The sequence below is a fragment of the Macrotis lagotis genome, chromosome 2 (assembly GCF_037893015.1).
Source record: "Macrotis lagotis isolate mMagLag1 chromosome 2, bilby.v1.9.chrom.fasta, whole genome shotgun sequence".
Classification (NCBI taxonomy): domain Eukaryota; kingdom Metazoa; phylum Chordata; class Mammalia; order Peramelemorphia; family Peramelidae; genus Macrotis; species Macrotis lagotis.
The window spans coordinates 189,829,111-190,110,761 of NC_133659.1; the positions used below are offsets into that span (position 1 = coordinate 189,829,111).

At 36.8% G+C, this 281,651-nt stretch overlaps 3 protein-coding genes and 1 pseudogene across 14 annotated transcripts; 2 read left to right on the forward strand and 2 right to left on the reverse strand.

The window, feature by feature from the left end:
• Window positions 1-17,671: 17,671 nt before the first annotated feature.
• On the forward strand, window positions 17,672-53,977 carry MED1 (mediator complex subunit 1). The gene is made up of 17 exons (XM_074224044.1): window positions 17,672-17,909; window positions 26,009-26,115; window positions 31,759-31,837; window positions 33,296-33,350; window positions 33,471-33,603; window positions 34,296-34,324; window positions 37,198-37,269; window positions 39,066-39,140; window positions 39,981-40,054; window positions 40,477-40,566; window positions 44,464-44,575; window positions 45,341-45,465; window positions 45,620-45,738; window positions 46,471-46,672; window positions 48,921-49,016; window positions 49,133-49,238; window positions 50,468-53,977. The coding sequence occupies exons 1-17, from the start codon at window positions 17,885-17,887 to the stop codon at window positions 53,709-53,711; spliced, it is 4,743 nt and encodes a 1,580-aa protein (XP_074080145.1). The 5' UTR covers window positions 17,672-17,884; the 3' UTR covers window positions 53,712-53,977.
• Window positions 53,978-59,261: 5,284 nt separating this feature from the next.
• On the forward strand, window positions 59,262-199,825 carry FBXL20 (F-box and leucine rich repeat protein 20). 2 transcript variants are annotated; one of them, XM_074224055.1, is made up of 15 exons: window positions 59,262-59,477; window positions 106,206-106,267; window positions 164,427-164,481; window positions 167,529-167,603; window positions 169,750-169,844; window positions 170,250-170,318; window positions 172,254-172,349; window positions 174,362-174,488; window positions 175,673-175,747; window positions 178,254-178,384; window positions 181,237-181,297; window positions 185,979-186,023; window positions 189,551-189,607; window positions 190,565-190,777; window positions 192,210-199,825. In XM_074224055.1, the coding sequence occupies exons 1-15, from the start codon at window positions 59,277-59,279 to the stop codon at window positions 192,315-192,317; spliced, it is 1,470 nt and encodes a 489-aa protein (XP_074080156.1). In that variant the 5' UTR covers window positions 59,262-59,276; the 3' UTR covers window positions 192,318-199,825. The 2 variants fall into 2 exon arrangements, 1 of the variants encoding a protein (XP_074080156.1); XR_012475891.1 differs by lacking the exon at window positions 192,210-199,825 and having other exon boundaries at window positions 189,551-189,915; window positions 190,565-190,645.
• LOC141513844 (cytochrome c, somatic pseudogene) lies at window positions 95,112-95,439 on the reverse strand (annotated as a pseudogene).
• A 1,243-nt stretch (window positions 199,826-201,068) lies between the features above and the next one.
• LOC141513841 (transcription factor CP2-like protein 1) lies at window positions 201,069-211,548 on the reverse strand. 11 transcript variants are annotated; one of them, XM_074224046.1, is made up of 15 exons: window positions 211,278-211,543; window positions 210,427-210,578; window positions 209,551-209,624; window positions 208,911-209,016; window positions 208,608-208,714; window positions 207,977-208,129; window positions 207,620-207,730; window positions 207,018-207,115; window positions 206,595-206,649; window positions 206,024-206,117; window positions 204,205-204,295; window positions 203,673-203,755; window positions 202,910-203,055; window positions 202,599-202,650; window positions 201,069-201,324 (listed from the first exon to the last, which is right to left on the reverse strand). In XM_074224046.1, the coding sequence occupies exons 1-15, from the start codon at window positions 211,358-211,360 to the stop codon at window positions 201,188-201,190; spliced, it is 1,542 nt and encodes a 513-aa protein (XP_074080147.1). In that variant the 5' UTR covers window positions 211,361-211,543; the 3' UTR covers window positions 201,069-201,187. The 11 variants fall into 11 exon arrangements, 10 of the variants coding, with proteins under 10 accessions (XP_074080147.1, XP_074080146.1, XP_074080150.1 ...); XM_074224048.1 differs by having other exon boundaries at window positions 201,235-201,541; window positions 211,278-211,542; XM_074224045.1 differs by lacking the exon at window positions 203,673-203,755 and having other exon boundaries at window positions 202,910-203,180; window positions 211,278-211,546.
• Between the last annotated feature and the right edge of the window lie 70,103 nt (window positions 211,549-281,651).

Here is a 281,651-nt window from a genome sequence, read left to right on the forward strand (position 1 = left end):
GTGAAGGCTTCCCTGATCCACCTCATTTTCCTCTACAAATTATTTTGAATCTACAAGGGATTGATCTGATGAATCAACAAGATTATCAGTTATTAGATATTCACTATGTGACATTCAAAAGTTTCTCCCATTATCTTCTGACACCAACTGATCATTTGACATTTAAAATAACATATGACTGTTAGTAGAGTGTAAAGAGATTGGACTGATATTAAATATGTGAGAGGAAGAGTAAGGAAGAAAGAGTTTAATGCAAAGGTTATGAGAAAGTGAAAGAATGGTGGTGACTGTGACAGAAAGTTTGGAGAAGATGTGGGTTTGGGAGAAAAGATATTAAATTCTATTTTGAATATGTTGTTTGAGATGTCTTCAGATATCTTATCCAGATTAAAAAGCATTTACCATTTACCATTGCAGACTTAGAACTTGAGATACAAATGTAAGCAAAAAAGAAAGCCAGTCTGTCTTTAAAATGATACATGCTTAAAAGCAGAAAATCTGGAAGACAAGGAAATATAATGAAGTCTGGAGAATGAAGGATCACTTGTTATTTTCTCAAAATAGAGATTCCATTAGGAACTCATCAACAGAAGGGAGCCACAGGGCAGGAGATAAGACCAATGAATCATAGTAGGCCCTGAAATGTCTAACAGGCAGTTAGTGATTTGAATATGAAATTCAAGGAGAGGCTATTGCCAAATCAGTTATCACTTTGATTTAAAAGTTCATGAACAATTGCTTATATTATTATTGCAACAGCCTCCTAAGAAGTCTTCCTGCCCCTAAATAATCTTTTCCAGTTTAACCTCTTCTACATAACTGCCAAAGTGATTTCCCTTAAGAACAGATGTTTCACTCAAAAAACTCTAGTGACTGCCTATTGCCTGTAGAATAAAATATAAACTCCCTTTTATCTTTTAAAATCCTTCACAACCTTATCCTAGACTATCTTCCTAGCCTCATTGTATAATACTCCTCATTCTGTACTCTGACTCAACCAAAATGGTTTTCCATCTCTCTCTTCAACCTCACCTAATCTTTCTCTTTGATTAAGATACAGCTCAAGAACTACCTTCTATAAGAAACCATTCTTACTCTCCCCAAATGTTCCTGTTCTCTCTATATATGCCTTGAATTTATTTTATTTATATTCCTCCTACATATGACTAGAAGTCACCTCTTGTCTTTCTGGTTAAAGTGTAATTTACTTGGGAAAAAAGATTATTTCATTCTTACTTACTGTATATCCCATAGTCCCTGAAATACAATAGGCACTTAATAAATTCTCTTTTATTGCCAGATAGATCTATGAAAGAGATTTTAAACATGGAAGTGTGGGAGCTGAACTGACCAAGGGAGAGTAAGGAGAGAGAAATGAATTCAAGACAAAACCTTGTTGAATACCAGCAATTAGGGAATGTCATTTGGATGAGGAGTCAACAAAAGAGACTGAGAAGGATGCTCAGGTAAGTAGTATGAAAACCAGGAGAAAATAGTGTCATGACAACCCAAACTAAAGAAAGAAGGCAGCAGCAGAGAAGGTAGCTAACAGTGTCAAATAAGATGAAAACTGAGAAAAGACTATCAGATTTGGCAATTAAGAATTCACTAAAGAAAGTTGAATTAGGTCAATGATGGAGTCAGAAGTCAGATTGCAATGGTTAAGATAAGAGATAAGGAAGTAGGGAAAGAATGTAGACAACTTTTCCCTAGGAATTTTTCTGAGAAAGGTAATATGGGGGGGAAAAAAGTCTGAATTTATTGAAAGTTTTTTTCTTTTCTTCTTAGGATGAGGAGACTTGGGCTTGTTTCAGGGCAGTAGGGAAGGTACTAATATACAGGGAGAGGCTGAAGATTAAAGAGAAGGGAGGAAGGATAACTGAGGGAAAGAAATGGGATCAAGGGGACATGTAAGATTCACCTTGACAAGGAGAATGGTCATTGAATTATAATAGAATGGAAGGAATGAGAGCAAGATACTATATTTTTGAAATAAAGAGGGGAAAAGAGAAAACTATTGCTCCAGTTTTCTCAGTAAAGTAAGAGAGGCCCTCAGCTGAAGTAGTAGGGGGAAATGGGAAAGGGTATGCTCTAGGAAAGAAGGAGAGGTTCAGAAAAGCAAGTGAGATAGGGAATCAATTAGGAAGGAAAAAAAGGGTTGCTTCCTACACCAAGGACACAATGGAAGTTGAACAATATAAATTTGTAGTACCAATCAGTAGGGTTCTATATCTTCAAGTTCCATCTGGTAGCATGTGAGAGGAAAGGAACCAAATGCAATGGAATACTATTTTGCTTGAAGAAATGACAAAAGGGATTCAGAGAAACCTAAGAAGATTTTTATGAATTGATGCAGTCAAGTGAGCAGAACCAGGAAAACAATTGATTAACAATTTTGAAAGAAAAGAACTCTGATCAATATAATGGCCAATAAAAATTCCATTATGATAAAGAATGCTATATACTTCCTGATAGAGGGGTGATGGATTCAATATGCAGAATAAGATACATTTTAGGACACAGTCAATGTAAGAATTTGTTTAGATTGAGAATGGATATTTGTTACAAAGATTTTGTTTTTCATTTCTTTTTTAATTTGGGAGAGAAAAACTTGTTAATTGAAAAACATTTTTTTTTAAAAAAGAGCAAAGGAAAAGGATGGGATTAATTTAGGAGTACAGTTTGGTAAGGGATGAACTTTGATAAAACAAGCGATATATCAAATAATTTGCTTTCTTAATGAGAGAGACTGGGGTGAGAAGGGAGAGAATTCAGAACTAAAAGCTTTAAAAATGAGTGCTAAAACTTATTTTTACATGTAACCTGGGAAAAATAAAATTAAAATTTTCAAATATTAAAAATTATGCAATATAGACAAAAAAAAAACAGGTAAGCGGAAGCAGAAGAACATTATACACACACACCATCAACAACCCAAGGGTCATGATCAACTATGATGGACTTGTTCATTTCAGCAATACAATAATCAAAGTCAATTTTTAAGGGACTTGCGATGAAAAAGGGACTTCTAGAAAAGGAACTGTGGAATTTAAATGAGGAAAAAGCTTATTATCTTCAATTTTCAAAAGTCTTATGTACATATGTACATACATATGTATTATGTCAAATAATATTTGTGTTATGTATTACATCATTTTGTTATCTTTAATATTTTCTCTCTTCCTTTTGGATCTGATTCTTCTCTTACAACATGTTCAATATTGATCTATGTTTAGCATGGTTACAAATATAAAACCTGCATCAGATAGCTTCCTGTCAGGGGGAGGGGAGAGGGAAGGAAGGAGAGAGAAGAATTATCTCAAAACCTTGCAAAAAAAAAAGATTGGTAAAAACTACCATTGTAGTTGAAAAACAAATAAATATTTTATAAAACAAAAAAAGAAACAAAAAAACCTAAAAGATTAGGGATGGGAAGGAGGAATAGTGACAGCAAAGTAGAGAAAAAAATTAAGTGATGAAGAATTGTAGATTCTGATGATGGCAAAAAAATAAGTTTATGAGGAGTGAGATTTTGAGGGAGTTAGAATAATAAATTAGTGTGTTGATTTTTGGTTTTAGCTTTTTTTTTTTTTGGCAAGGCAATTCCCAAAGTCACACAGCAAGATAATTATCAAATCTGAGGTCAGATTTGAACTCAGATGGTCCTGACTCCAGGGCTGGTGCTCTATCCATTGCATTGCCTAGCTAGTTTTTTTTTAAGGAAGTGGACCACTTATAGAGAATGGTAAGGTCCAGGGCATGACTTTCCCTGTGTGTGCCTAAGGTGGAGTGAAGGAGCTGGAGAGAGTATCCATTTGTATATTGAAATATCCTAATATAAGAACAGAAATTGGCAAGGAATAGACGACAGTGAGTCAGGTGCTGAAATCTCTGAGAAAGGAGGGAAAGTTTTGGGACTGGTAAACAATAATCACCATGTTTTGAATCACGTGGAAAATTTTGATGCAATAACCTTCAAAAAGAGAAAAGGTTACAAGAAGAAACAAGTAATAATGACCAAGGCTGAAAGGAATATAATAGAAAGAGATCGAAGAGGAAGAGAATTTTGCTTCTTTTGGAAAGGGAGATTGTTATTGTTTAATCATTTCAGACTCTCTATGTCCCCATTTGGAGTTTTCTTGACAGAGATACCAGATACAAAGATACCCTGTCCTTCTCTACTTCATTTTATAGAAGAGAAACTGAGGCAATCCAGGCCAAATGACTAGCCTAGGCTTATACAGCTATGAAGTTCTGAGGCTGGATTTGAACTCATGAAGAGTCTTTCTGTTTCTAATGTGCTCTTCTCCAATGTGACACCTAGCAGCCTCATGGAAAAGGAGAGGGCAAAGGCAGTAAAGGTAAGTTTGAAAGCACTCTTATTAGCTCTGATACCTAATCTGGGTTAGAATACTTTTTGATTAAAACAATCAGACCTAAATCAAGGCAACAAGCATTTATTAAGAGCTTACTATTGGGGGCAGCTAGGTGGCACAGTGGATAAAGCACCAGCCCTGGAGTCAGGAGTATCTGGGTTCAAATCCAGTCTCAGGTCTCAGACACTTAATAATTACCTAGCTGTGTGGCCTTGGGCAAGCCACTTAACCCCATTTGCCTTGCAAACTCCCCCCACCACCACCACCAAAAAAGAGCTTACTATTTGCCAGGCATTGGATCCCTAAGCAATTAGTATAAAAGTAAAAAAACTGTCTCAAAATCATTGGAAAGAGATTTTTTTATTGATTTGAGAAGCTGGGACAAGTATGCTGCAAGACAAGTGCTAATCTATGGTTGAAAAGGATGATATTGATAAGAGTTGGTTCTATAGGTATCTCAAAACAAGAAAATCCAGACTAAGCAAAGTAGAAAAAAGATTCAGCTCTTTAATAGAGTAGGCAGAGAGGAAGTAGATAAAAAGAGGTAGGGTTGAGAGGACATGGATTTGAGAACAGAAGGTAGGATTAGCAATAGTTTGTGCCTAGATGGTCAATGATAATAATTATTATTAATAACAAGTAGAAGCTAGCATGCATATAAAGAGGCAGCTAGGTGATTCAGTGGATAGATATGGGATAGAGCAGAGTTCAAATCTGAAACAGATACTTACCAGACGTGTGAACCCAGACAAATCACAGCTTCTGTTTGCTTTAAACCACTAGAGCAGGAAACTACAAACCACTTCAGGATTTTTGCCAAGAAAATTTCATGGATAATAAGTCCACAGGTCCTGATGAATTGGATATGATTGAAAAACAAACATATATATATATATATATATATATATATATATATATATAAAATACTCTATGGTTTGCAAAGCACTTTATAAATATTATCTCATTTGATTCTTACAATGCTCCTAAGGGAAATAGGTGCTATCATTCCTATTTTTACAGATGAGGAAACTGAGGCAGAGAGGTTAAGTGATATGTCCAGGGTCCCACAACTGATGTTTGAAGCATAATTTTAACTCAGATCAGATTCAATACTCTATTCATTATACTAGGTAGAAGGAGTTGACAAGCTAGTAATAATGAAAGGCTAATGATCTATGTGCTTCTTGTGTATGAGGCATGGTTTACTTGGATCTGACCTTCCTGGTAGATTGCACCATCTCACAATTTTTTTTTTATTTTGCAAGGCAATGGGGTTAAGTGGCTTGCCCAAGGCCACACGGCTAGGTAATTATTAAGTGTCTGAGGTCGGATTTGAACCCAGGTACTCCTGACTCCAAGGCCAGTGTTCTATCCACTGCATCACCTAGCTGCCCCCACAAATTTTTTAAATATCTTGATGGTTTTTAAATTTTAATATGCCAGGAGAGTACAATAGTAATTATAAGTTAATATAACCTATTTAAATATAACCTATTTAAATCACTGTATGGAGGAAATACATAGCTGTCCTAAACCTGATTCAAATTACACATTGAAAATTTTTCTTCTTTCTCTTTTCAGGGAGATCCTAGACATGAAAGAAAAAACAAAGTTTTAAGTACTTTCTCCCAAAGCTCTTGAGATGCCCACAGTACCAACTCAACATCCTTCTCAACCACAGATTAGTCCTCTCCTTGCAGCATACTTGCCTTAGCTTCTTAAATCAATAAGAAATCTCTTTCCACTGATTCTAAGAAAGTTTTTTGACTTTTATACTAATTGTTTAAGGACATAGTGCTTGGCACAGTAATTTTTTAATAAATGCTTGTTGACTTGACTCAGCTCTGATTGTTTCACTCAAAAAGTATTCTAATCCAGTTTAGGTATCAAAGTCAAATACTCATTAGAAGACAGGCTTCTCCAGGAATAATACCATTCAGGAATCCCTTGGATTAGAGAAAAGGGGCATAACAATTCAGCTCCTTACTCCCAGTTGTGGGCTATCATCATTAGACATATAAGAACAAAGATCATTCTCAATTGATAATCAAAGGATATGAACAGAGTTCTTAAAAGAATATCATCAACAACTATTTGAAAAAAAGTTCCTAATTACTAATAAGGAAAGAAATGGAAAACAAAACAACTCTATGTTTTACCTCATATAGAATGAATTGACAAAGTTAGCAAAAAAGAAAAATCACAATTGTTAGAGAGATATAAGGTTGAGAATTATTTATTACAGAAGGAACTATACTTAAGAGTTAATAAACTGTGCATACCTTGTGACCTACCTATATCACTACTAGGTATATAATGAAAATGTAGGAAAATATTTATGGTAGCAATTTGTATTATAACAAACTGGAAACAAAGTGGGGCCCTATCTATTGGGGAATGGTGGAACAAATCATACTATATGGATTCAATGAAACAAATCAAGCCACAATAAATGACTGAAAATACAAAGATTTACAGACAGAATCTATGAATATATACATAGTACAGCTAAAATGAGTACAGCATTATAAAAGAAAATTATTGCAAAAGGCTTAAGAACTTTGATCAATGCAATCACTAGCTTTGCCTCTAGAAAACTAGTGCTAAGAGTGATAGACCATGGGTGCAAAACATGACACATATTTCCAGATGTAGCCAAATTACTGGTTTTCTTTATAATAAAGAAGGTTTACATTTTTTTGGCAGGGAGATTTTTGCATGGGACAGGGGAAGAATAGTGTTAAGGATAAAAAGAGAGAGAGAAAGAGAGAGAGAGAGAGAGAGAGAGAGAGAAATAACCATTGATTAAAATCCTCAGAAGGAAGCAGGAAAAAAACTGAGAAGAGGGCAAATGGTCAGGATGGTATTGAAAAATGAAATGTAATACATAATTTAAAAAGAAGCCATACCAAAAAAAAAACTCAGTTTCATATACAGTTTTGTTTTTCTATTTAGTATATAAGAGAAAGGGGATGGCTAGGTGGCGCAGTGGATAGAACATTGGCCCTGGATTCAGGGGGACCTGAGTTCAAAGTCAACCTCAGAAACTGTGTGACCTTGGGCAAGTCACTTAACCCTATTTGCCTTGCAAAAAAAGCAAAAAAAAAGTATATAAGAGAATGCTCATCTCTATTGACATTTTATGAAGTTCATAATTTAAAAAAAGTTTACATTATTTGCCTGAGATCAGAGAATTAGTGACAGAGTTAGAACTATCCTCTTTTCCCCCGTCATATTAGTAAGTATATATATATATATATATATATATATACACACACACACACACACACACACACACACACACACACACACATATCTTTCCACTATATCATATATTCTCACTACTTAACAGATGACTTGCTTTGAATCATCCAGTGAAGAAAGTGAAAAAATCATGACTTCAATGATTTTTCTGTGACTGAAGAAATAGTTGGGAACATTTGGACATAAGAGCAAGGACATTGAGATTAAAAAATAACTGGTTCTATGAAGAATAAACTTTCACTGTAGAAAATACTCCTATTACTAGATCTATGGGTCGTGGAGAGGGGGATTTTGACTTTGTTATTGCTATGGGTAAGTCCTTTTTAAAATGAAACTTGTTTCCATCTGGAAAAGTACTTTCAACTCAGAAATCTGGATCTGGTTGGTTTGCTTTATGTATTCCTTTATTTTTTTGTACACCAAGGTGATGAGTCAGAAGATGTCAATGCTTTCATCAGAAAACTTATATAATACACAAAAGCAGGCCAGAAACCTATCCTTTGGTGAGCACACTAGAGCAAATATTTAACAGAAGTTTAATAAAGATTTCTCAGTGGTCCATCTCAAAATTTTGTTGTGGTTCTACCTATTCTAGGAAGATTTTTCCATATTAAAAACAGTGCTATCAGTCAAAAAAAGTCATTGTAATAATTACTTCCCTTTATTACAACTTTTACCTACTTTTGGTCCTAAGACATCATCAGTATGGGAACCTCTTTCCATAGCCAGTATCACCTGATAACTCTTTGGTAACAGTTACTTGTGTGGGTTAGGAAGTTAAAGTGATTTCAATCAAAGTTTTTTCTTAAGTCTGAGGCACTGTGCTTAAAAACAGAGGAAGAAACAATGACAATCAGCAAAGGCTTGACCCACAAGGAACTTACATTCTAAAGGGGGAGAAAAGACTTTAAATCTATAATGGACAAACTTGGACAGAATAAAATGACTAAATTTTTTGACTATATAATAAATCTTATAACTTTATAATGTATCCTTTTTCTGCAATCATTTGTTTTACATAATCTGGCACTGAGTTCACAAGATCTTGGCACATACTTTAATTCTTTACAATGTTGTCCCCTAGCTAAAATAAAAGTTCCTTAAATTAGGCACTGGTTTTGTTTTGTTTTTTTTTGCTTTTTTTCTGAATACTCAGAACTTAGCACATAGTAAGCATTTATTTAATACTTGTTTACTGATGCAATCACTTTTTTTTAACACTGAGTAGTAAATGTAATAATCTGTTTTCCTCTTCAAGCCTTAATTAAAGCCCATAGGTTTTCAATAGAGTTTAAATCAACCATCAGTAAACACTTACTAAGTGCCTACTATGTACCAGCCAGCTGCTAAGCTCACCTGGGAGACAAGAGGCAAAAGACAGTCCCTACCCTCAGAATCTAATGGAGTTTGTTTCTAGATCAATGAACAGTATTTCTCTCCATTTTCTATATACATTTATTAACTTTTTGGAATGTGTGGCATAATATAAAGCTGTGCTGCACTATTCGATTTATCTTCATTTGGGCATTTTTGTAACTTGATAATAATTTTGCTTCTCAAGATATCCATTCATCACCTCCTCAATGACAAAGGATTTCTGGTGCTTCTAGTCCTAAAAGTTCTAGGCCTCATTAAAAAAATAATCCCCCAAATATTTTTTAAGGTTGGATATTTTACAGTTGGATTACAACACTCAGCTTTTACAGACTCATCTGTGTTCCTTCTGACAATGGCTTTGGGATATTGCTGAACTTAAAAAATTGATTTTCTCCCTTCAAACCTTTTTTCAGCCCAGGAATTCTAGGACTTCTTCCCTACCTCTTTCTCCAAACACTTTCTCAAGCATCTAAGATCTCCATCTGTGGGGCTCCCTAACCCAAGGAGGTAAATTCCTCCTTGGAAGTTTCATTTGAAGATGCACTTATACTATTCACTAAGGTTTAGCTCATAACACTACAAACTACTTTTCCACCAGGTCCTTAGGCAAGAAAAAGTCCCCTCTTTCCTTTTCAGGATAGTTTTCCTTTATAAGCATGTGAGCTCTTGGAGGGTAGGGTTTGTCTTTTCTTTTAAGTCCCAGCATTTAACATAGTACCTAATACTGTGTTTAAGAAATTCTTTATCAATAAAATTACATATTTACAAACTTTAGCATTCCAGTCTTTATATTATCTTGTCTGACAAAAAAATTTTCTGATTAGCAATAGTTAGCCGTTCTTCCAATTTTTTTTTTTTTTTTTTTAGGTTTTTGCAAGGCAAACAGGGTTAAGTGGCTTGCCCAAGGCCACACAGTTAGGTAATTATTAAGTGTCTGAGACCAGATTTGAACCCAGGTACTCCTGACTCCAAGGCCAGTGCTTTATCCACTGCCACCTAGTTGCCCCAGTTTGGATTTTAAATATTCACTTCCAGGTTTCTCAGAGAATATTTGGGTTTGTTTTTTTTTTTTTGAGGACTAACTTGTTTTGCAGTAATAGTTTATCAGTTCTTGATTTTTTAGTTTTTTAAAAAACAATCTTAACTAGGCTTCAATGAGACAGATTCTGTTTTCACTTTTGAAATGCTTAATTTCATATCAATATCTTCTGCAATATCTCTATTAGTCACTTAAGTGTGCCTAATAAAATATCTGCATATTTCCTTAGAGTAATATCCACTTTTAAAACCACAGAATTAAAACTCAGCACTCAATTACAGAAACAAACTAGAGGTGAAGATACCAGTTTAATTTGGTTTCATCCAGTATCAATAAAATGCATGTATAACCATGGCTTTCACAAAATGAAACTACAAACAAAATGAAACAGCCCAAGTAATTTGGACATTACTCTAGTTCAGGAATGGGAAAGCTTCTTTTATAACATTATTTGTGGGCCATACAAATTATCAACTGAAAATTAGCCTGTTACATTTGGTCAAACATTTCATTAATTTACCCATAATAAGTTCCTGTCTGCAGTTGCCATGAAGGTGCCAGAGTAAATGATTTCACTGATTTTGTAAGGCCTGAGGTTGAACATTCCCAGCCCCTGTTCTATGTATACATAAAATCTACACAAAATAAATAAAAGGTAGTACTAGTAACTGGATGGAATTTTTTGTGAGTTCCAGGTGCAGTTCTATGTCTGGTGAAAAGAATCATTCCAAGCCCTCAAATTCAAATTAATTCTTTTAATAAAAACATATCCATTATAGAACATTATCCTTTCCATTTACTAAAGAGGCATTGTATCATGCAGAAAGAGCTGGCACTGAAGCTTTAGAGCTAGATTCAAGTTCTGCTTCAGAACATTGGCTTGTGTGACTGGGCAAACTTTAAAATTTTAAGCAACAAGCATTTATTTTTTCTCTGGAATTCACAATTTTTTACAAAAATAAAACCATAGCTTTTACATCTATTATCCTAGTTCTTCCAAGAAAACTGATATCACTAAAATTATTTGACAATTTTGAGTAAATGAGATTGATAAATTTTAAACAGTTTATCAAAGGAAAGCTATATATATGTTTATATATGTTAATATGTTAATATATGTTATATGTTAATACGTTTACAAAGAAATGAGAGTAAAATCAGTTGCTGGCAACAATATTTAAAATTTTTTAAAAAATTATTTTTCCAATTATATATTCCAATTATACATTCATTTTTATAGTTTTCTCACTTTCCTCTTCTCCTCCCCAAGATATCAAGTAATCTGACATTATTTATACATGCACAGTCATGTTACACATATTTGCTTATTAGTCATGCTGTGAAAGAAGAATCAGAACAAAGGGGGAAAATCAAGAGAAGAATCTGAACAAGGGGAAAATCAGGAGAAAGAAAAAAACAGAAAACAAATTTTAAAAAGTGAAAATAGTATGCTGTGATTTGCATTCAGACTCCATAGGTTTTTTCCCCTCTGGATGTGGATGGCATTCTTCATTGCAAATCTTTTAGAATTGTCTTTGATCACTGTATTGCTGAGAAGAGCTAAGTGTATTATAATGGGTCATCACACAATGTTACCGTGTACAATGTTCCCCTGGTTTTGCTCACTTGACTCAGCAACAGATCATATAAAAGTTTCTAGGTTTTTCTGAAATCTGACCGTTCATTTCTTTTTTTTAATTAACATTTTATCTGTTTGCCAATTATATACAATAGTAGTATCTGCCTATCATTTTTTGCAAGGTTTTGAATTTTACAATTCCCCCCTTCCCCCCCCCCCAACCAAGGCTGTCTGCTAGTTTTTCCATTGTTTCCATGCTATACATTGATCAAAACTGAATGTGTTAAACATAAGAATAAACATAAATCCCCCCCCCCCCCCAGGAGAAACCTCAAGAATAGAGAGAAAAAAAATGTACTTCAGTCTGTGTTCAGATTTCAATGTCTCTGTCTCTGGGGTGAGTTGCTTTCTTTATCATAAATCCACCAGAGAAGTTGCTTCAATATTTTTCCCACAGTTACTAGCTGTACCTCCACTCTATTCCTCCCCACTCTCATTTATTCTATTCTCTCACTCCTTTCATCCTGGCCCTGTCCAAAAGTACCCTCTCCCTCGATCTTCCCTCTCTTCTATCACCTATTTCCCCCTTGCCTCCCCCCCCATTCCCTCTTTGTTCTCATTTTTCTCTAGAACAACATAACATTTCCTCACCCTATTAAGTGTGAGTTATTTCCTCTCTGAGCCATTTCTGATGAGAATGAAGGCTCATTCATTCCCCCTTTCCACTCCATTGAAAAAGCTTTTTTTTGATTCCTGTGAAATTTCTTAGCTTCTTCATCTCCTTTCCTTTCCTCCCATTACTTTCCTTTATCACCCATTGACTCCATCTTTTTACTATATTATACCATTATATTCCTCTCCTTCCTATGTCTTGTCTATATATGTTCCTTCTAACAGCTCTTATAAATGAGAAAGTTCATATGAGTTATCAATACCTTGTTCTCATGCAGGAATACAAACAGTTCAATATCATTAAGTTCCTCATAGTTAGTCCTTCTCTTCCACCCCCTCTATGATTCACTAGAGGCCTGTACTTGGAGATCAAACTTTCTGTTCAGCTCTGGTTGTTTAAAATAGGAAAGTTTGAAAGTTCCCTGTTTCATTGAAGGTCCATCTTTTCCCCTGAAAGAGGATGTTCAGTTTTGCTGGGTAGTTGATTCTCGGTTGTAAATCAAGATCTTTTGCCTTCTGGAATATCATATTCCAATCCCTATGAGGCCTTAATGTAGATGCTGCCAGATACTGTGTAATCATGACTATGGAGTCTTGGTAGTTGAATTGTTTGTTTCTGGCAGCTTTTAGAATTTTCTTTTTGATTTGGGAGTTTTGGAATTTGGCTATAATATTCCTGGAAGTTTTTCTTTTAGGATCTCTTTCAGGAGGTAACTGGTGAATTGTCTTGAGTTCTATTTTACCCTCTGCTTCTAGGATCTCAGGGCAATTTTGCTGTATTATTGCTTGAAACATGAAGTCTAGGCTCTTTTACTGATCATGGCTTTCAGATAGCCCAATAATTTTTAAATTATTTCTCCTGGATCTGTTTTCAAGGTTGGTTGTTTTTTCAATGAGACATTTCACATTTTCTTCTAATTTTTGGCTTTTTTTGGAAGAGTTTTATTTCTTCCTGATTTCTTGCAAAGTCATTAGCTTCCTTTAGTTCCATTCTGCATTTGAAGGAGTTATTTTCAGGTTGCCTAGGTGGCACTGGCCTGATATTGGAATAATAGGCACTCCCTCTGCAACTGTATCTTGTACAAATGCAAGGATCTGTTCATATTGTTCCTTAGCCTGACACACTTTCACCAAATCAATCTTATTCTGTAGAATCAGAATGTGTTTCAATTTCATGATTTCTATGGCAGCTAGGTGCTCAGAAGTCTGAGGCTGAGGACAAGACTCATTACCAGCTATTAACAGTAGAGCTGCATCCATGACTGCTGCACCGTTCAGCATGGTAGCCATCAAAATATCATGTTCAGGACAATCCACAAAAGAAACATGTCTGACTAATTTGAAGTTTCCTTTAGTTCCTGAAATGTCTGTAGGAAATTCATCTGTTGTGCTACTTCCACAAGATCTGTAACATTCTGGCCGAGAACAGCTTGGGTCATCAAGTTTGTAAATCTTAGCATTGGCATAACCCAACTTAATGGTAATATTTCTTTCCAGTTCATTTTTGAATCGGACAGTATGAATTCCAGAAATAGCTTTTTACTACTGTTGATTTTCCATGTGCTACATGGCCAATTGTACCTATATTGATTGTGGCTTGTCTGCTGATAACTTCAGGTGAAAGTAGAGTCAACTTGGTAACATCCAAGGTGGTCAGATCCTGGCGAGACAGATAAGGCTACCCCAGAGTCACTCCCAGCTCATTGCCCGCCATCTTGCCTAGAAAGGAAGTAGGCTGCCCCGGGGACCCAACCATTCATTTCTTAAAGAGCAATAATATTACATTACATTCTAATACCACAATTTGTTCCGTCATTCCCCAATTGATGGGAATGTCCTCAATTTCTTATTCTTGGCTATCACAAAAAAGATCTGTTATGAATATTTTTGTACATGGTCTTCTCCCCTTTTTTATAATCTCTTTTTGATACAGAACTAAAAGGGGTATTGCTGGATCAAAGGATATGACCCTTAAATATGGAATTTCTTTTTAGTTTCATACTTATAGGGCAATTAGCATTCCCATGTTCCATTATTTGTCTTAGGATTAATGTTCCCCAAAGGCTGCATTAAGAGGGACAAAGATGCATAAAATATTTATAATAGCTTTACAATGTACCTAGTTACTCTAGTATAGATTACATGAATAAGGAGGAGATAATATCACAGTACTCTGCCCTCATCAGACTTCTTATATGCTGTATTCAGTTCTGATTTAAGAAAGATATACCATAAAGTAGAGGACAACCAAAATAGGAAGTGACCTGACTCCATGTCAAATGAAGATGGACTAAAGGAACTAGACATACTACATATCAAATGAAGATGGGCTAAAAGAACTAGACATATTTAGCTTAAGATAAAGGAGAATGAGGTTGGAATGTTATCTTTAAAAAATTTGAAGGGTTGATGTGGAAGAAAGATTATACTCATCACCATATCCTCCCTTCCTGCCCTTCCTCTCAAACAGGAACAATGGGTAGACGGTACCATGGGGCACATTTAGGCTTGATGCAAGGAAAAATTTCCTAACAATTTGAACTATCAGAAAGCTGAATGCACTGCTTTGAGAGATGATAGGTTCTTCCTTGGAGATTTTCAATCAATTGTTGGGTATGTTAAGAGTAGGGATTCTTTTTGTTTACCGATTGGACCAGTAAGCTACTAAAGTCCTTTAAAAGTGTCAAAATCTGTGAACTCATTGCTAACAGAAACACCATTCCACTTTTTTTGAGGTAATTCAGGTTAAGTGACTGGTCCAGGATCTAGTGTCTGAGGCTTGATTGAACTAACTCTTGACTTCAGGGCTGGTGCTCTATGTATTGGAGCATATAACTCCCTCTCTCTTCCACCTCTAATCCCAATTCTAGTTTTGAACATTTGTTAAAGTCTTTTGTTATATTAAGCGAAAATCTATCTCTATCACTTTTATGAAATTTTAAAATTTTAATTTCTTCTTTCTGGGGCCAAACAAAACACCCTCATCCGTGCGAAAGACTTTCAAGTATTTTGCTTTGAACTCTATGCCTCCTGCAAAATCTTTTCTTCTCTAAGGTAAAAATCTCCAAGTGATATTACATCCTATCTTCTTAGCATCCTTAGCACTGTGTGTATGCATTTCTTGTACATGACCTTTCTAAAACATGTTGTACAGAATTAGTTGCAATATTACAGATAAGGTCTGACAGGAATATTATGGTTGAATTCAGACACTATACTTCTATAATATGTCATAATTAGATTTGTCTTGAGCTTACATGGCACTAAAAGTCCTAGGTTTACTTGTGTTTTCCCCAAACTGTAATGGAAGAGTTAGTTTGCTTAATTGGAATGAAGGACTCTGCATTTATTCACATTAAATTTTATCCTATCAGATTCAGCATGGTGAGGCAGTGTGGTGTAATGGATAAGAAGGGTGACCTAAAAACATGAAGATTTAGGTTCAGGTCTTGTCTTTAATATACATACCAACTTTGTGGCTCAGGACAAGTCATTTAACCTCTCTTTTCTTTTGGCACCTCTCTACGACTGCACACTATAGTGAAGATATAGATACACACACACACACACACACACACACACTGTTAGAGGAGGTACCTCACCAGGAATCCCCATACCAGTTAAATTGTTTGTACAATTCTTATCTTTGTCAGATTATTTTTCATTTCCTAGATTCTGTTCATTGCTCTAGCATGTCAAATCTTCTGGGATCCCAGTTATGAGTCTGAGCATGTTGTCCTTTCCAGCTTTGTGGCATTTTCAATTTTACAAGTATGTCATCTATCTATCATGCAAGTGGTAAGTAAAAGCTTCAGGAAGAAAGCCTGGTGGCATGAACTAGAGTCTTCAGGTTGATATCATTCTTTTAATTACTACTTGGGGGAAGAGGGTATACTGTTTAACCAGTTCCTAAATCATCCTAACTGTATTATCATCTAGCCCACAACTCTCCATCTTGTCCACAGGGATAGTAAAAGACTCTTGTTGAATGGCTTGATGAAATCCATATAAACTAAACCTATACACTTTCTTGATCTATAAACCCTTACCAAGAAAAAGGAAATGTAATTTAGTATAACTTGTTTCTAATTATTTTTATTAACATTTAGTGTTTAAATTCATACCTGATTTCAACTGCCCATGTAGCAAAGAATAAACCCTTGTAACAAAGAATGAGAGGAAAAAAGCAGTAAAACAAAACAAATGTATCAACCTTGTCTGATAAGTATATGGTAGCATATATTATCACATGATCATTGCTTCCCTTCCTAAGTGTTCACAATCAGTTCCTTTAAAGTATTTAAAATTTTTTTCAGGAATGGAAGTCAAGCTCATTGGCCCACAGTTCAGAGAGTCTTGGTTTTTTTTTCCCTCTGTTTGAAAACCAGGACATTTACTCTTTAGATGTTCTTTGGCAACAATCATTTGCTCCATTTTTTTTTTTTAGGTTTTTGCAAGGCAAATTGGGGTTAAGTGGTTTGATTTCTTGATTTCCTCTTGGCTCCAACAATGATTATAAAGCATTTGTACACACAGGGTATTGATGCATGGATTAATGCTTTTTAAAAAAAAATTTATTTAATTTTCCAACTACATGGAAAGATAATTTTTCAACAATCAATATTTTTGGTAAGGTTTTGAGTTCCACATTTTTCTTCCTCCCTTGCCCTCTCCCACAGCCAGAGAATAATTTAATAATATAACTATGTTAAACATATGGATTAATGTTTTCTACATGAAACCAGCAATCACATTCGAATACATATTACAACAATGAAGTGGAGAGAGAAGTGGTTATTCCTAACCTAAGGCTTTTGGGTGACCATGAAAAACGGGAGTGATTTCTTCATATAATAAAAATATTGGACTAGTCGTAAGATTTGCATTCAAGTCCCGGTTCTTTCATTGACTGGACCCATGACCTTTAGTCACAGACTTGTGTAAAGTCGAAAAGCAGTAGTCGGGAGTTAACGATCCTAGCTTCAAATCCCAACTTTGCTCTTTTACAAACAGGCCAAGAATTTGACTTCCTAGAGGTCAAAGGTTAAGTCACTGGCATGCTCCAGTCCCATATATATGTACGGTAAACTTTACGGCTACCAAAATGGAAACACTATTTCTGCGAGCGCTTACTTCTCCAAACTCAGAAGTACTATCAGTCCCTGGACACAGTACACAGTTAGGAAAGCCACTGGCGAGAAAGATATCCCGCTTTCCTCAGGAAACAGGAAGAGGAATTCGGTGAAATCTCGCGAGACCCTTTCCTCGACCTTTGATCGCGTCCTTCCTCCGCACCGAGCGCGCATTACGTACGTACGCACGGCCGTTCGTCGGCTCCCCGCTGTTCTCGCGAGCCTTGGGGAAGGTCCGTTGGGGAAGATGGCGGCGGCCGCGGGCACCCTTCAACTTTTGCCGCCGGGCGTTTCGGATTGAGCCTCCCCGGGGCGGGGGGCGGAGCGGGCGGTCCCGGAGCCCAGCGCCCCGGGAAGCCTGAGGCGGCTCGGCCCCCCGCTGGTGGGCGGGGAAGGGTGTCTTCCGTTGTGTGGCGGCCGAAGGCCCTCCTTCCCTGCCTCCGGGATGAAGGCTCAGGGGGAGGCAGAAGGTGAGTGCTCCGGGCCGAGGTGAGGGCGGCCCGATGCGGCGCGACCCCGCAGATTTGGGGCTCAGAGGGAAGCTGGTGGGCAGCCCACAGGTTGGCAGTGCTCCTCCCCCACGCGAAGGGCAGGATGCAGGAGACGCGGCCCGCGCTGCTGCCGCCGCCGGCCAGGCGCAGGGTCGGGCATCCTTAGCCTCTAGGGTCACCCACCCTTGTCTAACTTGATTCCTTGTCAAAGGGAAAGCCGGAAGGGCATCAGGAATTTAAGAAAATCAGACACGCCGGAAACCCACACAAAGTGCTGTATGAGTAGAAATAGCCCTGCTGAGAAAGGGGCTAGCTTGTAGCCAGAAAAAGGTCGAGTGGGGAATAAATTGCTTCTTTCCGAAAAAGGCTACTAAGTAGCGTGAGTAGTAGCGCTTTAGATTTTGCTAAGCACTTCACGAACTTTATCTCATTTTTATCTCCGCAACAACTCTGGGAGGTAGGTAGTTACCTCCATTTTTCAGCCGAGAAAACTGAGGCAGACACTTTTAAATGATTTGTGCAGGGTCACAGGGCTTGTAAGCGACTGAGGCTGCATTTGAACTTAGCTTTTTCCAGACATTAGGTCCAGTGCTCTGTCTACTGCACCATCTAGTTAGTTGCCTCAAAGCTGGCATTTATGTAGTGTATGGATGTTTGTGAAGCTTTTACACGTTGGCTTTCTAATTTTATCCTTTCGACTATCCTGTGAGGTAGGTTCTGTGTTATCAACATTTTACAGATGATGAGGGAAATTAACTTCCACTTTTCTCCCTGCCTTGACATTCTTCCTCCTCCCCTCCCATTCCTTATTCTCCTAGTTGTCCGTGCTTTTCACCATTACTTTTTTGTTTTGTATTTACTTGTATTACGTCCCAGTAGAAGAAAATAAATTTCTTGAGAGTAAGGATTTTTTTCCTGTTTGGTTTTGTTTTCTTTGTTTTTCCTAAGCATCTAGCACTGTTGGATTAAATTACAAAACAAAATCAACTAGTAATAACATAACCTTCCAAAAAATATGTAATATAGGTGCCATTATTATCTTCCTCTTAAAGAAACATATGACCTAAAAGATAGAAAGCTGTCCTCAAAACTAGAAAGATGGTGGAGGTTCAAATCCCATCTCTTAAATATATTGACTGTGTGACCCTCTTAGTGCTCCAGGCAGCCACAATTTGCAAAGGGTATACTAATCTGAATTGGTGGAGAGAGTTTTCCCATCTGAGAGTTCCTTCTACCAATGAGATCACTGATTCAATCCCTATCCCTTTACAGATGAGGAAACTGAGACTCAGAGATTAAATGATTTGGTTGCTTTAAATAGCTAGATTCTGAGCTGGATTTGAGCACAGATCTGAAATCCACACTCCAACCATGATGTCATACTGCTTGAGAGATATCAGGAAGACCCTCTCTACAATTTAATGAGATGAAAGGTCAAATGTACACCTCTGATACCAGGTCTAGTGAGATTGAATTCCACAAGTACTTGTTAAGAATGTAATATTTTTTAAGACAATGTGTTTCTATATGCAAAGTATATAGAGGCAAAATGAAAGTTACTCTACTAGGAGAAACTGTGTATACACATATACACATATACACACACATACAAATAAGTGCAACATATATACAAAATATTTACTTTTTTGGGGGAGAAGAAAGCAGGAAATCCACAAATTTTCATGATGGAGGTGATGCTTAAGCTGAGTTTTGAAGGCAGCTAGAGGTTCTAAGAAGCTATATTGAGGAAGGAGGGCATTCTAGATATAGGGAGGATTGTCAGCAGCCTGTACATAGTCTGAAGAGGAGTATTGTGATATCAATCTGATAAAATATGTTGAAGACAGACTGAAATGTCCATGAGACAATAGGAAGCCTTCAAACCTTCTTGACTAGGAATGTGACAAAACCAGACTTGTACTTTTCGATTGTTAATTTGATAGCTGGGTGGCTTGGAGAGCTGAGATTGAAAAGGGAGACTAATTAGGCTATTGCAGTAGTCCAGATTAGAAATATTTAGAGCCTGAATCTGTCAATTAGCAGACATGTATTAAGTATTTACTATGTGTCAAACACATAGTAAAGGCAAAACTGAAACATTCTTTATTCTCAAGGAGCTGGCATAGAATAAGTGGAGAGAAGTGGACAAATGGGAAAAAAAGATGTATGGGTTTTGAAAAAGCAAACTCAAAGATGATATCAAATTTGGCAAGTTGATTGTTATAGTGGGATTTTGGTGCTTTTGTTACAAGTAGGAAAGCTGGGAAAAGGGGATGGTTCTATTGGGAAAGTAGTTAAGTTATGTTTTGGACATTTAGATAATAAATACTAAAGAGAGATTTAGATTAACTATGATAAGAAATTTGAGTGTTCATTTTTCATTCAAGTAGAGAAAGCTCAGATGAGCAGAGAAAGTGCTATATAAGAGCTGGCAGATGTTTTTTTTAAAGTTTTTGCAAGGCAGTGGGGTTAAGTGACTTGACCAAGGTCACACAGCTAGGTAATTTTTAAGTGTCTGAGATTGAATTTGAACTCAGGTCCCCCAACTCTAGGGCTGATGGTCTATTCACTTCGATACCTAGCAGGCCCCGTAACATAAACCAAAACTGACGCCAAATCCCAATTGCATATACAGCATCTAGGAACAATAGACCCCCTAAAAAAGAAAAGGTATCATTGTTCTCTGGGGATAAAATTGATCATTACAAGTACATTTCATTCACCTTTTTAGTATCATTTGTTTGTTATTGCAGTTCACATTTTATTTGGAAGACCAGTGAAGAGGTAATATGATCACAGAGGTGTGTTAGGAATTGGGTCTGGTTATTAGTATAGGCACTAGATTGAATATTAAGCTGTGTGAAAGCAACAGTTTTGGTCATTTAGGTGAACAGAGTTAGGGGCCTGAATTTAGGTACCTACAGTGGCGGGGGTTGGGCGGGGGGAGAGAGGAGTACCCTGTTGAGAACTATTGTGGAAGTAGAAATGGCATGACTTGGCAACTAACTGTTTGTGTGTGTGTGTATGTGTGTATATGTAGAGGATGAGGGAAAGAAAAAAATAAAAAAAATGATACCAATCTGGTGTCATCAGTAGAAATAGAAAAGTTAGGGAAAGTTGGATATTTGAGGAAAGGGAAGAAATGAGTTCAGTTTTGCATATGTTGACTTTGAGTTCTTGATGAAATGTACAGATCAAAGTAACCAGAAATTGGACATAATAGTGAACAAGATGAAAATTTTTATCAGTATTCAGGAAACTTTTCAGTTTTTTTCAGATCTTCATCTGTATGGAAAGCATAATCTGATATATTGGCAGGCCAGGCAAGAGGTATTTTGGTGGAAAAGAAGAAGCAGACTTTTTCTGATGAGAGGGAATATAACTATAGGGTCTCCAAGTTGGAAATGGATAAAATAAATGGAATATAAACTTGTTGGAGCAGAGCCTGAGTGGTTTAGAAAGTAGAAAATACGATGAATTAAAGTTCTGTATAGGAATTGTACTTAGTAATGATTTCTTTTTTCCTTCTGTCCTTTGGTCCTTCATCTTAACTGAAGTGAATTCTTGATTATCTCTGCTATTCTATTATCTTTAGTTTGTATGAATTTTAAGAAACATGAACAGATTATATTATGTTGAGAATAATACTTTGAAAAGTGATGCATATAAAATTGACTTTAACATTCTTTCTTTTCCCCCTTCATTTCTAGTAGCTTGTTAGTTTTCCCATCCATATCCTCTTCACCTTCAAGGCCACTACTTTAGGTGGAATATTCATTCCTTCCTTTTCATCTGAGCTATTCCAGTAGCCTCTTCATTATTTTTCCTGCTTCTAGTGTCTCTTCCATCAATCCATCCTGCACACACCTGCCATATGATTATTTTTAAGATGTGCTTCCCTGTATACCAAAATTTAGTAGAAAATAATAAAGAAAACAACCACGAAATCCTCTACAAGAAATCTTTCCTAATTCTCCTTAATGTTAGTGTCTTCCCTCTGAGATCATTCCTAATTTTACCCTTACCCCATTTATTTATTTTCCAAATACATGCAAAGATAGTTTTCAGCATTCATCCTTTTGCAAGCTTTTGAGTTCATACTCCTCACTTTCTACTCCCCTCCCTAGAGCAGGGAAAATCTGATATAGGTGTTGTATATGTAAAATCAATTTTGACATTTTTATTTTAGTCAAGCTGTGAAAGAACTCAGCAGGAGAAAAAAATCATGAAAAAGAAAGAAAAACATAAAAAATGAACATAGTATGCTTTGCTCTGTGTTCAGAATCCATAGTTTTTCTCTGGATGTGGATTACATTTTCCTTAACAGGTTTCTTGGGATTGTCCTTGACACTGAATTGCTGAGATGAGTTGTTTCAATCATAGTTAATCATCTCACAATATTGTTGTAGTGTATATGGTGTTCTCCTGGTTCTGCTCATTAGTTCATGCAAGTTTTTCCAGGCTTTTCTGAAGTCTAATTGCTCATGATTTCTTACAGAACAATATTACTCCATTAACATTCATTTACCCTACCTTGTTCAGTTATTTCCTCCTCAGTTTTCAATTCATTGCTACTCCAAAAAGAACTGCTATAAATGTTTTTGTATATGGGATGGTGGTGGTGATGATCTCTTTGGAATACAGCTTTAATATAGCATTGCTGGATCAAAGGGCATGCACAGTATTGCCCTTTGGGCATAGTTCCAAATTGTTCTCCAGAATGGTTGGATCAGTTCACAACTCCACCAAGAATGATGTCCCAATTTTCCACATCCCTTCCAACACTGACTAAAATAACAAAAAAGAAAAATGATCAATCTGATAGATGTGAGGTGGTACCTTAAGGTTGTTCTAATTTGCATGTCTCATCAGTAATGATTTGTAACATATTTTCTTATGACTATACATAGTTTTAATTTCTTCATCTGAAAATTGCCTGTTCATAATAGAATTTGACCTTTTCTCAATTGGAGAAAAATATAAATTTATATATATGTGTGTGTGTGTATGTGTGTGTGTGTGTGTGAATACACACAAATCTTATAAATTTGATTCAGTTCTATTTTAGAAATGAGACTTATCAGAAGCACATGTTGTGAAATTAATTTTCCTTTATATAGCTTATTTGCATATAATGTTTGCACAGTTTCCCCTTAGATTGTGAGAGAGGGATTGTTTTTGCCTTATCTCCTTATCTTAGCACAATCAGTGTGTGGCATATAGTAGATGCTTAATGAAGGCTTGTTGATTGTTGACTAACACAACCATAAGAGAATTAAAAAGACTGATTAAAAATAGGTTTCTTCTTATCTGAAACTTTTCGGCATAAGACTTTTAAGTTGGGATAGTCTAAAAATAAGAATCAGGTTTTGTGTAATGCAGTGAAGAAAAGTAAAGATGTATTTGTCTTTCTCTTGAATTACAGTTCTGAATTGCCTATGAGGTGGACGTTTCCACCAGGATATCCCTTAAGCATTTCAAACTTAACATGATTAAGAGAGAACTCATCTTCCCTGCCTCCTTCCCATATTCCCCCACCCCTTTCAGATATTCCTCTTTCCGTTGAAAGCACCACAGTTGTCCCATTAGTTAGATTCAAAACTTCCTAGTCATTGTTGACTTCCTTGTCCCTGCCTTGTTCCTAGTCATAGACTAACCTAATCAGTTACCAAGATTTGTCATTTTTATCTCCATAACATTACATCTGCCCCATTAACACCATTAAAACACTGTATTCAGATCTATTGCTTATCTGGATTATTATAATAGCATCCTGAAGTATTATAAAAGTTTATTTGCTTCCACTCTTTTCTCTTTCTAGTCCCTGTTCTGTATAGTTGCCAAAATAATCTTCTCAAGCCACTTGTCTGAATTTACTTTTTCTCTGCTTAAAAATCTGGCTTTCTCTGCCTGTAAGATAAAATACAAACTGTTTAGCCTGGCATGTAAAGCCCACTACAATTTGACTCCTATTTTTCCATTTTATTTACCTTCACATGCTCTGGGTTTCAATCTAACTGACCTACTAGCTATTCCCCCAAATCTGTATTCCATCTCATTGTCATTGCGTAGACTACAGGAATATCCATTCTTCAAAGCCCAACTAAGGACCCACCTTTTACTGGCTGTTTCTTGCCTGTCCCATCTCAGTTTTTAGTGCTTTCTCCTTCCTTTAATTATCTTATAATTTATTTACCTGGGTATTCATATTCCCTCTCCGTCATAGAAGGCAACAATTATTTCACTTTTATAGTCTCAGTATCTTGTATATATTAGGTACATAACACATATTAGTTGAATAATAAAATCTTCATTTATATAGGGCTTTGAAGCTGGCAGAACATTTTATTTACAAGAGTGTTTTGAAATAGGTGTTCTTAGCATCATAAATATAGAGCTGTAAGGGGTGTTGGCCTCTTAATTTTACAGATGAGTAAACTTAAGCCTAGTAAAGTTAAGTGACTTGCCCAAAGTCGTAAAGGTAGTAAACATCAGTTATGGGATTTGAATCCAGATTCTCTTAGAGAACCAGTTTTCTTTCTTGTACCACTCTGCTTGCTTGTATTATTATCTCCATTTTTCAGATGAGGAAAATGAGGTTCTAGGAGATTAAATGGCTTGTCCAAGTAACTAAAGGTATTGGAACCCATCTACAAATCTAATTTTCTCCTAACTCTGCTTCTCTAAAGTAAATAACATAGCTACTCATTTTCTCATCCTAACCTCTGGTTCCTTGATCCTTTCTTATTCTTCTCTGTCCTTAAACCCATCATTTCCCCTTTAGCTGGCTATAATTGGAATTCCTTGCCTTCATGAACTTCCCATCTTTCAGCCTGGAAATTTTTGTTCTTTTCTTTCTTTCCTTTCTTAAAATAAGTATCTTGTGCTTATTTGGTTTCTTATTATATCTCTCCAGTAGTATATAAGCTTATGGAGGTCAAAGACTGTATGTAGTTTATATGTATTCTCAGTGTTTAGGATGATGCTTTTCTTATAATAGATCTTTTATAAATGTTTTGTTAAATTGGACTAGTTACCTTTCTCTCATTCCTTATATATAATTGATTACCAACCACTGTTGATTTTACCTCCAAAACATTTCTGCCACTCATACTTTCTCCCTATTATTCCATCACTATCAACTACTTGGATTATTTCAGTAACCTAACAGAAAATAGAAGACTATCAGAGAAGGAAAGGCTTCACCTTTATTCTCTAAGACATGTTTATGTTGCTATCAACATAGAAGGTAAATGGAATATTTCATTGTTATACTTCTTGAATTTTGATTGGTCATTTTGTTGATAAGAATTCTTAAGTCTTACAAAGTTGTCTTTATAATGTTGTGATACAAACTATTCTTCAGGTTCTGAACCCTGATATCTTAAAATTCCTCCATCTGGTTGGGAATAATCATCTCTTTGGTGTCTCACTTAGCATATTTGTACATTTTTGACTCTGTCATGTAATCATATAACATATTATGGTTATGTTTTTGAAATGAACAGGAACTATGGCATATCTCCTTTGGGACATTATAAATGTTTTTGAATTTTGTCCATATGTTAAGTAGATGATGGCCATATTCAAATTTATGACACAAATTTGCTATAAGGGATTTCCAAAAGTGAATAAATATCTAGTCATCAAATTATTTGCATATCTTGATAGGTTGAAATCATTTATTCTTTCTTCTTGGTTGGACAACAATGTAATTTAGCTATATCTTCCTTAGTTATGGTCATTAGTTTGTGTGTCTTTGTATCATTGAATATATTTTATTTTAACTAGTCTTTCTGAGATTCATCTAATGTGACATATCTTATCTACTGATTTTTTTTGACCTCTCAAAAATGAAATGCTAGGTGAAATCTTATAAGCCCCTATTCCAGATTTTCCATTTAATTTGCATATTAGACCAAAGGGCATTTTAGTTGAATTTGCTTCTAATCTAGCATCAATATTGTTGGCTGAAGCAGTAATATTTGAATGTGATTAAAAATATTTTGCAAGAAAACAAAGGATAGTAGGTCATTTTAAAATAAGATTTTCTAATGATATTTCTGTTTATATTGTAGAGGCTGAGAAACTGACTAAGATGAGTTCTCTTTTGGAAAGACTCCATGCAAAATTTAACCAAAACAGACCTTGGAGTGAAACCTTTAAGCTCATTCGTCAAGTTACGGTAAGGATGATGAGAATCTGGAGCAAAGTGTTTGCTGAAAGATACTTTTTGGCAAAAGGCATGAAATAATGAATTTATTTAAATTGGTATATATTCATAAATTCCCTTCTAGAGTTTCTTTTTCTTCATTTATGTCAGTAAAGAATCCTTATATTATTATCATCAACTTTAGAGATTTACATAAAACTTGGTTATGAAGTTCAATTAGTGATATTTTTAAAAATTCAGATCTTATAAGTTAAGACATGGGGCTTGATATACATTTAGTGCTGTGATGGGAAAGATCAATAATCAGTGCTTTAAGGGGCAGTTAGTGGATATAGCACCAGCCCTGGAGTCAGGAGGACCTGAGTTCAAATGTGGTCTCAGACACTTCATAATTGCTAAACTGTGTGACCTTGGGCAAGTCACTTAACTCCATTGCCTTAGTTTTTTTTTTTTTTTGCAAGGCAAATGGGGTTAAGTGGCTTGCCCAAGGCCACACAGCTAGGTAATTATGAATTGTCTGAGACTGGATTTAAACCCAGGTACTCCTGACTCCAGGGCCGGTGCTTTATCCACTGTGCTACCTAGCCACCCCAACTCCATTGCCTTAAATAAATAAAATTTAAGAGCATAAAACCACCATTTGAAAAAAATAATCAATGCCTCGAGTGCTTTACTTTGCTAATCATTTTTCAGCTACAATCACTTTAATAGGATACGAAATAATTGTGTGTTTTATAATAAGAGTATATGCCTGGGTGAAAACTGTGTAATTGAAACTATGATGCAGACCCAGTGAATACCTGCATTAACTAATCTTAGGATTTTTCTGTATTGCCCCCATTTTCTCCTTCAACCATTATGACCATAATAATCATACCTGTATATTAATCTTATATTAAAAAGATAAAGAAAGAAATCCCTCTGAAAGTATAAGGGGTCTTGAAAAGTAAGAAAGCCCTATTACTCTTTCAGAGGAATTTTTTTTCCTCATGGAAATATCATAGAAAATCTAGGATGTAAAGACCTGTACAATGTAATGTGCCATACATGATTCAGTTTCTAGAGGACTTGATTGTACCATACATAAATCAGGGGACCTATAAAGAACTGTGACTACTATTATTTGAAGTCTCAGACCATATTGGAATAGACTGCAGGCCAACAACTTTTTTACTTCCCAGTTTCTTTTTTTTATAGTGTTGGACTTGGAGTTGGGAAGATTTGGGTTTGAATTGTAGCTCTCACACTATCTGTGTTTTGCTTAACATTTCAACTTCAATTTCTTCATTTGTAAAATTGGTGTATGCTTATCTATGTTACCAGTCCAATAGAGATACTGTGAGGTTCTAGTGAGTAATGAATATTGAGCATTTCGTTAGATTTAAAGCTAAGTATAAATGTCAGTTGTTATTATTGTCACCAAAGAAAGTGACATATTTGATAGGTCCTTCAAGTCAGTTTTAAAAGGATGAAATACATATGTGTATGCCAATAGTATACAGACCTCTAGAGTAAATACCAAGTTTAAATGAAGGCATATTTCCTAACTTCATTTTGTAGAAGTTAACAATCTGGTAGAGGAATAATGCTGTTCTTCATTCTTGAAGAGAGGAGATACTATGACGTCCAAGTCAGTTGGATTTGAGTGAGGGGGTGCTGTGCTATCACCAGCCTCATTTTGTCCTCCAGAGCCACCAGTGGTCACATATAAATTAGAACTACTGGAGATAGCTCTGGAATTGAATCATCAGAGTTAAGTGACTTGCCCAAGGTCATGCAGCTAGTCAGTGTCTGAGGTTAAATTTGAACTCAGGTCCTCCTGACTTCAGGACTGGCATCCTCAGTCAAGCTTCCCAGTAGGGAAATATTGAATTAGAGACTGATCTTGTGATTACGCTGGTATAGGGAATATCCAAAAATGAAACTTTCTTTACTAATGAAATGGGCACTTTATATGCTATTTATTTATAGTCTTAGACCTAGAATTTATAGTTTTAGACTTAGACCTAGAATAATGGTGTCAGACTCAATACAAGGATCCCTGCAGCTACATATTGATTTAGAGAGCACAAATTTACATTGTTATATTTTCATTTATTTTATAAAATATTGCCCAATTACTACCTCTGGAGAGGTTAAGTGTGACTTGTGTATGTTTGAAGTTGTATTAGAACTAAGGTCTTTCTGGCTTCGAGACCCTTTTTTTTTTTTATCCATTATGCCATGTTACCTCTCTCCTTTTTTTTTTTAAGGGTTTAAATTCTTATTTATTTTATATTTTACAATGATCTTGTGAGAGTAAACATACCCCGCCCTCCCAAAAAATAATATGAGAAACCTCAAGAATAGTGAGAGAGAAAAAAAATGTACTTCAGTCTGTGTTCAGATTCTAATGGAATGAGTTGCCTTCTTTATCATAAGTCCACCAAAGAAGTTACTTCAATATTTTTCCCACAGTTGCTATCACTAGCTGTATTTTCCTCCACTCTATTCCTTCCCACTTTCATTTATTCTATTCTTTCTCTTTCACCCTTTCCCTGTTCAAAAGTGTTTGTATCTGAGTACTGTCTCCCATTATCTTCCCTCTCTTCTGTCATCTATTCCCTCTTTCTCTCCCCCCATTCCCCCTTATCCCATCCCTTTCTTCTCATTTTTCACTAGGGTAAGATAGATTTCTTTACCCCATTAAGTGTGTATGTTATTTCCTCTCTGAGCCATTTCTGATGAGAATGAAGGCTCACTCATTCCCCTTCGCCTTCCCCATTCCACTCCATTGAAAAAGCTTTTTCTTGAGTCTTCTTCCTCTCCTCTTCCTTCCAGTACTTTCCTTTATCACCCATTAACTCCATCTTTTTACTATATTATAGCATTATATTCACCTCCTTCCTGTGCCTTGTCTATATATGCTACTTCTAATTGCTCTTATAAATGAGAAAGTTAATATGAGTTATCAGTGTCTTCTTCCCATGCATGAATACAAACAGTTCAACATCATTAAGTTCCTCATAGTTAGTCTTTCTCATCCATCCTCTCTATGGTTCACCTGAGTCCTATACTTGGAGATCAAACTTTCTGTTCTGCTCTGGTTGTTTCAGTAGGAAAGTTTGAAAGTCCCCATTTCATTGAAAGTCCGTCTTTTCTCCTGAAAGAGGATGTTCAGTTTTTTTTTTTGGTAGTTGATTCTTGGTTGAAAACCAGGCTCTTTTACAACTTCTGGAATATCATATTTCAAGCCCTCTGAGCCCTTAAAGTAGATGCTGCCAGATTCTGAGTAATCCTGACTATAGAACCATGGTAGTTGAATTGTTTGTTTCTGGCAACTTTTAGTATTTTCTATCTGACTTGGGAGTTTTAGAATTTGGCTATAATTTTCCTGTAAGTTTTTCTTTTAGTATCTCTTTCAGGAGGTGATTGATGAATTCCCTTAGTTTCTATTTTTACCCTCTGCTTCTAGAATCTCAGGACAATTTTGCTGTATTATTTCTTGAAAAATGAAGTCTAGACTCTTTTCCTGGTCATGACTTTCAGGTAGCCCAATTATTTTTAAATTATCTCTTCTGGATCTATTTTTGAGGTTGGTTGTTTTTTCCAGTGAGATATTTCACATTTTCTTATTTTTGTTTTTTTTTGGGAATAGTTTTATTTCTTCCTGATTTCTTACAAAGTCATTAGCTTCCTTTAGTTCCATTCTTCATTTGAAGGATTTATTTTCTTCAGAGAACTTTTTTAATCTCCTTTTCCAGCTGGCCAATTCTGCTTTTTAAGGTATTCTCCTCATTTGCCTTTTGCCTTTTGCTTTTTTTTGGTTTTCATGATTTTTCTGTATTGCCCCCATTTCTCCTTCTAATTTTTCCTCAACCTCCCTTAATTGCTTTTCAAAGTCTTTTTTTTTTTTTGAGCTCATCCATAGCCTGAGCCTATTTTCTATTTTCTCTTGGAGGTTTTGGGTACAGAAGCTTTGATTTTGTCATCTTCTGAATCTTCTATGGGACTAAAGTTATTTTCTATGGTCAGATTCTTCTTTTTCTTTTGTTTGCTCATTTCCTCAGCCCATGACTGATTTACTGCACTTTCAAGGCGTTGGGGTTTTTTTAGGACATCCCACAGAGACCTTAATTCCTCCAAGGTCCTATGAGAGATTCTGAGCCCAAAATGCAACCTGGATTTGAGTGTGGGCAAAGAGCTGAGTCCTGTCCCAGGGAGCGCGGAGAAACCTGCAGTCTTCCCCTGACCCCCTTAGTGTCTGTGGGCTGCACTCTGGTGGTGTAAGCTACTTTCCCTGATTCCTGCTGCAGGTTCTCACCACAGGGCTGCTCTGAGTCTGGTGCTCGCTCCATACTTCCCTGGTGTGGCAGAGTTCTCTCACCACCCTTTCAAACTGTTCCCAGTGATTCCGGGGCCAGGAGGTCTGGAAACCAACCCCCTGCCATGGACCGAGGCTCCCCCAGGGATCTAAGCACCCAGCCTAGCTGTGTTTGCAGCAGCTTTTTTGCCAACCCCTGGTCCCAATGAAACAGACCTTTCCCTGTGGAACTTCTAAGTTGTTTTGGACTGGGAAATTACATCATTTAGTCATTTATTTATTTATTGTTTGTTTGTTTATTATTATTATTGTTGTTGTTGTTGTTGTTGTTGTTGTTTTGCAAGGCAAATGGGGTTAAGTGGCTTGCACAAGGCCACACAGCTAGGTAATTGTCTGAGGCTGGATTTGAACTCAGGCACTCCTGACTCCAGGGCGGGTGCTCTATCCACTGTGCCACCTAGCTGCCCCTCATCATTTAGTCTTTCTGTGGGTTCTGCCCCTCTAAATTTTGACTAGAGTCATAATTTGATGGCTTTTGGATTTTTTTTGGGGGGGGGGAATGAGGAATTCCTGCCTTCATGCCACCATCTTGACTCCCCCCCATGCTACCTCTCTTAATAGAGGTATATACATTTAAAACAAAACAAGAATTTCATAAATAAAAACAGCACAGGGAAAATATTTTGTAATATCTGAGGAGGAAAATGATGATTACTGACAGTGGTAATCAGCAAAACTTCCAGATAATAGAGCATTTGAATGGAACTTCAAAGAATGATCAAAATTTCAGAAGGAGGATATATGATTTTATGGAATTATGGGGGAACAGTCTAAGCATAGGCATGAAAATAGAAAAACAGAGTCTATCTATGCAAGAAATAGTGAGGAGTTCAATTAGGTTGGAGCATAAAAGTTATAGAAGAGAATGGTAGGAGAGGAAGAAAGCTGAAAAGATACTAGATGGTGGATTTCTTCATAAACCAGATTAAAGAGCTTGAATTTTTTCAGTAGACAGTAGGTGACCCTGAAAGATTTTGGGCAAAGAGAAGGTTATATATAGATTTAGGCATGAGGGGAAAAACAGGGTAAGAATTTTCAGGAAAGAACCTGGACTGGGTGACAGAAGAGATGGAATTTAATATCTTTTTGATACTTTATCACTATTGCAAAGTTTCTTTTTCTCACTAAGCCTCATCTGTAAAATGGGAATAATAATAGTTGTGGAATCTGGTGAGATAATACTTATGAAATCTTACATAAATATATGTTGTTTTCAATGATAGTGAGATTTTGCTGTAATTCAGTGGTTAACCAGTAAGATTGATTCAGTTTTCTCTTTTTCATCTACATAGGAAAAACGAGTTGTGATGAGTACTGGTGGACACCAGTATTTGGTCAGTTGTTTGGAGACCTTGCAGAAGGCACTCAAAGGTTTGTCTACATCCTTGAAATACATAGTCTTCTTTAAGCCTTGCCTCAGTCTCAGATATTATTATATGATACAGGATAGACAATGTGGCACAGTGGAAAGAGTTTTGTACTTTGGAGTCTGAAGAATTCTGGTTCTGATTCCTACTTCTGATACTTTTTTTTGGCCTGGTGACCTTGAATGAGTTACTTTCACCTATCTGAGCCTATCTGTCAATCAGAGATAGTGGTTTTAGTATAGGATCTACCTCATCTATATTTTGTTGTGAGACTCAAATGAAATAACATGTAAAGCACTTTATAATTTAAAAAAATTTTAAAGCATTCTATGAAGGTCAACTTTTTATTATGCTTAACACTGAAACTACAAATTCATGATTTTTTATGTCTCTCAACCTAATGAAATTACATGTGGAAAACCTCTCAAGTTTGATAAACTCTTCCTTTTAGTCCGTATTTTATTTTATTTTATTTTATTTTTTTTTTGCAAGGCAAATGGGATTAAATGGGCTTGCCCAAGGCCATACAGCTAGTTAATTATTAATTGTTTGAGACCGGATTTGAACTCAGTTACTCCTGACTCCAGGTGCTTTATCCACTGTACCACCTAGCAGCCTCTAGACCTTATCTTTAAGGACAAGACTAGTAATGATAGTGGGTACCCAGATTAAGCCTTTTTGTTCTTTTTTTGTTTGATTGGTTTTGGTTTTTTTGCAAGGCAGTGGGGTTAAGTGACTTGCCTATGGTCACAAAGCTAGATAATTATTAAATGTCTAAGGCCAGATTTAAACTCAGGTCCTCCTGACTCCAGGGCCAGTGTTGTATCTACTGTGCCACCCAGCTGCCCCTTATGTTCTTTTTATAATGAATAATTTGTTACTTTAGAAGTTAAGAAAAAATACAAACCAAAAACATTGTTTAATTGAAAAGATTTTGTATTTTTAATGGAGAATATTTTTAGGGAAATGATCAAAAAATTTAAAATGAATTCACATACTCAATTTGATAACTATTATGTTTTGTTCACTCTTAGACAACTGCAGTTTTTTGGTTGTGATTTGTCACCAATAAGACTAGATCAGTTGTGCTGTTTTTTTTCCTATTTTTTTTCCTAGTTTGCTGTTGCTCCTAATTTTTTTAATACTAATGAAAAAAATGGACTCTTAGTTAAAACTTGTTAAACTTAGTTAAAACTTGTTAAACTTAGTTAAAAGTCTTGTTGCTCTACTATCCTGGAATGATGACATTTGGGGTGGGGAAGTTCAGTCTTCAGCTCTTCCAATAGATATCTAGCCTTTCTGCAGATCTTGGTGCTAATCCCATTAACTTAAGACTTAGAAGCATTTTACCAACTACTTCAGCATGCAGATGTGTACTTTGTGCCCGGTCCTCTAGATTCCTTACAGTGATCCACTGCCAAAGAGTTCAGCTTGACTTTGAACGTTCTTCACCTTTTTTTAGTGACATCTTTGCCTGCAATGACTGACCGTTTGGAGTCTATTGCAAGACAAAATGCGTAAGTATTTTTCTAATTAAACTTAGAAACATTTTAAGTCATTATTATCTTTCAGGGATGGGAGGCAGGAATTCTTCATTTATTTTTTAAATAATTTTTTGTTTGTTTTGTTTTCATCAGACTGGGCTCTCATCTTAGTGCCAATGGTACCGAATGTTACATCACATCAGATATGTTCTATGTGGAAGTTCAGTTAGATCCTACAGGGCATCTTTCTGATGTCAAAGTAGCTCATCATGGAGAGAATCCTGTGGTATGTGTTCTTGAGATTTCTTTGGAAACCGCTGAACATCTAAAAATGAACTGTTGATAATTCTTAGGGTTTAAATGACTTAGGCTCAGATATTTAATGAGCTATTGCATAAATCAAGATTTCTCAATCCATTTCAATCTCCATACTCCTTTTTCTATCAAGAAGCCTTCCTGTTCCTTTTATGACATATGAATGCTAAGGTTTATCATGTTTATGCACATAAATTATTTTGTCATTAAGAGATATTAGTTCTTTGATAGGCTTTTCTTACTCTCTATGAGTGTACAGAGGTTTGAACCCTAGATTGGGAACCCTTGGACCATTTAATTGATTTGCTTTAGTATTGTGTTTTATTATATTACGTATCTTGTTATTTCATGAAATTTAATATAAAAAGTTCTAATATGAATTTAAATTTAAAGTGCATAGGTGGAAATATCAGAATAACATACTTATTGTGGTAATGACCCATAGTGATAGTTTTAAAAAGAAATTCTAGGATATTTGCTGAATTACTATTTCTTTTTTGAAAATATTTACTATATTTGCCTGGAATCTGAAGAAACTCCATTGTATTATCAAACCAAAAAGGATATTTTCATTTTAAGATTTTTTATATGACATTCTGAGAAAATAGGGGAGAAACTCAGTGTTGTGTGTAGATTTTTAAAAAGTGATCTTTTTGTTTTCAGAGTTGTCCTGAACTGGTGCAGCAACTGAGGTGAGAAAGTGATATTTAAATTACTTGATACTGATTGACAGTGTTGTTCTTGGTCTCTGAAGGAAATTGAATTTTGGTAGGTCAGTATCTTTCAGTAACAGTTTTCTAAGTTACTTTCCTTTTTATATCTTGATCTAATTTAGCTTGTGAACTCTGCAGAAAGAAAAAAAATACCTTGAATTTAATCACTAAATGATTCAGAGAAAATACCCAAGTAACATGAAGAAAATCTTCCAAAGTTTTCTAAACACTTTTTTGGTTAGCTTTTGATACAATTCATTTATTTGCCTTTGAATGTAAGGTCCAAGGTGAGAGCTTTTTCCTGTTGGCAACATTGCTTGTCTAAGTACTTCCTTGGCATGGCACTTTCCCTCCTGTTTAATTATGAAACTCCTGCTCAGGAATCTTATGTGGAGAATAGACTTATTCTTTAGACTAGAAGATAATTTTGTTACTTGGATTTAGATAAACATTTCATTGCTTAAAACAAATTTAAGTTTGTTTATTTAAAGGTTCTGGGGGAAGGATGCCCTAAAAATTTTTATATTTCACCTCAAAATCTGAGCCTTCAGAATCCTCACAGGATTGTGACTTGGAATGTATATTAACAAAGAATAAATTAAATTTTAAGTCTTAAGCTTGAAGTCTAATCTTGTAGAACTATAATCAGAATATACCTATTTGGCATTAACATGAATGAAGTGGTCAGTATATTTTACTTCTGTGCTCTGGATTAAAAAATTTTTTTTATGAAATTTTTTTAGTTTTTATCTTTCCCAGTGGACCTCTTATAAAGAATTTAAGAAAAAGGGGGGGGGGTCAAAAGCAATTCAGAAAAATTAGCCAACACATCAGGTGAATCTTTCTATTCACACCCTTAGTCCCTAAACCTCTGTAAGGAATAGAGTATGTTATTAACTACTTCTGACACATTTTCAGTGCTAATATGAAATTAAATTTTTTTTTTATTTAAGACAGTAGGATTAAGTGGCTTGCCCAAGGTCACACAGCTAGGCAGTTATTGTCTGAGACCGGATTTGAACTCAGGTTCTCCTGACTCCAGGGCTGGTGCTCTATCCACTATGCCAGCTAACTCCCCACTATGAAATTGAACTAGAAATTTGTATTTTTTTCCTTATAAATCTCAGTGCAGTGTTAGCTTATGCATTAGATATTTTGGTTATTTAATTCCCCCTCCCCCCTTGTTACAAAGAATACTATCATATTTACATTATCCTTCATTTTTGAAGAAAACCATGACATCAGGGAGGTGATGATGTCATGATAAGCACATGAATTGGATTTGAGTGAGGAGGGGCTGTGTTAAGTCACCAGCCTCATTCTCTCCTCCAGAGCCATCTGGGTCCAGTGACTAGATATGAATTGGGCCACTAGATGTGGCCCTGGATTTCAGTCAGGATCAAGTGACTTACCCAGGTCACAGAGCTAGTAAGTCAAGTGTCTAAGGTTAGATTTGAAGTCTGGTCTTTCTGACTCCCAAGGGCAGTCCTCTGTCTACTGTGTGCTACTTAGCTGCTCATTAGGAACTTTGATAAATGCTTAATTAGTTCTTTGAAAGGTTTTTTTGGTAGGGAATCAGAGGGATATATTTATAAATTTAGATAATTATGGAATAAAAGACATCTGACTCTTTGTGATCCTGTGGACCACAGCACACTAATACTGTCCATGGGGTTTTCTTGACAAAGATTGTGAGTAGTGTGCCATTCCATCTCCAGAGGCAAATAGGTTAAGTGATTTTCTCAGTGATGCAAATCTATTAAGTGTCTTGAGGCCTGATTTGAACTTGGGTCTTCCTGACTCTGGGCCCAGTGCTCTATATTATATACAATACCTAATTTCCTTTTGTATCCTACCCCTTTCCTTCCTCCCATAGAGCCATCCATCATAAGAAAGAGTTTTTACATCAGTAAAATAAACAAAAAGTAAAAATAAAGAAAGATTTTGATTCAAACTAATGAAAATAATCTTTTTTGCATTGTTTGAAACATTGGTACTCTGAAAGCTGTATTATCACCAAAAAGAGATGAATGTATTCCCTAGCTATAGTAGATTTAATTTTAGCATCATAATAATGCTATTAAGATTAATATTAAAAATAATATTTATATAACTAAAATTTTCAAAGTTTTGCAATTATTATCTCCATTAATCATTAGAACAGTCTTAGGAAGTAAATGCTTTTATTATCTTTTTTTTTGAATGAGGAAACTGAGGCAGACAGGAGTTAAGTGACTTGCCTAGGGTCATAGAGCTAGGAAGTATTTGAGATAGGATTTGAACTCAGGTCTTCCCAACCCCAGTTCTAGTGGAGTTCACTGTACCATCTAGCTCCTCCAATCACTATTCTGTAACAACTGGAATTTATTCACAAAAAAGAATAATCTATCATCAGTGTAACTTATTATTTAGGTACAAATTTCTCATGTTTCTCCAAGGAGAAAGAATACAATTTTCATGGTGGTATGTTCAATGCCACTAGAAACTCTGTTTACATTTTGATTTTTTAAAAGCTAAATTAGGGGGTAAGTTGGGGATAAGAGGAGTGTGACCAGTGGTCTGACCATTCATACCAGTATGTTAGTATGTTATGCTTGCAGTGTGAATTAATCAAGGTCTCTTGATTTTTTCCTTTCTTCTTTACCTGCCTGTTCACTTCTTCACCATAATAAGGCTAGAGAGAAAAGGGGAAAATAAATTGATGAACTTTGTTATTTAACAAATAAAGTAAAAAGCTTGGTGGAGAAAGAGATTGATATGAATGGCTGAGCTTCAGATTGTTTCTTTACAGTGATTCATTAAGTTAAATTTAATTTTTGCTCATATTTTCACTGAGCATTTCTGTCCCATAGGGAGAAAAATTTTGATGAATTCTCCAAGCATCTTAAAGGCCTTGTTAATCTATACAAACTTCCAGGAGATAAGTAAGTTCTTAATAATGTTTTCTCTTTTCTTTAAAAACACTACATTAAAAGCTATTGATAGATTGTGTATTGCTGTTTTTGTACTAAGAAATTTGCTAGAGTTGTTGTGAATCAATTCATTTTACTGTTTTTGCCCATATTGAGATCCTTAAAATGGAGCTAACAGGAATCTCCTAAAGCTAAATGCAAATGTCTCTAAAGCAAATTGTAGAACAGAAGGTTAGTGATTTTAATGCTTGTTATTATTGCATTAGCATTTTAGCATATTGAATACAGAATAAGTATTGTGGAACCACTTTTTTCTTTTTTTTTAAGTTTTATTTATTTAAAGCAATGGGGTTAAGAGTGACTTCCCCAAGGTTACACAGCTAGGCAGTTATTAAGGTTGCATTTGAACTCTGATCCTCCTGTGGGCCCGTGCTCTATCCACTGTGCCACCTAGCTGCTCCATCAGTACCCCATCTAGGATTCTGCCAGACAGTCTTGCCTTGGATCCTTTAATCTGAAATTGCAGAATCAATTTTTTTTTTTTTTGCAAGGCTAATGGGGTTAAGTGGCTTGCCCAAAGCCACACAGCTAGGTAATTATTAAGTGTCTGAGACCGGATTTGAACCCAGCTACTCCTGACTCCAAGGCTGGTGCTTTATCCACTACACCACCTAGCTGCCCATCAGAATCAATTTTAAAGATCAAACTGAAGCACATTTCAGGTGCTTTAAGAAATGTTTGTGTCCAATTTATGCATTCTCCCTTCTTAACTTTCTGTCCATGTATGTTGAAATGATGGAAAGAATTTATTTTGTAAAATGTATTTTATTGATCTCTTTTGTTTTTTTAGTATCATTTGTATTTCTAAAATATTCCTTCCATATTCCCCATCAAGAGAGTAATTCCTTATTAACAAAGAAAAAAAGAACACACATAGTAACAAATTTAAATGATGTATCACATCCAGTGTTCCTCACCCATAATCCCCTACTTCTTCCAGGAAGCAGGGAAGATAGCATCTCACATGTTTTCTTCTTTCTGACCAAACTTGGTCAATATAAATTTTTTAAATTTGTTTTTTATTTTGTCCTTTTCATTTTTTCCTTGTCCTTTTCATTCATTCATATGTCCAACATATAGTTTTCATCATCTTTCTTACATTACTCTTACTTTAGTTTCTGGAAGTTCAAGCTAATTAAGTATTCCTTATTTTACTGTGTTCATCATATTCAATAATTTATAGTATAGTAGTAATCCATTATATTAATGTACCACAACTTGTTTAGCCATTTCCCTGTTGATGGCCATCTACTTTGTTTTCATTTCTTTGTTACTTCTGAAGTGCTGCTATTTTTTTTTAAATCTTGTTTTTTTTTCTTTATTCTCATTAGGGGTGGCGGCTCCTTTCTCTCTCTCTCTTTTATTTATTTATCTATCTATCATCTATCTATTTATTTATTTATATATTCGTTTATTTTAGGTTTTTTGCAAGGCAAATGGGGTTAAGTGGCTTGCCTAAGGCCACACAGCTAGGTAATTATTAAGTGTCTGGGACCCGATTTGAACCCAGGTACATCTGACTCTAGGGCCGCTGCTCTATCCACTGCACCACCTAGCTGCCCCTATCAATATTTTGGTATATATGTTACCTGCCTTTTTCTTGTTGACTTCCTTGCCTAATAGTGGTTTCTCTGGATCAGAGAATGTGAACATTTTAGTTATTTTTCTTTGCATTATTTTAAATTGATGTTCACAAATTTCATGCCATCATTTATTTTGACTTCTTTTTCTTTCAATTCTCTCTCCAGCAAACTAAAGACTAAAATGTACTTGGCTCTCCAATCGCTAGAACAAGATCTATCCAAAATGGCACTTATGTACTGGTAAGATGGCTATAGCCAAAATCACTTTTTATATGTAGGACAGTGGTTTTCAATTTTTATTTTCCTCTCATTCCCAAGCTACATAATGCCAAAGACAGGACCCTGTGCCCCATTGTCCCACTACATTCCACACACCTGATTATTTCTGCCTTGTATCTCTTAATTGTTTTAACCACCAAATAGTCATTTAATATTCCTTGGTTTCTTGGTCTCTCCAGTATCTTGCCCTGCCAGAGTTGACCTCCCCCCATTTAAGCACTACTGTGGTCTGTAAATCTTATGTTGATCTGATATAGATGCCTAGTAATATTGTATTTTTTTTAACTTAAAAATTTTTTTTTTTAAATTTATTTAAGGCAGTGGGGCTAAGTGACTTTCCCAAAGTCACACAGCTAGGTAATTATTATTAAGTGTCTGAGACCTGATTTGAACTCAGACCCTCCTGACTCCAGGACTGGTGCTCTATCCACTGCAGCTGTCCCAGTAACATTGTATGTTAAAATAAATAATTCCCTTGACAAGGTAGACAAATGGATCTATTCCATGCACAATTAAAGTTAAGAGTATTCAGGATAGTGGTGCCTAGGTGGCACAGTGGATAGAGCACCGGCCCTGTAGTTAGGACCTGAGTTCAAATGTGGCCTTGGACACTTAATAATTACCTAGCTTGTGGCCTTGGGCAAGCCACTTAACCCCATTGTCTTGCAAAAGCTTAAAAAGAAAGAAAGAAAAAAGAGTATTCAGGATAAATTGAATGTTGTAGGCAGAGTCCTTAAAGCATGATATAGTCAGGGAAATTAATGCTAATTTATGGTAAAACTTAGACCTTTTGTCTTATAGGAAAGCTACCAATGCAAGTCCCCTAGACAAGATACTTCATGGCAGTGTTGGATATCTCACCCCAAGGAGTGGGGGTATGTCTTTATATTTTGCTTGTTTTGAAAATTGGATATCTTTTAGGTGGCTAGTGACGTTATCTTAAGCTTGTTATTAAAATATGCAATTAGACAAAAGTTACTGAATTTCATTTTAGTTTTCATGTACACTGACTTTCAGAAATTTCTAGATTAGAAAGCCTAGAATGGTTTCTTAAGAAAGTCATGGCCTCTAGAAAACAGAAGACATAATTCATAAAATATCATGAATTACTTTGGAGAGTGAATCACTCTATGTGGAAACCTTTTTTCGTATGTTTTTTCACATATATACATATATATATATATATGTATATATATATATATATTATATATATATATATGAATGATTTCATGACTTTTTATAAGTAATTTACTTGAATCACAACTCTATTTAGACAAGCTAATTTAAATTTCCATAGGTCACTTGATGAATTTGAAGTACTATGCCTCTCCCTATGATCTGTTGGAAGATAAGACTGCTACGCCTATTATTTTGCATGAAAATAATGGTAAGTCTTGCCTTTTTATTAGGAAGGTTTATAGATAAATCAGTACCACAGGTTTAGAGGTGGAATGGATCACAGAAGCCATCTGGTTGAATAATTTCATTTTCATATGAGGAAACTGAGACTTGGAGAAGTTAGGTTTTTGCTTTTCCCTTGTTCATATTGCTTGGTATCATAGGCTAGGTTTGAACTCAGGTTTTCTTGATTCTCAGGCCAATATTCTATCACATATTCAATGCTTCTAAAAGCAATTAGGCAAAAATAAGGAATTGAGATCATTGTATATTATTCAGTTGAAATGCTATAGAAGTGGATGGCTTTTATTTGCTTTTTCTGTTATTGTTAATTCTTTATTATGTACTTGACATACATCAACAAACATGAATATTTCCATATTCTAAAAACAGAAGTAGATTATATATAGAATTTTGACACTCTCTGGTTTTAAGGTATGTATTAAAATTAACTCAGTAGTACCCAATTGGACATCTCTGTGTTTCTGAACTTTTTGTTCTTATTTTTTAGAGTTTGCAGTATGGTGTTTTTTTCTGAAGGCTGTCTTTGTATTGGCCCTTTGGTTTTTGTTTTCAGAAGTTTTGGGTAGTTTTCCTGTGTTATTTCTTATATTTGTAACTTATGTTCTCTTGGGATATCTATAATCATTAAGTTGTCTTTATGCATCTTGCCTTTGGGATTGATATCTTTTGCTTCTAATGGAAATCATGTTTTCTTTCAACATTATTGCTTTTTGCTTCTTTTCTCTAGTTGCCTTTTTTTTAAATTTGCATTCCCATCAGTTATTCTCTATTTTATTAGGAAGACTTAAATTCAAAATTCAACCTCAGATACTCAGTAGCTGCATGACCCTGGGCAAGTTACTTAACTTTTGTTTGCCTCAGTTTCCTCATCTGTTAAATAGGATTAATAATGGAACCTCATTCCCAGAGTTGTTATGAGGATCAATTGAGATAATAATTGTAAAGCACTTAGCACATTTAAATGGTAGTTAACTAACTATCATCATCATCATTATTAACTATTATTTTGTGAAACACAACCCACAGTGGTTCAGCTTCTTCTATTATGCCAGTTCTTTCTTAGCAGGCCAGAAATTTTGCTTTCACAATTCTTATTTTTCTTTTATTCCAATAAAGAACATCTTGGTCTGGTTTCATATTATCTTGGAAATCCACAGGATATTCTGTGGTGTCAGATCTTGATTTTCTTTTCCCATTGTCTTAACAATATTTATTCATGGAAGTCTGTACTTCTCAGCTGATGTGAAGGCCATATTCCCTTCTTTTACTATTATCTCCTCCGTTACTTTGATATGCTCAAGGTCTTTAGGCAGTTTCAGTGGATAGAGTGCCAGACCTAAAGACCTAGCTATGTGACATTATCACTTATCTCTGCTTCATCTGTAAAATGTGCCGAAGAAGGAAATAGCAAACTCTTTCTCAAGAAAAACACAAATCGTGTCACAAAGAGACCTACACAAGTGATCAAAAACACGGATTTCTTTAACGGAGATTTTTCCTCCTGAGATCTTGAGTAATTTCGTTTTTTCTCTTATATTTCCCTGTGGTTTACTGTCTGACTCCTTTACCATTGATGTTGATGATGATTTCCTTAGGGCTGGACCTCAAAACCATCTTAGCCTCCTCTTATACAAGATAATTCATTCACAGGCCTCAGTCTTTGCCCTAGGCCATTTCTATGTGGACATGGCTGAGCCCAGTTGTATGCCGGAGTGTTTTCTTCTTCTGTCACAGCACCAGAATACTACCTCTCTTCTAGCCTAGTCTAAGCAATCTTTTGTAAATTGATTTTCTGCGTAATGGAAAGAAGGTGATGGGGTAAAGTTGAATTCTGTCAAAAGTCCTTGAGTCAACAGTCTTGCTGCTAGTGTTGTGAGTGGCAGAGGTGGAGGTGCTAAGCGAGATTAGTCTTCTCTGTTTTTGGTTCATTAAATTGTCATATCATTAGGATTCTTGATGTCATAGCCCATGAAGGCAATTATTGCTTTATATCTTGCATATGATTCCTATTTTGGAGAGATTTAAGAGGTGATGAGCATTAGAAAAAGTATCTAGTCCTCCATATTTTTGGTTACATGGCCTGGAAGTCTCTTTTTCGTTTTAAAAATGTTTTATTGATATTTTTCTTCTTTTACTTTTCTTTCTTTTAGTTTTGGTATCAGTGTTGTTATTTCTTCCCCTCCCTATCTTTGCACCATTACACCCTCTTCCCTCCTCTCCCCTAAACACCTGAGAATTACAGAATAGTCAAGGGAAAAGCTGCATTCAAACCTTCTCTAAAATCAAGTTGTATTCTCTCTCTTCAGTTATTACTTCTTCCAGGATGTTTAGGCAGTATGGCTCAATACTGCATTGATCAGAGTTCTTAGGCTTATCAAAATTGTTTTCCTTTAGGTTTTTTATGGTTTTTTGTTTTTTTTTTTGCAAGGCAGTGGGTTTAAGTGGCTTGCCCAAGACCACACAGCTAGGTAATTATTAAGTGTCTGAGGCTGGATTTGAACTCAGGGACTCCTGACTCCAGGGCAGGTGCTCTATCCACTGTGCCACCCCAAAATGGTTTCAGGGCAGGTGCTCTATCCACTGTGCCACCTAGCTGCCCCAAAATTGTTTTCCTTTGAAGGTTGGTAGTCATTGTATATATTTTTCTCCTGGTTTTCACTTCTCTTCAGAGTTCCCTTTTATCATTTATATATCAGGGTGAAAAATTTTTATGGATTTCTGATAAATGTTTTCAAGTTGTATTGAATCTTATTTTCTTTTCTTTGCTGCTAGATTTACTCTTATAGTAATGTGGGTGGGAATTAATACAATAAATATCCTTAGCTAGGCCTAATTACAATTTCCTTAGATTTTGTGTTAAATCTAGAATGTAATGGTTTGTATAAATAGATATTTCTAATTTGTATTGTGTTATTTTTACTATGGTTTTTCTCATTGAGCTTATTTGATTAGAAAAAGAACTTTTGTTATCTTAACTGAAAAAGGCTAATTTAATAGCTAAATTCTATAGACTAATAATCATTAATAAACATAGCAATCATTGACAGTTACTTCTACAAATTACTTGCTTCTTGGCACCCCTTTGAGGCAGGCAAAACAGGTCATAGAAAGCAAGACTCTTTATATTTAAAAAAATTGTTAAATTGAGGCACTATAAGAGAGCACTTTTTGGGGAGAAAGTTTAAAATTCACAGAAATATGTGAATCTACAAAATATATGTAATTTCCATTCCTGGTCTGCTTTCCATAGCATGGAGAATTCCTTCTCTCAGAACTCGCTCCACCTAGGCAGCTCAGGGTCTAAGTCCTAAGGAGGTGACTGAAGGTTACTTGACCAGGGATATATAGCCAGGTAAAAGATAGACAGGGTCTGAATCTTTGAGCTTCTAATAATATTTTCTCCACTATCCATAAATATGTGAGGTAACTGAGGGAGGGTGTAACATCATTATTGACTTTGGGGGGGGGAAGGGGAATAAGAAAGCTTGCTAGAGGGAGATAATATTTGACTTAAGTTTAAAATTAAGACCAGGACATGAGGAATGGTGTAGCAAAGTCTGGGCATAGTCCATTTAGCAAGTAATACAGTTAGCCTGAAATTTAGAGGACAAAGAGAATATTAAAAGTAGGCTATCAAGTGACTGAATACCCTTAATTGTTGGATTAAGGAATTTGGACTTTAGATGATAGGCAATAGGAAAACATTGAGGGATTTTGAGCACATAAATGATATGACCATAATTATGCATAGGGGAAAAAAATTGGTAATTGTGTAAACTAATTTGTGTTTATCATCTATTTTTTAATCTATGTGGAATTCTAAGGTTGTGGGATCTTGTTTTTTCTCTTTTTTGCTTTTCAGTTCCTCGGACTTTAGGAATGAATGCATCAGTCACAATTGAGGGAACTCCTGCCATGTACAAACTCCCAATTGCACCATTAATTATGGGATCACATCCTGTTGATAACAAATGGTAAGGAAAAATCATTTTTGAGTTAGTAAGGCATTTGATCCAATTTCTTAGCCTAATGAGGAACTTATGTCAGGATAAATGCTGTTAGTTTTGTTTGTCTCTTTCTCTGAATTACTTAACATTTAAATTGATGGAGTTTAGACACATTCATATAGTATTCCCAATCATGGAACTTCTTTATGAAACTGGCAATAGATAATTGTGTTCTGCCCCTTGTCTTCACAGTGGCCCTTGCTCTTCTTGGGCCATATAGATAGTGTGCCTCAGAAGTAACTTCCTGAGTATTACAGTCATAGGATCTTAGATCTGAGAGTTCTTCAAGGCTGCCTCATCTAATTCCACACTTTATAAATAAGACTCCTTTGGAGTTTAAGTGACTTTTATAAGCCTTACTCTTAGTTACTAATTTGGGAGCATATTGGAATAACAAATGGATACCCAAATGATAAGCTTCTGACCAGTGTTCCAAAATGTGTTAAAACGGGAATGAGAATAGGAACAGGGGTCAGGCAGCCTAGACTCTGATCATGACTCTGCCACTGATTCCTCTATGGCAAATCACTGTACTACTTTACCTTATGTCAAACCACTTTCCCTCTCTAGGATTTCTTTCTAGTTTTCATATCTGTAAAATGAAGATTGGATGAAAGAAACTGAAAGCTTGTACTTGAAAATCATTATGTATAAGGATAGGTACATGTAAGTGTTTGGTTCTTGCTTTTAAGTTTTTGAAGTCAACTCTGAACTTAGCTTTTTTCTTTTCAGGACCCCTTCCTTCTCTTCAATTACTAGTGCCAACAGTGTTGACCTACCTGCCTGTTTCTTCTTGAAGTTTCCCCGACCAATCCCAGTATCTAGAGCATTTGTCCAGAAACTACAAAGTTGTACAGGTATGTTTTGCATATAGAGTCATACATTTACTTCTTGAAATTCTGATTTGTATTGAACATATCTGAACTAATTGCTGAATAAATGAATGACAATCTTGAAGGGAGGGAGCTGAATACCACAGTCTGGTCATTATTTTATGTTTTGTTTTCTTAGGAATTTCATTATTTGATACCCAACCAGTGTATGTGCCTCTATATGAATTGATCACTCAGTTTGAGCTATCAAAGGAACCAGATCCAGTACCTTTGAATCACAACATGCGCTTTTATGCGGTGAGTTTCAACAAGCCCACCTTTATCTGGGTCCTGAGGTTCTATTTCTTTTTCTTCTTCTCTGACAGCATCATTGAGAGTAGATAAAATATTTTTGGGGACTATTAAACCATATCTTTTACCTTAATCTTTTTATATAGTAGTAGTCTCCAAAATATTGAGCTGAGATATTGGACATCAATGATTTGACAATCCAAGCAACCAAGTCAGTGTTGCTAATTTTAAAATCTTTCATAAATGTCATTATTTAATGTCTTCAGATTGAAGCTTCTTAATAGTACTTTTACTATTGTGTCTTACAAGTTGGTATTCCTTTTCTATTGAGAATTTCAAGTTAATAAAATGCTTTAACTTGGAAAGGTCCCTAAAGTAACACAAATGAATTGTCATACAATTAAAAGAGGAAAAAACAAAAGAATGTGAAATTTATATTTTGAGGACTTGACACCAGATATCAGTAAAAATCAGATAATTTCCTTTTTCTTTCCCCCTAAATTAATATGGACTCTCTCCTTTGTATATATTGGTTTAATTTCATTCTTTCCTGAAGATAAGGAATTTTTTCAAGGTCCACTTAGGAAAACTGGAATTTGCTACGTTAACTGGGGAGTAAGCTTATGAAGATGTATGTTCTTCCTCAAACCTTTGTTGCTTTTTATAGTCCAGGTTTTGGGAATATTCCTTCATGATGCTTGCTCACTGTAATTTGATTGTTTTGGTTTTGTCATCTAGGCTCTTCCAGGCCAGCAGCACTGCTATTTCCTCAATAAGGATGCCCCTCTCCCAGATGGTCGGAGCCTCCAGGGGACCCTCATTGACAAAGTCACTTTTCAGCATCCTGGACGAGTACCTCTCATCCTCAACCTAATTAGACATCAAGTGGCCTACAACACCCTTATTGGAAGCTGTGTCAAGAGAACCATTCTGAAAGAAGGTGTTGCCTCTTTCTTCTCATGTGTTTACTGGCAGGGTCTGGAAGACTTCTTATGAAGGAATTTCTGCTTTAACACCATAGGTGACATTTCTATAAGGCTTCAAGGTTTGCAGACTACTTTACATACATTCTCTTCTCTGAGCATCACAGTAGCCTTGTGAGGGAGTGAAGTGCTAGTACTGTGATTGTAATCCCCATTTTATAGATAAGATGACTAGAGGCTTAGATGGCTGATGTGACTTGTCCATGATCACACAACTATTAAGTGTCTTAAGAATGAAACCCAGGTCTGTTTGACTCCAGTTCTAGCACTTTATCTTCTGAGGTTGAGCTACCCTGATTGGAGAGAATTCATTCAATCCCTAGGACCCGAGACCCCTGATTGTGCTTCATCTCAATCATTTTTCCTTCTGATGAACACTACCATTGCTTTTAGAAAGGGGCATGTTACAGTATTGTCCCCTTGATCCAGGCACTTCTTAAACCAAAACAATCATCTCTAGTCCCTCTCCCTTCCCCTAAATAGTGTTTTCTGTGTGTTAGAATATAAGCTTCTTAAGAGCATTAATTATGTCTTCTTAGCAATTAGCTTTGTACTTGGGACATAGTAAGCCCTTAATAAATGCTTTTTCTTTCATGCCTGCCTATTGTACTGCTCAGTTTTTCTCTGTGTGGAGAGTAGCAGAGTTGATGTGTCAGAATTATAACTCCTGGAAAAATAATGGGCAAGTTGAATAATGATCAAAATTGGGGGCAAAAAGTAAATACTGATTGGATTCTATCTTATTGGATGTTTGTTATATGGTTTTGAGTGCTAGACTTGATGTCAGCAAGACCTAGGGTCATATCCTAAGTCAGATATGATCTGTTCTGTGCCTAATTTCTTGTATGTAAAATGGATCTTTCTGGTTCCAGGGTCCTATTAGTTGTTATACCTCAGTATCAGAACTACATTTCCCATCTCTGGATACTGTACCTGTCTTGTAGTTGTGACCTCATCACTTTGGTTGCAAACCCCTTGGGCTAATAAGCCTAATTCAATTTAGAGTTGTATAGCTCTTTTTCAGCCAGTGAATCGGAGACTATAGCATAATTTCTGTCCTTTCTATGTTTTCACATTCTCTACTTCTATTTTCAATATTTGAAGGAGATTTGATTCAGTGAGAGTAGGTAGGCAAGAGGAGTGGAGATGATAAAACTTGTTAAGGTTTGCATTCAGAGAAATGAGTTATATTCAAATGTCAAATTATTTGTAAATATCTCACTCACTTTTTAAAGTATTAAGGTTTAGCAGGTACTTTCTAGCATACTTTGAGGTAGGTGGGGGCAATTAATGTTTTCATTTTATTGATTGGGAAATAGAAGCTCAGAGAGCTTGGATAACTTGATTAAGAGTTTGTGAATTAAGAGTCTAGTAATATTTGAGAGAGAATTCAAACCAGGACTTTCTTGGACCTTCTATCATCCATACTGCTTTCCTGAGTAATTCTCGTTCTAGAACACCTACTATCCATGTTTGACTGGCCTGTTTAATGTTCTTGAATCTATTTGGGAAATCCCATTAGAAATTCCTAATCCCACTTAAAATGTTTGAGTTAGTAGGTGTACTCAGGATTGCTAATGAGCTAATCTTGTCCAGAACTGTGTCCTTTATCTAGAATACTTTTTTGGTTCTGAAATGTTGAAAAGCTCAGTTGGGTTATGTCATGTTTAGTGAATATGTGAATTGTGAGGTTTGAGGCATACAGATGAGAATATACTCCTTTCAGGCTTGACATTCTTGCTTACTAAGCTGCCATGGGCTGGCCTGCTGACAGCTGCATATTCTGTTAGAAATGCAGTGTTTCTGGGCAACGAGTCTGGATCTAAACTCCCACCAAATGGAATGAAAAACTTCCCTTAGCAGCTTTTGTTTTCATTGCTCACTTCCAGCTCAGAATATTTACAACTGCTAATGTTTTTCAGTCTTTAGAAGATTAACTGTGTCTTTATATTGGAAAGATATACATTTTGATGTATGACTTTTGGGAAAATATTCAGCACATAGTTACCAGAGCTAATTAGAGCTCAGGCCGTTTCTTTTCTGAGTGCTAACTTCTATAGAGGGCTTGACAAGCTTTGTGTACAGAACTCAAAGATTGAACCTCCAAGGAGAAAGAGAATGTTACTTCTCTGTGAATTCAGAGTCTGTAGTTTATCTGAAGTCTTGTGTTTTTTCAGACTGCTTTATGGACCTCTCTCCTTTCAGATTCTCCTGGGATCCTTCAGTTTGAGGTGTGTCCTCTTTCTGATACCTGTTTCAGCGTGTCCTTTCAGCATCCTGTGAATGACTCCTTGGTGTGTGGTGAGTTGTGTTGTGTGTCAGTATTGGGGGAGGTGTTTATAGAGATTCAAAAAAAATATATTTGACAAAATTAAAATGTCACATTTTTCCCAATATCCCTTGTATTTGTTTCTCAGTGGTAATGGATGTGCAGGATTCAACTCATGTCAGTTGTAAACTCTACAAAGGATTGTCGGATGCTCTCATCTGCACAGATGACTTCATTGCCAAAGTTGTTCAGAGGTAAAGCTCTTCTCTTTGCAAAAGTATTAATGGAATTTGATTGGCAGCAGGTTGCCTTATTAGTGCTTTCAATATGTATTACCACTAATTTGAAATTTATGAGAGAATTCATTGCATTGAATTCACCATCTAGTTGTGCTTTCTCTTCTTTCAAAGTGACAATTTAAATTTGTAACTGTAAGGTCAAAAATTGAGGTACTCTAGTTGATTTAATATTAGGTAAATTCCAGGTACATTTTGGAGAGGGAGAAGAATGTTTCTTGTAAAAATACCTACGGCAAAAGAAATAATGCTGTACTCTTATTTAGGTGTACCTTAATGCATGTACCCATTGGGAAGCATTACTGTTTCATGAAACAGATGTAGCTTTCAACTCAGGAGAGGGTATTTAAGCTAACCTGCCTTGCCTTTAAGCCAGAAAGTTTGACTTGCAATTTATTAACTTTTCTTATGTAAATCATTTTGAAACATAACTGTTTGAGCTTGTTTGTTTTTAAATAATTTTCCCTTAAAATTTTTTCTTACTTTAAAATGAGTGAAATATATGATATTAGCAGAGGTATATTTCAAAACCTTTAATGTAGCATTAGAAAGATATAAGCCAGAGATTTTAGAACCTCATGAATTGGGTTGTTTTGTTCATATTTTATTAGTAAAATTAAACATTCAACTCTGTGGCACTTTTCTTTTTTCTTTTTTCTTTTTCTTAAATTTTATTTATTTAAGGCAGTGGGGTTAAGTGACTTGCCCAAGGTCACATAGCTAGGCAGTTATTAAGTCTCTTGAGTCTGGATTTGAACTAAGGTCCTCCTGACTCCAAAGTTGGTGCTCTATCTATTGTGCTACCTAGCTGCCCCTATGTGGCACTTTTCAAGTAGGAAACTTTATGACAGTTTTCACTTAATTCTTGTCTTTTTATTTCTGTTTGAAAATAATAATTTGGGACCACTATTTGGTTTGATCTTTTTTTGGGGGGGGTTGTATTACACAAATGTATTAAGTGTATTCAGAGTCAGGCATCATTGGAATGAGTAACTCATTCAAAACTTTGTTCTTTGATAGAGCTACTTCCCTTTATCATCCTGTTCACTGTATATGAAAACAAAAATAAGTCTTAAGTGGGATGTCCAAATATCAAACATTAAAACTTCTCCTCTTGAATGAAAATGTGACATTGGTTCCAGTCAGTGGCCATTGTAATATTAACTTGTTTTTGTTCTGTCTTACAGATGTATGTCCATTCCTGTGACGATGAGGGCTATTCGGAGGAAAGCTGAAACCATTCAGGCCGACACACCCGCCCTGTCCCTCATTGCAGAAACAGTTGAAGACATGGTGAAAAAGAACCTGCCCCCGGCTAGCAGCCCAGGGTATGGCATGACCACAGGCAGCAACCCAATGAGTGGTACCACTACACCAACCAACACCTTTCCGGGGGGTCCCATTACCACCTTGTTTAATATGAGCATGAACATGAAAGAGCGGCATGAGTCGGTGGGCCATGGGGAGGACTTCAGCAAGGTGTCTCAGAACCCAATTCTTACCAGTTTGTTGCAAATCACAGGGAACGTGGGGTCTTCCATTGGCTCGAGTCCGACCCCTCCTCATCACACGCCGCCGCCTGTCTCCTCGCCAGCCAGCAACACCAAGAACCACCCGATGCTCATGAACCTTCTTAAAGATAATCCTGCCCAGGATTTCTCAACTCTTTATGGAAGCAGTCCATTAGAGAGGCAGAACTCCTCTTCTGGCTCACCTCGAATGGAAATGGGCTCAGGGGCCAATAAGACGAAGAAGAAGAAGTCGTCAAGAGTAATGCCTGAAAAGCTCAAACACCAGACCGAAGATGACTTTCAGAGAGAGCTGTTTTCGATGGATGTTGACTCACAGAACCCAATCTTTGATGTTAACATGACTGCTGACACGCTGGACACTCCACACATCACTCCAGCACCTAGCCAGTGTAGCACTCCTCCCACAACTTACCCACAGGCAATACCTCATCCCCAGTCCAGTATTCAGAGAATGGTCCGATTGTCTAGTTCAGACAGCATTGGTGCTGATGTGACTGATATTCTCTCAGACATTGCAGAAGAGGCCTCCAAGCTTCCCAGCACCAGTGATGATTGTCCACCTATTGATACTCCTGTTAGAGACTCTTCAAGTTCTGCACATTCCCAGAGTGCCCTCTTTGATCCTGATGTTTTCCAAAACAACAACAATGAAAATCCATATACTGATCCCGCTGACCTGATTGCAGATGCTACTGGAAGCCCCAACAGTGACTCTCCTACTAATCATTTTTTCCCTGATGGAGTAGATTTCAATCCTGACTTGCTGAATAGCCAGAGCCAAAGTGGTTTTGGGGAAGAGTATTTTGATGAAAGTAGCCAGAGTGGTGATAATGATGATTTCAAGGGATTTGCTTCCCAGGCTTTAAATACTTTGGGAATGCCAATACTCTCAGGTGATAGTGGAGAAAATAAGTTTAAAAGTAACAGCCAAGCTGATACAGTAGATTTCAGTATTATTGCAGTGGCTGGTAAGGCACTAGGGCCTGCTGACATAATGGAACACCACAGTGGGAGCCAGAGCCCTTTATTGAGTACAGGAGACTTGTTGAAGGATAAGACTCAAAAACGGGTAAAGGATGGCAATGGCACTGGGAATAGCAGCCTTTCAGGAACATCATTAGACAGTAAACCAGGAAAACGTAGCCGAACTCCTTCCAGTGATGGCAAAAGCAAAGACAAGCCTCCAAAGCGGAAAAAAGCAGACACAGATGGGAAGTCTCCATCTCATAGTTCTTCTAACAGGCCTTTTACTCCACCTGCCAGCACTGGTGGATCTAAGTCACCTGGAAGTTCAGGAAGATCTCAGACTCCTCCAGGTGTTGCTACACCACCCATTCCTAAAATCACCATTCAGATTCCCAAGGGGACTGTAATGGTGGCCAAGCCCTCCTCACATAGTCAGTACACCAGCAGTGGATCAGTGTCTTCCTCAGGAAGTAAGAGCCACCATGGCCATTCTTCTTCCTCATCTTCCTCTTCCACTTCTGCTTCAGGAAAAATGAAAAGCAGTAAATCAGAAGGTTCTTCAGGTTCCAAGATGAGTAGTAGTATGTATTCCAGCCAAGGGTGTTCTGGGTCTAGCCAGTCAAAAAGTTCATCCCAGTCTGTAGGGAAACCAGGTTCTTCTCCCATTACCAAACATGGGCTCAGTAGTAGCTCTGGGAGCACCAAGGTGAAAACTCAAGGAAAGCCATCATCACTCATGAATCCCTCATTGAGTAAACCAAACATTTCCCCTTCTCATTCAAGGCCCTCTGGAAGCGCCGACAAACTTGCTTCTCCAATGAAACCTGTACCTGGAACTCCTCCATCCTCTAAAGCCAAGTCTCCTATCAGTTCAGGTTCTAGTGGCTCTCATATGTCTGGGACTAGTTCAAGCTCTGGCATGAAGTCTTCAGGTTTGGGCTCCTCAAGCTCATTGTCTCAGAAAACACCCCCATCATCTAATTCTTGCTCAGCCTCTTCTTCCTTTTCTAGTGGCTCCTCTATGACTTCATCTCAGAACCAGCATGGGAGCTCTAAAGGGAAATCTCCCAGCAGAAATAAGAAGCCATCTTTGACAGCTGTCATAGATAAACTGAAGCATGGGGTTGTCACAAGTGGCCCTGGAGGTGAAGACCCAATGGAGGGTCAGATGGGAGTGAGTGCCAATTCTTCTAGCCATCCTATGTCCTCCAAACACACTATGTCTGGAGGGGAATTCCAAGGAAAGCGAGAAAAGAGTGATAAAGACAAATCAAAAGTCTCTGTCTCTGGGGGTTCAGTGGACTCTTCCAAGAAGACCTCAGAATCCAAAAATGTGGGGAGCACAGGTGTGGCCAAGATTATCATCAGCAAGCATGATGGGGGATCTCCCAGCATTAAAGCCAAAGTGACTTTGCAGAAACCTGGGGAAGGTAGTGGGGAAGGGCTCAGGCCTCAAATGGCCTCCTCCAAAAACTATGGCTCTCCTCTGATCAGTGGCTCCACTCCAAAGCATGAACGTGGTTCTCCTAGCCACAGTAAGTCACCAGCATACACCCCTCAGAACCTGGATAGTGAGAGTGAATCAGGTTCCTCAATAGCAGAAAAGTCCTACCAGAACAGCCCCAGCTCAGATGATGGCATCCGTCCACTTCCAGAGTATAGCACAGAAAAACATAAGAAGCACAAAAAGGAGAAGAAGAAAGTGAAAGATAAAGATCGGGATAGAGAAAGGGACCGGGACAAAGACCGAGACAAGAAGAAATCTCATAGTATCAAGCCAGAGAGCTGGTCTAAATCGCCTATTTCTTCAGACCAGTCCATGTCCATGACAAGTAATACCATCTTACAAGAGAGGCCCTCCAGGCTGAGCCCTGACTTCATTATTGGGGAGGAAGATGATGATCTTATGGATGTGGCTCTCATTGGCGATTAAAAACCTTATTTTCTAAAAGGAAAAAAAAACACACCAATTAAAAGCTCCAACAAATGAGAATTATAGAAAATCATCCTAAGGGATAAACCACAGGGGTCTGCTTTTTCCCCAGATAATCTTGGGTGACATGATTTTTGACTGTGCTTGGCAGCATTAGATCTAGAGTGACCCTAGTATTGATCTCTGACTATGGGATTTAATTCTGGGCAGCCAAGAATTCTGTTACTTTGCCAGAGAAAGTAGAAATTGCAGACTTGCTTGGGAGTGGGGGGGGGAGGGGGAGGGAAGGAATATGGGAAGGGAAAAGGGTGGGAAATAGTTATGCTGAAAATTTTCATATATATTTTTTTCTCCCTTTATCCATTTTTAGGCCATGTTTTAAACTCATTTTAGTGCATGTGTTGGAAAGACTGGGTAGAAAATGAAAAAGCAATACATTCCTTGATGCATTTGCATGAAGGCTGTTCACCCTTATTCACTTGTCCATTTAAGGCAGGCGCAAATGAAGGATCTCAGTTATTTTTAGACAATAAATAATGCAGGGCGTCTGTTTATGAGGAATAGTCTTGGGGATGGGAAGGTGATTTTAGCTATTTATTTGTCAATATTTTAATCCCTTGTTTTTATGCAGTGTTTCTCTTCTAATTCTATGGGGGGTAGAGTTCAAAGAATTTGAAAAGAAAAGAATAAGGCCAGATAGTATAAAGTATAGGCCCAGAGTTGTCACTGCAGCAATGGGTCTAGTCAGTCTAATTAATGCCTATCTTTGAAGTCAGTATGTCAAAAAAAAAGAATGCTTTGAATTCTATACAGTAATTAATTTAATAGAATTTTTCATAGGGCTCATTGATAACCCCCCAAAATTGTTACGGGGTACTTTCCTCCTCCTGGGGAGGGTAGATGTTGATTTTATCTTTTTTCCTTTAAACAAAAACCCCCAGAAAACCTGGGATGGCTTTCAGGATATTAAGATGTTTTTAATTACAACAAAATTGTGGTTTAATGTTATAGCTCCCTAGCCTAGTAACATTTAAATCACATCAGGGCTAACACTTCTTCTGTCTTAAATGTGCCAAAAGCCCTTATTCCAATATTTTGCCTGCAGGAGAAGTGATTGCCTTTCCTGAAAGCTATGTTCCCTTTCTCCCTTCTTCTGAAGGAATGGGGAGCTCATCTCTGGTCACTCCACTGTGTGCTCCCTAAATGAGAGAAGTTATGAATTAGCAGCCATAGTTTCTCTTGAATCAATTTCAAGCTCACTAAAGAAGTGAGGTGCCTAGAATGATAGGTAGGCATGGAGACATATCATAGCTACTATGTAGCTACATAATTGGACCTTTTGGAGAAACAGGTTTTCACCTGACTTCTTCGGGAATACAGTAGGCACTATTAGAAAGAAAGAAATCCAGGAAAACAGTCCAGGTGCAGCACAAGCTCTCATATTTGGAGGGTCCTCTTGAAAAAAAAAATCTGCGGCCTTACTTTTGATTCTGACACCTGCACTGTGCCATCCTTGATGATTTCATCCATGATCTGCATCAATAGGATGGAGCTTCGTATCCAGCACAACTTTTCTGGACTTTAAAAAAATGTTGTGCTCTGTTTTTAGTGTCAGTTGAGTGACCTTGACAAATAAGAGCTTTTTCCAGCTATTTATGCGGGTTTGAGTAAGCAAATGGTTGGAAAGTCAGCTTTGGTGTTTTTTTTTTTTTCTGGGACTGTTTTCAGTTCTTTCAGTATTCTCCCTTTTTGGGTCATCCATAGGCCAGGACTGACTTTTCATCAACCTTGTCATCTTGGTGTCCCTAGGTAATAGGAAGTAGGAAATGTTGCTAAGTAGAGCAAGGAAAGTTATCTCTTACCACATCAGAATCAAATGACTTGGTGACACTAAAGAGGACACAAGCAAGGTGATACCAGAGAGCTTTATCTAGAGATGCTGATACAGTGGCAGCCTCTCAGACATTGAACCAGGTAGAACTTCTCACAGGTGGTCACCTGGTTTTCATTCTCTTCCATTGACTTCTGCAGCAGAATAAGTTTTTGTTTTCTTTTTTTTTCTGGGGGGGGGGGAACTTTAAAAAGGGACACTAGGTAATAATTGGAAACTAGGGTTTAAACTTTCCCAAATGGTTGTAACAAGTTCCAAAACAATTAAACTGGGAAGCTTTTTCTCTCTTTCTCTCCAACCCAGATCAAAGAATCCTGAGTTAGGATGTAGATGAAGGATAAGCCCCAGCATTTTCTGGATGAGCACGTCCCACACATTGACCCAGCATCTGAACTTGCTTAACAGGAAGCCGGGGCTAACCTGCTGCACCCTGCATGACAACCAGGGAGCACTGCATTTCTCCGTGGGGTGGAGGAGAAGAGGTGAAATAAATCGAGCCTGGAACTCCTCCTCCCTTCTCTTTCAAACAGCAAGGAAATTAATTCTACTACGTGTACTGTACTTTTCTTCAGCTGGTGTCTTGTTTAGTTTGATCTGATTCCCTATATCCTCTGCACCTCCACTCCTACTCAACCCCCCTCACCAAGAACAAAATAGAAAACAATCCTCAATTCTTTTATCAGGTTAAATTTTATTTTGTCTTGGGTTTTCTTGTTAGGAATGTTTAGTCCAAAGTAAATAAGCTGCTCCAATGCACATGAGGATTTCAGATGATCCAAAAAAAATCAATGTGTTTTTAAAGCAAAAGTATTTGAGAGGGAAATATGAAGCAGGACATTACTTGCCAAAACAAGGATTGAGGATGTTGGTTTTATACTGACAAGATTTTCCTTCCTAAGGTCCAGGTCAGAAAATGCAATACAGCAATATCATGAACTCCAGTAAGAACAAACTTTTTCAGGGAGCCCATGAGTCATGCAGTATCCACGATTGAGTCACTTCTTTCAGATGCCACAGTAAAGGAGATACTTGTTCATAGTGCAAGGGCATTCATTCTCTTAGGTTGGGGAGGGAGTGTTATTTTGTCTTTATTTTTACCTTGGGGTTGGATACTTATCTTTTTTTGGGGGGGGGGAGATTTAACATCAAAAGCCAGGATGGGAATTATGCTAAATTATAGGAACTGAACTTGTACAGTCCTTGAGTTTAGAAATGTGCATCAGGAGCAGGGGTGGGTCTTTTCTAAATCATCGTAGAAAAAATTTTTTCAAATTTGACTTTTGTTTGTGCAATTCTGTAAATATTTTGGGGGTTTCCTTTTTTTTGGAAAGTAGATAAAAATCTGTTTTGTGGGTTTGTTTTTTTCCAAAACATTGCAAAAGGACCTGTTTATTTACTTGCAAATAAATTTCTTTGATAAGAAGCAATCTTGTTCCAAGCTTTGTGTCTGAAATCTTATTTTCTCCCAACCTAAAATTCAGTGTAAATGCCACATTTCTTCCCCAACAGCTCTTCCTTTTCCATTCATTCCACAGAAGCTTGTTTTTAAAATAAAATTTTAAAAATGGACACAGAAGATGTGAATCAGCTTAAGTTAGGAAATAGATAATCTTAAACTGTCTCTAAAGAAGTGAATAACCCTTTAATTATATTAGATCACACCACCTGTGGTTAGTCAGAAATGTTCTTTTCACTGGTTCATTTAAGTCGATAGGAATCTTGCAGTGGAGATATGTCATTTGAAGGAGACAACCACACAAGACCAATGGTTGTTGATGTTAACTAAAATCTGCTAAGAGCATTGATGTGGGGGTTTCCATTTCTGGAATAAGTTTGTGGTCATCTTGATCATCTTACAGTAATATGGAAGAAAAAAATACAGATTTTTATAAGACAAACGAGTCATATTTGCACTGGTGTTGGAGGATGCCATACTTCAGGAAATGAGTTATGAAAACCATTAGTTTGATAAGAGTAATATTTTGTCTTAAAGTTAGGTGTATAGGACTTAAAAGCAGGGGTAATCAAGTCCAGTTCTATGACCACAGATTGTTGGTCATTTTTATTTGTGAAGATAATTATACAAGAGATAATTCCACAATGACAATTATGTTCTATATTACTTAATCTGTATGGAATAGACTCAGTAAAAATGCTTGTTAGAAGGGTGTGGGAAACTAGGTTGATTCCTTTAACCTTTCTTATTCATATAATCTAGCCAATATATTCTCATATATTAGAGGTAGATAGCACTACTGCAGACTAAGTCTCCAGTTCCAGTGTTCTAGCTGTGTTAGGAGGAACACACAATTGAATCCGGTTGCTTTGCTTACTTAGAAAATGAGTCACTGATAGACTACATAATTGACAGGGTCATAAATTGCAAACAGTGTATAAACATTTTAGTAAAGATTTTAAAAAGTAAGAATTAAGCATTTCAAAAATTTCTATCATATCCTGACTACAGTTGATGACCTGTGATCTATTAACTAGGATGGAATTATTTAACAAACTACCCTAAGTGGTTCTGAAACAAAAAATCTGCTTGCTCACAAGGAACAAATACTAGGAGGGCACACAGCATTCAAAGTAATTAAGGCTAGGGATATACCACTGATGGAGTGATAAAAGGAATTCTTGGATGAGTCATGGGTACCTTCAGGAGCATTTAACGAGTTTTAGAGCACAGGGATTATTTCATTTGCAGAGGATCAAGGTCTACTTCAAAGACAGAGATGAATCTCACTACTATTCTCCAGGCCTGCCTTTTGTATATAAATAGTAAAACAAAAATATGAGAGGGATAGATTTAAAAGATTTCCAGTAGGCCATACTTGAATTGAGCCTTGAAAGGTGGAAGCAAGGAGGAAATAAAATTCATTCCAGGAATAGAGGCATGTAGAAAGGACATTCAAATGCATATGATTAGAGACAAACCACTGAATTCAGGAACCAGTAAATAGGCCAATTTGGATGGAAGTAATGTAGTATGATTTATGCAAGGCTATTTTCAAAATTGTGCAAAATGGATTGGAGAGGGGATGTACCACCTACCTTACAGGGTTATGGTGAGGTAAGCCTTTTGTAACTTTTAAAGCCCCACAGACATAATTATTGCTCAGAATGCTTGTTCAGATGTTGTGCCCTAACCTGCGAGATGCCCTCATACTTAGGGGTTAAGTGAGGGCCAGAACTTCATAAATAACAGGAGCAATCGGACAAACATAATTAGAAATAAAGACTTTCACAGAACCTGGCGAACGAAAAGGGAGGGGGATTCCTTTGGATCCTCTCCTGATCAAAAATTCTATCTCCTGGCCTCTCCACGCTTGTTTCTCCCGCTAAAATGTCGTCATTAGGAGGGTTCTATCAATCCGCGTCTTGATTGGAGGACGCACAGGCCTAGGACGCCATTGGGCGAAGGAAGCGGGACGAAGGCCGAAGGGGCGGAGCGAGCGTGGAACAGCCCCGCTCCTGCCCAGCTCGCCTTCCCCACCCCCACCCCACCCCCTCGCCCCTTCCCCATCCGTGGCCCGAGAAAGGCCGGTGTCTTGGCGCGGCGTCCCCCTGCGTGGCCGAGTGCGGGGCGCTCCCCTTGCGTCCTCCCCTGCCCCTGCCGGGTGCGGAGGGGCCCCCGGGTGCCATGCGCCCCCTCCCCATCCAGGCCATGCACGATGACACACACCCCCCGCAGCAGCCTCCCGGGCCTCCCCGCCACTCCCCTTAAAGCAATCCACGGGGGCGGGGGAGGCGGCGGCGGCGGCGGCGGCGGCACGAGCGCCAACACGGTCCGAGGCGAGAGAGGTCCGGAAAGAGGGACGAGGAAGATGGCTCCGAGCCGGGACCGCCTGCTGCATTTCGGCCTCAAGTCCGCGGTGAGCGCCGGAGGGGCGCGGGCAGGGGCCCGGGGGGGTGTCCGGGCGGGCAGGGCGGCGCGCGCTCCGCGGGGGGGATCGCCCCGGGGGGCAGCGGGCAGTCCCTCCCGGAGGGGGCGGGCTTCGGGGGTGGGGGGGGGGGTGTCGGCTTCCCGCAGCTGGAGAGCCTTCCTCCTCCTCCTCCTCCTCCTCCTCCCCGCCTCCCCCGCCGGCGTGCACGCGCACACGCGCGAGCCCCTCGGAACGCCGCCCCCCGGCCCGACCCAGATCCACGCCCGCGCGGGGACGCTCGACTCGGCCCGGACACCTGAGGGGCTCGCCTCGCCCGGAAGGACTCCGGATGGGCGAGGGCGGGGGCCCGGCCCGGGCGGAGGGGGTGGTCTCTCCGGCGTCGCCGCCGCCGCGCGCTCGCGCTCGTGCTCGCGCCTGTCCTCCTCTCCCTCCCCCCGCCTCCCTCCCCTCCCCCACCCTCGCTGGGGCCCCGGCGGCGCTGCCCAATGAACGGCGGCGTTGCTGGCAGGTGGGGAGTGTTTTTGTTTTGGGTTGAAGTTGAGGCTGGGGAGAGAGAGAGGAGAGAGAGAGAGAGCAGAGGGAGAAAGAGAGGAGCAGGGGGCCGGGGCCGAGCTGCGCTGGCCCTCACCGCGGGAGGGAGCGGAGGCCCCGCCGCCGCCGCGGCCTGCTCGCCCTGCTCGCCCCGGGCTGCTGCCCGCTTCCCGTCCCCTCCCAGCGCCGGGCCGTCCCGGCCAGCCTCCCCGTCCGCACGCCGCAGCGCCCGGTCGCGGCCGCGCCCGCCGGCCCCATGAGAAGGGACATGAACGGGGTGACCAAGAGCAGGTTTGAGGTGTGAGCCTGGGGCCGGGAGGCGGGGGGGGAGCGGCCAGAAAGGGACAGAGGGGATGGAGGCTTCTCCCGCTCGACTACCCCGGCCCGGCCCGGCTCCCATGGTCCCTCCGCGGCCCCGCTGCAGTCCGGCTGCCCCACACCCTCCCCCGCCGCCGGCTGGGCCATGGACGCCGCCCGGCGGGGCCGTGGCCTCCTCCGCAGACAATGAGCCCTCGGAGGCGCCCTTCCCCCTCCAGCCAGCCGGCGGCCGGGGCACCGTCACCCCCGAAGCGGACCCCTGCCCCTCCCCGGAGCCGAAGTCTACAACTCTCCCGCGGGCCCGAGGGGCGGCCGCCGCCCTCCCCCCCTTTCCGTGGTCCTCTCCCACCCCTTTCTCGTAGAATGCACACCACATAAAGATCCTGGGTGAAGGAGTAGGTAGTCAGGGAAGGGAGGAGACTTCTTGGGGCCGAACAGCCCTGCCTTATGCTAGGAAAGCCGGAGTGGGGATCTGGGAGAACAGAGGAAGGACCACGGGTTCTGGTGACTTGTTCGAGTTGGGGTTTTTTTTTTTGTTTATCATTTTGGTTGCTTGGTCTGGGTATTGTTCTCCAAACTTCCGCTTCTCTTTTATTTTAGCTGTTGTGTTTTTAGTCAACGTTTTGAGGGATCCCCCTCCCTTAAGAATGAGGGAAGAGATCCGAGAGACGTTCCGAAAATCCACCCAAGTTCAATAATTGGTTGGAAGCTCCCCCCCACCCAACCTCCAACCAGTCGTCCTCTCCCACCCTTTCCTAGTTCCGAGGTTATACACACCCTTCATAGAATGATACAAAATTAAAAGCTAAAAGAGTAAAAGTGAAAACAAAGTCGCGGTGCGAGTTAGGAAGCAGACTGCTCAATGTTTTAATTATTTCTAGGTGAATTACGGTAGTACAGTAATATAGGAAGGGAACCAGAATGATAAGGCAGAGACTTCCACAAGAAGCAGAGAGTAAACGTTACATGGCCTTTTTTGGCAGACTCGGGTTGACCTGGGATCACACACAGCTCAGTATATATAGCCAGGTGTTTTTCTTCATTTCTATTTGAAGGACGACATTGGAAAGAGCTAGTTATAGAAGTAAAGAGTTGTAGGAAGTTCTAGACATTCCTAGGAAGAGGATCTTACCAGAGGATCTTAAATGTTTATTGATTTGTTTGACTTTATATGGTTTTGCCAGTTTGAATGGGGAACAAAATACATTGTTATAGACTACAGGAAAAAAGGAAAGGAAATGTCTAGTCTAGTATATTTCTTAAATATAGCAGAGGTTAAGAAAGGAACAGCAATGTACGTTTCCTGTTGGATTTGTACTTACATTTTTGGAAGCTAGGGCTCCTATATAAAAAGGAGACATTAAAAAGTTTGGTTTGGTTCTTAAATACTAGTATACTATTCTAGGGTATACTAGAAATGTTGTTGAATGGAAACTTTGAAGCTCACAAGAATCCAGAAAGAAAAGACCAAATGAACAGAGATCTGTGGTTATATGTATTTTAATATTTGTGGTTCATTTTCTGTTTCTTGATTAAGCTTACTTCCATTTTAGGTAGCATTTCTTTGGGGCTATGCTCTTTTATTATTATTTTTAAATTATACTGCTCTTTTGCATTTTATTATGTATATTAATTTTATCTTAGGTATGTATAGCTGTAGTATATGCAAAAAACAGGAACTGTCAGATTTTTCTCTAAAGGAAATGTCTTTATTGAAAAAGTCAACTTTCTTTTTTATAGGCAAATCGTTTGCGAATAAAAGTTTCATGTAGGAAAAAGATGAGGAAAACAATTCGAAAATCTTCTTGTATGATGTCGTACTGGAAGTGTGATTTAAAATACTGTGTTCCAGGAGACTGATGAAAGATTTAGAAATCAGGACATGTTTTTGAAGATTTCCTCATCTAAAATGAGTGTCTTAAATTTAAATATGTGCCTTTCTTAATTAGCAAAATTATTAGTAAATTGTTGAATCTCTTACATAAGGTAACATTTTTGCTAACTTCATTAAAATATTTTTAGGTGTAAAACAACAATATTCCATCTGTGTACATCTCTATATAGAAGTTTTGTATTTAATTAGATAAAGAGGTCTGTAACATAGTAAGACAAACTTTAAGAAAGTCTCTAAAGAGAAAATACTTTAGTGCTTTGGGCTTGTTAAATTTAGTAAAATCCTTTGTGGGGTGAAGAGTTTCATTAGTATTCATAGGGAAGTGAATTTTTTTCATCTCTCTCCCAGAAGTGAAAATGTTGAATGCTTTGTAAAATTTAGCATTAAGTTTGAATTTCTGTTAAATGTTACCAGTCAAAAAAGTAGGGTATGTTAAAATAAATATATCATTGACTTTCAAAAATGCTTGAGAGAGATGAGAACATTCATATATTGTTACTTTCTATATAACAATCTCAGTGAGATCATTTACTTACAAAGATGATAAAGTAGTTAAAGCTAACATAACAGATATAAAATGTAAATGTGTGCCAGACATTGTGGTATGGATGTCCTGCTTGATACACTTTCAGATAGTTTCATAGGCAACATAGAGGTGCATGGATGAGCTGTAATATATTACCAATGAAGTAGTGTTAATAAGTTTAGTAAAGGATATTAGACATCTGTGCCTGGAATAAATGGAGATAAATAGAGAAAAAGGGATAAACAATGAAAAGCCTCCATTCTTCACTGGCAGTCCTACATTGTCAAGAGATAGAAGGCTTCTGTTCATATTGGAGGATTTTTGTAGGAGATTTATGGGAAGTCATAGAAAACAAGTCACAAGATGAAAAAGAGTGGATTGTAATTATACAGTTTTCTTAATTTTCTATCACTCAGGTGCCTTGGTACCTTTATCATGTGTCAAGGGGTTTTACCCTTGGAAAAGAGTACCCTGATGTGAATATATAAAAAATATACCTGGAATTTTATGATTTATGAAAGTACACAGAATTCACATTACTGATTCAGTAAAGGAGAAAGAGGAGTCTGAACAACTGGACTCCAGTCTCTCTAAGTTACTATGTACATTGGAGTGGATAGCTTGGTCAGTTTCTTCCCCTGACTTGATCATGTACAAGGTTTCTGGTTTAAGATTTTGAGATTCAAAGATTTAAAATTTTTCTGCATTAAATTGGTTCATTTGGAACCAATATTGGTCAGTCACTTGTTCCATTATGTTTAAAAAAACCACATGATGGTGGTTTAGAAAGAACTAATAAGATTAAAGAATTTTGTTTTTAGATCTCTTAGAGGTTTGAAAGTTCAAATGGAGGAGACACTTTCCTTGGGATTTAATGTGTTAAATTAATATAAAACTCAAATTAGAGACCAAAGGGTATCTAGCCTTACTTTTTGAAGGCATTTATCCTTTTTAAGATGATTTTTATTGACGTTCATTAATGAAGACAAATCAGGTTCATTTTCTTAAATTTTTTTCTTTTTTAATAATATGAACTTAATTCAAATATCAGCATTTTCCTATTGTAGGAACAGAAAAAAATTGTATATAAAACAGTATGTCTATGTACAGTTTGTTAATTTTAACGTTTATATGCAACTTAATACTGATGACAGAACTACTCTGCTTGTCTACATCCCTTTATGTCTCTGAACTTCCTTGTGTTCTCTTCAGTGTATTTTTTTTAGCATTTTGTTAATGTTCCTTCTTTTAACAGTGCTTCAGATATTCAGCCATAAAACTTCTTTGCCCTCCCCATGCCTTTCCTTTTAAAAAAAAAGTGCAAAACAAATCCATACTTTGTCTTAAAAAAAAACTTCATCTCATTTTGTACTTTGAATTCTGCCAAGAGGTAGCCAGGATTCATGATTAGTTTGCTGCATTTGTCCTTGATTTTTCCATTGATTAGAATTCTTAAAATTCTCAGTTTTCCCTTATAATGTTACAGTTATTATCTAAATTATTGTCTTGGTTCTCACTTTACACTGAATCAGTTTACAAAAGCCCTGTATTTAAAAAATGCTAGTATAACTATTTTTGTGTACCTGACTCCTTTTCCCTGTCTTTGGTCTCTTTTTGGGATATAGGCCTCAATGTGATATTCCTGGGTCCAGTGGTTATTCAGTTTAGTGATGAAGTATAATTTCAAATTATATTCTAGAATGCAGCTCTGCCAACAGTGCAGTAATATGACTGTCTTCTCATGGGACCTTCAACAGTTGTACATTTTCCTCCTTTGCCTATCTAGTAGGTGAGGAATGGAACTTTAAAATAATGCATTAAACTATTAATATATAACTTAAAATTTGAAAATTGTTCACATCCTTTGGTAAAACATTTATCAGAGAATCAATATCTCATTATATTTATCAATTTTTAATTTTTATCAATTTATATCCATTAATTCCCTATATGTCTTGGATATCATAACTTTTATCAGAGAAATTTATTGCAAAACATTTTTTCCCCCTCCTATTTTACTTGTGTAATACCTTTTCAATTTTGTGTAATCAAAATTATTTCTTTTATCTCCTGTAATCCTCCATGTTCCTTGTTTATTTTCCTTATCCTTACCAGTGAATGGTTTCTCCTTTCCAGCGCTAATATTCTATGATATAACTTTTTATATCCAAATTCTGTGACTGTTTGGAAGATGGGATATGTTGATTTAAACAAGTTCTCTCTAACAGATTTATAATTTTCTAAGCAAATTTTGTTTCTCTTTGTTTATTGAGCATTATGCTGGGTAGGATTTCTTCCTATTTTTGTGTGCCTAATCTGTTCCTTTGACCTTTTCTTTTTCTTAACCATTACCAAACTATTTATGATTTGGAGGCCTATTACTACTAGAGTCCCTTAATTTTTTTTTTTTTATTTCTTTTGGGATTCTTGATTATTTGTTTCTTCTAGTTCTACAAGACAGAAAAGAAGGAAACAAGTATATATTAAGCACCTGTTTTGTGCCAGGGCACAGTAGGGCAGCTAGGTGGCTCAATGGATAGAGCACCGGCCTTGGAGTCTGGAGGACCAAAATTCAGTTCCAGCCTGAGACACTTGACACTTATTAGCTGTGTGACCTTGGGTTAAGTAACTTAACCCTGATTTTCTCACATGCAGGACTATCTCCAATCATTCTGATTTATATCTGGCCAATGAACCCAGATGGATCTGGAGGAGAAAGTGAGGCTGATGACTTAGCACAACCCCTCCTCACTCAAATTCAATTCATGTACTTGTCATGGCATCACCTCCCTGATTCATGGTCTTCTTTGAGAACAGAGGACAAACATCATACACCAGGGATTGCACTAAGCACTTCACAAATATTTCATTTCATCCTTGTTTTTTTTTTTTTACAAGTAAGTGGGGTTAAGTGACTTGCCCAAAGTCACTCAAGCTAGGTAATTATGAACTGTCTGAGTTCAGATTTGAACTCAGGTCCTCCTGACTCAAGGGCTGGTGCTCTATCCATTGCACTACCTAGCTGCTCTTCATTTCATCCTTGCTACAACCCTGAAAGATAGATCCTATTATTGTCCCCATTTTATAGTTGAGGAACCTGAGGTAGACAGGATAAGTGATTTGTCCACTTGTCTGAGGCCAGATTAGAGCTCAGGCCTATAAATTAAACCTTTGATAGTATAGTAACTTAGGACAAATTTTAATTTTTTATCATATTGACATGATCCAACTCTGAACAATTAATATTTTTCTAGTTAATTTAAATGTCTTTTATGGAAATACCTATTTTATTGTACTTCACTGTATCACACTTGGCAGAATTGGCATTTTTACAAATTGGAGGTTTCTCACAGTGCTGCGTTGAGCAAGTTGGTGCCATTTTTTCCAATAGCATGTGCTCATCATATCTATGTCACATTTTGGTGATTCAGTATTTCAAATGTTTTCATTATTATATCAGTCATGGTAATCTGTTACCAGAAATCTTTGATGTTACTATTATAATTGTTTTGAGGAGCCACAAGCTGCACACATATAAGGCGGTGTACATAAAATATTATGTGTTTATTCTGATTCCTTAGTTGACTGACCAGTAACCAACTCTTTTCCTCTTCTCTGGCCTCCCATTTCTCTGAGATACAACAATATTGAAATTAGGGCAGTTCATAACTCTACAATGACCTGTTAGTGTTCAAGTGAAAGGAAAAGTTAGTCCATGTACACAGCAAGTTTCATTGTTGTCTTATTTTAAGAAGTTGCCATGACCAACTTAACATGAAGTAATCACTATCCTATTCAGTCAGCAGTCATCAACATTAAGGCAAAATCTGTGACTAACAAAAAGACTTATGACTCGCTGAATATTCAGATGTTGATAACATGTTTAGCAATAAAGTATTTTTTAATTAATGTATGTATATTGCTTTTTAGACATAATATCATTGTACATTGAATAGACCACAGTATAGTATAAATATAACTCATATTCACTGGGAAATCAAAAAAAATTTCTGTGACTTGCAATATTATTTGCTTTATTATGGTGGTCTGAAACAGAATCTGTAGTGTCTTTGGGGTGTGCTGGTATAGTGTGTTGTAATTCATATAATTCTTGTGTATTGATAGATGAACTTCCATGTTATTTCATACATTTTCAAATTATTTTGAATGGATTTTAATTTTCTTTTTCTTCCTGAGTTTTGTTGATAATGTATAAAAAGAATGATTTTATGGATATATTTTATATCCTATTGTTACATTGAAGTTATTAGTTATTTCAATTAATTTTTTGTTTGACAGTGCTTAAGTAAAAAAAATAAATTTTTTTACTGATGTATAACTGGCACATAGTAGGTATTTAATAAATGTTTATTTCCTTCCTCTTCCCTCTTCTTTTTCAGTTTACTTATTCCCTCAAATTTTTTATTTGATCTTATTGCTATAACTAGTCTTTCTAGTATATGAAACAATAGAGTTAAAAAGGACATTCTTGTTATACCTATATTCTATACTATATTAAGCATTGGTCCATTTATTCTTATGCTTTTTAGTATTCTTAACATAAAGAGACATTAGTGAAACCAGATCATTGTACAAAGTAATTGCAGTATTGTAATGAAGAACAACAGTAAAAGACTGTAAAAGATTATTTTGATCAAAACAGTGATCTAAGACGATTCCAAAAGGCTCATGGTGAAAAATACTATACATCTCCAGAGAGAGAGAGAGAACTCTTGAGTGTAAGTTGAAGAACAGTTTTTTCACTTTATTTTTCTTGCTTTTCTTTTTGATATAATTAAAAAATGTAAGTCATTTTTTGCATAATTTGGTGTGTAAAGTTGATATATTACTTGCCTTTTTGATTTGTGGGGGAGGGGCAATAGGGAGGGAGAGAATTTTGAACTTAACCCCCCCCCATAAATAAATAAATAATGGAAAAAATAATATTTTTCAAGCAAAAAACAAACAGCAGGAACAACCTAGGACAAAAACATGGAAGAACATTGCATTGCATTTACTCAAAGATCTTTTTTTATACTTGTTTATTTCATTTTTTCAGTTGTTTCCAGTTGGGTTGGACTTTTTTGTGATTCCATTTTGGGGATTTCTTGGTAAAGATACTGGGATGGTTTGCTGTTCCTTCTCTTACTTCTTTTAAAGATGAGTAAACTGAGGCAAGACAGGGTTATGTCATTTGCCAAGGGTCTCACACACACAGCTAATGAGTGTCTGAGGCTGGATTTGAACACAGGAAGATGAGTCTTTCTGACTCCAAGCACTTTATCCACTGTGGCATCTAGCTGTCCATACATCTATTGATGTAATCTTGTTATTTCTGTTATCAATATTATAATTTTCCTAATATTGAACCAACTTCACAATCTCACTATAAATCCACTTTGTGGAATTTAATCTTTTAAATATGTTTTTTGTGACCTTTTTGTTAATGATTTGGTTGATATTTTTGGCATCAATATGATGCAGAGAGTCATGGGCATGGGAAATATTGACAATTGGAAACATTATGTAAATCATTTGTTTACACTGTTAAAAAATCTTTTTCCTTTATCCCTTTATATTCTATATACACTACATAAAGTGTCCCTTTATACTCCGGACCTTCAGTTTAACCTAGACCACCTTCTCTTAGGTTGTGCAGGCACTGGAAATAACCTCAGAGACCCTTTGACCCCTCCCCAAAAGGCAAACTGCAAAGTGGGTCTTAGGCCACTCCCAGGTCACCACCTTTTCCCATGGACCCTGAGGGGGAATTTAAGGAGATTTTAGGGAAGGGTTTGGTTTCTTTTTTTTCAGACTTCTGCTGAGCCTGGCCGTTGACCTGCCAAGATTAATCAGCAATCCACAAGGCTTTTTCTTTAATCTCTTCTCAACTTTCCTATTACTTTCGTTTGTGTTGTAACTTCTTTTAATAAATCTCTATTTCCTTTTTACACCTGCATTCTCAGGTCAAAGAGTGATTCTTCACAGGCAGATAATGGAACACATGGCAATACCTATTCATTAGGGATTTTGTTTTATAGTTTTGTTTCTCTGAATTTTGTTCCTCTGTATCAGTGACCTATTTGTCTCAGCAGAAGTTTTGCAGAATTCTTTTCTTCATTTTTGCAAAATATTATATGAATTGGATTTAGTACCTTAAATGTTTGATAGAATTCATTTGTAAATCCATTTGGTTCCAAGAGTTCATTTATGGCCTGTTTAATTTCTTTTTGATATCTTTCTTTTGTTAATCTGCATATTTTATACATTTCTGACTATTTGTCCATGTCATTTGCCAGTATTTTTGGCATGTAGTTGGAAAAAAAGCTTCTATCCTTTTTATTTCCTTTTAATTTTTTTGTGAATTCTCATTTTTTAAAATTTTGATACTGGCAATGTGATTTTTTTTAGGTTAAATTAGTTAATGTTAAAAAAACTAATAAATGAATTCAATTAATTTTATTTATCAAATATTTTTGCCTTGAATTTTATATATTTTTGGTTTTCAGAATTTTATGTTCGTATTTGATTGGAATATTTTGTTGCTTTTCCAGGTTTTTTTTAATTTGCATGCCAATTCATTAATCTATTTTTATTGAAAATATTTTTTTGGGGGGGCAAGGCAGTGGGATTAAGTGACTTGCCCAAGGTCACACAGCTAGGTAAATTATTAAGTATCTGAGATTGGATTTGAATTCAGGTCCTCCTGACTTCAGGGTCAGTGCTCTATCCACTGTGCCAGCTAGTTGCCCCTGTTGAAAATATTTAAAGACATTTTCCTTAGGTCTGTTTTCATTTTTATCCTGGAGTTTTTGGCATATTATCTCATTGTTACCATTTTATTTGATGAAATTATTGTTTTATGATTTGTTCCTTGATCCACAGATTCTTAAGAAATTAAATTACTTAACTTCATTTAAAATTGAAATCTTTATTCAGAGATCTATATTGATTTTATTGTCTTTTCAGTATAGGGTATATTTTATTTTGATTCTTTTGTGTTTGTTTATGGCTTTTTTTAATGTCCTGTTTACATGGTCTTTACATTTTTATAAAAATGCCATTCATAAGTTGAGGAATATGTATATTCCTTTCTATTTTCATTCATTCATTTCCAGAGAGGTATGGTTTCTAGTTTTTCAATGTAGTTTCTTAATTTCTTCTTTGTTTTTTTTTTTTGTTGCACTTAATGAGTTTTGAAAGTGACTCATTGAAGCTCCCCAACTATTATAGTTTTTCAGTTTTTGTAATTTGATTAACTTTTTCTTTAAGTTCTTTGATGCCATGATATTCAGTGCATATATATTAAATATTTATATTATTTCATTATTTATGATGCCTTTAAATTTAATGTAGTCTCCATGATTATCTTTATTTACTGTTACCTTCTCTGAACTTGAGTCTCACTCCTGCTTTTTCAATTGTCTTGAAGCATCATAAATTTATTTCTAGACTTTGGTTTTAACATTGAAAATATTTCAAAAATGTCTTTTAAGCAGCTTATTTTGGGTTCTGATTTTTTTTTTTTTAGGTTTTTGCAAGGTAATGGGGTTAAGTGGCTTGCCCAAGGCCACACGGCTAGGTAATTACAAAGTGTCTGAGACCGGATTTGAACCCAGGTACTCCTGACTCCAGGGCCGGTGCTTTATCCACTGTGCCACCTAACCGCCCCCCATGGGTTCTGATTTTTACTCCATTCTCATAACCCATAGTATTTTAAAATTTTGTTTAGTGTTTTTTCTTTTTACTAATATTTTCACCCATAATTTTTAGATTTGGTTATCTCCCTTCTACTGCCATTCTGCTTGAATTGACTGTTAATGGTATCTTCCCTTTTCCTTTGAGTTTGAGTGCTGGGGCTAATGGCTAGCACATAAGAGCTTCATAAAAGTTTGTTTATTGATCTGTTTCTTTCTTCTTACATGTTCCCAAATAAGAATTAGGTAGGTTTTAGTTCTTTCACATTGTTCTCCCTTTCCCCAGGTTCTAAAGTTGTCAATCCTACTATGGCTCTCTTTGTTCTCTGAGGAGTAATCAGGACTTGTCCTCTTTTGCTGTGAACTTGTGGTCTCTGGCTCTGTCCCCCATTTCAGTTCTGATCAACCAGGGCAGGATCTGGTTTCAGTCAGTGTTTACTTGGTCTAATGCTAGCTTCTTGGGTGCATTCCCTCCCAACTTCCATAGGCTTCTGGATAGCTTTATGTAGTTGTGGATGGCATGTAGGAGCCTTACTTTCTCTTTGTTTTCTTATCAGTGCTTTATCTGGTACCTTTTCCAGCTATGAACCAGGTTGAAAATTATTTGTTTATATCCATTGATCATTTATCTGTTGGGAAAGACTTTTAGGCATAGGTTTTTGGTTAGTTTTCCATATAGCTTGCATATTAAACTCTTATAAGAAATGGAAAAGATTTTTTCCCCCAAACTATTTGCTTTCTTATCCTAGTTACATTAATTTTGCTTAGGAAAAAGTTTTCCATTTGAAATTATCAATTTTTTAAGGAGATTAATTAATTTATTTTGAATTTTACAGTTCCCCCATCTTGCTTCCCTCCCCCCACTCCTCACAGAAGGCAGTCTGTTAGTCTTTACATTGTTTCCATGGTATACATTGATCTATGTGGAATGTAATGAAGAGAAATCATATCCTTAAGGAAAAATATAAAGTATAAGAGGTAGCAAAATTACATAAGATAATTTTTTTTAATTAAAGGTAATAGTCAAACTCAAATAAAATCTTTAATAAAAGAAAAAAAGGTAATAGTCTTTGGTTTTTGTTCAAACTCCACAATTCTTTCTCTGGATACAGATGATATTCTCCATCACAGATACCCTCAAATTGTGCCTGATTGTTGCACTGATGGAATGAGCAAGTCCATTAAGGTTGATCATCACCGCCATGTTGCTGTTAGGGTGTACAATGTTCTTCTGGTTCTTCTCATCTTAGCATCAGTTCATGCAAATCTTTCCAGGCTTCCCTGAATTCCCATCCCTCCTGGTTTCTAATAGAACAATAGTATTTCATAACATACATATTCTACAGTTCAGCCATTCCCCAATTGATGGACATTCACTCATGAAATTATCTATTTTATAATTACCTCTATCTCTTGTTTAAAAATTCATATTTAGGTCATAATTATCAAATGTATATAATCTTTTTAAAATTCCTTATGGCATGATATTCAGCGTCATGGATTAATTAATCCATTTTGATTTATTTTGAGATTTGGTGTTAAGTCCTAACCTAATTTTTATCAGAGTGTTTTATTGGATCTTAAAGAGTTTTTGTCACATGGAGTTTTTTCTGTGTAATTTTAGTTTATTTTATGTAGCATATTCTGACATTCTGACATAATTTCTGATTTTTTTCCTTATCTAATTTGTTCCATTCATAGATTTTTTAAAAAAAAATCAGAACCAAATAACCAGGATTGGATTTTATAACAAATTTCAGATCTGGAAATCCTATCATTCCTATCTTATTTTCATTACTTCCCTTCACTATCCAGCTTTTTTTTTTTAAACCTCCAAATGAATTTGTCTAGTTTTGCAAAGTATCTGTTCAGTAGGTTGAATACCAAAGCTATGAATTAATTGCTAAATTACAGATGATTAAGTCTGTAATAATAATAGTATTATTGTTGGCAAAATGTGTCAGCCTAAAGGTTTCAGAGGTTCCAGTAAATCTGAAAGAAGTTCACCTAAAAGAGTGACTCCGACCCAGAAGAATTTAGGAACAAAAATAATTTATTTATGTATCCTTGGATGTGTAGTGGAAGCTAAAGGAGAAAGAGATTAATGGATTAGCAGTAGTAAAGACTGCCGCCACCACAAGGGAATGAATAGTAAGGATGGATTTAGGGGCATGAGAGTATATTTGAAGGAATAAAGATCCCAGTTGGGCTGGCCTCTCAAAGGGAATAGAGGGTGAGCTCTGCGATGGAGAATACCATCTATATCCAGAGAAAGAGTTGTGGAGCTTGAACAAAGATCAAAGACTTCTATTTCGGAAAAAACTCCAGTATCTTATGTAATTTTGCTATCTCTTATACTTTACTTTTCTTCCTTAAGGATATGATTTCTCTCTCATCACCTTCAACTTAGATCAGTATATACCATGGAAACAATGTAAAGACTAACAGATTGCTTTCTGTGGGGGGGGGGGGGAAGCAAGAATGGGGAAAAATTATAAAACCCAAAAATAAAAATTCCTTTAAAAAAATAAAGGGTGGGGCAGCTAGGTGACAGTGGATAAAGCACCGGCTCTGGAGTCAGGAGTACCTGGGTTCAAATCTGGTCTCAGACACTTAATAATTACCTAGCTGTGTGGCCTTGGGCAATCCACTTAACCCTGTTTGCCTTGCAAAAAAAAAAAACCCTAAAAAAAAGGGTGAGCTTTTAAAGGAGCTGGAAGATGAGGTAATTAGGTATTAGTTGATGAGGGTTGTAACTCAAGAAATTAGAAATGATATAAATTGGGATTTGTAGATGGGGGAGGGGGTGGTAGTTGGAAGAATAATCCTTTCAGGCTAGGGCAGGGATCCATTGTTTTGTTGGTAGAGGATTGTCTTGGGCCTGAGGCAAGGGTGGGGCAAGGTGCTTTATAGTTTTCACTATAATATGGGGTTCAGGTGTTAAAAGTAAGGTAGTGGTCCATGCAGATTTTCTCTGTCCAGTATTTTCTTTTCTACAGTATTGTCATTTTTATTATATTAGCATGAACAAGTCTTTAGTATTAAATTCTTCCTACTATTTCATTTGCTTATATCTTGAAGTAGTGCTGTCCAGAATGCAGCTGCAGTGAAGATTTTCTGCAATGTATGAAGCCAAGCTACCACTTGAAGGTCTTGAAGGAAATAATTTTTTAATTGAATTTGCACAAATATTCAATGTCCTTTGCTAGATTGATCCTCACATGTATGTATTCTGTAATTATTTTTGGATGGCACTTATTTTCTATTATTGTTCCCAGGATTTTTGAGATGTGGGAAGGAAAGTTTTTTAGGCTTGGTTTAGTGTGAAGTCAAATGAGTTATTAAATTGTACCTGCATATTGTACTATAATTACTTTTCAGTCAGTATTTATTAAGCACCTATTATGAGTGAGGCACTGTGCTGAGTGCTGAAGGACAAAAATATTTAAATAGAAAGGCAGTCCTTGCTCTGAAGGAGCTCAGTGTCTCATGGGGAAAGATTTTTAGCAGGAAGAGAGGAGGGCACTGAAGGTAGAGGAATGAGCAGTAGTCAGTAAAGTCTCAGAGTAATGTAGAATGTAAGAAATAAGTTCTGGACTGAGCTCCTTCCTAAAATGAAGGTTTTGGAGCTGGTTTAATTCTTGTATGTGAGGGTCTGAGGATGGTGATGAGTTGTCATATAGGTGATGAGATCTTGCAGTGTCTGGGATTCAGCTGGTTCACACTGATTAGCAGAACTGATAGCTAACTTTATGTTAAGGTTGGGGAACCTTACTTTATATCTTTTTGTATACTTAAACTTATTAGTGCAGAGAACTGGTTGTTAATTTATTTGAATCCACTGATGAGATCATCTCAATTTGGAATTTTCTAAGGTGGTATTCATTTTATGTTTTTTTAAAAGTTTATAGAATTCAATCATAAATCCATTTGCATCAGATTTTTTTCCCTCCTTTTGTATTTCCTTTAAAGTTAGTTTCCTTTTCTGAGATTGAGTTATTTAGTTTGTGTTTAGCTTTCTGTTAGTTTGAGAATTTTATATTTCTGAAGGAAATTCTTTTGTATTGTCAGTTTTGTGATTAATTTCATTCTCAAATACAGGGAAGAAAAAACAAGCATTTGGGATGCATCTCATGTGCTAAGCACTTGACACATATTATCTCATTTGCTCCTCACAGCAGCTCTGAGAGGTAGAGGGTCTTATCTCCACTTTACAGAAGAGGATGAACATTTCTATTTCATGTAATATAATTATTCATCTTTTTCAGGAGCTAAGATGTATAGTTAAGCTAAGCCAAAACTAATTTGTGAATGGGATTTTCATGAAAGGAGCAGTCTTACTATGTATTTTTTTAAAATTCCAAAACTATTTATTGAATTTGTATAAAAGTATAATTATTCTGATTTAAAAGATATTTTATTCAGCAAGGCATTGAGATATAAAGGCAAAAAAGGAAATAAAAGGTCCTTTCCCTTACTGAGCTTATTTTATATATATTCTTGGGGGTGGGAGAAGACAGGAGGGCTTCTTATTTTTTCTTCTTTCCCATTCCTTCAATAATTCTAATACCCTTCCTCCTGAAATTGTCATATTGAGTTTGTATTATCTGTGTTAGTCTTATTTATAACTAGAAGAAGATAAGCCCTACTAAGAGTATATATTTTTATTGTTGTATTTTTAGCCTAGTGCCTAGCTTTGTAATTGCTTCATAAGTTAAAAAAAAGAGCTATTTCAGAATAGAGAGATCTTTAAAAACTGGGGTGATAGGAAGTTGACATTTGAGTTGAGCCTTGATTGAAAATATGGATTCTAGAGTTGGAGGTAAGATGGAAGTACATTTGTGTCATTGGAGATATCCTGTGCAAAGGCACAGAGATGGCGGTAGAATGCTAATTTTAAAAGAAGCTATTTTGGATGGAGTACAATGAAAAAGAACAAGATTGTAGAAAGAGTAAAATACCAAGCTTAAAAATGTGTACTTTATTCTAGAGGCAAAAAGTATGAAAGTTTTTTTAATTAAAAAAGTGATAGGGGCTGCTAGGTGGGCCCAGTGGATAGAGCACTGGCCCTGGAGTCAGGAGTACCTGAGTTCAAATAGGGCTTCAGATACTTAATAATTTACCTAGCTGTGTGGCCTTGGGCAAGCCACTTAACCCCACTGCCTTGCAAAAAAAAAAAAGTTAAAAAAAAGAAAGTGATACAGTCAAAACTTGTAGCTATTTTGGTGATTGTGTGGAGTCTCAATAGGCCCTTATAATAGTCTAGGTGGCCCTCACCAACTCTGACAAAAACCTAAATATAGCTCTAGACTAAATAATGATCAAGGAATCCAATGAGAAATTACATTAAGTGATTTCACCCAACACAGAACTGTACAAAAAGCTAATTAGAAGCCCCCTGGCAATAAGAAAGAGCCCTACTAGAAAAACCAATGCAGGTAAACAAGATAGAGCTTCCCATCAAGACCAGCCAGCAGAGTCACAAGACAGTGAAAGGAGACAGAGGCCACAAGATCCTGTATTGAGAAGCAGTGAGTCAAGGGTTCCTTCAGATTCCTTGGTTTTCTCAAGATTCCTGCTGCTAGAGCTTTTATTTCACTTCAGCAACAGTCTCAGGTGGGTAGCCTTTAGAGTGATAATATTACAAGTTCAAGGGCTCTGAGGGCCCTTGGTCTCTGTTGTAAGATGCCATAGAAGGTCTTGAAGATTCATTACTCTGAACCATAAATATTCAAGGGGGTTTAAAGCTGGGAAGTAGAGCTCAGTGCTGGGCCCCAGGTAGTAACTATAATTAGGGCTTACCACCTCACTCAGAAGTATAGTAAGAGGTAGGTAGAGGTTGGCTCTGTTATAAAAATCTAATACAGGAAATAAGAGAAAAACCAAAGAAGATAGTGATCTCTATTAAAAAAAATTGTAGAGATAAAGATGTTCAATAATCTGAGGTGTAGAGGAAAAAATAAATAAAAAAGTTAAATAAAAACTCTAACAGCAAGTATCTTGAAGATAAATAAATAGCTTAGAAAAGAAAGTGGCAAACTGCCCAAGTCATGGTTTCCTTGAAAACTAGAATAGACCACATATAAATAAATCAGTGACTCTGAGATAATAAGAACAAAATCAAAATTTTAAAAAATAAGAATAAATATTTTATGGAACAGTGATCAGCTTTGTTTATTCATATCCTATGGTTTAACATAATGACTATAAAGGGATTATAGGATACCATAGGTTTAATGAAATGGCACCTATAGTGCCTGATAATTTTCCTTCTTCTGACATGAAATAACTAAGTAGCTGAAAAGCCCAATAACAAAAGAATAGGTCCACATTTTGGATTAAGACAGATCTTAGAGTAATATTTTGCCTGCAATTTGGGACTGGAAATGGTTTTGCAAACTTAAGGCAGGAGCTGGTAAAGAGTCACTTGGGGGTCAGATAAAGAATTATCTTTTAAATTTTTATTTTATTTTTCCAATTAAATGGTATGTAATGGTTTCAAAATTCAATCCATTTGTAAATTTACAATTTTCATATTTTTCTACCTCCCTTGGTAGTGAACAGTCTGGTAGAAGTTGTAGATGTACATTTGTGTTAACATATTTACAAATTAGTCATTTTGTGTAGGAGGAATTAGAACCAAAGGAAAAGAAAGAAAACCATGAGATAGAAAGGAAAAACTTATGAGAAGTTTTTAAAAAGTGAAAATAGGATACATTCAGATTCTGTGTTGTTCTCCCCCCCCCCCCCCCATGTGGATGACATTGTCTGTAACAGGTCTTCCAGGGTTTTCTGGACTTCTGAGAGCAGCTGCATCCTTCATAGTTTATCAACTTACAGTGTTGTTGATAATGTGTACAATATTCTCTTGTTTCTGCTCCCTTCGCTCAGCATCAGATGAAGAATTTTTTTTAAATCCCTTTATAAAAGCTGTTTTAGACAATCAGACTTTATTTATTTATTTATTTTGAATTTTACAGTTTTTTTCCCCCTAATCTCACTTCCCTCCCCCACCTCACAGAAGGCAGTCTGTTAGTCCTTACATTGTTTCTATGGATTACATTGATTTAAGTTGAATGTGATGAGAGAGAAATCATATCCTTAAGGGAAAAAAAAATAAAGCTTGTTACTTTTTAAATCATGGGATTAATTTGACCAAAGAGAATAAGAGGATACTGTATAAATTGTGGGAAAGAAAATGATTCATTGTACGGAAAAATTAGATTTCTCCCCCTACCCCTTGTGCTCTTTGCAATTATGAACACACAATATTTCTATATGATAAGCTTTTACTAATATAAATTTATGTTACATATAAAGATGAATAAAATCTTTAACTCTAACTACATTAGAAATCAGTAGTATTTTACTGACAGTTCTATAATCTGTTTAGAGACTAATCTGTTGACATTTTGTTGATATAACCAACACATGATTCTATATCCATAATTTCCTATATCTGCAAAGAATGGGAAAGGGGCTTTTCCTATCTCTTCTTTCTTACTAATGTTGGTCATAATAAGTTTAGTTTTTATTGTTTGTTGCTCTTTCTATTTGCATGATTGTCATTATTTATATATATATATATATATATATATATATATATATATAGTTTTCTTTATTCAATTTACTTACTTTGCATCAGTTCATAGCATTTCTGTTTCCTTATATTTACCATTTCTTTGCAGATTTGTAGTACCCCATTACATTTATAAACCACAACTTCTTTAGTCATTCCTCAGTTTGGTGGATCTTTGTTACTATTTTTTAAAAAGTCCTGTTCAAATGTTGTGCTATATTTGTTGTTTTTCATTGATTTCCTTGGTGTACCTACATGCTTAATAATGAGGACTTTGGGTTAAATTGTATGGACAATATTTCATACAATTTTATGCATATTTCAGATTGCTGTTTATTTGTGGAAAGAGTACTGACTTTGGAGTCAGAAAGTGAATTCTAATCTTAACTGTGACATTTATTTTTTTTTTTACTTATATTGGACAAGTTATTTTACCTACTTGGGGCTTCAGTTTCCTCATCTGTAACATTAGGCCCCTCTCATCTGTGATCATGTGAGAGAGAACTTGTCTTTCCACACCCCTCCAATGTTGACTAGTCTTTCCACTTTTTGCTATCTTTGCCAATTTGTTAAATATGAGGAAATATAGCAGTTTTGTTCTGAATTTCTCTTTTAATAATTACAGCACTCTTTCATATGATTAGTAATAGTTTGCAGATCTTTTGAGAACCACTTTTTCACCTTATTAACACTTTTGGCCCAATTCTTTTAATACCATAAAAGATAAGTAAATTTAAATACTTTAAAAATTATGCTTCATTTATTAAAACAGATATGCACATTTCATATACACATAACAGAAAAGGAAAACTATAAATCCATAAATCTTTCTTACATAAAACTTTTTAAAATTGATGTAATGGTAGTAGCCCTTCCCTTCCTCTGTTTGTCCCCTTCTAACTTCTAAACTTTTCTCTGTGTACTTTATAATATTTCATTGATGCTCATTTCTTTCTTTTTATTTTTGCTAGAGACTGTATTGGAGCTAAGATTGCCTCTCTTGAGATTTTGGTTCCTAGTTACACCTATATTTAGGTCATTTCTTCCTATCTGGTACAGGCTGGTGATCTCATCTTGTAACATCTGTTGGGCTACCCATTTTAATAGAATTAATCTTTCTGGAGAACTTTGTTTATTTCAAATATATTAGTTTCAGTAGTTCAATAATTTAGTCTAGATTTTTGTGGAATTCTCTTCATATTAAATATTACAGTAAAGACCCCTTTTTATGGTACTTTTAGGAAAATGATATAAGTAAATAGTTTTTTTCATGACCAACTTGATAGATATTAACAAGTATGTACATTTTCTTCAATCATGAATAACAGAAAAGTTGGATATATATGAAACTGAGAATTAGTTACATATAGCTTTTTAAAAAATAGGATATATTACATATGACTTAATTCTTTTTTTGTTTTTATTAACATTTTGTTTGTTTTCCAATTATATACAATAGCAGTATTTACCTATCATTTTTTTGTAAGGTTTTGAATTTTACAATTTTTCCCCCTTCCCCCCCACAAAAGGCTGTGTGATAGTCTTTACATTGTTTCCATGCTACACTCCCCTCACCCAAGAAGATGAGAAACTTCAAGAATAGAGAGAAAGAAAAAAACAAAATAAAAAATGTACTTCAGTCTGTGTTCAGATTCCAATAGCTCTGTCTCTTGGGTGAGTTGCTTTCTTTATCATAAGTCCACCAGAGAAGTTGCTTCAATATTTTCCTCACAGTTGCTATCACTAGCTGTACCTCCACTCTATTCCTCCCTACTCTCATTTATTCTCTTCTCTCTCTCCTTTCACCCTGGCCCTGTCCAAAAGTGTGTTGTATCTGAGTACCTTCTCCCTTGATCTTCCCTCTCTTCTATCACCTATTCCTCACTTCTTTCCCCCCCATTCCCCCTTATCTGATATGACTTATTTCTTAAAGGCTATATTAAATTTAGCACTGAAATTACAACTGTCCTGCTAGTCTTTTGAACTTTATTCTCTTACGTGTATTTTTAAACATTTTATTAATGATCTTTTTTCTTGTATTATTGCTACTCCTATATCTCCCCTTTTGATGCCTCCTCCAAATAAAAGCCTTCTCCATAAAAAATAGGATTAGTCAAGCTAAACAATTTTTATGCCTCAAGTTCATCACCTCTTTGCCAAGAGTAGGAAATACAATTTATCATCATTCTGGTATCCTAAATGGTCATTGCCTTGTTCAGAGTTCTTAAGTCTGATCGACTAGTTTTCTTTTTACGGGGTTTGTGTGTGCGCCTATGCGTGCTACAGTTTGATTTTTGCAAGGCAATAGGGTTAAGTGACTTGCTCAGTGTCACACAGCTAGTAAGTTTCAAGTGTTCAGACAGACCTTTAAATCAGGTGCTCCTGACTCCAGAGCTGGTGCTCTATCCACTGTGCCATCCAGCTGGTTTGTAGTCAGTATAATTTGTCCTTCAGATTCTGTTTACTTCTCTCTATCAGTTCAAGAAGCCTTCCCATGTTGTCCATAAGTTTTTGTACCTTTGTAATTTCTTATGACTTAATAATTTTCCATTTCATTTAGATACCATAATTTGTTTGGCCATTCTCAAACTGATGGCCACATGCTTTGTTTCCAATTATTTTCTACCCTAAAAGATATAATTAAATATATACATGTATGTTCTGTTTTCTACTTTCCTTTTGATATTTTTGAGGTATATGCCTAGGAGTGGTAAAGCAGTAAAAGATAAACAGTTTGCTGAATTTTTGGGTATAGTTCTGAATTGCTTATCTGGAAAAGTTAGATCAATCCATGACTTTACCAATAAGGCATCAATGGGCTTAAATTTCACTATTCTAACAACAGTTTTCATTTTCATTTTTTTTTATCAATTTGACAGATGTAATAGGTAGAGTCTCAGAGTTGTTTGAATTTCTACTTCTCTAATAGTTGTTAAAAATTTGCAGAATTCTGTCCTGTGATTATTGATATCTTTCTTTTTCTGAGATATACTTGGTGATATCTTTTGATCTTTGTATTCTTTTTTCTTTGTATCAATTTCCTTTATCTTGGATATCAGAATTTTTTCAGAGAAATTTTCTGAAAGAGATTCTCCTCTACCCCAGTTGAATATTTCCTTTCTAATTATCACTGCATATATTTGTTTTTACAAAGCATTGTGATTACTCTTTATACTTTGGTTAAGAATTTTTCCTCAATCCTTAGTTGTGAAAGGTAGCTATCTCCTTTCTTGCTCTTCTGATTTATATTATTACCTTTTCTGTCTAAGTCTTGAATCCATTTGAAGATTATTGTATTCTGTGATGTGAGCCGATTTTAATCCCTGAGTTTATAGAAAACTGCTATTCTGTTGTTTACTTATTTGATTTGTAAACTTGAGGATAGAGATTTTACTCTTTTATTTTGTCCTTTATCCCTAGTGTGCACATATTAGATACTTAACATTTATTGAATTGCATGTCAAGATACCCTGTGAATTGAAATGTATAACCTAATTAAATATGAGATAGAAAGTCTAGACATCCAAATCTTGTCATTCCTATCCTCAAGAAGATTATAATTAAATAGTAATAGGATAAGAATAGTGCCAGGGTGTGATATTGACTGAGGACAAAGTAGAATAATTAAATTTATTGCCTTTTACATTAAGCCTTTCAAGTTTTTATAGCTTTAAAAAAACTTTTAAGATGCAATGTGTCCTTTTGTTTCAGTCACTTGTTTATTGGATTTAGCACTGAGCTAATTGTTTTGATTTCTCTAAATCTTTATCATGAAACCACTATTTGATTACATTGGATATTTACCATACCTGTAAATAGTTCATTTCTCCAAGTCTAGCTTTGATTTATAACCCAAAAGTTTTCACTGTGATTTAAGTCAAGCAAGTAATTAAATCTATGGGACCTGATGAGATCGACAAGTGAGGTAGAATAGAGGGAGAAAGAAGAGGACTCAGTACAGAACCCTTAAGGACATCTATAGTTATAAAGTTTGGTTTGGGTTGAATTGTCATTTTTATTATATTAGCTCAGCCTTACCATTTTAGGTTGACATTTTTCCAGTTGCTTAGATCTGACTTTATTTGTGTGAAATAAATTGTAATTGTGTTCATATAGTTCCTGGGTTTGTCTTGGAGGTAGATTCTCAAGTACTTTATGTTGTCTACAGTTACTTTAAATGGAATTTCTCTTTCTATTTCTTGCTTTTGAACTTTATTGACCATAAATAAAAATACTGATTTTTTGTGGGTTCATTTTATATCCTGCTAACTTTGCTAAAGCTGTTAATTTTTCAAGTAATTTTTAGTTGATTTTCAAGGGTTCTCTAAGTATACCATTGCATCATCTACAAAGAGTGAAAGTTTTGTTTCCTCATTGCCTAGTCTAGTTCGTTTGATTTCTTTTTCCTCTCTCTCTCTCTCTCTCTCTCTCTCTCTCTCTCTCTCTCTCTCTCTCTTTAGGTTTTTTTTGCAAGACAAATGGAGTTAAGTGGCTTGCCCAAGGCCACACAGCTAGGTAACTATTAAGTGTCTGAGACTGGATTTGAACCCAGGTACTCCTGACTCCAGGGCCGTTGCTTTATCCATTACGCCACCTAGCCACCCCGTCTCTTTTTCTTCTTATTGCTAAAGCTAACATTTCTAATACAATATTGATAGTTGTGATAATGGATATCCTTGTTTCACCCCAATATTACTGGAAATGCTGCAAGTTTATCCCCATTGCATATAATGCTTTTTGATGGTTTTAGAAAATACTTATTTTATTTTTTATATTTTTATTTTTTAGAGATTTTATTTGAGTTTTGAGCTTTACAATTTTTCTCCCAATCTAACTCCCCCCCACAAAAGCAATCTGTCAGTCTTTATTTTGTTTCAGTATTGTAAATTGATCCAAATTGAGTGTGATGAGAGAGAAATCACATCCTTAAGGAACAAACAAAAAGTATAAGAGATAACAAGATCAGACAATAAGATACCTATTTTTTTTCCCCTAAATTAAAGGGAATAGTTCTTGAACTTTGTTCAAACTCCACGGCTCTTTATCTGGATACAGATGACACTCCTTTGCAGACAACCCAAAATTGTCCCTGGTTGTTGTGCTGATGGAACAAGCAAGTCCATCAAGGTTGAACATCAACCCCATGTTGCTGATAGGGTGTATAAGTGTTTTTCTGGTTCTGCTCATCTCACTCAGCATCAGTTCATGCAAATCCCTCCAGGCTTCCCTGAATTCCTGTCTCTCCTTGTTTCTAATAGAACAGTGGTGTTCCATGACATACACATACCGCAGTTTGCTAAGCCATTCCCCAATTGAAAGACATTTACTTGATTTCCAATTCTTTGCCACCACAAACAGGGCTGCTATGAATATTTTTGTACAAGTGATGTTTTTACCCTTTTTCATCATCTCTTCAGGGTATAGACCCATACTGGTATTGCTGGATCAAAGGGTATGCTCATTTTTGTTGCCCTTTGGGTGTAGTTCCAAATTTCTCTCCAGAAAGGTTGGGTGAGTTCACAGCTCCACCAACAGTATAATAGTGTCCCAGATTTCCCACAATCCTTCCAACAGTGATCATTATCTTTTCTGGACAGAAAATACTTATTTTAAGAACACCTCCATTCATTCCTATATTTTCTAGTGTCTTTAATAAGAATGGGTGCTGGATTTTGTCAAAGCATAAGCTTCTCAGATCCTTCTGATAAAATTGATAGACTCAGGATGCAGAAGGAAACATCTATTTTTTTAAACATGTCTGATGTGGGAATTTGTTTTGCTTAACTGCATATTTGTATCTGTTTACTGGTCCCTGGGTTAGGGGTGTGGGAGGAAGAAAAAATAGGTTGCTGTTCATGAGAAGAAAATTATTAAAAAACAGGCTCAATCCATTATCATTTGGTCAAGGTAGCCTAGTGTCGATAAAAAGCATATTTTGTGACTATTCCTGACACAAAATAAAACCATATCAGAATTAATGATACCAGGTAGAATTTTGTATATTTCTTTCTTACATAAACATAAACTTTTTACATGACAGTGGGATATTACTATTACCAGATATCATACATTGGTACTTTGGCATTGCTGGAGCATCAAGGTGCCTCACTGATCCAGGAGGGGAGATGATATTCAAAGACCAAGGAACTCCTACAGCTTTCACACTACAGAAGGCCTGTTTACTATCAAATTAGATAGGCCAGGGGGTGAAATGGTTTTGGAAAAGGCAAATGAGAAAGATGTCTTTGCCCTCACTATAATAAACATAATGTGCTAGTCGTGCCACAATTAATTGGTTGGTGTGGTCTTCATGTGGTGGTGGTGTTATTGTTTTTATAGCAGCATTATCACCACCACCTATCAGTTTCCCACTCCCCTAGGAAAATACCATTTACTCTCATGTAAAGAGAGTAAGACCTAAGGAATCTGATGACTTTATGAAAAAATAGACATCCATCATAAGACTTTTTTTTTAAAAAAATCATGTTTAAGCGTTTTAGTTTCTCCAAATGTAAAGCAGTTGACATATAGTGCTTTTACATTTATTATATTATATAATTTGATTCTTTTGACAATCTTTTGCGATGAGTACTATTTATTATCATTATTATTATTATTATTATTATTATTATTATTCCACATATATTTAATAGATAAAGAATCTGAGACTCAGGGGGTTAAAGTTAGTTGCCCATAGTAAGTTTTAGATAATATATGTGGGTTGTCTGTCCTGACTATAGTATAGTAGTACTTTTTGAATATTATGCTGCTTATATAAGCCTTGATTTTTTTTTTAATTTAAGGCAATGGGGTTAAGTAACTTGCCCAAAGCGACACAGCTAAGTATTGTGACTGAGGCTGGATTTGAACTCAGGTCCTCCTGACTCCAGGGTGGGTGCTCTATCTACTGTGCCACCAAGCTGCCCCCTTTGATTTTAATCTATATTAGACCAATTGAATTATCTACAAGAAAATGCATTATCAGCAAAAATAATGTGAATCTAAGAAGCAGTACTTGTAAGAATATGAAATTTCTTGGATTTTATGTTCTATGTGAGGTTGAAGTGAGGGTATCTGTGTGCATGTGTGTGTGTATGTGTGTGTGATAAGGAAAGTAAGAGGGAGAGAATGCTATAGACAGTTATGTCTGTTTACATACAAGCTTACTTTATATCATTTGTTTACTTATGTACTTGTCCTAAGCATTTCTGGGTAGGAACTTCATTACTTTTTAGGGAAGATAAATTTTACATTTATATACTTTACCATTAGCATTTTGTGTTGTGTTTCAATCTTCAAAGTATATGCTATGCTATATATTTTTTTCCCATAGTTTATAGAAAACTCTGGGTTGAGAGGGTAAAGAAAGTATAACCAGGAAGAGCAAGGCAAGTATTTGACTTTGCAATTAAATTTCTTATTTCTCCTGACATAGATGCTGACAATAACAAAACTCTTAACAGTAGAACTTCATCTTAGTAGCTGCTGAAGTCTAAAGACTGTCATTCTCCAGGAGATTTAAGTATACTTTAAATCAAAGTAGGAAAAAAAAGGATCTCCTGAGCAACAGGGCATTGGATTAATGAAGTGTCTAGTGATGCAATTGATTCAATTTCAGTAGACATTTACCTTTTTTTGTTGTTTTTACAAAGCAGTGAGGTTAAGTGACTCACCCAAGGTCACACAGCTAGGTAATTATTAAGTGTCAGGTCAGATTTGAGCACATGTGTAACACATGTTCTCCTGACTCCAGGGCCAGTGCTCTATCCATTGCACCACCTAACTTCTCCTAGATGGTATTATTTACTTAAAATTTTTTTTTTTTTGTAAAAGTAGATTCAGAGCTATCCACACACTTTGATTTTTGTCTCTCTTAGAGGCAGCTGACTGGTATGGGGCTGCAGATTATTATGACTAGAATATAAGGAAGTTTAGCGCAATGGAATTTTTTTCCTCTTATCTTTTTAGGTTTTTTTGTGGAACAGTGGGTTAAGTGACTTGTCCACGGATACACAGCTGGGTAATTATAAAGTGTCTGAGGCTGGATTTGGATTTGGGTCTTTCTGACTTAATGGCTGGTGCACTATCCACTGCACCACCTAGCTAGGGTAATGAAATTTTAGCTGCAGCCTTGTAAATTAAATTAACTATGTCATTTGAGCATAAATGAAACTTCTGTAGAACTGGACTGAGTATACTTTCTGGTTTTTTGTTGGTTTGCTTTTGCAAGACTATGGGGTTAAGTGACTTGCCCAAGGTCACATAGTTAGGTATTTATTAAATGTCTGATGTCGGATTTGAACTCAGGTCCACCTGACTCCAGGGCCCGTGCTCTATCTATTGCACCACCAATAAACCCATTCTATTTTTAATAATTTATTGAACTAAGATAGTATTATGAAACAAAATGTAAGTACTCTTTTTAGGGTCTTTTTTGGGGGAGTCCTCACTGAGGACAAGAGTGCAGAGTCCTGCATAAAGTAGGTGCTTAAATTTTGCTGAATGTTGAAAAAGCAATTCGGGAATATTGTATCACAATTTGCTAATTACTATTTTTATCTCCAGCAATACTTGGCTATAAGTGATAGGGCCAGTTCAGTTCTTTGGTTTGACCTGTGACATTTGTATGCAAACTTTTGTTTGTCTGTGTTGCATGTATCTTTCACATTAGCCTCTTTGTTGGAAGTATTACTGTTGATGAATTAAATTAATTGGTCTGTAGTTTGTTCATTTGTTTGACGTTTTGGTAGAAAGGATAAATATTTTTTCATTAATTCATCAGTGTAGCTAAATTAAAGTAATTGTTGAAATTGATGTTTAAAAAATAGGCCTAGCTAGAATAATGTAATGCACAATGAAAATATTTAATATTTCGGTATAGTGGCAGATATCTGTCCATTTTGATAACTGCTATCAGATCTATTTTAAGTAAGAACAGTGCTTTAATTTTGGACTATTCAACCATCTTTTTTTTTATAGTAGCCTATGCTTAAAATTCAGTAGCTGATACAGAAAAGTACATTCTTTTATTTCTTTCTTTATGTGTTGTTCATTCATACTCTTGTCAGATAGTTATGCTTGCTTCAGAGTTACATTAAATAAGGGTTTCAGTGCAACCTCACATTTGTAACAGTCCAGGATATTTATTACAGCTTTATCTGAAGCACATATCTTCATAATGACACACTAGATGAGTTATTTTGAAGGTCCATAGCAATATCTAATCATGTATGTATATGGCTAGCAATTAGTGCTAAAGTGTTGTGTTATTAAATTAGAAAATAATTGAGATTTAGAAGTCTCAGTTGGTCACTGGTTAATTTAACATTTTTTTAAGGGTTTTTTTTTTTTGTAAGGCAAATGGGGTTAAGTGGCTTGCCCAAGGCCACACACAGCTAGGTAGTTATTAAAAAGCCGGATTTGAACTCAGGTACTCCTGACTCCAGGCCCGGTGCTGTTATCCACTGTGCCACCTAGCCGCCCCTAATTTGACATTCTGTATCTTGCTTATTGGTCTTAAGTATATGACTGTTCCTAAGTATGTGGCTGGTGACTAGGTAGTGTGCAATTGACATTATGTTAATTTATAGTTGTTCTCATTTTGAAATTAGAAAGTTAAAAATAAAATCTCTGAATATTTTGCTAGAGCTATCTCAAGTTTTTCACATAATGTGTTTATGAGGGTAATTCTTCTAATTTTCCATATTACAGAGAAATGGAGCTAATCTTCTAAAAAGGTACATGAATATTTTGCAAGCACACACTAATTTAAATTATTTCGTGAAACTGAAACTTTGGGTTTTTGATCTTACCAAATTTGGGAAGAAGATTGTTTCTTTGGAAGATGATTTTAAAATTATCTTTGCATGTTGTAATTTCAAGACCTAAGGCTTTCATTGAGTAAAAACCAGGTAGATGTGTTAGCAAAGTAGGTAGTTGAATATATTATTATTTTCTTATCTCCATAGTCATCGAACCATATAGTCAAAGACATGAAGACAATTGGTTATCAGTGTGTGAACAACTTGTTTACTCTGAACTCTGTCTTAGAACTATTATCTGCAGTTTTTGGGCAAAAGCCAATTATTTTGTATCATGTTTTTACAACAAGGCATAGATAGGAAATGGAGTTAGTGAATTAAACCATTATTTTAGGTTTAATTTTAGAGGATACAAAAAAATAGTAATTTGCCTTTTACCTTCAAATCTTTTCTTTGCTGTCAAACAGTGTTATGACTACTTTGGTGAATATGGCATTTTTCTTTCTTTGAGGTCTCTGGGGTATATGTCTGCCAGGGGATCTGAATCAAAGGATATGAACATATTAAATTGCTTTTCAAAAGGCCAACTCGAGTAATCAGCACTTGGGTTTTTTTTTTTCTTGTGCCTCTAACATTGACAATTTGCATCATTTGTCATCTTTACCAGTTTGCTGGGTATAATGGAAAATCTTAAAAGTTGTTTTGATTTTCATTTCTTTTATTAGTAATTTGAAGCAGTCTTCTATATGGTTAATAGTTTATATTTCTTCTTTTAAAAACTGGAAACGTATATGCCTTTCAGTTAGAGCGAATTGTGATATATCATAAGAATAAGGCCTGGGCCAGTGATTTTATGGTATAGACTATTCTCTAAATTGTGGAGAATAACTAGATGAGGAAACTCCCAACTATTAATATAGTTCAACACATTCTCCCAGGCCTTTTTGCCTTCCTTTTGAAACCCTGCTTCACTTGAATGGCACATAAATATAGTGACTGTAATGAAATATTATTGTATATAAGAAAAACCAATGAAAGGCATGTGACTGAAGACTTCAATGAAGTGATGCAGAGTAGTGAAGCAAGCAGAACCAGGAAAACAATATACACAGTAACTATGATGATGTAATATTAAAGCAGTAGCTAAACTTGTTCTTTTCACCTCCTTCCATCCCCAAAAGCTGTTGGAAAATATGTCCCCTGCTTTTCTTGGAAGATCTGTGGGATTGCACACTGAACATACTGTCAGATATTATTGATGTGCTGGTTTTATTGAACTACATTTTTTCTTTTTAAAATCTTTTGCTACATGTAGTAGCTTGCTAGATAAAAGAAAACATGTTTAGGGCATCCAAAAGTCTTAAAGCTTAAAAACTGCTCCAAGATTTTGGAATGTCCTGTATTTAAAAATTAATGATAGAAAATCAAAAGACTATCAGAAAAAAATGAGAATTATTTAAAGAATTTGTCCTAGCTTTGATGACTTCAAACTCAGGGAGATTAATCTTGAATCCAAATATAATTAGTGTTTTTGTATTTTTTAATGGTCTTGGGAAAAGGTAGAAATTCCATCCCTTGTGATTTAAATTGACCTTGATAAAAGTATATTGTTGTGAATATTTCTATACTTGCTACCAGAGATTAATCATACAAATTTCTTTGATTTTGTCTTCAGTTACATTAGTTTTCTTAATTTTTTGAATCAGCATTCTTTTTTTTAATTAAAGATTTTATTTTTTTTTTGCGTTTTACAATTTTTCCCCCTAATCTTACTCCCCCCCCCATAGATGGCAATTTGTCAGTCTTTACATTGTTTCCATGGTATACATTGATCCAAATTGAGTGTGATGAGAGAGCAATCATATCCTTGAGGAAGAAACGTGAAGTATAAGATAGCAAGATCAAACAATGAGATACCAGTTTTTTCCCCTAAATTAAAGGTAATAGTCCTTGGTCTTTGTTCAAACTCCACAGTTGTTTCTGTGGATACAGATGGTATTCTCCATTGCAGAGAGCCCCAAATTGTCCCTGATTATGCAAATTCCTCCAGTCTTGCACTGATGGAATGAGCAAGTCCATTAAGGTTGATCATCACCCCTATGTTGCTCTTAGGGTGTCCAGTGTTCTTCCTGTTCTTCTCATCTTGCTCAGTATCAGCTGCACATCCTTCCAGGCTTCCTGAATTTCCATCCCTCCTGGTTTCTAATAGAACAAATAGTGTTCCATAACATACATATAAAACAATTTGTTCAGTCATTCTCCAATTGATAGACACTCAATTTCCAATTCTTTGGCAACATAAACAGGGCTGCTATGAATATTTTTTGTACCAGTGATATTTTTACCCTTTTTATGATCTCTTCAGTGTATAGTGGTATTGCTGGATCAAAAATTATAAACATTTTTATTGCCCTTTGGACATAATTCCAAATTGCTCTCCAGAAAGGTTGGACGAATTCACAGCTTCACCAACAATGCATTAATGTCCCTGATTTCCTACATCCCTTCCAACGTTGATCGTTGTCCTTTCTGGTCATATTTGCCAATCTGAGAGGTGTGAGGTGTTATCTCAGATGCGTTAATTTGCATTTCTCTAATCAGTAATGATGTAGAGCAATTTTTCATATGACTATGGATTGCTTTGATTTTTTTCATCTGTAAATTGTCTCTGCATATCCTTTGATCATTTGTCAATTGGGGAATGGCTTGGTTTTTTTTTTTTATAAGTTTAACTCCGTTCTCTGTGTGTTTTAGAAATTAGTCCTTTGTCAAAGATACTAGTTGTAAAAATTGTTTCCCAATTTTACTACATTTCTTTTGATCTTGGTTACAGTGGTTTTGTTTGTGCAAAAACTTTTTAATTTAATGTAATCAAAATTACTTAGTTTTTTTTAATGATGTTTTCCATCTCTTCCTTGGTCATAAATCTGACAGGTAAACTATTCCTTGATCTCTTAGTTTGCTTATAATATTGTCTTTTATGTCTAAATCTTACCTGTTTTGATCTTATCTTGGTTTAGGGTGTGAGCTGTTGGTGTAATCCAAGTTTCTGCCATACTAAATTAGAATTTTCCCAACAGTTTTCATCGAAGAGAGTTTTTATCCCAGAAGCTGGACTCTTTGGGTTTTATATTACTATAATCATTTCAGTACCAATTTTATTGTTTTTTATCGTTTACATTTTTTTGCAGGAGTTAATTATTAAAACTAAGGAATGTTTGAATATCCTATCCAGTATACTTTAAACCATCAACAATGAGGCAGTGTGATAAGTGGAAAGAACACTGGACTTCGAGTTCAGAAGACTTGGCTTCCAATTTAATCTAGTCACTTGCACTTCTCTGAACCTCAATTTCCTCATTCATGAAAAAAGAGAGGCTTAGACTAATTGGCCTTTAAGGTTTCTCATAGTTTTAAATCTGTGATCCTAGTTTGGTGGGTAATTCCTAGTAATTTAAACCAAATGTACTTACATTTTTCTTCTGAAGTAATTATCCCTTTGAAATAATAGAGTAATATATTAATACTCCCTTTTGTTTTAAAAAATGAATTTTTAAGGATAATGTCTCTTTTCCACATACAGTTAAAAAGCTGCCAGATCTTTTTATTGGCGAATTAACAATGCCCGATTAAAATTTCATCTCATTAGCATTTAATTTCTTACCATATTTAGCTTTTATACACTGCTTTCTTTTTAACTACCATATTACATACTATATAATACAATGACTATTCTTAATATCCATATGTCTTAACTTTTCTAATAGATGACAACTTTCTCTGGAACAAATAGTCTTGGCTATTGTATTTCATAGTGAATACTTGATAGATAGTTGCTAAATAAATAAGCATATCTTCCTCTGATGTTGCTGCTGTTCAGTAACAAGTAAGCTTTTGGTGGAGAGGGTGGTAAATAAACTTATGCCAAGATTTATTTATTAAATACATATTAGACTTGATGCCATGAGGGTTATGGAAAGTCAGTTACAGTCTCAAGGAATATATTTGATATATATTTGACATGAGATACTCATAGTTATTTTTCATTTATGTCTATAATTTCACTGGTATAAAAAATTTTTGGTGAGGAAATTCCTTTTGCCAGTGTAAATCTGTAACTACTGTACAACTGAGAAATTTTCAAGTTTCCTGGGGCTCTGAAAAATTATGACTGGTCCTGGATCCAAAAGCTAGTATGTGTTATACAGTACTTGAATTCTGATCTTTATGATTCTTTGGCTAATTTTTTAATCTGAGGCACTATATATGGAGTTTTGTGGGGTAAAGAATGTCATTCATGAGTCTAGTATTGATTCGTATTTTTTTTATTCCTTTTGTTCATGAATTCCTATGCAACTGAATTTATACTCCTTTCTGCATAGGAGAATCAATTCAGAGAACAGATAATTGCTATTAAGGTATTTCTTTTGATCCTCCTAAAACTTTTTGGTACTTTGTGTATGTTACATCACACATAGATATTTAAATGATTCCAGTTCATATATTGGTCATATTTTGCCTTTCTGTTAACACTGAAGTAGGGCTATTATTATCCTAAATTTATAAATGAGGAACCAGAGTCATAGGTTAAGTGATTAGCCCAGGTAATATAATGAGTACATACTTATGTGGGAGGAGTGGAGTCTAGATGTTGTGCTGAGGGATAACATTTTTGCCTTAGCTCTCACAGTCTCTTCTAAAATCACCTATAAAGTATAGCAGATCCCAAACCTGATTGGGAAGACCAAGAAACAGTCACTCTTGAGTCTTTTTTCCAGTTTAGAGCCCCTTAGGAAGATAGATGTCTGGAGACTCTGTGGCAGGCCAGGAGCTTAGTATTGCTACAGAGCAGCAAGAGCAGGGAGAAAGTAGCAACAGGTTGTGGTGGTAGTGGCAATGTGGTCCAGAGAACACTTGGGTTGAAGATTTTTGTACTCTGAGATCAGAGATGGCTACCATTTGGCCACTATGTGACCTATTAGCCAGTTCCAGGTCACATTCCAGGGTGGGAAGAAAAGTGGTCAGGGTTATGTGACACAGGGACCTTACCTGGGTAAGGAACAAGTTCCAGAAACAGCATTATTTTGTCCTGAGCCAAAGAGGCGAGAGAGAGAGAGGATTACTCAGTTCTAACCTTTTGTCCTACACAAAAATCTGTAGTGGAATAAATCAGGTCAGGAGACCAAAACTAAAAAGCAGTTTAGTTGCTCTGAACCCGCAGAACTTCATAGTAGCCTAACCGTGACTGAGGCTAGCAACATTCACATATGAGCCTACATACAGAGTGAATAGAAAGGTAGTGAATGTCTCCTTGGATCACACCACTTTGGAAGTAATGAACTTATACCACCTTTCCCATCCTAATCCCCCCCATTCCCCCCAATGAGTTTTAAAGACTGTAGAACATAAGAACAGATAGGCCACACATATCTTTCCTTTCACTCAAAATGAGTAGAACACAGCATTTTGGATCAGTGTCCCAGAAGTAAATTGGAAAAATTAACAATTTCTGACCATAAAATGTTAGATAGGGCAGCTGGGTGGCACAGTGGATAGAATACTAACCCTGGAATCAGGAGGACCCGAGTTCATATCTGGCCTCAGACAGTTAATAATTAACTAGCTGTGGGCAAGTCACTTAACCCCATTACCTTAAATAAATAAAAATTTTTTTTTTAAAAAAGCTAGATATAGGGAAGTAAGACATAGCAGAGAAGATGACAATGATTTGAAAACATCTATAAGCAAAACTTCTAAGAAAAATACATATTGGACACAAGCTTAACAAGAATTCCTAGAAGAACAAATAAAAAGATTTGAAAGATCAAATAAAGACAGTAAAGGAAAAATTGGGAGAATTGAGAATTAAAGAAAACTTAAGGTAAAAATACAAAAAATATTGAGAAGAGAAAACCTCAGTTGGACATATGATGAAAGACTTAGAAAAACTACCTGAAAAAAATAACTACTTAAAAAATAGAATTGGCCAAGTATAAATTTATTTTATGAGACATAAACAATATATAAGAAATTCAAGAGACTGAAAAAAATGGAAGAGTAAAATATCTCATAGAAAAGGCAGATAATTTGGAATATAGGTCAATGAGTAATAGGTCAATGAGAAATAATTTAAGAATCACTGGACTACCTGAAAGTTGTGAACAAATAATATCATATCATATTTGAAGAAATTTATAAAGATTTTACTGCCCAGATTTCTTTGAACCTGAAGGCATAGTAGAAATTTAAAAAATCCATTAGTCACTTCTTCAAAGATATTCCAGATTGAAACTTCCAAGAATATTATAACCAATCTCTGGAAGTCCTAGTTCAAGGGAAAAATCCTTCAACAGGCAGAAAAATTTCAGGTGAAGCCTCAGTCCGAATCACAAGATTTAGTAATTACCATTCCACTTTTCAGGAATGGAGTACTTGAAATATGAGATTCTTTTTTTTTTTAAATATTCACAAATGTTTAATGGCTGAATCAAGTTTTGGGGGTGACCATGGATGCACTAATGGTACATCTCCATACAACTGAATCCTCCAAGTGCATTAAGTTTTAAATATGGCTAGAGATGTAGTACTAATGGTACATCCCTAAACTGGACTCTCCAAGTGAATATACCACTGCTATTCACATACTAAGAACATGTCTGTAATCTTTCAATTCAACAAGTCTTCAAAATAGATACTTTGCAAGTCAGGAGATCCTATCTCCAACTGAACTCCAGCAGGGATGGGATGACCTTTACTCAAGTCCTTAGACAATACACTGAAATGCCTTTCAACAAGTGAAAGGCAGTATTTAATGAAATCATTGTAATTTAAGTTATTTATGCACAAAGTTAGGGAACTTAAGATGGACTCAATGGGACTGGCCTTTGGACAGGCTGGGGCATAACCCCCCCTACAACAATTCCCCCACCCCCCCAAAACCCATAACAGGTAAGTCATATGAAATTATTAAGTAGGCTTTCCCCAGAGTTTGGTGAAAGAAGCCAGATTTAATTAAAACTTTTCTAAGACATGGGGCATGGGCACCTAGCCCTTGCCTTAAAAAATAAAAGTTGCCTAAATCTTTTAAAATAAACATTCAAGTATGACAGCTTGGTTGTGACCGAAACAGAGAGAAGGGATATTTCTTATCTAACCCCAAGCCTACTTAATCTGCATAATTTCCCTATTAGAACAGCCATTCATGATCAAAATGTTCAGGGCTATGAGACCAATTAAGTAGGGCCATTATGGTACACGTACAAAAAGGAAAGGAGTCTTCTGGGCTGCTTCGGACAATAAATAAAGCTGCGGCGTGGCTACTCGTTGGTGGCCTTCTTCAGGTAGGCTATCAAGTCGGCCCGCTCACCCTTCTTGATGCCTGCGAAGATCATCTTGGTGCCCGGGATGTACTTCTTGGGGTTCTCCAGGTACTCCATCAAGGTGTCCTCACCCCAGGTGATGCCTTTGTTCTTGTTGGCATCGGTGTAGGAGAAGCCGGTGGCCTGGCCCGTCTTGCGGCCGAACAGCCCGTGCAGGTTGGGGTCAGTCTTGTGCTTGCCGCCCTTCTCCACCGTGTGGCACTGGGCGCACTTCTGCACGAAGATCTTCTTGCCCTTCTCCACGTCCCCCATGGTGGCCCAGTCCCCGCTCGGCCCGCTGCCCCAAAATATGAGATTCTAGAAGGCAAAGAAGCAAGGATTGCAACCAAGAATAAATTCAGCAGAAGTGATCCCACAAGGGGGAAAAATGGACATAAAATGAAATAGAAAACTTTCAAGTGTTCTTAATGAAAAGACTTGGAACTTAATTGAAACATATGGCTTAAGAGAAGTATAAAAAAAATAAATATGAGAAAACGGAAGGGACTAAATAGAAGTTTAAACTGTTTACATTCCTATATAGGAAGGTGATACATGTAATTTCTAAGAGCTTTATCATTATTAGGGCATTTAGAAGGAGTCTACTTAAAGGGCATAAATGTGAGTCTATTATGTTGAAATGATTTTTTTTTTAAAGAGAGGAAAGGTGAGAAAAAATGATGTACTGGGAGAAGGGGAAGAAAGGGAAAGAAAGAATGAGGGAAATTATCTCACAAAATAAGCATGCCAGGAGAGTTACTATGGAGGAAACTGGTACAAATAACTGGTACAATAACAACACACAGAGTTCAGTATAAAATTTAATACAGGAAAAAGGGCTCAATGAAAGGGGGCAAGGGAAAGAAGAGGAACAATTAAGGGAATTGTGGTCATAAATATTCTTGAGAGGGACAAAGTTAAAAAATAGAAGTTTAAGTGAATAGGATGGAAGGAAATACAATAATCATAATTGTGAATGTGACTGAAATTAACTCATCCACAAAATGGAAGAGTATAGCAGAATGAATTAGAAACCAGAATCCAACAAAATGTTGTTTATAAGAAGCTGTTTACTTGAAATATACAGATGCATATTGTTAAAATAAGGACCTGGAATATGTTTTAGCTAAAGTAACTGAGGCATATTTGAACTCAGGTTTTCCTGATTCCATACCCAATGTTATATTCACTGCAACTGCCTCTACGACAGCCACATAAACAAAACATGTACTGTGAGTAAATATTGATCCCTCTAAAAGGAAAATATTTTTCATTATCTAACTATTCATGGAACTTTATAATTTGGAACATAGTTGATCTAATTAATCATCAGTCTTGCCAGAGTTTCATGTGCTTTATAAATTCATAATCCAGATCCATCTAAAATATCTTCCATGTAATAAATTTGCATAAAGTTTTGATTCTTTTGTTTTAAAATTCAGTGTTTGTTACTTCTAAACTAATTATTATGCTATATCATAAAGGACATTTAAAAAATAAATTGTGATTTTAATTTATTGGATTTCTTTTACAGATTTCAGAATATTAGAACTGGCAAGAATCTTTGAGGTCAACTTCTTGCTCTTTTCTGATGTAGAAAGAATTTCTACATTATATTTGACATAGAATTATTTACCTCTGCTTGAATACTTCTGTACCTTAACTGTTTTTTTGAGATAAGTGATTTCAATTTTGATAGCTCTTAATTGTCTGCAAGTTTGCATATTAAAGATGAAATTAACTTTGAGGAGTTCAAATCTAGTTTCAGAGATTTGCTAGTTATGTAACCTTGGACAAGTCACTTATTCTCCCTGGGCTTCAATTCTCTCATTTGTAAAATGAATGGGTTAGAATAGGTTAGACTTGATTGTGTCTAAGATTTTTCTAACTATCTTCTTTGTAATTTTAACCTGAGCTTTTCTTGGAAAACAAAGAACAAATCTTTCCCCTATTCACATATTTTGAAAAAGAAAGGATCTAAAAAAAAATAGGAGTGGCTAGGTGGCTCAGTAGATAGAGCACTGGCCTTGGAGTCAGGAGTACCTGGGTTCAAATCCGACCTCAGACACTTAATAATTAACCTAGCTGTGTGGCCTTGGGTAAGCCACTTAACCCCATTGCCTTGAAAAATCTTAAAAAAAAGAAAGGAAACATTTGCTGTAAACGAGTTACAGTACTAAGCAATTATTTTCTAAATCTTACCACATTTGAGTCTCACAACAACCCTGGTAATGATTTTATAGTTGAGTAAACTGAGACAGACTTGAAGGGTCACATCTCTAGGAAGTGCCTAAGGCTAGATTTGAACTCTATACCCCACCTAACTGCCTCAGACTGTCTTGACTTCATTTTTCAAATCTTCTCAATACGAACATCCCCTAGTGTACAAAGTATTATACAAAAACAAAAAAATTGAGTTTGAGTTTCAGTTCTAGCAGTTGGTTTTAACCTTTCATCTACCTATCGGTTTGGGGGGGGCGAGTATTTTGTAAAACCTGTGTTATTTAAATGTAAACTTTTATAATTACTTACTCAACCATTCTTCATATGACCTGATTTCAAGACTTTTTTTCTGACCATTATAATATCCTTGTGTATGTTTTTCTATGTATGTTCCTTTTACTATATGATACTGAAAATTGAATGTAGTATGCTAGATGTGGTTTAACTGTTGAGAACTTCCTTGATCCAAATGCAGTGTGTTTGTTGGATGGATTTTTGTGATCAGAGAGTATGTTGCCTCCATCATGCAAATCATACCATAAGACACCATCTGTTGGTGCTTTTCTGCTTCTTTGAAAACCCTTCCTTCAAGACTCCCCTTCCCCTTTTATTTTAGTATGTTCCTCAGAAAGCAGGTATAGTTTATTGTTGGGACAGTTATTTGATGTGGTAGATTTCTAATGTAGTAGAACTTGTCAGCCCTTGAACTTTGTTTTCATAGTTTTTAAAAATCCTCAATATCAATATTCTTATGAGAGATTATAGTATGATCTTGTGGATTTAAATTGATCCAGCATTGAGTTTGCATTATTTTTTTTAGTAGTGACATCGTAATGTTGACTCATGATGGAGCGTGGTTGGATCCACAAAAATCCCCAAACTCTTTTCATGTAACTTATTGCCAAGCCAGATCTTTACTCTTATGTTACTGGTTTTTCGGACCTTAATGAAGGGCTTTTTTCTTGTTTGTCATTTGTCTTCATATATGTTATTTACAATAAATATCCAAACTTTTTTTAAAGGAAGAATGAGAACATAATTTGTAAACTAGACCAGTGAGCTTGACTTCAGTTTTGGGGTAAATTCAAGAAGAGATCAATAAAGAAATGGTTAATTAAAAGGAAGCAGTATTAAGAGTAAGTGTGGGGGTGGCTAGGTAGTATAGTGGATAAAGCACCTGCCCTGGAGTCAGGAGTACCTGGGTTCAAATCCGGTCTCAGACACTTAATAATTACATATCTGTGTGGCCTTGGGCAAGCCACTTAACCCCATTTGCCTTGCAAAAAAACCTAAAAAAAAAAAGAGTGTCGCTTTGTCATAGATAGATCATAGACAGATTAAATTTATATTCTTTTTTAATATGATTATTGAACTTGTACACTAAGAAAGTACTATAAGTATACTTTACCTAGATTTTAAAAACAATTTCCTGGGATCAATTTCTATCCAGAGGGAACCTCAGAGGTCATCTGGTTCAGAATAACAAAAGATTGTGATGCCATCAAAATAAATAAGGATGTAGGAAAGATGGCTAAGTGTTTTGGAGATGATGGTTTGGGTATGTTGAGTTTGAGGTGCCAGCAAGATGTCCAGGTGAAGTTGGCAATAAATATACACATTTATATTACACATACTCCCTCTGAAAAATCTACTATGCCCATATATTCATCTCTTTATTTTTCTCTTCTACCTTCTCAATCAAATAATATGGTCTTTATGTTTTTATGAAGATGTGAGAGAAGGAAAGAGAAAGCTCTGCTTCTTGCTATATAACTGTGTAGTGATCTCTTCAGTTTGGAACTTAACTTGCCAAATACTTCTAGTCATTTGTCACCTAGTCCCTCAAAGTACCTTTGTATAGTTCTGTGTCGGTCATGGAATTTCCTTGTTTCCTACTTAGCAAATGAGAAAAAAACCAGGAAAAATGAAGATATATATCTGCAAAGAGCATTGTACTGTCTTTTAGACTGCCACTGTCACATTTGATCAAGTATCTTAAAGTACTTATGAAATAGATGGAGAGATGTATGTATACTTATTTGGATTTCAGACCTAGATGAATGGTCAAACTCAGACTAATCATTAATGATTCAGTATTAACTTAAATTTAGTGTTTAATGATATCTTTAAGGAACAACTTCCATGTTTTTCAATTGAGAAGGATGAAGCTCAAGACCAGAAAGATTCACTGAAAAAGACTACAAACTTAATGTGAAGCAGCAATGTGATGTGGCAACCAAAATAATTATTGCGATATTTGTCTCCAAAGGACAAACCCAGGAATAATCATTGAACTAACAAATTTGGGATTGATGTCAGAAAAAAAATTCCCAATTAAAGATAGCATGAGCTATCTTGGTAGGAATTTGTGGGTTCCTCTTAATGAAGGACCACTTGTCCTAATGTAAATGACCACTTGTCAGGTATGCTATAGTTGGCATACATTCTGTGTTTGGGTTGTTCTAGGTGATCACTGAGTTCAATTAAATGATAATATTTTTACTTGACTATCTTAAATATACTTCGGAAATTTCCAAAGATTCTGCCAGTTTTCAGGTCCTGGCACATGGAGCTGGAATTTTTTGCTTGGGAATTTTAAGCCATCCATTCTTTTAGGGCTTTTTTTGGAGTGGAGGCAAGGCTGTAGGGTTAATTGACTTGCCCACGGTCACACAGCTAGTAAATATTAAGTATCTGAGGCCACATTTGAATTCAGGTACTCCTGATTCCAGGGTCAGTGCTTTATCCTCTGTGCCACCTTGCTGCCTCTCTTAGGGCTTTTTGAAACTGGATTGGGCTTATCCCAATCTATCCATCTCCTTCTAGTTAAAGCATTTAAATACCTGTTCTGTTTATATTAGATACTTATTGTTTGATACAAATGTCTGGTCTCTTTTCCCTTTGTCCTCATAACTCTATAGATTTTTTTTTATTTTAGCAGGGAATAGTATATTTTTCAGATGGATTATTATTAGAATTGTTTAAAGTATGCTCCAACACCCTTAAGGTCAAGGTAGGAAAAAATCCGGGTAATTGAGTTGGATGCCAGAAAGTGCCCAAAGCTGGAGAAGTTGAACCTCCTGAGCATTGCCTGGTCTCCAAATGTCCTTTCTTTCTTGTTATATATCTTAGGATTCTTTTCTTAGGAGACAGTCATGGGATTGTAATGAATTGTCTGGCTGTACTTGGTGTTGTATTCCTACTGGGGATAAGATATTGGGTGGAGGAGGTATATACTTTTTTTTTTTTAACATTTAGCTGGCCATAGAAAAATGTTTTTCTCTTAGTTTCTGGCCAGAAAACTAGTCTTATTAGAAAAACAGCTGCTGTTGGCTGGATGTAGAGGAACAGCATAATCAGTGTCAATAAAAATTACTTATGGGAGTATATTTGTAAATGTATAACTTCAAAGATTTTCCCCAGATATGGACAATAAATTTTATTTGGTCACTTAAAGTGACACTAGGACTTTTTTGCAAATTTGTCTCACTGCAGTTCATTGTAAGCTTTAAACCTAAATACCAAATTAAGCTACTTCTTTAGGTAGTTTAATGAGAAACATGCTATTAACCACAAGTTGGATATTCTATGAATCATTTCATTACAGTGAAGTCCAACTGATTTTGTTTCTTACTGGAACTTTTGATATGTTGTATTATATGAAATAGTCCATCAATTTAATCCATAAATTTTTTTAATGTAAGGATTTTCACTGAATAGTACATGTTAAAATCAATTTAGTGGCTGAATAGAGGATGAATTGGAGTGGGGAATTACTTGAGGCAGGCCATTGCAGTAGTCCTGGTATTAAGTGAAAAGGGCCTGCATTGAAGTGGCAGAGAAAGGGGGGGGTGGATTGGAGAGATTTTGTAAACATGAAATTAACAGAATTTGGCAACAGATTGGATATGGGGAGGTGGTGGATATGGAGAGATAGTGAGAATACTTTAAAAAATATTTATACATAAAATTCTTATATTTTAAGCAGTAGAGGTCACTGCTGAGCAAGTAAATTTTTATTTCTCTCCTACTTGGCCCAGTTATTACCTCAATATTCCTAACCAGACCCTGACTTCAAACTTCATTTGCATAAAGAACATGGTCCCTTTGGACTTATTTTTCTACCTGATAATTAAGTTCATTGTATTTATAAACTAGACCTATAGGATGTCAAATGATCAGTAAGGCTGAAATAATATTAAAAATATTGCTTCATGATATTTAGAATCCCTCTTGGACAGTTTCATTATTCTTTTAGGAATGTGAAGTTTGAAAGTCATTATTTCTTACCACTTCAATTTAGGGGAAATTTATTACAGTTTTACATAGAGCAACAGTTAGTTCCAAGGTCATTGGGATTTTAAGAGTCTAAATGTTATGTAGATTCATTAGAGGGGGCAGTTGAAATGGCTTCTTGCTTTTAGATGGTAATCTATTAACTAGAGAAGAAAAATGGGGACAACAGGATAAAGTAGCTGTCTTTTCTACCCATGTCACTTTCTATATAGTTGCCTTTTTTAGCTCATATTGGTAAAAAAATGTATTGCTGCAAGAAATACAGATGAATGTGGTTATTTCATTTTATTTTAAATTTTATTTAAGGTATTGGGTTTAAGTGACTTACCCAAGGTCACATAGCCAGGCAGTTATTAAGTGCTCAGATTTGAATTCAAGTTTTCCTGACTCCAGGGCCAGTGCTATTGAGCTACCTAGCTCCTCCTGACTATCTCATTTTAACAGTCTTTACTGTGTGAATTAGAAATCCCAATCAGTTCAGTCTATTTGAAATTACTCGAATTGATTTTGATCATGACATGTCTTAATTGGTTCTTATTACACTTTCATATAAAATTTCATTTATAATCTCATTAGAATGGTTTAAACATCTCACTATAAAACATTTTTCTTATTATTTTGGTTAACTAGCCTTTATTCTCTCTACCCTATCCTGCCTCATATAAAAGCTAGAAAGAGAAAACTTTTTTTAATAAATATACAGTCAGTCATGGCATTTCCCATGTTGTTAATGACCAAAAATGTATGTCTCATTTTACATCTTGAAATCCATTTCCTATGGCAGGAGTCAGGAATCATAGATCATTATCAGCCCTCCAGAATCACGATTAACCATTGAATTATTAGAGATCTTAAATCTTTTATGTTTATAAGAGTCTTCTTAGTCTAATCTTAGTGGTCTTAACAATGTTTCTTTCCCTCCTCATCCACAAACCCCCTAAATCATATCTTAACAAATTCATGAACTTTTTTCTTAACTTGGTATTGAAGTTTAAAAAAAAATTTTTTTTAAATTTAAGGCATTGGGGTTAAGTGACTTGCCCAGGGTTATACAACTAGGCAATTACTAAGTATCTGAGACTGGATTTGAAGTCAGGTACTCCTGACTCCAAGGCTTGTGCTCTAACCACTACACCATCTAGCTGCTCCATGGTATTGAAATTTTAAAGACATTTTTGATTCATTTCTCTTTTTTTTGTATTTTTTATTCTCATTTTGTACAAATGGTTTTTTTACATTAATAAAATATTCTTAAGAGTAAACGAAATACCCCCTCCTCCCATAAATATAGACTTGCTTGAGCGATAAAGTAAAGGGGAGAGAAAAAAATTAAAATAAAAAAATAATAGTAATCATTGTAGGTATGGCCAGGTGGCGCAATGGACGAAGCACCAGCCCTGGAGCCATGAGCACCTGAGCCCACATCCAGCCCCATAGACCCAACAATCACCTAGCCATGTGACATGCAAGCCACCCGATCCCCACTGCTCTGCAAAAACCAAAATGAAGAAAAAAAAAGACCCATAATAAAATAAAATAGTAATAATAGTAGGGGTGGCTGGGTGGCGGACAGAGCATTGTCCCTTGAGCCTGGAGCACCCGGGTCCAAATCCAGCCTCAGACAACCAACGATCACCCTGCCATGCGTCTCCAGGCAGGCCACCCAGCCCCATTTGCCCTGCACCCTCTCCCAAATAATAATAATAATAATAATAATAATAATAATAATAATAATAATAATAATAATAATAAATGTGCTTCAGTCTTTGTTCCAACATCAACAACTCTGTCATGGGTGGATCGCATTCTTTATGTTAAGTCCATCGCAAAAGTTACTTCCATAGTTTTCCAACATTGCCATTGCTGATCACAACTCCCTCCTTTCTTATTTCTTCACTGTTTCCTGGATCTGGGCTGAGGTGGCCACTCTGCTTGTTGTGTGCCCTGAGGGCTGGGCTCCATGTGCTCGCTCTGGCAGAGGACCTCTGCTGTTCCCCCACTTTGTGCCCGTTGCTCCCCGGGGTGCAGCTCAGGAGACTTCCCCACTACTGTGAGCTAGGGCTCCCAGCACCCTGGGGCTGCCTCTGGGAGGCTGAAGTTCTTTCACTCTGGCGGGCCGCCCCTCCCACCCGGGGAGCAAAGCCGTTCTGCTCTTTTCCAGGTTACCTTGAGTAGGAGAACTGCCTCATTGGGTCCCTCTGTGGGTTCTGTCTCTCGAAAGTTTAGTTAGAGACCTTAGTTTATAAGTTTTATCAGAGAGTGCCTAAGACCTGATCATTTCTTGTTGCCATCTTGGCTCAGCCCCCCAATTTCTCTTTTTCTTCCTTTTAATTGGTCACTAAATTACTTTTTTTCTTCTTCATCATGCCCCCTGTATTCTCCTTCAACTACATACTGCTCCCCAACTAATCCTCTTAAAAGACATCTTTTTTATCATGTTTTGTTATTCAAAAATCCTTGGTGCCTGACTCATAGATGCTTAGCAATTTCTGTTTGGGTGTTCTGATGGTTGAAGTTCTTAGTCAAGCATTGTTGGGTCATTTTGCTGGTTAAAGTGAGCAAACTTAGTACTGTAAGTACTATTTTAATAAAGTGGAAAAATTAAAAGAAAAATTAGTAATATGTAAAGATCTTTTTCAGTTAGCTTCCATTTCAAAGTTTTCTGTATTCTGGGGTCTTCGTTATATGCTTTTTCCTCCTGCTTGCTGTACCAATTTGGCCACAGACTTGCTTGATGGAATTTTTCATTCCCAATAGGAATACATTATGATAGTGATTACTAGATCAGTTTGTACCCTTGGTTGTAAAAGGCATTAAAGAGAATGCTTCCTCTCTCCCCAAGTTTTTACAAGATTCAGACCATTAACGGGACTTCCGAGATAATGAACTAAATGTGAGAGATGTTTGGGGAAATCTTAGATAAAGATTTTAAATTAGGTTAGTATTTTGTGTGTGATTGTACAGTAGGATTTATGATAATGTTTTAAATGATCTTGAGTAATCCTTTACCTTCAGGAGTGATAATACTAACAATGTAAAATTCTTACTTTTTTCTGGAGCCTAGGGATAAAAATAAATGATAGAATGCCTTCTCTAAAGGAATTTAAATTTTACTGGAGAAAATACAGCATATACACCAATAAATATAAAGTAAGCACAATAATTCAAAATAATTATAAAGAGTGCTAATAGTTTGAGATCATGTGTATCAAGAAAGATATTGGGTAGGAAATGATACATGAGTTGTACAGTGTAGAACTAAGGAGTCAGTGCATTCTAGATATGAGGGAATCTTTCATGCAAAGCATGAAGGGGAGAGATAGAGTGTTAATATAGGAAATAAATCCTGCTGATAGAAATTGAGTGAGGGAAGGGAAATAAATACTGGAAAGGTAATTGGGGGCCTAATTGCCTTGTTAGGGAATTTATATTTTCTTAGGGGCAATTTAAGATTTTTTTTTTTTTAGGTTTTTGCAAGGCAAATGGGGTTAAGTGGCTTGCCCAAGGCCACACAGCTAGGTAATTATTAAGTGTCTGAGACACACAGCTAGGTAATTATTAAGTATCTGAGATCGGATCTGAACCCAGGTACTACTGACTCCAGGGCCAGTGCTTTATCCACTGCACCACCACCTACCTGCCCTGGTATTAAGATTTTTAAGAGATATCTTTAGGGTCTTATCTATTCAGACTCTAAAATCTCAAGGAGAAAGGAAGCATGTTTCTTCAGTGACTTTCACAGCTAAGGGAACAAACTGATCTAGTAAACACCACCACAAGCTATTAATCCTTTTGCAAATGGTAGTAGGTAGTAGTCCAGAGGATAGAGCTCTGACCTTGGAGTCAGGAGGGTGGGAGTTTGAATCTGGCCTCAAACACTTACTACCTCTGTGACCTTGGGCACCCTGATTGCTTTGTATCTAGGACCATCTCCAAGTCATCCTTATTATCTGGAAGAGAAAGTGAGGCTCATTCAAATCCAGTTTATGAGCTTGTCATGGCATCATCTCTCTGATGTCATGATCTTCTTTGAGAATGAAGGACAAATATCATCTATCAGTCAGAACCTTTACTACTGCTTCAGAGAATTTTTTTCTTCCATATTGTTGTTGTTCAGTATGGTAGCTCTAATGAACTCAATGGAGAGGGGAGAGTACCAAAGCAAGAAGATTATTTGGGAGACTCGACTAATAGTCCAGGTGAAAGGTATTGAAACCCTGACCTAAGGAAGTAGGTTTGTGAGTAGGCATCAGAGAAAAGATAAACAGAATTAACAGCATTTAGAAAAATGGGGAGTAAAGGTGAGAGAACATATAAGGATGACTCCAAGGTTGGAAATCTGGGTGACTGAAAGGATGGAAACAGTCAAAATAGATCTAACAAAGTTTGGAGGGATGAATGGATGGGTTTAAAAAAGACTTTATTTTGACTTGTAATATTTTTCTGACCTCATTCTTTAAAGACTTTCTACTATTTGAGCAGAGAGGAGAGTTTCTAAAAGTTGTGGAACTTTACATTCTTTTTTCCCCCCAGATGTTCTCAAACAATGATGAAGCTGTGATCAATAAAAAGCTTCCCAAAGAACTACTGCTAAGGTAAGTCTGTGAAATTAAAATTCTTTCATTTCTGTTTTGCACCAGTGCTTATGCTAGAGAATTATTATCCTCTATTTGGACAGTCTTAGTGCTTGTTACTGTTGCTTTTGTTGTTTTGCCAAAAGCAAATTTACATTGTTTATTGATTAATTGTGATCAAGTTAACAAAGTATTAAGTATCTACTATGTGCCAAACTGTGCTAAGAATTAGGGTTACAAAGAAAGGCAAATACAATTCCTGTTCTCAAGGAACTCACATTCTTTTTTTTCCTTCTTTTTTTTTTTTGTGGTGTAATGGGATTAAGTGACTTACCCAAAGTCACACAGCTAGTAAGTATCAAGAGGCCAAATTTGAATTTAGGTCTTCCTGACTCCAGAACCGGTGCTCTAGCCACTGCTCTACCTAGCTGCCCCCAGCAGCTTGTATTCTAACAAGGAAATAATTTGTTGTTTTGTCCTTTGTTCTCAAATTAGACTTTGACATTTAGGATATGCTACCATGACATGCAAATAAATTGGATTTAAGTGAGGGTGGGACCGTACAAAGTCTTCAGCATCACTTTATCCTCTACATGAACTGGGTCCAGTGGCCAGATATGAATTAGGCAACAGAATCCAAGGATCTTACTTTCTCAATTGAACTTTTTTTTTTGACTAAGTAAAATTGGTCATTTTTTGTCTCTGTCTCATTGCTCTCTTTTCTAGCCTTAATCACTGAATAGTTGCCTAAGTTAAACTGACCTGGAAAAGACCTTAGCTTAAAAGGGCCAAGGGTCTCCTGCATCCAGAGCCCATCTCCAATTGTCCTGATCCATATCTGGCCTCTGGATCCAGATGACTCTGGAGGAGAAATTGAGACTGAAGATTTTGCACAGTGGTTGGTGCCCCTCCCTCCAGCCCTTTAAATACAATTCACTTTCGGGTCATGTATTGCTTCCCTGATATCATGGTCTTCTTTGAGAACAAAGGACAAACAACCTCTGTGAGTAATAGGAGAAGCCTTACTGCTGGCAAGTTGGGCTACACAGCTTTCTTTCATTCCTTCCTTTCTCTCTTCCTCCCTACCTCTCTCACTCCCTCCCTCTCTGTTCCTCCCTTTCAGATTGCAATCTCATTACTCTCTCTATATATCTTAGATGTATTTAGTTGTTTATCAGGATGTTAAACCGGAGATGGCTGTGGATACAGGGAAGACCTTGACCTTTTTATACTATAAAGGTTCTTTTCCCAGGTCACAGTTGAACTAAGACAATGTCCATTCATTGATGAAGGCTATGTAAGAGAGATGTGGTCAAGAATGACCATCTTTACTTAGTTAAAAAACAAAAAGTTAAAACTAAAATTTTTAAAAATTAAACTGGGAAGGCAGGACCTCAAAGTTTCTCAGTGATTAAGGCAGATAAAAAAGAAATGAAGGAAAGAATACTCTCTTTTGCTTATTCAAAAAGAATCAATGTGGGTGGGGAAGACCCTCAGAGTTCCTTTCTAAAACAGAAATAATTCCTATTTCCATTTATTCTGAGCCAAGTCAGACTGTGACTTGGGAAAGACCTTAACATAGTGCCATGTTTGAATAACTGCAAATAATAACCATTTGTATTAGTTCCCTTTAGTTTTTCTTTTTTTCTTTTCTTTTTTTTTTTTCAGTTTTTGAAAGGCAATGGGGTTAAGTGGCTTGCCCAAGGCCACACAGCTAGGTAATTATTAAGTGTCTGAGGCCAGATTTGAACTCAGGTACTCCTGATTCCAGGGCTGGTGCTCTATCCACTGCACCACCTAGCTGCCCCTTCCTTTTAGTTAAAAGGAAATCTCGCTGACAGATACCTAATTAAACTTTATCAGAAATTTGATTAAACTTTTTCTCCATTCATACTTTTTTTAAACATGAAAATCAAATGTTACTATTATATTCAGTTGAGAAATACTAGAAGCTTTCCCACTACATACAGGAATTAAACATATATCCTTCTGCTGTTGTTTGACATAGTTCTAGAAATGCTAGTATAACAGTAAGCCTTTAATTGAAGATGTAAGTATAGGAAAAGGGGTCATGAAACTACATAACATTGTTTACCTAGAAAACTCTAGAAAATCAACAAAGCAACTGATTGCAACAGTAGTAACTATAAACAACCAGGGCACAAAAAGAAGCCATAAAAATCAGCAGCAAAATCCAGAAAAAAATAATGGAAACAGAATTCCTATTCAAAACAAGTACAAAATGAAAAAAAATATTTGAAATTAGTCCACTATGGCTCACCAAATACCTGTCAAGTAATAATTACAAAGAACTTAAAAAAGAAATATTCAATGCTCTTGACTAGGGTATGATAATATATTAACAATCATAATACTGTTTAAAATAATTTACATGTTTAGTGTTATATCAGTCATAATTAAGGGACTAGTTTACAGAACCAGATTTAAATAATATAAACTTATTTGCTGGAACTAGAGAATCCTAAGGGATATTATGAGAGAGGAAGAGAATAATTTTGAGGGGAAATAGCACTTTCATTTTGAGTATTGGTTAAATAATATAAAAATTAGATCAGTGTTAGGTACTAGGCCAGAAAGAATTAGAGACCACTGAATTTATTTATAATTCGTATTTGAACATCCATAAGATCATTAACCGTGAGGAAGAATTAGCCACATGACAAGGCCAACTGGATAAAATTGGAAAGCGGTTGAATAGAATTTAAGTTTAGATCAACATCTATCATATCATCTATCAACATATATCATAATAAGCTCAAAGTAGAAATGCCATGCCACCTGACTATTAAAGAAGATAACTTTTTTATTTGTTTATATTATTGCAGTAATTTTGTTGTTTGAGTAAGCATAACTCTTCCCCCGCCAAAAAAAAAAAGAATGAGAAACCTCAAGAATAGTGAGAGAGGAAAAAAATATACTTCAGTCTGTGTTCAGATTTCAACAGCTCTGTTTCTGGGGTGAGTTGTCTTCTTTATCATAAATCCACCGGGGGCGACTAGGTGGCCCAGTGGATAAAGCACCGGCCCTGGAGGCAGGAGTACCTGGGTTCAATTCCGGTCTCAGACACTTAATAATTACCTAGCTGTGTGGCCTTGGGCAAGCCACTTAACCCTGTTGGCCTTGAAAAAACCTAAAAAATAAATAAAAAAATAAATCGACCAAAGAAGTTGCTCCAATATTTTTCCCATAGCTGCAATCACTAGCTGTATTTCCCTCCATGCTATTCCTCCCCACTCTCATTCTATTCTCTCTCTCTCTCCTTTTATCCTGGCCCTGTCCAAAAGTGTGTGGTATCTGAGTACCCTCTCCCTTGATCTTCACTCTCTTCTATCACTTATTCCCCCTTTCCTCCCCCCCCTTTTCCCCTTATCCCATCCCTTTTGTCTCATTTTTCTCAGGGGTAAGATAGATTTCTATATCCTATTAAGTGTGTATGTTATTTCCTCTCTGAGCCATTTCGGATGAGAATGAAGGCTCACCCCTCACCTTCCCCCCCTTACCACTCCATTGTAAAAGCTTCTTCTTCACTCCTATGTGAAATATCTTAGCCCCTTCTTGCTCTCCTTTTCCCTTCCTCCCAGTAGTTTTCTTTTTTCTTTTTTGGTTTTTACAAGGCAAATGGGATTAAGTGACTTACCCAAGATCACACAGCTATCAAGTGTCTTAGGCCGGATTTGACCTTGGCTACTCCTGACTCCAGGGCTGGTGCTCTATCTACTGTGCCACCTAGCTGCCCCACAGTGGGCGGCTCCATCTTTTTTACTATATTATCCTGTCATATTCAGTTCTTTCCTTTGTCTTGTCTGTATATGCTCCTTCTAACTGCTCTAATATTAAATGAAAAAGTTCATGAATTATCAGTATCTTCTTCCCATGCAGGAATACAAACAGTCCAACATCATTAAGTTCTTCATAGTTAGTCCTTCTTGTTTACCCCCTCTATGGTTCACCTGAGTCCTGTACCTGGAGATCATATTTTTTGTTCAGCTCTGGTTGTTTAAATCAGAATATTTGAAAGTCCCCTGTTTCATTGAAAGCCCCATCTTTTCCCCTGAAAGAGGATGTTCAATTTTGCTCAGGTGTAAACCAAGATCTTTTGCCCTCCAGAATATCATATTCCAAGCCCTATGAGCCCTTAGTATAGATGCTGCCAGATCCTGTGTAATCTTGTTTCTGGCAGCTTTTAGCATTTTTCTCTTTGACTTGGGAGTTCTGGAGTTTGGCTATAATATTCCTGGAAGTTTTTCTTTTTAGATCTCTTTCAGGAGGTGATCAGTGAATTTCCTCACTTTCTATTTTACCCTTTGCTTCTAGGATCTCAGGGAAATTTTGCTGTATTATTTCTTGAAAAATGAAATCTAGGCTTTTTTTCCTGGTCATGACTTACAGGTAGCCCAATAATTTTTAAATTAGCTCTCCTGGATGTTTTCAAGTTCAGTTGTTTTTTCAATGAGATATTTCACATTTTCTTTTTTTGGTAAAATTTTATTTCTTCCTGAGTTCTTGCAAAGTCATTGGCTTCTTTTAGTTCCACTTAGTTCCATTTAGTTCCATTCTGCATTTTCTTCAGAGAGCTTTTTTATCTTCTTTTTCAGCTGTCCAATTCTGCTTTTTAAGGCATTCTTCTCTTTTGCCTTTTGTGTTGCTTTTTTCCATTTGGCCTAAATTGATTTTTAAAATTTTATTTTCTTCAGTATTTTTTGTATTTCTTTCACCGGGATCTTAATTCTTCTAAGGTCTTGTGAGAGGCTTCAGGCCCTCCCCTCTGCTCTGGAGCTGTGAGGAGAGTTCCTGCTGGGCTATGGTTGTCTGGTGGGAGCCCAAATTGCAACCTGAATCTGAGTGTGGGCAAATAGTTGAGTCCTGCCCCAGGGAGAGCATAGAGATTTCTGCAGTCTCCTGTGACCCCCTTACCATTTATGGGCTGAGAGCTATGGATGTGCTGGGTGGCTCTGCCGATTCTGCTACAGGTTCTCACTGCAGGGCTGCTCTGAGGCCGTAGCTCCTCTCCGTACTCACTTTGGTACAACAGAGTTCTCTCACCATCCCTTCAATCTATTCCTAATGATTAAACTGCCCCCTCTGCCATGGACCCAGGCATCCAACTGGGCTGTGCTACACTGTGGCTGTGGCTGTGCTGCGGCTTTTTCCAACCCCTGGTCTCGGTGGAACAGACCTGTCCCAGAGATCTTAAGTTGTCTTGGACTGGGAAATTGTATCACTCTGCCGTTTTGTGGGTTGTGCCCCTATGGATTTTGGCTAGAGTCATAATTTGATGGCTTTTGGAGCTTTTTTGGGGAATGAGTTTCCAAGAATTCCTGTCTTTACGCTGCCATCTTGGCTCCGCCCCCAGAGATAACTTTAAAAAATTAAAAATATTCCTTTTATAGCTATGGATTGGACATGAATTTTTAACCAATAATAATGTTAAAGACCACCTCAAGAAATAAAATGCTTTTCATTATAGGAGTGAATTTGTAAAAAAGAGACATTTGTCAGATGGGTTTAATATAGTTCCTGTTAGCAAATTAGTCTTTGTGGTACAGTTGATAGAGTACTAGAGTCAGATTTCAAATATGACCTCACAAACTTAATGTGTGACTTGGGTAGGTCATTTATCCCATTGGGCCTCAGTTCTTTCATCTATAAAATGAGCTGGAGAAGGAAATGGCAAACTATTCCAGGAACTTTGCCAAGAAAATTCCTAATAAGTTCCTGAAATGTTGCTCATGACTAAGAACTATTGAAAAACAGCAGCAATTTGGTTCTAATACTGAATAAAGCAAAGATGACTTAGGAGAGATTCACAGTATGGAAGAAAAAAAATAGACAAATTTTTTTAGGGGAAAAATGGGACTTTTTAAATAATTTAGAGTTTGAAATTTGCTCCCTCCCTTCATTTGAAATGGCAGTTAATATGATTCCCATTATACATATGAATTCATGTAAAACTTTTTCATGTTAGCCATTTGACTAAACAAACAAACAAGAAAAGTTAAAGTGAAAAAATTTGCTTCAATCTGTACTCATTATTGATCTATTCTCTTTCAGGGGATAGCTTTTTTTTAATGAGTGTTTTTTGTTGTTGTTGTAGTGATCAGAGTAGCTGAATTTCACAATTGTTCCATTTCAGCAATGTTATAATACTGTTCTTAACTGTGTACAATGTTTTCCTGGTTCTGCTCACTTTACTTTGTATCAATTCATATGTCTTCCCAAATTTTTCTGAAACCATTCCCTTGATTATTTCTTAAAGCACAATGTTTCATTACAATCATATACCACAGTTTAGTCTAGCCATTCTCCAATTTTGGGACATTCCAATTCTTTGCCACCATAAAAGAACTGCTAAAAATATTTTTATACACATAGGTCCTTTCCCTTTTTCTTTTGTCTTTGGGATAGAACTAGTAATGGTATTGCTGAGTCAGGATATGCATAGTTTTGTAGCTCTTTGGGCAAAATTCTGTATTCTCTAGATTGATTGCAATACTTCATATCTATGAACAGCACATTAGGAAAATTAGATAAATTTAAGCATTAAGTAGTTATCTTTGGAAAGATTCCTTGAGACTCTACAAAGTATATTTCATGTATACTTGTTTATGAATTAAAGACAGGAAAGTTTATATTATTACTAACTAACTTACTCATACTTAACTTAAATTCCTTACAAGTGATTGCCTACATCAGGGCATCCTTGAAAAATTCCACTTTTCTTTTTACTATTGCCGTTTACTATCTCCCTTTGTTTCTTTCTTCTTGTTGTAGATGGTCACCACTCAAAGCATCAGTTTTCAGTAAAAGGAGGAAAGGCAAGGAAAAGGATGATAAATCATGTCCACATGAAAGAATAGAGATTAAGGGAGTATCATTCCCAATTCGTACTGGTAGTTTCCCCTCCTTTCTTATTATTTCCCTTTGCCCTATCTTTGTTATGGGTCCCTGAGTCCTTTCCACTTCTTTACTTGAGAACCCTTTACTTGAGAACCCTTTTTTCAGTTCTTTTATTGTACCAAACTGAAACTCTACATTCATTTTTCTATAGAAATATTCTTTCTGTATAGTGTATGTGATCTGTACAGTATTACTAATATATGCTAAAAGTATATTGCAGACTTAAGTAACCTTTTGTGGGATTGACCTAGAAAACTAAACTATGTATTCTAATTATTTCTATAGGAAAATATATTCATTTGAATTGTTTCTTCTGACTGTTTGCAGTATTTTCTTCTTGATCTGATAATCCTGGAATTTGACTACACTATTCCTTGGGAGTTTTCATTTGGGATTTCTTTCAGGAAGTCATTGGTGGATTTTTAGAATGACTAGTTTGTTCTCTGGTTCTAGGCTATCAGGACAATTCAGGGCAATTTTCCTTTATAATTTCTTGAAAGATGTTGTCCAGGCTCCTTTTTGATTTCGGCTTTCAGGTAGTCTAGTCATTCTTAAATTATCTCTTCTGGATCTATTTTCCAGATCAGTTTTTCCAATGAGGCATTTTACATTTTCTTACATTTTTAAATATTTTTGTTTCTTCTGTTCTTTCATTCTTTTTATTTTGTTTTGACTAATTCTTGATGTCTCATAGAGTCATTAACTTCTTCAGTTCTAATTTTAAAGGAATTTTCTTCAATTAGCTTTTGCATCTCCTTTTCTATTTGGCCAATCTGTTTTTTAAGGAGTTATTTTTTCTTTTCTATTTAGCAAATTGTATTTTTTTTAGATTTTTTTTTTTTTTGCAAGGCAAATGGGGTTAAGTGGCTTGCCCAAGGCCATAAAGCTAGGTGGTTATTAAGTGTCCGAGACCGGATTTGATCTCAGCTACTCCTGACTCTAGAGCCCGTGCTCTATCCACTGTAACTAACACCTAGCCACCCTAGCTAATTGTATTTTTAAAGAATTATTTTCTTCAGTCAATTTTTGTCCTGCCTTTTCCAAGTTATTGACTCTTACATATCTCTTACATATTTTTCTTCTACCTCTCTTATTTGACTTTTAAAATCCTTTTTGAGTTCGTCCAAGAAGGCTTTTTGCACTTGAGAAGCAATATGCCTCTTTGAGGTGTCACATGTAGGGTTTTGACATTGTCATTCTCTTCTGATTTGTTTTTGGATCTTAACTGTCTCTATAGTAACTTTCTATAGAGTTCTTTCCTGATTTTTGCTCATCTTTTAAAAGATGAGCTCAACTCCTGGGACCCAGAAGGCACTATCACAAGCTTTTTCCACCGGGGTCCAGGGGCCTGATCACTGACTTTCTGTTCTAGGGTCTGAGGTTTTGGCAGTTTGCCCAAGGTGCTGGGGTTACCTTGGCTACTTGTGCCATGAGTACTGGGGCTGGAGATCTCACAGCTGGCCTACTAAGTTAGGACCCAGGAGTCTCAGTTGCTGAACTGTGCTGTGTCTAGGAACTTCTGACTTGTGTAGACACTGTGTTCAGTTCTGTTTCCCTTTTGCCCAAGTGAGATGAATCTTACCTGAAGTCTTTCTAAGTTCTCTTGGGTTGAAAAATTGTTCAACTCTGACTTCATGTAGATTCTATTTCTCCAGAATTCTATTAGAGCTTTGACTTAAACACATTTCCAAAGAAAACTGGGTAGAGCTCAGGCATATTACTGTCTTCTTCCCCCCATCTTGGCTGTGGTCTCTTTAGGAAAATAAATTCATTTGCAAACTACCTAAAAATAAAACATGCTTGTCACATATTTTTGGGAAATATAATTCATAGCATAGGAAATATACTAACCAATTGTGAATTCTTTTAAATTAATTGGAGATTACTGGACCTTTATTTAGATAGACAAAGCAAAAAAAATGAGCTTTTTCTTTGTAGTTTTACATGTTTTAGTTTTTAGTTTAGAAGTTTTAGAATATTTGGAATTTCTTGTGATAAAGTATATTGTACAGTTACCTAAAAAGATCCACTCTCCCTTAAGAAAATGGACTATTGATTGAATGGTATACAGAGATACTTGATAGTTTTTACACTACCATGTCCAATTATTTGATCCAGTTTATGTTAAGATACAGTCAGAAAATTCGTTATTAGAAGTAAACTACTCTATTGTGCTACATGATGAAGACTAGGCATTACCAATGAATTAATCAAGTGTTCTGATTTTGGCTTATCTTCAACTTGTTCACTAATTCTTTGCTAATCCTTTTTGAAACAAAGTTCATAAGTAATGATTTTGAGAGCTGGATTCATCATTGTTTGCATACTGTGAAATTCACTTAGCACAGATTGACAATGTACCCTCTGAAAAGAAGACTCAATGAATTTATCTAGGAGTGCATTCTGGAAATCATCAGTGTTTGGAGGACAAAGAGCCTTTTGTCTTTAGCTATTTGCATTATTTCTAATGCTGCTCTTATGAACATAATATTGATGACTACAAAAATGAGAAATCAGGTGATAGGTACTTGTTCCCATACATATCCCTTTAATTGTGAGAGTTGGCATGATTTCAAGATGAAGGGATATTGCTCATGGGGGGGATTATTTTTTTTAATTTTTTTTAATTTTTAAAAATTCTTTATTTTATTGAACACTTCTGGTCCTTTATACTTTTTTTATTTATTAACATTTTATTTGTTTTCCAATTATATATATATATATATATATATATATATATATATATATATATATATATATAGTAGTAGCATCTGCCTATCATTTTTTGTAAGGATTGAATTTTACAATTCTACCCCTTTCCCTCTCTCCCCTCCCAGAATACTGATAGTCTTTACACTGTTTCCATGCTATACATTGATCGAAATTGAATGTGTTATAAGAGTAAACATACCCCCCCCCAAAAGAAGATGGGAAACTGTAAGAATAGAGAGAGAGAGAGAAAAAAAAATGTACTTCAGTCTGTGTTCAGATTCCAATGGCTCTGGGGTGAGTTGCTTTCTTTATCATAAGTCCACCACAGAAGTTGCTTCAGTATTTTTCCCACAGTTACTATTACTAGCTGTACCTCCACTCTATTCCCCCCCCCCCCTTTCATCCTGGCCATGTCCATAAGTGTTGTATGTGAGTACTCTCTCCCTTGTTCTTCTCTCCCTTCTATCACCTATTCCTCCCTTCCCTCCCTCTATTCCCCCTTATCTCATCCCTTTCTTCTCAATCTTCTCTAGGGTATGATACATTTTCTCACCCTATTAAGTGTATATGTTATTTCCTTTCTGAGCCATTTCTTATGAGACTGGAGGCTCACTCGTTACCCCTTGCCTTCCCCCTTTCCACTCCATTGAAAAAGCTTTTTCTTGACTCTTATGTGAAATTTCTTAGCTTCTTTTTCATCTCCTTTCCCTTTCTCTCAGTACTTTCCTTTATCACCCATTGACTCCATCTTTTTACTATATTATACCATTATATTCCTCTCCTTCCTGTGCCTTGTCTGTATATGCTTCTTCTAACAGCTCTTATAAATGAGAAAGTTCCTATGAGTTATCAATATCTTCTTCCCATGCAGGAATACAAATAGTTCAATATCATTAAGTTCCCCATAGTTAGTCCTTCTCTTCCACCTCCTCTGTGGTTCACCAGAGTCCTGTACTTGGAGATCAAACTTTCTGTTCTGCTCTGGTTGTTTCAATAGGAAAGCTTGAAAGTCCCCTGTTTCATTGAAAGTCCATCTTTTCCCTGAAAGAGGATGTTCAGTTTTGCTGGGTAGTTGATTCTTGGTTGTAAACCAAGATCTTTTGCCTTTCAAAATATCATATTCCAGTCCCTACAAGGCCTTAATGTAAATGCTGCCAGATCCTGTGCAATCCTGACTATGGAGTCTTGCTAGTTGAATTGTTTGTTTCTGGCAGCTTTTATTTTATTTATTCATTTGTTTGTTTATTTGTTTAATTTTTTTAGTTTTTTTGCAAGGCAAATGGGGTTTGCCCAAGGCCACTCAGCTAGGTAAATATTAAATGTCTGAGTTGGGATTTAAACTCAGGTGCTCCTGACTCCAGGACTGGTGCTCTATTCACTGTGCCACCTAGCCACCCCTTTCTGGCAGCTTTTAGAATTTTCTCTTTGATTTGGGAGTTTTGGAATTTAGCTATATTATTCTTAGAAGTTTTTCTTTTGGATTCTCTTTCAGGAGGTGATTGGTATATTCTTTTGATTTCTATTTTATCCTCTGCAGGGCAATTTTACTGTATTATTTCTTGAAAAATGAAGTCTAGGCTCTTTTCCTGATCTTGGCTTTCAGATAGCCCAATAATTTTAAAATTATTTCTTCTGGATCTGTTTTCCAGGTCGGTTGTTTTTCCAATGAGATATTTTACATTTTCTTCTAATTTTTGGCTTTTTATGGAAGAGTTTTATTTCTTACAAAATCATCAGCTTCTTTTAGTTTTGTTCTGCATTTGAAGGAGTTCTTTTCTTCAGAGAGCTTTTTTATGTCCTTTTCCACCTGGCCAGTTCTGCTTTTTAAGGCATTTTTCTTCTCATTTGCCTTTTGTTTTGCTTTTTCCATTAGGCCTAAACTTGTTTTTAACATACTATTTTCTTCAGTATTTTTTTGTATATCTTTCACCAAGCTTTTTTTATTTTTTTTAGGTTTTTTTGCTAGGCAGTGGGGTTAAGTGGCTTGCCCAAGGCCATACAGCTAGGTAATTATTAAGTGTCTGAGACCAGATTTGAACCCAGGTACTCCTGACTCCAGGGCCAGTACTTTATCTACTGCACCACCTAGCCTCCTCTCACCATGCTTTTGATTTGGTTTTCATGATTTATCTGTATTGCCCTCATTTCTCCTCCCAATTTTTCCTCCATTTCCCTTAATTGTTTTTCAATTGCTTTTGAGTTCATCCATAGTCTGAGCCCATTTTCTATTTCTCTTGGAGGTTTTGGATATGGAAGCTTTGATTTTATCATCTGTGTATGTGTTTTGATCTTCCATGGGACTAAAGTAATTCTCTATTTTCAGATTCTTCTTTTTCTGTTGTTTACTGATTTCCTCAGCTCAAGACAGCACTTTGAAGACTTTGAGATTTTTTGGGGGGGATGCCCCCCGCCTGGGCCCTTTACACCTCCATCATCTTAAGCTCTCTTGCCTGTGCTTTGATATCTAGATGACCATCTCACTTCCCTCTGCCTTGTAGCTGTAAGGAGGGTCCTGCTTGGCTACTTAGTATGGAAGCCCAAATTACAACCTGGATCTGAGTGTAGGCAAACAGCAGAGTCCTGCTCCGAGGAAGAACAGAGAAATTTCTGCAGTCTTCCCTGACCCCCTTACCATCTCTGGGCTGTGTTCTGGGGGTATAGGCTGCTTTCTCCAGATTCTCGCTGCAGATTCTGTGACCAGTGCTCCCCATTCCACACTCATTCTGGTCTGGCAGAGTTCTCTCACCGCCCCTTCAAGCTGTTGCAGGTGATTTCTGGGCTGGGCTGGGCTGGGTTGAAGCGGTGGCTTTTTTTCCAACCCCAGGTCATGGTGAAACACACCTTTCCCACAGAACTTCTGTTATCTTGAACTTGGAAAATGTATCACTCAGTCTTTCTGTGGGTTTTGCCCCTCTGCTAGAGTCATTATTTGTTGGCTTTTGGAGTTTTGGGGTAAGAAGTTCTTGGGAAATGCTGCCTTCACACTGCCATCTTGACTCTGCCTCTGACATCCGATTATTATTCTTCATAAGAAACTTGCAGGGATTTTTTGTTTATATCTTTATTTCTTCTATAAACAATTAAACTTCTTTCAACATAAATGTCACGGTAAATACAGTGTAGGTTGGTGTGTTTGGGTTAAGGGTCTTATAAAACCGGACAGGAAAATGTGCTTCCAATATTGCTTCTGATGCATAGTGCTCTACTCAGGTCTATGAGATACAGTATAAATAGCAGCGTACAATAATAGAAGAATTCCCTCTTGGAATTTCCTTACACCAGAGGTGTCGTACTGGAAGTAGCCTCTTGTAACCTACAAAACTCCTGAGGGCCAAACCAGACAAAAACATAATTGGGAAATTTTTAACAAAACAAATAACAGTTCAGTACATTAGAAAATTGGTTTGTGATTTTCTTTGTCAATAAGAGATCTGAAGGAATCCATTTCTACTTGAGTTTGAGTCCTACCCTAATAAAATCATAGATCTGCTACAAAAACAAAAGGTCTAGATGAATAGACCATAAGTGAGCACATAAAATATAGAACCCAGCTTGATTTTACTGACTTTCCCTTTTTCTATAATTGATGGTTGCTCAAGGTGTTACTTCTCATCTTAATATATTTTACCTCTTCCCAATTTTCAGCAGTAGGTCAGTAAATGAACTAATTTGATTAAAAAATTGAAATGTCTACAGATAACATTTTTAAATGATCCAGATTATCATATAGTTGCAAATTAATACTTTGACTATCTAGATTTTATTTGGTCATCATCCTCATCATTATAGAGCATAGCTGAGAAGCAGGAATTAAGATAAAAAGCTCTTGTCAGGTGCTAAGCACTGTGCTAAATGCTGGCATTAACATATACCAAAGCTAGACAGTCTTTGCCCTCAAGGAGCTTATGTTCTAATAGGATCAGAAAACATATATTGGATAATAGTGGCCAGGGAAAGGTTTATTTATTTATTTATTTTGGTGTAGAAAATATATTAGGGATAATGAATGGAGCCATAGAGGATCTTTTTAACACCCTTTACAGAATCAGTAGCAATATTGATTTGAGTAATTTGAGTATAGCTTCCAAAACTAAGAGGAGAGTGGGAGAGATAGTAAAAAAAAATGTTTGATTTGGAAAGCATCTCATATTAAAATAATAGTATCTCACATGGAAAGAAGGGGATGGATAATTTCTCTACACATGAATCTCCCTTGGATCTTAATTGGACTAGAGGTTGAACATATAACACCTACACACACAAGGTGTGCTTTAGAAATAAATTCAGAGGGAATCGGGCAGAAGGAAGATGGGGTTAAAAGAGAGGATAGATTCAAGGAGAGTTTACAATATTCCAGTTTCAGAGGGTGGATTGTGAAGTAGAATAGAAGAAGAGATGAAAAACCTAGGATAGGGATTGGGCAAGGGGAAGAGAAGAGGTGAAATGGGATTGAGGTAGATTGCATTAAATATATAAGTAACTAGTATTGATGATACTCCTTTCTTATCACCCTTATTTCTCTGTAAAGGGGATAGAGGAACATTTTTAATAGCCGTTAGCATTCATAACTGTGAATCTGAATGGAAAGAACTCACGTATAAAATGAGGAGTAGCAGAATGAGTTAGAAAGTAGAATGCAACATGTTATTTATTTAAAAAAAACAAACTACTTGAAACAGAAATATTCACACAGTTAAAATGAGGTACTAGGACAAGATCTAATATGCTTCTGAGGAGCTTGGGAAAATCAAGAGTAGTAGTCATAATCTCAAATAAGACCGTAGTAAAAATCCATTTGATCAAAAAGATAAATAGGTAAAACTACATTATGCTTAAAAGCAGTGATAATGAATTATCATTAATGCTTAGCATCTATCCACTGAATGGTATAGCATGTAAATACTTAATGGAAAAGTTAATTTATGGAAGGAAAAGATAAAACTAATTGAGTGGTCTTCATGTTTCTCTTCTTCTTCTCACTGCCATGCCAGCCCCCCCCAGACTAAGACAAGTCTAATAAATATAAATAATGATAAATAATGCCTAATTTCTTAAATAGAAATTAGAAAAGTTAGATATATGTCTCTCTGGTAAGAAGGGACATATCTGAGTTGTGAAACTTTTAAAAAAGTAACCAGTGTGCCTAGGGAATTAATTCTTTTGGTGCCGGAAAAAAATTCTTCTTTTGTCCCAGTGCTGAATATTTTGTACCAATTTGGGCCAAAATATGAATTTCACAGGGATTAATTATAGTTGGTAGCTTCTTAACTACCTATAAATGAACCTGAAAAAAACTTAATAACAAATAAAACTTGCAGAAAACTTTATTATTCAACATAACATGCTTCTGGAAGTAAGAGTTAAAACCTCACAAATTCAGTAAATTCAAACTGTTTAACACATCTTTTACCAGTGACCACAAATAAAAATTATTCAAGAAAGAATTTTGAAGAAAGCATTAAAATGGAATCAGAATGAATAAATAACTTAATCCAAAAGAATTGGTGAACCAGAGTATGAATCTCATAAATAATAGAAAATGTCATCAAAGAAAATTCAAAACAATGAGACATGATGCCAGAACTTTGGGACTATTGCCAGAGAAGACTTGAAGGGAATTTTTATGTCTCTAAACACTTTCATCAACAAAAAAGAGGAAGAACAGATCTGTGAATTAGACACATAAGAAACCTTGCTTCCACCTTCTCCACCCCCCCAAAACACCCTAGAAAATCACTGAAGTTTTTAAAACCCCAACCAAACACCAAAATAGAAATTCTAAAATACATTCACAAAATTGAAAGCCAAAAAAATGGTGAAATTAGAAGCTGCTTTTTAAATATATCCCCCTCTACAAAATAGATAAAATTAACTAGTCTGATTTCTTAAAAATTGTTACCACCAAAATGAAGTAAAACAAATTATTATATTATTAGATCAAATCAGTCACCTGGCATTTATTGGACTCCTTTTATATGTTAAACTGACTAGTTGGGCAACACAGCTCATTTTTTCTTCTTCCCTCCTCTGCTCACTCTCCTATCTATCCACTTAGGGTATTGAATGCTTTCCCCACAGGAATGTAAATTTTAAACACCTAATGATTTCTTCTGGATACAGGGCCTAGTATTGGTATTGCTGGGTCAGAAAGTATGATCATCCCTGATAGGTGTGAGTTGGAACCTCATAGTTGTTTTAATTTGCATTTCTCTAATCAAGTAATGATTTAGAGCATTATTTTCATATGAGTATATATAGCTTTAATTTCATTTGAAAACTGTTCATATCCTTTGACCATCTATCAATTGAGGAATAACTTGTAATCTTTTAAATTTGATGCAATTCTCTATATATTTTAGAATTGAGATCTTATCAGAACACTTAGCTATGAAAATTGTTTCCCAGCTTTTTGTTTTTCTTCTCACTTTGGGAGCATTGGCTAGTGCAAAAGCTTTTTAATTGAATATAGTCAAAATCATCCATTTTGTAATTTATAATGTACTCTGTTTTTTCCTTGGTCATATATGTCTCCCCTTCCCATAAAACTGACAAAGTATTTCTTGATCTATGGGATCACCCTTTATGTCTAAATTCTGTACCTATTTTGACCTTTTTTTGGGTATAGGATGTCATTTATTTTCCAGTTTTCCAACAATTTTTGTCAAATAGTAAGTTCTTATCCCAGAAGCTAAAATCTTTGGGTTTTTCAAACAGTGGATTACTGTAGTCATTTACTACTTTTTCTTCTAAACCTATCCACTGATCTATTTCTTAACTATTACCATGTAGTTTTGTTGACTGCTGCTTTATAGTATAGTTTTAGATCTGATAGAGTTAGGCCACCTTACTTTACATTTTTTTTTCATTTCCCTTGATATTCTTGGCCTTTTGTTGCTTCAGATGAATTTTGTTACTATTTTTTCTAACTTGATAAAATAGTTATTTTTTAATTTGGTGTGGCACTGAGTAATTTAATTTAGGTAGAACTATCATTTTTATCATTGTAACCATGAACAACTGACATTTTTCCAACTGTATAAATATGACTTTATTTGTGTGAGAAGTGTTTTATAATTGTGTTTATATACTTTCTGGGTTTGTCTTGGGGAAATAGATTCCCAAATATTTAATGTTGTCTGCAGTTACTTTAAATGGAATTTCTCTTTCTGTCTGTTGATCTTGGGCTTTGTAGCTCATTTATAGAAATGCTGATGATGTTTTGGAAACTTATTGATTGGAAGATATGAAATGTCTTGTGCTAAGGAAGATCAATTTGGTAAGTGAGGTGAGGATGGATAGGAGAGGGGGGGATACTTGAGATAGGGAGATCAACCTGAAAGCTGTTATTGTGGTTTAGGTATAAGATGATGAGGGCATAAAGTAGAGTGGTTGTGCAACTAAGATCCAGCTGGGGAGTAAGGAGATCTTAGAAACAGCTGTGGTTCTTTTAAGTGAGGAAATCACAAAACTCTTTGACTTACAGGGGAAAGAAAAGGCATAAATTTTAGTTCACAGGTTATTGCTAAAGATCACAAGTTAATTCACAGAGTTCAGAAAGTGAGTTTTTAAGATTAGTAACAGTTCAGAAAGTGAGTTTTTCAGATTTGTAACAGTAAACAAAGAAGAAACAGCTACAAGCTGGGCTAGTGAGAACATCAAAGACATTGAAAAAGGGAAAAGAGAAGGGAATCAAATGGATCCTGCGTGGGATTCTAGACCACCTCCTGTGCAGGGAGAAGTTAAGGAAGGAGTTGAAGTGACACCAGAAGGGACTAAGGAGTGGCTTAATGTATGACTTAAGATGACTAGAGGAGTTAAAATTATAGATTAGCCTTAAATTCTTAAATTGTGGTTCAGAATTTACAGCGCCTTAGCTAAATTAGCTAAATTGATTGGGAATTAAGAGTCTTTGTGAACACAAGGTAGCCTTAAGGAATTTACAATGTATAACTTTGTAGAGCCTGTTGAGACAATTTGGAAACACTAGTTCAGATAAGTATTACATAGTAGACTAATACAAAGTCAATATAGAAATAGGGAAGGTTTAACAGTTTTGAAAGATTAACTTTTATTATTTTTCTAGAATTTTATTTAAGATAATAGGGTTAAGTGGCTTGCCCTAGGTCATACAGCTAGGCAATCATTAAGAATCTGAGGCCAAGATTAAGTATATTAACAGAGTGCTGTGCTCATTTGTTTAGATATATTACTTGCTTTATAGGAAGTTTGCTTGTAAGGAACAATACAGAGAAAGAAAAGGTTTATATATGTCTCTTTAATACAGAAGAAAAAGGAAAAGGGTTGCAATATTTCATTCAGTTTAGAGTTCTCCTGCTTCAGTTGCAGTGTCAGAAGGGAAAAGGGTACTATGTTTCAGGGATGCTATGAAGGTGAAATTGATCAGACTTGGCAATGATTTGAATAGTAAGGAAAGAGAAGGTGAAATCAAAGACAGTATTTTTAACAGCAGGGAAGTTTGAAAGAGGAGGGTTTTGAGGGGAAAGATAAGGTTTGAACAGCCAACTCTAGATATCTAGTAGGAAGTTGAAGATTGCATCTTAAGAGAGATTACAATTGGATAAGTAGACTTGATAATCATAATTTGTTATTGAATTGAATAAGGTTCTAAAATCTTTAAAAAAATTTTAAAATTATATTGATGATGATGTTCTGGTTCTGTTCACTTCACTTTGCATCACTTTTGTACAAGTCTTCCATTTTCCTCTGAGATTTTGTCATTTCTTACTTACATTGAAGTAATAGTCTATTTTTTGTGCCTGTATGTGTACACACACACATATAAAACTATGTGTTTAAGCCTTTTCCAAAAAAAAGGACACCCCATTAGCTTTCAGGTTTTGACTACTACTAAAAGAACTGCTATAAATATTTTTGTACATAGAGGTCTTTTCTGATTTCTTTGATCTCTTTGGGGTATGTACATGGCTCATAATGGTGTTGGTAGGTATGCAGTTTAGTAACTTTGTGGTCAAAGGTTCAAATTACTTTATAGAATCTCTGAATCAGTTCATAGCTTTTCTTCCCCCCCCCCCCCCGCAATAACTCTTTCAACAGATGTCATTTTCTATTTTGTCATCTTTCTCAGTCTGATTAATATGAGATGGGACTTCAGAGATGTTCTAATTTGCATTTCTCTAATTAGTAATGATTTGGAACATTTTTTTCATGTGTTTGTTGGTAATTTGAATGTCTTTCTTTGAAAACTGCCTATTGGGGCGGCTAGGGTGGTGTAGTAGATAGAGCACTGGCCCTGGAGTCAGGAGTACCTGAGTTCAAATTCGACCTCAAGACAGTTAATAATTACCTAGCTGTGTGGTCTTGGGCAAGCCACTTAACCCCATTTGCCTTGAAAAAAATTTAAAAAAAAACAACAGAAAACTGCCTGTTCATACCTTTCAATGATTTGTCTGTCTTTGAGGAATGTTCTTATTTACAAATTTGAATCAATTCTTTACAAATCTTAAATATGAGACTCTTATTAGAAAAGATATTTTCCCGGTTACCCTTTATACCTTATTATTTTGAGCATTGGTTTTCTTAGGGCCAAACATTTTATTTTTGTATGATTAAAATTGTGTCCTCATTTTTTTTTCCTCTTTGTTGTTTGTTTAGGCATCAGCTTTTTCTCTTTCAGTAGATTAGAAAAGATTTCTTGAGTCAGGAGGACCTGAGTTCAAATGCAGCCCTCAGACACTTAATAATTCCCTAGCTGTGTGACCTTGGGCAAGTCACTTAATCCCATTGCTTTAAATAAGTAAAAATTTTTTAAAAAGGAAAAAGATTTCTTCCTTCTAATTTTCTTATGATGTTATCATTTATGTCTCAAGTCATGTATTCACTTGGAGTTCATTTTATTATATGGTGTGAGATGTTTTTTTCTAGAACTAATTTCTGCCAGAGTGCTTTTCTTTCTTTTTTTAAATGTTTTATTAGTTTTCCAATTATATACAATAGTAATTTCTACCTATCATTTTTTTGGTAAAGGTTTAGAATTTTACAATTTTTTCCCCACCCTCCTTTCCCTCCCCCCATCCTCCCACAGAGGGCAGTCTGATAATCTTTACATTGTTTCCAAGCTATACATTGTTCAAAATAGAATGTGTTAAGAGAGAAGCCGTGTCCTTGAGAAAACAAAATATAGAGATAGCAAAATTATGTTGTTCGTAAGTCAATTTTTTTTAAAATTGAAGGTAATAGGGGTAGCTAGGTGGTACAGTGGATAAAGCACCGGCCCTGGAGTCAGGAGTACCTGGGTTCAAATCCGCTCTCAGACACTTAATAATTACCTAGCTGTGTGGCCTTGGGCAAGCCACTTAACCCCATTTGCCTTGCAAAAACCTAAAAATAACCTAAAAAAATAAAAAAAATAAAATGAAAGTAATAGACTTTGGTCTTTTGTTTAAACTGCACAGTTTTTCCTCTGGATACAGGTGGTATTCTCCATCCCATTGTCCCTTATTGCATTGATGGAATGAACAAGTCCATTGATTGATCATCACTCCCATGAGGCTGTTAGGGTGTACAGTGTTCTTCTGGTTCTGATCATCTTGCTCAACAACAGTTTGTGCAAGTCTTTCCAGGCTTCTCTGAAATCCCATCCCTCTTGGTTTCTAGTAGAACAGTAGTGTTCCATAACATACTTGTACCACAGTTTGTTCAGCCATTCTCCAATTGATGGACATTCACTTTATTTCCAATTCTTTACTACCACAAACAAGGCTGCTATGAATAGTTTTGTACAAGTGATGTTTTTACCCTTTTTTTTCGTCTCTTTAGGGTATAGACCCATACTGGTATTGCTAGATCAAAGGCTATTCACATTTTTATTGCCCTTTGGGCATAATTCCAGATTACTCTCCAGAAAGGGATGAGTTCACAGCTCTACCAACAATGTATTAGTGTCCCAGATTTCCCACATCCCTTCCAACAATGATCATTGTCCTTTCTGGTCATATTGGCCAATCTGATAGATGTGAGATCATACTTCAGAGCTGCTTTAATTTGCATTTCTATAATCAATAATGCTTTAGAGAAATTTTTCGTATGACTATGGATAGCTTTGATTTCCTTATCTGTAAATTACCTTTGTGTATATTCTTTGACTAGTTGTCAATCGAGAATGATTTGTTTTGTTTTATTAATTTGACTCAGTTCTCTGTATATATTTTAGAAATGAGTCTTTTGTCAGAAATACTAATTGTAAAAATTGTTTCCCAATTTACTACATTTCATTTGAGCTTGGTTACAGTGGTTTTGTTTGTGCAAAAGCTTTTTAACTTGATGTAATCAAAATCATCTAATTTCAGAGTGCTTTTCAGCTTTACCATCTGTTTTTGATGAATAGTGAGTCCTTTATCCTGTTAACTGAGGGATTTTGGTTTACTGAACACCATGCTACTATGTATATGTTGAAAACCTGCTTTATTCTACTGATGAACTTTACCTTGCAATTATTTTGCTAGTTATTGGTTTATAGTACAATTTGATATCTGATACTGGTAGACATCCTCTTTCCCTCTTTTCCATATGGGAGATATGTCCCAGTTTTCAAAAAGAGTGAAAATTCTATGATGGATCATTAAAGAGATGATTAGAAAGGAAATTGTAATCATAAAGAATCAGTATGGCATCAGTAGCAACAATTCATTTCAGATAAACTTCATTTTTTTGTGATTATATCATTAAATTAACTGGTAGATGATGGGAATACTGTGGATATAGTTTTATTTTAGTTAGCCTTTTTTTTTTAGGTTTTTGCAAGGCAAATAGGGTTAAGTGGCTTGCCCAAGGCCACACAGCTAGATCATTATTAAGTGTCTGAGGCCGGATTTGAACTCAGGCACTCCTGGCTCCAGGGCTAGTGCTCTATCCACTGCACCACCTAGCCGCCCCTTAGTTAGGCTTTTGATAGTTTGTCTTCTTTTTTTATGGAGAAGATAGAAATTTAGATGATAATAGTAGACAGATTCAAAATTATATGGCTGAACTTAAAAAGTAATTGCTGATTGTTCAGTGTCATCATGGCAGGAAATTTCTAGTGGAATATAGCAAGTTTTCTGTACTTGCCCTTGTGTTCTTAATCATTTTTCTCAAAGACTTGGATAAAGACATAGATAGCATGTTCAACATATTTGTAGATCACAGTTAATAAGGTAGGAAGAGCTAATACATACCTGACAGTCAACATCTGAAAGGAGTTGAACAGCTAAGACACTAGATTAATAAAGGGGTGTGTGTGTGTGTATATATATATATCTTTTATATTTAGGTATATTAAATCAACTTCAATGCAAGAGGAGAAAGGCACAAGTTAGCAGTTCTGAAAAATGTTTTTGGTCTACATTAAGAGGGGCACCATTTCAAAGAATAGGGAGGTGAGACGTTCAATATATTTTGCCCCCTTCAGAGCTCACCTGGAGTATTGTGGTATTTTTTATTTTTATTTTTACTTTTATTTGTTTTTCCAATTATATATAAAGGTAGTTTTCAACATCCTTTTTTTTTTTAAATTTTTTGCAAGGCAGTGGAGTTGTGACTTGCCCAAAGTCACACAGGTAGGTAATTATTAAGTGTCTGAGGCTTGATTTGAACTCAGGTCTTCCTGACTCCAGAACTCTATCCACTGCACCAACTAGCTGCCCCTTCAACATTCATTATTGTAATTTTTTCTCTCTTATCCTTCCCTTTCCCCCTTCCCCATCCTAAGAGAGCAGTTTTAACCTGATAAAGATTTTACATGTATAATTATGTTAGATATATTTCCATATTAATCATGATGTGAAAGAAGAATCAGAACAAAAGGGGAAAGCCAGCGAAAGAAAAAACAAAAAACATTTTAAAAAGTGAAAATAGTGTGCTTTGATCTTTATTCAGATTCCACAGTTCTTTATCTGGATGTGGGTAGCATTTTATTTTTTTTTACCAGGAAGGTTACTATTTATTAAAACTTTTTTCCACATTACTGCAATAATCATGTGGTAAAAGTAAACATATTCTTTCTTCCCCCCCCCCCCCCCGCCCCCAAGAAAGAGAAATCTCAAGAAAAATAAAGTGAGGGAAAAAAAAGATGTGCTTCATTCTGTATTCTGATAATATCAGCTCTTTCTTTGGGATGGATAGCTTTTTTTTTTCTAGATTTTTGCAAGGTAAATGGGGTTGAGTTGCTTGCCCAAGGCCACACAGCTAGGTAATTATTAAGTGTCTGAGACTGGATTTGAACCCAGGTACTCCTGACTCCAGGGCCGGTGCTTTATCTACTGTGCCACCTAGCCGCCCCAGTGGATATCATTCTTAATCATAAGTCCATCAGAGAAATTGCTTCAATACTTTCCCCACAATTGCAATTTGTTAGCTACATTTCCCTTCATTCTATTCCCCCACACCCCCATTTATTCTGTTTTTCTCTCCTTTTACTCTGTCACTCCTCAAAAGTATGTTGTATCTGACTACCCCCTTTTACTATCTTTCCTCTCCTCTTTCACCTACACTTCCCTCCCTTCCCCCTCTCCCCTTTCTCCCATCCCTTTCCTCTTCTATTTTCCTCTGGGGTAAGATAGATTTTTATATCCAATTGAGTGTGTGTGTGTATAAATATATTATTTCCTCTCTTGAGAATCTTCCTAGAGTAAAGACTCACTCTCCCTCATCTTCTTCCTCTTTTACTCCATTGCAAAAGTTATTCCTGGACTTTTTATGTGAAATAACTCAGTTCTACCTTTCCTTTACCTTTCTCCTGGTCCATTCCATTCCATTCTCACCTATTAATTTCATTTTTAATATATTATATCTTCAAATTCAGCTCCCTCCTGTGTCTTGTCTATATATGCTCCTTCTCTCTGTGTTAATAAATGAGAAGGTTCATATAAATCATCAGTATCATCTTCCCATGCAGGAATATAAGCAGTTCAACTGGATGGCATTTTCTAACACAATTCTCTTTTATCAGTTGTACTGTTGAAAAGAGCTAAATCTATCATAGAAGTTCATTACAAAAAAAGCTGCCCTTACTATGTGTAATGTTCTCTACTGGTTCTGCCCATTTCTGGAATACTGTATTTACAGTACTACCTACTTTATGAGCAAAACAGACCTTTGCCATTTATAATGATTATGGGAAAACATCTTCTAATTTCCCAGTGAACAACTTAGCCATAAACATTGCACACCCTTTGGAAGTTGAGGACTGCCTGAATTTAGCTGTGTTCCGTTTCTCGAAATCTTTGCATCTCTTGTTTCTTCAAGTTTCTACTTTTGTCAGTTTTTCTGCTCTTTGATTTGATGAATTTTAAAAGATACTCTCTCAAACAAGCACACAGTTGCTTTATTGACTCTGAAGAATGAATTCCTTTTTTTCTTGGCAGTGATAGGTAACAGACTAAAGTATTATTCTAGGAATTGTTACAGAATCTTCTGTGGTGCCTTAATATGATAGCAAAGAATGAATTTTCCCTTTGAAGAAATTAACTGTCAGAGCTTGAGATTAATTGCAGTAATTAATCTTGGTCTAGAACCTGTGCTGATACTCACTCTCTTCTTTCCAATAGAGATAAAGAAATGGAATATCACCCTGACAAATGTAGCTGATTCATTTAATTTTCCTTAACTCTTCTTAGAGGTTTTGGTTTAGGGTAATCAGGTAATAGTTTACTTTGAAAAACATCAGTACTGTTGACAACTAGAAGATTAAATTGTCATATAGAATCTGAAATTCTACTGTGTCATTATTTAGTAGTATATGTCATCATCTGTAGGAGAGCATAAAATTTAAAAAAACCATTACTGTACCAATATATAGGAAAGGTAGCTTTGAGGATTGGGAAAGTTATTTTGTATGAGATAGTGATTGAACCTGTTGGATATCCCCACCTGGATGTCCAGTAGACTCCTCTAAGTAAATATTACTAAAATATCTCATTATTTTCCTTTGCCTTTTTTTTCCTCTTTTGTTTAGAATGTTCTGTTCTCATCACTGTTTCATAGAATTCCCAGGTTCCTTTATAACAGTTTAGTTGTTTTGAGTATGTATATATTGTTTTCCACGAATAGACTATAAACTTTTTGAGAACATTTTTATTTTTATATCTTCTCCCCCAACCTCCAGTACCTGCACATGAAAAATCTCAGTAAATTTTTATTTAATTAAAGTAAAATTAAAGAAAAATAAAGTAAAATTAAAAAAATAAAGTAAAATTAAAGTAAAAAAGGGTTTGAGATTCTAACAAAACTCCTTTTGTTTTCCCCACTTTGTGTTAAATGTCTTTAATTATTCTATTATTAATTGTCTAATTATTTAATTATTAAATGAGCCTAATAATTATTTAATTATTTTTTTTTTTTTTGGCCATAAATAATGATCTGGTTGGGTGAAGTGGAACCACTATGGAAACTTAAAGGAGAAAAGTATGTCATCTTAGTTTGTGCTGGCAAAGAAAGTGTATTCTGTGTTGTCCTACTGTGATTTTAGGAGGGGTTTCAAAAAAAAATCAGAAATGATAGTATGAGTCTGTTAATTAAAGGACATTCTAATCTCACAGACAACTAATGAAGAAGATGAAAGGTGGGGCTGCTTTACAAGGAGCTCTAATGCTCTCTATGCTGAAAAGGACAGGAAATCAATAAACAAGAATAAGTGGGGGCATGTAAATAATCAAAGAAAAATAAATATAACAATGATAGAGGCCTAAAACAATAATTCCTATCTTTTAGGGAATGACTAAACTAATTGTGATAGGTGACTGTAATGGAAAATTATTGTGCTATATGAAATAAGATGAATAAAGTGAAGTAATTTGAGCCAAAAAAATTAGGGAACACAGTGAACACAATGTAAATTGATAGAACAACCACTGTACAACAATTTAAAATGAATGTTGCAAAATTATAAGTAACAAATATGACCTTAAAGAAGAAATACTTTGTTAAGGGAAGATTCTGTAGAGACAAAAACAAAGATAATAAAATTTTTGTTTAAAAAAAGAAAGCTCAGTTTGCAGAACAAGTTGAGACTTGCCTCAATTGCTAAGGGCTACCAAAAATACTTTTAAAAGTACATTTAGGGGCAGCTAGGTGGCACAGTGACTAGTGCACTGGCCTTGGAGTCAGGAGTACCTGGGTTCAAATCCAGCCTCAGACACTTGATACTTACCTAGCCCTGTGGCCTTGGGCAAGCCACTTAATCCCATTGCCTTGAAAAAAAAAAGTACATTTAGGGGGAATACAAAGGAATAGACCCAGTTTGGAATGGAGTATTATAACATCATTGAAGTTCAAATTTGTAAACTGGTTTTGCTACTGACTTCTTAATTAAGGAAAATTAAATAATGGAAAATGGTGCTGAACTTGGAATAAGAGCCAAATTTAGTTATTTACTAATTTAGTGACCAGGGTAGTTTGCCTTTCTGAATCTGTTTCTTTTCCAGTGAAATGAGATTAACCTCTAGGTTGGTGAAGAGCTTGTGAGGTAAGTGCTCAGATGCATTCCTAAACTCATCAATGCAGAAGTTCATTCAGCAAAACAATTTTTAACCCATTCCTTAAATTTCTTATCCCAGAAATACAACACAGGCAGTCCACCCAATGCCCCAACAATCTTCCTTGCTTTCTTCTGACATTTTGAAACTATTAGTGGAGGAATCTAACTGTTCGTTCCAAATTCTTGCCATGTGACTAGCCATCTTTTCCTTCTAGCATATAATTGTTTAATAATGTTATTTACTTTTGTTTTTTGAAGATATTTATTTTTGTAGTCTGTTTATAATCCAACATGAATCTCCTTAGCCTTATTTTCAGTAATTTGTCTTTATTTCTTCAGAGGTAGTTGTATTCCATATCTCATTGACATATAATACCAGGATAATGTTAATATTAACAAAAAATGCTTTTGTTTTCATGGAACATTTTGCCATTACCCAAGAGCAATGCAATTTCCTGTTCAACTCTGAACTCAATTAATTGTCCATAAATAATAATTATAATAATAGCTGGCATTTATATCACATCTACTAAAAGACCAGGCACTGTGCTAAGTACTTTAAAAATATCTCATTTGATCCTTACAACAACCCTGTGAAGTAGATGTTATTATCCTAATTTTACAAATAAGAAAAGTGAGTTATCCAGAGGTTAAGTGACATGCTCAGGTTCACATAGTGACTAAGTGTCTGAGACTGGATTTGGTTGACTTCAATCTTCTGATACAATCCCAGCACTCTTATTTGCTCTGTCACTTAGCTGCCTCCATACTTTTTTTTTTTTTTTTTTTAGTTTTTGCAAGGCAGTGGGGTTAAGTGGCTTGCCCAAGGCCACATGGCTAGGTCATTATTAAGTGTCTGAGGCTGGATTTGAACTCAGGTACTCCTGACTCCAAGGCCAGTGCTCTATCCACTGTGCCACCTAGTCACCCCATACTGTTTGTTCTAGGTTGTTATTGTAGTACTTGTTTGTTCATTGTACTTGACCATGACTTTACGGAGGTGATGCTGTGGGTTGATTTAAGTTGGGCATGGGAAGATAGCACCCCCATCCTGCTGTGCAAAGTTAGCAGCCTCACTTTTCTCCTCCAGAACCATCTGGATCCATTGACCAGATATGGATAAAGACACTTGGAGCTAGTCCTAAATGTAATGGGAGACCTGAGCCAGATATACATTCTATTGGACAACTTCTATAAGGTGTTCACCTAAAGCAGCTTTGATGGTACAGTGGATAAAGCACTGGCCTTGGAGTCAGGAGGATGGGAGTTTATATCCAGCCTCAGACACTTGACACTGTCTATATGACCTTGGGCAGGACACTTAACCCTGATTGTTTTGCATCCAGGGCCATCTCCATTTGGCTTTGGAGGATAAAGTAAGGCTGGTGCCTTAAAACAGTCCCCTTCCCTTCTCAAATCTAGTTCCTGTGCTTGTCACGGCATCACCTCTCTGATGTCATAGTCTTCGTTGAGGAAGAAGGACAACCATTATCGTCATCAAGGTGTTCATCTAAATTATGATACAGTCTAAGCAATAGAAATGTGAGATGTGTTAACATTTTGATAAACTTATATCTTAAAAATGATTAAGAGAGCTTTTGTTGTTGTAATTGTTGTTTTTGCTCTTTTTTTTTTTTGGCAAGGTGCTAGGGTTAAGTGACTTGCCCAGGATCATACATCTAAGTAATTATTAAGTGTCTTAGGCTGGGTTTGAACTTAAGTCCTCCATACTCCAGGGCCTGTGCTCTATCCACTGTACCACTTAGCTGCCCTTTAAGAGTGTAAATAGTTAATGAGGTATTAAAATAACACTTGGTTTTTTAAAAGTAATTCAAGGTGTCTGACCTGGACAAATTATATCACAATGACAGTATAGCGGGAAAGAGAAAAATATAAATAGAGAAAGGTAGCAGGGAGGGAAATACAGAATTAGTAATCTTAACTGTAAATGTGAATGGGATGAACTGTCTCATAAAACAGAAATGGATAGCAGAATGAATTAAAAAACAGAATCCTACGATATGTTGTTTACAAGAAACACATTTGAAGCAGAGAGATACACATAGGGTAAAGGTAAAAGATTGGAGCAAAATATATTATGCCACAGCTGAAGTAAAAAAAAATCTGGGGTAGTGATCCTAATCTCAAATAAAGTAATAGCAAAAATCAATTTCATTAAAAGGGATAAGGAAGTAAACTACATTTTCTTAAAAGGCACCATTGATAATGAAGCTATATCATTGCTAAACATGTATACACCTGGTAGTATAGCATCCAAATTCCTAGAGGAAAAGCTGAGTGAATTAGGAGACATGGACAGCAAAACTTCAATAATGGGAGACCTCAAATTCCCTCTTTCAGATCTAGATAAATCTAATAACAAAATAAACAAGAAGGAAGTTAAAAAAGTAAATGAAATCTTAGATATGATAGACCTGGAGAAAACTTAATGGGGATAGAAAAGAATAACTTTTTCTCAGCAGTATGTGGCACCTACACCAAAATTGACCATGTACTAGGGCACAAAATCAAATGTAGAATAATCAAATGCAGAAAGGCAGAAATAGTAGATACACATATCTCAACCCATGATGCAATAAAAATTACATGTAATAAAGGGCTAGGGAAAGATAAACCAAGGACTAATTAAATAACTTTAAATAATGTGTGGGTCAAAGAGCAAAAAAAAAATAATCAATAATTGTATCTAGGAAAATGATAATAATGAAACATCATACCAAAATTTAGGGATGCAGTGAAGGCAATTTGAAGGGAAAACTATATTTCTAAATGCTTATATGAATAACATAGAGAAAGAGGAGATCAATGAATTGGGTATGCAGGTAAAACTAGAAAAAGAACAAATTAACATCCCCAATTAAATACCAAACTAGAAATTCTAAAAATCAAGAGAGAGATTAATAAGATTGAAAGCAAGAAAATCATTGGTCTCATCAATAAAACTAAGAGTTAGTTTTATGAAAAAGCCAATAAAATAGACAAACCTTTGGTTAATCTGGTTTAAAAAAAGAAAGAAGATAACGAAATTACCAGTATCAGAAATGAAAAGGATGAACTAACCACTGATGAGGAAGAAATAAAACAGATATTTCAGAGCTATTTTGCCAAACTGTATGCCAATAAATTGGTTAACTTGAGTGAAATGGATGAATATTTACAAAAATACAAACTGCCCAGATTAACAGAAGAGGAAATAAATTACTTAAGTAACCCCATTTCAAAAAAGGAAATTGAAGAAGTCATCAATAAACTCCCTAAGAAAAAAGTCCAGGTCCAGATGGATTTACAATGAATTCTATAAACTATTCAAGGAACAATTAATTCCTATTCTATATAAACTACTTGAAAAAAATAGAAGAGGAAGGAATTCTGCCAAACTCCTTTTATAACACCAACATGCTGCTGATAACCTAAACCAGGAAGAACAAAACGGACAAAGAATATTATAGACCAATCTCCCTAATGAAGATTCATGCAAAAAATCTTAAATAAAATTTTTAGCAGTGAGCCTATAGCACATTATTACCAGGATAATACACCACGATCAGGTTGGATTTATAACAGGCAGGCAGAGATGTTTCAACATAAGGAAAATACTCAACATAATTAAACATACCATAACAAAAGCAACAGAAACCATGTGATTATCGCAATAGATGCTGAAAAGGCCTTTGATAAAAATACAGCATCCATTCCTATTAAAAACACTAGAAAGTTTAGGAATAAATGGAGTTTTCCTTAAAATAATAAATATTATCTATCTAAATTCATCAACAAGTATTATTATGTAATGGGAATAAACTGGGAACATTTCCAGTAAAATCAGGGGTGAAACAAGGATGCCCATTATCACCATTACTATTCAATATAGTATTAGAAATGCTAGCAGTAGCACTAAGAGAAAAAAATGAAATTGAAGGACTCAGAATTGGCGATGAGGAAGAAAAACTTTTACTCTTTGTAGATGATATGGTATACCTAGAGAACAGGGGAAAATCACCTGAAAAACTCTTTGAAACAATTAACAAATTCAGAAAAGTAGTAGGATGTAAAATAAACCCATAAATCATCAGCATTTCTATATTTGAACAACAAAGCCCAAGAGTAAGAGATAGAGAAATTACATTTAAAATAAATATAGACAACATTAAATACTCCCATCTCCCAAGACAAACTCTGAAACTATAGAAGTACAATTATAAAGCTCTCCTCACCCAAATAAAGTGAGATCTAAATAATTGGAAAAATGTCAAATGTTCATGATTAGGTTGAGCTAATATAATTTAAAAAATGACAATTCTATCCAGATTAAATTACTTATTCAGTGGCATAAAATCAAACTACCAAATAACTACTTTACGAAGCTTGAAAAATAGTAACAAAATTCAAACTGGAGCAAAAAAAGGGCGAGAGTAGCAAGGGAAATTATAGAAAAAAATGTAAGGGAAGGTGGCCTAGCTCTATGTAAAACTATACTATAAAGCAGCAGTCATCAAAACTACCTGGTACTGGTTAAGAAATAGAGTAATGGATCAGTGGATTAGGATAGGTTCAAAAGAAACTGCAGTAAATGACCATAGCAATCTATTATCTGACAAACCCAAAGACATGAGCTTCTAGGATAAGAACTCATTATTTGACAAAAATTGTGGGGAAAAACTGGAAAATAATATGGCAAAAACTTGGCATAGATCCACATCTCACACCCTATACTAAAATAAGTTCAAAATGGGTATGGAATTTAGACATAAAGAGTGATACCATAGATAAATTAATAGACCAAAGGAATTAGACCACATTATAAACTGTAAAATAAATGATTTTGACTATATTAAATTCTACCTTTTTTAAAAGTTTTTTCAAGGCAATGGGGTTAAGTGACTTGCCCAAGGCCACACAGCTAGGTAATTATTAAATGTCTGAGGCTGGATTTGAACTTAGGTATTCCTGACTCCAGGGCTGGTGTTCTATCCACTGCACCACCTAGCCACCCCTTGACTATATTAAATTAAAAAGTGTTTGCACCAATAAAATCAAAATTAGACGGAAAACAGAAAACTGGAAAATAATTTTCACAACCAGGAGTTCTGATAAAGGTCTCATTTCTAAAATATATAGAGAATTACAACAAATTTATAAGATCACAAGTCATTCCCCAACTGATAAGTAGTCAAAGGATATGAACAGATAGTTTTCAAATGAAGAAATTAAAGCTATATATAAACATAAGAAAAAATGCTGCAAATCATTATTGATTAGAGAAATACAAATTAAAACAACAATGAGGTATCACCCATTAGATTAGCCAAAATGAGAAAAAAAAGGGAAGATGATCAGTGTTGGAGAGGTTGTGGGAGGATTGGGACATTGATGCATTGCTGGTGGAGTTGTGAATGGATGCATTGCTGGTGGAGTTGTGAATGGATCCAACCTTTCTGGAGAGCAATATGAACTATACTCAAAGATCAATAAAACTGTTCATACCCTTTCATCTAGCAATTCCAATTCTAGGTATATATCTAGAAGAAATTATTAAAAAAAATGGGAAAAGTCCTACATGATCCAAAATATTCGCGGAAGCTCTTTTTGTAGAGGCAAAGAATTGGAAATTGAGAGGTCGCCCCTCAATTGTGGAATGGCTAAACAAGTTGTGGTACATGAATACTATGGAATATTATTGTTCTATAAGAAACCATAAATGATTGGACTCTAGAGAAGCATGGAATGACTTACGGGATCTAATACTAGAACTAGAAGAACAATGTACACGTCAACAACCCTGGAGATGGAACAACCTTAATGGAAGTAGCTCCTCTCAGGAATCCAGAGAGCTAGGACAGCTGTATTTGACTTGTTATATACCATATCATCCTCAACTAGAGAAAGAAAAACAAAAGAAAACACACACACACACACACACACACACACACACACACACACAAAACACCTCCCAAATCTAATGAACACTTAATAAAAATTATCTCTTCTGAATCTGTTTCCCTTAATCCTAATTTCTCATGCCAAAAATTACTAATTTGTAAACATATTTATCAAAATATGTATGTAAAATGCTAACCTGACTGTTCCCTGCTGAGGGGAGGGGGGTTGGGAAGAGAGGGTGGAGGGAAATTTTGTAACTTGGAAATATGCATGTGCATATGGATGAAAATAAATAAATTTTTAAAAAAATAAGGACAGTATAATGGAAGATCTTATAAATGTGACATTTAAGTCATCATGGAGAACAGGAGAGATACCAGGAATATATAAATATATAGGCTGATTTTAAAAAAAAAGCAAGGAAAGACTTTGGAAAATAAAGATCAGTTTAGTTGTCTCTAGTCCCAGTACAATATTCTAAAGCCAAATATTAAATGGATAGGTTATGATCATTTAGTTTTCAACCTTTTACAGAGCTAAATTCCTTGAAAAGACTGCCTATATAATAAACTTTCCTTTTCATTCTTCTTACTCCCTTGTAATTCAGCATTCTGAGAATTCTTATAGCCCCCTTATTATTCTACCAAAATAGCTCTCTCCAGTTTTCGTAATCTCTTATTTGCCAGATCCAGTGACCCATTCTCAGTCCTCATTATACTTGATCCTCTCTATAGTCTTTGACAGCATTGATCACTCTTTCTTCCTTGATACTTTCTTCTTTCAAGGGTTTGGAATAGGGCTCTTTGCTGGTTCTCCCCCTAACTGTCTGACCACTCCTTCACAAGTCTCCTTGTTGGATCTTCTTCCAGATCATGCCTTCTAACTGTAGGTGTCCCCAGTGTTCTGCTCTCTTCTCCATATAGTACTTGGTGATTTCATCAGCTGATGATTCTCCACTATACATCTCTGCTCACTTACAAATTTGCAACCTGCCAATCAGACATCTCAAACTGAATGCCCAGTGAATATCTTGAAGTAAACAAGTCAGAAACAAAGCTCATTTATCCCTCCAAACACTCCCTCCTTCTACCTTTCTATCCTTCATTTAACCCCTGAAGTGATTTTCCTAAAGTACAGGTGCAACCCTGCCATCCCTCTACTTAATAAATTTCAGTGACTATATTACTTCAGAATCAGATATAAAAATACTGTTTGGAATTCAGAACCTTTCATAAAAAGGCTTCTTCCAACCTTCTTATGATTTACTCTCTAACAAATGTTCTTCACTTGGGTGACAGTGGTGTTCTGGCTCTGAGCACTTTCTCTGATAGTCTTCTATGCCTGGAATGCTGTCTCTCCTCCACTCTTCCTGACTTCCTGCTTCCTTTTTTTTTTCTCCAATAAAATCCCTAACTTCTTAATTCTAGTGTCTTCCTTCTCTTAGTTATTTCCTATTCAACCTGGTCATGGCTCTATGTAGTCTGCCCCATTAGTTTATAAGTTCCTTGAGGGCAAAGATTGTCTTTGGCCTTTTTTTTTGTTTCCAACTGTGCTTGGCGCTTAGTAGGTGCTTGATAAATGTTTATTCATTGATTTAAGCAGCTTCCCTGACCAAGAGTGTGTAACGATCCCTAGTATTGTTAGTGCTGTAGCACTCTGCTGTGCTGTACTAGATTTATTTCCTGATTTGATATGATAGCGCTGCCAGCAAATGAGGGAAGTGTAATAAAAAACCCTAGATTTCTGCATGGAATTTAACAATAATATCATGCTAGATGTGATTTTTTTTTAAAATGTAGGTGACTAATACAGAAATATGTTTAACATGATTGTACCTGAATGTAACCTGTATCAAATTACCGCTCACGGGGAGAGTGGAGGAGAGGGAGAAAGGGAGCAATCAAAATCTTACAAAAAATGAATGTAAACCATCTTTACATATATTTGAAAAAAAAATAAAATTAAAAAATTAAAAAAGAAAAAATAGAAATAAACAAAACAGTTCATTATTTTAAAGAATATAGGGGGCAGAGGCAAGATGGTGACAAGAGAGGATCGTGTCTTAGGCGCTCTCTCTTACAACTTCTAAACTAAGGACTGTAACTAAATTTTTGAGAGACAGAACCCACAGGGGGACCCAGTGAGGCAGTTCTTCTACTCCAGGTAACCAGAAAGGCTCTGCTCCCTGGAGTTGGAGGGTGGCCCGCCAGAGCGAAAGAAGTTCAGCCTCTGGGAGTCAGTCCCAGGGCACTGGGAGCCGTGGCTCACAGCAGCAGGGGAGTTTCCTGACCTACGCCCCAGGGAGCACCTAGCACAAATTGGGGGAACAGCGGGGGACCTCTGCCAGAGCCAGCACATGAAGCCCAGTCCTCAGGGCACACAGCCAGCAGTGTAGCCAAGGCAGTCCAGATCCAGGAAACAGAAGCAGGTAGAGCCCCTAAACAGGAACCCCCAGGGCATGAGCCCATTGAACCTAGGGAGGGGATTGAAGAGAGACTGCCGAGCTCTGTCCCCTGACCCTGAACACAGGACTCTGGGATGCTGACCACATTCAGATCCTCATCGCAGTCTAGGCCCCCTCATAGAACAGTAGGGCCCCCACCTCAGCCCAGTGGCAGAGGGGGGCACATATAGTCATTCACAGACCAAGAGGGAGGACAGAGCCTCACACACATGAGACTCTTGTGGAAGTGTTCCAAAAGCTCAGGAAGCACCCCCAGACCAGGCTTAGGCTGGGAAAATGAGCAAGCAGAGAAACAAGAGGAACACCATTGAGAAATATTTTGCCTGTGATCCCAAGAAGGATCAAACCAGTCTGAAACTGAGGAAACACAAGCTCCTGCATCTAAAGACTCCAAGAAAAACAGAAATTGGGCTCAGGCCATGACAGAGCTCAAAAAAGACTTTGAAAATCAAATGAGGGAGTTAGAAGAAAAACTGGGAAAGGAAATGAGAGAGATGCAGGGAAAATATGAAAATGAAGTCAGCAGCTTAGTCAAGGAAATCCAAAAAAATGCTGAAGAAAATAGCATGCTAAAAACCAGCTTAGGTCAAATGGATAAAACAGTTCAAAAAGTTATTGAGGAGAAGAATGCTTTAAAAAGCAGAATTGGCCAGATGGAAAAAGAGATAAGCAAGCTCTCTGAGGAAAACAAATCCTTCGGACAAAGAATAGAACTCAGGGAGATTGCTGAATTTACGAGAAATCAGGACTCAATACTTCAAAACCAAAAGAATGAAAAATTAGAAGAAAATGTGAAACATCTCATTGAAAAAACAACTGATATGGAAAAGAGATTTAGGAAAGATAATTTAAAAATTATTGGAATACCTGAAAGTCATGATCAGTATAAGAGCCTTGACATCATTTTCAGAGAATTACTACAAGAAAATTGCCCCTGATATCCTAGAAGCAGAGGGTAAAATACAAATGGAGAGAATCCACCGATTTCCCCCCCCCCAGAGAAAGAGATCCCAAAAAAACCAACCCCCAGGAATATTATAGCCAAGTTCCAGAACTCCCAAGTCAAAGAGAAAATATCACAAGCAGCCAGAAGGACACAATTCAAATATTGTGGAGCTGCAATCAGGATCTCACAGGATTTATCAGCAACTACATTAAAAGTACATAGGGCTTGGAATATAATATAATGGAAGGCAAAAGACCTTAGAATGCAACTGAGAATCAACTACCCAGCAAAACTGAATGTCCTCTTCCAGGGAAAAGGATGGACTTTCAATGAACCAGGGGAATTTCAAATGTTCCTGTTGGAATGGCCAGAGCTGAACAGAAGGTTTGATCTTCAAATGCAGGACTCAGGTGAAGCATAGAGATTGGAGAAAGGGAAAATATGAGGGACTTAATGATAATGAACTGTATATATTCCTGTATAGAAAAATGATACTGATAATACTCGTATGAACCTTCTCAATTGACAGAGTAGGTAGAAGGAGCTTTTATAGATGAAGCACAGGAGAAAATTGAATTTGAAGATAAAATATGGTGTAAAACTGGAGTCAATAGAAAAAAGGGAAATGTAATGGGAGAAAGAAAAAGGAGAGGGGGAATAGGCCAAGATATTTCATAGAATAACATTTTTCTTTATTACAATGAGCTATTGCAATGATATGGAAGGGGGGAAGGCAAGAGGGAAATGAGGGAATCTTTGCTTTCCTCAGAGGTGTCTAGGAGAGGAAATAGCATATATACTCAATGGGGTATAGACATCTGGAGTAAGAAGGAGAGAGGGGAGGGATAGGGGGAAGGGGTGGGGATGTGAGTGATGGAGGAGAGGATGGACCATGGGGGGAGAGTGATCAAATATAATGCATTTTCTTTTTTACTTTTTGCAAGGGGCTGGGATTGGATGCCCTGTCTTGGACCATAGGGCCAGGTGGATGCTGGGCCTAAGGGGTGATATGGGAGCTCAGGGCCTCTGGGCCCCAGGGCCAGGGATCTCTCTGCTGTGCCACTCAGCTACCCTACAGCAGAGTCAGTAAAAGGAGAGAGAAAATATAGTACATGGTAGTGGAGAAATACGAAAGGAGGGAGTTGTGATCAGCAATGGCAATGGTGGAAAAATATGGAAGTAACATTTGTGATGGACTTATCATAAAGAATGTCATCCATGAGTATATTTTGGGGGGGTATTTTGTTTACTCTTAAACAAGAATATTTTATTGTACAAAAAATTGTTCAAAATGAGAATAAATAAATATTAAATAAAAAATAAGATGAATATAGGCTAGATTATAGTATATTAATAAGACTTCACAACTTGTTCTAAAGATTGTTGATGAAACATTTGCTGTTATGCTGGAGAGATGGTATCTCATGCTAGACTACATTGCTCAACTTAAGACTTCTTCCAGCTAGAGTCAAGATGGTAGAATAAAAGCAGGGTCTCTCTGGAACCCTACCAGATTCCTCTCCAAACAACTTTAAAATAACACTTCAAGTTGTATTTTGGAGTATCAGAAGGAACAGATGAGCAGAATGAAAAAATTTTCTACTCCAAGGCAACTTAGAAAGTGGGGAGGAAACAGTGTCCTGCTGTAACGATAGTGGAGAAACCTCGAAAGTCTTCCTATAGCTCCTTACCATCTGTGGACTGAGCGCTCTAGAAGTAGCTTCTGGGTGGCTCTGCACCCAGGTTGCTCTGAGGGCTATGCTGACCTGAGCTCCATGCTCATTCTGGTGCAACAGAGTTTTCCCACTGACCTTCCAAGTAGTCCTTGGTGATCCTTAGAGGACTGAGAGAGCTGAAAATTGCTCCCACTGCCATGGATCCAGTTGCCCATAGGGATTCAGGGTACCCTGCAGGCTATTCCTGGAAGGCTGGAGCCAGCTGTGCTGCGCTGTTGCCTCTTCCAGTCCAAAGGAACAAACCTGTGGATCATCCAAGTTGTCTTGGGTCAGAAAATTGTTCTACTCAGTCTTTCTATGCGTTCTGTCACACAAGGATTTGGTTGCAGTCATAATTCTGGGAATTCCTGCCTCTACTCCACCATTTTGGCTCCACCCCCAGTTATGCTTTTTGAGAAATTATTTTCTTCAACAGATTTTTGTGCTTTTTTTTGCTATTCGTCCTATTTTAAAGGTGTTATTTTCTTACTTTTTTAATGTGCTTTCTTTATCAAGCTGCTGACCTCTTTTTCATGATTTTCTTGCATAATTCTTATTTCTTTTTTCCAGTTTTCCCTTTATCTCTTATTTGGGCTCTTCCAGGGTCTGAGAATAATTCTCACTTTTCTTTGAGGATTTGCATGTAACTGCTTTGATTTCATTGTCTTCTGAGTTTGTTGTTTTCATCTTCCTTGTCACCATGAAAACTTTCTATGGTTAGATTCTTTTTTAGTTTGATCTGTTTTCATAGCTAATTCGGGGTGGGGGGGGGGGGGATGTGTAGGGTAGGGAGAAGGGTCTGTAAATTTTCAGTTCTTCCGAGGTGGCATGATCTATGATGACTGCTGTTAGTCTGTGCCCTGGTCTGTGAATGACTACAAGTACTCTTCAATGCCCTAATATTGTAATCAGGATTCCAGATCCCCAATAGCTACACTGTTTAGTGTACTAGCGTTCCTCTGAACCCTGAGATGGCAACAGAGAATCATGTGAGGGTTATTCAACAAAGTCCTGCACCAGTGTCAACAAATAGTCCTCTGTTTTCTCCTTTGATCTGTGGGCTGAGAGCTGTAGAAGCCACTGTTAATTCAGCTGCCCACAAGACCTCTGCTAGTCTGCCAAGAAGTTCATACTGGGTTGCATTTCACCCTCACCCCAGTAAGACAGACCTTTCCTCCCCAGTTTCTAAGTTGCCTTGGAGTGGAAAATTTTTTTATTTTGTTCTTTTGTTGGTCCCATGGAGGATGAAAATACATTCTCAGAAAATGACAAAAAAGCCTCCTAGAAAAATTGGATTTGGTCTTCAGTCTATGGAAGAGCTCAAAAAATATTTTGAAAATCAATCAAGATAGAGAAGAAATTGGGAAGAGAAATGAGAACAATGCAGGAAAATCATGAAAACTAAGTCAGCAGCTTGGTGAAGGAAATACAAAAAAAAATCAAAGAAAAGTACTTGTTAAAAACCAATTTAAGTCAAATGGAAAAAGTCCCAAAGGTTAATGAGAAGAAGAATACTTTAAAAAGCAAAATTGGCCAGATGGAAAAGGATATAAGGAAAATTCTGAAGAAAATAACTTTTGGTAATTTAGAATGGAGCTAAGGGAAGTTGATGATTTTGTGAGAAATCAAGAAATAATTAAACAAAACAAAACAAAAATGAAAAACGAAATGGCTCATTGGAAAAACAACTGACCTGGGAAACAAATCTAGGATAGACATTGAAAAAATTATTGAACTACCTGAAAGTCATGACCAGGAAGAGAGTCTAGACTTCCTTTTTAGAGAAATTCTCCAGGAAAATTGTCCTGATATTGTAGAAGCAAAGGGTAAAATACAAATTGAAAGAATCTACCCATCACCTCCTGAAAGAGACTCCGCCCAAAAAACTCCCAAGAATATTAAAACCAAATTCCAGAACTCTAAAGTCAAAGAGAAAAATCTTACAATCTGCTAGAAAGAAGCAAATATTGTGATGGCACAGTCAGGATTAAACAGGATTTTGCAGTGTCTTCATTAAGAGCTGGTAAGGCTTGGAATATGACATTCCAGAAGGCAAAAGAACTTGGATTACAACTGAGAATCAACTACCCAATAAAACTGAACATTCTTTTTCAGGGGGAAAAAATGGACATTCAGTGAAATAGGATACTTTGAAATTTTCCTGTTGAAACTCCCAGAGCTACCAGAAAGTTTAATCTCCAAGTACAAGACTCAGGTGAAGCATAGATAGGGTGGACAGGAAGGGCAAATTATGAGGAATTGAATGATGTTGAACTGCTTGTATTCCTATGGGAAGATGATACTGTTAACTTACATGAACCTTCTTATTTATCAGAGCAGTTGGAAGGAGCATATACGACAAGGCATAGGGGAGAGCTGAATATGATGGCGTATATATATAATTACAATATAGAGATGGAATTATTGGGCCAAAAAGGAATGTACTGGAAGAAAGGGAAAGGAGAGGTAGAATGGGCTAAGCTATTTCACATAAAAGAGTCAAGAAAAAAGCTTTTGCAGTGGAGTGGAAGGGGAGGAAGACAAAGAGGAATGAGTGAGCCTTCAGTCTCATCAAAAATGGCTCATAGAAGTGAGGGAATATTGTAGGAAAAGATAGTCTTTTGAGGAGGGACAAAGTGAAAGAAGAGACAGAATAGAATAAATAGTGGGGAAGAATAAAATGGAGTGAAATACAGTTAGCAATAGCAACTATGGGGAAAAAAATAGAAGTAACTTTCCTGATGATAAAGAATGTAATCCATCCCAGAGACAGAACTGATAGTATCTAACTGAAGTTCATTTTTTTTCTTTTTCTCTCACTTGATTTTTCTTTTGGTTCCTCTATTTTTGTGAGGGGAGAGAGGATTATGTTCACTTTTACAACAAGACTATTGTAGTAATGTGAATATAAATGAACAAAGAAATAAATGGATAAAAATCGAATTGGCCAAATGGAAAAAGAGATAGAAAAGTTCACTGAAAAAAGTAATTCCTTAAAAATTATAATTCAACAAGTGGAACCTAATGATTCCCTGAGACATCAAGAAGCAAAAGAATGAAAAAAATAGAAGAAAATGTAAATAACTTTATTGGGAAATCAACTTGAACTGAAAAATAGATTCAGGAGAGATTTAAAAAAAAAAGAGCCTAGACATCATCTATCAAGAAATTATCAAAGGGTATCCCAGATATCCCAGATATCCCAGAATTAGTGTAAAATAGAAATTGAAAGAATTCATAGATCGTTTCCTAAATGAGATACCAAAATAAAAAACTCTCAGGTCAAGAAGAAAATACTGGAAGCAGCAAAGAAAGAAACAACTCAATTATAGCATAACTCAAGATCTAGCAGCTTTCATATTAAAGATTTGGATGGATTGAAACATGATATTCTACCAGATAGAGGACATAAGATTATAACCAAGAATCACCTATCCAGCAAAACTGAGTATAATCCTTCAGGGGGACAAAAAGATATTTAATGAAACAGAATACTTAAAATATTCTTGATGAAAAGATCAGAATTGAATAGAATATTAAATACAAGACTCAAGAAGAGCAAAAAAGATAAACAGGAAAGTTATTCAATAATGTTTTTAATATTGTTTCATGGAAACATGATATTTTTAACTCCTAAGAACTTTCCTATATTAGGATGATAGGGTAATATCTGAAAAAATAAAATTAAGGGATGATAAAGAGGGATGACTATGATATCTTTTTTTTAGGTTTTTGCAAGGCAAATGGGATTAAGTGGCTTGCCCAAGGCCACACAGCTAGGTAATTATTAAGTGTCTGAGACCGGATTTGAACTCTGGTACTCCTGACTCCAGGGCCAGTGCTTTATCCACTATGCCACCTAGTCACCCCGACTATGATATTTTTAAAATAAATTTGAAGGGTGAGAAAGATGAATGCTTTGGGAGAAGAGAGATAAAAATGGAATAAATTGTTATGAAAGACATGTAAAAGTTTTTATAGTGCAGGGGTAGATAGGGAGGGGGCAGATAATGCTTCAATTTTACTCTCACTGGAATTGGTTCAAAGAGGGAATAGCATACTTACGCAGTTCAGTATAAAAATCTATCTTAACCTATAGGGAACTAGGAGGAGAAGGGGATTAGAGAGGGGAGGGGGCAGATAGGAGAGTAAAGTCACAGGGTCAGAAATAAAACATTTTTGAAAAGGGTTTTTGCAGGGCAGTGGAGTTGGGGTGGTTTGCATGTCACACAGCTGGGCAATTGTTGGGTGTATGGGGCCGGATATGGGCTCTGGTGCTCCGTCCACTGCGGCACCTGGCCATCCTTACAATTATTACTATTTTTTTTATTTTAATTTTTTTTCTCTCCCCTTTATTTTATTGCTCAAAGAACTCTATATTTTTTGGTGGGTGGGGGTATTTTGTTTACATTTAAACAAGAATGTTTTATTAATGTATAAAAAAGTATTCATACAAAATGACAATAAATAAATATTAATTTAAAAAAAAAGAAGGTAATAGGTACTTAGGCTACATTAATAGTGGCAGGATATAGTCCCTTTAGAGGTATAAAGGCAAAAGTCAGGTTTAAGAGACAAAGGAAAGTGGACAGTGGAGATTCCCCAATTTTCTTAAGCCTGATTCATATTTTCTTTCTTTGATTTAAGAATTGTAGTTTACAAGATTTTGTGAACATAAACTTTTTTCAGTAACAAAGTAATGTGAAAAATAGTTTTCATATTCTTTTATATTCCTTAAATGTTTTGAATAACTACAGTGAAAAATGTTACCTCCTCATTTCCAAATATATTATGTAATTATGAGTATTAATTTATAGAATGCTATATCTATAAGCATCTTATGTGGAACATTTAAGAATTAAAACATTCCAGTTAGTTTTATATTAAATTTCTTAGTCTATGTATTTTATTGAATATGTTAAAATTTGGAATATGACACATTAAACTTTATGTTGGACTTTTAAAAAATTTAAAGAAGAGGGCAGAGCCAAGATGGCAATAGGAGAAGATCCTCTCTTAGTTACTCTGTCTCTCTGATATTTCCAAACTTATAAAATAAGGACTCTTAACTAAATTGTCAAGAGACAGATCCCAAAGAGAGATATAGTGAGGCAATTCTCCAGCCCAAGGTAACCTGGAAAATAGCAGAAAGGCTCCACTCTACCAGGTTATTGGGGCAGCTGCCAGAATGAAGGAACTTCAGCCTCCCAGAGGCAGCCCCAAGGCTCCGGGAGCCCTAGCACAGGGCACAAGTCAGAATATCAGCTGGGGGCCTCTACCAGAGTGATGGTATGAAGCCCAGCCCTCAGGGCACTCAGCGAGTAGTGTGGCCACAGCAACCCAGATCCAGGAACTGGAAGCAGGCAGAGCCTGTATCCTGGAGGCCCCAGGCTTGAGTGCTCAGCCTAGGTAGGACAGAGGAGAGAGAGACTTCCAAGGTCTGTCTTCTGTACCTGGAATGGGACTCTGGGGATCTGACCACATTCAGATCCTGATCACAGTTTAGGCCCCCCCCCCCCCCAGCCCAGTGGCAGAGGGATGCGCTTGTGGTCATTCACAGACCAGGAGGAAAGACAGAGCTTCATACAGGGAGATTCTTGTGTGTGTGTCTCTGTGTGTGGGGTATCCCAATAGTACTCAAAAACTCAGGAAGCACCCCCAAACCAGTCACAGGCTAGAGAAATGAATAAACAAAGAAAAAAAGAGGAACACCATTGAGAAATACTTTGTCTATGATTCCAAGAAAAATCAAAATATTCAATCTGAAGATTAGAAATACAAGCTCTTGCATCTAAAGACTCTAGGAAAAACAGAAATTGGTGACAGAGCTCAAAAAAGATTTTGAAAATCAAGTAAGGGAGATAGAAGAAAAATTGGGAAAAGAAATGAGAGAGATTCAGGAAAAACATGAAAAAAAAGTCAGCAGCTTCATCAAGGAGATCCAAAAAAATGCTGAAGAAAATAACATGTTAAAAACCACCATAGGTCAAATGGATAAAACAGTTAAAAAAGTTATTTGGGGGGGTGACTAGGTGGCGAGTGGATGGGGGGTGGCTAGGTTGCACAGTGGATAGAGCACTGGCCCCAGAGTCAGGAGTACCTGAGTTCAAATCTGGCCTCAGACACTTAATAAGCTGTGTGACCTTGGGCCAGCCACTTAACCCCTTTGCCTTGCAAAAAACAAACTAAAAACTAAAAACCTAAAAAAAAGTTATTGAGAAGAATGCTTTAAAAAGCAGAATTGGCCAAATGGAAAAAGAGTTAAGAAAGCTCTGACGAAAACAAATCCTTCAGATGTAGAATGGAACTGAGGGAAACTGCTGATTTTATGAGAAATCAAGACACAATACTTTAAAACCAAACAAAAAATTAGAAGAAAATGTGAAACATCTCATTGAAAAAAAACAACTGATATGGAAAACAGATTCAGGAAAGATAATTTAAAAATTATTGGAATACCTCAAAGTCATGATCAGGAAAAGTTCCTTGACTCCCATTTTCAGAGTTCCTACAGGAAAATTGCCCAGATATCCTAGAAGGAGAGGGCAAAGTAGAAACTGAGAGAATCCACCAGTCTCGCCAGGAAAGAGATCCCCAAAAATCCAACCCCAAGGAATATTATAGCCAAGTTCCAGAACTTCCAAGTCAAAGAAAAAAATATTACAAGCAGCCAGAAGGACACAGTTAAAATATTGTGGAGCTGCAGTCAGGATCACACAGCACTTTGCAGCCAACTACATTAAAAGCTCATAGGGCTTTGAATATAATATTCTGGAAGGCAAAAGAGCTCAGACTGCAACTGAGAATCAACTACCAGCAAAACTAAACATCCTCTTCCAGGGGAAAAGATGGGCTTTCCATGAACCAGAGGAATTTCAAATATTCCTGTTGAAATGGCCAGAGGTGAACAGAAGGTTTGATCTTCAAATACAGGACTCAGGTGAAGGATAGAGATTGGAGAAGGGGAAAATATGAGGGACTTAATGATGATGAACTGCATGTATTCCTGCATAGAAAAATGATACTGATAATACTCATGTGAACATTCTCATTTAATAGAGCAGGCAGAAGGAGCTTTTATAGATGAAGCACAGGAGAGCTGGATGTGAAGATATAGTATAAAAATGGAGTTAATGGCTAAAAGGGAAATGTAATGGGAGAGAGAAAAAGGACAGGTGGAATAGACTAAGATATTTCATATAATAAGATTTTTTTTTATTACAATGAGCTGTTGCAATGATATGGAAGGGGGAAGACAAGGGGGAGTGAGGGAACCTTTGCTCTCATCAGAGGTGGCTCAGAGAGGAAACAGCATATATACTCAACAGGGTATAGACATCTTGATTAAAGAGAAAAGGGGGACCCAGGTGGGAGGGGGTGAGTGATGGAGTAGAGGGTGGTCCGTGGGGGGAGATTGGTCAGATAAAACACATTTTCTTTTTTACTTCTTGCAAGGGGCTGGGATTGGATGGCCTGTCCGAGACCAAAGGGCCGGTTGTTTGCTAAGCCTAAGGGGTGGTATATGGGCTTGGGACCTCTTGGACACAGGGCCGGGGATCTGTCTGCTGCACCACTCCACTACCCTACAGCACATTTAAGAAGAGGGACAGAGTGAAAGGAGAGGGAAAATATAGTGTATGGTAGTGAGGAAGCATGAATTGAGGGAGTTGCAATCAGCAATGTCAACGGTGGAAAAATATCAAAGTAGCTTTTGTGATAGACTTATAAAAATTGTGATCTAACTGCAACAGAGCTGGAGGTGTTGGAACACAGACTGAAGCACATTATTTTTATTTTTATTATTATTATAATACTAATACTATTAATTATTATTATTTGGGGGACTTGCAGGGCAAATGGGGCTGGGTGGCTTGTCTGAGGCCAGATTTGGACCTGGGTGCTCCTGGCTCCACGGCCAATGTTCTATCCACTGCGCCACTTGGCTGCCCCTACTATCATTATTATTATTTTATTTTGAGGTTTTTTTTATTTTTGGTTTATGCAGGGCAATGGGCTTGGATTGGCTTGCCCAGCACCATACACCTGGGTGATTGTTGGGTGTTTGGGGCCGGTGCTCTGTCCACTGCGCCACCTGCCTGCACCTATTATTATTATTGTTATTTTTATTATTAATTTTAATTTTTTTCTTTCCTTTACTTTATTGCTCATGCGAGTCCATAGTTTTTTTTGGGGGACGGGGTATTATGTTTACTCTTAAAGAAGAATATTTTAGTAATGTATAATAAAAAGAAACGTCATTTGTACAAAAATAAGAATAAAAGAAAAATATCATTATATACAAAAAATTTAAACAAGTTTATAATATCGGGCTGAATACTAGAGTTTATCTGGTGTATATAGAGTTTATTTCCATATTTTTATTTAAAACAAGAAACTAAAAATGCTTCCTTACACAAATGTGAAAGAAATTGAATTTTACCAAGTCTCTTGCTTAGAGTTGGGAATTCATTTTTTATTTTTAACTATTTATGCAGTCAACAAAAATGGATCACTAGAATATAAAATAGTTACTTTTCTACTGGCTAACATATTACTTCATTTTTTTAGGGACAAAAAAAATTTTATTACTTATTATTGTGGTTAGCAGAAACTAAAGGAGAGGAAAAAATACAAGCATTTGGGAGCAACCAATCCTCCTAAAAGGAGCAACAGCAGCAGGAACTGCCATCAGTGGGGATAAAACAATAAGGAAAGGGTATAGGGCCTGAGAGATTATTTGGATTGACATTCCAAAGGCAGACCACCACATTGCTTCATTTTTTAGACAGTGTTTTATGAAAACTAACCTTTTTAAGGAGAGAATCTCTTCAGACGTGACTTTTCTTTTGCCACTGCAATACTGGCTATATATACTCTCACAGAAAATTTACTGAATGACTGACAGTGTTGCCAACCAGTTCATAGGATATTATTCGAGATAGTAACAAAAGCAGAAAATACATTTTTAAATTAGAAAACAGTCTTAATTATGCATTATAACTTTATCTCTATAGTTTATAATAGTCTGTGATGGTTTTAATATGACTTCTGCCCTTCATATATGATATTGGTTTTCAAGCAATCTTATATTTGCCACCTAAGAATGTTAAACAGTATATATGTATATTCTCTATCAAATTACTTCCTACCCTAGGGTGGGGGGGGGAGTCTTGGAAGAGAGAAACTTTATAAAAATGAATGTTGAAAATTATCTTTATAGATAATTAGAAAAATAAATGTTTAATTTTTAAAAGAATGTAAAGATTAGTAAAGTTTATCATGTGAATACAGAACTAAAGAGGTACTATTATAGGAGACAGGAAAATGAAAACTACTGTGGTGTGTACAGATGTTCACTAATAATATATCATTAGAAATTAAGTGCTCAAGGGTCAGATTCTTGTGGGTTTGACAACAATTTGAAGATGGGATAAGAAATAGCAAGAACAAATTGCCTTTAATTAGAAATGATCAAGAGATTGATGTAATTACTGCACAAACATCAAAATAGTTATACACATGATCATGACAGTTTGAAATTGTTGCAGAAGCAAACCTATGTGTCAAACATGAATATAATTGTTGTCATAGAGAAAAAATATGTTTGTAATTAAGTGGGGAATTATTTACTGCTTATAATATTATTAATTAATTTTTAGCATAAGCTGCTTAGAATGTTGTTGAGAACCACTATAAGGGAACTACCGTCTTAGAGCATTTGTTTTTCAACCATACAATTTAAAGCTGGATATAAATTTTCTTACTGTTCTTTACATATGTCTTTATTTTATAAATCTTGAAGAATCATCAACAAAATTTTAAAGGTCTTCTAAAACAATAACCCTATTTTTAATACTTTAGTTTGAATTCACTCCTGCAAACATCTATTCCCTACATCATTGCTTTATTATTGATACTGTTGTACACTCCTACCTGGTTAACTGCATACTTCAAATTACCTATCCCATCAAGTTTCTTTAATTCATTATGGTGAAAAAACCTTTTTTTTTTTCAGCAAAGATAAAACCAACCATTTAAATTACCACACATGATGTCCTTATAAAATGTTGGCTTTACTTTTCTAATGCTTAAAAAAAAAGTATTGCTACCTTTTGTTTTTGCTGAAGCTATATTTCCCATTTTGTTCCCTCTTCCTTTTTGAAAGAGCTAATTCATATATAAAGAATTAAAAAAAGGAAAATTAGTTGAGCAGAGCTAATCAGTATATTTTTTAAAATATCTACATTATATAATTTTTCACACTTCTAGTGTCCATCATCTCTGCAAAGATGAGAAAAGGGATTCACATACCTTTTCTTTGGGGTCAAGGTTATTTATTCATAGCACTCCACTTTTGTTATCTTGTTTCTATTTACATTGTTGAAATTGTGTATATTGTTTTGCTTGATTCTGCTTTCTTCACTTTGCATCAATTGCTGTGCTTCTCAGTATTCATCCTAATTACATTCTAGAGTACAATAATACAATACATTTAAGTACCAAACCCTGTTTAGCCATTTCTCAATTAATGGAAATTTACTTTTTCCCAGAAAATTCAAAAAGTGCTTTTTTCTAAGTATTGCATTAAGTTTTCATTTTATTTTGAGGAATCCTGTTTGGGAGTTTCTGATTTACTTATTTGTAACAAAAGAAAGCATTTCTTAATGCTTAGCAGTATGACAGAGAACTTAGGAAGTTAATTCAATTACATGGACTTAAAATTGGGAAATAGTTAAAATCCTGCCATTATAATTATGTTAAAAACCATATTACTGTGCAAGGTTAATTTCTCAGCTTTTATAAGTCAATAGATTCCTCCATTTATACTGCTCAATTTGTCGTTGCTGAAATTTTGCCATTACAGCATCATTATAACATTTTTTTCTAAGCTATGCCGTTGCAAAGTGATATAAATACTTTATGGGTTACCTATGTACAGATCATTCAGATTAGAGAACTTCCCTCAAATATTAGTGTTTTTCATTTTTTTATTGAAATTTTATTTTATTTTTCCAGTTACGTACTATGGTAGTTTTTCAACATTTATCCATTTGCAAATTTATGAGTTACACATTTTTCTACCACTCTCTCTTGCTTTTTCCTTCCCTATGGTGGTGATCAGTATGATAAAAGTTGTACATGTACATTTGTATTTAACATTTTTACATATTAGTCCTCAATTATCAGTTCTAAGTTTTAAGAGTTCCCATTTTAAATTGTACAGAGGCATCATACTTCCATTGTCAACTCTAATGCTCTTTTTAATCTTTTACCTATGAGTGTCAGCTGTCTCTTTGTTTTTTTTATGGGAGAGAACAGTTTTACTTTTCTATTTTCAAATAATTTTTTGCAATTACTTATAAAACCAGTTTCCAGCATTTGTTTTTTAAAATTTCGAGTTCAAAATTCTCTCCCTCCTTGCTTCATTTGTCTTAATGAAAAGGCAAGAATTTTGATGAGTTATACATGTGCTGCATGCAGAACACATTTCCATATTAGTAATGTTGTGAGGGTACCCTTTCCTCCCCTTCCAACACCTAAGAAAAATAAAGTTAAAAAAAGTAAGCTTTGATCTTCATTCAGACTTCATCAGTTATTTTTCTAGAAGTAGTTAGCATTTTTCATCACAAGACCTTTGAAATTGTCTTGGTGAACTACTATTCAATATTGTATTATAAATGTTAGCTTCAGCAATTAGAGAAGAAAAAGAAATTGAAGGAATTAGAATTGGTAAGGAAGAGACAAAACTCTCACTCTTTGCAGATGACATGATGCTCTACCTAGAGAATCCCAAGAAATCATCCAAAAAACTACTGGAAACAATTAGAAATTTTAGCAAAGTTGCAGGTTATAAAATAAACCCTCATAAATCTTCAACTATATATATATATATATATATATATATATATATATATGTATAGCAAGATACAGCAGGAAAATCTAGAAAGAGAAATCCCAAAGTAACCTCAGACAGTATAAAATACATGGGAGTCTATTTGCCAAGATGGACTCAGAAACTTTTTGAAAACGATTATAAAACACTTCTCACACAAATTAAATCAGATTTAAATAACTGGGCAAACATCAACTGCTCATGATAGGTAGAGCTAATATAATAAAAATGACAATTTTTTTGAATTTTTTTAATATTTAATATTTATTCTCATTTTGTACAAATAATGTTTTTTTATACATTAAGAAAATATTCTTGTTTAAGAGTAAACCAAACCCCCCCAAAAAAATATAGATTCACTTGAGCGATAAAGTAAAGGGGAGTGAAAAAAATTAAAATTAAAAAATTAATAGTAATAATTGTAGGTATGGCCAGTTGGTGCAATGGACGGAGCCCCATCCCTGGAGCCAGGAGCACCCAACCCCATATCTGGCCCCATACACCCAACAATCACCCAGCCATGTGACATGCAAGCCACCCGAACCCCACTGCCCTGTGAAAACCAAAAAAAAAAAGGGGGGGGAAGACCCAAAATAAAATAAAATAGTAATAATAGTAGGGGTGGTTGGGTGGTGAACAGAGCATTGGCCCTTGATCCAGGAACACCCGGGTCCAAATCTGACCTCAGACCCCCAACGATCACCCTGCTATGCGGCCCCAGGCAGGCCACCTTTTGCCCTGCACCCCTCCCCAAATAATAATAATAAAAAATGTGCTTCAATCTTTGTTCCAACACCAACTCTGTCGCGAGTGGATCACATTCTTTATAAGTCCATTGTAAAAGTTACTTCCATATTTTTCCACCATTGCCATTGCTGATCGCAACTCCCTCCTTTCTTATTTCTCCACTAACATGTACTATATTTTCCTCTCTCCTTTCACTCTGACTCTGCTGTAGGGTAGCTGAGTGGCACAGCAGACAGATCCCTGGTCCTGGGGCCAAGAGGCCCCGAGCCCCTCTACCACCCCTTAGGCCCAGAATCCACCTTGCCCTATGGTCCTGGACAGGCCATCCAATCCCAGCCCCTTGCAAGAAGTAAAAAATAAAATGTGTTATATCTGACCACTCTCCCTCCATGGTCCATCCTCTCCTTTAGCACTCACATCACCTCCCTTCCACCTGTCCCCACCCTCCTTCTTACTCCAGATGCCTATACCCCATGGAGTATATAAGCTATTTCCTCTCCTAGCCACCTCTGAGGAGAGCAAAGATTCCCTCATCCCCCCTTGCCTTCCTCCCTTCCATATCATTGCAATAGCTCATTGTAATAAAGAAAAATCTTATTATATAAAATATCTTGGCCTATTCCCCTTCTCCTTTTTCTTTCTCCCATTACATTTCCCTTTTTTTCTGTTGACTCCATTTTTAATTCAGCTTTCTCCTGTGCTTCAACTATAAAAGCTCCTTCTACCTGCTCTGTTAACTGAGAAGGTTCATATGAGTATTATCAGTGTAATTTTTATATGCAGGAATACATGCAGTTCATCATCATTAAGTCCCTCATATTTTCCCCTTCTCCTCCAATCTCTCTGCTTTACCTGAGTCCTGTATTTGAAGATCAAACCTTCTGTTCAGCTTTGGCCATTCCAACAGGAACATTTGAAATTCCCCTGGTTCATTGCAAGTCATCTTTTTCCCTGGAAGAGGATGTTCAGTTTTGCTGGGTAGTTGATTCTTGGTTGCATTCCAAGCTCTTTTGCCTTCCATTATATTATATTCCAAGCCCTACAAGCTTTTAATGTAGTTGCTGCTAAGTCCTGTGTGATCCTGACTGCAGCTCCATGATATTTGAATTGTGTCCTTCTGGCTGCTTGTAATATTTTCTCTTTGACTTGGGAGTTCTGGAACTTGGCTATAATATTCCTGAGGGTTGGTTTTTTGGGATCTCTTTCTGGGGGGGGGGGGATCGGTGGATTCTCCCCATTTCTATTTTGCCCTCTGCTTCTAGAATATCAGGGCAATTTTCCTGTAGTAATTCTTTGAAAATGATGTCAAGGCTCTTTTCCTGATCATGGCTTTCAGGTATTCCAGTAATTTTTAAATTATCTTTCCTAAATCTGTTTTCCCTATCAGTTGTTTTTTCAGTGCAATGTTGCACATTTTCTTCTTATTTTTCATTTTTTTGGTTTTGAAGTAATGAATCCCAGTTTCTTGTAAATTCATCAATCTCCCTGAGTTCTATTCTTTGTGTGAAGGATTTGTTTTCCTCAGAGTTTTCTTATCTCTTTTTCCATCTGGCCAATTCTGCTTTTTAAAGCATTCTTCTCTTCAGTAACTTTTTGAACTGTTTTATCCATTTGACCTAAGCTGGTTTTTAGCATGCTATTTTCTTCAGCATATTTTTGGATTTCCTTGACTAAACTGCTGACTTCATTTTCATGTTTTTCCTGCATCTCTCTCCTTTCTTTTCCCAGTTTTTCTTCTAACTCCCTCATTTGATTTTCAAAGTCTTTTTTGAGCTCTGTCATAGCCTGATCCCAATTTCTATTTTTCTTGGAGTCTTTAGATGCAGGAGCTTGTGTTTCCTCATCTTCAGACTGAATATATTGATCCTTCTTGGGATCATAGATAATGTATTTCTCAATGGTGTTCCTCTTTTTTCTCTGCTCATTTTCCCAGCCTAAGCCTGTTTTTGAGGTGCTTCCTGAGCTTTTGGGACAGTCCCCCATGGTCTAAGTGTGTGAGGCTCTGTCCTCCCTCCTGGTCTGTGAATGACCATATGCACCCCCTTCTGCTACGGGGTTGAGGTGGAGGGGGCCCCTGCTGTTCTATGGGGGGGCCTAGACTGCTATCAGGATCTGAATGTGGTCAGAGCCCCAGAGTCCTGTTCCAGGGGCAGAGGACAGAGCTTGGAGATCTCTCTTCACTCCCCTCCCTCAGCTCAATGAGCTCATGCCCTGGGGACTCCTGCTTATGGGGCTCCGCCTGCTTATGTTTCTGGATCTGGAATGCAGTGGCCTGAGGGCTGGACTTCTGTGCTAGCTCTGGCAGAGGTCCCCTGCTGTTCCCCCAATTTGTGCCCAGTGCTCCGCAGGGCATAGGTCAGGAAACTCCCCTGCTGCTTTGAGCCAGGGCTCCCAGCGCCCTGGGGCTGCCTCCAGGAGGCTGAAGTTCTTTCACTCTGGCGGGCCGCCTCTCCCACCCGGGGACCAGAGCCTTTCTGCTGTTTTCCAGGTTACCTTGAGTAGGAGAACTGCCTCACTGAGTTCCTCTGTGGGTTCTGTCTCTTGAAAATTTAGTTAAAGTCCTTAGTTTCGAAGATTTACGAGAGAGCACCTAAGACATGATCTACTCTTGTCTCCAACTTCACTCCGTTCCCTAAAATTGACAATTCTATCAAAACTAAACTACCTGTTTAGTGCCCTACCAATAAAAATTCCAAAAAATTATTTTAATGAGTTATAAAAAATTGTAAGTAAATTCATATGGAGAAATAAAGTCAAGAATTTCCAGGAATTTAATGAAAAAAAGTACAAAAGAAGGGGACTTAGCCCTACCTGATCTAAAATTATATTATAAAGCATCAGTCATCAAAAACTGTTTAGTATTGGCTAAGAAATAGAGTGGTGGACCAGTGGAATAGACTAGGAGCAACAGCAGGAAATGATTATAGTAATTTGCTGTTTGATAAACCCAAAGATTCCAGCTACTAGGATAAAAACTCTCTTTTTGATAAAAACTGCTGGGATAATTGGAAGTTAGTATGGAAGAAACTTATATTAGACCAGCACCTCACACCCTTTACCAAGATAAGATCCAAATAGTTACAGGATTTAGACGTAAAAAACAATACTATAAATAAATTAGAAGATCAAGGACTAGTTTACCTGTGAGATCTATGGAAAGGGGAGCAGTTTATGACTAAGGAAAAGATGGAGAACATCACCAAAAACCAACTAGATGATTTTGATTACATTAAATTAAAAAGCTTTTGCACAGATAAAACCACTGTAACCAAGATCAAAAGAAATGTAGTAAATTGGGAAACAATCTTTACAACTAATGATTCTGACAAAGGACTCATTTCTAAAATATACAGAGAACTGAGTCATTTAAAAAAAAAAGCCATTCCCCAATTGACAAATGGCCAAAGAACATGCAAAGGCAATTTACAGATGAGGAGATCAAAGCAATCCATAGCCATATGAAAAATTGCTCTAAATCATTAATTATTTGAGAAATGCATATTAAAGCTTCTCTGAGGTACCACCTCACACCTCTCAGATTGGCCAATATGACCAGAAAGAATAATGATCATTGTTGGAAGGGTTGTGGCAAATCTGGGACACTATTACACTGTTGGTGGAGCTGTGAACTCATCCAACGTTTCTGGAGAGAAATTTGGAACTACGCCCAAAGGAAAACAAAAATGAACATTACCCTTTGATCCAGTAATACCATTACTGGGTCTGTACCCTGAAGAGATGATGAAAAAGAGTAAAACCATCACTTGTACAAAAATATTCATAGCACTCCTGTTTGTGGTGGCAAAGAATTGGAAATCAAGTAAATGTCTTTCAATTGGGGAATGGCTTAGCAAACTATGATATATTATGTCACATTATGACATATATTATGTCATTGTTCTATTAGAAACCAGGAAGGACTGGAATTCAGGGAAGCCTGGAGGGATTTTCATGAACTGATGTTGAATGAGATGAGCAGAACCAGAAAAACACTGTACCACCCTAACAGCAACATGGGGGGTGATATTCAACCTTGATGGACTTGCTCATTCCATCAGTGCAACAACCAGGGACAATTTTGGGATGTCTGCAATGGAGAATATCTTCTGTATACAGATAAAGAGCTGTGGAGTTTGAACAAAGTTCAAGGACTATTTCCTTTAATTTTTAAAGAAAAACATATCTCATTGTCTGATCTTGTTATCTCTTATACTTTTTGTTTCTTCCTTAAGGATGTGATTTCTCTCTCATCACACTCAATTTGCATCAATATACAACATAGAAACAAAATAAAGACTGACAGATTGCTTTCCGTGGGGGAGGGGAGTAAGATTGGAAGAAAAATTGTAAAACTCAAATAAAATCTTTAATAAAAAAATAATTAAAATAATGAGGGGGGGAAGAAATTGTCTTGGTGAAAATAATCATTCACAGTTGATCATCTTGCCGTATTACTGTTACTCTGTACAATTTTCTTCTGGTTCTGCTCACTTCACTTTTCATCAATTCATGTTAGTTTTCCAAGTTTTTCTGCCAGCATCCTACTCATTATTTCTTTTATCACAATAGTGTTCCATCATGATCTTATAACACAAATTTGTTTGATAGGATTTCCAATTATTAGTCACCACAAAAAGAGCAGTTGTATTTTTCTACATGTGGATCTTTTCCCTTTTTTTATATCTTTTTTGAGGAAATAGACTGATATGCAGTTTTATAGCCCTTTGAGCATAGTTCCAAATTGCTTTCTAAAATGGTATTTACAATTCTACCAGTAGTAGTTTAAGTGTACCTATTTTTCCATGTCCTGTCCAAATTTTGTGATTTTTCTATTCTGTCATGTTAACCAACTTTATAAATATGAAGTATCACCTCGGAGTTGTTTTAATTTGCATTTCAGTAGTGATTTAAAACATTTTTTTCTTAAGAGTATAGATTCAGCTGTCACTTGAACACCTAACGTATTAACTTGTTCATTGATTTAATCTTTATTAATCAAAAAGAGTGGCAGAGATACCTTTTATATCTTCCAGGAGGCACAAAGTTTTGTCATTCCAACTTACATAAAGTCCCCCTTTTCTATTCTTTCTAACTAATCTTTGTGTTACTCAGCAGCTGATATTTCTGAGTCATTTACCATTTCTTTTTCCTAGTCTCTCCACCATAAATTTGTTTTCTGGTTAGTTAAGAAATAAAGTGGTAGACACAAAGGTGAGAGACCTTGTGAATGAAGAACATTTTAAAGTTTTTGTATGCCATTCCTATCAAAATAAATCATTTTCCTTTCCAAAATATTCCATCTTTCCTTTGCCTAATTGATTGTAACATGCTGTACCAACTGTTCTTTTTTCTGAATAGTATACAATCAAGACCTCATTGTGCTTCACATTCATCTTACTATAACTTTTTAAAAATTTTATTTATTTTTTTAAACTTTAAGACAGTGGGGTTAAGTGGCTTGCCCAAGGTCACACAGCTAGGTCATTATTAAGTGTCTGAGACTGGATTTGAACCCAGGTACTCCTGATTCCAGGGTCGGTGCTCTATCCACTGCGCCACCTAGCTACTCTCACCTTACTATAATTTGATGTTATTGTTTGTATTATAATCATTCTCAGTGCTTACAATAAGAAACTTCTCTGTGAATAACATTTTCCAGAGCTTACATTAAGCCCAGAGCTTATCTACCTTCACAGAAAGAACTGATGGAGTCTGAATGAAGATCAGAGCTTACTTTTGTTAAACTTAGGAGTTGGGGGGAGGGAAAGGGGTTCCCCCACAACATGACTAATCTAGAAATGCTTTGCACAGAGCACATCCAGAGGTCAGTTTTATTACGTTACCCAATTTGCCCTTTACTTAACACTCTCAATTCATTTAGTTTGTCAACAGTTTTAATCACATGATAAAATTTTTCATTAGGAAATAAGAGCTACTGAAAATACTTTGCCAAATAAAAATGTGATTTTTTTAAATCTAATTTGTTGACAAGGACCTGTAAATTATTAGTAAATAATAATAATTCCAAAATAGTAGAAAGCAGAAATTTTTTTAAAGTAGATTTAAGAATTTTTCATAATAAGGTGGATACGGTCTGTTTTTCTTATGAAACAAAGGACCATTTGTTAGAGTCTACACCAGTTCATTTTATAGCGTCTTATTAACACAAAAGTTGGCAGGGGAAATTCTCAAAATAAAAAATATATTTGAAAAAATTATTGCATGGGTGAATAGGAGAAAAGTTTATGACAAAACAAGTAATAGAAGTTATCATACAAAACAAGTATTAAGATTAAAAGGGGAAAATGTTGACACAGATTTTTTTCTAATAAAGGTCACATTCTATGATAAAAAGAATTGATTCAGATTTATAAGAAAAAAAAATGAGCCATTCCTCAATTGATATGTGGCCTAAGACAGACAGTTCTCAAGGGAAGAAGCCCAGGCATTAGATAGCCACTCCAGATCTCTTCTAATTAGAGAAATGCAAATTAAGACAATTTTGAGATTCTACTTCACAACCATCATATCATAGGTGACCAAAAATGAAAATGATAAATTTTGGATGGAGTGTTAAAAAAAACAACAGGTATTTTAATAAATTCTTGGGGGAATCTGTATTTTATTTTTATTTTAGATTTTTTTTTTTTTTGCAAGGCAATGGGGTTAAGTGGCTTGCCCAAGGCCACACAGCTAGGTAATTATTAAGTGTCTGAGGCTGCATTTGAACTCAGGTACTCCTGACTCCAGGGCCGATGCTCTATCTACTGCACCACCCAGCCACCTCTTGGGGGAATCTATAAATGGATATAGCCATTTTGAAAAGCAATATAAAATGACAACAGTATAAAAACATTTTGAAAGTTTTAAGAACTATGACATTTACCTTATTTGATTCCAGAGGACTTATGTGAAAATATACATTCCATTAAAAAGCTGATAGATGTAGAATGCAGAGATAGATAGGTATATTGAATATAGCAGTTAGGGAAATTTGTTTTACATGTCTTTGCATTTTTTTTTAGATGAAATTTGTTTTTTTTTCTTTTTTTCCCTAATGGATTAGGGATGAGGTAAGGGGGAGGAGGGAAATTGAGTTTCTTTTATTTTCGTTTTTTAAATAGAGAAGGGGGAAATGAAATATTACATGCAGTTTCAGATTAGGTCACTTTATCATTAATTTTACTTAAATGTTTTTGTTACAAGAGACTAAGTATATAATGTAAAAATAAAGCATCAATAAATTGAGAATGATAAAAAAATAGCATATTTTCAATAATAGAAGAGCTAACTATTCAGATCAGTGTGACCTGAATTTTCATGAGGAGGGTTTCTTGGAGAAGTGACCCATTTAGTTTTAATTTCAACATACCCAACTGCATTAAACAGATCACCTATGATAGCATTCAACTGGCTGTTGTCAGGTAGACTTTTGTCTACTTCATTCCTAGTGTGTGTTTATTCTTACTGTTGCCTGAAAAAATCATGATGCTTTGTCATTGATGTGTTAGGAAAAGCCAGATTTTTATGGATTTCTCAACTATATATCAGCGTAGAAGCTGATTCTTAGCAAAATTAAAATTCAGAGATGTCTCTAGGTACAACAAAAGTTTTTATTAGTTTTTCATGAGAAGTGGGCATCTCTTCTTCACTGAACAAACAACTGAAGGGGGGACAGCAAGTACAAGTAGTGAGGGTATTATATTGGGTCCCTGATGTAGTAGCCTCCGCACACTTCTAACCATTATCCTCACTGGATGAGGATGTAAATGAAATGTGTTTACCCAAAGTACCTAATGTAGGAAGGAGGAGGTGAGGAAGAAAGGGTGGGGTGCCTCTTTAATATTTTCTATAAGAAATTGCACTTTTTAACCCATTCTACTAGAATGAATGATAAAGATTCTAACTAAATGGTTGTTACTATTTTGTAGACTTGGCAGTGACTTGTTCCTTCTTTAATAGTTGTATAAGTTTTTAGTTAGATAGTAATTCTACTACTTTTACCACTACCCTTCTACCACTATTTATATAGAAAATAGGGCAACACTTTCGTTTTGCTTTTTACAAAACTTTATTGTTTAAGAATCATTTGTCTTGACTTGAGGTTTTTGTTTTTTTCTAAAGTAACTAAGCTATAGTTGTCACTATGATAAATAATCATTGTTTACATTCAGCAAGACTGTAAGGTGAAAAATTAAATGTTTCACTGTTTTGGGGTAGGAATGGTAATTATTCTTTTAAAAAACTACGGAACTTCTATGTACTTTTTATTTGTGAAGTTCCAATAGTTACTTAGAAAGCTTAGTCTTTTTGTTTAAAGTGTTTTGTTATGTTTATCTACAATTAAGAGAAACTTATTTTATTTTGTAATAAAACATTTTTTTCTTTTTAGAATATTTTCTTTTCTGGATGTTGTTACATTGTGTCGCTGTGCTCAAGTCTCCAGGGTAAGAATAACTGACATAATTATAATGAAACCTAATTATAATACTTGTGTTGTGATAATCTTCTAACCATATATACATGTATGTTGCTGTAGATCGCTTGACCCCTGGTGAAACTAATGTGATGTAATGACCACTGATATTATAGAATTCTGTTGTGTGTTCTTTTTTATAAAAGGAAGTCGACAAGTGAAGGGAACAAACATTTATTAAGTATCTATTATGTGCCAGACACTGTGCTTAGGGACATTACAAAAATCTTATTTGATCTTCACAACAACCTGGAGAAGCAGAAACATTTATTATCCCCATTTTACAGTTAAGAAAACTTAGGCAGACAGAGGTTAAGTGACTTGTCCAGGATCAAGCAAGTAGTAAGTATCTGAAGACTGGATTTATCTTCCCTATTCCAGGCCCAGCACCATCCACTATACTATCTAGCTGCTCTCTAATCTTTTTAATTTCTTTTTACTCTTGGCTCTCTGTATGATTGAACTACATAAAAATGTTCAATGATAAAAGTATCAAAGATAGAAAATTTTAAAAGTGCTATTGGTTTAATTTTATGGAAAAATGCAATTTTTTTGTCAAAAATCCCTTTATATGTATGTCATAATATTAGGAACTCCAAGGACTTTTCATAATAAAAAGAAACACAATCCACAAATTGCACTTTTCTCCAGTAAGATATGGGACATTTTTTAAGGGTAATGCAAGAGTGGTTTATGGATTGATTTGGTATGTGTATATGTAACACACATTTCGAGTATGATTATTTTTGGGGGAGAAAAAATAAATTTAGTTTTTTTTTCAGTGCACAGATACAAGCATCCCTTTCAGCTAGAGTGCATACTGTTTAAGCAGATGGTTAATGAATGGGATCTTTAGTTATAGTTCTGCCATTTGATGTAGTTTTTCTTCCTAGATTAAGTGTTTTATTTCTATTTATTTATTACTTAGATTTCTTCACGATCTTTTAAAGATATATAAGCTTTAGTGGTCATACTGGACATATATGGTAGATATAAATAGAGTCTGTTTCTCCTTGATTATGCAAAAAGCTATTCAAATATCTGGCCACACTATTTTCTCAATGTATATTGAGAACAAAATCAAGAAATTTTTTTTTGTCAAGGTGTTAAATTAATGGTTAAAGTTAGCAGTTTTGGGGGCGGCTAGGTGGTGTAGTGGATAAAGCATTGGCCCTGGAGTCAGGAGTACCTGGGTTCAAATCTGATCTCAGACACTTAATAATTACCTAGCTGTGTGGCCTTGGGCAAGCCACTTAACCCCATTTGCCTTGCAAAAACCTAAAAAAAAAAGTTAGCAGTTTTTTTTTTTAATGAAATTCAACCATTCCCTCCTGTCTGGAGACAAGTATGGTGTAGAGGACAGTGCTGGCTTTAAAGAAGTAGACTTAGAAGTAGTCCTAGACTTCACTCCAAGCTTTGCTACTTATTCTTATGACTCTAAGTCATTTCCCTGATTTGTGCCTCACTTTACTCAGTTGTAAAATGAGGTTAATAATAATACCTACTTTCCAAAATTTTTGTGAGGATCAAATGAGATAATAATTGTAAGGCAAACAGCACAGTGCTTATACAGTAAATGATAGAGGCAGCTGGGTGACACAGGAGAGAGCTCCAGCCCTGGAGTCAAGAGGACCTCAGACACATGACGGTTAGTAAGTATGTGACTCTGGGCAAGTCACTTAACCTGATTGCCTTGCATCCAGGGCCATCTCCAGTTATCCTGATCACTGAACCCCAGATGACTGGAGGAAAAATTGAGGCTATTGACTTTAGTACAGCATCCCTCTCTCAAATCCAATTCCCTGATGTCATGGTCTTCAAGAATGAAGGACAACTATAATCATCATCATCAAATGCTATCTATCATCATCATTGTTATTATCTAGGAGTTCCCCTATGCCAATGAAATCCTTAACCTTATCCCTTTATATAGGTTCTTCATTATGGCCATATTATTAAATGAACCCTTCCTGTTATCCATAGACCTATAATACCAGGTTATTAAATTTTAGAAGATAGCTGATACCAACTGTATTATCACCCAACAGTCACAAAACCTGATCCCATTTTCAGGGATACCATCTTTTATGTTAATATGTGTCATATTCATTAACTTGCTGTTTGAAGTTGTAAAAGAACTTTAAACAATTCTATAATCTTACAAGATTATGTTAAGTGCAAGAAATGAATAGTATCCTCTTTTCAGATCAGAGGTGCATTTTACATTTTAAATAATATAAAGTCTAATAATATTAAAAGCTAAATTAAAAGTTTTGAGTACTAATTATTTATAGAAAATGGTGTCCTTTAGCTTCACTTGATAGTATGGAAAGCATTGGATGAACAGTAGGAGACTGATTTTAATCCTTTATCACTTAGTTGTCTATATGACCTTGGACAAGTCACTTTTCCATTGTGGACCACTAAGTTCTTATCTGTAAAGTTGTTGAACCAAGATAATTACTAAAGCCCTTCTTCCCTAAATCCTATGATCTTTATCTATTTTGTTTCCTTCTACTGTTTCTCTTTTTCCCAAATTATGTTTATCTGGCCCGGTGAATTCCTTTGCTTGACAGTACTCCTTGTATTCAACAGACCAAATATTCCAGTTAGAAAATAGCTTCTGGCTTCAGTTCTTATCCCCTAGCCTATTTTGCCCTGGCCATTGCTCTGACTCCCTACACTGAGCACTTTCTATAACAGTTAGAGTTTCCAAACTCATTTACCACTTTGTATAATTGTAAGTCTAATTGTAGGAAGGATTACAGTTTGTGTTCTTTATTAATTAAAAGTAAGACAGCTCTCTTTTTTTTTTTTGGATTGATCATGGTATTTGGTGAGTATTTTATACTTGTTTTAATGTATAATCTGAATTATCTTTGTTTTTTTATGGGAATTTTTTAAAAATTTAAATAGACTTTTCATAAAGACTGAATTAGGTCACATTGACTTTTTTTAAAATTCTGTATGAACTCTTCCTCTCTTCCCTTTCTCCATTCCCCCCTCCCCCCCATCTAGGCTTGGAATGTTTTAGCTCTAGATGGCAGCAACTGGCAGCGGATTGACCTGTTTGATTTCCAGAGGGATATTGAGGTATAATTATATGTGTTATGTGATCCCATTTCTATTGTTAAAGTGTAATTACCGTATAGACCAGATTAATACCATTAGTATAACCCTCCTGAGAGAGAGAGAGAGAGAGAGAGAGAGAGAGAGAGAGAGAGCGCATTAATTTGAGTGTATTTGAACTTAAGGGAAATTTTGAGATCCAAAAGCTCATTTTAAGTTTTAAGGTCAGGCAGAACTATTGGCATAGTGGATAGAGCACCATCCCTAGACTCAGGAGTACCTGAGTTCAAATACAGCCTGACACTTAATAATTACCTAGCTGTGTGGCCTTGGGCAAGCCACTTAACCCCATTTGCCTTGTAAAAAAAAAAGTAAAAAAAAGAATTATATATGTGTACTTTCTCATTTTAAAGAATAATTTTTATCTTTGTTAAAGAGTAAGCAGATCTGTGTCTTATTTAGGAAATAGTTTCTGTATATGTTGCACCTAAGACTTAATATTTTGAATCTTGAGAAACTGTTCAGGTAAAGTTTTGGTGAAGAGTGAGAAACTGATGTCAAGTTTATTGTAAAATTCTCCTTTTTGCTATTTCAGTCCTTGATGAAAATTGAAACCTGAAAGAAAGCTCATAATTATCATCCTCAACTTTCTGGAAGTTTCACTTATTGTTAAAAATACCTAGAGGGCAGCTAGGTGGTGCAGTGGATAGAGCACTGGCCCTGGAGTCAGGAGTACCTGAGTTCAAATCCCGGCCTCAGACACTTAATAATTACCTAACTGTGTGGCCTTGGGCAAGCCACTTAACCCCATTTGCCTTTCCAAAAAAACCTAAAAAAAAATACCTCTAGAAGAGCCAGCTCAGTCTTCTCTGACCATGGCCCAGCCAAGGCTGCTTGGCTGTTCTTTTCTTTCTCTCTCTCTCTCTCTCTCACCCTTCCTATGTCTTGTAACCTTTTAAATAAATTTTTGTTTTATTTCCCCCAAAAATGTCTTTGTCTAGAGAGTCATGGTCTGATGTCATGGTTCTTCAAGAATGAAGGACAAATATAATCATCATCATCAAATGATATATATACATTATCTATCATCATCATCATTATTATTATCTAGGAGTTCCCCTATGCCAATGAAATCCTTAACCTTGTCCCTTTATATAAGTTCCTTATGGCCATATTATTAAATGAACCCCTCCTATTATCTCTGTAGACAAAACCATGAATCTAGACTAAGCTTTTATGTTAATGATTTTAAAAAATTATCTCACTCCCAAATCCTTCCCTATCCCCATCTCATTATTCCATTTCTTAGTAGTCCAACAGAAATAGTTTCCCTCAAGCAACATTCCAGATTTGTAAAATGATATATGCTTATCAAATGAACAAATGAAAGTGAGTTTTGAGGAAACTTTGTGGCCATGATTTTGGCTTCATACTATGATGGAATAGAGATTGCTTTGAATTTAAATTGGTTCTACCACTTTCCCCAATGATCTTAAAGTGGCATCCTTTTTCTTTTTTCATAATTAACAAATATATATGTACACACACACATACTTTAGCATAAAAAGTGTGCACTCAATTTAGTAGGCTCCATTAACTGCCCTAAAAACAGCACTAGAATAGACATTTCTAATGTGGAAGAGCAAATAAAACCAGTTCTAGAAAGTTTGGGAACCCCCCCCATTTTATTTATTAAATATTTCTCAATTACATATTAAAAAATTAACATTTTAAAAAAATTTGAGTTTCAAATTTTTTTTCTCCCAACCTCCTCCTTGAGAAGATGAGCAATTTGATATCTATTTTAAATGTCAAGATAGTACTGGATGTTAAGGACCTTGGAAATGGAGTTGTGTGGAAAGTAACAAATTTATGAATGACTGTGAACATATTAGAAAGCAACATTTCCTCTTGTACAGAATATCTCGTTGATAATGTGAATATCAGCAGAATACAGAGTTTAGGAATGAATAAATAGTGTTTAATTAGGGAAGGCTTTGTAGATTAAAGTATGTTTGAGAATCGGTTCACAAATTGGTGAAATCTTTCTAAATGAGTTGAAAGAAAAATAAAATTAATTAAAGACTTTCATATTTTTTTTAGACCTTTTGAAACCATAACTAATTGCTTTCAAAAGGAGTGGTTTGTTTGTTTTTCTATTTTTACATAGGGCCGAGTAGTGGAGAATATTTCTAAAAGATGTGGTGGTTTTTTAAGAAAATTAAGTCTGCGTGGGTGTCTTGGAGTAGGAGACAATGCATTAAGGTAAAGTCATTCGTCAAATATCTATCTTGACTAAGCAGATTATATATACAACATAATACTGATTTAATTTCTCAATTTTTGAAGTATCCTAATTCAGATAAAATGTTCTAACCATGAAAATTATCCAGTGAGGAAACCTTATAATCTGGAAGAAAACAAGAACTAGAGCCAAGGAGACTAGGAAACTGCCCACTGAGGCTGACTTTTCTGGTGGTTGCATTCTGGACCTCTTTTTTTACTCAGGAATATAGGGATACCATAGAGATAAAAGTTTGAGAAATGATTAGTGAAAAAAGTTTTCGTAAATTTTTAAACCATTATGGTACCAGAAGACACACCTTTTTTTAAAAATTTCTAGAATTCTGTTATTTCATGTGAAAGCTTTTCTTTTCTATTCTCATAAAGGACCTTTGCACAAAACTGTAGGAATATTGAAGTGCTGAATCTAAATGGATGTACAAAGACCACAGATGCGTAAGTACCATAAAATTTAGAATCAGTAAAGTTCCTGATCCCTTCCTTTCTACCCTTTGCTGATGCAGATGCATCAAGAACTTAGTAAATCATTTCGCAGGTTAGAGGAAAATGATTCCTAATTCTGGCCAAGAAAAGACAATACTTTCCTCTTTGATTCTGGTGAGAATCAGTGTCAACTTCAGTTGACAATATTTAATTGGGCTGTTTGAAGCCATATTTAATTTTAAGAAACAGTGTTTTTATTTTGGTTTACATGAATCCTTAGTCTTATGAAGTTTGAAAATTTGAATTCTTCAAATGAATGGCATAATAGAACATCTGGCTGATAATTAATATATAATTCTACCCTGCAGTAGACCCAATTTGACCCTATCCCTTATCTGTGAATACCTTTTGTATTCACTGTGATTCACAATTTCTTTTAAGATAGAAATTCAAAACTGAAGTTGAAATATAAATAGAATGGAAATTATTTTGGAATTGGGTCCAAATCCAGTCTTAATGAGTGAAGTGAAACATTAAAAAAAATCCACAGCTAGTTGACCACTGTGAGAATATAAAAATACAAGAACTTCTTGGCTACCATTTGAAAGCCTAGATTTTCCTGTCTCTGCTCTCTTCCCTTTTCTGCATGGAATGACTGTGTCACTCCTTTGCTCAGAAACATTCAGTGATTCCTATTGTCTCCAGAATAAAATACTAGTATTTAAGTCATCACTTCCTAATTTTAAACTTTCTAGCCTCATTTCTTTTAAGTAATCTCCTTCTTGCACTCTTGTTTCAGATAATTATCTGTCTTAAATGTGCTATCTCACATTTTTGCATCCTCTCCCTTTACCAAATATACACTGTCCTCATTTCTACCCCTTAGTACCTCTGTTGTCATTTAAGGCTCGGCTTGGACACCACTCTTCCTCTGTACAGACTGTCTCTCTCTTTAGATTTTCATAAAACATTTTATCTAGTTCTCTTCCTTTGCCCACATCACTCCCTACCTTTTATTATACTTATCAATTTATGTGTTGGATCCCTTCTGATGGAATATAAACTCCTTAGAAGTGGGGACTAACATTTAAAAAATCTGTTGTATCCCTAGTTCCTAGCAGAGTGCCTTGTACTTTTGTATTTATAAGTTGATTGATGGGCTTCACCAGGAGAAGCTAAAAAGAGGCTATAAAGGATATACAATATTACTAGATATCAATCTTATAGTTTTTGGATGAATCTCCTTGAAACCTTTCAATGTAAGAGGCACGTGACTTAGTATAGTAAGTAGTTTCTGTCACTGGTCCATATGTAACTTTGAAAAAAAATTTTTTTAATTGTTACTCACATAAATCTTTAGAATTCGAGTTTTTTCAAAGGAGTGGTATAATAGAAAATCAGCCAATAATTAGAGTGTATAATTGTGTCCCTAAATGGTCCCAGTTTGACCCTAATCCATTTCCCTCCTGAATAGCCTATGCAAATCGTTCCTATTTCTCCTTGGCCTTTACTGTTTACCTCAATAATATCTCTTAGTCTATTAAAGGATTATATTGGGCAGAAATTTGAGAAGCAAGAAGGAATAATCTTCATATTTGGCTCTACTCTAGCAGATGCTATATATGTTCTTATTTTTCTAAATAACAAACAAATCTTTTAGAACAAGTGTAGGCAGACTACACTGGCATCTAACATTTGAACCAAACACCTCTTTCCTTGTCATGCATATCTTAAATTTCATTGAATGTCATCTGCCTAATTCTCATCTTTAAAAAATTCGTACAATTCCCAATGATAAGACTATTTGGGACATAGAAATGGAAGCTTCTACTCATGTGTGCATTATTAAATAAGGGTGAGCTATTCTATAATGTGAATATGTGTATCTGTGTCTGTTTTGATTCATTGATGTGTAAAAATACAGTTAATTTTTTTTTATCTTTTCAGCACATGTACCAGCCTTAGCAAGTTCTGTTCCAAACTCAGACATCTTGACTTGGCTTCCTGTACATCTATAACCAACATGTCTCTAAAAGCACTGAGGTAGGGAATAGATATATTATAGTATTAACCATATGTAGACTAATTCAAATTAGATTCTCATCCTATCACAATCTGAAGTCTCAGTGGTGCCCCAAGTAAGGTGACAAAACATGACTAGGATCTTTGATTGTACATGCCATTTTCTGACTTTTTTTTTTACAGAAAAATAGAAGTAAAATGAAGCAGTGATAGTTGGAACATTGTCTTAAGATATGATGCATGAAAGAGATGGGGAGCTATTGTTAATTCTCTTGGGTGCCTTACCATTTAAACAAGCCTTAGTGATATCTTAGACTTAATATCTTAAACTTAATAAGAACTAGGTTTTCAAAATCCAATCAGTTTTCATATGTGATATGTTTACAAAAATAGTCAAATCCAATCCACCCTAAGTTCAGGTCTTCATTATCTCTCACCTGAGCTGTATTAGTAGGTCCCTAACTGGTTTCCTCACAGATGATCTTTTCTTTCTAATTCATCTGCTCTGCAGCTGCCAAATGAATAGATTTCCTGATATTTAGATTGACCAGTTCACTGGTTTGTACAAGAAGCTTCACACCTTCTATCTGCATCCAGAATAAAATAAAATGCTTCTGTGTGGCATTTTAAAAGTCTTTAAAGTTTGATGTCTATTAATCTTCTCATGCTTATTACACATGGACTCCCCTTCATCTTTCTGTATTTCAACTCAAATTGTCCTTTGTCTGGTTCCTATGGGTAACATTTTGACTCTTGCCTCAGCCATTGCATGGCTTTCTCCTCACAGAACCCTCAGCTCAAGGACCTCCTCTTTTAAGAGACCCTTCCTTATTACTTTATTAGTTAATAACCCTCCCCTCAGTTACTTTAGCTTTATTTTGCACACATTCTATATTTATTTACTTATGAGCGTGTGGTAACTCCTCAGGAACATGTGAAACCCCTTCAGGACAGATATAGTCCCATTTAGGTATTTATATTCCCACTGCCTAGTGGGTTTTTTTTTTAAACTTAATTCCATTAGAGCAAAAGTTTCCAAGGTTGAGTCAAAGAAATGCCAGATATCCTCCATAATCCAAATATATATCAGATTAAATTTTTGGTTATAGTTAAAAAGTCTCAAGGATTGGACTTCTGATTTTGAGTCAAAAAGTAAGGGAAATGTGGAGAGAAGAAAAAAATGGAATAAGAATATGAGGTGTAATGAGACCCTGGATTTATAAAAATCCAGAAAAGATGGGGAAAGAGGATAACTTATGTAGGAACATTAAATAAAATAGGTCCAGAATTTAGGTTGTGAAAAAAATACCTAGGTTCAGTTATTGTTCAGTCATCTACAACTCCTTGTCATCCCATTTGTTGCTTTCTTTGGCAAAGATACTGGATTGGTTTGCCATCTGCTTCTCTAGATCATTTTACAGATGAGGAAATTAAAGAAAATGGTTTTAAGTGATTTGCCCAGGATCACACAGCTGGTAAAATGTCTGAGACTGGATTTGAATTTAGCAAGATACCTAGGTTATTTGAAGATTAAATGTAATTATAAGTTACATATTTATAAGCTATTTAGGTTAATACGTTTTGCATTCTTATATTAATTAAAATTTTGTTACTTGAAGTATTCATCAGGCAGTAAAGCCAGTGAAAAAATACTGTGTTTCATCTTATCAGTGTGATTACACCCTCTATTAATAAAAATCATATTTTTTTCTATGTAGAAATGAAGTTAATCCTCATTGTTAGTCCTATACTTGAAAAATACCATGGAAAAGAATTTTATTAGTTAAGTTTGCAATTGCCACAGTATTAACATGACTTCGGGTATACACCAACTTTAAAGGTCATTTCTTCTTTTGGTGTGGATCCTTGTATGGATTCCACTCTCTGGATAAGTGAATGTATATTTATGTGAGTAAGAAGAAATTAACCATTTCTAAATTCTATGAAATGGACTTTGGGCCTTAAGTCTTGGAGTAGTACTTAGTTGTGATGATTTTTTTCTGGTTTTGGATTCTCCCCCCACCCCTTTTAAGTGAGGGATGTCCACTGCTGGAACAGCTGAACATTTCATGGTGTGACCAGGTGACCAAGGATGGTATCCAGGCTCTAGTGAGAGGCTGTGGAGGACTCAAAGCCTTATTTCTTAAAGGCTGCACACAGGTAATACTTGAAAGAGTACTCTTAGAATATGAGATCAAGGCAATGAAGTTAGTTAATGCATCTTAAGGCTTCCCCTCCCCGCTATTTGCTTATCAAAGACATGTTCACTAAGAACTAACTTGCTTTATTTGGGGGGAAAAGAAGTTTAACATCTGACAAATGATAAACACTTAATTGTAGAATAGCTTTTTTTTTGAAAAGTCATCCCTGAGTGAGTACAGGACTTCATTCTTACCACATAAAAAAAAAATTGGTCACATTGTCACTGTTTTGTTTGAGATTGTTGAGTTATTTATAAGCAATCTTGCCGTTTCTAACCAAATGTTTAGCTGCTAGGAAATCATTCTTAAATGTACCAGATTCTTTGATTTCTGCGTATCATTTTAGAACCTATTCCCCCCCCCTTTATTACCCCATTGGTCTTACATGGCTAAAGATGAACATTTTGTTTAGATGAGGTGGAATTCATCTCTGTTTATTATAGTAGAAAAAAGTAATTTTGCATGCATGCTTGAGAATAAAAGATTTGTGATAATAATTCAGTTATGGTTGTAGGTTTTAGAGCAGAATTTGTCTCAGACCTCATTCAGTAAAAAATTTATATCTAAAGGATAGCTTTTACATTTCTTTTGCCAGGGTGGGTGGGTCCCTGATGTTCTAAGCAGTATGTCAGGGCTTTGATTACCTCAAAACAACAGCTTGAGCTTCTGGTTATTTATGGAGTCCTGAAAAATATTGATTGGAATACATTTTGTAATCAATTATATGCCATCTGTTCTTAGCACTGTAAGCATGACAGTGATCTTTCAATGGTAAGAAAAATTTTTTTAAAAATCCCACTATGGGTTCTTCTTCAGATTCTACTTCTAAAAGATTGGTTTTGGAGAGCTTTCTGGAAGGTGTGGAGATAGTTAAGTACATCAAATGTATTAGAAGCTTCATTCATAAGCAAAGTGATGCTCATTTCTTCTTTCCTTTTGGTGATATTAGTGCTGTGGAGATAGATTGGTCAAACTTTATATGAAATATTGATAATACAAAACAATATAAGCCAGTCTGAGAATGAAAAAAGGGCATTCTTTTTACATTTTTGATGCGGTTTATTGCTTAGGGATTGATGGGGGATTATTTTATCTCCTTTGAAATGTGAGTAACCAACGATTTCTTTTTAATTGTCTTTCTAGCTTGAGGATGAAGCTCTCAAATACATTGGCACACATTGTCCTGAACTGGTGACTTTAAATCTGCAGACCTGCTTAGTAAGTAGCCTTCTTTGTGGCTTTGTTTGCTTGAGTTTAGAGATGAGGTTTGTTTCTGAGATTTTTTCCTGAAGTGTGCCTTCTAGCTTTCAGTTCACTTTTAGTCATCTGAACTGATCTGAAGGCTAATGATGTGTAATGGAAAAAGCACTGGTCTGAGAGTGTGAGACCTAGCCCAGCACCTTATTAGTTGTGAGTTGGCCAAATCACTTTACCTTTCTGAGCTTCACTTTTTCCATATGACACAGAGGGATAGATACTATTTATACCACACAGAGTTGTGAGAAAAGCCCTTTGTCATCTTGAAAATTTTATGTAAATATGATCTATAATGTCACTGTTTTGTATTTTTGAATTTTTTGAAGTTTTTTCATAATGTTCTCTATTGTAATTCAACTTTTGTGTAAATCATATATACAGTTGAACCTGACTAAAAACCCTTTCCAATTACTCAAAAAATTTGCTGGAAAATCTGTCAGGGGCCCAGAATGTTAATGGGATATATATTTTGACTGGATGTAGAATGGAATGGCCCTGGGGAGACTAAAAACTTTGACCTCAAAAGAACAAATTGTTGAGAACTTGTTGGATGCTACATCTCCAACCTGTTCTCCTTCTCTATGTGTTACTTTGAACTGTAACCCATTCTGTTTATTTACATATCAGTCTTAAACTAGAGGACAGAATAAGTAGCTCAAACTCCTGATTTTTATATTATTACTATTGAGATGAAAAACTATAGCGGTGGTTACTGGTCTTAATTTTACTTAGGATTGGCAAGTAACTGACAAATTAAAAATAATATTTTTATGTATAAACTTTGAAGTGTGTTGGGATGGCATATACTGCCCAAAGTTTCCCTTGCAGTCAAATTTCTTCTCCCTTTGCCCTTTATCCCATGGCTAATCAGGTGATAAATGCTGCACTTTGCTGTCTTTGAAATGTTTTATGTTTTTGCTTTTGTAAATCTCTTCTCATTTTTCTCATTTACCTTCTTCCTTCTTCTGCTGAAGAATTCTAATGCCAGTGCCAACATTCCTTTCCTTCAGCCAGGAGTGTGAATGCTCTTGGAAAGTTGCCAATATAATTCTAGATTCAGTTGAAATTAGGGTCATTGCTGTTCTCCTTTCATAAGTAATGTGATTAAAAATTTTTTTCATTCTGGCTTCTCTCTCCCTGAGTTTATTATAGATGTCTTTCTTGGGCACTCTTAAATAATATGAATGAATTTTCTTTCTGAAGAAGAAAGGATTTTTGTTTAGCATCAAGAAATTGATTATCATTGATGGACTTAAAATCCCCCCCCCCCCACCAAAAATACCATTCTTTTCCTTCTGTCAAAATATACCTTATTAGCAGACAATTGGCAAGTAGCCTGGGTAAGGCAGTAAATAATTATTTGTTGAATTCAGTTGGTAGAGATTGTTATAGCCTTGTTCTTGTACTTCTTGTAATACAGGCATATGTTCTGTTCAGTTCTTAATATAGAATTCATAACTAAAAATATGGAGAAATGTCTCATCCAAATCTATACTTGTGATGAATTTTCAGAATGTTGACCAATCTCTTTATTTTAACATGGAAGAAACTTTACTATATTGCTGACTCATGGTTTTTCTTCTGTAATTTGAAAAGACAATTTGAGTAAATTTCAATATTAAAGAAAATGATTGACACTTTTATTCTCCTATATAGTCTTCTCATCCAGAAAATTGTACATCCTTGTAATTAGTTTTCTCTTTTTAAGTTACATTAATACCTCTTGTTTTTACATAAGTTTTTTCCTGCTAGGATACTGCTTTCCTTCACTTGAACCTTCCTAAGTGTCCCATGAGGAGAGCAAACAAAAATTAAGCCAGACTAACCAACCTGATATTCTTTGAAAATTCAGTAGACACCATACTCTTTTATAAGTTCTTAGAAGTCTGTTACTGCTTTTCAAAGTCATAAAGCAGAAATTCCCTTTGGTCTGCTAAATATTCATTGGTTCATTCATCATATTTTGCTCCTTTACTAACCATCTAAATTTAATAATAAAGCTTTGGGTTTTTAACATTCACCTAATTTTGTCATTTTTCTCCCCCATAACGTTCTTTTTGTGAAGTAACCAGAACCAGAGATTCCTTTTACAAAAGAAGATAAATTGAGGCAAAATGGTTAAGTTAGCTTACCTGGAGTCACACTGTTGATTAGAGTTGGAATGAGAACACCAATCTCCTGGACTCCTAAATTATGACTTTCTTCCATCCTATTCCCTCACTGTACATTAAAATTTTACAATATTTAGCAACAGTTTCCCTCTGAGCTGTTCCACAGTTTTCCATGCAACTCAAAGTAAATGGAACTGAAAAGTTTGACAGTTTGTTTAATTGTTTTAAGCCCATTGGCCTGTTTTCCATTATATTTGATCTAAATTATTTTAGAACCTGTATATATGGGTTAAGGCTTATTTTTGTGGTTTTTCTCCCCATTGACTAATATCTAGAATTTTATTTTTTCATCTTAGCAAATCACAGATGATGGTCTCATTACAATATGCAGAGGTTGCCACAAACTGCAGTCTCTCTGTGCCTCTGGCTGCTCCAATATCACAGATGCAATCCTGAATGCCCTGGGTCAAAACTGTCCTCGGCTTAGGTAAGTATCCCAACTTTTGCCAAATAACAGAAACCATATTCAAAGCAAAAATATTCAAAGCAGCCCAATTTGTGACAGCAAAGAATTGGAAATTGAGTGTCCATCAATTGGGGAATGGCTTAATAATATTTATTTATTTTGGCATCCCAAAGTTCTAAAATAAAAGTTTTGGCAGCGTTCCTTTTCCATAACTAATCACCTATTTTTTTTTTACCATATTTGACTTTGTAACCTATTAGAAGAAGGAAATTATCTTCATATCTTCTTCTGCTTACCTTTGCTAATAAAACTCATCTTGTTTCTTTCTCCAAGAAAGATATCAAGTCACAAAATTAATTTTCTGATGGCTTAATAAAGTCGTGCAGTGAAATATCATTGAGTTCTTATTTTCCTTCCCTTCAACCTACCTCCCTACAATGTACCTAGCAGTATATGATAATAGGGGGCTGCTAGGTGGCTCAGTGGATAGAGCACCAACCCTGGAGTCAAGAGGACCTGAGTTCAAATGTGAACTCAGACACATAATTACCTAGCTAATGTTACCTTGGGCAAGTCACTTAATCCCATTGCCTTAAATAATTTTTTTTAAAGTAGATGTAATAGAAATACAAATAAAGCCAGATGCCCAGCTACAAATCAGATATGATTATGCTGAGATTTCTGTTTTTTATTCATTTTCTCAAGTTGCTAGATGGTACCTTCTTTTCCTCTTAGATTAAAAACTACTTTAACTACACTTAAGCAATTTTTAAGAAGAGTTCAAAAATGTTAGATTGGAAACAGTTCATTGGTTTTATGTTGAGTCTTATTTGATAGATACAGGGGAGAAAAAACACTCATTAGAATACCACAATTCTACTAACCATAAAGCTTTGAAAAAATGGCATCATCATGAATTTTTTTTTTTCAAAAATAAAGTGACCCAAGAGATCTTTTGCAGTGACCTAACCCTCCCCAAATATCTTGCTTGGAATTATTAGGAAGAAAAAGCTTGGAAATTGTTTAATTTATTATTCCTGTATCACCAGGAAGGTCAAGTCAGTGCTTGGTATTAATAGCTTAATAAGTGCTTGTTGACTGATAGACTTTTCTGAAACTAGAGCAATTGAATGAGATGTTGTTGAACCTCACTGTGACATTATCATATATTGTCTTAATTTAAATGTAATTAAACTTTAGGTACTATTAGTGTCTGTGACATATCATTATTTTAAAATTTCATATAACCTGATATTTAATTGGCATAATGGAGTCTAATATACAGATGGTTGTGGAAAATTTTGTTTAAATAGATCTTGTTTTCCTCCTTCATGTTGATGTTATAATATTAGAGACTCTTATTTTCATTTCTGATTCATGTTCTTTGGTAATAACATTTTCCTTATGTGGGAAATCTGGGACACTAATACATTGTTGGTAGAGCTGTGAACTAGAGAGCAGTTTGGAATTATGCCCAAAGGGCAGTAAAAATGAGCATACCCAGCAGTACCACTACTGGATCTATACCCTAAAGAGATCATGAAAAAGGGTAAAAACATCACTTGTACAAAAATATTCAAAGCAGCCCAATTTGTGACAGCAAAGAATTGGAAATTGAGTGAATGTCCATCAATTGGGGAATGGCTTAATAAACTGTGGTATATGTACATTATGGAACACTATTGTTCTATTGGAAACCAGGAGGGATGGGAAATCAGGGAAGCCTGGAAATATTTGCATGAACTGATGCTGAGCAAGTTGAGCAGAACCATAACATTGTTACACCCTAACAGCAACATGGGGGTGATGATCAACCTTAAATGGGCTTGCTCATTTCATCATTGCAACAACCAGGGACAGTCTTAGGGTTATCTGTGACAGAGAATGCCATCTGTATCCAAAGAAAAAGAACTGTAGATTTTAAACAAAGACCAAAGACTTACCTTCAATGTGTAAAAAAAGTTGTCTTGTGTTCTATATAATTTTGCTATCTGTAATATTTTTTCCTCAAGGATATGATTTTTCTCTCAACACATTCAATTTTGATCAATGTATAGCATGGAAACAATGTAAAGATTATCAGATTGCCTTTTGTGGGGGGAAATTGTAAAATTCAAAAACCTTACCAAAAAATGATAGGTAGAAACTACTACTGTATGTAATTGGAAAAAAAATTAAAAGAAAGAAAAAATATCTTTTCCCTTGATCTTTAAGTCTTAGCTTATTTAAACAAAATAATAAACAAATAAATAAATAAATAGGCTACAGTAGTAGCCATCACAAGCAAGCCTGTCTGTAATATTGGGATCCCCAGCCTTTGCCTGAAGAAAAGCTACTTATTAACTGTTATATAATTCTGAGGAATGGGTGTAGTTGATCACTAACTTTCTTGAGAGAGGGAGTAGGGGTACAGACAATAAGGTCAGTTAGCAATTTAGCTGCTGAGAGGATCTGAGTTTGAGGAAATTTTTCAAAATTGTGGCTTGGGAATGGAAAGTGACTCTGTAATTCAAATAAGTAGATTTTTTTGGATATCTTTTAGTGAAGAAGCAATCTGGTATAATAGAATCAGTGGATGAATATAGGTTCAAATCCCAACTGTTTTCCAAGAGAAGGCTGTTCTGAGGGGGTGACTACTGTGCCATCAAGAAGACATTCATTATATTATAAGTATTCTTTCTCTGTTCTTTCACTGTGTGATCAGGAAGGTAGAATGTTTGTTACAGGACCCTTTTATGATGATCCCATAAAAATAGATGACACTATTTAGATAGAGAAATGCTTGGTTATGAATAGCATAAATTACAGCTTTGAGTAGTCAAATGCCTAAATTTTTCCATCTTTCCTGTTTTGTTTTTTCCTTTTTTGGACAGAATATTAGAAGTGGCAAGGTGTTCTCAGCTAACGGATGTAGGCTTCACTACTCTGGCTAGGGTGAGTATTGTCATGATCTCTGTTGTAAGATTTGTTTTGTATATTAATTTTAGAGGCAAGGGAAGAATTCGCATTTCTGTCAAAGCTAAGGTACAGTTACACTTCACTTGACTCATTACTCCACAATTTAAGAAGTTTAACTGCATTTACTAGACAAACAGCTCATTATGGAGTGGAAATGAAACTAGGTTCATGAGCTTTTCCAGGGGAAGAGTGCCAGCCCTTACAGAAGCCACCTGTTGCCTAAAGATTCAATCTGTGACTCCCTGGGATTGCCAGACCAAGAACATCAGCTCAATCCCACACAAGGTAGAAGGCTCCAAAGGAGAAGATCAGGGTAGGGGGGGGATGCAGGGTGGAGGACCTCTTCCCTTAAAAGAAGCCATGCCTTCAAGTCTAGAAGACCAACAAAGTGTCCTATGAGCAGGACCCACAGAATCCGTGTTCTCCAGAAGCTTTCCCAAAGCTGAGGATTGAGGGGCAATTTCTGGAGTGCCAGGGAGGAAAAAAGACCGAGAGGGATGACTTTGAAGATAGCCAAAGAAAGTCAAGGGACCCTAAACTCTCTCAATCCAGGGGCCCTAAAAATCCCATCACAGTGACCCAAAGAGCAACAACTATGCAGGTTTCAGAGTAATTTTTTCTTCCCAGTGTAAACCCCCTTCAGAAAAGATAAAACACATCCTCCACTGTCTCAGCCTCCAGAAAAAAACCTAAGAGGCAAAACTCATCTCACACTTTGCCTTGGGCTGGAGTGACAACCAACCAAACCAATCCTACCCTTAAACTAAAGGCTCCACAAACAAGAAACACAAAAACCCAAGAAAACATGGAATTCAAGGAGCTCTACTACCCCTTCACAAGAAAGAATCTTCTGGCCAGCTCTGAGGGCCCTCCAATATGTCAGGTTCACCATCCTGTTTGCCACAAGGACCATTGACACTTCTGGAACTTGGAACTGTACCAGTGTTCCAGTCACTATTCAGATATGTCCATTCTGCAGGAAAATGACCCTGGTTACCTCTTGCCCTCTGAGGAAAACTTTTGCTTTCTCAGGAAAAAAAGTCCAGTTCCAAAAGAGAAAGCAAGTTCATTCTCATAAATGCATTGCCTCTAATAAGGAAAGTATTCATTTCCATTGTAGAGGTACTACATTCCTTCCCAAACACATTCTATTCCTCTAAAAAAAAAAGATTCAGTCTATGTTCAGAAATATTGATCACTAGTTCACTAGTAGATTTGTTAGAAGGGAGGAGTTCTTTTCAGGCATGATAATTTATGAAGATCTGCTTACTGTAGCAATTGGGGAAAAAAAGCTTTCAGCATGTTAATCCCTATATGTGAATATTTATTATTTTAAAGTCATATATTTTTTTTTTTTTAGTTTTTGCAAGGCAATAGGGTTAAGTGGCTTGCCCAAGGCCACACAGCTAGGTAATTATTAAGTGTCTGAGGCTTGATTTGAACTCGGGTACTCCTGACTCCAGGGCCGGTGCTTTATCCACTGCGCCACCTAGCCACCCCTAAAATCATATTTTTAATAAATGTTTTCAGTACCCACTGAAACTCTTTATTCTGAAGATGATTTATACCTGTTAGAAAATCAGATTTATCTAAATGAAGTTCTGAGAGTTTTAATGGTGGTGCCTTATATTGTAAGGATAATGAAAAGATTCTCGTAAGATAGGATAGTCTGTTGTAATCTATCCATGGTCTCTTAATCTGTGCAATTCATTCTGTCCCACTGAAAACAAAACTAGGGGTGGGGTAGTTGTCCTAGATCATAGAGTCCTTGTTGGGGTGCCTGCTACATCCATGAAGTGATAAGGGAGCTAGCTGGGTGTGACTGTACTGGTGAGGGAGATAGGGGAGGTATGGTGTGTTTAACCTTTGCAGCTTTTGATGTGGGTGCTGGGTGTGATAGATTATAATTATTCTAGGGAACTGTTGCAGAAGGGGAGATGCTGGAAGCTTAATGCAGTTACCTGCAGCCAACTATGGAAGGGATGGAATAGGGGAGCATTGTTTGCTGTTTATGGGTATGGGACATGATTATTGGAGAGAAACCCCATGATTGGCTCTTGGGAAGAGGATGAGATTGGATCCAGCTTTGAACCCTAACCCTAACCCCTTTAGGTGTTCCACAACCCCTCTTTGGAGATCACTGTACTAAAATAGAGAGGTGTGCAATCTTCATAGGTGGAGGAAGTACCCACACCAATGAAATCTCAGATTCTTGAAGTAAGAGAAATGGAAACCTAATTTGGTTGTCTCAGTTTTTGTAAGTTGAGTGCTAAAATAAATATTAGACTTTAAAATAGGAAGACTTTTTAGATCTCCTGTACTTTGTCGCCGTGGAATGCTTTATAAGCATGGTAATTCTTTAAAACTAGAATACCTTTGACTAGAGTAATGGCATGTGGGAAGGGATATGACTGAGGATACAGCAAATCTAAAAACTATTATAAAAGCATTACAAATATAAGATATTTATGCTTATTTCCAGGGAAATGATTTTTTAAAAAATAATTTCATGCTTGAAAGAATTTCCTTACCAGCAAAATTTTAAAGATTCAACTATTTTATCCCATCCATCCTGTAATTTTACCAGATTGCCCCCTTTATCATCTCTACTGTTTCACTAATTTTTAATATCTTCCTGTCTCCTCTTTCCCTATTGCTCATGTTTCTTCCATCCTTAAAAACAAATCTTTGTTTGATCTCACCATCCCTGCTAGCCGTCTCCTAATATCTTTCCTGCCTTTCATGGCTAAACTCTTTGAGAATGCCTTATGAAGTCAGTGTTTTCCTCTTACTCCCCTCTTCAAGTTTGGCTTCTGATCTCATCTCTCCAAAGTTACCAGTGATTTCCTAATTACTAAATTAAATGACCTTTTCTCTATCCTCATCTTTCTCTACCAGCCTTTGGCACTGTCTCTCACTCTATCTTCCTGAATTGTCTCTCCTTCGATGTTTTGTAGCACTGTTCTCTCCTATTCTCCTATCTTTGTTGAATCTTCCTTCACTAATGCCTCCAAATTGTGAGGGTGTCATTCCCCCCACCCCCAGGACTCTGTCCTGGATCCTCTCCTCTTGTCCCTCCAACCCACTTTTATTTTTTACAATACAACAACCCAGTAGTTTTCACAACCACTTGAAAAAATGTTTTGATCATCTGGTTGGCTTGTTTTTTGTGGAAGAGGCAATGGGAGTTAAATAACTTGCCCAGGGTCACACAGCTTAGAGTGTCTGAGGTCAGATTTGAACTCAAGTCCTCCTGACTCCAGGACCATGCTCTGGCCACTGTGCCACGTAATTGAACTCTCTTCTCCTTTTATACTTTCTAGCTTGGTGATCTCATCCGCTTCCTTCAATTTCCATATCTATTATGGAATCATAGAGTATATCTGTCTATCCCTGACTTCCGTTTTTTGTTTTCAAGGCAGTGGGGTTAAGTGGCTTGCCCAAGGCCACATGGCTAGGTATTATTAAGTGTCTGAGGTCGGATTTGAATCCAGGTACTCCTGACTCCAAGGCTGGTGCTCTATTCACTGTGCCACCTAGCCACCCCTATCCCTGACTTCTGACCTCTGCATCACTATCTGCCTATTGGATATCTCAAACTGGATGTCCAGTAGACATCTCAAACTCAATGTACAAAACTGAGCTCCTTGTCTTTCCCTTAAAGTATTTCTCTCTACTATACTTAGTTGTTGAGGTGGTATCAAAGGTACCACCATCCTTCCTAGATACCCAGAATCACAATTTCGTTCTTATCCTTGACTGATGCTCACTTATATATCCAGTTTATCAAGTCTTGTAATTTCTTTCTGACTTCAGAATAGCTCTCATTTGTCCCTTTCTCTCCAACCAGCTGCTCCTGTGTACAGGCCCTAATTATCTATCTGTAATCATTTGCATGATTACAATGGCCTTCTCAGTTGGCTTCTTTGTTTTAAGTCTCTCTCTCAGCAGTCCATCTTTGCTCAGTTACCAAAGCAGTCTTCTTAAATACAGGTCTGATTAGGTTACTATTCAATTTAGTAAACTTTAGTGGCTCCCTTTTTGCCTCCAGGATCAAATTCAAAATTCTGACTTTTAAACCTCTTCATACCTCTTCCTTCAGTTACTCTAAATAATCCAGTGACATTGGTCTTCTTGGTATTTCTCATACTCAACATTCCATCTCCCAGCTCTGTCTTTTCTCTGGTTGCCTTCTATGCCTAGAATTTTCTGCCTCTTGACCCAAATTCAAGCCTTTGCAGAAGACCTTTCCCAGTTCACCCCACAACCCCCATTGCTAGTGACTTCACTCTGAGAATTTCCTTCCATCATCTCTTTAAATCTAGTATGTATATAATTGTCTACATGTTGACTTCTCCATTAAACTATGAGTTCCATGATAATAGGGACTATATTTTTAACCTTTTTTTTTTGGTATCTCCAGGACTTAGCATCTTGTTTGGTACATAGTAGGCACTTGCTTGTTGACTGACTAGCTGACCCAGAACTGGTAAACTATTCAGTGCTGAGACATTTGAGGAATCCTGTTACATCAGTGTCTTCCAAAATAAAAATCAAAAGAATTGAGCTATCAGGATGATATTAGAATGACATTTTCTTGGGTTCTATTAAGTTTTTTAAAATCTCCATGTTCTGATATTCTGTTTACACTTTGCAGAATTGCCATGAACTAGAAAAGATGGACCTAGAAGAATGTGTTCAGGTAAGATGATATGTTCTCCAAAACTTTAGAGGGTATTAGAGAATATTACTCTGGAGGCAGGTTTTACTTACCTTTCTAAGCTATCTCTATGAAAATGATAGAAATATGTTTTTTTTTTAGTTCCAGAATCTCTTGACCCTTATAGATAGAGCAGAGGCAGGATGGCCTAATGAATGAATAGAGGACCAACCTTGGAGTCACAAGTTATATGGATTCAGATCCTGACTTTTAGATACACTGGCTTTGTAACTTGGAATAAGTCACTTAACTTATAAAAAGTTAAAGATAGTTGCTAATCTGAATCATTGGATGGAATTCCCACATTGATGAAATCATAGATCTAGACCTCAAAAAATGATTATATTTTGCAGGCGGACTGAGGGGAAAAAGAAGGTGTGAATAGAAAAGAGTAGTTGAAGTAAAAAGAAAATGATCTACAGTGAGGGTAAATGCTTTTTTAAGTGCTCCAAAAACCATGTTTTATTCAGCAAACATCTGGAAAGCTTGAAACATATGCAAGGGTTGATACCCATAAAGAACCACAGTTATAATGGTGATAGGAAAGTCAGTGTGGCAAGTGTGAAAGACATAGGTTCCAGATATAAAGGACAGCTGCCAAATAATGAACTGATGTCACGAGAAAATTTGAGAAGAGTGAAATGATCAATGTGGTAAGGCAGTTAGAGAAGGTTTCAAAGAATAAGTAATATTTGAGTTAGACCTTGAACCAAAGGAATTTAAACACCTACAAACTGGAGGTTGAGTTAGGACAGTCCTGTGGGTTTACTTAATGTTTTAGTAAATGAAGCCAAGCCAACAAAGAACTCTCACCAAAATGGCATATCAAAATATATTGTCTATTGTTTCAGTGAAACCTTTTAAAAGTAAAGTTGGGCAGCCCTGAGTTAGGAGCTGAGAGGTTTAAGAGCAGATAATGAAGTCCATTTTGTGTAGAAGGGGAGAGGAGTGAAGGATTAGCTGGGAAGAGAGACTGGAGTCATGTCATGGAGGTCCCCGAATACCAGAATCAGGAGTTTACACTTCAGTAAGTACTGTATTAGGAAACCACGGAAAGTCTTTAGTATAGAGGAGAGTGATATGATCAGAATGGTACATCAGAAAGATAAAACTTGATTTTTATTTTTAAAAGTAATTTGGGGGGCACGCACATGGGCTCATGGTAGGCCACGGCCCTGGGACCCTTCCAGCCTCTCTCCCACTGGTGCTTGCAGCCCGAGGCCTGGGGGTCGGGGGGGAGACCCCAGAAATGAGGAGCAGGAGCAATTCAGGAGTCCGTCTGGATGGATACGCCCAGCTGGTCCAACAGACCATTCTGTGTTATCAGAGTCCAGTAACAGGACTACTTTCAGCCAGCCATGAACAAAAATATGCTTGGGTTAGAGACAACATCTACAGTATCCTGGCAGTGTGGGGCCTGGGAATGGCATATTGGAAGAATGCAGATCGGGATGAAGATAAGGCAAAGGCATATGAATTAGAACAGAATGTAGTGAAACTGTTGCGGGGTCTTCTTCAATGTATGATGAGACAGGTGGATAAAGTTGAGAAGTTTAAGAACTCTCAGAGCACCAAGGACAGTTTGCATGCCAAGTACAATACTGCCACCTGTGGCACGGTGGTTGGTGATGACCAATGGGGACATTTACAAGTTGATGCTACTTCCTTATTTTTGTTGTTTCTAGCACAGATGACTGCCTCAGGCTTACGTATTATTTTTACCCTCATTGAGGTGGCCTTCATACAGAATCTTGTTTTCTACATTGAGGCAGCATACAAAGTTGCTTTGGTAGAAGCCACAGTTTCTGTGACTTTTTTATTCTTTCCCGTGAAACTAAGGCTGCTGGAGTTCACATATGGGTCACCTGTACTGACTATTTTCTCACCATCTTTTTCATATATTCCTGTGTATGTTTAAAGGCAGCCCTTCTTTAATACTACTGAGCCATTTCTGAAGGAATGGGGCAGAAGAACAATTCATATTTAGTGGAGAGGAGTGGGACGATTAGAAACCATTGGGTACATAAAAAGCCATGAGGCCTTGCTTTCATCATTGGAAAAAATAAATCGTAAGGGTCAGCTAGGTGGCCCAGGGCCCTGGAGTCAGGAGTACCTGGGTTCCAATCCGGTCTCAGACACTTAATAATTTCCTAGCTGTGTGGCCTAGGGCAAGCCACTTAACCCCATTTCCCTTGCAAAAAAAATAAAAAAACAAATTGTAAAAAAAAGGTAATTTGGCAATAGGATCTATTTATGGATCTTTTTTAGCTTTTGAAATTGACCTATGTGTAAAGAATTACAAAGAAGATTTCACTCATTTGGAGAAATTAATTATCATAGATCCCTTTTTTTTTTAAAAAAAAGATTTTTTTTGGCAAGGCAATGGGGTTAAGTGGCTTGCCCGAGGCTACACAGCTAGGTAATTATTGTCTAAAGCCGGATTTGAACTCAGGTACTCCTGACTCTAGGACTAGTGCTCTATCCACTGTGCCACCTAGCCGCCCCATAGGTCCCTTCTAATTCTAAATTTGTAATATTCATTTCCAAACTGAACAGTGACAGGTCCCCATTTTATTCTCCAAAACAGCACCTTTATATGGATCAGTTGCTAATTTCTACTTTCTAGCTTTTGGAGAGAATAATAATACTTCAAACTATAGAATATTAAGTCCTGGGTTTCTGTAAGTTCCTCTTTCTGCTACTGGTCCAAATAGCTCAAGATCCATGAATGTTTCAAAGTCACTTTTGTTGGACCACATTCACTTATTAGGATAGCCAGAAATGAAACTTCATCAAGGCTCATTGTCCTTCATGGAAAGAAACCTAAACTTTAGAATGAACGCTGCAAGCATGCCTCCCTCTATTTCACCAGGCAGAGTCAGAAACTTAACATTTTGTCTTCCCTTCTGCTGACTTTTCACTTCTTAATCAAGGATTAATATTTAAATTAGTATTATCATTGCTGCTTTAAAGGGTATGGTGACCTAAATGTGCCCTGACAAACATGTAAGGGAGTCACAGATTGCTTTTCCTGTCACTCTTTACCCTTGTGCCCTTCTCTGTTGGTTCTTTTGCTATTGACCTCCTGTACCATGCACATCGTTGAAGACCCTTTATTTATTGAACTCATGCCCCATACCCACTACTGAATTTTGTATGTGTATATTCTTTTTCAATAGTATATAAGCTCTTTGAAATCAAGTGCCCTTTTATTTTGTTTTTGTTTTATTCATCTGTGTCCCCACACACCTAGCACAGAACATGACCCCAGTGAAAGCTCATGCTTAATTTTTTTTAAGTTTTTTTTTTTGCAAGGAAGGGGACTTAAGTGGCTTGCCCAAGGCCACACGGCTAGGAAATTATTAAGTGTCTGAAGCCGGATTTGAACTCAGGTACTCCTGACTCCAAGGCCAGTGCTCTTATCTACTGCGCCACCTAGCTGCCCCTCATGCTTAGATAATTAAAAAAGAAAGAATCTTAAGAAAAGTTTCTTCATATGTTTCTTTCAGATAACAGATAGCACATTAATTCAACTCTCTATACACTGTCCAAGACTTCAGGTGTTGGTGAGTTTGATCTGCATTAACTATTTGTAATTTAATCTCTTCTTCAGGACCAGTACCAAGAATTCGCTTACATGAGAATGACATGTGATTAGCTGCATTTTTGGAAAGGGTATTTTTGTGTTTTTTTTTCTCCAAATTGCCTACTTACAGAGTACCAGGAAAGGATCTAAATGAATGGGAAGATAAGGTAGGAGCTGGAAGACTTAAACATATCCTGAGCCAATGCCTGGAGACTGAGATAACTGGCATGAAGAAAGCAAGATGCCATCGCGAATTACACGCCACTTTAAATCTGAAGCAACTCGGGGGTGAGATTAGTTGAACATAGACTGTTTCTCACCTCCAGGCCAGATGTATCTATTAAAAAGAATAAAGCAAGGCTTGCTGGAGAAGTTTTCCTCACTACAATTTCCAGTAGTACTGAAGGAAATCTTATCATCAGTTTGTATTCAAGTTCATTTTTGGTGTGTGTATTTCCTCAAAAAAAAATCTGTAGAATTCTGAACTTCATGTGGAGATTTTTAAGTGATAAGAAGGAACCAGGGTTTTAAGGGGATTGAAGGCATTTAAAAAAGGCCATAAAAGGAAGGAGAAAATATTTGTTATTGGTAGTAGAGCAAAAAGGAAAGTTAGAGATTATTTTCATATGTAAAGAAATTCCCCCTAAGAAGCCTTAGGCATAACATTTGTCATTCATTGGTAAGTAATATATATATGTGTGATGATATACTAGGTACTCAAAATTTAGTATTAATTGTCAAGAAATGTCTGAGCTTCAGAAAAGTCAGGGACCCACTGGCTTAATTTGCTCTAGAAGTAGAAGACCTTTTATAGAATTCTAATTGATTACTGGTTATGTTGTCATGTACCTCCATAATATATTCTCAATGGCCTTTTTCAATTCTATATAGTACTCAGTAATTATTCCAACTCTCTTCTTGTTCTGTTTGGCTCTAGAGTCTGTCTCATTGTGAGCTGATTACAGATGATGGAATCCGTCACCTGGGGAATGGAGCCTGTGCCCATGACCAGCTGGAGGTGATTGAGCTGGACAACTGTCCACTTATCACAGATGCATCCTTGGAGCATCTGAAGAACTGTCATAGCCTTGAGAGGATAGAACTATATGACTGTCAGCAAATCACACGGGCTGGAATCAAGAGACTCAGGGTAAGAGGCTGTAGTTTCGCCCTCAAAACTGTTGTATTCTCATTACTATGCTCAGTGTCCTCCAGATTTGATTTATATTTTAACATGGATCTTTCAGAGAACATAAAGAGAATGCAGCCCTAGCAAGTTGTCCAGGTGAGATTTCTCCTCCAAGATCATAAAAATTTGGAGATTTTTGAGATAGAAATAGTACATTAAAAAGATTTACTGTATTGGATTTGAGAATTTAGTTTCACCCTCTTTCATCAATAATATTAATATATTAAACCCTATATATTTGAAAAACACTATACTAGGTACTAGGGAATAGATAACAGTTAATACTTTTATGAAGTTTAATAGAGACAGGACACATCTTAACATGGATGTCAAAATAACTAATAGAAAGTAATACTTCGCACTTATTCAGTGTATAAGGTAAGTTCTAACAAGGAGGATCAGGGATGATTAAGATTTTAAAAGTCAAACTTTGAGATGTAGAGAATGGAAAGCATCCCTGACTTTAGGAATCATTCAATGGTAATGATGTTATTCTCTTTAGGAAAGTAGAAACTAAGGTCATTTGCTGTGAGTATTGAATTGAGGGAGGAGAGAAGAAAAAGTTTGGAACCCCAAGTCATGTTAGGTAGACTTATTAGTACTTATCCAATTAAAAAGTAACTCATAAAAGTAACAATAAAAAGAACTCCATCAAGAGAAGAGCATTATTTTTTTTGAGAGTCCTCTCTTTCTCCTTATATTTGATGGAGTAGGACCATGCACATGATTCAGGTAATTTCTATTTGAGAAATACAGTTGGAATTATACATTCCTTTTCCAACTAAGAGAAAGGGAACAGCACAAGCCAGCCAAAATAGTTTATTATTTATTGCCCATGTCCATAATGTAAGACCCTTTATAGCAAAGTTTTAACATTTGTCCACTTGTAATAATACTTTTGTTAGCATTCCATGATTAAATTCTTCTAGATTGCTTGTTTATACTGTGGTTATCCTTTTAGGGTACACTTAAGTCTTCAGCTAAATCTCTTTATTGATCTAGATCTTGAGGCTAATTGAAATTATATAAACTTGGGGGCAGCTAGGTGGCACAGTGGATACAACACAGGCCCTGAAGTCCAGGGATACCTGAATTCAAATCTGGCCTCAGACACTTAATAATTGTCTAGCTGTGTGACCTTGGGCAAGTCACTTAACCCCTTTGCCTTAAAAAATTTAAAAAAATTTAAAAAAAGAAATTATATAAACTTGATCATGTTTGCAGATCATGTCAGGATCAGAACTCAAAACTAGAACTAAGAGCTCCCAGCTCTGTATAGTTCCCTTTTCTTTGTGCTGTCTTCATGTCTATTCAACCTTTTGGTTGTCTTTCTAAAAAAGTTCCATTGTTCTATCTTTCCAGTCCTTTCAGTAATGTTTCTGTCTTGTTTCAGACCCATTTACCCAATATAAAAGTTCATGCCTACTTTGCACCTGTCACTCCGCCTCCATCAGTAGGGGGCAGCAGACAACGCTTCTGCAGATGCTGCATCATTCTATGACATTGGAGGCGGGCAGCCTTGGCGAACTAAGTATTTAATGACACTTCTAGAGTTACCACGGAGTCTCTCCAGCGGAATCGACCCCAGTGTTCTGAGCAAGGGCCAGAATAGAGGGCTGTGTCCGGATCCCCCAAGCCACACATACACATGCATATATACCCACACCGTCCACTCCAGCTGATGTACTCTGTGACAGTGGGACTTGAATCTGTGTTGGCTTTTTTCTGACAGGTAGATTGGTGTAACTTGAAACCATTCCTACTGGGCATGCTCAGAAGAGAATCACAATCCAAGGTGGGGGGCATTCCAGCAAACCCAGGGTCACTGCTGCTGGGGTTTGTTTGTTCTTTTTGTTTGGGGTTTCTTTTGGGGATGTCAGAACACTAATGAGAGCTCTCCAGAGAGGAGGAGAGTATGGACAAATACAGTAAATGTTGCATCCAGGGACCAGAAAGAAAGAAAAATCCTTCCTCCTATAAGAGAATGAAGATGGCAACCATCCATCGAGAAACTGTATTACAATGCTTCTCTACTTCTTTGTTTCCATACCAACATGCTGAGCATGCTCACATAGAAGGCTCATCAGTTAGAGCATTCAGTTCAGAGATTTCCTAGATGGTCACAGTGATTTAGCTTGAAATCTCTGATATCCAAATTTATTTCTTTTTTTCCACTTATTATGTTGTTCTTTCTTGCTGTCTTTAAATGTATTTTCTGTGTCTTAGCCTCATTTTCTCTATGTGTTGCTTCCAGAAGCACTCAGTACTGTTTGTTTCCTGCCCATTCTTTTGTCTCTTTTTGCTGTCTTCCTGTTTAAAGTTTTCCATTTGGGGTGATTTAGTTGTGGCTACTGGATATTTTTTAAAAGAAGAGTTATTTATTAGTAAAAAATGTTTTAAATTTCCACTTTTTTTACTATTAGAAAGATTGCTTGAGGAGAAGCTCTACAGTACAGGTGAGGGAAAATGAACTATATAATATAGGCTTTTTCTCCTTATGGAAACAGTTCATATTTTTGCCTTTTGAGTTCCTCCTTAAGAAGAGCTTGTGACTTATGACACATAGGTGGCTATGCTCAATAATGTCATTTTCCTTGTTTCCTTGAGATGAATCCCATTATCACTTGAGTGTCTTGCATAAGGCATGAGAGCAGCATTTTTAAAAGAATTGTTTGGGGAAAATACCAACAGAGCCTCAAAATTCTGTTCTCTCTTTGAATGTCTTGCTGTGAACTGAGATTTATGTATACTCAACAACATTGCTAACTTTGATGTTGGCTAAGTGTTTTGTCTCAGGAAGAATACTGGTAGATGAAACACATTGCTATCTGTGCTGCCAATTTTTCTTATCTATCCCTTCCCTTCTTCCTATGCCTCATCCCTATGATATTGTATGGTCATTGTATTTAGGGTCACCAATTTCAGGTCTAATGGTGGTTTAAAGGACCAGCAAAACCTTCCCAAAGAGGTCACTTACCCAGTCTTGTTGATCCACTCTCCAGATATTCAGCATAAGCATAAACATGTGGTATTGGACACTTGAGAATAGGGATTACCACAAGAAGATCTATGATGAATAGCGCAGGTGGAGGTGGTCCTTGACTCCATATGTACTTCGGAGGGAGAAAGGTTTTCAGTGCTAGTGATTAAGTGTATTAATTATAGGGCGTGACCCTCCACCTCCTAGTAGTTGGTGGGAATAATACTGTGCTCTTGTGCAGAAAAATTGGGAGAGATTAGGAAAATGAGATGATTTTCTAAAGCACAAGTAACATTTCTAGGCCTCCAACACTGGAGCTTTTGGTTGTTATTTTATAAGAATTTATTTATATGGTCAAAGTAGCCTTTTTTCACTTTTGACTTATATAAGCAGCGCCAAGGATCATTTTTCACATTACAGGTGATGGCTCCCTTTCTTTAGACACCAGCATATGTTGGAATTAACTGGGTTTGTTTCCTTATTAATTAGAAAGTCATCAACAGATAAGGGAATGCTGGGAAGGAGCCTATGACACTACTTATCATTTTTTAATTGTATTTGATTTAGGTTTTGAACTTAGTGTGCTCAAAACCTTAAAGAACTTTTTCTCTTCCCAGTTCCTAGTTTTAGAAATGTTTAAAAAAATAACTAACCTTACCAGTTTTGTAAAGTCCAGCAGGTTTGGTACTTCTGATACCATAGCTAATAACTTGTTCATATTAAATTCAGGAAGGGGGTGCTGGAGACTAATAGTGGCATTGTATTCAGGATCCCCCCCCCCCGAAAAATGGGTGTTGTTCAGGTTTGACAAATTGACAGTAAAACTCCTTGCCAATTAAATTTTGGAGGAAGGGGGGGAGAAGGAAGTAAGTGACAGCAGTAAATTTTATGGTAAACAGATGCCAATTCAAAACTTACTTCCCAAAAATCAGAATGATTCCTTTTCAAGAATGCTTCTCCTATTTAATATAGTATTGGATATTTGATTTCCTGACCCAAATACAGATTAGGACTGATAATTAGGAGCTGGTTATCCAAACCAAGAAGAAGAGTAACAGTCTTTCAGGAATCTTGGGGATGAGATCTTGAATGAAGCTTCTGGTTTTAAGTCTATGAAATGGGTTGCACTGGCCAATTAAATTTAATGCTATAAGTTTTGGGATTGTGTGTGTGTGTGTGTGTGTGTGTGTGTGTGTGTGTGTGTGTGATGACAGTTGTGATCCCTTTAAGCTTGAAAGACTTCTCATTAGAATTGTTAGAATCAATCCATCCTCTTGCTTACATTCAAACTAAGCTCTAGATTTTCCTTGCAGAATACTATTGTAGCTTTTAAAAATAGATGGTATAGTGATCTTAGGTTGAATCAAAAGGAACTTGAAATTAGATACTCAGACTGTTCTTCCCATTCATTCATATCTAAAATACTGTCAATAGCTGTAATCTGATTAAGAGGTTTTTCTGAAATCAAATCCTTTTCCCTCTCAAAACATATGGTAGGCTGTTTACTTATTTTTGTTGGCCCTCTTAGATGTGCCACCTATAGTAGAGTAACTTGAGAGTTTCTGCCTTATAGAAGTGGTTTCAGAGTCAAAAAGTGGAAGTGAATAGCCCTACCCAAATAGATATCACAAACCAGGTGACATTGGTGCTATGTCAACTGATGTGAATTCTTGAAGATCAAAGTAATCAATTTTCTGAACGTTTTTTCTATCTCTCCAAACTTCAACTAATGATGCTCTTATTTTTCCCAATTTTATTTCTCTCAAGACTTTTTTTTCCTTTAAACTAATGTCCCTCTTTCCCTCTGAATAAAACTCTGCTGCATCCCAACATGCTAAGGTTATCTCAGGTGTCTTCAATGCATTTCCCTCCTAGTTGTGTTTGCATGTAGCAAAAAATTTCCATCAGCCTTGGTCTATGCCATTCTCTGGTGGATCAGACCATTTGTCACTTGGTCTGAAGTTTGCTTATGGATCTGAAATGAACTTGACAGCAAACTTCCCACTGGATGTATCCTAAGAGAAAAGGTTCTGATTTCAGTCTTTTTTTCCCTTCTTAGCAATATTGGGGCTACAATGAATATGAAAGTATATTGAAATCCATTTTTCTGTGTACTTTTTTTCTAATTTCATCTCTAACATATATTTTAGGGAACCTATAGTTATTTTAAAGAGACTTTTAAATGATCTTTGTAAGTTTCCAATAATCTCCACATCCACTATAAACTAATTTTTAATCAGATGAAAGTCAGACACTTGTTATATATTCTTTAATTAGACATTCTGGAGAGATACCTGCAAAATCTTTTTTGTTATCCTTATCCAGATTGTGTCCCTCATTGAACATATAACTGTGTAATGATGCCAGATTAACTGGAACTTAAAATATAGAAAATACTATCATATTTTTTATTGTCTTGTAATTTAAGATTTTTAGTGCACCAATGGCAGTACTGAGGGAGAGGATTGGCGATGATACAAAAAGAAAGGTACCTTGAAGTTGAATGAAGGGTAGAAGAGCATCCCTTTGGTTATTATAAGCTGGAATTTGGGGAATGGGGAGAATCTGTACCCTTATCTGGCTTTCCTGTTCAAATCAACAATATCTTCAGGGAATTTCTTAATAAAATTGTGGAGGGATTGTTTTGGGGAATTGTTTATGAGGAGGGAAGTTATTAATGCATTATGATTGAGCCCTGGCCATTGTCTTTAAATTGCTGCTGCTGTTGCCCCAGAATACTTTATACTACCACCATTAATTACCCCACCATGGAGACATATTGGAAAAAAATATATGTTGTGCTATCTCTGCCTCAATTAATGAAGGGTAAAATGAGATATGGGTAAGGATATCTATTCCCATTGTGCCATCCTGCTAACAGACATGTTTTGTAGGGTGCTGGGTACTTCTGAAACATTTTCAGTGTCTCTTCCATCTACTACCTAGCTGTTGTGCTTTGTTTCCCTCAGACCTGATGATCAGCAAAACCTTTGGTTAAAGGTAAAATGTTAGAGTTGTAGATCTTGAAATAGAACTGACAAGTGAGGACTTAGGAAAGGAATGGACAGAGGGCAGTTGTGGAGGATCCCCTTTCCACTCACTGAAGTCACCAAATAGTGAGTTTGACAAGTCTGGTAAAGTCAGGTTGTGTTGCCCAGATAATTCAGGAAGAGAGCAGTGCTAACCTTGGCATATCTGCATTATTAATTATGTAGCTTTATGCCCTAAGAACTAGGATTCTACGAGAGAGAGATAAAATGGAGAATATAACCCTGCTTTCCAATTTCTGACAGATTACTTTCCATATAGAAAAATCCTTATGAAATGAGTTGAGTTCTTAGATTGGGGTTCTTTCAGATCTCCTTGTTTCTCAGTATTATTTCCTCATTTTTTTTCTTTGTAACTCAGCTCAGCTTTGGGGCTTATTTTACTGGTAGGGAATTTCAGAAACTAGTCCCAAACCTGTACTGGAGTGATTATAGTTGTGTCCTAGTGGAGTCTCACTTATCAGCAGAAAGGGCTTTGTTATAATTGCTTATAGATGTGATATTAAAAGTTGTACTGTTTTCATTTCTGACTCCTTCATATATGTAACATGCTGTATAGTCACATTTCAAAAAATAACAGGATCTTCTTGACAGAGGCTACCAGGATGGATAAACCCATGTGAATCTTCAAATTCTATAAAAAAAAAAATTGTTATCTGGTCACTTTTGATAGGACTGTCTTCTAGAGTCTTTTGCATTGGATTTGTGTTTTTTTGTTTATTTTTGTTTTGTTTTGATCAGGGAAGTATTAAGGAAAGAAGCAAATGACTTTTAGGGTATCTTGCCTTAGGGTAGGAGAATCTACCCTTTGGGTCAGTTCCTTGCTTGGAAATACCCAGTATCATCAAATAGTAGATAATTTTCCTCCTTCATGATTATTCCCTTCCTTCCTATTTTGTCCTTTTCATACTAAGGTTGTTAAGGAATAGTAGTAATTTCATTCTCTCTTCCTCTTAACTTTGGTTTGACTCCACAGTCTTTATTGAAGGATGGAAGGGATTGCTAATCGAGTGACATTTCCCTTCTTCAGGATCTTGTATCTAAAAACATAAGCAATCCATGAACAAGTCCCAACTGTCAGAATTAGTATTAGTTGCCAGTGGTACCTGAATGCTTAGTTTGGGGGACCTTTCCCCTTTGGGAACTAGAAGAATGTAGGTTGGCTAGTCCTCCAAGTGATCCAGAAGTAGCCACCTTCTGAAAGACTTTTTTTAAGCCATGTCCGTGCTTTCCTCTAAGGGCCCTAGGAAGTCTTTAAGAAGTAGAATTGTCCCAAAAGAAAACTGCCCCAAATGTTTGTACCACAGCAGCTTCTTTGGCCTACCAACACTGTTCTCTCAAATCCACACAGCTGCTGCTCATATACATGTAGGTGTGTCTCTACACACATATGTGTTTATCTTGGCCCTGATTTCTTGGCCCCTGAAATAATGCTTGTTACTCTTACTTTTTAAGGCACTGGAGGATGAGAAAATAAAGTCTTAACAAGCCCTACTTTCAAGAACTGACTGACATGATTTGGATCAGTTATACTTTTTAAAATAAAGATTTGGATTGTTTTCTTCCCTAGTGCTATGTAACACTGTAATGAGCAAAGCTTTTGCTGCTATTTTCCTGGGTTTGTTGATTAGGATGTTCTTCCTCTTTCCCAAACCTGTCCCCTCACACTGTGCCCAACCCCTACTTTAAAAATAAGTTCTTTTATGTGTCACTGGCTTTTTTTTTTTCCGAGTGACTGGGGGCTTGATGAGGAGAGCAAGCCTGAAGTCTTTCCTGACATTCTTTTTTTCAATGAAACACTAACATCTGAGTCCATTATGAGCCAACTGGCATGTTTACAAGACCTACCTAAAGCAGCTCCTAGAAGTCTCCTTCCCTGAGGAGAATATGTCCAAGCTAGCCCCAACCTCCTCTTTTAGGGAGCTCCAGAACAGGCAACACATAAGAGAAGAGGATGTCGATGTTGTCAGCCTATTATATCACATTTAACTTCCCAAAGATGGCTATGGCTTTATTTTCTCTCCTCCTGGAGGTTGTTCCTAAACAGCCTGGCAACTCTGCACTAGCCAGCTACTCTGTTCACCTTTGCCCATTTTACAGTGTCCCCAAGAGCCATAGACTGAGAAGCCTTTCTTCTTGTACAGGAGCCAGAGGCCTATGAAATGCTGCTGGGGTAGAGCCTCTGGGGGTGGGGCAAAAGGTGGACAATTGGTGCTGTTCAGGAGGGTAGTTTGTCTTCACAAAACAAAGACATGTTTCAGTACCTTCTCCCACCACTATTACCACCACAAACACACCCCTCATTCTCCCATTGGAGGAAAATAGAGCAGGCCTCAATGGCATATTCAGTTTCCAAACATTCCTGCCACCTAAAATTCCACAAATTCCTTTACAAAGAGTGTTTTTTCATGTGCTGAGAGTTGCTGCCGAATTAATTACATTTTTCCTCCAGGTACATTCACAAAGCTTTCTTAACCATTTGTTGAGGCTGCCATGGTTCCTTTAGCTGTGCACATGGCTATGTTTCTTTCCTCCCAATTATTTTGAGTTTAGGGGTTGAGGGAGGGTTATTTAAAAAAAAAATCCAGGGTTTGCAATAGAATTTCTTTTGCTTTCATCTGATGAAATCTTTGGACTTCAAAAAGGAAAAAAAAATGTTTTTTATATATAAATATATATATAAAGTAAATTGTTATGTAACTATTATTGTTTCATGTATGTTCTAATATTGTTTTATGATGTAATTAAAGGAAATAAGCTGTGAAGACTTTTCATTTTGCTGCGGAAATCACCTGACTGAGTGGTGGTTCATGACTTCCCGGGCTTAGAAGTGGGAAGCTAGAGGAGGCTGAGTGATAGGCCTCCTCCATTCTGGCTCAGGTACATCCTGACCTTTATTCATTTTCATTTTGAGATTTATTTCATATATTCATGGGGATGGAGAATCCAACAACTCTTGATGTAACTACTAAATGACGTCAGCCAATTAAAGGGACTCTTTTTCCCCCCAGCCTTCTCCTGTAGGATGTATGAGTTGTGAAGTTGACAAACCCATTGGAGGAAAGTGGGCCAGCCAACCATCAGCAGAACCAAAGGCTTTCTCTCTTCACACTGACCTTTTTAGATGGGGATCATTTTTATTCCAGTCCAGAAGGGGAGGGGATTTTCTGGTCTGCAAGTCCCATCCCAGCCTTCCCTCCCCATTTTAGTTTTCTTCATCTGTTGCAATGTTTTCCCATAGTGTAGGGAAGATTTCTGAGCCTCAGAGGTCAGGGAAGGGCAGAGCTAATGAAAAGGCTTGATCAGAAGATGAGTTTTTTGACAAATAGTAACTTAGAAAACCACTAACTAATATTACCTGTATTTTGTATTTTTACTTATTTTGTTAAGCATTTGGTTTGGGCAGCCCTGAGGAGCTGTGAGTTTGATACCTCTTAACATTTAATCTCTTACAACAAAAACCAGCTAGTTTCTGCTCCCTTCTCCCTATTAATGGCCATACCACCTCCTTAAGGGCCTCCAGATGCTATTTCCAGTTTTTTCCCTTCATGTTGGATCTTAAAACTGTCAGTGGTATCCTCTGCTATAGTGATGTCCAGTGACTTGTGCCTACCTCAACAGTTCTTGAAATAAGATTAATATTAACATTTCAAGGAGCCTGATAAGGAGTTACAGAATTCATAGATCTGGAGAACCTTAAAGATGGTGCCAGTTCAACTGCCTCATTCTGCAAAAGCTAAGACTAAGACCCAGGACTAGAGCCAATTTCTTCCTCAAGTCATACTTTTCATGAGTATTGCTCTAGATTAAAATACTTTGATTCTAAAACAATCTGCAGAAACACTAAAGTTAAAAACACTAAACCCAGTCATTTGAATTTGAATGTCAACCAGTTAAGGGTCAAAGCTAATGTTACTTGCACATTCAAAAAAAAAGAAGTGTACTGAATTGTTAAAGAGTTTTTCTGCTCAGAACCAAGGATTGAGACTTGATCTTGCAGAGCATTTGTCTGAACTGGGTTCAAAAGCATGATAGAATGATGAAGTTCTAGCTGCTTTTATATTGGAAAAGGTTATCCCAGCCCTGGCCAGAAAGAGTCCTGCTGGCCTCTTTGCATAGATGTGACAGAGTAAGATTGATAGAGTAAACAAACTTTGGGATCTGCCTTGCACCTTGAAAATTTTAAAAAATTGTTATACAGCCAGGATAAAAAAAATGAGGGTTTTTTTGTTTTTTAATGAACTTAAAAAAAAAAGGTAGGGTACAGAACAAGCATAGGTAGGCCAGCAGCTGAGCAACAGAGTGATTGGAGACGAAAGACTTCATCAGGAGGTAGCCAATACTTCATGGCAAGTCCACAGTGCCAGTTCCTTCAGATCGCCTGTTCCTGGTGCATTCTGGATAATGCCAATCCTTTGAGCTTAGACTGTCCACCTCCCTTGCTAAGCAAGAATGAAAAAGGCTGGAAGCAAGAGATTGTCCTGATGTCCAGGAAAAGAAGAGCAGAAGCCAGTGACCATTTCTTAACACGTGTACCAGGCTCTAGTAAAACCCCTAAGACTGGGGTTTTTAACTGATTTCTGGCCACAGGGTTCAACTTATATGATTGTGTCCCCAATCTTTGTTTCTCCTGCTCTTGACTGAATGTCCTTTTGGGAACCTAGCTCAGGAACAAGTGGTAGCCGTCTGGATTCTGCACTGGAAATAGTAAAAGGGGCATTTTTATTCCCCAGAATCTATCCTTCCCCAAGCCCATAGAATAAATGGTGGTCCAGGACATGAGATTAGAGGAAGGAACCCAAGATAACACTTTTTGTGACCTTTCCCCGCCCCTCTTCCTGATCATCAGGCAAGACCTACCTCCATCCAGGAATCCTTCCTTCAGCACTCAAGTACAAAGTCACATCTCTTGTTTTGCACCCAAAGAATTTAATGACTACAACTGTATTATCCCAGTAAGTTATGAACCTCCTCAAGCCTGTTTTCTTCATAAAATGAATATAACTCTTGCACTATCTAGCTCACAGCCATATGAAGATCACTTTGTGATCCTAGTCCATTGTTCTTCCTCTGAGTTCCAGAAAAAATGAATTATAATCTTTTTTATGTTGAAAATACCTTGAGAAATATGGTGAAGTCTTGGACCCCCCCTTTTTTTAGGGTTTTTTTTTGTAAGGCAATGGGGTTAAGTGGCTTGCCCAAGGTCACATGGCTAGGTAATTATTAAGTGTCTGAGGCCGGATTTGAACTCAGCTACTCCTGACTCCAGGGCCAGTGCTCTATCAACTAGGCCACCTAGCCGCCCTTTTGGACCCCCTTCTAAAGTAATATTTTTAAATGTATAAAAAGAAACTATTTTGAAATAAAGTTCGTAGGCCCCAGGTTAAGAACCCCCATTCTAGAGCATACTGTTTCTCACTCATTGCACTTTCTTTTCTTACAATTGTTTTATTAGTACTCTTTTCCCTAGAACAGTATGAAGAGCAGCAATGTCATGGTGAGATATGTGGGAACTACTAGCGAGGAATTCACTCCTCCATTGTAGATGAATTTCCTGCTGAGAATTTAGGTGATTGATCCAGAGCCCCACAATAAGTGTAAGGGGGAGGAATTCAAATCAAGATCTTCCTGATGCTTTTCCTTGCCTCCACATTTTGCATATAGTAGGTATTTAAATGTTTGATTCTGATACGGCCAGAACACAACCTTCACCTCCTTTGCTCTCATTCTCTCAGCCAGCCCTCAGTGCTCTTACCTTTCTTTGCTACAGCCACAAAATAGGATTCATCCACCAGATTTTGAACTACCTGCAAAGCAGTCAAGAGGGTATTCAGTAAAGAAAGGAAAAAATTGGTTTAGTTTTAACTCCCCTCCCTCTCCCTCCACCCCAAGTTAGGACAAATCAAGACAAACTATAGCATAAGGGAGATTGGAAAAATGCCAGGATGGGTGGCTAAGAAATGTGTGAAGGTATCTTAAGGTCCAAAAGAGGCAAATACACGCACTGTACCCTAAGAAGAAAGGTGTGGCAGCAGAGGAAAAGATGCAATGACCCTTCCCCCTTACCAGGTCACTGATGAGTACATGTATGCCAGTAGGACCTCTGCGAAAGAGCCTATGGATTTGATTGGCTGGGAGAGATAGGAGTTCAGCCAGTTTTCCTGTCAGTTCAGTAGTGCTCAATTCATCCAGATAGACCTGCTGGTAAGATCCTAGAGGCAGGCAGGATGAGGGAGTACATGACCCAAGGTCCAAGGAAAGGCAAAACCAGGGGATCTTGACAATAATCTGAGACTGGATCAAAGGGACTTGTGAATGGAGCCGGATTGAATTTAACCTGGGGCAGAGTGGTCAGAAGAGGGAAAAACAATTCTAACTTGGACCCAGACCCTACCCTCCAAGAGTTAACATTACTAGAGGCCGGGATGAAATGACTTAAGAAACTACAAGGTTTTTTTTTTTGTAAGGCAATGGGGTTAAGTGGCTTGCCCAAGGCCACACAGCTAGGTAATAAGTGTCTGAGGCCGGATTTGAACTCTGGTACTCCTGATAATAACAGGATAGTAGAAACAAGTTGGTGGATAAAGAAAGAATACCTGAAAATTTATTTTGGGTTTAGGAGAAAGAGAAGGAAGGAACCTGGCTTCTTAGAGAAGACCTGTTTTGTTCCTGACAAAGCTGGTGGGTGATCAACATTGGGCCATGGTGAGAGCAAACTGGGTATCACAAACTCCCTAGTCCCATTCCCATCCCACAGGCAAGAGAAAGTTATCCCATGGCTGTGGTTCCACCTGGTGAGAGAAGGGAGCAATGGAAATGGCATCTGTACTTGAGTCTGGACTCTGTGGGGTTTCACTTCCCAGCTTCAGGGCCTCTGGAGACACATACAAGGTAAGCCTGGGACGAATGGGCCTGGACCACAGAGACAATCTGTTAGTTAACCTTGTCCTTCCCTACATCTCCCACCCTTTTTGACCACATACTATTTCCATGACCCCTGAGGGGTCAGGTGGCAAACTGGAAGCAGGAGTAACCAAACTACTAATTGCTAGTAGTGAGGAGAGGTAGTTCAGCTTGCACCCAATGCCTTACCTTCCAATCTATCAACATGCCAAATGTCAGTGAGATAGAAAGCAAGGTGACAAACAGCCCCTACTCTCAAAGAGCTCAGTCTAATGAAGGCAGCATGCAATAACTAGATGCCTACAGAATAAAATGGAGATGAAAACCCAGGAAAGGCATCAACACTAAGAGGAAGGGAGAATCTTCCTGCAGAAGGTGGAACTAGATGAAATTGGAAGGGAGGAGAGTCCTGGCATGCACTGAGGAGCTGGGTAAATAGGCAGTGCAAGGTTTAGTACCTGACTTTCAGGGTATTGGAGAGGCGAATTCCATCAGCAGCTCCACAGATCTGGATGAGGTCTTGGCGGGAGAGTTGGAGCAAATCTGCACCTATCAAGACATCAAGGGATTTGGGGATATGTCAGATGTTATCCTTGTCTGTGCCCTAGCATAGGGTCTAAAACCCCAATATTAAAAATTGATATGTTGAGTGTAAACTTGAGGGCAGGTACTTTTTTTTTTGTCTTTGTAACCACAATAATATTTGTGAAATTGGGTCTAGGAGGATTTTCCTAAAATGTCCTATCAGAATGCATATGCAGTTTGTGCTTATTATCCATGCAGATCATTAAGAAAGTGGTTCAATCAGAGACATACAAGTGTGTTAGAAACATGATTTGATGTTTATTGTTAAGTACAGGTATGTGTCAGACACTGTGCTGAGTACTTGAGATACAGACAGTGGCAAAAGACTGCCCTCAAGAAGATCAAATGAGCCTGCCTGACTCAACTAAAAAAATGGAACCACCCTAACATGGCTATAGTTGTTTTTTCTTGTTTTTTAAGGTTTTTATTAGGTGATGGGGTTTAAATGCCTTGCCTAAGGTCACACAGCTAGTATCAAATGTCTGAGGCCAAATTTGAATTCAGGTCCTCCTGAATCCAGGACCAGTACTCTAGCCACTACTTTACCTAGCTGTCCCAACATAGCTTATTTGTAAAGTGATTTTCTTAAAACATACAGCTATGAGACCTCCAGGACAGTATACATTTTCTGTAAAATTACTGATTTAAAAGACAAAGAGGTGTCAAATAATATTTTGTTATCAAAAGAGAATTCACAGTTGTTTATAGTGTAGGCTTTTGGGTGGCACAGTGGAGAAAGCATTGGACTTAACCTTGCAATCTGGCCTCAGACACTCATTGTGTGATCCCAAGCAAATCCCTTAATCTGTCTGCCTTGTTTTTTGTAAACTGGGGATAATAGCATCTACCTGTCAAGTTGTTGTGAAAATCAAATGAAAATAGTTTTTGAAAAGTGCTTTCTAAACTTTAAATGACTATATAAATATAAATGCCAATCATTCTTTTTACTGCAGTCTGGTAGGTGCAAGTCATTTCCTGTACCCTTTGGACTTTTTTCTTTTTGACAAAGATAAATGGAGTGTTGCCTTTTCCTCCTTTGTCTGTAAAATGAGACTAAAGCAAATTCGCTGAAGAGACTTGCCCAGGGCCATGCAGCCAATAAGTGTGAGGCCAAATTTGAATCAGGAAGAGGCCCAGCACTCTATCCACTGGGCAACCCTACTCTTTTCTGGTTAAGAAGCTGGTTCTGAAAGACTTGCTTTAGAAACCATAAAATAATGTGTCCCAACACTACAATTCCTTATTGACTCACCTCTAGGTAACAGCTGGGAGCAATGGAAATAATTGGGATGAGGAAGGGAGGAGGAAGGGTGGAGAAAAATTTTGAGAACCCATAAATTTTTTGTTTCATTTTAATTTCAAGGGCATGCCAGTACTTTCTTCCCCCAGAAGTTAATGGGAGAGATATGGCAGATTCACTGGGTTAACAAGACTTGACTTAGTATAAGGTGTAATATTTGGAATCAGGATGACCCCAGCTTAAATCTGGAATCAGACATGTATTAGCTAAATGACTCTGGGCACTCAGGTTCCTGGCTTCAGTTTCTTCATCTATAAAATGGAAATAATAGTACCCAATAGAGTAGCTGTGAGGATCCAACGACATAGCTAAAATGTTTTACAAACCTTAAAGCTATCAAAATGCTAGTTATTGGCTAGAGAGCCCTACCCATCCCAGGGGGATAGTCTTACCAGTGAAGTTGGACAGCAGCCTACAGTAGCTAGAAAATCGATGGCGGTGTAACCACTGTTGGGTCTCTGAGATAGAAGCCCCAGGGCTGAGAGCCTGAGAAGGGAGGCAGGAAGAAAAGGCAGTATTCATTTTAGTAAGTAGTAAAGAACACATTGATTAAAGATACCTCATGGGTAGATCCTTGCACCCAGCACTTGATCAGATTATAAAGGGTACAAGGAGTGTTCAAATGACAAGCAGTTACTCTATGGGCCCAGGAGTGGTGGTGGTGGTGGTAAAGATGAGTAAGAATCTTGTATTTGGCATGCTCTACCCCCCCCTTTTTTCTTTTCTCTGCATCTAAATGGAGACCGTAAGTTTATACTGTCCACAGGGTTGCTTTGAGGAGATCACTTTGTAAGTATTTCAAAGTACTAGAGAAATATATGTGAAGTATTGTCATCCCCCACCATCTACCCTGGCAGCACCTGCCCAGCCAATGTCAGGTCAATGCCAAGCATGACCACCAGGGGGCAGGGTGACACTGCTGAGAAAGGAAATGAGTCAGGAAAACCAGTGGGGGAGATTTACCTCACTAGGGCTGTCCACTGAGCTGTCCAGGAAGAAGGGTGGGGATGAAGAGAGCCTATGGGGAAGAGACAGGTCTTGGAAGCCTGGACTCCGGGGCTGCTTCTGCCCTCTGAGCTCCTCCAGAACTCAATTGTAGTGCCCCCATCACCTAGTTACTACCTTGGGCTAGGTAGAGGTCATTTGTATGCCTGTCATCTCTCTCCCTGCTAGACTGGAAGCTCCTGGAGGGCTGGGACTGTGTCCCCTTGTTCTTTGTGCGCCACCCTTCATGCCCCCATCAAATTGCTCATGTGAATAAATGAATCAAAATCATTTCTCTTTTCTTCCTCCTCCCAACCTCCTTTGTCACTTCTGAGAAGCAAAAAAAAAGCACGAAAAAGAAACAGATTAGACCAATCTTCTCCCTCACTGTTTTCTACTCGCCTCTCGGGGGTCAGGAACTTGAAAGAATGGGGAGCAGTCAGGCCAGGAGGACTGGGAGAAGCATGAAGACCAGTAGAGGTTTCAGGCCATGGGGAACACTGGAGAAAAGAGTGGAAAATAGAAGGGGCATATGACCCCTTAGAATCCAGTCCCCCATCCCCACCCCCTCCAACCTCCCATCAAGTGTAGATGTAGGGCTGTGTGCCAGAGGTTCCCTCTGACAATACTGTAAAAACTGGGAAAAGTAACTGACCCTAGGCCTTGGCTTTTCTTTATTTCTGAATCTGAATTTCAATACCATCAAAGAACATTTCCCTATACACAGTAGAACCCCAAAAGATTCCACATGAGATCCACTACTCACATTTCTTTTCCAAAATAAATTACACATATGACTTGTAAAACTATCTTGCTTCTCCCATGTTTTTCTCTAAATTTTCTGCCTTTTTCTTTTGAGCCTATCTTAAAATGTTCCAATGTAGGTCTTTGTTTTTCCCAACTGCTTATATTCCCTTCCACTAAGACATATGAGTCCAGAGAATGGTTTATATCAAATACTTCAAATTTAGCTCCAGTAGAGGTGCTCCCATGCATATACACACCTCTGTAAAGACAGTGGTCTCATAGGCTGGCTGGTACTTCTCTCTCTCCTGTGGTGACTGTTTCTCAATCTTCTCTCTGTCTGTTTTCTGCTTCCGGTCAGCCCCTTTAGGCTACAGAGGAGGAGTCATGGAAATCCCACAGTCCTTTCCATATGTCCCCTCTACCTGGACCCCCCTTACAAAAACAATTATGAAAGTGGGAATGGGAGCAGGGCAGAGCATGCCAGGAGAATCACAAAGCCCACATCCCCCAGAGATGTGTTGGGGCAACTTGAGTAGAGGAAGACCAGATGAACTGGATACAGTGCCACTATAGGGTCTATGGAGGAGGGGGTGATTTCAGACTCAGATGGTTACCTTGAAGACTTTGATGAGACAACTGGCTGAGTGTAAATGCTCCACAGATATTCCCTTGTCACCTGGTTTGAAGGTGTCAATCTGGATGCGGAAGGGGACACCCTTCTCCCCACCATTTTTTCGAGGAGTGAACTCTGTACTGATGCAATTAACCTGTTAAAGGAAAGGGATAAAAAGACCAACTTAGGGACTTAGCCAGGGCCAGAATTTCTATATCTAGATAGACCCCAAAACTACATTCATGTATTCTAGTTCTTCATCAGGAGTCTACAAATTTATATAGTTTTCTCATCTGTAAAATGGGGATAATAGCCATGTTGAGGAATGAGGTCAGTATCAAATGAGATATTTGTAATTGTATATAGCAGGTATTATATAATTATTTGTTTTCCTTTCCTAAACCCAGTAGCATAATCTATTCAGAGTACCCTTGCCTCCCAGAGCTCTACTTTTCCAGAATGCCACCCCAGCTCAAGGACCATCTCCTTGAAACCTGTCTCTCAACATCACTCATCTGCCAAGATTCACATACTTCCTGGAGTTAGTTATTTTTAGTGTGTCTGTTTGGGTACGTCATCCCACCACCCAGTGATCAACTAGAGGGCAGGAATTATATACCCTAACCCCTGACCTGCAAAAAGAGAGATGTCCTCTTTGCAGGATCCCAGAGAAACTCCACCGTGTTGAGGAGTGAGGGCAATACCTGGGGCTCTACCACCCCCACAGATAGAGGTACATCTGTAGGCACAGGGGGAAAGAGGGAGAGAGATAGGCTCCAAAGTAAGACAAAATGGTAGCATGTGACAGCAGCCTGAAAGCCTCCCATCCCTCCACCCCTCACTGCCTCACAAAGTCCCCTCTCTGAGGAGATCCAGGGAAGTACAATGAGGAGGGCCCTTTCCACTTTCCTACCCTCTCCCAAAACTCCCCTCACCAATATCCAGTATTCTGTCCCCTGGACGGCTCCACCGCCAACCCTCCAGCTGTTGTTGCTCCGTGTATTGCAGGCGTCGGTCGTGGAAGACCACACGGACCACACTCTGTGGACACCAGACACCCAGGTCAGAGAAAGACCTGAGAAATTCCAGAGTCCAGCCTCAAGTACCTTCCATAATCTTCATCTGATTCTAACTATCTTTGCTATCCCTCTTCTTCCCTCCCACTCCCTCCCATAAGAAGACAATTGGACAATCTTACAGGAATATAAAGATTACTTAATAGTTGTCTGCCTGGGCACCTGACATTTACCAAATGCTTTTGTTTGCAGAGCACTTTAAAATGCATGACTCCTTTGTGCTTCAGTCAGATCAGCACTACTGGTTATCTCTTTTACTTTACAGATAAGAAAATTGAGCCTTGACTAGGAAATTTGAATCCTAGGCTTCCAGACCTCCTATCCACTATTTAATCTATGCTGTTTCTGAAGTATGGAGCCCAGTCCTCAAACTGGGGGGGGGGGGGTGAGAGGACACTAGGCAAGGCAGCCTTCTGTCTAGCACCTTCCCACCCGAGGAAGAATTGTTTTTAGCTGGCACTTGATCTAAATGAAAATTCAGAGGTGAGAAGAGACTCACCTTCAGCATACGAGGCCACTGGGAAGCATCCCCTAGTTTGGGGTTGCAGAGCATTCGGACTTCATAGGATTGTCCTGGAAGAAATCAGAATGGGAATCAAGAGTTGCCGAAAGCGGGAGAGCCATCTGAAGACCAGAGATAATCTCTTCCATTTCTGGGGTACCTTTGCCCCAAACCTTCAACTGCCCATTCCCAGGCATCTGATTCCCTGGAGTTCAGGTCCATCATCTCTGTTCATCAACTCATCCAGGCTCCAATCCCACTAATAACAGGTAGTGGGGAGTTTCCTGTGAGGACTTAATACAAAATGATACCTCTATAGCTTGTTCTTAGGGTTCTGGATTGCTGAGAGATTAGGTGAATTGCCCAGGTTTACATACAGCCTTCATCAGAAGTAGGACTTGCAGACACTAATTCCCTAGCTGTGTGGCCTTGGGCAAGCCACTTAACCCCATTGCCTTGAAAAATCTTAAAAAAAAAAGTAGGACTTGAACCTAGGTTTTTGCAAGGCAAACGGGGTTAAGTGGCTTGCCCAAGGCCACACAACTAGGTAATTATTAAGTGTCTGAGACCGGATTTGAACCCATGTACTCCTGACTCCAAAGTTGGCTCTCTATTCCCAATACCACTGGGAGGTATCGGGTGCCAAATACTGACATTCACTTAACTCTAAATTTTGTAAGGCACTTTACACAGATCAACCCTGTGAGGGAGATGTCAGATGGGAAAACTAAGGTTTCAGTGACACCCAAGGTCACACAGGTCTAAAGTGTCAGAGGTAGGATCTAAACTCGGGTCTTCCAGGTTCCAAATTCAACATATCAGATTACACTACCCCTCTAGGGTCCCCATACCCATGCCCCACCTCCGTCATACCCTGGTTTAGGTAGGTGAGTGTTTCCTCATGTTGTTTGACAGCAGGAGAGGTGACAGCACAAAGGACATATTGGAAGACTGGACAGTGCATGTCCAAGGTAGAAATGCTAGAAGGGTCCTCCTGCTTCAGGTAAGGCAGTGCCAGAGACTCCCTGCTCAGGGAAGATGGACACTCAGTGTCTCCAAGTCACTCTGACCTCTGTTTTACCACCAGAAGAATATGTCCTCCCTCAACTTTCCAACACTGCCTGCTCTCCTAAATCTGTCACTTGCAGCTCAGGTTAATAGAGGATAATTTCCCCACATTTTGGGGCATGTCCTGCCCATGTTCCAAAAGGCCCTGACTCTCCTTGGAAAATCCTTCCAGAAATCTCAGAAGAGCAGACTTGGTTTAATGCCTGAAAATGCCTCCCATTCCTGTCCCTAAATCTTCCTGCATCTTGTAGTCATCGTATTCTAGATAAGATCAGGTCTTCCTCTAACCAAGATGAAACTTTTAGGAAATTCTTGAAAATCTGCAGAACTATGACCAAATCCCAGATGGACTCAGAGGCTCATCTACCTTCAAAGCATCTCCAAACCCAAAACGGGTGTTTCTGTCCACCTTTGCTTCATTCAGACAACCCTAGGTGACATTTCCTCCTCCTCTCAATGAAATTTCCTGTTTTAGAAATATTTCCCCAGTCCTGTTCTTCAGATAGGAGGAACTGGAGTCAATAGGGAGCTCTCAGATAAGGCTGGGAGAAATGAACAGACCCTGGAAGGGATTGACTATAGGGCATTTGCCTGGGTAAATAACTGGAGGATGAGGGAGAAGAGACCTTAGGGGTATTCCAAGGGAAAGCACCTACCTGAGCAGATTGCTAGTGGGACAGGGGTATAACTCCCCTGGGCTGGGCCACAGATGTTCTGGTTGGTTATGCCACAGTAACATTGTGGGCAGTGGTGACCACGAAGTGGATCGAAAAGGAGCAGCACCAGCACTGGAATGTCCTGGAGGTGGAGTAGAGGTTCTTTCACCTGCGGATCTCTTGCTTTATAGATCCTGGGAAAATAACCCAGAGATGAGGCGGGGTCAAGTCTAAGGGTTCTCTTTAGTTGGAGAACAGGTCCCCTCCCAAAGCCAAGACAGGCTGAGGCTGGGAAGCCAGGGGAGCCAGGAACAGGATGCCCAGTAATTATTAACCTGGGGAGGGGCAACTGTAGGGAAGATTGGATCCTAAGATAAAACAAGTTTATGGGTATTTTTCCTACACCTTTTCCCCCTCCTCAATGCATTGTAAAACAATTGGTGCAGTGGATAGAGCACAGGCCCTGGAGTCAGGAGTACCTGAGTTCAAATCTGGCCTCAGACACTTAATAATTACCTAGCTGTGTGGCCTTGGGCAAGCCACTTAAACCCATTTTCCTTGCAAAAACCTAAAAAAAAATAGAAAACTGAATTTGATATCAAAGATCCTGGGTTCAAATCAAGCCTCTTTCCCCCTCTACTTTGGACATGTGTAATAATATGAACAGAGAAGAATATTTGCAAATATAGAGGTTGCCCAGAGATATGAAGATAGATATTCAGAGATACAGACACTTGTATATATGGAATCAACAGTGAAATGGAGTCACCTGTAGAAACATCTTTTACACAGTGCCAATACTGGAAAGGTAATCCTGTTATTTCACCTATTCAATAAACTCTAGTGACTCTATTACCTGCTATAAACAACCTCATATGCATTTGAAATCCTCCAGGATCTGGCCTCAATTTGTCTTTACAGTTTGTTTTATTTTTCCCATATATGCACAGTTCTATCCAGTTAAACTGGCTGCCTTTGTATTCTTAATATGGCCATCCATGTAATATGTGGCCTTCCATATTTGTATCAAATCTCCCACACCTGGAATGTACTCCCTCCTCACCTGGCCCAGAAGCCCTTAAGGATCAGCTCAAAGGCTGTTTCTCATCCCAGCAGATGCCTTCTTCCTCCCCTGCCCTGCCCATTCCAAACCTCTCCAAATTTTATATCATTTCTTCATATTATAGATCCACACATGTTTGTTGGGGTCTCTATTGGATAGAATGTAAGCTTTTGTCTTTGTTTCTCCAGGACTTGTTGCTAAACCTGAAAACTACATAGGATCACAGAGATAGAATTTGAAGCAAAATTTGAAAGAGAAAGGGACATGTCCAAAGTAGGGGGTTGGGAGAGAGAGGAGAAGCAGAGGCTGGATTTGAATCTGGGACTTCTGATATCAAACTCAGCTTTCTTTGATTATATTTAATAAAATTTGTCCCTTGATTGAAGACTTGAAGCCCTGAAACAACCAGGACATGTCTGAGGTGAGACTTGAACTCAGATCATGGAGATGTCAGCTTTACCACACACATTCACATTAAAATAACTTTGCACACGTGTGTTCATATAGTACACATGTTTTGTAATTGTGTTTGTTACACACATACATGTCTTATCTATACAAATCCTCCCTCACTTGTGTGCACATGCATACATACATACATACACCTTGTCTACAGATCTGTGATTATAAGGAATTACTGCTCTGGCTCTGAAAGTGAGGTGATAGACCCCATTGAGAGAATGTAGGAATATTAGGGTTCCTCATCAGGTCCGGGTTGAGGGGGAATCTCCCTGAGTTCCCTGGTTTAGAGGGGAACTTTCATTCTTAAAAAGATAGTCTGTGAAGGAAGTTAGGGCCAGGGAACTCTCACCTCCACTCTCAGGTCACAGTGTCCCCAGCTTGGAGTGGGGAATGGGGAGGGACCAAGTTTATAGGGCACACAACCTGTCTTGTTGTGGCAATAGACTGGCAGAGCTTTGGGGGAAACAGACTGGAGGAGCTGGGGGCTGGCTGGCTACACTCTCCCTGGGAGGGAGGAGGAGCCTCTCACAAGACTAGGTTACCCTAGACAGGGAGTGCTGGGGCTTGGTCCAGGAGCAGGGGGACTTGTAAATACAGTCAATATCCTCTAATGAAAGAGATCTGGACCCTCCCTGGCTCTTTATCTCCTTATCATCTTCCATGTAGGAAGAGGGGGTATTTGTGGGCAAACACCATCTTCCCTAAAAGGGAGGGTCCCCCTTACCCTTTATTGATATTAAACAAAATTCTTATCTCTACCAAGAACCTGATTGTTTGCGGTTAAACAGGGGAAGGGAGAGGGTGGGAGCAAAGGGATCATTAGCTACTGAGGGTGGGATGAATGGGAGGATTGGGTAAAAGCAAAATCACAATTGATTTGCCCCCCCCCATACACTGTACACAAAAATCCCTCAAATGAAGGGAGGTTTGAGGAGAACCATGCCTGTGCTCACCTCTAAGCAAGGGTATCCATAATAGGTTGCAGAGTGCTGGGAGGCCTGGACACCTGCCCCCTCTCATCTTATCCTTAATTACTAGTTAATTATGAATTTTTTGTTCTATCTCTACAATTATGTCCTGACAAAGTCTCAGCTTCTCTGAGGCTCAGTTGCCTTCCAGGTTGACTGCATCTCATTTTCTCTAACTGCAAGCACAGGAAAGGACCTGTTTTTCTTTTAACTATCCCTTAGTCCCTTTAACACTGCCCATCTCGGTGCCTTGTAAAAAAAAGGCTCTCCACCAAGTTTACTTCCTTCCCTTTTTAGGTCTGAACTTTTACTGTCCTGCCTTTTACTGCCAGACAGTAAGAGTGGAGCTAGGTGACACCATTGTGCCTGGCCTGGAGTCAAGAAGACTGGAGTTCAAATCCAACCTCAGTCACTTACTAGTTGAGTAACCTTGGGTAAATTATTTAAACCTGTTTGCCTCAGTTTCCTCATCCTGGATAAAGAAATGACAAACCATTCTAGGATATTTACCAGGAAAATCCCAAATGGAGTCACAGAGTCAGACATGACTAAACTACAAAAAGAGGTAAGGGGGCCTAAAGTTAAGGGAGTTTTGGAGTAGCTACAGTGGATAGAGCACCAGTCCTGGAGTCAGGAGCACCTAAGTTCAAATTCAGCCTCACTTAATAATTGCCTGACTGTGTGACCTTGGGCAAGTCACTTAACCCCATTGGCTTAAATAAAATAAATTAAAAAAAATAAATTTAGGGGAATTCATAGTAGGGGCTGAGGTTGGGGGAACCCCTGTAGTCCCAGACTTAATAGTACAGAGCTTTGGGGCCTGAGGCTTTCTTGGTTGCAGGAAAGGATTCTGAGGAGAGGACCGAGAAGGACAGAGCACTTTGATATTTTGGAGGACAATTGATGTTAAGTAACTTGTCCAAGGTTACATAGCTAGTAAGTGTCAAGTGTCTGAGACTGGATTTGAACTCAGATCCTCCTGCTTCCAGAGTACCTAGCTGCCCCTAAGAGCACTTTTACAAATATCTCCTTTTATCCTCACAAGATGGGCACTAGAGTCAGTATTTGAACTTGGGTCCTCTCAATTCTAAGGTGCCACATAGCTGCATCTGTTTCTCTTATCTCACGTTATTTCTTCATATGTCAGGGCTAGAGGTAATAATGTAATGACTCATTTAATTGTAATTTGTAATAATGAGTCCCAGAATAGCTTTGGGATACATAAAACTGAAATAATCTTCACCCAGAGAAACTTCCTGCTGGGGTGCAGGAGTTGACAGAACCCCATTGAGATTGGACTTCTGATGCAGTTCTTTTTTTCCTCCTCCATGACTTTCTATTTCTGTATTTCTTTCTATATTTCTATATCTGTCTTTTCTGCTTCTCTCTTTTCATCCCTCTGTCCCTTCATCTCTGAGATCATGCAGTTTCTAAGCTTGATTCATTTTTCTTCCCCTTCTTTTCTTTCTCTGACTCCTCCTCCCACCCAGTGACAAGATATCAACCCTCTGGACATGTTCTATTCCTTCCTGATTAGGGACTGAGGCTTCCAACCAATTCCAGAAAAGAGAGACTTCAATGGGCAGTGAAACTGCTGACATGGAGGGAGGGGAGAGTAGAGGGGGCTGGGAATATAGGTTTCATACAACCCATCCCAGCCATTATTTCTTTCTTGTGGAGACAGCTAGGTGGCTCCATAGCGCAAGAATGCCTGGCCCGGAATCAGGAAGACCTAAGTTCAAATCCTTCCTCAAACAGGCAAGTCATTTAACTTCTTTTTGCCTGTTTCCTCAACTGCAACATTAAGATAATAATTGCTTCCATTTTGCAGGGTTGTTGTGTTCTAAGGTGCCCTGTGCTTAGCCCTGTGTCTAACACAGAATAGGTTCTATATATTTCTTTCCTTCCTCTTCATCCAATATAATTTTTTTTTGAGGTTTTGGTTTTTTGGGGGTTTTTGCAAGGCAAATGGGGTTAAGTGGCTTGCCCAAGGCCACATAGCTAGGTAATTATTAAGTGTCTGAGGCTGGGATTTGAACTCAGGTACTCCTGGCTCCAGGGCCAGTGCTCCATCCACTGTGCCACCTAGCCACCCCCATCCAATATAACTTAAGGGAAGAGGGAGGGTCCACATAATGGGTTCAGAGCCTTTCTCTTGACTTTACATAGACAACATATCAGCTCAGGTCATCAGCCCACATTCTTTTCTGGACATAAATCTCTGTTATACCCTTTATACTGCTCAACAGGACTGCTTCATGATATTTTTATTTTTTATTTTTTATTTTTCTCTGATTGACTCTTCACAGTTGTTATTCCAAATATTCTCTTCTCCTCAAGTCTCCCAAACTATTAAGTATCTACTGTTTAATACCTGCTTAAAAGAACTTACAATGTGTCAGCAAAGTTAACACAAAACCATATGCAAAATAAATTCAGAATATATTTTGAGGGTGGAGATAGTGCTAGGGAAGGGAAGTCGGGAAAGTATTCACGTAGAATTTTGAAATAAATCAAAGATTCTAAGAGGTAGAGGGAAAATAGGAATGCATGAGGCTCCACCTCATCTTCACAAGTAAAGAGTATCTTATGTTAGAAACAGAAAGGAGTCCAGTTAGGTTGGACTGTAGCATTCAGGGAGGAAAGTAATAGAGGTTGAGACCAGGTTGAGAAAGGTTTTAAAAGCTAAGCAGGGGGTCTTTCATTTTCAGCCTACAAAGCAATAGGGAACCATTGAAGCTTACAGAGTAGGGAGGGATCTGATCAGATCTATGCTGGAGGAACTTGAACCAGGGAGACTAGATAGAGAAGGCTATTTGCAGTTTTTCAGGGAAGAGGTTATGAAATCCTTAACTAGGATGGTACCTCTGTGTTGAAGAGAAGTGTTGCAAAAGGCACAATAGAGATAAAAATGAGAAAATTTGACAGTCCTTTAGATAGATGATGTGAGACAGAGTGAGTAGTAACAGATAATGTCATATCGACAATCCTTGGTGACTGGAATAAGAAGGAAGATTTCTATGGGCCAGACACTGCTAAACCGTTTACAAATATAATCTCATTTGATCCTCACAGCAGCCCTGGAGGTAGGTATTATTATTTTCCTCATTTTTATCCTCTATCTGCTATGCTAGCTACCTTTGATGTGCACTTAGGTTCCTACAAAATCCTTGGGCAAAGGAAGCTCCTCCAGCAATTAATCCTCATGAAGATAAAGTTCCTCAACAGAAGAGCTGAGGAAAAGATTGTCTGTGGAGCCTGTGTTCTGTCAGTCTAAAATCTGCTATATTATTAAATAAATCCCTTTATTTAAAAATAAATAACTTCATTGACAGTCATTCGTTCATCTTTTACTCTAGTCTCTGATAGATTAGACAGATTCTCTACCAGGGTTCTTGATCCCAACTCATCTCATATTTCCCATTAGCTCACCTATCAATGTCTTTTTTTTTCCTGTCATCTCCAAAGGCTCCTTATTTAGTAATTCCTTCAACATCACTAACAAAGGGACCCAGAACATGTATAAAGAATATTATATCTCTTGGGTGGGGAAAGAATTGTAGGAAAGGACAGAAATTGGAACTCAATAAAACTAAATTTAAAAAGAAGTGTTAATTAAAAAAAGCAACAAAGCAACCTAGATCTCCATTAAAATCTTCATGACCTTGATATTCCTTCCTGCTATTGTGCTATATTGCTCTTCCTATTTTCCAAACTTCTAAATACTCCCTTCTCCCTCCCAGTTCACTTCTCAAACCCCTAACAATCTGTTTTTTGGTCACCACCACCTCCTACCCCCCCACAGTGAAACTGCTCTCTCTAAGGTTACCTATTATCACTAAACTGCTAAATTAATTATTCTCATGGCTTCATTCTACCTGACCTCATATCATCTTTTGAGACTTCTGATCAGTCTCTTTCTTGTGGATACTTTCTTATTCCTTGATTTAGCTTTCTCCTGGTTCTCTTCCTCTTTGATCATTCTTTAGTCTCTTTTGTATGGTCTCCTGATGTCCTTTCACTTTGTCCCTCTTCTAAAATGTGCTGGAGGGTAGTTGAGGAAAATTGCCCTGATATCCTAGAAGCAGAAGGCAAAATAGAAATTGAGAGAATCCCCTGGAAAGAGATCCAAAAGAAACAACCCCCAGGAATATTATAGCCAAGTTCCAGAACTCCCAAGTCAAAGAGAAAATATTACAAGCAGCCAGAGGGACACAATTCAAATATTGTGGAACTGCACTCAGAATCACACAGGACTTTGCAGCAACTACATTAAGGGCTCATAGGCCTTGGAACATAATATTCTGGAAGACAAAAGAGCTTAGAATGCAACTGAGAATCAACAACCCAGCAAAACTGAACACCTTCTTCCAGGGGAAAAGATGGACTTTCAATGAACCAAGGGAATTTCAAATGAACCTGTTGAAATGACCAGAGCTGAACAGAAAGTTTGACCTCCAAGTACAGGACTCAGGTGAAGCATAGCAAGTGGAGGAGAAGGGTAAAATATGAGGGACTTAATGATGATGATGAACTGCATGTATTCCTGCATAGAAAAATGATACTGATAATATTCATATGAACTTTCTCATTTAATAGAGCAGGTAGAAGGAGCTTTTAAAGATGAAGCACAGGAGAGAGCTGAGTTTGAAGATATAATATATTTTTAAAATGGAGTCAGTGTCTAAAAGGGAAATGCACTGGGAGTAAGAGAAAGGAGAGGTGGAATAGGCTAAGATATTTCATATAAAAGATATATTATATATGTATATATTACAATGAGCTTTTGCAAAGATATGGAAGGGGGGAAGGCAAGGGGGAATGAGGGAACCTTCACTCTTGTCAGAGTTGGCTAGGAGAGGAAACAGCATACACATTCAATAGGGTATAGACATCTAGAGTAAAAAGGGGAGAGGGGGAAAGGGGGAAGGGGGGGATGTGAGTGTTAGAGAAGAGGGTAGAACATAGGAGAGAATAATCAGATATAACGCATTTTCTCTTTTACTTCCTGCAAGAGGCTGGTATTGGGTGACCATGGGGCTGTGTGGTTGCAGGGTCTCAGGGGTAGTATATGGATTCAAGACCTCTTGGCTGGTGATCAGTACACTGTGCCACTCAACTACCCTCCAGCACATTTTAGAAGAGGGACAAAGTGAAAGGAGAGAGAAAATATAGTATATGGTAGTGGGGAGGAATGGATGGAGGGAATTTCAATCAGCAACAGCAACAGTGGAAAAATATGGAAGTAACTTTCATGATGGACTTATGATAAAAAATGAGATCTGCCCAAGACAGAGCTTATGGTATCAGAACAGACTAAAACTTTATTTCTCTTGAGGGTCTATATTTGGGGGGGGATATTAAGTTTACTCTTAAACAAGAATATTTTAGTAATTATAAAAAAAATCACTTGGGGCAGCTAGGTGGCGCATTGGATAGAGCACCAGCCCTGGAGTCAGGAGGACCTGAGTTCAAATTCGACCTCAGACACTTAATAATTACCTAGCTGTGTGGCCTTAGACAAGTCACTTAACCCCATTGCCTTGACCAAAAAAACCCCCTAAAAATACCACCCCCCAAACCCATCACTTGTACAAAATATTCAAAGCAGCTCTGTTCATAGTGGCAAAGAACTGGAAATTAAATAAATGTCCTTTAATTGGGGAATGGCTTAACAAAATGTGATATATGTATGTGATAGAACACTATTGTTCTATTTGAAGCCAGGAGGGATGGGAATTCAAAGGATCCTGGAAAGATTTGCATGGACTGATGCTAAGTGAGATGAGCAGAACCAGAGGAACACTGTGCACCCTAATAGCAACATGGGGTGATGACCGACCTTGATGGACTTGCTCATTCCATCAGTGCAACAATCAGACACAATACTTTATTTTTCTTCCTTAAGGATATTATTTCTCTCTCATCACATTCAACTTAGATAATGTATACCATGGAAACAATGTAAAGACTCACAGACTACATTCTGTGGGGAGTGGGGGAAAGGGAAGCAAGATTAGGGGAAAAATTGTAAAAAATTCAAAATTAAAAAAACTCCTTGAACAAAGTTCAAAGACTATTCCCTTTAATTTGGGGGGGGGGGGGAAACCAGATATCTTATTGTCTGATCTTGTTATGTCTAAGACTTTTTGTTTCTTCCTTAAGGATATGATTTCTCTCTCATCACACTCAATTTGGATCAATGTACAACATGGAAACAAAGTAAAGACTGACAGATTGCTTTCCGTGGCGGGGGGGGGGGGGGGAGTAAGACTGGGGGAAAAATTGTTGTAAAACTCAAATAAAATCTTTAATAAAAAACAACTCCCCCCAAAAAAAACCCCAAACCTCCTTGGCTTCAGTGATTATTTCTGTAGTGATGTGAATCTTCTAAAATTATATAATTCACTTAAATTTGAGTTTTGGGTTGGCTAGCTCCCTACTGAGTATCCTTGAGGTGAAGTAGTTGATAGAGTGCTGAACCTGGATTCAGGAAGACCTGGATTCAAATCCAGTAACTACCTTAAATATTTACTACCTGTATATACTGGGCAAGTCACTTAAACTCTGACTCACTTTCCTCACATATAAAATAAGGGGACTGGATTTGATGACAATAAGAGGTCCCTTTTAAATCTCTGATTCTATGTTCAAATATGTTTTGTTGCATTTTCTTAAATACTTTTACATTTTTTGTTTCCCTATGACCTCCCTCCCCCTTCTATACACTGTCTTAAAATAAAGAAGTAGATTTAAGCAAAATGAATAAATTATGTTGGTGTTCCAAACCTGTTACTCACTATTTTTCTGCCAAAGCAAAGGAGTACATTCATGATTAATCCTCTTTAGTCAGTTGCATAGGTCAGAGTTTTAAAAACAAAGTTTTCTTTACATTATTAGTATTATTTTTACATTGGGTCATTGTGTAAATTTTTCTCTGCATTTCATTTACTTGGCTCTTTTGAATTTTTTCTGAATTATTCATATTATTTTTTATAATGTGATGAAACTCATCTTAATTTCCCAAATAATTTGAGTGGTACAATGGATAGAGCACTAGACCTGGAGTAAGGAATCTAGCCTGAGATCAAATCTAGCCACAGACACAAGTTGTGTGACTCTTGACAAGTTACTTAACTCCTGTTTTCTTCACTTTCCTCCTCTGTAGAATGAGGATAATAATAACACCAACATCCCAAGATTGTTGTGAGGTTCAAATGGAAAAGCACTTAGTATAGTGACTGTACATATCAGTCCATATCATTAATCTGGAAAGTCTTATCAGGTTCATCATTAAATTTCTTTACCTTTTCCTCCTTAGTAACCAGTTTTGGAAGTCTTTTTTGAAAATGCTTATCATCAAAACTGTAATACTAATGACCAAATATCATATGAAATAATTATTTTGTTCCCTTTAGATGTAAAAATCCACTCAGCCAACTCCTTTCTTTGCTTTTCTAAGGTGTATGTATCCCTTAGCCATTCTTCCATTTACTGTGACATCTTCCTTCTGACAAGAATGTCAATCTATATGATTCATCTGCTCTAGGAACATATCTATTTTTGGGTCTTTGGACAAAGATCTCACAATTAAAGTCTTAATGGCAAAAATTAAAATTTATAGATGGCCTATTTGATTCTCATTGTTCAGTGTCTTATTTCCCTGTTCTGCAATTGCTGCTGAAATGACTTACAGGGATGAAGATTATTTTATATTTTTCTTTGTTTCATGGGTGCTATGATCAAAAAACTCACTATCATACAGCTAGCCAACTTACTGGTGATATGCCTCAGAAACAAATATACTTATTTGAAAACTAAGAGGCCAGACTAATAAATAAATGAATTTTAAAAATAATACAAAGAAGGAGGATGGAGGAGAGGAGAAAAGGGTAGAAAAATGTGAAATCAAAAGTTTACAAAAAAGATGAATATTGAAAATTATCTTCGTACATAACTGAAAAAATAAAATAACATTAAAATAACACAAAAAGAATTTCAAGATTTAAAGCATGTTGGGCAGCTAGGTGGTGTAATGGATTGAGCATTGACCTTGGAATTGGGAGGACCTGAGTTCAAATCTGATCTTAGACACTTAATAATTACCTAGCTATATGACCTTAGGCAAGTCACTTAACCCCATTGCCTTTTGGGTATTTTTTTTTTTAGGTTTTTGCAAGGCAAATGGGGTTAAGTGGCTTGCCCAAGGCCACACAGCTAGGTAATTATTAAGTGTCTGAGACCGGATTTGAACCCAGGTACTCCTGACTCCTGGGCCGGTGCTTTATCCACTGTGCCACCTAGCTGCCCCCACCCCATTGCCTTTTAAAAAAAAATTTAAAGAATGCCAACATTGTTATTAACTCATAAAAACCCTGAGTTCCTTATCCCAACTTCCAGTCACAGTGATGATGAATTGGATCTTCAGAAGTCTGGTTAGCTTCCCTTTGAAACAGACCCCTGTAGGCAGTGATTTATTCTAATACTATTAACTCCAGCCCCCATCCCACAGTGTTCTTACCAGGGTCAATCACCCTATGCCAGTCTATCTCTATCATTGACTAATCCAATGATCAGCATCCTACATGGGGCACCTGTTCTTGCTATGTATTTAACACTGGACCAGCTCCTGTCCCTCACAGTCTGGACGGTAGACATTCTTCATTAGCCAGTTTTTCCTGTATGGGTTATTAGACTCTTTGGAGTGATTTTGAGTCTTATTGAAGAAGATTCCATGGTTTGCCTTCATCTATACCCAAGAACATCTGGAGGGCCCACCATCTCTTTTCCATTTTGTCTGTTCCAGATCTCCATTACAGTGAAAAATATACTCTTTTTTGAGCATATTTTCCATTATCAAACATAATTTATCTGTTGCTACATCAAGTAAGATTCCATAATCTCAGATTTTAATATATTCCTTATTAAATAATGTATATGTTATTATTTTAATAACATATACATTATTTAATAAGGAATATATTAAAATGTATATATGTGTGTGTGTGTGTGTGTATATATATATATATATATATATATATATATATATATATATATATATATATATATATACTTAATATATGGGATACACTTTGTAGGAAGAGAGCCCTTAAGAGTGCATTCTTGAGGGGCCACTAGGTGGTGCAATGGATAAAGCACCAGCCCTGGAGTCAGGAGTAGAGTACCTGGGTTCAAATCCTGTCTCAGACACTTAATAATTACCTAGCTGTGTGGCCTTGGGCAAGCCACTTAACCCCATTTGCCTTGCAAAAAAAAGAGTGCATTGTCGAGGCAACTGAGTGGTGCAGTGGTTTGAATACTGGCCCTGGAGGCCAGTAGGACCTTAATTCAAATGTAACCTCAGACACTTAATAATTATTAGCTGTGTGACTCTAGGCAAGTCACTTAATACTATTGCCTCACTAAAAAAAAAAGATAAAAATTAAAAAAAAAGAGTACATTGTGTTCAACTGAATTAAGGGAGTTTTTTGTTTAGAAAATAAACAAGAAATATATTGAATCTTTAACTCTCTTCACTTTTCCTCCAATTATATGACTCAAGTTGTAACCTACTAGAGATTGTTATCTTTGAATGTATCCTCTGTATGTGTATAAATTATTCTGATGGTTTATAGAAATGAGAATGTAGGATAATGGTTAATAATTAATGATATCTTCAAGTTTTATCAGTAGCAAAGTCTCTGGGTCTCCCCCACCCTCAGACTTTTTGTATCATTCTCTCAGGTATTTTGAGTGGATTCCACAATGTTTAATTTGATCCAGATTTTTTCCCCCAATTTTCTTTTCTTTAGCATCATTTCCATTTCTTTATACAACATTTTGGGGTATAGTATGTTAGAGTACAAATGTGGTGACTCTGCCAAGTTTATATAAAAAATCAATTTTAGAAATTTTTTTCATTTTTTAAAGTTTTCCCTCCCCCATTTCTTACCATTTCATTTGTAAATGTTTTCAGGATTATCTGGTTTAACTGAGTCTGTATGTATAAATTAAAGATAGATAGGACTGGTGTAGCTAGGTGGCACAGTGGATGGAGCACTAGCCATGGGGTCAAGAGGACCTTAGTTCAAATCCAGTCTCAGACATTTGATACTTAGCTGTGTGACCTTGGGCAAGTGGCTTAACCCCATTGCCTTACCCTCCCCCCACAAAAAAGATATAGAACACTAAAGAGATAATGATGAATAGCAAAATGCCAACCTCAGTAGTATCAGCTGTAAAGAGCTCACCTTGGTCACAGACTATTGATGTGCCATGATCATCTGCATCAGGAAGCAGAGGGATGCCTAAGATGATCTCCAGGATGGCCCAAGCACAGTAGTTATCAGTATTGTTGCAGGGAGGTGAGAAATGTTATCTTTAATTGCAACCCTACATTAAGAAGCTTTTTGACCAACAAGTACAGACTTTGCTTTGGGTGGAGAGAGGATCTTAGAACCAAAGAATATTAAAGCTAAAAGAGAACTTTGAGCCCCTTTGGTCCAACCTCTTCTTTGTACAGAGGACACTGTACAGAGAAGAAAAGTGATTTGTATTTTTGCAGAATCCTAAAACAGGGAAAAAGAACTTCTCAGGGAGAACCTGAAATAATGGCTAAGATCAACAGCTAATTTTGCAGACAACTCTAGAAGCAACGCATACATTTTCTTCAATAAAAGCAAAGTTTCCATCAAAGCAGACAAACTCAAGATTAATGTGGTCAATTCACTTCAATTGATGCTAAATGGGGCACAAAGAGTATTTTTAAAATATACACATGTAAGATCAAAATTGAATCTGTGTATGTCAAGCTTGCCCAAAGATTCAACCGGATAATGTCAACAGCTGTTGGAGTCCGTTTGTGACACAGATGAATGGTTTGCCTCACTGACTGCAACATTTGAATGTGAAAGGCATAAACTCAAAGTAAACAAATATTTGGTCATTTAAAATGCCAACACTCGTGTTGGTAAGTACAATAAAATAAATTTGTTCCTAAAAAGCTAAAAATTTTTTTCAAATTAAAAATTTTGAGTATGATTATAACTAATCGCAGTAAATTTTCAATTGCCTTCTTTATTATTCAGTTGTTTTATTGTCTTTAACTATTTTAAGTGAAATAATCTCCCTTTATAATGAATAAACCCATAACTGATTTGAGGAGAAAATCCACTGGAGAACCTGATAGCAGTATATGCAAAGACAATAGAGTAATGGAAATAACAGAAATGTAAAGTAAAAAAGTCAAATCCAGAAAATATAATCCATCATGATTATCAATGGGACTTAGAAATACTATTAATAATGTAGAAGAAAGACTACTGTGTTTGCTTTGTATGCAGATAGCATGAAAACTAATAAATTAAAGTGATATCGTGAACATATACAGTGGATTGAGCACCAGCCCTGGAGTCAAGAGTACCTGAGTTCAAATTTGGCCTCAGACACTTAATAATTACCTAGCTGTGGGGCCTTGGGCCAGCCACTTAACCCCATTGCCTTGCAAAAAAAAAAAACCCTAAAAAAAAGAAAGTATACATAAAGAATACATTGGTGGGGCAGCTAGGTGGTGCAGTGGATAGAGCACCAGCCCTGGAGTCAGGAGGACCTGAGTTCAAATACTAAATCAGACACATTAATTACCTAGCTGGGTGATCTTGGGCAAGTCACTTAACCCCATTGCCTTGCCCCCCAAAAAAACAAATCCAAAACCAACCCTTGGCAAGGCAAGGGAATTTTTGAAGAGAAAATTTAGATACTTTAATAAGCAGCAACAAACCTTTCCAAAAACCATATCTGTGACATCAAAAAGGATCTCTTGCATTATATAAGGTTGCATAATAACTTGCTAAATGAAAAATCCTCATTTGACAGGAGAAACATTGGAGCTGTCTGCAGTTGCTATGGACAAAAGAATGCTTGGCAAGACATGCAAAGCAGCTTTAAATTCTCCCACTAGCAGACAATACAATGGGAAAATTGCCCATATGCCTAAACACCTTTGCCATTAACTAATTGAGGAGCTAAAAGTTTCCTACTATAAATGGTAACTGGATGGAGCAACAGAAATAATTAAAGATACTTAGTTGATTACACATGAATGATATGTTGTTTAAACTGATGTGAGGCAAGATCTCACTTTATGAATCTGATGTTTATAATGCCATACCCCAATACATGTTCAGTATAATTGCTTCATTCTTTTTTCTTTTTGATATTTTCCCAATTTCCCCATTACATGTAAAAATAATTTTAATATTTTTATTTTTAACAATTTTGAGTTCCAAATTCTCTCCTACCCTTCCTTCCCTCCCCCCATTCATTAAAAAGACAAACAATTTGATATGTTATCTATGTGCAGTCATGCTAATAGACTCTTTCTTAATGAAAATTATATGAGGTGGCAGAATTGCATCAGAGTCTGCTCTGATAGAATTCAGTTGATATGAGGATGAAACACAGGTCTGCAAAAGCTAGTTAAAATTGTGGCCCATCATGCAATTTGGACACACAATCACTTGTATCAGGAAATATGAGTCATTCTTTCAGGCACTATTGCTCAATTGTTTTGGGGGAGAATATATTATGTAGGGGGAAATTGGTTAAGTATTTTTGGGGAAACATCTATTGTATCAGTACAAAAGGCATGACTGGAAAATTCAGGAAAAAAAAGTTTTTTGTCCTAATAGTCCTTTTCTTTTTTTAAAGAATTTTTCCCCTGAATTTTTTTTTTGGCTTGTTTCCCCCAGGCTTTCACATCTCTAAATATATCAAGCACGATAATTTTATGAGCAAAGCAAGTTATACATAATACATTTTTATGTTTCTAACCTAGCAAAGTCACTTTAGATCTGTAAAGGATGCTAAAATAAATGTTTCTCATAAGACTCTAGAGCTAAAAAGAACCTCAAAGACTATCTAGTTCAATTATACAGTTATCTCTTATCTGACTCCTATTATACAGAGGAGGAAACTGAGGCCCAGAAAGAGAAGTGAATTGCTTAGAGACAGTTAGCTAATTAGTAATACGTTTGGGACTTGAATTCAGATGATTTGACTCCAAAATTGTATTTTTTCTTTAAAAAAATTATTGATATAATTTTTATATCTATTGATTTCCAAATATATCCTTCCTCCTTTTATGCAGAAAACCTTAGCTTGTAACAAAGATTTTAAAAGAAAGAGAAAAAAAAATTGTAGTTCTTTTGAGAATCATTCATTTCCTTTGGGAAAATTCCTCTTGATTATATATATGTTTGTATTAATTCCCAATATACCTTGGATATTAGGACATTATCAGAGGTATTTAATACAAAGATTTTCTCCCAATCTATGCTTTTCCTTCTTATGTTATTTTGTTCCACAAAGTTTTCAATCTCATGTAATCAAAGTTATCTATATATTTCCTTTATGATTTCTTGTAGATCCTTGTTCAGTTAAGAATTATTTCCCTAGCTAGACATAGTGGTACAAAGGTCTGCAATCCCTACTTCCTGAAAGGCTAAAGTTGGTGGATCACTTAAAAGATTAGGTATCAGCAAATAAAATCAGATTTAAATAACTGGGCAAATATCAACTGCTCATGGATAGGCCAAGCAAATATAATAAAAGTGACAATTCTACCAAAATTAAACTACTTGTTTAGTGCCCTACCAATGAAAGTTCCAATAAATTACTTTAGTGAGTTAGAAAAAATTGTAAGTAAATTCATATGGAGAAATAAAAAGTTGAGAATCTCCAGGGATTAAATGAAAAAGAGTACAAAAGAAGGTGGCTTAGCCCTACCAGATCTAAAATTATATTATAAAGTATCAGTCATCAAAATTGTCTGGTATTGGCTAAGAAATAGAATGGTGAATCAGTGGAATAGATTAGGTGTATAGTGGAATTGATTATAGTAATCTGCTGTTTGATAAACCCAAAGAGTCCAGCTATTGGGATAAAAAGTCTCTCTTCGATAAAAACTGTAGGGAAAATTGGAAGTTAGCATGGCAGAAATTTGGATTAGACCACACCTCACACTCTTTACCAAGATAAGATCAAAATGGATACAGGATCTAGACATAAAAAACAATATTATAAGCAAACTAGGAAATCAAGGAATAGTTTACCTGTCAGATCTATGGAAAGGGAAGCAGTTTATGACCAAGGAAGAGCTGGAGAACATCATTAAGAATAGACAATTTTGATTACATTAAATTAAAAAACTTTTGCACAGACAAAACCACTGTAACCAAGATCAAAAGAAATGTAGTAAATTGGGGAAAAAAAGTTATTTCTGACAAAGGACTCATTTCTAAAATATACAGAGAACTGAGTCAAATTTAAAAAAAAAAGACAAGCCATTCCCCAATTGACAAATGGTCAAAGAATATACAAAGGCAATTTACAGATGGAGAAATCAAAGCAATCCATAATCATATGAAAAATTGCTCTAAATCACTAATTATTAGAGAAATGCAAATTAAATCATCTTTGAGGTCTCACCTCGCATCTCTTAGACTGGCCCATATGACCAGAAAGGACAATAATCAACATTGGAAGGGATGTGGGAAATCTGGGACAGTAATACATTGTTGGTGGAATTGTGAACTTATCCAACCTTTCTGGAGAGCAATTTGGAATTATGCCCGAAAGGCAACAAAAATGTGCATACCCTTTGATCCAGCAATACCATTACTGGGTCTATACTCTGAAGAAATTATGAAAAAGGGTAAAAACATCACTTGTACAAAAATATTCATAGCAACTCTGTGGTGGCAAAGAATTGGAAATTAAGTGAATGTCCATCAACTGGGAAATAGCTTACTAAACTGTGGTATATGTGTATGATAGAACACTATTGTTCTGATGGGAATTCAGAGAAGCCTGGAAGGATTTGCATTAACTGATGCTGAGTGGGATGAGCAGAACCAAAAGAACATTTTACACCCTAAAAGCAACATGGGAGTGATGATCAACTTTTTTTTTAATTTATTTGTATTAAAGATATTATTTGAGTTTTACAATTTTCCCCCTAATCTTACTCCCCCTCCCCCACAGAAAGCAATCTGTCAGTCTTTACTTTGTTTCCATGTTGTACATTGATCCAAATTGAGTGTGATGAGAGAGAAATCATATCCTTAAAGAAGAGACAAGAAGTCTAAGAGGTAACAAGATTAGACAATAAGACATCTGGGTTTTTTTCCTGAATTAAAGAGAATAGTCCTTGAACTTTGTTCCAACTCCACAGCTCCTTATCTGGTTACAGATGGCACTCTCCTTTGCAGACAGCCCAAAATTGTTCCCGATTGTTGCACTGATGGAATGATCAAGTCCTTCAGGGTGTGATGATCAACCTTAATGGACTTGCTCATACCAACAGGACAACAATCAGGCACAATTTTTGGGTATCTGCAATGGAGAATGCCATCTGTATCCTGAGAAAGAATTGTGGAACATTGTGTTGAACAAAGACCAAAGACTACTACCTTTAATTTAAAAAAAATGTTATCTTATTATATAATTCTGCCATATCTCATACTTTATGTTTCTTCTTTAAGCATATGATTTCTCTCTCATCACATTCAACTTAGATCAATGCATACCATGGACACATTGTAAAGACTAACAAACTGTCTTCTGTGGGGGGTGGGGAGAGGGAAGCAAGGTTAGGGGGAAAAATTGTAAAATTCAAAATAAATAAAATCTTTCTAAAAAAAAAGATCAGATGTCTGGATTAAGTGTGGCAGGAATATGGTGAACTCCCAGGAGTAAAGGATTGCCTTTCTAGGAGATTAAAAAAATGGAGGTTAAAACTTCAGTGCCAGACAGTATTGTTTGGAAGTATAGTCTGCTATACTTCCAGCCTGGGCAAGATAAGAAGACAGTCTCAAAAAGCCAAACCAAAACAAATATTCTTCTCCTAGGCACAGTTGTGAAAGATATCTCCATCCAAAATGTGATGTTACCTTTTATATTTGAGTATCCACTTGGAACATGTTGTGGCATATGGCATAAGATGATGGTCTAAACCTATTTTTTCCTCAGCAATTCCTGTCAAATATGAAGTCTTTCCCCAAGTAGTTTATGTCCTCAGATTTATCAAAAACTGAGTTACTGAGTTCAGTTGTTTGTTACTTATCAAGTTAGTTCCATTGATCTACTACTATCTTTTTGGATCAGATCTGTGATTTCACTGATATAGGAAGGGACCAATGAGGAAATATATTCTACCAATGAAGATTGGCAATTTGCCTACTCTGCACTTTATAGCTTTGGACAGCAGCTAGGGTTAGTGGGAGATTTTGCCCAAGGTCATAGCTTTGTAGAGCACTGAACCGACATCCAGTCAGTCCTTGGTTCTGGAACCGAGATACTGATGATTTAATGGGAAAAACAAAATCTTCCAGTTCCTTTAAACCTCACAAAGTCCACCTACAGTCAAGGGATAGAAAAGAAATCAATTCAAGTTTTGGTACTTTTCTCCCAAAAGGACCAGTGTGGTATGAGGGTTACCTAAAATGCCCTATTCAGCTTTACTGCTTATTAGAACTTCTCATTCCCACCATTCCCACTAGCTCCCTATTTCAGAAAGGTCCCATATAGGGTAATTCCCACATCCTTTAACCTATCTGACAAATGTTTTATCATAGCTAGTATATTGTTCAGGCATTGTTCACAACTTGCAGAAAATCAAGGTGCATACTTATTTGATAAATTTTTCAGAGCTAAGTGGGGTGGGTGTGATTTTGACCCTTACACTTCACAATTCCTTATTTGTAATGTGTAGCAGCCTGCTCACTTTTACCATATGCCTTTCCACTGACCTTTGAGTGATTTGCAATTTCAGTTTCTTCGGAGACTAGACTGTTATTTTTTAATTTATTTTTAACATTCTTTTCTTTTTAAATTTTGAGTTCCAAATTCTCCCCTTCCCTACCAACTGAGAAAGTAAGCAATATGACATCAATTAAAAATATGTAATCATATAAAATATTTTCATATTAGCCATTTTTAAAAAATATAAATATTTTATTTTATTTTCCAATTAAATGCAATAGCAGTTTCTACCAATCATTTTTTGCAAGGTTTTGAATTTTTACAATTTTTTCACTCCCTCCCTTCCCACCCCCCTCCCCCCAACAGAAGGCAATCTGATATGATCTTTACATTTGTTTCTATGATATGCAAAGATCAAAATTGAATGTGTTGAGAGAAAAAAACATTTCCATAAGGAAGAAATAAAATATTAGAGATAGAAAAATTATGTAATGCATAAGACAACTTTTTCAAAATTTAAGATAATAATCTTTGGTCTTCCTTTAAACTCTTTTGTTCCTTCTCTGGATACAGATGGTATTCTCTATCAAGGATTCCCTAAAATTGTCCCTGATCATTGCACTGATGGAGTGACATATCCATCAAGTTTGATCATCATTCCATGTTGTTGTTAAGGTATATAATGTTTTTCTGGTTCTGCTCATCTCACTCAACATCAATTCATGCAAGTCTTTACAGGCTTTTCTGAAATCTCATCCCTCCTGATTTCTTATCAAACAACAATATTCCATCACATACACATATCACAATTTGTTCAACCATTCCCCAATTGATGGGCATCCCCTTAATTTGCAATTCTTTGCCACTATAAACAGAGCTCCTGTGAATATTTTTGTATATGTGGGGTTTATACCTTTTTCATGATCTCTTCAGGATACAGACCCAGTAGTGCTGTTGCTGGATCAAAGGGTATGCACATTTTTATTGCCCTTTGGGAATAATTCCAAATTGTTCTCCAGAAAAGGTTGGATCAGTTCACAACTCAACCAACAATGCATTAGTATCCTAGATTTCCCACGTTCCCTTCAACACTGATCATATTATCCTTTCTGGTCATATTGGCCAATCTGAGAAGTGTGTGGTGCTTTAATTTAGATTTCTCATATAATTATAGATAGCTTTGATTTCCTCATCTGAAAAATTGCTTTTGCATAGCATAGCCTTTGACCATTTGTCAATTGGGGAATTTATTAACCATTTTTTTAAAAAGCAAGAAAAATAAAGTGAGAAAATTATTCTTCAATTTGTACTCAGAATTCAGTTTTCTTTTTGGAGAGGGATAGTATTTTTTCATTATGAGTCCTTTGGAACTGATCAGGATCTTTGTTTTCATTTGAGTAGGCTAGTCTTTCACAGTTAATCATCATTTCAACATTGCTGTTACTGTGCACAATGATCTACTAGTTCTCACTTCACTTTGCATCAGCATCAGTTCATACAGGTTTTGCCATGTTTTTCTTTTTCTTTCTGGTTTTTTTTGCAAGGCAATGGGATTAAGTGACTTGTCCAAGGTCACACAGCTGGGTAATTATTAAGTGTCTGAGGTCAAAATTGAACTCAGGTCCTCCTGACTCCAGGGCTGGTGCTCTATCCACTATACCACCTAACCACCCCACCATGTTTTTCTAAAACCATTGCCTATATCAAAATAATATTCCATCAATGGTATTGCTGAGTCAAAGGTTATTATAGTTTTATAGACTTTGGGACATAGTTCCTAATTGTTTTCCAGAATGCTTGAACCGGTTCATAACTCCAGCAACCCTTTATTATTGTATTTACTTTTCCCTCATCCCCTCCAGCATTTGTTATTTCTGTTAGGTATGATCTAGTACTTCAGAGATATTTTAATTTGTATTTCTCTAATCAATAGTGATTTGGAGCATTTTTTCATATGACTATAAATAGCTTTCTTCTGAAAACTACTTGTTTGTATACTTTAACTATTAATCAGTTAAGGAATAGCTCTCATTTTTTGTAAATTTGATTCAGTTTATGTTTATTATACATTTGAGAAATGAGGTCTTTATCAGAGAAACTTGCCCTTAATTTTCTTTTATATTACTTTATTGTCTATGGTACTTTTTAGAGAAATGTAGTTTCCTTGATTATCTCTATCAGGTTTTTTTTTGTTTTTCCTGTTGCTTTGTCTAAGATCATGATTGCTATCCCTGCCTTATATTACATGCTGCTGCAACCCTCTATTTAACTCTGTATGTCTTTTGTTTCAGGTATATCTCTTGTAGACAGCATATTTTTTAAAAATTTTATTTATTTAAGGTAATGGGTTAAATGACTTGCCCAAGGTCACACAGTTAGGCAATTATTAAGTGTGTGAGGTCAGATTTCAATTCAAGTCCTCCTGACTCCAGGGCCAGTACTCTATCCACTGCACAACTTAGCTGGCCCCCAAGACAGGATTCTGGTTGCTAATCCATTTTGTTATCTACTTCCCTTTAGGAGTTAGCTCAAGCTCATTTACTTTCACAGTTATGATTACTATCTCTATGTTTCCTTCTATGCTATTATCTTCTGTGTCTTTCTCTCTTTTTATCCTTTCCTTTTATCCTTTATCCTCACAAACCTATTTTGTTTCGGCCTTCCTTAATTTGCTCTGCTCTTTCCTTTATTACCCTCCCTTTCTCTTATCTCCTTCCTTTCCTATTTCCCTACTGAGTATGTTCTATACACAACTGAGTGTATGTGTGTGTATTATTTTATATACATATATGTATGTATACATATACATACACATATGTGCATATATGCCATTCTTCTTTGAACCAGTTCTATTGTGAAGTTCAGACATTGCCTGCCTCTCACCTCCCATTTTACCTTCCATTATAAAAACTCTTCTTTGCATGCCTCTTTTATGTGAGAAAAATTTCTCCTCTCTGTCTCTCCCTTCTTCCTTTCTCCAGTGCATCCCTCTTTTTCTCCCTTTCATTTTTTTGAGATCATTTCAATGTAATTGACCTATTCTCTCTGGATACAAAAATTCTTTTTAACTGCCCTAACAATATTAAAGTTCTGAGGAGTAATATGTGTCATCTTCCCATACAGGAATGTAAGTAGTTTAGCATAATTGGATCTCTTAGGCTTACTTTTTCATATTTACTTTTTTATGCTTCTCTTAACTCTTCTGTTTAAATGTCATATTTTCTATTCAGCTCTAAACTTTTCATCAGGAATGCTTAAAAGTGCTCTATTTCATTAAAATATCCCTTTTTTCTCCCTAAAAAAATTACACTCAGTTTTGCTAGGTAAATGATTCTTAGTTATAATGATAGGTCTTCTGCTTTTCAGAATGTTGTGTTCCAAGCCCTTTAACTTGGTAGCTGTTGGGGCAGCCAGGTGGCGCAGTGGATAAAGCACCAGCCCTGGAGTCAGGAGTACCTGGGTTCAAATCTGATTTCATACACTTAATAATTACCTAGCTGTGTGGCCTTGGGCAAGCCACTTAACCCCATTTGCCTTGCAAAAACCTAAAAAACAAACCAACCCCCCCCCCCAAACCCCCCCCCCCCAAACTTGGTAGCTGTTGAATCTTGTATGATCCTTTAGTAGGACTCTATGAAATTTGAATTGTTTCATTCTGCTGCTTGAAGTATTTTCCCTTTGAACCAGATGTTCTGGAATTTAACTATAATATTCCTACGAGTTCTTTCCTTCACTGAATTTTTGTGCCTCTTTTATCATTGGGCCAAATCTGTTTTCTGGAAGTATTATTTCAATATTTTTGGTGCCTCTTTTACTAAGATGTTAATTCTATTTTTTAATATTCTTGCATTACTCTCATTTCTCCCCTCACTCACTTCAGCTTTTCCTTTACCATTCTTATCTCTTTTACTTTCCAGGAATTCTTGTTAGACTTGAGTTCAGGGGCGGCTAGGTGACACAGTGGATAAAGCACTGGCCCTGGAGTCAAGAGTACCTGGGTTCAAATCCGGTCTCAGATACTTAATAATTACCTAGCTGTGTGGCCTTGGGCAAGCCACTTAACCCCATTTGCCTTGCAAAAACCTAAAAAAAAAAGACTTGAGTCCAATTAGCAGTTATCTTTGAGGTTTTTTGGTAGCTCTTTTTACATTGTTGCCTTCTGAGTTTATGACTTGATCTTCCCTGCCACTGCTTTTTATGGTCAAATTCTTTGTTGTTATTGTTCATTCATTTTTTCCTTTCTATTTACTAACTTAAGGCTTTGATTATCTGGGGTTGGAGAGGCACTAACTCATGCTTCAGGCATTTTTTTTTTTTTTGGTGCTGCTGTTTTCAGAGTTAGTTCTGAAGGAATGCAAATTTTTTGTGATTTCAAGGTGGCATGATCCTGGGGAAAGTGTGTTCTGAGCTCTGGTCTTTACCTAGGAAGGGGGCCTGTTCCCCTGCAGTTGCACATGCTAGCATTTCTCTCTGTATGGTGAGCATGGCCCCTATTCCCTTGTGACCAACCTCCAGTGCCCCTCTCTACTCTGGAACTGTGACCCAGAATTGCAAATAGGTAATAGAGATGCCAATCACACCAGTTGTACCTGGTACCAGCAAAGGATTCTTTATAATTTCTTTAGGACCAGTTGTCCAATCTCCTTTCCATCACTCTGGACTGAGAGCCCCCAACCTGCTGTTGTTTTTGCTGCTACCACATGAGTAGGCTCCAGATAGTTTTCCATCAAACATCTCCCCTGGTGTCAAATTTCTCCTGCCTTCTTCTTAAGTTTTCTTTAGTTGGAAAACTATCTCACTCTAACTTTTCGTTGACTCTATCACTATATAATTTTATTTGAACCATTATTTTAAAATTGTTTGGAGGGGAATATTGGGAGAGTTCAGCTGGGTGGCTACCCCAAGCATAACATCTAGATTGGACTGTGTTTAGAAAGGGATTCAAAAGCAAACTGAGGGTGGCTAGGTGGTGCAGTGGATAAAGCACTGGCCCTGGAGTCAAGAGTACCTGGGTTCAAATCCAGTCTCAGACACTTAATAATTACCTAGCTGTGAGGTCTTGGGCAAGCCACTTAACCCTGTTTGCCTTGCAAAAACCTAAAAAAAAAAAAGAAAGAAATACTATTATCTCAAAAGCAAACTGAATTCTAGGGGTTTCAAGTTTCCAAAAAAACAATTTCTTCTCATTTTAGAGAGTCTGTGTCTACAGCAAGCTCTGGGCTAGGGACTAAACTTCTTGTCATTGTAGAAGCTTTTGAAAACCATGATGGAGAAGGAGGTAGAGTAAAGATGAGACTGAAAGTATTCTGCTGTGGGAACAACAGCAACAACATTCCATAGAGTTCTAGGCTGGGCATGCCTCAGACCACTCTCCTTGTAATTGATTCAGGCCAAACCCCTGGCAGCTTAGGTTCAAAATTGGAACAAAATATGATGCTCATTTCTGAGGTTTCATCTCATACCTTGCACAAATGACCAAAAAAAAAAATGGCATCAGTCAGTGATGGAAGGGTTGTGGGAAGAGAGGAATACTGATGCATTGTTGGTGGAGCTGTAAAAAGGTGCAACCTCTTTGGAAAGTGATTTGGAAGCATGCAAATAAAATGCCTAAAATATCCATATTCTTTGAGCAAAGAATTATACTGGACTTATATCCAGTAGTGGGATTCAAATAAATTAACAGTTGGTTCACTGAATTCAACATAAAATAGGTATCGGTTCTGCCAAACTAGTGCGAACCAGCTGAATCCCACCATTGCTTATACCCCAAGTAAACCATCAATAAGAAAAAAAAGTCTCTATATACTTTGAAATATTTATAGTGGCACTTTTTTGTGCTAGCTAAGAATTGGAAATAAAAGAGATTCCCAACAACCAGAACTGATAAACAAATTGTGGCATATAAATGTAATGAAATACTTCTGTGCTGTAAGAAATAATGCAGAGATGAATATAGAGAAACATGGAAATGTCTATATGAACTGATACAGAATGAAGTAAGAAAACCATGTATATAACTAAAAGAATGTAAAGCAAAACATCAAAAAACCAAAAAAAATTAAAAGTAAATGAAACAAAATTATAAAGATCAAATGGCATTTGAATGAAGAGATATGAGAAAATCCTATTAATATATTCTTTTATGAAGATGGGAGGTTCACAAGTATTACACATTGCACAGATTTGGGGATTTTATCAGTATATCAGTCTCTTTTGTTGACTTTTTATCCTCTAAAAAATACTATTTGTCAAATTGGATGACTCTTGGGGAAAGGGATGGGAAGGGAGAAGGATGCATGAGATATTATGCTGTAAAAAATTACTTTAAGACAACAAAAAAGTGACAGTCATTCAACAATTAACAAAAGGAAATTTATTTAACCAAAAATGGCTAAATCTCAAGTTGACTGAGCTAAGGAAAACTCTTTTGCCTTCATTACCCATCCTAATCCACCAACCAAACCTCCAAGTGCCATCCCTAACCCTTCTATCTGAAAATTCTCATGACTGCTTTGTGCTCAGGTAATGATGATGTGAGGTCAGCATTCTCAATCCTTATTCTCCTAAATCAACCGAATCTCATGGAATGTCTCCCTTTTTAAGGGAAAACTAGCCTAACCTCCATGGGGCAAATTTTACATACTCTATCCATTGGTGATTAAAGTCCTAAAGGTCTTCTAAAGGACATTTCTCCACTTAATGGCTTTAAGTCTGGTATTATTTTACCTTTACCTTTGGAACTCAAAAAGCCTACAATATATATTATATATATATATATTATATTTCAGATTATATTCTATATATGATATATTATATGTATATATATATATATATATATATATATATATATAGGTAGCACTAAAAGAGGAAGAGAAAAACAAACAAATAAACAAACATTGAAACAGTTCTCCAAAAAAGTGACTGAATTTGGGAAAGTCACAGGAAGGAGTGAGTTCTGGGTCTAGATAATTAGATCAATGTGGAAAATAACAAATCTTTGCATTTTATGGTGGGTCTCAGTGCAAAAAAGTGACCATAAGCAGGAACAAAATCAGCAACATCAGGGCAATAGCAAAGATGGTGTCCTGATCCTCATCACAGGTCAGAGACTTGCTCTGTGTTGTCATTGTCACCCATATAGCAATTCATGACCCACCATGTAGGACTTTCCCTTCCTTTCTTGAGCGCTTCATGGAGGAAGGAGTGGAAGATGAGATACTTTTTTTTTGCAAGGCAATGGAGTTAAGTGACTTGCCCAAGGCCACACAGCTAGGTAATTATTAAGGGTCTGAGGCAGGATTTGAACTTAGGTACTCCTGATTCCAGGGCCGGTGCTCTATCCACTGCACCACCTAATCACCCCCATGAGATACTTTTGAAAGATGCCTTCCCCATTGTCTTTTCTATAGGGAATGCTTAGATGCTTTCCCTCCTCCCTAAATCCCTCTTAATACTAATGACTTTTCTAGATTAATAATTTCCTATTTATCCTATATTTTCTATTGAATACACACATGTATATATCTATATGTGTGTCTGTATATATGTGTATGTGCATATACATTCATATAAAATGTGGTAAGCTAACCCATTAGATTGTAAACTCCTATGTTGTAGACAGTACTTAAAAATGGCTTACAGAAATAATGAGAGGGCATCTAAGTGGCATAGTAGACAGAGCACCGGCCCTGAAGTCAGGAGGACCTGAGTTCAAATTTGGCCTTAGACACGTGATAATTACCTAATTGTGTGACCTTGGGCAAGTCATTTAACCCCACTGCCTTGTAAAAAAAGAGAAAGAATGAGGAGAAAAAAATGAATCCATCAACATCTATTAATTATCTACTACCTACAGGCATTATGTTAAATTCTTGGGAAAACGAAAGAGGCAAGAGTCCCTGTCTTCAAGGAGCTTACAATCTAATGACAAGTCCAACATATACCTGTGTGTATATAATAGAAAATATAGAAAATATAAGATAAAGTAAATTATTAACCCAGGAAAGGCGTTAGAATTAAGAGAGGTTTGGGGAGGAGGGAAAGCATTCCAGGCTTAGGAGACAGTCAGAGAGCCTGATGGGGCGCAGAGATGGAGTGTCACTGGATTGGAGTTCACGTTGGGGAGTAAGATATTAGTAGATGGGAGGAATCTCAATTATAAAAGGCTGTTTATCCTACATTTCCTATTATATCCACATAAGTATATGTTGGACTTGCCATTTTGGAGGCTGAATGGAGTGGGGAAAGACTTGAGGCTTGCACACCCATCAGCAGGCTACTGTAAACACTAGTAGAATTCAGTATTACAATCTGCAAAAAACAGGAATGGAAAAAAATTCATATAGAAGCACTTGGGTAGAGACACACAACACCCCATCTATTTACAGCTAATTAAATGGCCAGGAATTGGTGCATTTGGCCATATCTCCAATTCTGGAAATGTTCCTGAGCTCCTGAAGAGAATTTGGCATTATCTCCAAGGATTTGCACCATAGAGTTACAACAAAATCCTTGTGACAAAATTGGTGGTGTTCTCTCAAATTTCAAATTTTAAAAAATAAAACAAATTTCAAATGTTTTCTTTAGACTGCAGAGTTCTCTGATCTGTCATCCAGCCAGCACTGCTTGGCTGTTCTTTTATTACTCTCTCTCTCCTTCTCTCTCTCCCTATCCCTTTCTATGTCATGTAACCTTTTAAATAAATTTTTATTTTATTTCCACCCTTGCTTTCTCAAGTCTGAATAATGATTCCTCATAGGCAGAACCAAACTCAAGTAGCCAGTGGCTACACAATGGCAAGCCAACCAGGATATTCTGCCCAATGAATGGAACTCCATAGGTGAGAAGCACACCCTTTTATTTAGATTCTAGATTTTTTAGAAAAGTAGGAAAATTATTGGACCTCTAGCCCTCCTTCTGTGTTTCCCTTTTTCTGGAAAATGGAAAAAGATTGAGTTTTGTAGGGAGTCAGCTAAGCTGATCCCATGTGGTGCTTTGCAGTAGCCCTAGTGTGGGTCTGCCCTGTTTTCAGACTGACTGGAGAAAAGGTATTTCTGAAGTGTGTTTGGTTTATACCCCACTTTGGAGTGAGGGTTGTTAAGGAAGGATGTTCAATATATTGACGTGTTTGCCTATTTATAAATTGATGGAGAATTAAAATATGAGGAAAATTCAGTACCAATGTTCCTCCCCGCAGCTGTGTGGAAGGAATTAGATTTGACAAAAACAAAACACCTGAGCTCCTGGAAATTCTCTTTGGATGGTACTCTTTCTCTTTGAAATGCTCTCCCTCCTTCTCTGTTGTCCCCACCCTCTGCAGAGGGAGTGGGGAGGAACTTTGAAACTCAAACCTATATTTCAGATGGAATGCATGCTTCGCTGCAGGAAGGTAAGACTCCCTAAAACTTATTTTAGGAAACAGGGGACCCCCCTGCCTTCTTCCTGGTTTGGGGAGGGGGGGTGTTGGGCAACAACCATATTTTCTTGTTTTGCTTTTTTTTCAGGTTTTTGCAAGGCAAAGGGGTTAAGTGGCTTGCCCAAGGCCACACAGCTAGGTAATTATTAAGTGTCTGAGGCCTGATTTGAACTCAGGTACTCCTGACTCCAGGGCCAGTGTGTGCCACCTAGCTGCCCTAACAACCATATTTTCAATTCCAAACCCCCTTCCCTAAAGACATTAGCTGGGCTGAGAAAGCTTCATTCTTGGGAGGGGAAAGGAAATGGTCAGATTGATTGGGAAACCTCATGGTCAATTAGTTAAGAAAAAAGGGGAAAAATAACTTTTTTCTGGGACTAGAAAATTCAGATTCTATCTTTAAATTAAGCCTGTGCTAATAACTAATATTTCTGTAATAGAGTAACTGTGTTTGAACTTTATAAAGTTACTTAAGAATGCATTCAATTTTAACTATTGCTTGGCTACTTCAAAATCTTAATGAATATATTGAGGTTCCTCAAGAAATTCTGATTGATTCTAAAAGTTATTTTTTTGACTGGTCTTAACTGGTACATTCAAAAAATAATATACATATATGTATGTATATGTGTGTACATGTGTATTTAAACCTGGAGAGGTAGGAAAATCTTTTTTTATTCTGAGATTGGTAGCCGACCAGGGTATCAGTCTCACCTTGGTAAATTTGATACAAAAGAGTTGTGTCTTTGTCTAAACTCTGTGTGTGTGTGTGTGTGTGTGTGTGTGTGTGTGCGCGCGCGCGCGCGTGTAAGTCAGATCTGAAATAGTTACAGTTACCTGAGTTAAATGTTACTCCTTTTAGTTTGGGTTTGAATTTAATTGCTTAAAAAATATCTAATGTAACATTAAGTAATTAATGAAGTTAGGATCTGAGCCTATCTGCTTATACCATTTGAAAGTTTGTAAGTGTCAAAGTTTGAAATGGTTTCAGCTGTGAGCTGTTTTTGTTAATTGAATAATTGTTAATTGTTAATTTTGTTAATTGTTGATTGAAGGTTGTATTCAGCTTGGGTTAATTGAGATTTTAAGGTTTAGTAAATGTAGACTCCTGCCCTCAAGAGGCTTTGAAAAGAGGGCAGGAAGAGCCCTGATAGGAAAAGGTTACCACCTTGTGTTTAAAAAGAAACTATTGGGGGCCCCCTAGGTGGTGCAGTGGATAAAGCACCAGTCATGGAGTCAGGAGGACCTAGGTTCAAGTCTGGCCTCAGACACTTAATAATTACCTAGTTGTGTGGCCTTGGGCAAGCCACTTAACCCCTTTGCCTTGCAAAAACCTAAAAAAAAAAAAGAAGAAATTATCTGAGAGCTAAATTAGAGTAATTTAGTGACTTTGAAAGTTTTGAATTTATATGTGTTATTTATTTCTTTTTTCCTTTTTTAAAAAATTTATTTATTCTCTTTTTGTACAAATAATGTTTTTTATACATTAATAAAATATTCCTGTTTAAGAGTAAACAGAATACCCCCTCCCCCCACAAAATATAGACTCGCTTGACTGATAAAGCAAAGGGGAGAGAAAAAAATTAAAATAAAAAATAATAGTAATAATTGTAGGTATGGCAAGGTGGCGCAATGGACAGAGACTCAGCCATGGAGCCAGGAGCACCCAAGCCCATATCCGGCCCCATACACCCAACAATCACCCAGCTGTCGTGTGACATGCAAGCCACCCTAACCCCACTGCCCTGCAAAAACCAAAAAAAGAAAAAAAAAGACCCAAAATAAAATAAAATAGTAATAATAGTAGGGGTGGCTGGATGGCGGGCAGAGCATTGGCCCTTGAGCCAGGAGCACCCGGGTCCAAATCTGGCCTCAGACACCCAAAGATCACCCTGCTATGCAGCTCCAAGCAGGCCACCCAGTCTCATTTGCCCTGCACCCCCCCAAAAAAATAATAATAATAAAAAATGTGCTTCAGTCTTTGTTCCAACACCAACAACTCTGTCATGGGTGGATCACATTCTTTATGGTAAGTCCATCACAAAAGTTACTTCCATATTTTTCCACCATTGCCATTGCTGATCGCAACACCCTCCTTTCTTATTTCTCCACTAACATGTACTATATTTTCTCTCGCCTTTCACTCTGACTCTGCTGTAGGGTAGCTGAGTGGCACAGCAGACAGATCCCTGGTCCTGGGGCCAAGAGGCCCTTAGCCCCCCTACCACCCCTTAGGCCCAGAATCTACCTGGCCCTATGGTCCTGGACAAGCCTTCCAATCCCAGCCCCTTGCAAGAAGTAAAAAAGAAAATGTGTTATATCTGACCACTCTCCCCCCATGGTCCATCCTCTCCTCCTTTATTCACATCCCCACTCCTTCCCCCTGCTCCCCCCTTCTTACTCCAGATGCCTATACCCCATTGAGTATATATGCTGTTTCCTCTCCTAGCCACCTCTGATGAGAGAAAAGGTTCCCTCATTCCCCCTTGCCTCTCCCCTTCCATATCATTGCAATAGCTCATTGTAATAAAGAAAAATCTTATTATATGAAATATCTTGGCCTATTCCCCCCTCTCCTTTTTCTTTCTCCCATTATATTTCCCTTTTTTTCTATTGACTCCATTTTTACACCATATTTTATCTTTGAATTTAGCTTTCTCCTGTGCTTCAACTATAAAAGCTCCCTCTACCTGCTCTATTAACTGAGAAGGTTCATATGAGTATTATCAGTGTCATTTTTCTATGCAGGAATACATGCAATTCATCATCATTAAGTCCCTCATATTTTCCCCCTCTCCTCCAATCTCCATGCTTCACCTGAGTCCCATATCTGAAGATCAAACCTTCTGTTCAGCTCTGGCCATTCCAAAAGGAACATTTGAAATTCCCCTGGTTCATTGAAAGTCCATTTTTTTCCCTGGAAGAGGACATTCAGCCTTGCTGGGTAGTTCATTCTTGGCTGCATTCTAAGCTCTTTTGCCTTCTGGTATATTCTATTCCAAGCCCTACAAGCTTCCAATGTAGTTGCTGCTAAATCCTGTGTGATCCTGACTGCAGCTCCACGATATTTGAACTGTGTCCTTCTGGCTGCTTGTAATATTTTCTCTTTGACTTGGGAGTTCTGGAACTTGGCTATAATATTCCTAGGGGTTGGTTTTTTGGGATCTCTTTCTCGGGGGATTTGGTGTATTCTCTCCGTTTCTATTTTGCCCTCTGCTTCTAGAATATCAGGGCAATTTTCCTGTAGTAATTCTTTGAAAATGATGTCAAGGCTCTTTTCCTAATCATGACTTTCAGGTATTCCAATAATTTTTAAATTATCTTTCCTAAGTCTGTTTTCCATATCAGTTGTTTTTTCAATGCGATGTTGCACATTTTCTTCTAATTTTTCATTTTTTTTGGTTTTTGAAGTATTGATTCCTGATTTCTGGTAAATTCATCAATCTCTCTGAATTCTATTCTTTGTCTGAAGGATTTGTTCTCCTCAGAGTTTTCTTATTTCTTTTTCCATCTGGCCAATTTTGCTTTTTAAAGCCTTCTCCTCCTCCATAACTTTTTGAACTGTTTTATCCATTTGACCTAAGCTGGTTTTTTCTTCAGCATTTTTTTGCATTTCCTTGACTAAGCTGCTGACTTCATTTTCATGTTTTTCCTGCATCTCTCTCATTTCTTTTCCCAGTTTTTCTTCTAACTCCCTCATTTGATTGTCAAAGTCTTTTTTGAGCTCTGCCATAGCCTGAGCGCAATTTCTGTTTTTCTTGGAGTCTTTAGATGCAGGAGCTTGTGCTTCCTCATCTTCAGACTGAGTATTTTGATCCTTCTTGGGCTCATTTGCAAAATATTTCTCAATGGTGTTCCTCTTATTTCTCTGCTTGCTCATTTTCCCAGCCTGGGACTGGTTTTGGGGTGCTTCCTGAGCTTTTGGGACACTCCCACAAGGGTCTCAGTGTGTGAGGCTCTGTCCTCCCTCCTGGTCTGTGAACTAGACTGCCATCAGGACTCTGAATTTGGTCAAAGCCCCAGAGTCCTGTTCCAGGGGCAGAGCTCTGCAGTCTCTCTTCACTCCCCTCCCTAGGTTCAATGGGCTCATGCCCTGGGGGCTCCTGCTTATTGGGTCCCTCTGCGGGTCCTGTCTCTCAAAAGTTTAGAGTCCTTAGTTTCAAAGTTTTATGAGAGAGCTTCTAAGAGAAGTTCCTCTCTTGTCATCATCTTGGCTCTGCCCCCCACATATGTATTATTGAGAAGGAAAATGTAATTGGGATAAATTGTATGTCAAGGAATTTGAGAATATTGAGTCCTATATAATATATTTACTGATTTCTTTTGGAAAAGAGAAATATTGTACTAAATTTTGTAATCTGATTTGTTTTGATGTTAATTGATATACATTGACAACAATCTCACAAAGGTCTTTTGTTGGTAGAAAAAGAAAGTTTGTAATCTTTGTCTCTTATCATCTATCATCACATGTTTATGGAAGGGAATATATATGTATATGTATTTATAAAGCCTGGAATTAACATGTGATTGTTCTGAAGGGAGGGTAAAGAATATCACAAATTATGACCCCTTTCTGGGATAAATCTGTGGATTCATGCATAATTCATGGTGTTAATTGACTTGAATGCCTGATTGTTTTTACTATTGTTTATTTGCATCGGAATCAATAACACATGTTACCAATTTAAGGTTACTTAAGATGTTCTGATGGTTTTTTTAAGAATTCTGAAAGTAATAATTTGTATTTTTGAAGATGACTAGTAGTTAAAAGTTTATATATATATATATATACTGGCTTAGGATCATAAAGTATAATTCTTGCCCCTGCTAGTATTTTCCTAATTGTTGGACCTCTGTTAAATAGCCTTTTCTGTTACAATATCTGGTTCTTGCTTGCTCAATTTTTTTTTCCCTTGAGTTTTGTTTCTCTTAACTGTAAAGCTCCAAGACCAGCTTCTGCAGGATGCCAACCAGCTGTGCCAGACAATCATTCTCTGGACTCTGCCTTAATGAGGCCCTCACTGTAATACATTCATCTCCAAATGGACTCTGAAAGGCCCAGAAGAATCTGGGTCCTGAATAATTTGGGGGGGGGGGGGAATGATGTAGGGGAAAGATGAAGAGAATTGCAAATATAGAAATTGGGTGAAGATGTAAATTGACTACCACCTACTCTTGAGATGTAAATTGAGCCGAAGCAGGGAATTATGAATGTAACAATTTGTAATCTTAAAGGTTGCTTGGGTTGACACCTCCCATTCTTAATGTACCATTTATTGTTTAATGTAAAATTTGGCTTCACCCTCTACCTAATTCCTGGCTCAGTAAGGGGAAGGGAGTTCACCTTTTGCCCTCTGGATGAGAGGCAAGACATCAAAACCTGGGTTGGACTCCAGCTCAGGGCCACAGAGTTTTCTCTGATCTGTGGTCCAACCAACACTGCTTGGCTGGTCTGTTATCACTCTCTCTCTCTCTCTCCTTCTTTCTCTCCCTATCCCTTCTTATGTCTTGTAACCTTTTTAATAATTTTTTGTTTTATTTCCAAAAAAAAAAGTTTTCTTAGAATAGTTGTTCTAATTCTAAGATTGAAGGGATCTGCCTTGGTTGACATTGTTCCACTTTTGAGGTCCCTTATGCTCTCCCCTTCATTGGTTGACCAAGTCTATGTGCAGTCATATTGAAGTTATATCAATAAATATTTATTAAATACTTACTACATATGGCAGGCATTGTGTTAAGCACCAGCATTTCAAATACAAGCAGAAAGACAGTCCTTGCCCTCAAATTGTTAATAGGGAAAGACAACACATAAAAGGAAGCTAAAGGAGAAGATGGAGAGAGAAGCAAAGGGAAAGGGACATAGTAGAGAAATGAATGCAAACAAAATAACAAAAAGGAATACAACCCAGAAAAGAATGAACACATGGCTGACCTGGATGTCCTTTTTCAATGGAGTTCTAGGAGGGACCAATCAATCAGAGGAAGATGCCACCAGGGAAGGGGAATACCAGTACTGAAGTGAATTTCCAGGATGAGGAAATTTCTCTGACATGATAAAGTCCAGAGAATTAGAAGTTTAGCCTGGAGACTAGGATGGCTGGCCCATTTACACAGTCATTTCCAAAAATCCATTCAGAATCAAATAAACTTACACAAAGATGATGACTGTCTTAAAATTGAAAGAAGCCTCATTTTCAGGAGGTTCTCCTCAAAGTAATTGGGTAATGGCTATTAACAACACAAAAGCAAAAAAAAAAGTCTTATCCCTCCAGACTGCTTTGAAGGTAAACTGAATTCTGAACAGATTCCTTAGTTGGAAGAGGCTTAAATACTCAGCCTGGAAGATCCAATGAAGATGGAAGTACTAAAACAGTTTACCAGAATTATCTTCAAAGTATAGTTCTTAAGAAACAGAGAGCAGGGGCGGCTAGGTGGCGTAGTGGGGCGGCTAGGTGGCATAGTGGATAAAGCACCGGCCTTGGGGTCAGGAGTACCTGGGTTCAAATCCGGTCTCAGACACTTAACAATTACCTAGCTGTGTGGCCTTGGGCCACTTAACCCCATTTGACTTGCAAAAACCTAAAAAAAAATCTATATTTGATAACGATTTTGAGATGCATGCTTGCATGTTATTTCTGAGTCAGGGAGTGAAAAATGGAGGATTACAGTGACTAACTATCAATATACAGAATTCAACCAGATCAAAGACTAAACTCTCTCTTAAAAAAACAAAAACTTCAATATTTCTCCATAGCAGAGGAGGGGGATCTTATGATAATGATTTTTAATTAATAACTTTTTAGAGTTTTTAACAGAGTGTTGATCCACATGGACTGGGTTTGATTTATCCTGAGCTAAAACTGAGCCATTTATGTTGTAACTAGAGACATTACAGATACTTTCGGCAAAATATTCAGTCTCTGAACACAGAGGACAGAATAGGGACTAGACCAAGGAAAAGATATACAGACACACAGAGGCACAGGCACACACACACACACACACACACACACACACACACACACACACACACTGAGATTTCCAGTAGGAAGGGGAAAGCAAAAGAATCTCTTCCTCCTCTTTACTATTGGAATGAAGAGTCAGTGTCCAAATGAACCTTGCCCCATAGTAACACCTGCTGGTTATAATTCTATAACTTGCAACCAAACCACAAATATGGTGGCATATAATTATTGAAAAAAGATGGGTCCTTGCAGGGAGAAAGAGCATTTGTAGGATAACATGGCTGGGGGCCCTAACCAAAGCTTGAGGGTAGGGAGAAATACCTAAGGTGGGACTCCTGAACTCAGAAAATAATAGTAAGAAGGATAAGGTGTGGGGTTCCATTCTCCATTTCCTAGAACTTGAGTTAAATACAACAATAGGCTTCTAAAAATAAAATGAATCAATATTAAAATGAAAATGGGTAAGTAAAGGAGAAAGAATATGACCATAGACTGTTACTATGGGGAAGAAGTTAAAATAGTGAAGTAAAAGCCACTCCTAACTCAAAGAGAAATGTCAAAGAGTCACAAACTCAAAAAAGAATTCTTGAAAGAACTTAAAAAGCACCCCACAAATCAATTAAGAGAAATTCAGAAAATATAAAAAAATGAGAGCAACCCAAGTAAAGTGAGAAATATTATGAGGAAAAAAGTCAACCAATTGGAAAACAGATCCAAAAACTGAAGACAATAACACCTTGAAAATTAGAATTTGGCAAGGGGAAGCTAATGATGCTAAAAGTCATCAAGAAATAATTAATCAAAATAAAAAGAATGAAAAAAATAGAATATGTGAAACATCTTAATTAGAAAAAACAACTGATCTGGATGACAGACTGAGGAACGATAACATAAGAATTGTTGAATCACCTGAAAGTTATGGCCAAAAAAGTTTTTATATAATATTATAAGAAATTGTTAAAGAAAATTACCCTGAAGCTTTAGAACAAAAGATTTCAAAAATAAATAAATTAGAAATAGAAAAAAATCCACCAATCCCTAGGATGAAAACTTACAGAAATATCATAGTCAAGTTTCAAAGCTCCCAGGTTAAGGAGAAAATATTGCAATCAACAAAGAAAAACAATTTAAATACCACAGAACTACAAACAGGATCTCATAAGACCTAGGAGCTTCTACATTAAACGATCAAAGATCTTGGAATACAATATTTCAAAGAGCAAAAGAACTGGGGTTGCACCAAAAATAACTTCTCCAGCAAAGTTGATTATTCTCCTGAAGGGGAAGAAAAATGGAAATTCAATGAGTTGAGATACTCCCAGTCAGAGCCTCTCATAAGACCTTGGAGGAATTAAGGTCCCTGTGGGGTGTCCCAACCCCCCCCCAAAAACCTTGAAAATGCAATAAATAAGTCTTAGGCTCAGGAAATGAGCAAACAACAGAAAAAGAAGAATCTGACCTTAAAAAATTACTTTGGTCCCATAGAAGACCAAAATACACACTCAGAAGATGAGAAAGTTGAATCTTCTGTATCCAAAACATCCAAGATAAATAGAAAATGATCTCAGGTTATATATGAGCTCAAAAAAGACTTTAAAAAGCAATTAAGGGAGATAGAGGAAAAATTGGGAGGAGAAATGAGAGCGATGCAGATAAATCATGAAAACCAAATAAGCAGCTTGATGAAAGAAATACAAAAAAAAATACTGAATAAAATAAAATGTTAAAAACCAGTTTAGGCCAAATGAAAAAAACCATCACAAAAGGCAAATGAGAAGAATGCCTTAAAAAGCAGAACTGGCCAGTTGGAAAAGGAGATTTTAAAAAAAACTCTCTGAAGAAAATAGCTCCTTCAAATGTAGAATGGAACTAAAGGAAGCTGATGACTTTGCAAGAACTCAGGAAGGAATAAAACTATACTAAAAGAACCAAAAATTAGAAGAAAATATGAAATATCTCATTGGAAAAACAACTGACCTCGATCAGATCCAGATTGGATTGGGCTCAAAATTAAATAAGAAGGGGAAAGCATACTGGATTACCTTTGGAAAACTTCCACGTTCTTAAATATTCTAATCTTCTGTGGCAGCTAGGTAGCGCAGTAGATAGAGCACCAATCCTGGAGTCAGAGGACCTGAGTTCAAATGTGACCTCAGACACTTAATAATTACCTAGCTCTGTGACCTTGGGCAAATCACTTATTCCCATTGCCTTAAATAAATAAAATTTAGGAGTGGCTAGATGGCACAGTGGACAGAGCACCAGCCCTGGTGTCAGGAGTACCTAAGTTCAAATCCAGCCTCAGACACTTAATAATAATTACCTAGCTGTGTGGCCTTGGGCAAGCCACTCCCGTTTGCCTTGCAAAAACCTAAAAACAAACAAACAAAAAACAAATAAAATTTTAAAAAGTATAAAAAAAATTATTGGGCTACCTGACAGTCATGATTAGGAAAAGAACCTAGACTTCATTTTTCAAGAAATAATACAGCAAAATTTCCCTGAGATCCTAGAAGCAGAAGGTAAAATAGAAATTGAGGGAATTCACTGATCATCCCCTGAAAGAAATCCCAAAAGAAAAACTTCCAAGAATATTATAGCCAAATTCCAAAACTCCCAAGTCAAAGAGAAAAATACTAAAATTTGCCAGAAACAAACTAACTCCTAGCACTCTACAGTTAGGATTACACAGGATCTGGCAGCATCTACATTAAAGGCTCATAGGGCTGATGATATTCCAGAAGGCAAAAGAGCTTGAATTACAACCGAGAATCAACTACCCAGCAAAACTAAACATCCTCTTTCAGGGGAAAAGGTGAATTTTCAATGAAACAGGGGACTTTCAAACTTTCCTAACGAGATGACCAGAGCTGAACAGAAAGTTTGATCTCCAAGTACAGGACTCAGGTGAACCATAGAGGGGTTGGAAGAGAAGGACTAACTATGAGGAACTTAATGATGTTGAACTGTTTGTATTCCTGCATGGGAAGAAGATTCTGATAACTCATGAACTTTCTCATTTATTAGAGCAGTTAGAAGGAGCTTGTATAGACAAGGTACAGGAAGGAGCTGGATATGATGGTATAATATAGTAAAATGGAGTCAGTAGGTGACAAAGGAAAGTCCTGGAAGGAAGTGAAAGGAGAGGAAGAAGGGGCTAAGATATTTCACATAGGAGTCAAGAGGAAGCTTTTACAATGGAGTGGAAGGGGGGAAGGTGAGGGGGGGGTAATGAGTGAGACTTCATTCTCATCAGAAATGACTCAGAGAGGAAATAACATATACACCTAATAAGGTATAGAAATCTATCTTACCCTAGAGAAAAATGAGAGGAAAGGGATGGGAATGGGGGGAGGAAAGGGGGGAGTAGGTGACAGAAGAGAGGGAAAATTGTGGGAGAGGGTACTCAGATACAACACACTTTTGAAGAGAGTGAAAGGAGAGAGAATAGAATAAATGAGAGTGGGGAGGAATAGAGTGGCAGCTAGTGATAGCAACTGTGGAAAAATATTGAAGCAATTTCTCTGGTGGACTTATGATAAAGAAGGCAACTCATCTCAGACAGTGCTGTTGGAATCTGAACACAGACTGAAGTACATTTTTTTCCCCCTCTCTCACTATTCTTGAGATTTCTCTATCTTTTTTTGGGGGGGTTAATGTTTACTCTCACAACAAGATTATTGTAATAATATAAAATAAATAAACCAAAAAAAAAGTAAAAAAAAAAGACGGAATCATTTCCCAACTGATAAAGGGTCAAAGGTTATGAACAGCTAGTTTTTTGTTGAAGAAATCAAAATTTTATTTAAAAAGTCATGAAAAATTTTCTATTCATGTTAATATAACTTTAAAAAGTCATCTTACACCTATCAGACTGGTTAAAATAATAGAAACCCTTTAACTGAGGAATGACTAAACAATTTGTAGGATTGTGATGGAATCTAAAAAATGATGAAATGGTTGATTTTAGGAAAAAATATGGGAAGACTTGGACCTATATAGGAATATGCTATCTACCTCCAAAGAAAGAACTCATAATTAGACTTATGTACAGTGTGTTTTTTCATATATGCATATATGTGTGCACATTTGTATGTAGTCAGGTTTAATTGCAGCATTCTCTAGAGCAGGGTGGGGAGGGAGGAAGGGAAAAAAAAAGTTCCCAGAAGAGGTTAAAAGAAAACTTAGAAGGAAGCACAGACAAGTTGAGTAGCTTTGAAACAATATGTAGTATTTATTACATAGTTTTTTTTAAAAAAAAAAAGGTAAACACTCTGAAATGGAATTTCATGGTTTTGTATAGGATGCCCTCTTTTTATTAATATTTTATTTGTTTTCCAATTATATACAATAGTAATTTCTACCTATCAGTTTCTGTAAAGTTTTGAATTTTACAGTTTTCCTCCACCCTCCCTTCCCTCCCCCCACCCCCCCACAGAAGGCAGTCTGATAATCTTTACTTTGGTTCCATGGTATACATTGATCCAAATTGAATATGTTGGAAAAGAAATCATCTCATTGAGAAAACAGAGTATTAGAGATAGCAAAATTATGTAGTACATAAGACACTTTAAAAAAATTGAAGGTAATAGACTTTGGTCTTTGTTCAAACTCCACAGTTCTTTCTCTGGATACAGATGATATTCTCCATTGCAGGTGCTCTAAAATTGTCCCTGATGATTTCATCGATGGAATGAGCAAGTCCATTAAGGTTGATCATCACCCCCATGTTGCTGTTAGGGTGTACAATGTTCTTCTGGTTCTGCTCATCTTGCTCAGCATCAGTTCATGTAAATCTTTCCAGGGTTCCCTGAATTCCCATCCCTCTTGGTTTCTAATAGAACAACAGTGTTCCATAACATACATATACCACAATTTGTTCAGCCATTCCCCAACTGATGGACATTCACTCAATTTCCAATTCTTTGCCACCATAAACAGGGCTGCTATGAATATTTTTGTACAGGTGATTTTTATACCTTTTGCATGATCTCTTCAGGGTATAGAACCAATAGTGGTATTGCTGGATCAAAGGATATGTATATTTTTGTTGCCTTTTGGGCATATGAATGCTCTTTTTATGTTCTGCTGGGTACATAGAAATGTTCTTTTTTTCTTGTCTTGTATTTGTTTAAATGAATAAAATATTTAAAAAATAAATAGATAAGTTGTAGTTTCAGAGAGAAGGTTAGAATTTTTTTTTAGGTTTTTTTCAAGGCAAATGGGATTAAATAGCTTGCCCAAGGCCACACAGCTAGGTAATTATTAAGTGTCTGAGGCCGGATTTGAACTCAGGTACTCCTGACTCCAGGGAGGGTGTTCTATCTACTGTGCTACCTAGTCACCCCAGAAGACTAGAATATTTAAGAATGTGGAAGTTTTCCAAAGGTAATCCAGTATGCTTTTCCCTTCTTATTTAATTTTGAGCACAATCCAATCATTCACTTACAGTTCTAGCCTATATATGCGTAGTGATGGATGAGCTCTACAGAAAAACTGGATAGCTTTGAAAACTGTCTGCCATAATCTAGGCAATAGACATTCTTCATCCCTCCCCTTCCCTCCACACCAAAGCTAATGTTTACATTGTACTTTACATAGATTCTCTCATTTGATCTTTACCAATAGCACCATGAGATGGATACACCAGGTATAATTCTTCACTGTTTTAAAGATGAAGAAAGTGGGGTGCAGAAAGATTAAATCATTTTGCTCACAGCCATACAAATCAAGGCTCTGAACCCAGATTTCTCTTCAATCCAGATCCAATTCTCTTTCAATTAAAAGTATTATAATGGTTACCCAGAAAGAACCTGAGTTGAGATTCAAGCCCAAGTCACTATAGGGTTCACATCCACTAATAATCTTACATGAGTTCCTAACCAAAGTAGAACATAAACATGGAAGATGCAGAGTAACAACACTGAGTTCTCATTGTAAAGAAAGTAAAAGCTCATACTTGTTTTTTTTTAAGAATTTTAATATTTTCTTTTTAATTTTATTTAAGGCAATGGGGTTAAGTGACTTGCCCAAGGTCACATAGCTAGACAATTATTAAGTGTCTGAGGTCACATTTGAACTCAGGTCCTCCTGACTTCAAGGCCAGCAATCTATCTATTGAGCTACCTAGCTGTCTTGAAAGTTCATACTTGTAAGAAACCTCTTGAATATAGAATAAGCTTAGACTAGGTCTGAATTGTAAATGCTCAGAAAGATGGCGCACTCCCTCTTGGACATTTCACTCAAATTCCCCTTGCATTGACTAGTTCAGTTCACTAGAGGGAGACTGTCATGTTTAAGTTCTAAGGGTTCTATGGGATTTATTTTTACTATATAGCTTTGAGCCTCCAGCAGTAGTGCTCTTAGCAAAGACAGAGTAGGAATAGTTAAAATAAAATATCTTTGCCTTTTCAAATGTGTCTACATTTCCCCAAAATTCACAAAGCATCAGTGAGAAGAGTGGATACAAACTCATATGGGCCCACAAGTGGACAAGACAAATTACAATTTCTGAACTGCAGGGCCTCAGTGCCCTTTGTATTTTCATGGAGACCCCCCCAAGTTTTCCCCCTTCCAGGTACAATGACTGAGGGGTTTGAGATCGCCCGCCCAAGTTCCCAGGATGTCTGCTCTGCTCCAAGATTGACATTTCTAAAAAATTGTTTTTATTTGTTTTTCCAATTATATGTAAAGATAGTTTTCAAAATTCATTTTTATAAAGTTTTCCCCCTCCCACCCTTCCTTCTCCCTACCCTAAGATCACAAGTAATCTGATGAGTGTTATACATTGACAATCATGTTACACATATTTCTATATTAGTCATGCTATAAAAGAAGAATCAGAACAAAAGAGAAAATCTTGAGAAATAAGGAACAAAATTAAAAAGTGAAAATAGTATCTTTGATCTTCATTCAGTCTCCATAGATATTTCTCTGGATGTGGATGGCAATTTCCATCACAAATCCTGGATTTTTAATTGCCAAGGCTAGCCCTCTCTTGATCTCTTGGTTAGCTTCCTTTTCTGCTGATGGAGCTCACACTTCTTGAAGCAGTAGCTTCTGGTTTCTCTGTATGTAGGTCTGTCTGGCAAATGTGTTTCTCTCTGCTCTCCCTATCAAGTCTTGAATCTCTAGCAGACTCAATTACTTGATATGATGTTCTTGGGCAAATGAATAACTCTACTGCTAAAAGAAGCTTTGACTGATGGGAAATGAAGAGAGGAAAATCTCTTCCTTCTGCCAAGATATGAAGGTCTGGGTTCTTCCTAGATTGTTAAGTCCTTCTTGTACTAGCAAAAATGATTGGACTGGGGACAGCTAGGTGGTACAGTGAATAGAGCACCTGCCCTGGAGTCAGGAAGACCTGAGTTCAAATATGAAACTCAAACACTTAATAATTACATAGCTGTGTGACTTTGGGCAAGTCACTTAACCCCATTGCCTTGCAAAAACCTAAAAAAAATGATTGGGGGTAGCTAGGTTGTTCAGTGGATAGAGCACCAACCCTGGAGTCAGGAGTACCTGAGTTCAATTTCAGCCTCAGACACTTAATAATTACCTAGCTGTGTGGCCTTGAGCAAGCCACTTAATCCCATTGCCTTGCAAAACAAAACAAAATGAAACTTAAAAAAATGATTGGATTGTGTTTTTTGAGGATCACTTGGGGACAAAGTCAACTATTGTTCATTCAATAGCAACTCCCCACCTGTGATTCAAACAGAGATAAGTATACATACTTCTCAAAAGGAAAATAGGATATAAATATAACACTCAGTTAATACATTAACATCATATCCTCTGTGACTATATATTGTCACTAGTCAACTGAACTAAGGATGGGAACTAAATCCTCTTCCTTATATGTTAAAAACAATGGTGCTGAGACTTCCGGCCAAGATGGTGGAGAGAAGACAGGCACAGTTCTAAAGTCTCCTGATCTTTCCCCATCTATCACATGAAACAAACCTCTTAAAAGAAATCTGACCCACAAAACCCAGAAAGAAAAGCCAGGAGAAAGAACTCAGGATTTGTCTCCCTCAGCAGCACTGGACAAATCCAGGCGGGTGAGTCTGGGCACAGAGGGCAGATCAGCCAGATTAGCAGCTGATTTGGAGCTGGGGAGTCTGAGGGCCTGAGAGCCTGACCTGCCAGATCAGTGGTAGGGCTAGATGATGGGGGCTTGAGTCAACTAGGGAGCAGGGGTGCACTGACCCTCTGGAGCTTGCCAACAGGGCTGGGGAGAGAGTTCCAGTGCAGGATAGCTGTGGACATACCATCCCTGGGCTCCTCTAGTCTGAGGAGCTCTGAGTCCACGCCTCCATTGCAGCTGAGGCCTCTTCTCAGAACAAACATTTGCAGACTACTTCTGCCTCAGGCACAGGTGTGTGAGCAGAAGAACCAGCCCAGCTGACAATAGGGAGAGGGATGACCTCAGGCCAGGGCAAAGCCCACCATTGATTGAAGGCAAGAGGATTCATTAGCTCCAACTCATCCCTTCAAGCTAAGGGAGAAGGCCTCAATCAAGGTCACAGACACTCCAGGAGAAAACAACCAGCACCTCCTACTGGCCAGCCAGAGAAATTGCACTCAGTGAGTAAAGCCTCTATTGATCCCAAGCCCCTGTGAACCAGCCCCTCCCCAACTCAAGGTCTTAGCAAAATGAAGAAGGGTCATCGGAAAGGTGGATCCACAGAAAAATTCTTGGAAGGGAAAGACCCTAACTCAGAGAGACCTAGAACCTCTGATGAGAATACGACCTGGTCTTCAACACAGAAAGACTTCCTTGAAGAAATAAGGAAGGAGTTAAAAAATCAACTGGAAAAATTGGGAGAGACAATTAATACCTTGTAACAAGAAAACAAATCCTTAAAAAATACAATCGGACAAATATAAAATGAGAATAAATCTCTCAGATCATCAATTGGACAAATATAAAATGAGAATATTTCTCTTAGACCCTCAATTGGGTAAATGCAGAAAGAAAATAATTCTCTCAAAACCTCAAGTGGTCAAATGGAAAGCTCTTTCAAAAGTAGAATGGACTAATTGGAAAAGGAGTTGCAAAAGGTTAATGAAGAAAACTCCTCTCTAAAAAAAAAAGAATGGAGTCTGCAGAAACTAATGACTCCATGAGACAGCAAGAGTCAGTTAAACAAAACCAAAAAATAGAAAAAATAGAAGAAAATGTAAAATACCTCATCAGCGAAACCACTGACCTTGAGAATAGGTCGAGGAGGGGCAACCTGAAAATTATTGGACTTCCTGAAAACATTGAAGAGAAAAAAAGCCTGGACTTAATATTACAGGATCTAGTGATGGAAAACTGCCCTGTTATCATGGAACCAGAGGGCAAAGTAGTTATTAAAAGAATACATCAGGAGTGGCTAGGTGGCATAGTGGGTAAAGCACAGGCCTTGGAGTCAGGAGTATCTGGGTTCAAATCTGGTCTCAGACACTTAATAATTACCTAGCTGTGTGGCCTTGGGCAAACCACTTAACCCCATTTGCCTTGCAAAAAAAAAAAAGAAAAGAAAAGAAAGAAAGAATACATCATCCCCTCCAGAAAAAGATCCTAAAATGAAAACACCAAGGAATGTTGTGGCCAAATTCCAGAACTATCAGATAAAAGAGAAAATCCTGCAAGCAGCCAGAAAGGAACAATTTAAATATCAAGGAGCCACAATAAGGATTATGAAGGACCTGGCTGCATCAACATTAAGGGATCGAAGTGCAAGGGAGCTTGAAATGCAGCCAAGAATCCATTATTCTGCAAAGCTGAGCCTTCTCTTCCAGGGAAAAAGACAGACATTTAATGAAATGGAAGAATTCCAAAAATTCCTGATGAAAAAGCCAGAGCTAAATAGAAAATTTGGACATCAAACAGGAGGTTCAAGAGACATATGAAAAGGTTAAAAAAGGGGGGGGGTAAAAAAATTGCCATCCAATAAGTTGAAACTGGCTGTAATCCAGCATGGGGAAAAAGATTCTCATAAATCTTGAGAATTGTAACTCTAACAGAGAGAATATACCTAGCCAGAAGTGATGGACATTCATGACCTATCCATGAGACTGCTTTCCAATGGAATGTAACTGACTTTTACCCCACTTGGGAGAAAGACTAATAACTCTCAAGAATTTTAACTCTATTAGACAGAATGTACTTAGCTAGAAGTGACAGATACTCAGAATTTTCTATGGCTCAGATAGAATGATCTAAAAAACATTACCTCCTTAAAAAGGGGGACAGGAAGGAGACAGGAGGAGGGAGGGGATTGAATGGGGTAAATCTCATTAACACTAAGAGATACAAAATACTTATGGTAATAGAGGGGAAGAAGGGAGGAGATGAAAAACACCTGAATCTTCTCATCAGACTTGGCTTAAAGTCAATTTATACATACTTAGTTAACTTAAAAACCATCTAACCTTTCAAGGATTAAAAGGGGGGAAAGGGGAGGGGGGACAGAGAAAGGGAGGGGGAGTGGGGAAAAAGGTGAACTAACAAAAGGAAGGGAAGGGAAAAGGGAAAAAAGAGAAAGGGGAAAGAAAGGGGAGGGGGTGATATAGGAGGGCAAACACACTGAAGGGGTGTTCAGAAACAAAATACTGGGAAATATGGATAAGGGGGAGGGGGCAAAATACAAACAGAGGGAAGAAAGTATGGAGGGCAATAAAGAATTAGTAATCACAACCTTGAATGTGAATGAGATGAACTCTCCCTTAAAATGTAAGCGAATAGTAGAGTGGATTAAAAACTAGAATCCTACAATATGCTGCATACAAGAAACTCATTTGAAACAGAGAGATACATATAGAGTAAAGGTAAAAGGTTGGAGCAAAATATATTTTGCTTCAGGTGAAGTAAAAAAAAAGCAGGGGTAGCAATCCTTATCTCAGACAAAGCAGCAGCAAAAATAGATAGCATTAAAAGAGATAAGGAAGGAAACTTTATCCTCCTAAAAGGTACCATAGACAATAAAGCTATTTCAATACTGAATATATATGCACCCATTGGGACAGCATCCAGGTTCTTAGAGGAGAAGCTGAAAGAACTACAGGAAGACATAGACAGCAAAACTCTACTAGTGGGAGACCTCAACCTCCCACTCTCAGATCTAGATCAATAGAATCATAAAATAAACAAGAAAGAAGTTAAGGAGATAAATAGATTGTTAGAAAAACTAGATATGGTAGACATATGGAGGAAATTGAATGGGGATAGAAAGGAATATACTTTTTTTCTCTGCAGTACATGGAACTTATACAAAAATTGACCATGCACTAGGACATAAAAACCTAATGATCAACTGCAGAAAGGCAGAAATAGGGAATACATCTTTCTCAGATCACATTGCAATAAAAGTCATATGCAATATTGGGCCAAGGAGATATAGACCCAGAACCAATTGGAAACTGAATAATCTCATTTTAAAGAATGAGTGGACCAAAAAACAAATTATAGAAAGAATTAACCATTTTATCCTAGATAATAATAACAATGAAATAACATACCAAAACCTATGGAATTTACTCAAAGCAGCTCTCAGGGGACATATTATAGCTTTAAATGCTTACATGAATAAATTGGAGAAAGAGGAAATCAATGAACTAAACATACAACTAAAAAAAATTAGAGAAAGAACAAATTAAAAATCCCCAATTAAATACCAAATTAGAAATTCTAAAAATTAAAGGAGAAATTAATAAAAGCAAAAGCAAAAAAACTATTGAATTAATAAATAAAGCCAAAAGGTGGTATTATGAAAAAAACAATAAAATTGATAAACCCCTGGTCAATTTGATTTAAAAAAAAGAAGAAAATCAAATTGCTAGTATCATAAATGAAAAAGGTGAACTCACCACCAATGAGGAGGAAATTAAAGTAATAATCTGACATTATTTTGCCCAACTCTGTGCCAACAAATTTGATAATCTAAGTGAAATGGATGAATATTTACAAAACTATAAGTTGCTCAGGTTAAATGAAGAGGAAATTAAATACCTAAACAACCCTATCTCAGAAAAAGAAATTCAACAAGCCATCATTGAACTCCCCAAGAAAAATTCTCCAGGGCCTGATGGATTCACAAGTGAATTCTACCAAACATTTAAGGAACAATTGATTCCAATTCTATATAAACTCTTTGGAAAAATAGGGAAAGATGGAACTCTGCCTAACTCTATGAAACCAATATGGTGCTGTTACCTGAACCAGGAAGAGTTAAAACAGAGAAAGAAAATTATAGAGCTATCCCCCTGATGAATATAGACGCAAAAATCTTAAATAAAATCTTAGCAAAACGATTACAACAAGTTATCACTAGGATAATACATTATGATCAAGTAGGATTTATCCCAGGAATGCAGGGTTGGTTCAATATTAGGAAAACCATTAGTATACTCAATTATATCAACAACAAACCTATCAGAAATTATATGATCCTATCCATAGATGCTGAAAAAGCTTTTGACAAAATACAGAATCCATTCCTACTAAAAACAATAGAGAGTGTAGGAATAAATGGACTATTCCTTAGAATAATTAGCAGTATCTATCTGAAACCATCAACAAGCATTATATTCAATGGGGAGAGGCTAGAGGCATTCCCAATAAGATCAGGGGTGAAACAAGAGTGCCCATTATCACCACTACTATTCAATATTGTATTAGAAATGTTAGCTTCAGCAATTAGAGAAGAAAAAGAAATTGAAGGAATTAGAATTGGTAAGGAAGAGACAAAACTCTCACTCTTTGCAGATGATATGATGGTCTACCTAGAGAATCCCAAGAAATCATCCAAAAAACTACTGGAAACAATTAGCAATTTTAGCAAAGTTGCAGGTTATAAAATAAACCCTCATAAATCTTCAACTTTTCTATATATGTCTAGCAAGATACAGCAGGAAGAACTAGAAAGAGAAATACCGTTCAAAGTAACCTCAGACAATATAAAATACCTGGGAGTCTATTTGCCAAGACAGACTCAGAAACTTTTTGAAAACAATTATAAAATACTTCTCACACAAATTAAATTGGATTTAAATAACTGGGCAAATATCAACTGCTCATGGATAGGTAGAGCTAATATAATAAAAATGACAGTTCTACCAAAACTAAACTACCTGTTTAGTGCCCTACCAATCAAAATTCCAAAAAATTATTTTAATGAGTTATAAAAAATTGTAAGTAAATTCATATGGAGAAATAAAAAGTCAAGAATTTCCAGGAGCTTAATGAAAAAAAAGTGCAAAAGAAGGTGGCTTAGCCTTACCTGATCTAAAATTATATTATAAAGCATCAGTCATCAAAACTGTTTGGTATTGGCTAAGAAATAGAGTGGGGGACCAGTGGAATAGACTAGGTGCAAAAGCAGAAGACAATTATAGTAATCTGCTGTTTGATAAACCCAAGGAATCCAGCTATTAGGATAAAAACTCCCTCTCTGATAAAAATTGCTAGGATAATTGGAAGTTAGTATGGAAGAAACTTAGATTAGACCAACACCCAACACCCTTTACCAAGATAAGATCCAAATGGTTACAGGACTTAGACATAAAAAGCAATACTATAAGCAAACTAGAAGATCAAGCACTAGTTTACCTGTCAGATCTATGGAAAGGGGAGCAGTTTATGACTAAGGAAGAGTTGGAGAACATCACCAAAAAACAACTAGATGATTTCAATTACATTAAATTAAAAAGCTTTTGCACAGATAAAACCACTGTAACCAAGATCAAAAGAAATGTAGTAAATTGGGAAACAATCTTTACAACTAATGATTCTGACAAAGGACTCATTTCTAAAATATACAGAGAACTGAGTCATATTTTTAAAACAAAAAAGTAATTCCCCAATTGACAAATGGTCAAAGGATATGCAAAGGCAATTTACAGATGGGGAAATCAAAGCAATCCATAGCCATATGAAAAGTTGTTCTAAATCATCAATTATTAGAGAAATGCAAATTAAAGCTTTTCTGAGGTACCACCTCACATCTCTCAGATTGGCCAATATGATCAGAAAGGATAAGGATCATTGTTGGAAGGGTTGTGGGAAATCTGGGACACTATTACACTGTTGGTGGAGCTGTGAACTCATCCAACCTTTCTGGAGAGAAATTTGGAACTAGGCCCAAAGGACAACAAAAATGAGCATACCCTTTGACACAGAATACCACTACTGGGTCAATATCCTGAAGAGATGATGAAAAAGGGTAAAAACATCACTGGTACAAAAATATTTATAGCAGCCCTGTTTGTGGTGGCAAAGAATTGGAAATCAAGTAAATGTCCTTCAATTGGGGAATGGCTTAACAAACTGTGGTATATGTATGTCATGGAACACTATTGTATGAGGGAATTCAGGGAAGCCTGGAGGGATTTGCATGAACTGATGCTGAGTGAGATGAGCAGAACCAGAAAAACACTGTACACCCTAACAGCAACATGGGAGTGATGATCAACCTGGAAGGACACACTCATTCCATCAGTGCAACAATTGGGAACAATTTGGAGCTATCTGCAAAGGAGAGTGTCATCTGTATCCAGATAAGGAGATGTGGAGTTTGAACAAAGTTCAAGGACTATTCCCTTTAATTTAGAAAAAAAACATATCTTATTGTCAGATCTTGTTTTTTCTTAGACTTCTCTTCTCTTTAAGGATATGATTTCTCTCTCATCACACCCAATTTGGAACAAGGTACAACATGGAAACAAAGTAAAGACTGACAGAGTGCTTTCTGGGGGGGGGAAGCAAGATTGGGGGGAAATTGTAAAACTCAAATAATATCTTTAATAAAAATTAAAAAAAAGAAAATGTTCATGAGATAAGTATTTAAATAGAATGAGATTATTTTTATTGACAAAATTAGAAATGTCTAATTTCAAACAGTACATTCTTCCTTATAGAAATAAAATTTGCTATTTCCATTGATTTTTACACGGAATGGTTGATTTGCTTTTATTGATTTATTTATTAATTTAGAAAAAACATATCTTATTGTCTGATCTTGTTACCTCTTAGACTTCTTGTCTCTTCTTTAAGGATATGATTTCTCTCTCATCACACTCAATTTGGATCAAGGTACAACATGGAAACAAAGTAAAGACTGACAGAGTGCTTTCTGTGGGGAGGTGGGGGGAGGGAAGTAAGATGGGGGGGATATTGTAAAACTCAAATAATATCTTTAATAAAAAACAATTTAAAAAGAAACAATTGTGCTCATTTATAAGAACATTTATAAAAGATTTTAAAGTTTGCAAATTACTTTACAAATATTAACTTGTTTTATTCTCATAACCTCCAGGTGAAGTAGGTGCTATTATTTCCATTTTACAGATGGAGAAACTGAGGCACAGAGAGGCCTCTGTTTATAATTATTATAAACAATAATTAGCACTTTTATTGTATTTTAAAGTTTTTAAAACCCCTTATATATTCTCTTTCATTTTATCCTCACAACAACCCTGGGAAAACTGAAGCACAGAAAGGTTAAATTATTTGCCTAGGACCACAAAGCTAAATAAGTATTTGAAGGGAAATCTGAACATCTCCTGTTTCTCTTCCATCTCTTTTGCTAGGAGAAGAGTTAGATTAGTAAGTATCTGAAGGAAGATTTGAACTCAGGCCTTCCAGACTCCAAGTCTCAAACTCTACTCACTAGTTGTTGTTCAATCATGTCCTATTTTTTGAGACCCCATTTGGGGTTTTCTTGGCAGAGATGCTGGTGTGGTTTGCCATTTCCTTCTCCAACTCATTTTGGAGATAAGGAATGGAAGTAAACAGAGTTAAGCCCAGGGTCACACAACTAATAAATGTCTGAGGCTAGGTGAGTCTTCCCGACTCCAGACCCAGTACTCTTATCCACTGTATTGCCTAACTGCCCCAATTCACTACACTAACTTGCATAATGAGTATAAGATTTAGATATAGTGAGAGAGATATACATGTGTACACATAAAATATAGCTATAGAATTACCAAAATGTGACATGGACACATGCTATGAGCACACGATGTTGGAAAAATGGCACTACTAAGATTAACTGGATGTAAAATTGTCATTAACCTTCAATTTGTAAAAATTGCAATATCTGTGAAGCTCAATGAAGTCAATTAATAAATACTTGTTGATTGATTTGATTGATTAGAGAGCTATAGGATGAGACACAGGGAGGCTCAGTCTTGGCTGGGCCATGAGGAATGCTCACAAATGGTGGGACCCTAGGGATTCAGTCCTTAGGCTCTGCTACCTTAAAGGACCCCTTGCCATCATGAATAATAGGAATAGGGAACTGAGGGTGACCCAGAGGTTGCTGAAAGCTGATTAGGTTAGTTATGTGAGACCAGATTAAGGAGAGAGGGAGGGGCAATTGAGACCCTCTGCTTGCCAGTTTTCTCTGTCCATTAATAGGACAAAACCCTCATGATTACTTTCAGTTTTACTTCTGCTAATAAGTCCCAGGCATTTAATACCTACTTGCAAGTTATTTAACTTCTGCCTGCCTCAGTTTCCTCATCTGTAAAATCAGAGAATAATAACACCTCCCAGGTAGAATAGTGCTACCTTCCAGGTTGTTATAAAGATAAAATGAGATACTATTACTAATGAGCTTGGCAAACACACCTTTTTTTTTTTGCATTTCCCAAATATTACATTTTTAATACAAATTGAAGATTGTATTAAGCAAATCTATCAATTAGTACCATTTTTCCAACAGCATGGGTTTCACATTGTGTCTCTGTGTCACATTCTGGTAAGCCTCACAATATTTCAAATATTTTTATTATTGTATATATAATATTATTATATTATATGAGGAATTTTATTTTATTAATATTATGTATAATATATTATTATATCATTATATCTATCAGAGTGATCTGTGATTAGTGATTTTTGATGTTATAATTGCAATTGTTTTGAATCATTTCCATATAGAATGGTAAATGTTATATGTATTCTGACTGTTCCACTGATTGACTATCCTCTATCTTTCTCAATGTCCTTGGATCACCCTATTCCCTGAGACACATCTATATTGAAATTAAGTCAATTAATAACCTTACAATGGTCTCTAAATTCTGAAGTAAAAGGAATAATCAAGTGATTTGGTGAACTTCATTGTTATCTTATTTTTAAAATTGCCACAGTTACTCCAACTGCCAGTAACCACCATCCTGATCAGTCAGCAGCCATCAATATTGAGGCCAGAGCCTCCACCAACAAAAACATTATGACTTTCTGAAGGCTCGGGTAATGGTTTGCATTTTTTAGCAAAAAGGTTATTTTTTTCCTTTTTTTTAATTTTAATTTTTAAATTTATTTCTTATTTTTAGGTTTTTGCAAGGCAAAAAGACCACACAGCTAGGTAATTATTAAGTGTCTGAGGCTGAATTTGAACTCAGGTACTCCTGACTCCAGGGCCTGTGCTCTATCCACTGAACAACCTAACCATCCCCCAATCATTTTTTTTTTAGGTTTTTGCAAGGCAAATGGGGTTAAGTGGCTTGCCCAAGGCCACACAGCTAGGTAATTATTAAGTGTCTGAGACCGGATTTGCACCCAGGTACTCCTGACTCCAGGGCAGGTGCTCTATTCACTGTGCCACCTAGAGGCCCCCAAAAAGGTCATTTTTAATGAATATTTTTAGACATGATACTATTATATACTTAATAAAGTATAGTGTAAATATAACTTTTCTATGCACTGGGAAACCAAAAAATTGGTGTGACTCACTTTATTGTGATAGTCACTTTATTTCCATGGTTTTTCAAGGCATGCCTGTAAATACTAACTAGCTAAGTCCTCATTTAGTGTGAATAATGAATTCTGTGAAGATGTCACAATATATAATTCATATTACATATTTTCATTGGGCGAACCATTGACCATATTTTACATAATTAAAACTTCAAATAGTTTGAATCTGAATACATGTGACTGCTTCAGGGGATTCATGAGTCACACTCATTAGGACTTGACTGTATTATTATTGTAAATATATTCTTTTTTAAATTTATTTTTATTAAAGATATTATTTGAGTTTTACAGTCTTCCCCCAATCTTGCTTCCCTCCCCCCACCCCCATGGAAAGCACTCTGTCAGTCTTTACTTTGTTTCCATGTTGTACCTTGATCCAAATTGGGTGTGATGAGAGAGAAATCATATCTTTAAAGAGAAGAGAAGTCTAAGAGGTAACAAGATCAGACAATAAGATATCTGTTTTTTTCCTAATTTAAAGGGAATAGTCCTTGCACTTTGTTCAAACTCCACAGCTCCTTATCTGGATACAGCTGGCACTCTCCTTTGCAGACAACCCAAAATTGTTCCCAATTGTTGCACTGATGGAATGAGCAAGTCCTTCAAGGTTGAACATCACCCCCATGTTACTGTTAGGGTGTACAGTGTTTTTCTGGTTCTGCTCATCTCACTCAGCATCAGTTCATTCAATCCCTCCAGGTTTCCCTGAAATCCCATCCCTCCTGGTTTCTAATAGAACAATAATATTCCATGACATACATATACCACAGTTTGTTAAGCCATTCCCCAATTGAAGGACTGGATTTCCAATTCTTTGCCACCACAAACAGGGCTGCTATAAATATTTTTGTACAAGTAGTTTTTACCCCTTTTCCTCATCTCTTCAAGGTTGCAAATATATTCTTTAAAAAAAATTCCATTTAAAGGTTTTTTTCTCAACAAAAAAATTTTTTTAATATCCCTTTCAACTCTGACATTTTATAATCTAAGGTCCCTTCTATCATTGATATTCTGTGTTCTAAGTTCCCTTCTACTTCCAACCTTCTGTGTTCTAAAGTCACTTACAGATCTGATAGTTTATGTTCTAAGCCCCTTCTAGCTCTCATATCTATATTTGAAACTGACTTAGAGATCTAACAAGTTATATTCTAAAGCTTTTTCCATCATTGATCTTATGTTCTAAGCTCTCCTCTAACTGATATTTATGTTCTGAACTCTCTTCTAGATCTTACATTCTAGGTTTTAAGATCCCTTTCAATCTGATATTCTGTGTTCTAAGTTCCCTTCTAGGTCAAGCATTCTGTATTTAGTGTGCTATATTCTAAGATCTTTTCCACCTCTGATATTTTATGTTCTAAGGTCCTTCCTAGCTCTAAACTATCTTCTAGAGCTAATATTATATGTTTTAAGGTTCCTCCTACTCTCCTGTTTTCCCATAAATCATCTAGTTTAGTACTATATAGTAGGATTTTTTTTTTTAGGTTTTTGCAAGGCAAATGGGGTTAAGTGGCTTGCCCAAGGCCACACAGCTAGGTAATTATTGTTTGAGACCCGATTTGAACCCAGGTACTCCTGACTCCAAGGCCGGTGCTTTATCCACTACGCCACCTAGCCGCCTATAGTAGGATTTCAATTTCAATATTGATTTGATCTTTAAAATAAGAACAGCTTCATTCATTTTCCAGGGAATTACATTCCCCACTATAGCCAAACCATAGCCAAATCTTTCCCCATTCACACCACTGAGAGTCAGAGAAGGGATAAGCAGAAACAGAGGTCCTAGAGGAAGAGTCCACAGCTCCAACAGGATAAAGATGGTTGGAAGGTGGGACATGCTGGGAATACAATTGACAAATTGTTTTGTTTTGAGGGGAAATTTTGAAATGTGACCAGGAAGAATATTTCCAAATATGAATGGGCTTCCCCTTAGCCTGTGTGGAGCAACAGAAGGGATATTTAGCAGAATCATAGACTATGAATCAAATAGGACCTACCACGTAGCTCATCTAGTCTACCTCCTACTTGAACAGGAATCCTCAGTATACACTATTTCCCAAAACTATGTTCGATGACAAGAAACTCAACATTTTGAGGTAGTCCATTCAATTTTTGGACTACTATAACTGTTAGGAAGGCTGCTAGATGACATAGTAGAGAACTGAGCATAGAGTCAGGACCTCCCCATTTTCCTGAGTTCAAATCCAGCCTCAGACTCTTTCTACCTGGGCAAGTCACTTAACTCTGTTTCCCTGTTTCCTCATCTATAAAATGAACTGAAAAAGGAAATGGTAAAGCATTCCAATATCTTGCTAAGAAAACCTAAATAGTATCACAAAAAGTTGGACCTAATGAAAAAAGACAACAAAACTGTTAGGAAGTTTTTCCAAATAATCAGATGGAAATCCACCTCTCTGACTTTTCTGTCACTCCTAGTTTGACTTTCCAGGGTCAAGCATAAAAAGTTTCATCTCTTCCACATCGAAAACCTATTTAGCTGAGCAAAGTAAACTATGTTTCTAAAACTTCTTTTATATTTTTCTTTTTTTCCCCATGGTTTTCCCCCAGTTCAAATTCTTCTTTTACAACACAATGAATAAAGAAATATGTTAAACATGGATTGCATGATCTATATCAGATTGTTTGCTGCCACTGGGAAGGGTGAGGGAAGGGAGGGTAGTAGAAAAATATGGAATTCAAAAGCTTTCAGAAACATGAATATTGAAAACTATCTTTGCATGGAATTGGAAGAAAGAAAAAATAAAAATAAAATCTATTTAGTGTAAAGCTAAGAGGTCTGTGTAAATGATAGCGATTCTTGGTTTCAGTTGAGTCATTTTTCATTCATGTATGACTCTTTGTAACCCTATTTTGGGTTTTCTTGGCAAAGATACTGGAGTTATTTGTCATTTCCTTTTCCAGCTCATTTTACAGATGAGGAAACTGAGATATACAGAGTTAAGTGACTTTCCCAAGGTCATTCAGCTAGTAAGTGTCTGAGGCCAGATTTGAACTCAGGTCTACCTGACTCTAGGCCCAATGCTCTATCCACATTGCCATCTAAGAACCCTTGTTATTATTATTGATTACTTGAAGATAACTATATGCCCCACTAAATCTCTTCTCCTCATTAAACATTTCACTACTTCACCTAGTCTTCTTATGATACAGTCTTCAGTTCTCTCACTATCCAGCTCACCTTTATATAAGCATGCTCTAAGTTGTTAATGTTCTTTTTAAATTGAAATGATCACTATGCTCATTTTGTATGAATACATTTTGATTTGAGTATTTGAGTAGAAGTATAATGGGCTGTTATCTCCTTCCTTTTGGACACAGCCACCTTCTTGATGTAACCTCAGATTTTATTTGCCCTTTTGACCAGTTGATTGCATTGTTGATACATATTGAATTTATAATAGGTTAAAAATTCAGGGTATTTTTCTTTCTTTTTTTTTTTTTTGGAAATTTTCTGTATTTTTCATATTAAGAGGCAGCTAGGTGAATATAAATAGAATGCTGGAGCTGGAGTCAGGAAAACCCAAACTCAATCCCTCTCTAAGAAACTTACTGGCTGGGGCAGGGAAGCTAGGTGGCTAGGTGGCACAGTGGATAGAGCACCCGGGCCCCAGAGTCAGGAATACCTGAGTTCAAATCCAGCCTCAGATACTTAATAATTACCTAGCTGTGTGGCCTTGGGCAAGCCACTTAACCCCATTGCCTTGCAAAAAAACAAAAAAACAAAAAAAAAACAACTAAAAAAAAAGAAACTTATTGGCTATATGACTCTGGGCAAGTCACTTAATCTCTGTCTGCCTCAGTTTCCTCCTCTGTAAGATGTGGATAATAATAGCCCCTACCTCATAGGGCTGTTGTAGAAATCTAATGAGACAAAATTTACTAAACATTTTATAAACCTATATAAATACTAGCTATTATTAATATTGGGATAGCCATATGGTGCAGTAGATAAGGTGGGCTCAGATACTTCCTAGCTGGGCTAGTTCTTAACTCTGTTTGCCTCAGATTCCCCATCTGTAAAATGAGCTGGAGAAGGTGATGGAAAATCTCTCCAATGTCTTTACCAGAAAACCTAAGATGGGGTCACAAAGAGTTGCATACAACTGAACAGCATTATTATTATTAACTGCTGTCTAGCCAACCCTTTCCAATCCTGTACTGTGTAATTGGCTCTGTGAACTATAGGAGACTTTTACATTTATCCCTAGGGATTTAAGCAGTAGTATGGTGGAGTGAAATGAGTTATAAACCCAAAATAAGGCAAAGCCTATCTCTGACCCTAAATATGTAAACTTGGCAAAGGCACTTAAATTCTCTGAACTTGTCTGTAAAATGGGCACTATCTACTTTACAGGATTAATAGGAGAAATAAGTGATAACATATGTAAAATGCTTTGGAAACTCAAAATGCCACATAACTTGCTCTGATGGTTAAATTTCATCTTAGATTTAGCCCATCATTCTAGCCTCCTAACTTATTTTTAGATCCTGATTGTTACCCAATCTTTTAACTCTCCCTCCTAATTTTGTGGCATCTGCTAATCTGATAAGCATGCATCTGCCCTTTTATCTAAGTCATTAGTAAACATGCTGAGTAGCACAAAACAAAGGAATAAAAGGAACAAAATTAAGAAGACTTCCCTTGCACAGACTTTTTGGGTCCAGTCATTCAATCAGTTTTGAAATTAACTATATTAGCATATAGTCCAGGGGTAGTATCTGTTCAGCACTGTCAAAGAAAAGCCTTGCTAAAATCTAGGTAAATTATACCATTCCCTCTCCATCCTGTAGTCTAAAAATTCTGTCATAAAAGAAATGAGGTTAGTCTGGGATGATTTGCTGGTGTTAATGATTCCTGCTTCCCTTTCTAAATACTAATGTAGAATCCCTCTGAGCTAATCATTGATGGTCGAGTCTCCTAGAAGAAGAAAACTTCCTCCAGGTTTTAAGATTATCAGGGTGCAGGGAAGTGGGACAGTGTATAGAACACCGACCCTGGAGTTAGGGAATTAGGGAGACCTGAGTTCAAATCTAACCTCAAGCAGTTAATAATGGCCTAGCTGTGTGACCTTGGGCAAGTGATTTAACCCCATTGCCTTAAATAAATTTAATTTAATTTAAAAAAGATGCTCAGTGTGCACAGCATCCTCCTAAACCATATTTCACGAAACACTAACAGTATAATTACCTTATAATAATGCACTAAATGGCATTTAATGAATTAACGAAGTAGGGAAAGTAGCAACAATGCCTCTGTCCCATACACCTGGGGCACACTTTACTGCAAATACATGCTATATCACTGTGAACTCATTGGGTTTGGGATTAGACAGATAACTCATGCCTTTAATGTTGTCGGGCATTGATGTCCTCTCAGATAACTTTGGTTTGGGAGTCTTCACTGAATGTAGATTCACTCATCTGTGATCACCACTTCCTCCAACTTCTGGCTCCATTGAAATCTTGACTCAAGGCTCCCTCTTCATGGGTGAGATCTAAAACTCTTACCCTGGAATCAGCAGGTTTCTACCTTTTTAATCTTGATTCTGAGGCATGTCATCTTCTAAGTAACAGGGTGCCAGTTTCAAGATTTCTTTTTTCTTCAATCTTCACATTGTATTCAGACACCAACAGCTCTGTTTTTGGGGATGGATAGTATTCTTTATCATAAATCCTTCAGAGTTGGCTTGAGTCACAGCATTGCTGAGAAAAGCTAAGTCACTCACAGCTAATTATCCTACAATATGCTGTTACTCTATATAATCCATTTCTCTTTGTATCTGTTCATGTAAGTCTTTCCAGGTTTTATGGAGAACATCTTGCTCATCATTTCTTATGGCAGAATAACATTCCATCATAATCACATACCATAATTTGTTCAGCCATTCCCCATCTGATAGGGCCTCCCTTCAATTTCCAATTTCTTGATACCAGAAAAGAACTGTTATAAATATCCTTATACATATAGGTCCTTCCCTTCCTATTTTTCATCACTTCTGGAATAGAGATCTGGTTGTGGCATTGCTAGATCAAAGGAGAGGCATGGTTCTATAACCCTTTGACCTTAGTTCCAGATTACAGATTACAGAATTATTGGATCATTTTACAACTCTTCCAATAGTGCATTAATGTCTCATGGTTCTCTCTTTTTCTTGATAACTTGACCCAGTTGTGGACTGACCACCTGTCTCTCTAGATGCTGCCATGTGCTTCCACTGCAAGTCACTATTGTTAATGGAGGTAGGTGGAAGGAAAAAGAATTCTATTCTCTTTACCTTGCTGCATATTCACAGAGGTTCAGGTGATTCTTAAAGAGCTAGGTATATTCTCCAAAAGTGACTCTCTTTTTGACTATTTCAGAATGGGCCAACTTTTCTAGATTAGTCCATGCAGGGCAAAATTGTTGCTCTCAATCATCAATTGCCTTCTTCCTTTGGTCAATGCCCTGTTCCTAAATGCAAATCACTGAAAAATCTAACTCCCTTATATGGTAAATGAATCAGAAACTGAAAGAGATATATCCTTTTATTTCATTATCTCTGTTACCTAAACCTCATAAACTGTCATCTCATCAAAGAGATTAGGGACCCCATCCTACACTCATAAACTATCCCTTTAATATGGAAGGGACTAAGGTCTGGATAGGTAAATGATTCTCTGCACTATATCCCCTCAAAAGGCCTCAGGTCAGGAACTGTGCTCATTGAGAGAGGAGGACTCCATTTTTCAGAAGTTTAAGTATGGAATCCATTTTAGGCATGTTCAAAGGCACAAAGACAGAAGATGGAGTGCAGTGGAAGATGGAGACCACCAGAAAGAAGGTTAGATCATAGAATATAGAGGGAGAATAAAAGATAGAATAGTTTGTATTCTACAAACAATAGATTGTATAGGACTTTAAAAGCCAAACAGAAATTTATATATTTTATCCCAGAAACAATAGGAAGCCACCAGAGTTGATTGAGTTGGAAAGTCATGGTCAAATCTGCACTTATGGAAAATTACTTAGGCAGCAGTGTGTAGGATGGATGAAGATTCGTAGGGACTTGAGTCAGGGAGACCAATTAGAAGGATGATGCAATCATCTAGGCGACAGGTGATGAGTCAATGGGAGAGGACAGGGCTTATTAGACTCTCCACAGGGAAGTGGGTGGGTAATTGACTGTGGGAATTTGTAGGAAAGTATTTTCTGATGTAAATGGGTAGAATTTTCCTGATTGTCTGTTGAGCTAGTCAATTAAATGTCTTTTGCTCTGGACTATGCCTTGTTTTGTGCAGTAAAAGAAATATCAGTATATATAATGTGTCATGTATGTGTCATGTATGTGTCATGTATATGCATATATAATGTGTGTATGTATTTAAAGTGTTTTAAGATCTATAAGACACTTTACATATATTATTTTATCTTTTTCCTCACAATAATCTGGGGAGGCAGGTGCTATTGCTATTCTCATTTTACAGATGAGGGAAATGAGGCAGAAAGCAACTTGCCCACAATCATACAGCAATGTCTGAGATTAGATTGAAACTCAGGTCTTTCTGAATCAAGATTCAGTGTTTGAACTTTCTACCATGCCTATGATTTGACCCAAAACATGTCGTGACCCCAGGTTTGCTTTCAGGGAGTCTACTAGAGAGGTCCAGACCATAAAACACATATTCAAGAATTTTACCTGGAATTAAAACAACATTCACTGGTATATAGTTTGCAAAGTTCACTCTCTTCCTTTTTTTTTTTTGAAAACCAGGACAACAATTGCCTGCGGCTCACCCTCTGTCTTTCAAATATAATTGTCTTTAGTTGAGTAATCATACCTGTCAGATCTTCTAGGGCCCTGCTTCTAAGACTTACTGAGCATCAGGAGTGGGAAATGTGTGAATGATAAGTAAACAATAAACAAGGAGATCTGGGGAAGACCCCTTTCAGTCTAGAGGGGGCTTGGTATAATAGGAGCTCTACACATACTCACCTACATGGGGAGCAGTGGAAAGAGTATCCAAGTCTGAAAACAGGAAAATCTGAATTCAAATCTGATCTCAAATGGGAGGCTAGGTGGCATAGTGAATAGAACTCTGGACCTGGAGTCAGGAGTACCTGAGTTTAAATCCAACCTCAGACACTTAATAATTACCTAGCTGTGTGGCCTGGGGCAAGCCACTTAACCACATTTGCTTTTCTAAAACAAACAAACAAACAAATCTGATCTCAGATACTTACTAGCTTTGTGACTCTGGGCACCTATTTGCCTCAGTTTTCTCATCTGTAAAATGGGCTAGAGAAAGAAATGACAAATTACTTCAGTATCTTTGCCAAGAAAACCTCAAAGGGGTCATGAAGAGTCAGACATGTCTGAAAAATGATTCTACAGCAACAGTAACAACAACAAAAACACAGACCCAAAAGAACTCTGACATTGGATTTTTCTGTCTTGTATTTTAACTTATCTTTGCTTATAGATGTGCATGTCCCATGTCTGTACATATCTGTCCTTGTTTTTATGTCCACATGTCTCTCTGTCTATTCATTCCATCCTGTGTTTCTTTCTCTCATTTATTCAGTCTATAACTAAGGACCCAGATCCTTATAAGCACTCAGGTAGGGAAAGGAGAGAGCAAATAAACCTGGGCATCAGAAGGGGTATATCAGTACAGAGACAGAGATTGAGACAGAGATAGATTGCACTCAAATGACCTATATTTCTACCTTATCTATACCTAGACCTAATCGTGGTATGGAGAGCGAGAAAAGAAAGAAAGGCAGACAATGAAAAAGAGAGACAGAGACAGAGCCCTGGAAGATGATATATGTATATGTATATATACATATATATGTATGTATGTATATACATATATATATATCATTTTACATATATAATCTCATTTCTTCCTCATGAAAACTCAAGTCTTCTACAGTTGATCACTATTACAATATTTATTTTTATTACATTTAATGTTCCTTTGGTTCTGCTCACTTCATTTTCCATCAGTTCATGTCTTTTCAAGTTTTCTGAAAACATCCCCTCCTCATTTCTTTTAACACAATAGCATTCCATCACAATTGTATGCTGCAACTTGTTCAGCCATTCCAAAGGAAAATTTGCATGAACTGATGCAGAGTGAAGTGAGCAGAACCAGAATAATTTATACATGAATAACAATGTTGTAAAGACAAACAACTTTGGTCTAATGCAAAGACAAACATAATTCAAAAGAACTGATGATGAGGCATTACACCCACCTCATGAGAGAAAGGTGACAGAATAGGAATAATGATGATGATGATAATGATAATGGTAATGAAGGATGTCCCAAAAGTTAATGCAGTTTCAAACTTTAGTGACTTACACTTACACCAAGACTTTTAATGACTTTGTGTATTATAACATATAATAAACATATTCATTACATATTTTAAAAAAGCTGTCCATAATACAGATCGGTGGTTTTATAAGCAACCCTCTCATTCTGTTATATATGGAAATGCCTGTTTGGCAGCTTGGTGGCACAGTGGATGGTGTGCCAAGGTTGGGGTCAGAAAGAGTCATCTTTCTGAGTTTAAATCTGACTTCAGACACTTACTAGCTCTTTGACCCTGGACAAGTCATTTAACCTTTTTGCCTCAGTTTCCTGGACTGCAGAAAGAAATGGCAAATCACTCTAGCATCTTTGCCAAGAAAAACCCAAATGGGATCACAAAGAGTCAGATACAACTGAAACAGTAAAACTGAAGAGTGCTCTGTTCTTATTATTAATTTTTTAGAGGAGGCCACTGAAACTCTAAAAGAAAAAGTACTTTCTTCAAGTGTTCCCTGCTAATTAGTGGCAGAAAAAAAATAGAATAAAAAAACTCTATATTCCCAGTCTACTTCTTTATAAGATGCTATTCCTTCTCTTAAGAAAATACAGTTTTGGGGGCAGCTATGTGGCACAGTGGATACAGCACTGGCCCTGGAGTCAGGAGTACCTGAGTTCAAATCCGGCCTCAGACACATAATAATTACCTAGCTGTGTGGCCCTGGGCAAGCTACTTAACCCCACTGCCTGAAAGAAAGAAAGAAAGAAAGAAAGAAAGAAAGAAAGAAAGAAAGAAAGAAAGAAAGAAAGAAAGAAAGAAAGAAAGAAAGAAAGAACAGTTTAGTTGAGGGACAAGAATAATATAGATGAAAAAGAAAATAAAAGATAGTGCTAAATATACAAATACTCAGAGCCTTAGGAATTGAGTGTAGAAGGTTAGAATAATCAAGGGAACTTTCCTGGAGATGGTATACCTTAATCTAGGACTGGAAAGATGGGTAGTTTTAGATAGGTGAATTAAAATCTAAGTTATATCATGATTGCAGGAATAAACACCAGAGGCCATGCTCATGGGCAGCGGAAAGAGAGACCCAATTAGAGACAACTATATATCTTGGCAAGTAGTGGGAAATGAGAGGAACCAGATGATAGAAGGTCCTGAAAATTAAACAGAGGGATTTATGTTTGGTACAGCTGAAAACAGAAAGGAAGACAGAATGAGGAAAGTGATATTTATAGTGACTAGGATAATAGATAGCTAGGTAGTCCAGCTGGACTTGAAGTCAGAAGAACCTATTTGGCATTTAATGTCCCTTTTCAGTCTTCTTTTTTATTCTTCTCCACATACTCTTATGATCTAGTAACATTTGACTTCTTCTTATTCCTTCCACACTCTACACTACCTCTAAACTCCATGTCATTGCCCAAGCTGTGCCCATGCTTGGAATTCTCTGACTTTCTCTTTGGATTCAATTCAAATTCTCCTTTCTAAAGGTCTTGCTAAGCACCCCACCCCAACTCCAGGCAAGTGCCTTTCCTCTGAAATGTTGTGCTACCTCTTCTTCCTTATCTGTATGTCTCTCTGTCTCTCTATACACATATATTATAAAGTATCAGAGCTATAGTGACCATTTTCTCTCTCCAATCCCTCCTTCCTTACACACACACACACACACACACACACACACACACACACACACACACCATAAACATAATATAAAGTATCAGAGCTATATAGAGATCCCTCTCCCTCCTCTCCCTCTATCTCTACCTTTTTTCTGTCCCTGTTTCTCTTTTCCTTTCCCTCTACTTCTCCCCTTTTTCTAATCACTCACACATATACACATACATACATGCATATATACATATATATACATATATTAGTATCAGAGCTATAGAGAGTTCTCTCCCTCTCTCTGTCTCTTTTTCTCTCTTCCTTTTCCTCCCCTCCTCTCTTTCTAATTACTCATATACATACATACGTATAGTATCAGAACAACAGAGAGCTCTCTTCCTCACCCTAACACTGAAGAAGTAAGCAGAACAAGGAAAACAATAAACACAAAGATCAAAATATATAAGTAGAAAGTACAAAAAAAATAACAGAATTCTGTGTCAACATAATGACCCAGTCAGGCTCCAAAGAAGAGATGAGAAAATGCACTAATTTCTCTTCATTGAAGAGGTAGGGGATTATAGAACACTGCATTTACCATTGAACTCAGTGAATATGTTGGTTAGTTTTTCTGAAGTATTTTTTGTCCTATCTTTGGAAAAAGAAATTCAAGATTTTTTAAAAATTCTTATGTTTCAAGAAATGACTCATTGTTTAGGGAAGGAATGAAAGATTTATTAAATAATAAAAAATTCATGTAAAAGATAAAGGTATCAATGAATAATCTATGAAAATGTTTCAAAAGAGGGAGCAGTTTACATGGTTAATCATCTTATGGGAAACTGAGACCCAGAGAAAACATATCTTATCAAATGAGATAATATTTAGAAAGTGCTTAGAACAGAGAATGGCACTTAGTTGGTACATGAGTTGGTACATGAGTGTTCCTTCCCTTACCCCCAACTTCCTTTCCCTTATGCAAACTTAGTGTGTCAGTGGCTGAGTGGAGGCTGATTCCATTCCATTCCATTCAACAAACATTATTGAGAATGCAAATATCCAGTGGTTGACTCCTTCTCAAGGTTAGACCCTAGCCTGTGTTCCTTTATTTTACTGAGAGAAGGGATTGTCTTTTTTACCTTTCTTCACATCCTGGAGTTTAGAACCATGTTAGAACCATGGCATATTAACCAGAGCTTAATAAATGGGTACCAACTGACAAGTTGGCAGGGGATCCTTGCTGTGGGCATAGACATCTCTCCTTGGCTGGGCTCAGTGGGCATTGAGGGTGGAGGCTTGGACTGCTCAGCTAAAAATCTTCTTAAATAGAAGGAGTGGAGAGTTAGGGACTGGACTTAGTGTTTCATTTCTTATAGAGAACTCCCAGGTGAGAAAATTCCATCTACCAAGGCAGATTAGCAGGTTCTCTGTAATGTATAGGCTTAGAGAATCACCTAGAGCACTGAGATGGTAAGTTCCTTATCTAGGGACAAACATATCTTATTTGTTAGAGGCAGAATTTGAACCCAGATCTTCCTGACTTCAGGATCTACTTCTATTTTTTTTTTGCCAAGCTTTCTTTGTAATATAGTAAAAATATTGTGATTAACTAGGTTGTGCAGTGGGTAGAGCTCCTGGCCTGGACTCAGGAAGACTCATTTTAGTAAGTTCATCTCTGGCCTCAGGCACTTACTATGTGACCCTGGACAAATCACTTAATCCTGTTTACCTCAGTTTCCTCATTTGTAAAATGAGTTGGAGAAGGAAATGGAAAGCCACTCCAGTAGTTCTGACCCCAATCAGGTCAATGAAGAGTCAGGAACTAAGAATCATTGCATTCAAATTCTAGTCCTGCTATTTCTTAGTGGTATGACTTCAGAGATGTCATCTCCTCTGGGTCTAAATAATAAGGTGAAAGTATGTTTTTTTTTTCTTTTCTTACAATGGAAGGTTCTGAATGTGGCATATATTGAAAGGCAACTGTGGTATAATTAAAAATAAAAGGTATCATTGAAATTTAAAATAAAATTTAAAAACACAAGGAGTCATTGGAGGTTTTGGAAGGGAGGGGTGTGGCCTAATGAAATCAGCATTTTAGGAAAATTAAGTCAATTGTGATATTCAGGGTAACTTGGAGAGGGAGATATCAATTAGAAAACTGTTACTTCATTTGTAGTTGTACTAAATTATTTAATTTTTGTGCAGGACCCAAGATTTCACTATAATAGGAAACTGTGGGTGAGAAAATCCCTTCTACTAATGCACAGATGAGCATCTGGACACCTGCTCTAGAACTTATGGTCCTAGATGATACCAATATGGGCAACAAGGTGGTGCTATGGATAGAGAGATGGACTTGGAGTTAGGAAGACCTGAGTTCTAATCCTAACTTAGATATATACTTGCTATGTGACCCTGAGCAAATCACTTACTTTCTCTGGGACTCAGTTTCCTTATCTGTCAAAGACATAATAATAGCACAGAACTGTTACGAGGAACAATTGAGAAAATATGAATAAAGCATTTTGAAAACCTTAAAGTGTTGGAGAAATACTTGCTGGAGTACTAGACTTGGAGTCAGGAAGCTCTGAATTCAAATTTTGCCTCAGACACTAGTTATGTAACTCTGGACAATTTACTTTGCTTGTTTGTCACTCAGTTTCCTTATTTGTAAAATAAGGGAACTGTATTTGCCCTCTAAAATCCCTTTTGGCTCTAGATCTCTGCTCCTAGGAGACATTGAAAGATCAAATGTCTTTCTTAGGATAATGCAGGTAGTAAGCGTCAGGAACAGGACTTGGTAGAGAGGTGGGTTCTATATCCTTTATATCAGGCTACCTCAGACTAATAACTTTCATGGTGTCTTCTAGTCTTGAATTGGATAGAGTACTAGGCCTGGAGTCAGGAAGACTTGCTTATCTTCCCGACTCTAATCTGGTCTACAGTACTAGCTGTGTGATCCTGGATAAGTCACTTAACTCTGTTTGTCTCAGTTTCTTTATTTATAAAATGAGCTGGAGACAGAAATGGCAAACCACCACAATATCTTTGCTAAGAAACTCCAAAATAGGATCAAAAAGAATTATACACAACTGAACAACAAAAACCTTAAATTCTGTGGTCTAATAATTGGAAAGCTAGACCAGAAGTATGTTTATAAGTGAGACTCAATTTGCACTATATTTGTTGCCTCTCTGGTCTCACTTTCATTGTTGTTTGTTGTTCAGTAGTTTTCAGTCGTGTCCCACTCTTGGTGACCCATTTGCAATTTTCTTGGCAAAGATACTGGAATAGTTTGCTTTTTTCCTTCTCCAGATCATTTTATAGATGAGGAAACTAGACAAAAGGGTTAAGTGACTTGCCAAGGTCACACAGCTAGTGAGTTTCTGAGGCCAGATTTGAATTCAGATCATCCTGCCTACTATCTCCTTACACACACATACACCACAGAGCCTATAGTCTCCAGGTTTGGATGTAGTCCCTCACATAGGTCTCAGGTTAGCCTTTACATCTCCTATCTCTCCTCTAATCAGGCACCAGGCAAGCTTGAATAACTTGAATAACAGAGGAATGATGACTGTTTTCCAACATGCAAAGGAGATGGTGAAGATAAGTATTTGGGATAAAGGTATATTCCTAATCCAACCTTTTTCCCTTCATCTGCCTAGCCTCCCAGGTCACACCTTTCCAAAAAAACAAACAAATAAATATAAAAGACCCTCATCCCAACATTCAAGGAAACAACAAATTTCTCTCCTTTCTACTCACTACAACCCGGGATCCAATCAGCATTTTTTTCCCCACTCCAAAAAAACTAATCCCATGACTGTTACCATGGCAGCAGGTGCCTGGTGGGTGGGGGTGGGGGATATGAGAGGAGATAGAAGACTTTAGGGACAGATCAAGGCCAGGTGAAGATAGTCAGGCTGCCAGACTCATAGGGCTCCCCCATCTTACTTATATCCCATGTCTCCCCACCAAGTAGCTGCTTTCCCAGCATCTACAATACTCTGACCTCTACTCATTCTGTCTTTATGAGAGAAAGGATATTTTCCTAGAAAGTTGAAAGAAATAGTTTTTTTGAAACTAGGAGACATGAAGGTTTTCTCCACACCATACATCCTTTCACATTAGTCCCCTTCTGCCCAAAAGGGAATCCCACAAAAGTCCTTGATTGGGGGGGTGAGGGAGTCAGGAAGTTCATCTGAAGACAGACGCAGACACATGTGGAGACAAGCAGCCTTAGAAAACAGAGCCCAATATTCATCTCTGGGCCAGTTACCTGAGGCTCTAGGAAGCTGCTGGGGGGTTGGGGGGGCAGCTTGGCTTCTTGTCCCTTCTACCAGCCCCTGGGGACCTGACTGTCCCAGATGCCGGGAGCTGGGAAGTGTGTCAGGGACTTGCGTAAGCTCCCTTCATATTTCCATAAAGTCATAATTACTGATGGCTGCTATGGCAGTTAGCTCATTAGAGTGGTGTCTGCCTCAAGCGGCCCAGGGGCACAAGCCCTGACTGGATGGAGGAAAAGCTGAGGCATGGGCTTGTTTCTTGGCCAACCCTACTGCCTTCCACCCATAGGCACTGCCCCCACTTTGTGACCCCATTTGGATAGAATTGCTGACTACCACTGCCCTCCTTCCCAGCACAGAGACCAAGAAAATTAGGAAAAATGAACCACTCAACCTCGATCCCATAGGATCTCCAAATTTCATGACTAGGGACACCTAAGTAGAAGTTAGTAAGTAAGAAGAAAGTGAAGGGACTTAAAGCCTTATCATTTGAATATAAGCATTAGGTTTTGCTGAGGGAATATAGAGAATTCATCAAGGCCCAGATTTAAAATTATTTCATCCAATCCCTTTACCATTCCAAATCAACCTCAGCCTCTCCTCCCTCAGTGGAAACATCTTAGATAATTTCAACTTGTTTATACTTCTCTCATGGTGGTCAGTAAATCAATCTTTCTTGTAAATCTGACTGTTATTCATCTTACTGCTATATTGCCTCAGCCTTCTCTCCTCTTCTTCTAAATGAAATCTCTTTCCTCTTTTACTTCATTTCAATTCCTAATGGGAATGGAATGTCCAACATTATCTGAAACTTGGATATGATTTTGCTGTGATCCCTCCATCAACCTTCTCCTGGAGTAGATACCCTAACTCCACTTTCTTTCTCTTTTGGAAACCTCAGTCCTCTGGAGTCTTGGAGGCACTGATAGGCAATATGACATAGAAGGAAGAGACCTGAGCCCAATATGTGTTAGATTTGTGACCTTGGGCAACCTCTTTTAGACTTCAAATTTGAGATATGTGATCTAACTACTTCATAGGGGTTGTGGTGAAAGTCCTCTTGCTAACTTGAAAGCACTCTAAAAATGTGAGTTGTTATCATTATTAACAGGGTCAGACACAAGATTGGGGAGTGGCCTGTCATTAGGCAGTAGCAGCACGGTCCATGACTCAGACACTATTAAAGAAAGACTATTCTGGTCAGGAGCAGAGATGCTTCAGGAAGTCATCCACTTCTCAAAGGACCTCCAGAGGTCATAACCTCCAACCCCCTGCCTCAGGTAAGAAGGGCTAGAAATTTTCTACCTCCCCCCTGACCATCTGCCCCATCATTTATTTCTATCTGAGAAGTTCATCATAAGACCTAACTAGAATCTCTCTGAGTGCCTGATAATCAATTCCTATTTGCTCCCTCTCTTTTAGTGACTGGGAGTCCAAGAGAGTGTGGGGAAATCTTTTTCCCTACCTAGAGAAATTAGGAAGGAGAGACAAATTGTTTAGAAGAAAGAAAATGAGATAATAGAGTAATTGCGTAGTCCCTTATAAGAAGACTTTAACATCTTCCCAGCTGATCACCAAATCCAGGACCACAACCCCACATTACCTCTTTGCCTGGTGCCTGGATCAGGATTTTGCCCCAAGCAATAGAACATAAATGACCCTTCCTGGAAATGTTTAAGCATCTGAAATTCTAGGACTAAAGAATGAAAGACTAGTCTGGACAGGGAAGAAAAATCTCCTGGAGTTGTGGGGAAAGGGAA

What these genes read in the sequence shown, in the direction of transcription:
- MED1 (XM_074224044.1), top strand. Translation starts at nt 17,885, where the DNA reads ATGAAGGCTCAGGGGGAGGCAGAAG. An exon ending in GGCTCAGGGGGAGGCAGAAG is followed by an intron (nt 17,910 to 26,008) that starts GTGAGTGCTCCG and finishes TTTATATTGTAG; the next exon opens with AGGCTGAGAAACTGACTAAG. An exon ending in GAAACTACAAAGTTGTACAG is followed by an intron (nt 45,466 to 45,619) that starts GTATGTTTTGCA and finishes TTGTTTTCTTAG; the next exon opens with GAATTTCATTATTTGATACC.
- FBXL20 (XM_074224055.1), top strand. Translation starts at nt 59,277, where the DNA reads ATGACACACACCCCCCGCAGCAGCCTCCCGGGCCTCCCCGCCACTCCC. An exon ending in TTCTTAAAGGCTGCACACAG is followed by an intron (nt 174,489 to 175,672) that starts GTAATACTTGAA and finishes TTGTCTTTCTAG; the next exon opens with CTTGAGGATGAAGCTCTCAA. An exon ending in CAAAACTGTCCTCGGCTTAG is followed by an intron (nt 178,385 to 181,236) that starts GTAAGTATCCCA and finishes TTTTTTGGACAG; the next exon opens with AATATTAGAAGTGGCAAGGT.
- LOC141513841 (XM_074224045.1), bottom strand. Translation starts at nt 211,360, where the DNA reads ATGTTACTGTGGCATAACCAACCAGAACATCTGTGGCCCAGCCCAGGG. An exon ending in GGACAGAATACTGGATATTG is followed by an intron (nt 208,715 to 208,910) that starts GTGAGGGGAGTT and finishes CTGTGCCTACAG; the next exon opens with ATGTACCTCTATCTGTGGGG. An exon ending in ATGTACTCATCAGTGACCTG is followed by an intron (nt 202,651 to 202,909) that starts GTAAGGGGGAAG and finishes ACTGCTTTGCAG; the next exon opens with GTAGTTCAAAATCTGGTGGA.